The sequence below is a fragment of the Notechis scutatus genome, chromosome 4, assembly GCF_049901735.1.
Source record: "Notechis scutatus isolate UNSWTSFEM ecotype Mainland chromosome 4, rNotScu1.2, whole genome shotgun sequence".
In the NCBI taxonomy this organism is placed as follows: Eukaryota; Metazoa; Chordata; class Lepidosauria; order Squamata; family Elapidae; genus Notechis; species Notechis scutatus.
The window spans coordinates 33,943,425-34,231,782 of record NC_142012.1 but is presented as its reverse complement, the minus strand read 5'-3'; the positions used below and the strand labels follow the sequence as shown (position 1 = coordinate 34,231,782).

At 35.3% G+C, this 288,358-nt stretch overlaps 1 long non-coding RNA gene across 1 annotated transcript; it reads right to left on the bottom strand.

Moving 5' to 3' along the window:
- Positions 1 to 87,054: 87,054 nt before the first annotated feature.
- Positions 87,055 to 87,662, bottom strand: LOC148130698 (uncharacterized). Its single transcript, XR_015749600.1, has 2 exons — positions 87,313 to 87,662; positions 87,055 to 87,264 (listed from the first exon to the last, which is right to left on the bottom strand). It is a non-coding gene; the product is annotated as an uncharacterized LOC148130698 (long non-coding RNA).
- Between the last annotated feature and the right edge of the window lie 200,696 nt (positions 87,663 to 288,358).

Sequence of the window (288,358 nt, the reverse complement as noted above, 5' to 3'; positions counted from 1 at the left end):
ATCTGTATGAACTTTTCAGCATCTATTTCTTCAGATGGTTTTTCACTCTTTTTCAATCAACTTCATTTTTTTTCAAAACATTTTCTCTTCTTCTCTGAATAGTCTTCATTCCTGTGACAGGAGAAATCTATTTCATGCTAGAGAGAAAGAGCAGGGTATTCTATTACAATAAGGCCCATACTTATAAGAGTGTACCTTGAAAAACAAATCCTCCAAAATGTTTCTCAGATATTAATGGTTGACTATGTTATACACGAGACAGTATATGAAATCCATAGCTGAGCAATACTTCTATTAAAATCAGAAAAAATGATATGGAAGTTTGTGCAAGCTTTCAGAGTATTCAACACTAGATCCTCTTCAAAATAATTTTTAAAATGGATAAGAAAGAAGCAAGAGAGTACACTTAGCCCAATAGATTTGCACCCCAAAGGCAGTCTCAAGAAGATATTACTTCAAAGAAAGTATTACTTCACAGAAAGAGTAGTGGAAGCTAGGAACCAACTTCTTGCAAAGATAATTAGTCACTTGCAACAATTAGTAGCTTGAAACAAACATATGCCCATCATCTGACAAAAATTTAAAAAATAAAAATAAACTCAAAGGCCCGATGGACCAGTAGGTTTTTGTTCTGCCATTAGTTTTTTTTTTGTTTCTAGGTTTAAAAAGTCAATCAAGCTATAATGTGAGGTATTAAAATGTAACACCATTCAGTTGTAAAATATTATTTCCCTTTAAAAGTTGATTTAATTATGGTAAAAAGACTCAGAATTTTCCATGCATAAAGCAGTATTAGACATATTTGTCCATAAAATAGACAAACCAACCCCACAATCTCATCCTGCAGAGAACTGAAATCGAGGAACTGAGCTATTAGCTCTACTGTGGAAAGCAAAAATATTTCTGTTATAATTTCTGCTATACTTTCCCCTTTTAATTTTATTTTGATAGTTATAAAATTAGGAAAAGAATCACTAAAGGTTACTTACCAACTTTGTTTGTGATATTCTTTATTGAAATGCTGATAAAAGATACATACCTGAGTTATTTATTTATTTATTGCCCAGCAGTATCAATAAGAACGAAATCTTTTTATTTCCTCCAGTTTCATACAAGCCACTGAATGCAATGGAGTATGTCCGAAGGACGAAATATTAACGTTGCTAAACTGGATAGCTACACTGGAAGATAGAGGAAATCAGATCCCCAGAGACTGTAAAATAATAGAGTCAGAGATTGTGGGAAAACTTAGATAACAGTTTTTACACTGCAGCCCTGAGATGCTTAATTCCCATACATAAGCTATATGGACATGAAGCTTGCTTTAAAAAGTCCTTTCTGGATATAAGTATGCTTTGGTCATGTTCTCACCTTGCTCATTGTGCCTATGATGGATGACATCTCATTTTTTTTAACATCTCCTACCTGTACTGGCAAACCAAGCGTCATATTTTTTTGCATGGATGCATATTGTAGCACTTTCTGGAAAGATGTCTTTGTTTAGCATTTCTGCTGCTAGGAACAGGTACATTAGTTTAAAGAAGTCCTTATGGCGCATACTCAATACAAATCTCATTTTTGCCTTTCTGTATCACTGCACAGCCCTGAGGATAATCCTAATACTTTTCCCAGAAAAAAAGGAAAAAACTAAGACTGACTGGTAGAAACTATATCTCTCTTTTTTCCCCTGTATCTCTTCTTTTCAATCATGTCCTATTCTTGGAGACTGCATGGACAAGTCCCTGCAGTTTTCTTGTCAAGGTTTCAGAACTGGTTTGCATTGCCTCCTTCCAAGGGCAGAGAAAATGTGACTGACCTTAAGGCCAGCCAGCTAGCTTTGTTCCTAAGGCAGAGCTTGAACTCCCGGATTCCTCATTTTTTAACCACTATGCCAAACTGGCTCTCATAAATTATGTAGATACTTTTTAAAAAGCAGAAAAGTGTTTGCTGTCAACAGCAAGATATCTGTACACTGTTTTCATTTTAACTAATCTTTTTTAATGTCACCTATGAAACTAAAGATTAGAAACCAACCCTCCATCCATATGTTGAGACTTTTCAGAAAGCTAGTTTAGCTAGTTCTTCCTATGTTAAATGGTATATGTCCACATGTGTGCTCAATTTAAAATCAGATGGAAAAGAATATTTATTTAGAATAATTTATTTTATAATTTATTTATTTATTTATTTATTTATTTATTTATTTATTTATTTATTTATTTATGTATGTGTGTTAGGAAATTGTTTAGGTTTTCTTTTCCAAGGGGCCAAATAACAAATTTGTCATCGATGTATCTTAACCATAGTTTGGGTTTGTGGGTGGCATTGGCTAGGGCTCTGGATTCGAATTCTTCCATGAACAGATTTGCAATGACGGGTGACAGTGGTAATCCCATAGGGGCTCCTTCAATTTCAGACCCAACCACATATCTGGAAAAAATAACCAAGAAGAAAATTATAACCAGCCACATGAGCAAAGAGATCCAACAGACGATCATCCCAAGAGAAAAATCTTTCAGATGCCCCAAACTATACAGCCTTTCAAAAATACACAAAGAAGGCATACCTCTCAGACCCATAGTCAGCTTCAGAGGAGCACCACTACAAAACCTAGCCAAATACCTAACAAAGCAGCTACAGCCCCATGCTGAAGCAGCAGCTTCACATGTACAAAACTCATACCACTTCTTGGAAATGATCAAAGATCTACACGTGGAACAAGAAGATCTGCTTGTAAGTTTCGATGTGGTTTTACTATTCACTCAAGTCCCAATAAAAGAAACTCTCGAAATCATCAAAAATAAATACCAACCACCCAAACACCTCATGGAACTAACAGAACATTGCTTAACCAACACATATTTCATATACAAAGGACAAAGATAAAAGCAAATTGAAGGAGCCCCTATGGGATCACCACTGTCACCCATCATTGCAAACCTGTGCATGGAAGAATTTGAATCCAGAGCCCTAGCCAATGCCACCCACAAACCCAAACTATGGTTAAGATACATCGATGACACATTTGTTATTTGGCCCCATGGAAAAGAAAACCTAAACAATTTCTTAACACACCTAAACAGCACACACCACAAAATCAAATTCACCATGGAAATGGAAACAAACAAACAACTACAATTCCTAGATGTACTAATCTAGAAAAAAACAGATGGCACACAAGGACACACCATATACCAGAAGAAAACACCACCACCACCCAGCACAGATAAACTCCATGGCCAAAACACTAATTGTCAGAACCAAATGCCTGGCAGACAAGACACACATAAAGACTGAACTATGCACCCTGACTAAAGTACTGACAGCTAACGGCTTCCACAAAAGCAAAATCACTGGCTTGATCCACAAAAACACACTGAGACATAATGGAGACCTAGAAGAAGAACAGACCTATGGAACAGCTGTCCTGCCCTACATAAGAGGTACTACAGACAAAATCAGTAAGATACTACACAGGCATCACATCAAAACAGACAGAAAAATAGCAGCCATCCTAAGAAACCCCAAAGATAAAATTGACCTGGAAAACCAAGGCATATATGAAGTCCCCTGTGCATCATGCCCTGCCACATACATTGGACAGACCAATAGAATAATAAGTACCTTAATAAGTTCTTCAGGTGGTGACCACAGACCACTTCTCAGTTCCTATGCTTTCTGGCTGATGGTTTGGTCACTTTTGAATGTTGGTGGTGCTTTCACTCTAGTAGTAGCATGAGACGGAGTCTACAACCCACACAAGTGGCTCAGGTAGTGCAGCTCATCCAGGATGGCACATCAATGCGAGCTGTGGCAAGTAGGTTTGCTGTGTCTGTCAGCGTAGTGTCCAGAGCATGGAGGCACTACCAGGAGACAGGCCAGTAAATCAGGTGACGTGGAGGAGGCCGTAGGAGGGCAACAACCCAGCATCAGGACTGCTACCTCCACCTTTGTGCAAGGAGGGACAGGAGGAGCACTGCCAGAGCCCTGTAAAATGACCTCTGGCGGGCCACAAATGTGCATGTGGCTGCTCAAATGGTCAGAAACAGACTCCATGAGGGTGGTATGAGGGCCCGACATCCACAGTGGGGATTGTGCTTACAGCCCAACACCGTGCAGGACATTTGGTATTTGCCAGAGAACACCAAGATTGGCAAATTCGCCACTGGCGCCCTGTGCTCTTCACAGATGAAAGCAGGTTCACACTGAACACATGTGACAGACGTGACAGGGTCTGGAGACGCCGTAGAGAATGTTCTGCTGCCTTCAACATCCTCCAGCATGACCGGTTTGGCAGTGGGTCAGTAATGGTGTGGGGTGGCATTTCTTTAGGGGGCCGCACAGCCCTCCATGTGCTCGCCAGAGGTAGCCTGACTACCATTAGGTACTGAGATGAGATCCTCAGACCCCTTGTGAAACCATATGCTGGTGCGGGTGGCCCTGGGTTCCTCCTAATGCATGACAATGCTAGACCTCATGTGGCTGGAGTGTGTCAGCAGTTCCTGCAAGATGAAGGCATTGATGCTATGGACTGGCCCGCCCGTTCCCCAGACCTGAATCCAACTGAGCACATCTGGGACATCATGTCTCGCTCCATCCACCAACAACACATTGCAACACAGACTGTCCAGGAGTTGGGGGATGCTTTAGTCCAGGTGTGGGAGGAGATCCCTCAGGAGACCATCCGCCACCTCATCAGGAGCATACCCAGACTTTGTAGGGAGGTCATACAGGCATGTGGAGGCCACACACACTACTGAGCCTCATTTTGACTTGTTTTAAGGACATTACATCAAAGTTGGATCAGCCTGTAGTGCTTTTTTCCACTTTAATTTTGAGTATAACTCCAAATCCAGACCTCCGTGGGTTGCTAAATTTGATTTCCATTGATAATTTTTGTGTGATTTTGTTGTCAGCACATTCAACTATGTAATGAACAAAGTATTTAATAGGAATATTTCATTCATTCAGATCTTATTTTTGTGTTCCCTTTATTTTTTTGAGCAGTGTATATTGGAAGTCATGAAACCTGCTATATGCTATAATTTAAGGCATTCATCAAAGATTTTGTAACATTTTTAATAAGTGACAGAGAAACAGCGAAAGAGCAATTAAAACAAATTAGAAAATGTTATATGTAACATTTGTAATTGTTCGGCATGGCTAACTTGGTAAGGTGTTCTGAATAGAGTCTGAATACTTATATGTTCTGGACTGATAGCCTTTTCAAAACCAAAAACAGCATATCAAGATTCTTTCAATGGCTTTCAGTAGGGTTCCAGATGAAATTTAGAGTGCTTCATTTTGACCTTTAAAACCCATTATGACTTGACATCTACTTATCTCTAGAATCATCCCTCTTCTCATTACAGTCACCTTGAGAAACACTGAGTCCACTTTCTGGGAAGTATAAAGACGTGCAGGTAAGAAAGTGCTACTTAATACCAGTAGCAGTTTTTTGGAGAAGTTTGGCAACGGAAATTAGTATGACACCTCCTTGAACACATTTAGGAAATGTTAAAAGTGAAGTTCTTTAATATGGCATTTATAATTAGAATTAATACATTGATTCAAATGATGATTATATTATGCAGTATTATAGTTGGATATTTTATGGTTTGTTAAAATGTTTATTGTGGATGTTTTAATAATTTTAATATATCTTGATTGATGGTTTTCATTAACTGAAAATAATTCATAAATGTGACAGAATGCAAATAAAATACATATATACAAACCAGCATACATACTCTGAATCCACAATATTTTTGACTGCTTTCTTATTCAGGTTTATATCAGCAGTAATTAGAAAGATCCATACTTTAAAGAAAACTTTTGCAGGAAGGTAAATTTTACTGATAACCCCAAAGAAGACAAGTCTTCTGGGAAATATGTAGACAAAGATATGTAGAGAAAAAGACATGCAGAGACTGCAAAAGACAAAGATGTTAACAGAAGAAGAAGAAGATTGAGAAGAAGGTAAAATATTTGGGTATAACTATGACAAATACGAATTGAACATTACTTCAAAATAATTATGTTAAGACATGGAATGAAATTATTAAAAAGATATGCCACGTGAGACAAAGTACAATTTTCACTGTTGGAAAGAATTTCTGCGATTAAGATGAGTGTTACCTACAATGTTATTTTATTTTCAGGCAATACTTACATTTTGTAAAAATATCTGTGACAGCATAAGTTCACATTGAAGACATTTTAAATTATGGTAGTTGTACATGTTATATATCTGCATTAATATTTTCTTTAAAAATAAATGCTGGCATTAAATGTTACCAACATTTTAAGGGTTATCATCATACAACAGTAGAATAAAAGAGAAAGAAAGAAAAGAGGAAGGAAGAAAGGAAAAATAAAAAAGAATCAGTAGCATTTTTAAATGTATGTGATTGTCTTTTAAAACATTATGTTACAGTGATCTTGATACTTAGGTTAGGTCAGGGCTGTAAAACTCACATAGTCATGACATCATCACGTGATGTATCATGACTTTTCCCCTTCGCTTAGCCAGCTGTGGGCGTGGCCAGCACGTGATTCATCTGGCCTGTGGGCCGCGAATTTGATAGCTCTGGGTTAGGGCATCCTGGATCTTGAAAATCTAATCTTGCAAATTGTCTTTTAACACACCAGGATACTTTGATATGCTAGAATTAAAGTAAAACTGTTAGTTTAAGATATTGTCAAAGTAGATAGAGTTAGTAACAAAAGTGGCTTCAGGAAATATTACACAAATCATCAATGATTTTACAAAATGAAAAAATCTGAAGTTGTACACCTATTTGAAGAGAACCTAAAATATCCAAATGTGAGGCACTGTCTCAAAGATATGGATTGTAGTCAAACATTCATATTTTGTAAAATGATGAAAAGTCAAATTAGATGTGGGCATCAATTATTGGAAGAAGCCACAATGATAACACTTTTATCATTTGAATATTGATGCCATGACATTTATGACATTAGAATACCTCCATGTGATCTGTAACTCTTCTCTATGATTAAGTATGGATTGAGCTATGCCAATTTAATTGTGACTATTTTCTATTTAAAAATAGTTAATAAAAATACCAACTTGGATTGCACAACTTTGCAACTCATATATTATTTTGTTCCATTCATGTGTATGACCAGTCAGACTTCGAAGCTCACAACACTTTGAGAAGTCAAAATTATTTTAGTTTAAAGCATTCTGATTTCCTAATAAATGTACTGTGACAGTTCTTAAATTAATTCATGGTAAGTTCTATTGCTAAAACTAGTATTTTTATAACAAATAAGGGAAAAAATACTGTTCAGACATATTTTAATATAATAGTGATGCAGAGAATATTTTAATGTTCTTAAAAGATAATTTATGCTGTCATTTTTCTTAGTAATGGCATGCTAATTATTAGCTCTAAAGAAATTACTGAAATGTAAAGATGGCAGTCACTTCAAGAAGAAACAAAAAGGTTTCCAAACTATCTCAAAATATAGTACTTTAAAAGTTAGTATGCTCATTCATGTGTGTGCATTTTGTATGTGTGTTTGTGTGTGTGTGTGAGAGAGAGAAGGTGTACAAGTATGTTTTTGGAGCACGCTGTTATATTTGAGTCTCATATTTCTGGTTTACACTTCAGAAAGACAATCACAAAAGACTTCAGTTGGCAATGCAGTCATACAATAACAATACTATGTGAGTTAGAAACTTTCCAAATATGTCCTCCTCCAATTTTGAAATTATTCTGTTTTGGTTGTTGCTCTTGTTGTTTTCTTCTCCATGTAAAAAGATGCTAACCAGTGACAGATTTTTTCCCCCACTAAATTTTGGAGTATCACACTGAGCTGGAAAAACTGTTTCACTCACTTACTTACAGACAACAAATAAGTAAATTGTTCCTTTGAAATGATACATGCTGTAATTTGCCTTTTAGCCCCTATTCCAAAATGTTCTGATTCCCTTGCCAGAATCACTGAATGTGAGGCAGCCTCAAATGTTTGTATGTCACCCTAAAATGCAGAAATCTGTTGTAGTTTAAAAAAGTGATAGAACTGTCTAATGTTATGCTAGATTTTAAACTGCATTTCTTGTTCTGTTTCATACTTGCAGTAATTCAAGAAAACTTTTTTCCCTAGGATATATATTTTTCAGACATTTTTTCTAATGAATATCCTTTAAAATAATATTTTTCAGACATTTTTTCTAATGAATATCCTTTAAAATAATATTTTACTGAATGCTCTCATTTCAGTAAACCTTTTATTAAAAATTGAAGGGACTATCACAAATTTCAAAGAAATGTGGAAACTGAAAGGTGTGTTCATAAAATCATATGACAATTGTGAAATAGGTAGACTCATATTAAACAGAATCAAAGAAAAAACCTCAGTGCTTAGCAGCAACTAATAGAAGAAATGTGGAATGAACATTCCTTCTATATCTATTCATCTATGGGGTTAGGGACATATGGTTACTTGAAAACACATATTTGTGTTAAAATTCTATAGAATTTTACAAGAAGTGGTGAACAGGGAGATTTTGCCAGATATTGTCATCAAAAAGTTAACTGACTTGAATTTCTCTTCTCTCACCTGTGATTGGATTGAAGAGTTTCTGATGGACCGGCCACAAACAGTGAGAGCGGGGTCTTTCACATCTTCCTACCTGAAGCTCAGCACTGGCTCTCCTCAGGGCAGTGTGCTCAGTCTCTACCTGTACTCATTGCACACATACGACTGCATATCTTCTAATCCATCTTATGTGATAATAAAGTTTGCAGATGATACCACTGTACTGGGTCTTATTACAGGAAGAGACAAATTAGCATACAGGGAAGAAGTCCAGAAGTTATCCACATGGTGCTCAGAAAACAACTTGCATCTAAACACCAGCAAGACAAAGGAGATAGGAAGCAGAGAGAGGAACCTGCCCCACTCTACATCAAGGGGGGCTGTGTGGAGAGGGTCTCCTCTTTCAAATTTCTGGGAGTCCACCTTAGCCAAGATCTCACCTGGAAAAATAACACAATCCAGGTGGTCAGGAAGGTTCAACAGAGACTCCATTTCCTTTGGGTCTTGTGGAAATATCAGGTGAAACAACTATTGATGACTTCCTTTTATTGGTCTATGATAGAAAGTGTCCTTACATATTGTATTAATGCATGGTATGCTGGCTTGACAGCTGCAGGCAAAAAGGAATAACAGAAGGTGATGAGCATAGCACAAAAAAATCGGGGCTCTCCCCTGACACCACTGGACAAAATCGCCAGGACCCGCTGCCTCACCAGAGTGAGGAAAATCCTCAGGGATGATTTACACCCTGGTCAGCACTTCTTTACTCTCCTACCATTGGGCAGGAGATATGGAAGCCTAGCCAGCCAAACGAATAGGCTGAAAAATAGCTTTTATCCATGGGCTGCTAGACTTCTGAACGCAACATAAACACCACAATTAGGTTTAATATGATAGACTTGCAGGGCCAGCACCAAGGAGGCTTATTTCAATTTCATTGTACACATGCTGTGCATTGACAATAAACGTTTCATTTGATTTGATTTGATTTTGGTGTGTGTTGATGTATGCATTTGTTTATAATTATAGCTGCTATTCTGTATACATTTCTTTGAAAGTAAAACTTTGGTATTCAGTATCAAAGGATTTGCAAAATATCAATGGATATTTCTATTATTTATCATAATATAGTACTAACTTTATCCTTTCATATGCTTTGAAATGCATTTTGATTCAGTGTGACTGTCTCACTCATGACAGTTCTAAATAGTAATGTGAAGTCATTTAAGAATATGTAATTATTGTTGCTAAAAGCAGCAGGTACGCTTAATTGTATGCTTTATTTCTCCAAGAATACTTCACTGTCACATGTACCATGTTTGGATTTACATTCAATGATGATGCAAAGATGACTTGAAATCCATTTGATGAATACCACTTTTTAAACCGACGAACATGGTCATTTTAAATAGTAATAGCCTAAGTAATTTTAAATAAATATGCATATAATATCACATTTCTGAAATATTTGGAAGTTAGTATTACATTCAAAAACAGAAATAGATTATAAGATCATAAGGGAAGTACCCCCTTAAAAATGGTAAAATTGAGATAAAAGTGGTAATGTAAGGAAGGTAGATCAAGAATAAATACACTGCTTAAAAAAAAATAAAGGGAACACTTAAACAACGCAATGTAACTCCAAGTCAATCACACTTCTGTGAAATCAAACTGTCCATTTAGGTAGCAACACTGATTGACAATCAATTTCACATGCTGTTGTGCAAATGGAATAGACAACAGATGGAAAGCATAGGCAGTTAGCAAGACATCCCCAATAAAGGAGAGGTTCTGCAGGTGGTGACCACAGACCACTTCTCAGTTCCTATGCTTTCTGGCTGATGGTTTGGTCACTTTTGAATGTTGGTGGTGCTTTCACTCTAGTAGTAGCATGAGACGGAGTCTACAACCCACACAAGTGGCTCAGGTAGTGCAGCTCATCCAGGATGGCACATCAATGTGAGCTGTGGCAAGAAGGTTTGCTGTGTCTGTCAGCGTAGTTGTCCAGAGTATGGAGGCGCTACTAGGAGACAGGCCAGTAGATCAGGAGACATGGAGGAGGCCGTAGGAGGGCAACAACCCAGCATCAGGACCGCTACCTCCACCTTTGTGCAAGGAGGGACAGAAGGAGCACTGCCAGAGCCCTGCAAAATGATCTCCAGAGGGCCACAAATGTGCATGTGGCTGCTCAAATAGTCAGAAACAGACTCCATGAGGGTGGTATGAGGGCCCGACATCCACAGATGGGGGTTGTGCTGACAGCCGAACACCATACAGGACATTTGGTATTTGCCAGAGAACACCAAGATTAGCAAATTCGCCACTGGTGCCCTGTGCTCTTCACAGATGAAAGCAGGTTCACATTGAGCACGTGTGACAGATGTGACAGGGTCTGGAGATGCTGTGGAGAATGTTCTGCTGCCTGCAACATCCTCCAGCATGACCAGTTTGGCAGTGGGTCAGTAATGGTGTGGGGTGGCATTTCTTTAGGGGGCCGCACAGCCCTCCATGTGCTCACCAGAGGTAGCCTGACTGCCATTAGGTACCGAGATGAGATCCTCAGACCCCTTGTGAGACCATATGCTGGTGCGGTTGGCCCTGGCCCTAATGCACGACAATACTAGACCTCATGTGGCTGGAGTGTGTCAGCAGTTCCTGCAAGATGAAGGCATTGATGCTATGGACTGGCCCGCCCGTTCCCCATACCTGAATCCAATTGAGCACATCTGGGACATCATGTCTTGCTCTGTCCACCAACACCACATTGCACCACAGACTGTCCAAGAGTTGGGGGATGCTTTAGTCCAGGTGTGGGAGGAGATCCCTCAGGAGACCATCCACCACCTCATCAGGAGCATTTTAGGGATGTCATACAGGCACGTGGAGGCCACACACACTACTGAGCCTCATTTTGACTTGTTTTAAGGACATTACATCAAAGTTGGATCAGCCTGTAGTGCTTTTTTCCACTTTAATTTTGAGTATAACTCCAAATCCAGACCTCGGTGGGTTGCTAAATTTGATTTCCATTGATAATTTTTGTGTGATTTTGTTGTCAGCACATTCAACTATGTAATGAACAAACTATTTAATAAGAATATTTCATTCATTCAGATCTAGGATGTCTTATTTTTGTGCTCCCTTTATTTTTTTTGAGCAGTGTATATCTGAAGCTTAACTATTATAATGTGAGTAAACCACAGGAAATATGCACCCAATAGTCTGATAATTATGTTATGTATTTAAAGCACAAGCAGTGATTGTGCTTTCTCAAAATGTTTCAGTAATTTAGATTAAAGAAAATCAAAGCATATAGTTTATAGTATTGGGAAAGTATATTTACAACTAAAAGTAAGTGGTAGAGAAGTCATCTCTTATTCTATACTCCAAAAACATCTAAGACTGAAAGACTATGTAGCTATTATATTCTTCTTCTGTTGCTTTTGGAGTAATTGTGGAGCAGGCCATAAAAAAAAACAAGCTCAAGTAAAATTTTACCAGCATTGGTATTCAATGAAGTACTTCAATACATGTTCCACTTTGCAGTGAGTACCAAAAGATGAAATTCAGAAAATTAATTGGGAAGTAAAGCCAGATCTTCTATGGACTATATTACTTATTACATTATATTACATTAATTATCTTCACTTATTGTTGAACTAGAATTGTTGGACTTTGGACTAGAATCTCTCAATACATTTTCTCTTCCAAAAACAATTCTAAAACAAGAAATAGTAACATGAGTGTCACAGACAGGGGGAAAAACATTGAACAGTTTAACCTGCAATTAAATAACACAGATATTGCAAAGAATACCTTTGGCCATCAGACATTAAATAGTTCAATCTAGTTCTGCTGTCTAGCTTTGCTTCTGAGCAGTGTTTAGAATTGGCATTTTCAAATTAATGAGGATCATATGAAACTAGTTTCCACATTTATTAGAAATAACTCTACGTATTGATTCTCAAATTAATGCAAAATACTTTACTAAAATCGCTAGTAAGTACTGAAAGAAAAAAATTACAATTAATTAAACTAATTAAAATAAAGCAGTTAGAAAAAATAAATATACACATGAGAGTACAAAGTAGTAAGATGAGCTATCAACTTTGTTACATTAAAACTACTATCATTCTCTGATAGTCAATTAATAAAGTGTTCTAGTATAGTTAAATCTGTTAATGGTGATTAAAATCTGCAGACTCTTAACACCAATTTGACTACAATAAGAGTTATTCTAGGATCCTTTCTTGTCAGAAGTTATTGTTTGCTGGAAGAATCATATATGATTATCTTGAATTATCATTATTAGTTATACAAGGGAGTAATACTGCAACATTTACTTCATATATGTGGAATAGAGTTTGAACTTCTGTTTTGATCATTATAAAGAGGATAGGGTAATACAAACTTCATGGTTTACAGTCATATAGTGTCTTTCCTTTTTCTCTCCATATGAAAAGAAGTATGAAATAGAAACAAACCCAGTGATGCATAGATAAATTAAAGCAAACTACTGAAATAGTTGCTCATCAAGGAGACAAAACTTCCTGGATATTTAAAAAGATCATAGTGTGAAAATCTATCGGAATCATTCAATTTATTGCTTCCTGGGAAGTTGGCAGAATTATCTAAATATCTCTTGGCAAGAGATGCTAATCAGTCCACATATAAAATTGACGAGGCCTAATCATTTCAGTGCTTCAGTGTTTTGATTCTTTGTGAAGATAACTACAGGGATATTTACACCTTAGTGAAGAAAAAACTGAGAAAAAATGTTTGAGAAAGGAGATATTGTTAGAAAACATTATGAAGCCTGCAAACATGATAATTCTAAACAGAAATGTATGAATTTAGAACAGATCACTTGTCTAATCTCAATGTTGTGGTCCGCTGGCAGCCTATGGAGTTGGCAGCAGAGTCAGACAGTGGGGAGGAACATGGGTCAGTCCTTGAGTCTCGGAGGCTTGGAGGAGGGGTATGTGTCTGACACAGAGATGGGGCCAGGGCCCTCTGAGAGTTAAGTGCTGACTCTGGAGCCTCCAGAATCTGATATTAGCAAGGGAGAGGAATAGGGGGAGCCTATTCCCAATGCATGCTTGTGCAAAGCTGCCAGAAGGCAAGTAAGACAAACAGTTAAGACAAAAGGGGTATCTCGGGAGTAAGCTTTGGAGATGATTGGCCCCTCCTATAAGACATAAAGGAGAGCAAAGAGACATTAGCCTTTGCAGGAAGCAACTTTGTTCGTTCTGGTCAGTTTAAACTCTGAAGCTCTGTGTTGACTTTGTGCTCTGTTTGGCCTTGTACAGCTAATTGGCAAATCAGTCATTGGCAGCATTTCAAGGGAGATAAAGGTGGGTGCTTATCAGCCTTATCCTGAAAGACTGTGGCAGACTTCTGTTGGACTATTCATAAACTGTTTGGGACTCATTTCAGGCTGTGAATGCATATAATTCACAGCTGTTGAAATTTTTAAAAAAAGATTTTTGGGAACAGCGTGTGATTGTTACTCTCTCAGGAAGCCTTGGTCAGAACACTCAAACTCAGTATAGGAATTCACTAAATTATTCCCAATAGATGGTTAATCTCTATTAAATGTGGTCCACAGTGGCCCATCACTGTTTAGGTAGAACCATCTTTTATTTTCAGGAAATTTTCCTAATATTTAGCCTGAATATATTTTAATTTCAACCTACTGGTTTTTATCTTAACTCAGTTTCAAAAGGCAAATCTACCTCTATTGTACTGTCAGTCATTCTGCAATGGTAAACCAGATTTTAAGAATCTAATGCATTCTAAGAGGATTGGATTAGAAGACATCCAAGATCCCTTTTAACTCTATAATTCTAATCAACAAGCCAAAATTAATCCACAAAAATATAGGGAATGCTCAAGATAATTTGTGCTGTTAGGAACTTCCGGTTTGCCAGGCTTCGGCGGCGGGGGGGATTCGCGATCCTGCGCGATCCCTGTTGCGCTAGCCGTCTTGGTGCCTCCGATCCTGACAGATCTGGAGGATAAGGCTGCCCCGTAGAGGCAGCCGAAGATAGGAGGATCCAGAGAGAGGTTTGGGGGTATCGCAGACCCCCTCCCCACCCTCCTTTTCTCAAGGCGGTGGAGCGGCGGTCAGCAATGGCCGCCACAAAGAAGCCGGCAGCTGGATAAGATTGTGCTGGAGGAAGAAGGAGAAAGAAGAAACAGGAGAAGTGAAAGTGCTGGCTGAGCCGGGAGAATAACAACTTTTAAATACCCTGGAAACTGAATTGCTTGAATTGCCTGAAAGATACATTGTATCCCTAAGAAGATTGGAAAGCGGCGGAGAAAGCTGTCAAGGGAAAGTTTTTTTTTTCTTCACTCTCTCACCCCATATAAAGCCAAGGGATAAAGGATTTCTGGACATTGGATTTAACAACTTAAGAAATCGGAAAACCTGTATTGGAGGTATGGATTTCTGAACAATTAAAGGAAAATTGTTGTAAGTGGGTAGGGAGAGGGAAAAAAATGAATTGGAGCAGAATTTGAAAAAGGAGGAGATTGCCTAGAACTTTAAAGAAAGATATATCTTAATTGGAAATTTTTGATTAAACAGTAACCCCAGAAAGAGAAATACAAGAAAGAAAGAAAAAGTATTAAAAGAAATAGTTTATTTGGATTCTTTGGTGACTTTAGAACTTTTTGGAATTATTCTTGATTAAAAATACTTGGGTGGTTGTTTTGGAAAAAGTTTTTCTCTTCACGATGGCATTGCTTGTGGATGAACTAAAAATTGAATATAAAAAAATATAAAAAAGAAGAACAAGATGGAAAAGATACTTTGGGCACTCTTTTTCAATTTCTAGAAATGCACTTATGAAAAATTGACTACGCAGCAGGACGACTGGGACAAAGAAGAAGAAGAAGCCATCTTTGATGAAAAATGGGTTCTTTTTGGGGAGGAGGAGAAAGAGGAAAAGAAAAAGGGGATTTTAAGGTTTGAAAAAACAATCAAAAAAGAGAAAAATGAGATGAAAGGTGGATACAAGGTTAGAAAACAACAGAAAGGGGGTAAGCAGAAGAAGAAACAAAACTTATTCAGAGACAATGGGTAAATCTAATTGAAAAAGGGATTCTGGAAGGTACATAAGATTGTGTTTTTATTTGTGTATTTAGAGTAAAATGTTTAAGATATAAATGAGTATCAATATATATGATTAGCTTTTTAATGGTATTGATAGTGGTTTTATATGCTTTTATTTTGTTTTTTGTTTTTCTCATAAAATTTATTGTGTAATTTTAGAATGTACTAAACAGAATCCCAATATAAACTAAGTGTTATATTAAGTATTATTAAGTTAGGGGAAAGAGTCAAAGGCATCACTCCAATCAGTGTACAGGAGAAGTATATTTAAAGAGAAAAGATGAATGGATAGCTGGAAATAGAACAGACAAAGAATGATAAGTATTATGAATTGAATTGAGATAAGATAAATAAAATAAAAATAAGAAAGATAAAAGAGGGAAGAAGCTATATAAAAAATTGAAAATGGTAATAAGATATGGAATGATATATAAAGTAAATATGATTTTTGAATTTGTGTCTGTGCGAAGAGTTTTAACCCGGGATCAAGCAGCTTTCAGAAAAGATGTTTTATGCTTTTTATGTTTTATGTTTTGTATGTTTGTGTATTGTTTTTGAAAGGCAATAAAATTCTAATTAGCAAGAAATATAATTTGGATAATAGAATGAAAAGGAGAAGTTGGGATAAGATACGAAGTTGAACAGATAACGTAAATATATATATTACAATTTAGAACTATTTTGTATGTTCTATTGGTTTTTTTTAGAAAAGATCTTTTATGTTATTATGCCTTGATTGTTTGTGTATTGTTTCGTAAAACTAATAAAATTTGTTTAAAAAAAAAAAAAAGATAATTTGTGCTGTTAGTTTTGTACAGAAGACATAGTTCAGGAATGGGCCCTAATGAAAAGCAAGGGCCTCTAACACTTCTTGTGCTATGCAGATATCCTGGCCTTTCTAGATGGATGTTCTGTTTAGCTATTATAGGAGTTCTCTCATTAATTTATTTTATTATTATTTATTAGTAATATAAAAAGAAAGCAGAAATGAACAATATGCAATGCTATGAAGAAAAATAACAGTAAAAACCTTTTTACTGTTTTTTACTGATATTTTACTGATTTTTTTTTCCAAAAAAACTTTGACATTTTTTAGTTGCAAAAGCTTCACATATGTTCAGGTTGGACTTCTTCTGCCCCGATGCTCCTTGCTGCTGCCTTATATTTTCTATGTGAATAAATGCGTATATAATTAACTAATCCAGTGGAGTGTATCTTCAAAGTTCTTTGTTTCAGTGAATGCATGAATTGAAGATGTCAAGGCTTATCATTGAAGGAAAAGAATAGTCTTCTGCCAAATTATGACTTAAACTGTAGCACTTAAGGGACTGATGAAAGCTGGGAGCGGGATTGATGCACAAGAAAAAGTGTCCCTAATCCTACCTTTTCAATAAAACCTTACTGTATAAGCAGATTGATAGGTCCTTTGCCACACCATCATCTTAGTATCTGCAGTGCAATCTATTCTTCACACTCAGCCAATGTCTGCCAAAGCAATTTCTTGATTCTACACCTCACTTCATAACTACACAAAGTATATTGGGAGTATGTCATAGTTGGCAAACTGGTTCATGCACACCGTCATGTTTGGAGAGTTAATAGTTTATGCATTTTAAGTGTAGAAACTGTATGTATCATTGAACATGTCCATCTGGCAATATTCACTTGCCTGACTAGAAATCATTCAGAAAATCACCACAGTACCTGAATATCTTCCCTTTACAGTGCTTCAAAATTGATCTTAAGATGGATACAGTCTGAGTTGCATTTTCCTTTTATCAAACGGGTATTAGCATAATTTGTCTGCAAATGGAGCGTGAACACTTGCTTTTACTTCCTAGCACATTTTTTCTGCTTCTGAAATAAAAATGACCTATTGCATTTATAGGAAAGTATTTTAAACATCCAGCAGGCTCCATGCATCCAATTCTAGCTCTAGACTTGCATAGCAATTTCAAAGAGAATATAAATGGTGGCATAACTTGGTCAATGATGTCTTCTTTATTTGGAGAGCTGCTCTTATGAAAGATTCCATCAGGAAGTGGCTAAAATATGTTATGAAGCATCCTGGTTCATGGAGAAGTGCTTCAAGCAGAACAGAAGACAGAGTGCATCATGGACAAAAATAAGAATAAAGTGCTGAAATATGTTTATTTTTCCTGCAAAGCAAGGTGAGTCTCTCCTGCCTTTGAAATACTGTAGTACAACACTACTATACAACACTTACACTAAGAACTTGGCAATTCACTCAACTGCCACATTTCATGAAAGTTCTGATAATATTTGGCTTATTGCTATATGTGCTAGAGATTAGGGATATGTGCAGATTTTTATAAGAAATATGAAAAACCGTGTTACTAAAATAATATCAGAATACATTTGCCTAGTACTGTGTGCACATCTGTCTTTAAGTTTTTTTTATTTTTTCCTTTATGTGAAAAAAATGACTTGTTTTCTTATATTTAGGATGCTTTAAAATTCAGTTAGAATCGCTCTTGATTTTTTGGTAACAGAATAGAATAACAGAGTTGGAAAAGACCTTGGAGGTCTTCAAATCCCCCTGCACAAACAGGAAACCCCATATTTCAGACAAATGGTTGCCCAAACTCTTCTTAAAAACCTCCAGTGTTTGAGCACCCACAACTTATTTTATTTTTTGCAAGGAAGTTAATATATTTCTGATACCAATACACATTGTACCATCACTTCACAAACTTTCTGGCTGCTTCTTTTTTTATTTGATTTGATTTGATGAGAATAATTACTTCAAGGTATTGCCACAGGATGAGTGGTGGGATTCAAATATTTTTACTACCGGTTCTGTGGGCATGGTGGGCATGGCAGGGGAAGGACACTGTAAAATCTCCAGTCAGAAGTGTTATTTGCTGGTTCTCCGAACTACTCAAAATTTCCGCTACTGGTTTTCCAGAACTGGTCAGAACCTGCTGAATACCACCTCTGCACAGGATACTTCAAACAAAGGAAATTGTACAAGAATCCCACATGAAAGTTGTTCTTTGAAAGAGAAGAGTGAAAGGGAAAGAGGTGAGTAGAGTAGAGGAAATGTCCAAAATTCGGCCACGTGAACATGGAAGGGGGCCAACCATCAGAACTTACAATTTGCCTGGTAAGTCCTGTTTTTGTGTCAGTCGTAATTTTGAATGGTTGCTAAGCGACCAGTCATAAATTGAGGCCTACCTGTAAATTAAATAGAAATATTATTAAAAAGGAAGATAAGTACGAAAGAAGGAAAGATAGATAGAAAATCTGATCCTAATCCAATCTAATTTGAAAGTTTTGAAGACTTTGATACAAAGTGGCAGTTAATGCAGCCTGATTCAGTGTATCCCTATCATTCATTTTTAGGATTAACTCTTGCATAAAGATGCTATTTCATTTTATACCAGTAAAAATGAAAATAATCAAACTCTTACAATGTTTTACAAACTATACAAAAGCTTAAAGAAAACAATATTATTGGCAAGAGCTCTAATCAATCGTGATTCTCTTCCTGATATTTTCTTTTCTTACATATATTAAATAAAAAGCTTTCTAATTTTGTTTTCTCATGTTAGTTCTTCATGCAGTACCTGCATTCTTGAACCAGACAGTTAAACATAGCTGCTGATGACATGGAAATTTAAAATAAATGAGAAAACCCTCTACTACCCCAGTAATGAGATAGTGATATTTAGCTCATATCTCAGTTTGGAATCCAATATACTATTTCTTTAATCTCACATACCTGATTCATTAAAAAGCTAAATACTGCTATGTTTATTAGAAGCCTTGTTTTTTAAAACTTTACGAAAAAATAACAAGGGAGAAAAAAAGATTTAAAGGTTGTTTGTTTAAGATCTAGGGCTAGTAATTTCATTATTCATCTTTTCATGGTCAAATAAGGTACAGCTAGGAATTAGGGAGATAGAATATTATTTCATGGTCTAGATTCATGGATTTTTTCCCTTAATGGCTATTTTTGAAACTGACTTTTGTTCCTTGGCAGCTTACTTATTTTCCACGTGACTAATTTTATTAACTTTATGTTAATTAGGAAAAAGAGAGAAATGTTACTTGTTTGTAATAATTATAATTTAAGGCAGAGTAGTTTGTAATTCAGTTTGTCATGATGTTAACCTGAACATCTTAATTCATCATTTCAGTTCTATACCCTATAACATTGTGATGAACAAATATTGCTGCCATTTCTTGGCAAAACAAAGTACATGCTCATATTATCTGTTTGCTTAAATTATAAATTAGTATCTCTATTGCTTCTCAAAAGAAATGCCATTAGTAGTCTTATACTTGTGTATGGAATCTAAAAATGGAAAAAAAAATCAAATAAAATGTTAAAAATTAATAGGCAATTGGATCCTTACTGTAATTTGTTTATAAGACTCCAAAGTCAATATAACTGTGCAATAAATATAGCATGTGAATATAAGTGTGCGTTGCACTTTGAGGATTACTAAAACAATGGGGTGATTTTTCTTCGCATTGCCGCTAGTTTATTTGTTCCTATATACAAGTAAGTTTAAAAAATGAAAAATTGTAATATAATAATTACAAAACAAGATTAGTCCTGCCAAAGCATATTTACCGGAAAATATTGAGCTGACATTTTCAAGAAACTGAAAGGCCACTTCAGATAGTGAGACAATACGTGCCATTACATAACAAACCTTTTTTTTGTTTCTTTTTTAATTTGCTTTAAAAAACACATGTTATGCAGGGGTGGGCTTCAAAACATTTAGCAACTGGTTCTTTGCCCAGTTGCTGGGTGGGCCTGGCCATGGTGGATGTGGCCTAGTTGGCCTCCTGCAACATGGCAAGGGGGACATTTTCGCCCTCCCCAGGCCCCATTTCCAGCCTTCTGGAACTTCTGGCAGCCTGTTTTTCACCCTCCCTGTGCTCCGAAGGCTTTCTTCGAGCTTTCAGGAGGGTGAAAACAGCCTCCCTGGGCTCTGGAGGCTTGTTTCTGGCCTTTTAGAGCCTCCAGGAGGTCCATTTTTCCCCTCCCTGAGCCTCTGTGCAGGCCCTGAACTTACCTGGGATCCAAATTGGGCTGTGTGGAGACTCCTGGTAGGGGCAGGGCAGGGTGGGCAGGGCCAGCCAGTCACTGCAACTACCAGTTCGGCGAACCAGATGTAAAATTAACATCCGGTTTGCCTGAACTGGTATGAACCAGTAGCAGCCCACCCCTGGATTTGAGAATGTTATCTATGTTCTGCTCTTTCTGTGAAAGACAATAGATTCCACAAAGAGCAGCAAATTTATATGGAAGTTAACTATGCTAATCCTGGTTTCTTAAAACAAACTTTCTTTGGATCATATAACTCTCCTTTTCAGTTTAAGAAATAAGTTGAACCTCCATCTCCATAGCTGTAGGACTGCTAGTGTAAGAGGATATCAGTCTAGTTGTCTCCAAGGCATACAAGTATCTGTTTAAGGAGAAAATATAGCACTGTTTATACAAAGGTCAATTTAAAATTCTGTTCCTGAACAGGACCTTTACAAGGGTCTTTGAACTGAATTCTGTCTTCAGTTTTAGGCTCTTGATAACTGAAATCATTTTTTTTTTTCAGATTCTAATTTTTCAAATTGCTGAAATCTTGGTTTTGATTTTCATAGTCTGGTTCTGGATTACAGACTCTTCATCTGGGATTATTGGTAGTTTGTATTCCTGTTTCCAGCTTGATTACTACTGCCTAATGATGATAAAGACAAATCATACTGACTTATTTTTCCAATAAATAATATTTGTGATAACAGTTAACCTTTTATTTTACTTTCTGTACTAGAATTAGCTATTATTGCATTATCTTTCTTCCATGGAAATTAAATAATGTGTAGGGCTCTTTATGGTATGCCATGAAACAACATTATTCAGTCAGCAAATACAATTCAGGCCATAGCTCCAAGCTGTTTTGCCCTGTGCTGAAGTATTCCATTTAGTTCTGTTTTTATAATATTACAATTATTTCAATTAAGTTAACTTGAAAGGCATTTTACTCAGACATGCCTTGGGTTACTAACTTTTACAGTGTTCACAAGTTTTCACATTCACATTAATCTTAATTAGTACACAAGTGGAAACTGTATAACTTTTTAAAAAGACCTTTTTGTTTATTTTTTCCCTTGCAAATATGTCTGGAGCAATGGAAAATGGTACACTTTGTGTTTCAACAGCTGTAAAGCTATTTCTGCTTCACATATTTTTGCATCCTGATTGGCTGTGTGGAGCTGATTAACCTCCTGTCATTACAATTATTGCTTCTTCCAGGCAGACTGTTGAACCTCTTTCAGTTATAACTTATTATCATGCATCCAGAGCTCTTCAATTTGCATAATGGATGCATGGTTACTTCTCACCAGGAATGGAAATGTCTCAGCCAATCACAGTTCAATTGTAACCTCTCAAAATGTCTTCACCATTCATACTTTAGGGCATACAGATTTGCTTTCTTCTTTTTTAAAAGAAGTTTCCTGAAAATGAACACCTTGTACTACAGCCAGCTCCCATTATGAAATGCTGCTCTGCTTTGAATAAGGCTTAATTCAAGATATCACTTCCGAAATAGTGAGCATTCTAGGAAAATACTTCTAAAGTTAATGAAGCTAAGTAGTTTAGCACCTTTTTATCTGGGCTAAAGTGCATTTACCACAATAAAAAACCTTACATTTTCATTTCAGCTAAATTTCTTATAAGTGTGGAGAAGGATATTGTATTTCTATTTTTCTCCCTATAGAAGTCTGTAGGTTTTGTACTGGAAGGTACATTACTCACTGCCATACTTATAGGGAAAAAATGGCCTTGTTATTGCTTCATGTAATTGTGTATTTCTCTGTGTCTGCATGAATATAAGCACACACATTCACAAACATACTTTTTTAAAAAAATCTGTATTCCAGTATGTGTCTGTAAAAGGATCAATTTATCTAGGAACACACATGCACTGTTATTTTAAACAGAAATAATTTCTGAAAACAAAGATTACTATGTACGTATTCAATGTAAGGTGGGCAGCTATGTAAACATTTTAAATAAATTAATTATAGGAAGTAGAATGATAATAAATACATCTTTTGACTAATTGTAAAATATGCTTTTGCTCTTGAATTGCTTAGCTACACTAGTTAAAACTAACAATTTACTCATTAGAAAGAGTTTTTAAAAATACATAATATAGATCTGTGTTGGCGAACCTATGCCACGCATGCCGGAAGTGGCATGCAGAGCCATTTCCCCGGCACGTGAGAGATTGCCCGGAAGAGCCTCACTGTGCATGCTTGTGTGTGCCGCAGCCTGAAAGCTGATTGTCAGGTAACTTGTGTGCATGCGCAGGGGTGTGCATGGGAGATGCGTGCACATGTGCACGGACATGGTGCACATGAGAGGATCGCACACACATGTACAGGGATGTGCTGCACATGAGGGGATCGTGCATGCATGCACAGATGTGCTGCGCATGAATGGGAAAAGCACAGGCATGCACAGATGTGCTGTGCACAAGGAGGGAGTCACGCTTGCATGTGCAAAATTGTTCTGTGTGCAAGGCGGGAATCACACACACATGCGCAGACATGCGGCACATGAGGGAGAATCCTGAACGATGCGCAGACATGTGACACATGAGGGAGAATCACACGTGCATGTGCAGGCATGTGGCATGCGAGGGGGGATCACGCACGCATGCGCAGGAGGCTTGGGGGGGGCAGGACACATTGCCTTCTGGGTGCTGGTACACGAGCATGCGCAAGCCACCACTGATATAGATTGTATGATGCTGAGGAATGATTCTCTTTTCTCACTTACTCACACACACACACACACACACAAACAACAACAACATTCTATGGCTAATTGAAAAGTGGTAGCCAAATATCAATATATAAAAAATAATGCCCCACACTGTCCTTTTGCCTTTGAGCAAAAATAATAAGAAATAATAATGTATAATGTGAGTTATAACCTGTCTTATATTTGAGACTTGCCATGTAATCTCACTTGCAATAGAAAAATAGGAGTGAGTCCTTATTTCTTTATTTACAAGAGAGAGGGCAGTGTGATTTGTATAGCATGGGCTGCAAGTGCTAAGATGGTCTGTTATTGCCAACCTTGTTAGATAGACCAGGCAGGAAACATAGCAAGATAACCTAATTCTACTTTTTTGTAAAGCTACATTAACAGAATCTGGCAATGCTGAAAGTATAATTAATAAAGGAGAATATTTGTAGCTCAGGATTGACATGAGTGGTCTTTGATGATCTTTAAGCTTGCTTGTTTTCTTGCGGATGTTTCATTACCCAAACTATGTAACATCTGCAGTACTGATAATATTACCTAGTTTGGGAAATGAAATGTCTGCAAGAATACAAGCAAGCCACCAAGGAGCTCTCACAAAAGTGTAATTCTCCTCTCTTATATCTCTAAAAAATAGAGAGAATCCTTCTAACCCTCTTGCCCCACTGACTATCCAGCTGGGGATTATGGAATTTATCTGATTAAGAAGCATTTCTGCCCCATCACCCAAGGTCTTTCCCTCATACCATTACAGTTATCATCAGGTATCTTCTGAACTATAAAAAATGTTCTTATAATTAAATCAGCAGCAAGACTAGATAAGTGCTTTCCCGTGGGGTTGGCTCTACATCTATTTCTAAGTGCTTGACACAAAAGATAATGGATTTTGCTGGTGCCATTTATGATGGCATCAAATAAACACAGAGACAAGAAGTATAGATTTTCATGCTACTGGCCACAGTCTTATTGATTCAATATGGTTCATATTTACTCAGGACCTTTTAGTACCAACAGTCCAAATGTCTGCAATGATCCTGCAAGCAGCATAGATACAAAGACTCTATTCTAATAGAAAGGATGTAGCTTTTCGGCTTGTTGTCAGAATTGGTTAAGTTTTACAGATTTTTTAAAAATTATTTTTATCTGGTATCCTATGCTTTGTCTTCCTTGGTTAATTAATGAATATACTAATACAAATTTAAAAGGTAGCTTGCAATGCAGCCTTCATTCTTCAGGCTTCTCATTACTTCTACAAATTGGTAGACTTTCTAGCTCTCACTTCACAAGACATTGAATTAGTAAGATTGTATTCAAGAATGGTGAAACTTCCATTACAGAGGTTATAAGTAAATAACCTGCAAACAAATAAGGGAAGGATAGTCAACATAGGGATCACAATACCAATAGAAGCATGTGGCATAGTCACAATTCTATTGGCAATACATGTGAACACAGGAAGACAAACCTGGACTCTCAGACTCTATCAAAACCTGCTGATTTTATGATGGATGAAAAAAGAGAAGAAAAGTAATATAAAAACAAATGCTCCATTCCATACCTACCCCTAATAACTACAATTTACTGAAATGGAATTTGGAAACAAAAATGGAAAAGCAACAGTTATTAGACCTGTGCTTTACATAAGAAATCAAACCATCAGATTGAATTACTGCCTTTATTATTGTCCCCTTTTGTTAATACATTAGTGATGGGGAAGAGCAAGTCAAATAATCAACAAAGGAATTTACAAGTTTTGCTGTTATGTTATTAACTGCATAAATGGTAATTTTGAATATTTAACCTCCATAAATACAAAGCTGCTTTTTTTTAAAAAAAGAAACATTGAAAAATGTATTCAAAGTTATGCAAATGAGCTAGCAGTTTTTACAATAATTTAAAACATTAGCACCAATTATGATTTGTTTATGGTCAACCAAAGGAAACAAAATTTATCAGAACAAATTAAGATTAGAAAAGATAATCAAATCATTTAAAGACAGAGCTTAAAGCTTCATTTTCCACCAGAGATATAAATCTAAATTTAAACAACTGAATACTTCAAACAAATTAAGTTGCTCTAAGGTTTATATTCAATAGATTTAAGACTGGACACTGGTCTACCAAAAGAGCTATCAATCTATCATTTAACTTAGTTATTCAATGCCATTGTCATAGGATTGATCTACACACTGTTGAATGGCTTTCTAGCATGAAAGGACATAACATGAACCCTATTGTCTTTCCTTTAACCATTCCACCAAATCCCTACATGCTGTTCATGTTTTTACACTTTTCAAATATCTCTACTGCACATGTTCCAATATGAAGAAAGGACTATACTCTTTAGTTTAAGATCTCAGGCATAGACTTGCTTGCCTCATGCCACTTTCCAAATGTGTGCCAAAGTATAAAAATCTCAGCAACTCTGCTCAAATAATCATACTGAGATGATACAAGAAAAATTGGCACTGGTGAAGTCTAGAAACAGAAATAATTTTCTCTTTTGAAGTTTTATCAAACTGAACAAGAAAAAATACTAAGAAGTTTGGATTAATTGAAACAAACGCTGCTACTAACTGAACCAGCAGCCAGACTTTTAATTAATTTTTATATCTTTGCACCACTCATCTGACAACAACTCTGTAGAAAAATATAACCTTTTTGAATCCTGTAATCAAAGATCTCTGCCAAAGAAGGAAAATAACCTATACGCTCACAAGCCCACATGTCCTTCTTGTCTAAAACAACCAAAATTGATTTCATCTTCTTCAACTTCAGATAATAACAATTTGTTTCATTCAATATTATCAGAGGCCTAGATCAGAAAGCAGAATAGAAAAAAATTGCTGTATCTCTGGTATATTCTAACCAAAATCTCCAGCTCAGAAATTCAGTCAGATCCAGGTATAACAAAATAATCAATAGTTCAAAGTTTCTGTCTACTAATGATTCTCACTATCATGAGAATATCATTACAACATCATCAGTGTATCTTCTTGCAGTTATGCAAGAACATAACATTTCAAATACCACAAACTGATTCTTTCCTAAGGTTCCAGGTTAAATTTCTTGGAATACCGCTGTTAGATACCTATGAATATCTGTTTTGAACAGTACCTGTCACAATTTAACATCATTTTTTTAAGGAGACATGGTGTCTGGATTTTTCTACTCCTTTCTTGCCTGGATGTATATATATATGGTATTCAGCTTTGTTCGGGTATTTTCCCACGTCATTATAGTTGTGCTTTTAAAGTTGTAGCAACGTTTCGTCAGAATCTCATCTGCCATCATCAGGCTTCTGTATTGTGTTCATCTGTGAGTCAGACTTTTACAGTTGTTTCAGTTTTAAATTTGGGGCTAGCCTACTGCTGTGCAGAATGGTTTTTTCTTCATCCTGATTGGTTGGCAGTCTTGGTCTGTGTTTATTGGTCTTGGAGTTTGCTGTGTTCTGCTTGATTGGTGTTTCTAATATCTTCTGTCTGTTTTGTGGCTGTATGTATGTATGTATGTATGTATGTGTATATTAAAAAAAATTATATATAAAAAATATCCTTACCGCTAAATTGGGCTTTGTGAAGCTCAAGTGGTGAATTATTAATTTTGATCAGCTGATATGAAAGGAACAATGGAACAAAAGGATTGGTCAGACAGTGATTATCCTGGACACACATATTGCTTGTGTTTGTGAGACAGTGATTATATCCTGCGGTCCAGATAGATAGCAAACATTTGGGGTTAATTCTGTCCATTAATATCCTTTAAAACCACAATGGGCAAAGATATCAGAAGTTATGTTAGGAATACACAATTTAGTCCAGAAGATAAATGTTTTTTAATATGGTCTAAACCAAAATGTAAAATCACTGAACCGGTAGTTACACTGGTCGGATCCCACCCCTGGTTATAACAATACATTTATTTACTCATTTACTTACTTTTGTGCCTATATACCAAGTAGTTCTACAGATAGTAGCATATGGCTAGGTCAAAATAATACTTATTTAACAAAAAGGATAATCTACCACAGGGGGTGTCAAACTCATGTCCTCATGGTGGCATCACATAACGTATTGTGACTTTTTTCCCCTTCGTTAAACTGGGTGTGGACATGGGCCAGTGCATGACCCATGGGTTTGACAGCCCTGGTCTATCACAGCAATTCATGCTGATTGTTCATACTTAAAGAGAACAACAACCAAAATATAGTATGTCAAATCTATATTACTATAGTAATGAAATTAATTAATGTAGATTTTGAAGCTAGTAATGTGAGATATTGGTATGTTTACCTGCAATCTAGTCAGCATAATGATAAAGCTAGATTAAATAGCTGATATGGATGTATCATCAAAATCATAGTCTCCTGGGCAACTGAAAGCTGGTTTTGTCTGATGATCTGAGATAAAAATGATAGATGGATTCCAACCCTCATTTCTCACACGTAAGCATGTATATTGGACTTATCTGATCAATGATCCTAGTGGCAGATAATAGCGCTACTATTACTAGTGCTTTTGTTTTATGGAACATGTGCATTGAATATTCACTATTTAAATTGCCACCTTTGCACAACTTCTTATTTTAAATATTTACCAAATTCATTGGCCCACATTCGCACTCAGAAACTTTCCTCATGATAGTTTACCCATATCCATGCTTATTGTTTGAAAATGTAACAATCAATTGAACAGTCAATTAGTGTTCCCAGTACAATATATTATACAGTCACGTACACATATATTATATATATGTTTTAAACACATCACCAACAAAGTGGTTGCTCTTTTGCAACATTTTTTTAATTATTTATTTGTCAAGGAAGTATTAGATAACAGGTATAAGCATGGTTATGAATACATGAAATGGATATGAATAAAAAAGAAACAATAGGACAGGGACGGTAGGCATGTTGGTGCGCTTATGCATGCCCCCTACAGACCTCTTAGGAAAGGGGTGAGATCAATAGTAGACAGTCTAAAGTTAAAGTTTTTGGGGTTTGGGGAAGAAAACACAGAGTCATGAAGAGTATTCCAGACATTGACCACTCTGTTGCTAAGGTTGTATTTCCTGCAATCAAGTTTGGTGAGGTTTACCTTGAGTTTGTATCTATTGTGTGCTCTTGTATTGTTGTGGTTGAAGCTGAAGTATTCATTGACAGGTAGGACATTGCAGTAGATAATTTTATGTACTATACTTAGATCGGACCAAAGGCGGCATAGTTCTAAGTAGTCTAGGTCTAAAATTTCAAGTCTTGTGGCATAAGGTATTCTGCAACGAGTAGAGGAGTGGAGAACTCTTCTCATGAAATATTTCTGGACTTTCTCGACTGTATTAATACCCGTTATGTAATGCGGATTCCAGACTGATGAGCTGTATTCAAGTATTGGTCTAGCAAATGTTTTGTATGCTCTAATTACTAGTGTGTTATTATTAACAACTCTTAATGACTTTTTGGCTATGTAGTTACAGTGGGCTCTAGCACTTAGATCATTAGAGATGAGTACTCCAAGGTCCTTGATATAGTTGGGGTCATCAACAAGGTCTTATTATTCAGATTGTGTTTTACTTTCTGTTTTTTTTTTTTTTTTTTGCTGATATGTAAGACAGAGCATTTGTTTGTTGAGATTTGAAATTGCCATTTATTTGACCTTTCTGATACATAGTCAAGGTCTTTTTGAAGGGTAGCAGTATTGTTTGTGGTGTTGAATAGCTTTACATCATCAGTAAAAATAATGCAGTTGCTCTTAATATGATCACAGAGGTCATTTATGTAATGTACAAAGAGAGTTGGTCATAGAATGCTGCCTTGGGGGACACCACTGTTGACAGGTACAAGATTTGATAGGGTGTTCCTTATTTTGACTATTTTTTGCCTGTTTGACGGGAATGCATCTATCCAGTTATGCAGGTGGTTGGAGATGCCATAAGATTTTAGTATTAGGAGTAGTTTGTTGTGTACCACTGAATCAAATGCTTTACAGAAATCTATGTAAATAGCGTCAATTGCTTTGCCCTGATCAAGTTGTGTAATCCATATGTTTTTGCAGTGTAGGAGTTGCAGACTACAGGATAATTTTTTTCTGAAACCAAATTGTTACAGAGTAGGTTGTTTGTCTCTAAGTGGAGGATAATGGATTGGTTAATAATTGATTCCATGACTTTACAGGTGATGCAAGGTAAAGATATTGGTCTGTAATTTTCAACTAGGCTGGGGTCTCCCTTTTTGAAGATGGGGATGACCATGGCTAGTGACCATAGTTTTGGCAAGGAGCTGGTCCTGAAAGATTTTTCAAAGATTATGCTTAGAGGTTCGGCTATGGCAGTGGACAGCTTTTTTAAGAAGTAGGCACAAATTCTGTCTGGTCCAATAGATAGAGATGATTTTAGGTTGCATAGTGCTTTTTCAACATTATCTTCTGTAAAATTGATATGTATTAGATCATTGTAGTTGTCTGTGGTTCGACTAGGAAATATTAGGCATGATCCATTGCTGTTTACAAATACTGAGCCAAAGAATGTGTTTCAAAGGTTGGTTTTAATGGTGTCATTGTTGCAGTCTTTACCATTCGATCCTTTCAAGGTGGGATGGACTTTGAGTCTTTAAGTTTATTGTTTACAAAATTGTAGAAACAATATTAGGCATGATCCATTGCTGTTTACAAATACTGAGCCAAAGAATGTGTTTCAAGGTTGGTTTTAATGGTGTCATTGTTGCAGTCTTTACCATTCGATCCTTTCAAGGTGGGATGGACTTTGAGTCTTTAAGTTTATTGTTTACAAAATTGTAGAATTGGTGCATAGATGGTTTTTCTCTTGCTTAATGTGATAATTGGTGCTTTTTAGGACATTATGATGTCCTAAAAAGTCAGGTTGAAGGCAGATCATACTGGAGAAGCTTATTAAAGGTCATTATGTGTCACTATGTCTCACATTTGTCACTAACAGTCATCACTAAATCCAGTCAGCATAAAATAAATAAATTAGTCAGATCACACATAACAGAAAGATAGAATATTTCATTTCACAATATTCTCAAATTTCTCATTTATAAATTTCTGTTCTTGTTACCATCTGCAAGTTATAGGAACATTATATGTAAGTCAGTCTGTTTTGACAGGGTTGCCATTTTCAATATCAGAATTGTACTGAATGTTACATCTAATTCCACCCTAATTTTTGCAGTTGAATTTCACATGTATCACCAGCACAACTATAGAACTGATTTCAGTGTCATACTGTTTGACACTGTCTCATTTAGTAGTACCATGACAATAAAAGTCATCTGTGCTTGCATCTCTTTTTAAGCAAAAAAAATCACATGGTCCAATTCTCAAAACAAACAAAATTGGGTATTAGAATGATTTCTTTAAAAAAAACTCTGAAATGAACATACTATGCTTGTTGACAGACTGATAACTGAACTAAGTAATTACTAGACTTGAATATAGTAATCAACCTAGTCTGTAAAATAAAGAAAGTATTTTGTGGAGATGGGAAAAGAAGATACAGTAAAAGCAATTAGCTTCTAGAAGCAATTAACTTTCTGGAAAGAAAAACATACCTTTTTAGGGAATGGCTCATAGAACTTAACAGAAGAGGATTTTAGAATGTTTAACTATCAAGAAAGTTGTCTCCTATAAATCAGAATGTTGGTTTCAGAAAAATACATTCTCCAAATCTTCCTAAGGAGGTCAGCTTTTGATTTTGGATCATCCTGTATGTAAATAGAAACAGAGCAGATATTTGCATACAGAAAGTCTCAGAATCAAAAACCTAGCATTTGCTCATAGATATGGGAAAAATATTTTTCTGTGTGTATTTTCCATTCTAATATATTAAGAAAATCCTTCAAGGCTTTCTTGAAACTAAATCATATAATGTATTATATAATCAATTATAATTTTCTGATTGACAGTTCTATAGTATACTATATAAATTATCAATCAATTATAAGCATGTAGTCTCTTTAAAAATAACTGTGGTAATTTTAACTATTTTTACCAAAATTGTATAAAAAGCAACTTCTATGTTGTGTAAATTAGTGGAACTAAATGATGTAATGCCAAGATTCTATTTGCTGCTAACTGGAAAGACTTCCAGAACCATTACTTTAACAACTTGCAAATCTCTTCCATGAAGTTACATATATTCTCATGTTCTGTCTTCTCAAAAATTTAGCATTGTTCAGAAGCACTGTTAGAAAAAAACAATCATATTTTTAAAAATTAGTCTCTCATCCCACAGCATATCATGCATCTGATCTCCTAGTAGTTTAAAGTTATTCTTCCATTATGAAGAAAAAATAATGAATGTACACCTTTGCTTCATTCTCCTTATATCTCATAATTCACAAGGGTAAATACAGTTGAAAAATGTTCCATAAAGTACCTTTCAAAACTTTGCTGAAACTTAGCAGATACATTGGAATTGCAACTTTCTAAATTCTCAGCCGACATATCCAAAATAGAATTTTAATTATGATTGTAAACATGATCTAATGTTAATAGAACATATTCACTGTATAATTTGGGAATCCTAAATTGGAGACCAAATCCAAATTTGGGAGACCAAACTGGCCCTAAAATCAGTCTGTTTATAATACATGTTTAAATTTTTAACCAAGCTTCATATTCAAGCATTTCTCTTCATTTCTGAAAATAGATTGAATACATTTTTGATGACCAGATATTAAAAATATGATTGCATAATTGTATTTAGAAGTAATCTTTCTCCATACATACAGAATGCCTATAATGGTTGTTGCTGGTCTAGAGCCAAAAGAATTCTAGACCTCACTTACCATGAAAGCATTAATATGTCTGCTTCTTATTTTTCCCCACAAGAACAATCCTACTAAGTTGGACCAACTTACCAGGATTGTTCTTGTGGGGAAAAATAAGAAGCAGACATATTAAGCATGTTTGCCACCTTGAGATAGGTGGATGAATAGGTAGATAGATAATATAGATCTACTTTATATAGATAAATTGAAAAGTGGGATAAAAATATAATAATAACAGCAATCCTCAAGCATTTGGAACACCATTTGAAGTAATGACATTGACAAAATCACAATCAGTCAATTGCAAAAGACAGCTTTATTCAGAATAATTTATATCCTGCAGTGATATTTTAACCACATCAGACAACTATCCAAGATCCAAGATCTTTTGGAGTGACTTGATAGGAGAGTAAAAGTGCCAAGTCCTGCCTAAACATCTGGCTGACTGTAACAAATCATAATAATAACAATTATTATTAAGTTGAAATGAGTAGCTTAAAATAAAAATTTCTGAATACATTCTGATAAAGTCTTGGCTCATAACACACCAGATACAAGTGTGGCTGAAAAGAAGAAAATGTAGTAATTAATGTGGCAATACCAGGGGATAATAGAATACATAGAGAATAGGATAGAAGACAAAGAATATTGTAGAAGATCACAAATAATCAAGAACTTAAAATCAAATTTGAAAGATTATGGCATAGAGTGGTTATGGTAATCCCAGCGGTTAACATCGAATACCATACCATGGATATGCATAGAAAAACTGCATAGGAACAAAATTTCCATCAGTTAACAGCAAAAGACTGGGATCTGTACATAAAACACTACAAAAATACATCACAACATCCTAGGTGCTTTGGAAGAACTCAACGTATATTGCAGTAATAAATCAGCTTCAACAGTTTCGGTACATGCCAGACCTCACGTAGGCTGAAAGCGTGTACCAGGAACAAAGAACATCAATCAGTAACACGTCACCATGGGCTACTAACTGAACTGCAGGCACTGATTTGCTACTTTGTACCCACTAAACTGACCATACAACACTGAGATTGGATGCTACTATGTGTCCACTAATATTTCTACTCATGTAACATAATGATTGGATAGAGTTCACCGCTTGTGATGTATCACTAAGTGTTTTTAATAAAAGAGCTTCCCGAGCTCGTGTTCGGGGCAGCTCACCTGAGATAGAACCAGCCTGGTGTCTTTCTTGATGCATTCGACCACTCAGTGAGAAGCCTTCCAAATGCGGAGCAAAGCCGCAGTATATAAAGACCAACAACAGCTACATAATGGGAAGCTATTATATAATGTTGTAAATAATAATGAAAACAACAGGACTGAAAGCAGAATATCGACAGGAAATCATTGAGCATTGGGTTTTAACTGGAAAAAGAAGTCTATGCTAAGTCAATACCTGAAGATCATTGAAGGAAAGGTAGATACAAAGCAGTTTGGCTGCACTTCCTGTGGGTTCTCAGGAAGAACAATCTGGATAAGAAGCTGTTGCTGGCTTTCTATAAAGCCTCTGTGGAGAGCACTCTGACGTATTGTCTGAGTATGTGGTATGCAGGCTCCACAGTTGAGGACAGAAAAACTGTACAGAGGGTGATAAACACAGCTCAAAAGATCATTGGTTGCCCTCTGCCCTCCCTGGAAGACTTAGCCAGGTCCCGCTGCCAAAGCAGAATCAGGGCCATCATAGAAGACTCCTCACACCCTGGCAATTATCTTTTTGACCTGCTGCCATCTGGACAGTGTTTTAGGTCAATAAAATCCCACACCACTAGACTAACAAATAGTTCCTTTCCCCGGGTCATCCTAACTGCAAATAAACATGAAGCCACTACCTTATTAAGATGTGAAAAGATGTGAAATCTCAATACCCCATTCAGATGTATAATAACATATTACAGTACAATCCATCTCCTATGTATTATACTCAGCTAAGTGTTATAGTCAGTGTTGGATGTATATTTTCTGTATATTTGTTGATATTGTACTCTCAAATTGCAAGAGACGTGGGTACTCTATTTTTCTTATCTTCATTTTTAAGTGCTTTGGTTTTATTGTATTGTGAACAGTTGCTGGGGTGCATCCACAGTTTCATTGTACTTGTACAATGACAATAAAGTTCTTCTAATTCTAATTCTGATTCTAACATGGATCTGGTTGAGATCAGGAAAGATCTGGAGTGTTGAAGAAAGAAACTGAAGGGTTCAATTTGGCTGCCCAAGAACAAGCTTTGCAGACCAATTCCATGAAAGCAAAATTCAACATGTCAGCAACAACAACAAAGGTCGCTTATGCAATGAGAAAGATGAAACAGTGGATCACCTTATTAGTGGCTGCAGCAAAATATCACAGCCTGATTATCTACAACATCATGATTGAGTTACCAAAATTATACATTGGAAGCTTTGCCAGAAGTTTGGGTTTGAAAGAAGCAAAAATTACTGGGAACACCAAATTGATAAAGTTCTTGAAAATTAGCAAGTCAAGATCCTGTGCAATTTTTGGATCCAAACAGACAGACATCTGGCCCACAACACACTTGACATCACTATTGTGGAAAAAAATCTAAAATAAAAAAAACGATATTGCAATACCATTGATACACAAATCGAAGAGAAACAGCCAGAAAAAATAGCAAAATATTGTGATTTGCACATTAAAGTTGAGCAACTATGAAGGAAGAAATCTATGGTTGTACCAATAATAATAGGAGTCCTTTGGAGCAATACTCTCTAACAATGCTTTGAGTTCTAAGCAGATAGCACTTATAAGCAATATCCTGAACAACAGGAAGTGAGTTTCCTATAATCTTTTCGGCTACCCGTACCACTCTCTGTATGGACTTTCTATTTGAGGCACTGCTGCCACCAAACCAAACAGTGATGTCGTTTGTTAAAATGTTCTCAATTGTATCTCTGTAAAAAGTGGCCAGGATAGAAGAATAAAGATGTGCTCTTCTCATCCAAAGCAGAAAATGCAGACTCTGGTTTGCAAATTAGAAATCTTTTTATTTTAGTCTAGTAATCATATAAAGACAGATTAAGGTTAGCACAGGAAATAATTTAACTGTGATTACATCAAGCTATTATCAATAGATTTCAGTGCTATCTATCTGTATTTGTGTCAGAAGTATCTACAAAGCTAATGGAAAAGTGTTTCTGGTTTAAAAGGATTTGCCAGTGATGACAATATGACGAATATGGGATAGCTGAGAATAACTGATAATTTTTTGGGTCATAAAATGAAGAGAACAAAACCTGAAGACTTCTTCTTGCATTTTGCTTCTTATAATTTACAATTTTAAAACAACTAGTACTAATTTGAAATAATCTTGCTGATGAAATGATCAAGATTAGTTTGGCCTCAGTTTGTTCCAACAACAATTTTAAAAACAAAAGACCACATGCATGTTAAATCAGGACATTTCTGGTGATATGTGTAAAATCTTACAGCTCTCCAAAATCTTTTGGGAAAATAGATCATGACAATCAATGAAATTTCTCTTTATCTTTCCTGCCATGAATAAATACTTCCACAGATAAAGTAATTCCATGGCTGTCAGGTACGTGTATGTAAATAAAGGAGAGCTTTTGAGGAAAGCTATGTTAACATATCAGCTATGGCAGTTATAACTGATGGTTATATTAAACTGCAAAAAGACATTTCGGGGAATAGGATAAGCCTCAATTTTATTTGATTCTTTATACAATTCTTATATTGTATTCCGTCATAGACTTCCTTTTGATTTCAAATGATAGTAAAAGTTCAACTTAATTCTTATGCTTCAAACACTCAAGAAATTGGGAAATAAGATCAAGATCAAACATGTAATGCCACAGAAGATATAAAAATCTTGCTCGGGCTCTTAAGCTTTTATTATTGATTAGAAGTCAGGGTCTTTTCTTTCATAGTTTGTGTTTCAGATCAATCCTGGGTTAAAGAAAGATGCATTTTAGAAAACACAAAGAGCAGCAACTACCCTGTATGTTTATTCTTGGTAGAATTGGTACAAGATACAGTACAAGAAGTAATGCTTCCTCAAAATTTGCTTCCTCAAAATTTCCACACTGTGGAGTAGTTATGTAGGGAGAGTTCCACAGATTCAATTGATGATTTCTTTCCATAGATAGATTTGATAGATTTCTATCTCTTAATCTTAATATAATGGTATAATTCACAATATTGAAATATGGAAGTTTTTCCTATTGAATTTGCATGATTTTTGTAATGGTAAAATATGAACATGAGAAACTGCTACAAATCAATTTCATATTTTCTCTTTTCATATTAATTCTCTACCTGTTTATGCAACAGATGAATAGGTGAAAAGTGAATTACTGTACTTGCATTTTTTCTTTAGAGTTTTTTCTGTGATGAAAGATATTTATTGCTTTACAAAGCATTATTAGTAGCAATAAAAAGTCTAATTCAGATATATCCAACTTTATAAGCAACTAATTAACTAATTCATTTAATTGAATTAATTTCTGTTTGAATCAGATTTTGTACATTTAAAAGGAAAAAATGTTCTGTGATTATAGCAGCCTTTTCACAACTAAAGACAAATATACCACAGTACATTGCCCATTGTCAGATACATTATTTTAATTTAAAATATTGTGTCTGGATGTTCATCTCTAAAGTTGAAAGAATTAACATTGCAAAGAGTTGTTTGAAAATTTGATAAAATAAAGTGACTCAGACTTGGTACAGCATCTTTATAGTCAGAATAAAGGTCCAATTGATTTTCCCCCCTCAAAAATAATTTATTTAATTTTTTTACAAAATTACATTATGTTCTGATGAATTTTATAATTGATATAGATTTGGACTGGGTAGGATTAAAAAAAGAAAGAAGTAATGATGTCATCCTTTGCAATGTTTACATAAGATATAGTACATAACCCTGGGGTTGTATGTGACTTAAAGGCATTTCCTTCATCTTTTTTAAACATGTTAATGACATTTTAATTCTGTTTTTATTTTTTTCACTCTGTTTAATTCATATTTATTTTTATGGTTCTAATGTTTGTATCTCTGTGTTGGGCAATGTCTAAATTTGTAAAGAACAAATAAATAAAAGTATACAACAAAGATGTACTTACAATTTAAGATTGTAATTGAAGTAATTGTAAATGAAGTACTTTGAGTGTTGGAAAGTGACATCTTAGAGGCTGCTGATCTATCATAAAGAGAGCCATATTATTCTATTACAGAAAAAGCAGTTATGTTGGGTGCTGTAAAGTACTGTGTTTCCCCAAAATATGACCTACCTCAAAAGTAAGTCCTAGCTTGATTTAATATATAAGCCCTTCTCACAATATAAGCCCTAATTAAGACCCTGCCCCCTCCAGGGTGCATGGGTAAAAATTAAGCTAGGGTCGGAATGGGGATGGAGCTGCCCTGCTACTTACCTTCAGACAGTTGCAGCCAGGTCTTGCACACCCCGACTCCTGCCTTGCCAGCTCATTTTTTCTGCAGTCATCAAGGCTTTCCAGAAGGCCTGTGTAGCCAATAACATAACTCTGGATTGATCTGGAACTCTTTTATCAGCTGCAGAGGCTTTCAGGAAAGCCTTGCCAGCCTTGCCAGCTGCAGAAGAAGGCCTCTGACAGCAAAAAAGAAGGCCAGGGGTGATGTGCGCAAGTGAGGTGAGTCAGTGGACAATATCCACCCCAGAAAATAAGACCTGGTGCCTTTTTTTGGTGGCAAAAAATATATATAAAACCCGGATTTGTTTTTGGGGAAGCATGGTACTTTAATTATTACTTCCAATTAATGTGTAAAACTATTTAAAAATCTATATGAGAGATACATAAAAATAATATTTTCCTACTTGATATTTGGTTGCAGCAATGTCTGTGAGGAAACAGAGGAAACAAGGGAGGTTATAGTGACATCAGCATTGTTTTTACATCACAAGTCCCATTAATCTTCTATATCTGTGACACCTGCATTTTGTAGCAATAATGAACTTCTAATAGAAAATTTGGTGTAGTGGTTAAGGCATTAGGCAGAAACCTGAAGGTGATAACTTCTAGCCTCACCTTAGCTGGGTGACCTTGGGCTAGTCATTCTCAGTTCTGGGAAGGAAACAAGAGCAAAACAGTTGCAGCCTTGCAAATGAATTATCCAGGCAGTCATCAAGAGATTAAAAAAAAACTGACTGAAGGCACAAACAAATGCAGCTTGTAATTTTGATTCAAAATTGCAAGTAATAGAAGCTCTGTAGTATATCACCTCAATTATAAACAACAGGCATTTTTAAACGGCAGTTCCCTAATACTATGACATCAAAAATTAATTTCTATGATTCCATTAATAATTTCATTGGGGTTAGAGTTGGAAAAGAAATAATATCTTTGATCAATAATTTTAATCTACCTATCAAATAACGAAACAATATTAGCATACAATTTAATTAAAGAAATTTTCATTGGAAATAACACAGATTTAAAACAATATTTTAACATGAAGGATGAATTTGCTTAGTTTTGCATAATTTCTGACATTTTATTCTATTTTATATATTTTGGGAATAGACATTCTCATTTACCATTCACATCTGTTAGTGCTAGCTGGCCTATGCATGTACAAAGCAGGATGACTGTCAGAACTCACTCTGAATTTCCCTTTTTGATTTGCTCCCTAAGCTTCTGAAAATGATCCAGCTTTGAGTAAACAAGCCATCTGGATGCATCTGTAAAGCCAGAACCCAGACAAAGAAGGGGGAGGTTTGGCAGAAATCCTGCTTGAATGCATAAACTGCTATGCTTATATATGTTGGGTTTTCAAGCCATTATTGAAATATCAACAGTGTCATATGTCTGTCCCTGTTTGTTCCATACATATGAAGAATTGGAAGTATTGCTAAAAATATAAAAAAAGTTCCAACTATTATGAGCTTTAGAGTCCATGTAGCACCCAATCTATAATTGCTTTTTATAGTCCTTGATGAAATTAATTAATCAGAAGGTCTTATTCCATATTTATTTGATCCCTCAAATAAAATATCTTTTTTGTATTAGTTTAGTATTGCAATATATCTGAAGACTCTTTGGCTCATATATTTTGGTCTAGTATCATCATATGAAATAAGTTATGAACATATTAATACAATACTGATCAAGAAAGGTGGATGTACAAAATTGACAAAAAGAATATTCCTCTGTGTATGGAAAGAAATAAACACTTCTCATGTTAAAATGGGTATATGAGTGCTTTTACAATTTCTAGAAATATTTTTAAACATAACTAGATAGATGACTAGACTATGTTTCCAAATGCTTAATAAGATTTTTAAAAAGTCCATTTAATGCTTTAATAATATGTTAAAGAAATTTGTTACTTCTTCATTAAGATTATATAGAATATTAATATTTTAGTTTCATTTTCTCTTAAGCTTTAAGAGCTTATTTGATTATTTAATTTTTAAAATTAAATAAAATTAAAATCAAATAAGTAAATAAATAAAATGTTGTTGTCTATGTATACATTTATGTATATGCCTCTATATGTACATGTAGAGAGAAAGAGATATAGAGAACCATTAGACAAATGCAGACAGAGCAGAAGATACATTTTTGTTTTTTGTTTTGATGATCTTATGATGTTCATATCTAAATAAAATCAAATTTGCTTGCAAATGTAATGGTATCATGAGAATAATGTAGATGAAAATTAAAGGACTTCCTCTTCTCCTTTCAAGTAATTCTCACTGAGTTTAGCAGAACTTTAAGTAAAGTTAGCAATTTTAAAAAGTTCTACTATAGTGGTTTCCTTAGCAATGTTCAGGGTAGATAAAAGAGGCTACTGCTTTTTATCATTCAAAAATTAATAAAGCCAAGAAAATATTCAAGGGAAATGAACTTTAGCCTATTCCTAGCTAAATGTTTGTGCATACCATGGTTCTTTAAATAGTTTGCAGCATAAGCAAGATGTATTATTTATAATGAAGAACTTTGAAAAGAAAGATGTTTTGTCTCATTACATTTGAAGAAAAGACAAAAGAATATTCCTTTGTGCCTTTTGAATGATTTTTATTGCTTTACCTAGCTTAAGGTAAGAATAATTAACTTATGTGCTTTACTCTATTATTCCATGCACAAACAGCAATTATATTGCAAGGAATGACATAAACAGACAAGACAAATGATAGCTGTTTGTTTATTTCTAATGAAAGTGATTTTTATTTTATTCTTATAATACAACCTGCTCCAATGTCAGAAGACTCTGGGTAGTTTAAAACATCAAACAACGTCCCAAAGCCCTTTTCTCCAGTTTATCAAGATAAATATGGTTTATGACTCTTGTTCTTGTTGGCCAAAATTTTCATATATAATCAAGCAATAGTCAACAGCCTAATAAAGAACTACCAAGGAGAAACAACACCCCCACCACAGTAGCAGGATAAGCTATTGTACATAAATCCATTCCCTTCTACCAGTGAAGATGTTACCCAGTCTGCAAGCAAAAAATTAAACTCAGAGAGAACTCCAGATTCAACTCTGAACCAGAGGTGGTATTCAGCAGGTTCTGACCAGTTCTGGAGAACTGGTAGCGGAAATTTGACTGGTTAGGAGAACCGGCAAATGCCACTTCTGACTGGAGATTTTACAGTATCCTTCCCCTGCCACACCCACCAAGCCATGCCCACAGAACCAGTAGTAAAAAAAAAAAAATTGAATCCCACCACTGCTCTGAACTATATATACATATTCTCTTCTATTGGGCAAATATATTGATAATAGATGAACATATTTTATGTATATTTTTGATACCATTATGCCAACATGAAAATGATGGTGTTTTTTTTCTTTCTGCCTCTTGTCTGATTTGGGAGCTGGCAAAAGACTTTATGTAACAATTATAAGGTCATTGCAAGAAATACACTGTACAATATTTTAAAATTATCTCTAGTGCTTTGGGAGTCTGGTATCTGGGCAAGTGGCAGTGTATATCTTCAATCTACCATGTCACAGTATAAGGAGAAACGCAACAGAAATCCAAAGTGTAGATAATGATATGGGAAAGTTTCCTTTTAGTTGAGTCCAACTTTGGAGTAGAGTCTTCAGCATTGTTTTTGAAGCTGCCACTGTCTACTTAATAGAAAAGGGATTTTATAAGCATCTGTTTTCCCCATTGACTTTGCTTGTCAGAAGGTCACAAAAGCTGATCACATGACCCCAGGATACTGCAACCTTCATAAATATAAACCAATTGCCAAGCATCTGAATTTTTATCATGTAACTTGGGATGCTACAATGGTGATAAGTGTGAAAAATAGTTATAGGTCACTTTTTTCAGTGCCGCTGTAACATTGAACAGTCACCAAATGAACTGTTATATTCAAGGACTGGTTGTACTGATTTGAAATCTGAAATAGCTACATGTTTTTTTCCTCTATGGCATCAAGCAAACTACATGGATGATTCCTTGAATAAACTTGATAAAATATTTCCTACTTTAATATATTTAATATAGTGTAACATAAAGCCAGATTTAGATTCACTTATGTAAATCAAAAATGAAGGAAGGAAGGAAGGAAGGAAGGAAGGAAGGAAGGAAGGAAGGAAGGAAGGAAGGAAGGAAAGAAGGAAGGAAGAAAAAGACTCTCTCCCTCTCAAAATGATAATACAAATGGAAAACAAAATCAAAATAAATATTTTTTAAAAAAATCTACCAATATAACTAAAAAGAACAATTTATTATAAAGAATAAATTAAACAGTGATTAAGCAGGATCTTATGATTTATTTCCAGTTCATTGATAAAGATCCAAATTAGAGTCTGAAAATAAGCATTTATTTTAATTCATATCTAAAGTAGTACTTTCTTTCAAACAAAGCAAAACCATATTTTTAGGTATGGTTCAGGTTCCATAAATCCCAAGTTTTTCATAACGAATTTTTCATTTTTATAAATAATTCAACAGTACATTAGCTTCCTTAAACTTTGGTCTCATCTCAAAAACATATTAACAATCTTTTGAGTATCACCCCCTCTCAAAAGACTGCTGTAGAGCTAATTCAATATTCCTGCAAGTGTATTGTGTAAGCTGCATAAAACATAAAAATTAGGAATCTATATAATTTATTCAGAATCAATCTTGTGCTGATTTGGGGTCTCTAATTTTTCTGGAGCAAATAATTGATTTTTTTTTCAGATTTAAAATCTCCTGATATAAATTAAAATGCAAAAAAAGAAAACGAACACAGCTATTTGAATATTCTCATGGAAAAACAGCTTAAATTCCGTTTTACAACTAATTTATTATCTGTGCACTAGGGTGGTTCAAACTTACACTGGCATTGAAAAAAGTGACTTATGACCAGTTTCACACTTACAACTGTTGTAGCATTCCCATAGTCATTTGATCCAAATTCAGATGCTTGGCAACTGACTCAAATTTATGACAGTTGCAGTGTTGCTATCTTCTGACAAGCAAGAGAAAACCTTTTGTCAATGGGAAAGCCAGATTCACTTCACAACTTAAGTTGCTAAGTTACTAACTTAACATGTACAATGATTCACTTAACAACTATGGCAAGAAAAGTTGTAAAATGGATCAATATTCACAGCAATAGAAATTTTGGGCTCAATCATGGTCTTAAGTTAAAGACTATTTGTACTAGATTTTATATTTTGGTTTTTAAAAAATAAAATATTTTGTGGATACTATCCTGAAGCAGATGGAAGTTGCATTTATTTTCTAAACTCCGGAGAAGTTACAGCTGTATGGAATATTTTAACAATAGAAGCTTTTTTTCTCTCTCTTTTTTTTAAAAAAACCATCCAGATAACATTATGTTTTTGAAAAGACAAAAATCTATTACATGCAGAAAGTCCCAAAGGGGTTTCCGCAGCATTAAAATGGATCACTGTCTTTTTTTCCTAATAAAAACTGTCAATTTTGCCACCTCAACCAGCTCCTTCAACTTCAAATAAATAGCATTATGATATATGAGTTAAATTAGAAAAAAATAGTAGGTAGTAGAGGGGAAAAAAGTTGTGTTGTAACATTAGAGTAAGAGGTTAATTTATCTGTTGTAAAAATAAAGTCAAAAGTAATTTGTTTATATTTCTTTTTTCTTTACTTTCAGCATTTTTGGCTTTAGTTTCTCTTTCTTTACATTTTTCATTTTTCCTATTTTAAGTAGTAGCTTTTGTTAGTGTTTATTTTCCTAATTTAAAGAAATCTCATCAAATTGTATTTAACAAACATAGGACAATAATTAGACAGACTTCATTCTGGTTCATATTTATCCTTTGATAGATATAGTTTGCAGAAGCCCAAATTTATTTGCAGAAATATTTTTCATTTCATTTTTGCAGCAAAAATGGAACATTCTGGCATTTTGTCTGAACTGTGAGATGGTCAGCAAATAAATTTGATAAACAAATATTAAATAAATGGTAAATGGTAAGACAGTCTTTGCTTGAATTCATTTTGTATAGTTTTGTTGACAGAAAATAACAGCTTGTAATAATTGCTTAAGATCCTGTCCAGTTCTGTTTTCATATGTGTATTATTCTGGATCATTTGGTATATAAATACTATATCTGGATTTCTAAAACTTCAAGACAAAAGAATAAAATTTTGGAAGATATTACCCAATTGGGAATTTAGCCTAGGATTACCGAATAATTTCTTGGTGTAGGTAAAAACTAAAATAATATAAAAATAATGGCCCTTCTTTTTCACCAGCTGTTGATGCAGATATCTTTCTTGATATTATTTTGCTGCTTGTAATATAGGTTTTACTATTTCATTTCACAATAATATATTTTAGATCTAAATATGTTTGCTTCATCTGCTTCTTTCCATATGCATAATCTTATTGTTCGTTTGAAAATGTCTTGCTGTTTTAATGGATGAGATATGTTTGTACTGTATACTTATTTTATGATTTTTCAAACATTTTAAAACATGGTGTTTCTTCACCATTTTGTTCATCCTTGTTTTTTTGCTCAATCACAAATCTACTGGTTGCTCATGCTTAAAAGGGAATGGCAAACAATTTATTTGATCCTACTGTGGAGTCTTGATTCCCATCTATAAAAAGCCTTAGCTATAATATCTATGGCACTGAAACAAAAGTCATAAACTATCCTACTGAAAGAATTATCGCTTGTCTTTGGAAGTTGCAAAGCAGCTTCATTGCAAAGTGGTTCACTTATTGTCAGGTATTACTATATATAAATAGCTCAAGCTGCATGCATAAAAATAGTTCTCTTCAGTTATCACACAGAGAAGCCAATAAAGAAAATGAGCACCAACAATTATAGCAATATATCAAATCCATTAATGCAGTGGAAGATACTTGTAATCAGATAAAGGATTTAGACAATTGCTTCTGAATCTTTCTGACTTAACAATTACAAGCAGAAGTAATAAGGTACAAGAAGGATGTAAGACACTGAGAAAAGATGAGATATTTTACGGTAAATTAATGTATGTATCACAAAGAGTATTATTATAAAAAAGAAAACTACATTGATATGTGGTAAGTGAAGTAGCTCTATCTGAAGGATTATTCCTTCATTTGTTTGAAAGCATAATTTCTTTTTCACACAGTAAATCTTTACATTTTTACAGAGAGTTTGTTTAAATATTAACTTGCTGTAGGTACACTCTATGATGAGAAAAAAATGATGAAATGTTTGTCATGAGATAAACTCTAGCCTTTCATATTTGCATCTCTATATCAGATAGACCATAAGTTCATGTGGTTTACATTGCAATGTCATGGCACACATTTTGCCTTCTTTACCCTTCCTTGTCTCTGTCAGAAACCTATAGCCATTGGCCTAATTTTTAAAATGCACTCTAACAACATTATTATTTTTTAATTAAAACAACACCCCTCTTCTTTGAAATAAATAGATGCCCTGACAAAACTTTTTAGCTGGGAAACCAGCAAACTATACTCCTTTTGTGAAAGCTGAAAAGAGACTTCTTTAGTGATAAATATAATGGTCTTCATTTGCATTTTTAAAATATCTAAGATTTTATGGCAAAAGGACTTGCCCATTTAAATCTAGAGAAATTGAAACAATAAATCATGTTTCATTATATTGCCTTCTACAAGCATTTAAAATACATTTGCACTTTACTGCTGTGCTTCTTTCAGATGTGAAACATTATGTAACTCATTCTGTGTCGCCAATGTATAAATGCAGTAGATTATTAAACAAATAATGGACAATGAATTTAAAATTTTAATTTTATTGCTGCTGATCATAAATAAAAATGTGTGATATTTGGCCTAAGATCCAAATATATTTTTCTTTAAATCCATACCCAATCATTGAGAGTCAGGTGACACAAATTTACTGTTTTTTACTATTATTAGAGACATGACAGAATAAAATGACAGTTGTCAGTTCTTTATTGATATTGGCCTTCCTACATTCTTCCCAAGGACATAGGATATCATTATCTATCTATCTATCTATCTATCTATCTATCTATCTATCTATCTATCTATCTATATGTAAAATATAAGTATATATGTATTGGTGTGGGTATATCATAAGTCATATATGTGTGTGTTTACATGTATGTGTATATATTTTCTAATTGTTATCTACTTTTCCAGAATTTTTTCATTATTGGCACATGATAATTTTTATATTCTAGTACATAATTTTAGTTACTATATTATATTATACTATAGTTTATAATAAGTTTACATAATGGTTATATGAGCTACTATTTCTACTGCTTCTTTGCACAATCAGTGTTTTGACTCACTTGGTGATTTTTCAGTTCTGGACTTGATTGTATTTGCTAACTAAATCTTTTTTTTTGAAAATATCAGTGAGTTGCAAACACCTTGAACTGTTATTGTATTTTTATCTATATTATTTGTTTACATCTCTCTGTTTATACTAATTTTAATTTTCATTAATCAATATTATTTTTGAACATTTGGAAACCTGGAGACCCAAATTTTATTTCAGAGATAGTCTGTTTGGTATTAAATGCTATTTGAAAAGAATCACACATAAGAGTTATAATCAGCTCCTTTCCTAATCTATTTTTAATGCAAATATAAAAGCTACATTGGCTGGATGCTTATATACACATTACCAATAACTTTTTCTTTACTGTTTCCCCCCCTCATAAACAATGGTAAGATGTTAACATAATTGCTAAAGAAAAGCTAGGAGCAATAAAGATTTTAACCTTTACACTTGAAAATGCTATGCAATGAGAATTTTGGAAGACATATATTAAATACAGGTGTATAAAATTTGTAAGTGTAAGGGTCAGAAAAAATATTTTACCATCTTCGGCACTGATCTTCCAAGCTTGACTGGAAATTAAGTGTGTTAATTACAAAGTGCTACAAGATCAGAGACCTTGCCTTATCAGGGTTCCTGAATACAGACAACTTTGTAACTGCTTTTGGCTGAATATGGTTATATTTCCACTTCAGATTTGCTGATAAACATAATGTGATTGCAAGCACAAAGGGTATAACTGGATTGTGTGTCAGTCATTTCCATGCTTTACAATTTTTGAATTATTGAAGAGGGGCAATAAAAAAGCACAAAGCAGAATAGAATTGATTACTTCTTGCATACTTTGAAAAATGGTTAATACAGCATATTTGAAATTATAAAATATAATATCTATATGTTAAGATTAAAATTACTTATTGATAGGAACAGTACTTTGCAGCAGGTAGATTTTGACTGATTTTGAAGGACAATAAACAGAATCATACGTGATTAGTAGTTAGTATGGAAATGTCTATGGAATAGCTATAGATGAAACTAAAAAGAAGGCAATTTGGTTATTCTGGATTACTAAGAATTGAGCTTTACTTGAAAGGGTCTTGGCTTTTTAGTGGAGATACCTATAGCTATATATCTCACAATTAAACCAATCTCTCTCTCTCTCTCTCTTCAGAGTTAATTAAAAATGATTAGAATTTAGTTTACTTAATTTTGCCATGATTTTATATGACACATGATAACAACATATCAAAGCTTCAACAGTTTCTAGAGTGCAGGATGACATTTTTTAAAAAATGTGTTTTTGCAACTTTATGTATTGTCAAAACAATTACCAATTAAAATGATATGATTTTGTTGCCTTGATATATTCCAAGGTTGGAATCTTAAACTATATATGCTAACAACCTCCTCAATCTCTTTGTCACATAAAGTTAATGAAAGCTCATGCTGTCCCATGACTTACAATATTCAAGGCAACTCAAATAAGCAAATTAAACAAAGGCTAATAGGTTAATAGAGAAGCCTTCAAATGGTTCTTTGAATAAAACCAAGACCTTCTCTTATGAATACAACTTTTGAGCCTAATTGTGAGGGCAGGTTCTGTCAGAAATAGTCTTTTCACAAAGTCATATTTTTCTTATGTTACCAATATTTCAATACTATTTAGTTGCCCTGGAAATTGTTCATTAGAAATGAAAAATACTGTTGATTGGAATCTTTTTGCTTTATGTGTGTGTCCACTGAAGACAAATCACTCTTAGCAGTTTTAGAATTTCCCACTTCATTTATGATCCATAGCTAGTCAACACTTATAGGTAATGTCATTTCTAGCCAATTGAATCCATATTTTCTGGAGAGTCACTTTTTAATGAGACTTTAGTGAACAAATAGATTACTTCTTGAACTCTATCCAACTCTATCCACAAACATGAACAAAAACATATTGATATCTATTATCAACTATCAAATTTCTGAAAATCCCGAAGAAATTTCCACATGTTCAATGAAGTTAATAAAAATGTAATTATCGGTAAAAACGCCAATTGAAACTGGTAATTTTTGATGACAACCTTCCGCAACCTGATGTATAGAATGGCAGTTCTGACTGGGAACTCTGGTCTGATACTTCTAGACTACCAGAATGGTAAAACTATATATTATCAGCAATTTTAGAATTTCACTTAACTCTGGTAAAAAGAAAATATTGTATTTTACTTATAGGCTAAGCATTTGTAATGATTTCATTACAATTTATTAAATTATAAATGAAATGCATATATTATATATAAACATAATATATGTTTTAATTCTAAACATTTGAAGACAGAAAATTATTTATAAATAACATAAAACATGGAATATCAATGACTATTGAACAACAATACATTACAACCACCTTGTTTGTTATTTAAATTGATTTCATTAAATAAACTGGAGGTAAAGATGGCAGATATCCAAAATTATATATGACTCTATTATAGTATTTACTTATGAGTTAGTTTCTTTATTGACATACCTTGAAATAAACTAATTTAAATAAATAATATATGTAATCATAAAATCTATAGCAAATTAAGATTTTTCTGAAATATTCCTCTTATTGTTTACAGAAATGCTTTAATTTTATCCAATTTAGATTTAATTTGGAATATATTTATTTTTTTAATCCGTCTTTATTTTCTCTCTGCCGTTCTTTCTCTCAAGTTCATTAATTTTATGGTCAGTGATGAAATCAGATGAATTTCTTTGGATGATGTAATGAAAGAAAATGTATTCTCCTCTTACTAAAATATAGAATATATAGACAAGATTTCTTCTGCAAATCTCAAAGTATAGGTCAGGGTATACAATTCATACTTTTAAACATGAGCAAAAATAATTTGAATGGGTTAGAATGAAAAGATGGTGATTACACTTAAGCAAAAAAAAAATTTATAACTGTCATGTTAGTCTGGGAAGGATAAGTAAATAATGATACCAGATCATATTTCAAATGTTTCCCTGTAATGCAATCACTTTAACTGTTAGAACTAAACTGGTGCTGATGTAAATTATTATTTAATTGTTATGTATTAAATATTTAGGAAACATGTACCCTTGTAATATTTATATACCATTTTATAGAATAACTAAAGTTTACATACCTTCTGATCATATAAATCAACAATCCTAGAACTTCTTAAGACACCTGGAAGCATTGGATATGGTCTCCAAACATATCCAAGAGTTGATAATAAAAGAGATGCTGCCGAGAGGTGGCGGCAATACTTGAGAAGATCTCCACCGAGGAGTTCCCACACCCACGAACCCCGCGAGGTGACCCCGTCGAAGGCCCAGTCTCAGGCATTCACGCCAGCGAGGTCACCGACGCCATCAAGGCCATGAAAAACGGTAAGGCAACAGGACCAGACGACATCCCTGCCGACTTCTGGAAAAAGGCACTACCGGGCTCGGCATTGTGGCTGTGCAAGCTGTTCAACAACATCGTCTCCACGGGAATAGTGCCACACGACTGGTACCGCAGCACCACTGTTCCGATCTGGAAGGGAAAGGGCAGCCCAGCGGACTGCTCCAACTACAGACCGGTCAGGTTACTGTCACACACTATGAAGATCTTCGAACGCGTCCTCGATAAGCGCATTCGGGACATCGTCGACATCAGCGTCAACCAGGCCGGATTCATCAAGAACTGCGGCACCACCGATGCCATCTTCGGTGTGCGGATGCTGATGGAGGCTCACAGAGAGAAGAAAATCCCGCTCCACACCGCCTTCTTGGACTTGGAAAAGGCCTTCGACCGAGTCCCGCATGATCTCATCTGGTACGCACTGCGAGATCACGGCGTGTGCCCGAGCTACTCGTACAATGGGTCCAACTCCTATACAGATGTCACAAAAGCCGTGTAAAAGCGGCAGCTGGGATATCAGAGGAGTTCAATATCACCGTCGGCGTACACCAGGGCTCTGCTCTCTCACCACTGCTGTTCATTCTGGTGATGGACACAATTACACACGACCTGCACACGCCCGCCCCATGGATGCTGCTCTACGCCGATGATGTGTTCCTGGCCAACCTGCGCAAGGCTGAACTTGAGCACCTAGTCCAACAGTGGCACGACCGCCTCGAGCAGTTCGGGCTCCGGTTGAACCTAAAGAAGTCCGAATACCTGACCACTGACAACGAAACGACAGGTTCCATCCACGTGAACGGGCAGGAGCTACCGCGCGCCTCCACCTTCAAGTACCTGGGAACTACTCTTGGGGAAGAAGGCCTACTACAAACTGAGGTGGCAGCCAGGATCAACGCAGCGTGGGGCAAATGGAAGTCCGTCACGGGCGTCCTCTGTGACAAGAAGATGCCGATGCGCCTGAAGGCGAAAATCTATAATTCTGTGGTGCGCCCGTGGCCATATACGGCGCAGAGTGCTGGCCAACGACCAAAGAAGTCGAAAGCAGACTCCAGACAATGGAGATGCGAATGCTCCGATGGTCGGTAGGCCTCACCCTACTCGATCGCGTCAGGAATGAAGAAGTGCGCAGACGGTTCAACGTCGTGCCCATCCCCACGGTCATGAGGCAGTCCCGGCTACGATGGTTCGGCCATGTGAGTCGTGCCAAGGAAGAATCCATCATCAAATCTGTGATGAAGGTGATTGTCAGAGGAGCGAGACCGCGTGGTAGACCTAAGCAACGCTGGATGGACACGATCAAGGCTGATCTAGAGATCGCGAAGGCAGACCCGACATACGTGGCAGACAGAGAGGCGTGGAAGCAGTACTCAAGGACATTAGCGGACCTCGCCAGAGCGCGAGACAAACGCTGAAGAAAAAGAAGAAGAAGAAGATAATAAATTGTAATTTTTTTAATGTGACAAATGGCCAAAATGTTAACTACTTATCACTAGAATAATTATACAATTTCTCTTTAAAGTTCATATTAAGGTGAGCTGAATCCAGACAAAAGAAAACAGTAGATTTTAATTGTAGGTATTGAACTCTTGTGTTATATGCCTGTTCTGGACAAGACTCCTGTCAGCATGAAGTATCAGGTTTTCAGTCTAGAGCAGGGCTGTCAAACACCTGGCCCATAGTCTGGATGTGCTGGCCACATCCATGCTAAACTGAGTGTGGGCATGGCCAGCACGTGACACATCTGGCCTGTGGACGACAAGTTTGACAGCCCTGATCTACAATATATATAGTACATAGGCACACAGACACATGACACACACATATACTGTACATACAGGAGAGAAAGACAGACAGACAGATAGACAGAGACAACAAATAATGTCATTATACCAAGTTACATTAGAAGATATTCCTTATTTATCTCTACTATTATAAGATGAAGTTAGATCATTGTCCTGATCACTATAAGTTATTCAAAAGGTGTTAATGAAATAACTACAAAAAAAGATAAGCAACAAAGTAAGAAAGGGTAAAGGTTCTAATTAGTATATTACAGATAATCTGGAGAATAGCACTGAAGTAAACATACTGAAAGAGATCAGTCAATAAATACCAGCAGTGATGGATTAAGGCTCACTTGTGCCTAAGCACTGACAATTCTTGATGCTCCCCTCTTTTGTACATACAAGATTTTTTACAAACCTTCATTGGTTTCTTTTCTTTCTCAACTTTGTGATGCTCCCTTTGGGCCAGTTGCCCTAAGCACATGCTTAGTCTACTTAATAGTTAATACACCACTGCATACCAGCACCAAAGAAACAAGACATAACAGAAAATACAAACTACCGTACAATGTACTTGATTTTACATGCTAGCAAATGACTGCTTAGGATCATCCAGTGTAATTTTAGATGGGAATGGAGATATCAGTTGTTTCAACTCATTTTAGAAAAGCTCAAAGATCAAGAAACATTACTGATGCTTGCTGAATAATTAAGAAAGCCAGAGAGCACCAAAAAGAAATTCAGTATACAATTTATTGATTATACAAAGACTTTAAATTGTGTTGGCTGTGTTAAGTTATAGAATGTCCTCAGAAAAATGGAAATCTCAATTTCCTGTAGTGAAATATATATACCAAACAGGAAACCATAGCAAGATGGCACATGACAAAACAGAATTCCTGTAGGTCAGCAAAACAGTAAAACAAGTATACTCTCTCTCCTTATTTATTCAACCTATATGCTGAAGATATATTGAGAAAGGCTGGATTGGGAAAAAATTAGTGTGGTTTTAAAAATGAAGGAAGAAAGATCAATAATATACACTATGTTGATGACACTATGTTTGGTAACAGAAAATGCAAATGATTTGCAAGCTCTGGTGATAACAGACCAAAGAGCATAATGTGAAAAAAAGGACTAAGTTTAAAGAGACTGGTACAGCAATAGTCCTTAGAACTGACAGTAAAGATGTGGAATAAGGGGATATTGTCTGCCTTTCAAGATTGACAAAGGAACTAGTAGTTAAGAAATACTCAATTCACTAGCATTTCATAGGGAAGAACTAAAGGCCTTGGATGAGATGTTAGTATGGTGATAAAACATTAAACAAATATTTTTGTAAGATTTTATAGTTTAATACATTTCACTTTTTAAAAACATATTTTTCAACTGAGTGATTGAATAGTATCCTTCTTTTCAGCATGTAATAGGATTATGACATTGATTCAGTCTTTACAATGTTAGCTAGTAGTTGGTACTCATGAACTGTATTATGTAGCTGAACACAAGGAAAAGGGGATTAGAGTGGGAAAAAATAAGCAGCTTTTCTTTAAACACTGTCAAATGAAGCCTATGTACCTACTAACTTGATAGCCATTCCCTGTTAGTAAATCAAATCAAAGTACACTCTGTTGGCTAAGCTGTAATATAAGTATGTTCTCCAGAAATCTATTGTGGAATAATACATATTTCAAATGGATGGCAATTTTAATGACAATCACTGATTGCCATAAATTGTTTGAAAATGTATTGTTATCAGCTAGCAGCAATAAAGATTTTAACCTTTACACTTGAAAATGCTATGCAATGAGAATTTTGGAAGACATATATTAAATACAGGTGTATAAAATTTGTAAGTGTAAGGGTCAGAAAAAATATTTTACCATCTTCGGCACTGATCTTCCAAGCTTGACTGGAAATTAAGTGTGTTAATTACAAAGTGCTACAAGATCAGAGACCTTGCCTTATCAGGGTTTCTGAATACAGACAACTTTGTAACTGCTTTCGGCTGAATATGGTTATATTTCCACTTCAGATTTGCTGATAAACATAATGTGATTGCAAGCACAAAGGGTATAACTGGATTGTGTGTCAGTCATTTCCATGCTTTACAATTTTTGAATTATTGAAGAGGGGCAATAAAAAAGCACAAAGCAGAATAGAATTGATTACTTCTTGCATACTTTGAAAAATGGTTAATACAGCATATTTGAAATTATAAAATATAATATCTATATGTTAAGATTAAAATTACTTATTGATAGGAACAGTACTTTGCAGCAGGTAGATTTTGACTGATTTTGATGGACAATAAACAGAATCATACGTGATTAGTAGTTAGTGTGGAAATGTCTATGGAATAGCTATAGATGAAACTAAAAAGAAGGCAATTTGGTTATTCTGGATTACTAAGAATTGAGCTTTACTTGAAAGGGTCTTGGCTTTTTAGTGAAGATACCTATAGCTATATATCTCACAATTAAACCAATCTCTCTCTCTCTCTCCCTTCAGATTTAATTAAAAATGATTAGAATTTAGTTTACTTAATTTTGCCATGATTTTATATGACACATGATAACAATATATCAAAGCTTCAACAGTTACTAGAGTGCAGGATGACATTTTTTTAAAAATGTGTTTTTGCAACTTTATGTGTTGTCAAAACAATTACCAATTAAAATGATATGATTTTGTTGCCTTCATATATTCCAAGGTTGGAATCTTAAACTATATATGCTAACAACCTCCTCAATCCCTTTGTCATTTCTACCTTCATATGGGCTAAAGACATGTTTACTTGTTATTTGCCTTGGTATTTGCTTTTTCCCTCTTTCTGCCAAGGGTCTATTATTTTTACACCAGAAGACAAAATGCCCAGTGATGGTCCTAGAGAGAGTTGTGACTTGAAGAGTAATAATAACAAACAGCATGAAAGACAGAAAAGGATTGGAACAGAAAAGCCAGAATAGAAAAATAAACAATATAGAGAAAGAAAAAAGAGAACAAGAAAAGTGATATATACAATAACCAAGGAGAAAGAATTATTTTTAAAAAATATGGTGTGTGTGTGTGTGTACATGCACACATATTTACACCTGTGTGTACACATACACACACACATACACAGACTTGAAAACTGAGAAAATGCATTGTTAGATGCTTAGTACAAGTCTTCCCGCAGACAAAAGAAGAACACACCATATCAGAAGTGAATAGCACAATCATAATATTGCTTGAAGTTTTTGTGCCTATAGAATGCTGTCTACTCTGGTGTACTGTTATTGCTTCTTATTGAGAGTAAACTATTCCTCTTCTATACAATCAAATTGCAATTGTTTTTATTGGATTTCTCAGAAGAGAGTAAAGGTTTACACTTTGTTTAAAGTAACTTGTGAGTGATCTTGGGGAAACAAGTTTCTTGTAGCAAGAACAACATTTCTTTTACACAAGATCAGTGTGGATCAGTGATGGTTTTCAACAGACAAATTATTTCTTCTTTCAGAAGTTGTATTTATTAAGTTGCCTTGAAGTTCCCGGTTCAGTGATTCTTTGCTTGTAAATAATCAATGGAAAACTTGTAAACTACTAAACTACAAAGTTTCCTAAAGCAAAATAGGTGTGGAATATAGAAGGCCACATTTACTCTGAAGACCCAGGAATTCTAATTAAATGGGACAAACTATATCTAACAGTAATCTATGCACTTAGCTCAATTTTCTATGTTATATTCTACTGCAACATATATCAAAGGCTAGCTTGAAATAACAATATTTTGTATGATTTGTGAAATAAATTTATAAGCAGATGGTGTGAGAATCTGACCTAGTCTACTTTAAATTACTAACCTAACACTTTCAAAAATTACTTTATTTCACTGTGTATTTGTTTCTACCTGGCACTATGATTTACAAAGGTAAATCCGTGGTGGTGCAGTAGTTAGAATATAATATTGCAGGCTAATTCTGCTGACCAGCTCAAGAAGGACTAAGCCTTTATCTTTTCAACATTGGTAAAATGAGAATTCAGATTGTTGGGGGACAATATGCTCATACTGTAAACCACTTAGAGAGCACTGTAAAGCACTATGAAGTGATATATAAGTTGAAGCGTTAAGTGCTCCATAAAGATTAAAGATAATTAAAACAGATAAATCCTATATTTATAATGATCAAATTATAATTGATATTAAAGTTATGATCTATCTCTAATGTTACTATAGAAGTACATATGCAAAGAAATAAAAATACCTGATATTTAGAGGGTAGGTAATGCATAAGCATTAATGAAAAAAAAAAAGAATTTACTTTATATAGTGACTTAAAGAAACACAAGCTAAGCATAAATAACAGTTAAGCATAAATAATAAAAAATATACGATGCCTTTCTGGCACACTTATTTTCTGTTTTATTGTTTTATCAGCTGTGGATCACAATCTAGATGTTTATACTTTATTTTGAACATTGAATATCATCTCTAGTATCCATTTAAGTTATTTTGTCTATTACTTGATTGATATCATTACTTTTGTCCTAGCAACTGATTCCAAATGTCTAAGTTTGCCCTGTTGTATAAGTGCATATATAAAGAAGCTTTCTTGCGTAATGTATGCTTCTGACCATGTTTTTGTTATTCTTTTATTTAACATAACTTCATCCATAACTTCTAGAAGATGAAGATTCAATATTTCCTGAAAAGTCTTATAGAATTCCGCTGGCAACTCATCTGGACCTGGAGCTTTCCCAGCATTCTGTTTTTTTAAGGCTTCTGTTAGTTCCATCATTGTTATATTTCCTTCTAACATTGTTTCAATATTTTGGGGGATCTGATGTAAATTTGCTTTCTGAAGATATTGCTTGATTTTTTCTTCTTGAATATTCTCTTGAAAGTATAGTTTTCCATAGTAATCTTGTACATTTTTTTTCTTATCATTTCCATAACAAACCTGTGTTTCTTTATCAATTGGCTAATTCTTCTTGCTTCTCTTTCCTTTCTCAGTTTATAAGCTAGCCATCTGCCTGATTTATTTGCATCTTCAAAGTAATTATGTTTCACACTTTTAATTTTTTGTGCTTATTCCTCTTTTTCCATTAGTCCCATTTTATGTTTAATTATATCCATTTTATTTTTAATGTCTTTTTTTGGTGGGGACTTCTGTAAGTCTTTTTCCAGTCTTTTATAGTCATCCTCTAATGTCTTAAATGTCTTTTTCTGTTTTATGTTTCTTCTCCTAGTATAATTTATTATCAAGCCTCTTGTATAGGCCTTCATCATGTCCCAGAGATTCTGTAAAGATCTATCCTCTTTTCTGTTTTCTTTAAAGAAGAAAACAAGTTCTTTCTTTATTTTCTGTTTAGCGTCTTTTTCTTTCAGAATCATATTATTTAGAGTCCATCTGGATCTTTTCTTGTATCCTTTCCAAATAACTGATACTGGATTATGATCTGCCCATGTGCTTGTTTCTATTTCAATCTGTCGTACATTAGTCAATAATTCTGCTGACATCCATATTGTATCTATTCTAGACCAGGATGTGTGTCTATTTGAATAAAAAGTATATTGCTTACTTTCCACATTTTTCTCTCTCCATGCATCTTTTAAGTTAAATTCTTCTATTATTCAGAGGAAGGATTTTGGTAGTATCTTTCTAACTTTCTTTGTTGTTTTCTGTGTTTTATAGTCCAACTGGTCATTAATTATTTCATTAAGATCACCCATCATGCAGATATTAACATAGTCCAAATCAGTTATTTTTGTATGTAATTTCCTATAAAATTCTTCTTGTTTATCATTCGGGGCATAAATTGCAAATAAAAGTGTTTTAACGCTGTTATCCATTATCTCCACCATCAAAATCCTTCCATCATCATCTGTATAAATTAGTTCTGCCAAAATTGTTCCTCTTTTTTTCGATTGTGCCAGCGATGTGAATAATTTCCCTAATTTTTCTTGTTTTAGTATATATTCATGTTGCTTTTTAATATGTACCTCTTGTAAGCAGATTATATCAAATTTTAATTTATCTAATTTGTGAAATACTTTCCTTCTTTTAATAGCCGAATTAAGTCCATTTATGTTAATCGTAATCAATTTTCTTTCATCCATTTTCAGCTTTATAGGAGGGTTTTATTGCTCTAGTAGATCTCAATTCTCGTTGTTCTCTGGGTTCACCGCCTACTGCACCTTCTTCTTTTTCTTTTTCAATTACTGCTATAGACTTCTCTTGGAATTGATTAATGACTCTTCCATTCTTTCTTCTTCCTCCTTTTCTCTAAAGAATTCTAAGTAGAATAGCTCAGCTTTTCCAACTGTGTTAATACTGTGTCTTTGTTCCTGCCAAGTGAACAAAGGGCCTTCTGGCATCAACCATCTGTAGTTTACTCCTCTTTTAAGTAGCTCTTTAGTCAAGAATAAATATTCTCTTCTCATCTCTCTTACTCTTCTTGGTATCTGTTTCAGCACCACAATTTCTTTATTTTTATATTTTAGTGTTTTCTCTCTCGCCACCTGGAGTATCTGTGTCTTAATACTCTTCTTAGTAAATCTGATGTGAACTTCTCTTGGTACTCTATTCCTCATTGCATATCTTGTGTAGACATGAAACACTTCATCCATCCCATCTATCATCTTTTCTTTAGTTATTTCCAGTGCTTCTGCCAATATTTCTGCCATTATTTCATCAAGGTTTTCACCTTTCCCTTCTTCTATATTTTGAAATCTTAAGTAAAATACTGATTTGTCTATTTCCCATCCTAATGATTCACCTTTGCCCTTCTCGATATTGCTCAAACAAATATCAATATCTCCAATTTTCTTATCTCTTTGTATATCTTCTTCTTCTTCAATTTTTTTGAATCTGTCTTCATATTTCATCATCATCTGTCGAATCTTTTCCACTTTTTCATCTGTCTTTTCAATTTTTTAGTCAATTTTCTGAATTCCTTGCATGATCATCTGCAATGTCACTTCCTTCTCTTTCTCTTTCACTTTTTCCTGTTGTAATATTGTCTGTATAGATCATTGTCCTCCAGGTGGTGAGGGGGTTGGTATCGAAGAAGCTGGGGCTGTTGTCTTTCTACTCATCTTGTAATGCTTATCTGTAAAGAAAGAGAGAGAGAAAAGAAAAAAAGAAAAAAAGAGGGAAAAAGAAAAAGAAACATAAATCTCCAATTCACATTATCAAATGCCTTTTGCGGATCTAAGAATATCAAAGCCATTTGCTTTTTGGGGTGTGCCTCATAATATTCCAAAGTGTCCAAGATTACTCTCATGTTGTCTTTGATTTATCTCTTTGGCAGAAATCCATTTTGATCTGGATGAATAAAATTATTCAGGATTATATGAATTGTTATAAAATAAACTAAGTAAATTATAGTTATCTCACAAAGTATGAATGAATAAAATTATAGTCAAATAATTGTTTAATAGTGATACTAGGGTATTTAATTTTTGATTGATAATATGAGTTATTATGTTATGTAACTGTAATTGAGACTACAAAATGGATGCACAAAAAATTGGTAAACCAACCGACATACTGCTTGTGCATTTATGAAAGAAAGCTGGATGTTTTTATGTTTTGTTTGTTTTGTTTGTCTTTAAAAACCAATAAAATTGTTTTCAAAAAAAAAAGAAAAAGAAAAAAAATGAAGGCAAACAGTTGCCACTCCAAAGGAAAAAAGGAAAAAGAAACTCTTCAGGCACCTGTATACCTTAATCCAATTATTTGCAATGGTAGATGTAAAAAATAAAAAGGGAAAAAAGAAAAATATTCTATATGTTCCTCTTAATAGTCAAAAAGAAAACCAAAAGAAAAAGTTTACATTCTAGTTCCTGGTTTGAAAAATTAAAATCCAATTAGAGAGAAAAAAATAGTCCCACTAGTGGGGGTGTGGTAGAAAGAGAAGCAAAAGGTAAAGAGCAATTCTAATATAAAACAAGCCTCTGCCGCCTAATATCCAACGCTCTTTGATAAATCAGCTCAGAGTTTTTCAAGGTCACTTCAGTCTTCTTTCTTTCAACTTCAACTCTAGACTCCAACTATCTGTTCAGAAATGAGCACCTGAATAAACAAATGCTCACCTCTATCTTTTCCAATACACAGCTCAGAGTCCTTGATCGTAACACAAACTAGTGAAAGGAAAAAGAAACAATGTGTCCAAGCCTCTGGGCGGCAGTGCTACTTACTTTCCTTCACTTTCATTTCCCCCTCCTCAATCTACAGCCAGGAACTACAAGAAAAAAAAAAGTAAAATCTCCCCTCCCCGTTTTTTTTAAAGGGAGAGAAATAAATCTTAAATCAAGCAGAAGAGTCTTAATCAAAAAAGAATTTTCAAAAGGATTGTTAAAAAAGGAGAAGGAAATACGAACAGAAATAAAAAGATTAAAAAGTACCAGTCCAGCTTAAAAAGTAAAACAGCTTTGCCAAGTTCAAAATTCCAATAAAAAGGGGGGGAAAAGGACAAAATGTTCACTTTGATAATACCGCTGCTTAAACTCTTTCCTCTTAACTTTTAGTCCACTTTCATTTTTTCAGGGTGTTCTCTCCAAGAAATAATAAGTAAAAGTTCATCTCACCAAACTGACACACTTTCTTCTAGTCTCTTCCGTTGTCCCAGCTTCAGCAGCTTGGGAGACTGCCTCTCCGCCGCCAGCAAAAAGGGCTTTCCCTGGATCAACTAGGGACTTTGCGATGACCCTGGGATCAACAGGACGTGCCCTTGTCAATCACTGTCTCTACAGGACGGTTTAGGTCCATGAGGACCGACCAGCAGCTGAGATATTGACGGTGATCTTGGAGAATTAAGATCTCCCATCCAACCGCCAGGATGCCAGCTCCGCCCTCTATCATTACACTTATACTGAAGAAAGGTACAGACCTGCAGTAAGTTAAAAAACTATAGACCTATATCTTTATTGAACTCAAGACTATAAAATCTTTGCTTCAATTTTGACAGAAAGACTAAAAAGATACTTAAATAATTTTATTCATACTGATCAAAATGGATTTCTGCCAAAGAGACAAATTAAAGACAATGTAAGAATGATTTTGGATACTCTGGAATATTATGAAGCACACTCTGAGAAGCAAATGGCCTTGATGTTTCTAGCTGCTCAAAAAGTCTTTGACAATGTGAGTTGGCGATTTATTTTTCTGCAACTGATACAAATGAGCGTTGGTAAGAAATTTATCCAAGACATTGAAACAATATATCATGAACAAACTGCAAAGGTGATGGTGAATAAAGAATTAACTGAATCCATAGATACAAGAAAAGGGACAAGGCAAGGCTGTCCATTGTCGCCTCTGCTGTTTGTGTTAACATTGGAAGTGTTGCATAGGAATATCAAAGAAATATCAAAGAAATAAAAGGAATTAAAATTAAAAAGGAGGAGTATAAATTGCAAGCTTTTGCAGATGACCTGGTATTTATATTAGAAGACCCAATGGAAACAACACCCAAATTAATAGAAAAAATAGAAGAATATGGAAAAGTAGCAGGTCTGAGAATAAATAAAGACAAAACAAAGATATTAACAAAGAATATGTTAACAAGACAAAAGAAAGCGTTGGAAGAAACTTTAAAAATACAGGTCACGAACAAGCTTATATACCGTATATGCCGGCGTATAAGACGACCCGGCGTATAAGACGACCCCCAACATTTCCACTCAAAATATAGTTTGTTATATACTCGCCCCCTCTTCCGCACGCCTTCCACTTTTGCACTTTTTGAGGCACTTTTGCGCACCGTGGAAAGCGATCCCCGTGAAGCCGAAAGAGCAGCCAGCCTTCTCCCAGCTTAGGAATTTATATTACACCAAGATGCAGTACTCTGAAGGAAGATAACTATGTTAAACTCAAACAGCAGATTGCGACAGATTTGATGAAATGGGAAAAATTGCAACTATCATTGATTGGGACAATATCCACAATTAAGTTGAATATATTGCCTAGAGTTTTATATTTATTCCAGACAATTCCTATTCGATTAGGGAAAGAATTTTTTGAAGATTTAAATAGAATTGTGTTGAAATATATTTGGCAGGGTAAAAAAGTAAGGATAAAATTAAACCTGTTACAAGATGCAAGAATAAGGAGAGGGTTTGCCTTGCCCAATTGGGAGCTGTATTACTAGGTGACAAGTTTGATGTGGGTAAAGGAATGGATAACACTAAGGAACAGTAGATTATTGACTTTAGAAGGCCACGATTTGTTGCTGGGATAGCATGCCTTTCTCTGGTGTAAGGGAACTAAAACACAGGGGTATTTTAGAAGACATTATATTCATGAGGCATTGTTTTTGAGCTGGGAGAAGATTAAAAAACAATATTACTTAAAATTTCCAACATGGATATCAAATATTGAAGCTTTTTCTTATCCAATAATATATAAAAAGGAACAAACAGTTAGATATGGAGTTATTGAATGAAAAGGATGAACATAAATTTATGCAAATGTTGCAAGAACAAGGTGTAAAAATGAATTGGTTTTCTTATTTGCAAATACATTCTAAGTTTGATAAAGACTCCAAGGCAGAAGGTATTTATGATAAGTTGACTGACTTAGATAAAATTTTGATGGGTACTGATGAAAAGGTAATTAAAAAACTTTATGGATATCTATTAGAATTTAAATTGGAGGAGGAGCAAGTTAAAGAAATGGTGATTGCTTGGGGGAAAATTTTGGATATGGGATTGATTTAGAAAAATGGCAAAAATTGTGGTCTCAAAATTATAAAATGACAATGTCAACTGCATATAAAGAAAATTTGTATAAGATGTTTTACAGGTGGCACCTATCCCTGACGAGACTGGCAAGAATGTTTAAGAATAAATCGTATAAATGTCATCAGATACCTGGTTCATATTACCATATGTGGTGGACATGTTCGGACACAAATAAATATTGGACTAAAATCCACACATGGTTTTTAAAAAATGATAAAACAGCATATAGACTTTAAACCAGAGATCTTTTTATTGGGAGTCTTACCAGACATATACAATAAAGAAGTGAAATATTTGATTGCAAATGTCTTAACAGCACCTAGAATTGTATTTGCAAAGAACTGGAAAAATGACAAAATACCTATGCAGGAGGAAGTTATCAAAAAAATTATGGACTGTGCTGAAATGAGTAAATTGACATTTGAACTTAGAGAACAAAAAGACAAGCAATTTTATATGATATGGGATTTGTTTTATCAATGGTTGGATAAAAAGGCATGGTAATATAATAGACTAGATAATTTTGTGATAGAAAACTAATAGACTGATATAAAACACGATACATATATATATAACCACTGGTTGAGAGTATAACATAAATTTTAAGATAAAATGTGGAACATCTCGTATAAAACGATGGAATAAATAGTTTAGTCATGGATGATTAATAAGTGATAAATATATAAACATATGTTAGTTTGACAATGTGAAGATTGATATAAATTGTGAGTAAATGACTACAAAAGTATAGCACAAAAGATACGTAACCAACTGACACACTGTATGTATATAAAATGGAAGAGGATTTTATGTTTTTGTTTTTGTATGTGTATATTTATGTTTAAAAATAAAAAAAACTACAAAAAAAGAAGTTTTCTTGCTAAAATTTGATTAGATTTCTGATACAGATATTTATTGACAATTTTACAATTGCTGCATATTCACCATTTTCATCTGGCAATCTGATATTGTCAGCAATTTTCATCTATCCAAATGATATGTCAATTGTCAACACTTATCTTTGTAAATCATGGGAGTTTTTTCATTGTGTTTTCAGATTTTAACAAATAAAATATCGGTAGATTCAGTTCAGATTTTGCTTTTAGAATTTTGAGAATATTTTAATGTATTTCTTTACAATACTTTTGAGTCTTTTTAAAATAACTTCTGCATATAATGAAATGGTCCTTCATTGTTATGAAATTTCCAGCATTTCCTGTTATATGATTTGCTACCTTCCCCTTAAATTATACTTTGGGATAAATTTTATTGATTTTCCCCCTATTCCCCGTCCAATTAGTTACAGCAATTATTTTTTTGAAATTTTGCATCCATTTTATCTACATTTTTTTTTATTTTTTGCCCCATCTCCCTGTCATATATCAATAACAATTTATACCTACATCCTGTTAGGTGATCTTGGTTTTAAATTTTGAGAACTTTTTAAAACCCTTCATTTTTTCTTGATATCACTTTTTATTCTTCCAGCAAACTATAAATAAATCAGCCATGAAAATTTCTACCTTTCTTAAGCTGGAGGTAGAGTGGGCATCTTCATGAATTCAGCAAGAATATAAGGGAAGAGTTATATTCTTTGGTAGATTCTAAAAACCATTAATGATTTTTAATTATTACTTAGAGTGGACTGTAAATCATGCACCTCTTATCAATTGCATTTCCTTTTTTTATCTTTAGGATTAAAAATATTGATTAGAGAAAAATCACTTAATAAACATAATGTAGTTTAACCTCAGTGCAGAGAAGATTCTAAAATAGGCTCAAGTTAATGACATGTTAGTTGTGGGCAGGGAAAGGATTTAATCAGCTTGCAATTTCTTAGATGTGCTTGTGAATCATTATTCTGCCCAAGTACATCGGGTGATAGGGAGGATTTCTCCTGTAATTATTGCAGAACATCATGTATATACGTATCTTGGGGATATTAAATCTTCTTCACAAATGCAACAATATTAAGCAATTGAAAGATATATTGCCTTTCTAATAAATGAGTGGTGGGATGACCCGGATAATGATTTTCCTGCTGAAAAGCAATTACCTTCTTTCTTCTCTGGGTTAAATAATAAAGTATTTAAGTAAAAATCTTAAACCACTTACAGTAAAATAGTTATTTTATTACTGCCAAAGATCCACAAGTGCTGTGACTTCAAATAAATATAAAATAAAATAAGCCAAATAAAATATGGACAAAAGTTTCACAAACACCTGCTGCAAATCACTGATTTGCAAAACACATAATTACACACAGTGATAAATGCTTCCATTTATCAGTGTGAAATATGACTATTTGAGTGAGACATCACCTATTTTTCCACCTAAATATTAGCTTGAAAGACAAAATAATAATAAAAAAATATTTGCATATTATATACTAGCAAACTCAAAAAGGCACATATTCAAGGAAAATCCAACAAACAAACATAAGTATTAGGAAAATGTCCTTGGAAAAATGTAAGTTTTCAAAATGGGTGAAATTCATGGATGAAATGGCTGCATATCAATATGATATAGATGAGATCAGAGATATTGTAACATTATATGTCAGCTTCTGTGAAGACCTATTTGTACCAACCAGAAACCTGTGAATATATAGTAACAATAAACCTTGGTTCACAGCTAAACTTAAGCAGCTACGTTATTCCAAAGAGGAAGGTGATAGAATGCTGTACAATGAGGCCAGAAATGTATTAACAAGAGAGATCAGAGCAGCAACCTGCCTTCCATTGAGGACCAGTATACTGTATGAGCCAAAAAGAGGACTGTGAAAATATTTACAGACCCTTCACATCCTGGACATGAACTGTTTTAACTCCTACCCTCAAAACAATGCTATAAAGCACTGAATACCAGAACAACTAGACAGAAGAACAGTTTTTCCCCTCGAACACCATCACTCTGCTAAACAAATAATTCTCTCAACATTGTCAAACTGTTTACTAAGTCTGCATTACTATTAATATTAATGCTCCCTTCCTTTCACCCATCTCTTCCCACTTATGACTGTATGACCGTAACTTTGTTGCTTGTATCCTAATGATTTTTTTGGACTGTTTCCTATTGTGATTTGATTGCTTATTGTACTCTATGACTATTATTAAGTGTTGTACCTTATGATTCTTAACTCTTGATGAATGTATCTTTTCTTTTATTACACTGAGAGCGCATGCACCAAGACAAATTCCTTATGTGTCCAATCACACTTGGCCAATAAGGAATTCTATTATATAAATGATATTTAAAAAAATAATGTGAAACTGAGATGTTAATTTTAACCAAACTTGACTGAATCACTTTTTACTATAACAGTCTATCAGAAGACAGAAAAATGGCATGGAACCAGATTACCTAAGATACTATTACATCTACCCATTCTATCAGGTTTAGCTGAGGGACATATTTTGGCTCGCATCAGCCAGAGACTGTTGTCTGATGGAACCCAGAAAAGAGACTTTTATGTTAAGGCACCTGTCCTGTGGAATGTCATCCTTCAGGAGATCAGATTGGCCCCAATCATGCTGGATTTTTTGCAAGGCCCCGAAGAGATGGTTTTACCAATCAATATGGAGACATTCTTTTGATGAATGGGACAGAAGGCTAGAAGTGTTATGTACTAGGTAATGCTTTCTTATATGCTTTGATATACATTTATAAACAAACAAATAAATAAATAAAAATAAATCATAATTCTTAACCAGTCTTGAAAATATTGCTCTTAATGGCATGTATAAATCAATATTGCTCTTAATGGCATCTATAAATCATTTCCAAATTATGTATATTTTTCCTAACCATTTACAGATAGTACTTGACTTCATTTAGTGACTTTTCAAAGTTACAGTGACACTGAAAATATGAATTATGACAATTTTTCCTGATTACGACTTTTGTAGCATCCCCATGTTCAAAATTCTGATCAAAAATTCTGATGCTTGGCAACCGGATCATATTTATGACTGTTGCTGTGTCCGAAGATCATGTGATCCTTTTGCAAACTTTTGATAACAAAGTCAGTAGGGAAGCCTGGTTCACTTAACAACTGGTTTACTAACTTATAAACTGCAGTGATTCACTTAATAACTGTAGCAAGTAAAGTTGTAACATGGGAGAAATTTCAGTTAACAAATGAATCACTTAATCACAGAAATCTTGGCTCAATTGTGATCATAAGTCGAGGACTACCTGTACTTCTTTTTTTTAAGTTTATCTTTTTAATTTCATACTTTTGGATAGAAAGGAAGAACATACAGCACTGAGCCATAAAATAACTTTCAAAGATTGTGAAACCAGCCACTTGTCCAATTTGACAATTGCTGTTCTGGCATTTTATTTCATTACCACTGATTCATATTGTAGTTAGCACGAACCTTAGTTTCTGTCAAAACATATTTAACATATTTTCTATCACATAAAAATACAATCATTCCAATACTTCCTCTCGATTTAAAACAGTTGCTGACAATCTTGGAAAATCAATCTTTCTTCTCCCCTCTCTCAATTTATCTTACTTAAACCTCATTGAAACATGCTGGTAAGTAAACATTTTCAATGTTAGGCCTTCTTTGGATCACACTAATAGATCAATATCTCCTTTTAAGTGCTTTGGGTAGATTTTTTTCATTAACATTTTTCATGTTGTAGTACGTGAGTAAAATTGGTACATACAATATTACTATTCCTAGACTTAGATGCCCTCCAAATACATGCATTTCAAACCTTAAGAATTTCCTAGCCAACAATTTAATTGTTTTTGGCAATTACCAAAATTTTTGAAATCTAGAACGTCCAGATTGGGAAAATGTCAACCATTCAACTTGATCAATTAAAAAAAAAAAGACTCATGGCCCATGATTAGCCCAAAGTACTTTATTAAACTTAGAGTGGTTGCAGAAAAGGCAAAGTTTGATCTGAGATTATCATGTGCAAAAGATACAGTTAACTTTCTCTTGTTCCTGGCCAACCCAGTCATCAGTCAGTGTCCAATTAGTTAAAAAATTGTTTGGGAAATGGTCTCTGTCTTTCCACTCACTGGCTCTGCATTATTTTAGTGTGACTTTAAGATGGCTGGTGGCATGGAATGGAATTGCTTTGTTTTGATTCCTCCTGGTTCCCTCCTGCATCCCTATCCCAACCGCTCATCATCCAGGTAGACATACTGTACTTCAGAATATTCCTTCCTATATGAATTTAGGATTCCAAGCTTGGTGCAATTTTTCTACCTTTATTATGTGGTTCAATTACATGAATGTGCTTACAAAGTAAGCAACCCTGATTGATCACAAAACCCACCTGTTTTTCTTGAGTCATCCAGTATGGCATATACAAGGGAAAGAGAATGAAATCTGAAATAACAAGACAAATAGTTAACAACATGGGAAAATGAAATAAATACAACTTTGTAATGTAATGTATGAATCACCATGGAGAAAGAGAGGAACAGATGCTGCCTAGAAAACTAAATGAGACAGGAGCCCAAGGTCACTTAATAGTCAGAGAAACAAACTTAGGAATGACCCGTTCTAATGAATGAAACAGTTAAAAGTGGAGGCAGGATGTGTTTGCCTTCAGACATGCAAAACTGATGTCAGTCCTCCCAGGTAAATCAGATAGGAAACATGACATGGTGAAATAATTCTACTTTATTGTAAGGTTACATTAACAGAATCATGCTAGTTTCAAGATTAACAGAATCTTGTAAGAATCCTGCGCAAATCTCGTGCCTCCTCTTTTAACTGATTGAACTATTGAACTACTCTTAAATTTCTCTATCTGTTAGATGACTATGGGATTCTACCTCACTTGTATGATGGCTTCTGAGGAAGCATCTCTTTCCCTAAGGTCATGCATATATTCCATTATACACCCCTTCTATTGTTCTACTGGTGAATGTATTAAATTAAAGTGTTAAATTTTGTCTTTACATATTCATGGTACCTCAACTTGGGTTAGTAAATACAGTGCTAGATAATGTGCCTGAATAAATAAATAAAATTTACAATGGCAAGAACATTCACAAAAGATTGGCCATGAAAATGTCCTTTATTTATTCAGGTACCTTATCTAACAAGCCCATGATGCTTTTGATTCACTAATAACATGCTAAACCTATCAAGAATGTTCAATATAAGAGAATAGATAAAATAAAGTTTATTGTTCAGGTATATCACAGTCATACTCTCTATCTTACACACAAAGAGACATTTGTTGTTTTTAGTTGCAAAGTCATGTCCAACCCATTGCAACCCCATGGTCAACATTCCTCTAGGCCGTCCTGTCCTCCACTATCCCCTAGAATACATTTAAGCTCATGCCTACTGCTTCAGTGATTCCATCCAGCCATCTCATTCTCTGCTATCCCCTTCTTCTATTGCCCTCAATCTTTCCCAGCATTAGGCTCTTCTCCAGTGAGTCCTTCCTTCTCCAAAGTATTTGAATTTCATAGAGAGACATTACAAATAATAAATGATCTCAGTCCTGTAGAAGGGCCAGATTGAAGAGCTGAGACTGATTTTTTGAAAACATTTTGGAACTAAGCTGTGTCTTCCCCTTTACTGCTGCTAAGGTAATGTAGTTTTGAAGGAATCTGATTTTTAACTTAGTTTAGACATCACCTACTAAGTAGTACTGTTCAAGGTCAGTAGTAGTACTACAAGATTTAACTTCAGAATAAATTGGACATGAGCCTCTCTACCTATACCAATATTTTTCTTGCTTGTTTAATAGTCCCTACCACAAAGTACTATGTCAGCAAAAGCACAATTCAGTGGACAAACTTTTTTTTTGTTAATGAAGCTTAGTATTGTTCCTTGATGATAAGAATTACTGTGTGCTGACTACTACAAAGATTTATTTTATAGGAAAAGTCGGGTTTGGATTCTGGAAAAAATTATACTAAAACCAAACAAGAAAACTGAAAATAAACACTTTTGTTGTACTTTGGTCCTTTACACAGTAGTTGTATACAAAAAGCTAAGATTATGGTGTATAGCACAGTAGACTATGGAATCTCATTTTTAATCATACTGTAAACTCTTCTGACATTAAATACCATAATTTCACACAATAACTAGCAATAATTACAACAACACCAACAAATTTCCGCTAAAATCAATCAAATGGACACATAATCTAATTTTCCACACAGTTGGTTCTAAAGCCCAAAGCAAGGCTTATTTCTACACTTTGTAGCAATAACTGTTGTTCTGAATTTGAAAAAATTGATATTGCATTATATATTATTATATCGTTATAATCATTATCACTGAACAGGTAGCAGCTAGGTCAAGGACCAAACTATATTTTATTTAATATCAATTACAGTACAGCTGGACATAGTTTGAAAATAATTAGACTAAAGACTTCATATAAGAGTGACAGCTCCCAACTGTACATTGAAACAGCTCTTTCAGTTAGGATAAGAGATTTATGGAATGCTAGAAAGTTTGGTTTGAAAGAGGGGTCAATGAGGCCATCTATGTCAAAACTGAAATAGCTCTCTCTCAATAGAGGGAGAGGGATACAACATCATCTATCTCCAGTCTACAACACATTCCAAGCAGGCTCCACACCCATTTGCATCACCTTGATGACACAGATAAACCTCCAGATGGCCTGAATGACCAGCTGTCTACAAGGAGTATAATCCTTCCATTCCCCACCATCCAGTCAGAGCTGAAGAAGCTTCTTGGATAAGAAGTAAAATAAGTAAAAGTCCAGTTGCCCCTTGAAAAAGCATCTTTGGGCTAGAAAGTATGATTATCTGATTACACATATCTATGTTGAAGACATTCAGTCTAATTCTAGAATTTATCTGATAATTATGGAAAAATATTTTTAATAGGGGAAAAGGCACCCTTTACCATAACTTTTGTAAGGGTTTTGCAACTGGTTCGCCCAGGGAATGCATAACTGAAAACGGTGACTAGATAAGATATATTGCCTGACTAATCTGCAGCTTTATATAGTCCTCATTTTATGTTTTAATCTTAATACGTTGTAATGATTATTTACAATTCTATCATTCCAATCAAATGTAATCTAAAATTTAGGAGAAGAATGATCAAATGACAGTATCTAATCTTCATAATGTTTTACTTTGAAGTTACTCTGCAGAGGTGAACTTTTTTTTACATAAGAAATGCAAAACTGATCAGATTAATTATGAATTATGTAAGTAAACTCCTTTCCATCATTATATAAATTATTAGATTGTTGTTTTAAGCAAATACTTATATTTATACTGATTACTTTGGAACCATTTATCAGAAATTTGAAATGCAGTTTTAAAATCTTCCTGAGGTTGTGCAAAGTTTTAAGAAACTTCTGACTTTTTATGTTTACATGTTCTATACTTCTGACCTTATAAGCAAACATAGAGTTTTGTCTGGAGGCCTATAGAATAAATGTTAAGCATAAGTTTATGCTAATATACATATTAGTCACTAATCTAAATGTTAAAACAATACTTCAGCAGTACAAAAATGGTATCAAAAGTAAATATCATTTTGATAGGGCAACTGACTAAACATATGCACTGTAATAGATTATATTTTTTCCCCCCAATTATGTTTAGTAACCATGGAAATAAGACCTCTGTCATAAGGGCTAACATATATGTCAATGTAAAAAGGAATTCCTTTGTTTAAGTTTAAATAATACTATATATTCAACATGGATGTACTGTAGTTAGTAAGAATACTGAAGTAAGTTATAAAGCTTGCATTTTGACTTTTAGATCACACTTCTTTTGTTAGTATTTGGATAAACATGTGTTTATTCAGGGGGCATACTTATTCCTTTTTTATGATGCTCAAAATATATGAAAAATAAATGCAAAATATATTTACACTTTAGACATACCAAGTTCCTGCAACTGTTCTTCATATGCTTAGCCACCAATATCCTAATCTTTGTTACTCTTTCTGCACTCTTTCTAGAATCTCAACATCTTTTTTTGTATTGTGGTGACGTAAAGTACTCCATGTGTGTCTTACCAAAGCATTATAAAGTGATACTAATTCTTCATTTGATCTCTTCTATTAATGCAGTCTAGGACTGTAATGGCTTTTTTTCTTTTGGCAGCCACAGCATACCTCAGGCTCAAATTTAACTAGAACTCCTAGAACCCTCTCACTGTTATTGCAATTGAGTCAGATACATCCTATTATATATCTGTGTATTTTATTTTTCTTGCCTTAATGTAAACGTTATCTTCTCTCACCACTGAATTGCATTTTGTTGGATTAAGCCCAGTGTTCAAGTCTGTCAAGATCACTCTGGATCTTGAACCTATCTTCTAAAATATTGGCCATTCTCAATAGCTTGGTGCCCTCTGCAAACTTCCCTTCTATCTTCTCCTCTAAATTATTTATGAAGATGTGGAACAGTACTGGTCCAAAGCAAACCTTGAGGTATCCAATGCATGTTTCTTTCCATGTAGTTGTAATTCCATTAAGGAATTACACACTGAGTGCAGTTAGTCAGCCAAGTACAAATCCATCTGGTGGTGATGTCTAACCCACATTTTTCTATTTTGTTGGACGTACCGTAAGCTTCTCCAAGTAAAACTGCCTTTTGCAATTGACTGATAGGGATTTTGTCAATGACAATGGTGTTTAAGTGATGCTACATTTGTTTTGAGATTGCACCAAAGGTAGCTATTATTATTGGTACTATTTTATCAACTTTTGCCATAGTTGTTCTGTCTGTTGATATAGTTCTGTCTTGATATGCAAAGCAGTTGAGTATCAAGGTATCACTGTACTTAGCCTACTCCCTTACTTCTAGTCACTGTTTACCCTTCACAAATCATCCTTTGCATCTTTCATACAATCATGAAAGCATTGCATCATCATACAATCTTTCAGTTCCATTGTCCATTGTCCAATTGCATACTTCCCACCGTACTCCTTGATTATTTTTCTGTCCCTGTTCCATCATTTGCTTGCTTATTCACACTTTAATGGCTACCAATTATAATTGGGGAGAAATATTTATATTGTTGTGGCCTTAAATCTATACTGCATGGCCTAATCCTATAAAGATCAATGTTATTTGTTCCATAGACAAGCAAAAACAACAAGTCAATACTTTGCTACTTATATTTTCTACATACATACGTACATAATATTTACATAAGCATACTATTCTTTAGGGGAGATACATAATATCCCATTTTTAGTTTAAAAAAAAGACAGTAAGGAATTGGAAATATGGAAGGAGTCCATTACTTTATGACTGAATTATGAAACAGATTTAAATAATATGGTTTAGCCAAAGTTAAGGGATATTCTTAAATAATTAATTGCTTTTTGGAAATTTTAAAATAGGAATGTACTGCTAGAATCTATAATCCAAATATTACATTATCCAAATGTTATACCATGATCTAGGTTTTGGGTGCATATGCAAGTTAAAATTCTATAGTTATTAATTTCAATTTTTTTCTGTTTTCCTACTAAAAGTAGTTGGCACTTTCACTATGTGCACTTTTCTTAGGCACTTCACTGCTATTACTGACTTTTATCCCATTGGTAAATATTTTCAGATTACAGCTGCTTCAAATTGTAATTTGATTCTAAGAATTAAATTCTTCTGTATTCCATTTAAGGGAGACACATAGTGACAATTACCACAAAAGCCTGTTTCTGCTGGATTCTCTTTACTATCCAACAGGTCTCTCATAGAGAGATAGGAAGGTAAAGATCTTCCAACTGCCTAGTTGGAATGTTCTCTCTCACCTTTGCAGGTGTTCTTTCCCATGAGGAGACTCCTAGAAATATTTGTGCTTCCAAAAGATCACAATTTGTGCCTGGTAATACAACCACAAACAATGCAAACTATTACATAAAGATATCACCAATTACTGTCCTCAATTTGGCTTTTTCTTCATAGTGTTATTGATTTCAAGAAGTTTATAAATATTTGATCCATGGATTCTAAGATGTACTGAGTGAGAAACACACAATGCAAATTTTCTTCAGTTATTATTCCTTCTAAGCTACTTTATAAGACAACTATGAGGTGGCTAAAGGTTCACAGATAATGGTGGACTGCACCATCCTATAAAACTTTCATATTGTCCCTCAGATTGAATATAGTGTTTAGGCAGCAGAATCATGAGCAATGGTATAAATCATGAGCAATGGTACAAATGCTTATTAGGTCAATAAGTTGGCTACATGATCATTTAGAAAAATAAGTATAACACAGCATAGCGTAGCATAGCCTAAAAAACATAAAACATACTTAACTAATTTAATTTAACTAATGTAACTTAGCTAACATAACATACATAAGACAACATACTAGATTATGTTGGTTGAAAGGAGAAGGGATTATTCTCTACAGTGCTCCTTTATGTGTCACCACAGAGCTCAATGCTCTCTCCCCTCCTATTCAACATTTACATGAAGCTATACAATACAATGAAATACAATAATAAAATAATATTATAACATATCAAATTATTCATTGCAACCTAAGGTTAGCAAAGTGAGACTGTCAAAGTCCCTTTTCAGTACTTGGAAGTGGATCTAGATTCTTAGTCAACTTACACCTCTCTAAAACCAAAGATTTAACCACCATTTTGCTGTTTCTTTTATTTATTTATTTTTAAATCAACTTGTAATTAAAAATTATTTTGCTAAGGACAAAAGAAACTTAGTGCTATCAAAATTGTTGATTCAAAGGTCAACAAATCCTGAAAAGAAGTCCACAAGCAATTTCCAAAAGGGTTTAGAAGAAGAAATATGCAAATTTAATGTCCTTTCAAAGGCGTTAATTGCAGTTTGAATGAGAGGTCTATTCCCAGAGTTTTAAACTAGTTGGAGATCTCCTTGCATTCTTCTTGCGACAAGTAGAGCCATGGTGGCACAGTTAGAATGCAGTACTGCAGGCTACTTCTGCTGATTGACCGCTGCCAGAAGTTCGGCAGTTTAATTCTCACTGGCTCAAGATTGACTCAGCCTACCATCCTTCCGAAGTTGGAAAAATTCGAATTCAGATTGTTGGGGGGCAATGTGCTCACTCTGTAAACTTCTTAGAAAGGGCTGTAAAGCCATGTGAAGCAGTATAGAAGTCTAAGTGCCACTGCTGTTATGGGCAATGTCAAGTCTTCTCCTTGACTGGAGATAAATTATTGAAAAGTCAGCCTACACTCTGGTTCTCCATTCCAACACAGTCATAGACTCTGCTTTTTGGCAGAGCTGTCTTCAATCTGCCATTTCTTCCTTAAAACTCTTGCAGTTGTATTTTAATGCTCCAGAGTTGTAAACCAGATTTGTCATCCTGTTTTTCTTTTCTTTTTTGCTTCTTTTCAAAATGCTGTTCTTATTTGCATTGCACTTCTACTTGCTCTAAGTTGTATGCTGCCTAGAGTCATACAGCAATTAGGTGAAATGTAGTTCAAAAACATTAAAGAAAGAAATAACAACATAACTTATTTAACATAAAGAAGAAAAAAGACACCATAGAAGAACACAAGAGATGACTTATTGCAACAAAGTTCTTTCTTGTAAAGGTTCTAATGTATGTTAAATTAAAAAAAAAACTACTCAGAATTTTTATCTGTTCACTAATATAAAAAAATAAGTGGTTGCAGGAGATGGTACTCTACTTGCCTTTGCAGCCAAACTGAGGGATGGAAAAAGAATTCATAGACTAGACAGAAGGGTATGTCTGCACAGGAAAATGAACTAAATTTGAACAACATTCATCAATGTGACTTAAATTGCCTGCATGCATAATTTTAGCATGGAAGTGTATGGAAAGTACCAGAGCATTTATCAGTCTACCCGAGGTGTGGGCTTACCTTAACATACAGGTAGATATATGAGGACCTGTGCTCTGCGAGTAAGGTTTGCTTGGGACAGATTGGGGCATCTATATTTTTCTGAATTAAATGAAGTTACTTAAACAATTTGGCAACAGCATGGAATTATCTTTCATAAGTGTTAACTCAATCTATGGTTGTTTTCTCAACTTGTGTAATGAACTCAATCTATAGTTGTTTTCTCAACTTGTGTAATGAAATTAATATTTTGAAACTTTAAAAGGGATGAAGAGGAGATCTGAGAAAGTCTTCACACCGTGAGAACCAAAGAAGTTAAAAAAAAACCTAAACTAATCCCCAAAAGAAATAAAGAAAGAAATAAAACCCAGGATTTTTCTAATGTCTAATTCTGGCATTTAGTACCATAAATAAATCAATCTGATTAAATTCTGCATCTAACATTGTTACTGGTTCATTGATCAAAATATTTGATGGTAATTGATTCTTTCATACTAATTACAGCACATTAATCAGTATATTGATCAAAGTAGATTAGTCTTGATAGTACCATGCTAATTGGTTCAATACATTTTATTTTTACAACTTTACCTTTGCTCATACAACCAGTGATAATACATTATTACTTATTACTAGTTCAACATACAGTATCAAAATATTACAAATTGTTAGCATATATAACCTCTATGTTCATGCACTATTTTTATTAAATTACATTAGTTCATCTCAAAGTAATTTGTTAAGCATATGGTGAATACTGTGCTCCTGTGAAAAATGTCACTTGTTCTTATTTTAATTAGCTATGAACAACTTTTCTGAACTATGTTGAAATCATCATGAAAATATTAAACAAGATGTTTAATTTAAAGCATTGTTTGGTGCATAATTCAATAAACAAAACTGTGCCCTACAATATGTACATTTTCAAGAAAAGGAACGTTCTCTCATAAGCCACTAATAACCTATGAAACATAAATCCAGAGTTATAATTTGCCCAATTTCCAAGTTGTCCTCAGAGCTTACAATTTCCTAGAAAATAATGCATACAGTTGATTTCACAAGATCAGGAAGGAAGGAAGGAAGGAAGGAAGGAAGGAAGGAAGGAAGGAAGGAAGGAAGGAAGGAAGGAAGGAAGGAAGGAAGGAATTATTCATAGTAATCGTGAATTCCTTGTTCTTTTGTGTACATTTCACTTTAAAATGTCTGTTATGATCAATGCTTTTATCTTAATAATAGACCCAAAATTATTATAAAATAATAATGTTTATTTTATTTTATTTATCAAATTTATATAGCTGCCCATCTCACAAAAAGTTACTGTTAATTTTAATTAAATTCAGTTGACAGACAACAGTAAATAAAAATAGAGAAATACAAAAGCAGAGCAGAGGTATCTGTCAGCTTTCCAGGGTAGACTAGACAGGTAATACAACCTGATGAGTAATTCTATTTTTTTTTCTGTAAACATCTTATAAGCCTAATTTTCCCACCAACTCCTTTATAGCCATAGGAATTAGGAAGGGTCTCTTCTGAGCTGGGGTAGCATCATAACTGATTATCTCTTATCTCAGGGCTGTCAGACTCATGGCCCATAGGCCAGATGCATCAGGCATTGGCCATGCTCATGCCCGGTTTAGCAAAGGGGAAAAAAGTCCCAATATGTCATGTGATAATGCCATGAGGATGTGAGTTTGACACCCATGTCTTATCTGATTGCTCCCTAGCAGCATGTCTTTGCCCCATCTACCAATAGAGTATCAGATGATTTGTACATCAAGTTCTTCAAGATCATGGTTACAACATAGCAATTAAAGCTCAGCCTTTTTGTAAAGGTGTGAAAGTTAAAGAAGCAATGGACAAAAGCAAAATGGTGAGAAAATGCCTAATCTCAATATTGTTTTATTTTCTTTTTTCAGCCATCCCCATCATTTTCCTTTTCTGCCTTCCCAAAGATCACTTTGAAAAGACAATACTAATATCTAATAAAATACAGTTAGATTGAAGACATATATAAATTTCAGAATGAAAAAATAAATAAACTAGATTCAGTGCCATAGAATTTAGACCATATTCTTTGTATTGCCCTAGACTGCAGATTATCCATCTCATGCTTAGCCACAATATAATACGGAGAGATAAATTATTTGGTATTTTTCTTCTACCAATTTCCCAAGCATTTTAATGAAAAATAATTTGCTTGATAAATTATTCAAAGGATAAAATAATTGCAGAGAAATTCTCATTTATCATGTTCTTTTATTTATTTATTTATTTAAAGTTGTACAAGAGTATACAAGTGTGAGTATAAATGCCCAATATTTCATTTAAAATTCATCTCTACTTAGTATGTGATGTCTATCAATCCAATATTTCAATTACTTTACTAGGGAAGCCAACTTGAGATAACACTTTCCATTGTACTTTTCAGCAGTAATGCTACACACACTGTTAAAAGGATTTTTTGTTTCTTGAGAATTGTTAGAGATATAGCTTTCCTCTGGAAGAATTAAGAGAAATGATTTACTCCATTTCTCTATCCACAAACTTAATATATAATTATAAATCTGTAAAAATTCTAGTATATGCTCATCAATGGTGGGATTCAAATTTTTTTTACTACTGGTTCTGTGGGCATGGCTTGGTGTGTATGACAGGGGAAGGATACTGTAAAATCTCCAGTCAGAAGTGGGATTTGCCGGTTCTCCAAACTATTCAAAATTTCTGCTACCTGTTCTCCAGAACTGGTCAGAAGCTGCTGAATACCACCTCTGATGCTCATCCATTATATTACATTCAAAACAAAACATTATATTTTTGTTCAGCATTGTATGTCTAAAAAAAAACAAAAACCGTTCTAGCTTGTGAATATAATTGTTGCTTTTATTTTTCTCAGAATGCAAAGAGTCATCTGACCAGAGCTCTAACATTCAGGTGTATTTTTCTAACAAGTACATTTTCTGATATTGTTTTTCTGTAGGAAAGAAGTAAGTTATTTAAAGAAATAGCAGAGATAAAACTATTATTTTTACATAGGTAACACTTGAATGCGTTGAGCAGAGAGCTAGCTTTTCATTAAAATAATACAAAGCAGCAGGTAGGTGAAATGGAAGTGCTTCAATCTAGGAGCATAAAACTTTTCATCATCTCTTGCAGAAGATCAAGAGGACCATAAATCTTACTTGTTTTTTAAAGAACTCTTACAAAGTGATTCTTGAATTTTTGGGTTTCTGTTCCATACAGGTTGATGCTCTGTGTAAGATTATGGCAATGGGTAGAGTTAAGATTCCCAGTACATGGTAATATATTTGTCTTATTTGCCCTTGATTTCTGGTTGAAATTTATTACACTCAGGTTTTAGCATGCTTCAATTTGTCAGACTGTAGAATCTAAAGGTAAATAACAATCACCTTCAGAAAGATGGATGGCAATAAAAGCACTCAAATCTCTATATGGTATAGTAAATTTAGTGTTGTATTTGGATGACAACATTTTCAATTCACTCATAGTTAACCAGATAACCTTGGCATCATCTGTCCTTATAGAATTTTGACTAATATATTTAACTGTCATAGTTGAGGATAAAACAATAACAAAAAACTGTATTGAGTTTGGCTTGAAGAACCTGTTATCTGACTTAAAGTGAAACTGGTTTTTTTAAGCTATTTTATTGCTAGATCAATAATATGTGGACTAGAAAAAAAGTAGATTCTTTCAAAAAGTAAGTTGCCATCTAATGGTTCTCCAAAATTTTGCAGAAAGGATATAGTAGGTCTATCAAAGCACAATCTAAATACCTGGAGACGCTTTTTGCTGAAAAGAGCTCCAATTGGGGGTGCTATATGCCGGGGCTGCAAATAGTAATTGGGAAGCACTGCGGCTGCCCTCGGCTGAGAGCACTTTGCGCACCGTGGAAACGAATCCTGTGAAGCCGAAGGAGCAGCCAGCCTTCTCCCAGCTCCCAAGGAAACGAGGCTCGACCGCCCGAGCTCCGCTGAGGCATCCGGCTGGGGCTGTCAGGAGTTGTTACCGCTGGCGCGGCTCCGCGCGGCTCCAGTCCTGCGTTGCCTCGGAAGGAAAGGCAAAAGCCGCGGCTCTTCCTTTTTGCCTTTCCCTTCCCGAGGCAACGCGGGACTGAGCCGCAGGAGCCGCGCCAGCGGTAACAACTCCTGACAGCCCCAGCCGGATACCTCAGCGGAGCCCGGCGGGCGAGCCTCTGCTTCTTGGGAGCTGGGAGAAGGCTGGCTGCTCCTTTCAGCTTCACGGGATTCGCTTCACGGTAGACAAAAGTGCCTCAAAAAAAAAAAAGTGCAAAAGTGGAAGGCGTGCGGAAGAGGGGCGAGTATATAACAAGCTATATTTTGAGTGGAAATGTTGGGGGTCGTCTTATACGCCGGGTCGTCTTATACGCCGGCATATATACGGTAATCTTGGAAGATTCTTCCTTAATTCACAACAGCAGAAATGTCTTTTGTGCATGCTAATAAATATTCAAGCCAAACTTTTGGAAACATACTGTGCCTTACAAGCCAAACTTTTTAGAAACATACAGTGCTATTGTTTTCAATGGCAATGGGTTCATTGCAATGTCTTTATCCCTTTCCTTTTCTTTTTTCACCCATGTCACTTAGTGCCACTCCATAAAACACTATGGCCATTCTGGCAGCTCAGGTCCTGGAAATGTTTCCTATCATTAATTGATTCAGACAACTTGGTGGTAATATCTCATTTTAGGGTTTTTCACATATTATTAACAATGGGGAAAACTGTGACAGCAGCACTACTAGCTTCCAGATAGCAAGATAGCAGGATGCCTGCCATAGTCATATGCAAACTGAATCAGAATGTTTAAAAGCAAAGAGTCTCTTACATAGGCACAGGTTAAGACAAGAAACTAATCATCAAGGAACTCAACAGAAAAGATGAGATTCATGGGGAATCCAAAGTTCAAAGCACTGTACAAAGACAGAGCTGAAAATGAGACAGCTTTAAAATAATAGCAAATACTATTTTTACATATTTCCATAGATATATTTCTAAAATTCAGAATTCCTACTTTCACAAAGAATTATAGTAATGGAAAAACTGATTTATAAGTGTATAAGTTTAAATACTATGCATTTTTATGTCAAACAGAGTAGGATTCTGAGATTTATTGCCACATATTTGAAAGGTTGCTACCTTCTTACTTCATGCCTATATTCTCCTTCTTTATATTAAACTCGATGTACATCTTTCAAAAATATATTAATGAATGAAGATAAATATATGTGTCCCAGGATAATAATGCATGATTGAATTTGGATCAGTCATTGGGACCAGAGATTATTGCTTCTTATATTAAATAAATATGCCACCAGACTACAATGAAATCAACTGATAATTAATAAAATACATTAGAACCAAAAGCTTTTTTCAGACACTAGATATTATAGTTTTCCATTTCATGTATGCTTGATGACACTATTAAAACTGGTGATCCTTTTGCAAATCAGCTCTTAGATTTTGAGCTCATATATGAGATGAAATTTCATTATTTGTGTATGTAGTTTTCTTCTGTGATTTTTATTGTACATTACACATTGTCAAAGATGAAAATTTCATAAAATTTTAGATAAAACTATACCATTAATTTGGATAGATAGATATAGATCAAATATATGAACAGTAACACCAGAAAACATCTAAGAAATCCTAACAGAACAAATAGGAACTAAGAAACAAACATCCTTGCCGTAAGGATAACTTTGTTTTCATTTTTTTTTTGTAGACCAAAAGAGAAAAGGCTAACTTGATCTCCCCTAGGAGGCCATATCAAAGAATAAATAATGCCAGAGGATGATGGCATTGTATCATCTGTATCTTAAAGACTTTCTCTCATATGTGGGACAATATACTGAATTCCCATTTCATTGAAAGCACAAAATGATTTCTATAAGTTAAGATCATAAATAAAAAGTTTTCTATTATCTTAAACATTGTAATAATATATGGAGATGACCTTGGTAGACAGACAAAGAGAGTCAGCAAAGGAAATAGTCAGATAAAGAGCTGCATCTATCAGCATTCTGAATAATGCACCCTTTGAAAGCAGAACTTTGAGGCAAGTAGACTGAAATAATTGGCAGGCTGCTTGGTCACTGTTGAGGTAATTCCCCGTTAGGAGACTGAGCGCATACAGGGAGACGTATTTGAGAATAGTGTTTGAATAATACACACACAGTACACAGATACACTGTACAGTAAATGTAGGTTTTTTACTTCCAGAAACGGTTTAAGCAAAGTCCAAAATAGGCAGTCCAAAGTCATTCACAGGTAAATCAGTCAGTTTTTCAATACAGGGATAATCCAAATAACAAATTTCAGTGTCAAAAACAGTTCAGTATCAGACTTACATCAAATCCAGTAATATCAGTCAATTAGAAGAAATGGAGGAACGGCAATACTTTCCAACAGAAGGAAACAGAGACTTACTCACACTCTCTTCTGAGACTAAGGCTAAACAACCCAGGTTTCTGGCTCCATCTTATGGCCGTTTGAAAAACCACACCTCATTACATTTTTGCATTTTCTTAAAGATACAGTTTTAAAATGTTTATCCTGGTTTATATATTTCTAACCCAAATACCTGTTAGGTGACTTATATTCCTAACAGTCACTCCTCTCTTCCTTTCACAGCCACCTATTAAGATGACCTTGGTTCCTATGGGAATACTTTTTGTTTTGGTGGTTAACCGATCTATCTACTTCCCCCTCCCCTTCCCGCTCTCTGGGTTCATGGCAACTATGAAGCAGCAAAAGATGGCTTCAGCCAGGTTCATTTCAGAACTGACCACAACAAGAATGTGTACAGAGCAGAGATCCTCCCTAGTTTCTGTTCTGACCCAAGCCTTCTTCAAATCAAACAAACACAAGTATGTATAAAAGCAAACTTTTTTAATATGGTGCTGTGAATTCTGTGCATTCACAGCCAAGAGTCATTCAAAACTATTTGTCCCAGATAAGAGCAAGCCCTTTCAAGGTTGCAAAAGGCTGCCAAGAACAAAAGACTAATTGCAGATAAATATCTAAAGCCAGAAGTTTCAAAAAACAATCTGGAGTAAGCAGGGTTTCAATGACGACTCTGAGTAGAAAAAACATCTTTGCTTCCTGCAAAGAAGCCAACCCTGAAGTCTGGCTTTTATCCCTTGTGGGAGGGGCCATCATCTTGCAGTTTTACTCCTGAGTTGCCCATGCTGCTTCAGCTGTTCTTTCCTTCGAGCATGCCTGTGCGCACGTGCACTGAGCACAGGCTCCCTGGGGTCCTTTTCATCACTGCTGCCAGACTCCATAATCTCCAAAGGCATCACCCCATTCTCTGATATATTGGGGTATAATAGTCCTGTCATTGCCCATGCAGATTCTGTCTTTATCTACTCCAGTAATTTCCAACCCAAGTAATATATGTAAAACTTGCCAGCAGTTCCCAACAAATTATAAGGACCTAAGTTAAATATTAACATTAAAATTAACATTAAAATCAACAAAGTGAATTTAGGAAGTGTTTGGAAAAAATGTCCATCTGGGTTCAGTTCCAAGTGGGAAGAAGGACACTGGAAATATGGAGACTGCTTGAAAGAATGGTTTAATGGTGGACAGGACCACATGGAGTTTGAAGTCCTGGGCAAAAAAGAGCACATGGATGAGAGAGGAAGAAATATTTATACCCTCTGTTAGGCTTTGAACTTGCTTCCTGTTCCTGTGGCAAGAAATGTATCCTGATTGGTTGTCAACTCTCATGGGACCATGCAGGTGTGAGATTGTGGCTAAGAAAAACCACCAGGATTCAAAGTTGATCCAAGGAAAAAGGTTTTATTGTAACATTTCTGCAGAAACGGGTTCCTGCCCTGGCAGGTGGGAGGAACGAAAGGCAAAGCTTAAAGGCTCTACTCTTATACCCAAAACTACCCCCTACTACTCCCCCCCACCAGTATACAAATGGCTTTATTTACAATCTATCTTTCAGGATACAAGTTACATTTTATTATCTTTCATGGTACCTATCTCGTAACAGACACTTCTCTATCCAGTATCTAGCATTTCAAAAGCATTCCAAAATGTGTGATAGTTCCCAGCACTTCAAAAACATTCCAAGATCAGTTCTAATCAGTGCTTGATACCGCATTTCCTTACTTCAAAAGGAAAACCTCCCTTTTTCATCTTGAGTTTTGAGTCATAAAATGAATACACTTCCCACAATCCCCCCTGTTCTTGTTCCATCTTTGACTCAAACTCACATTAATTTGTTCAAGATACATGGACCAAAGGTGAAGATTAATAATAACAAAATTAAGGATCCTATTAGAGTGGAGATTAGGGTGGTCATCCCTTTCTCTTTTTCTTTGGTTCAGTCCTTCCCTCAGTTTTTTCATGGAGTCCTGTACTATCCCAGAATGATCTGTATCAGATCACCTTTGAAGAGAGGGTCCCACCAGATGTGTCCCATAGACACACAACTCCAGGCTGCACAATAAAACTGATCAGCCCCTCCACAAGTCTTTTTGTAGCTTCTTTCAGTTTTATGTCCAGGGCAGACGTAAAAATGATGTTTCTTTATGAACGTGTCATCGGTGGTGGACAAGAGGACCCTTCCCAAATCAAATTGCAGTTCTGGAAACCAAGTATTGGGAGGCCTCTTTCCGCTAGTCCAATTGACTATATCTGAATGGGAATCAAGTACAACCCAAGTAACATTCTGGGGTTGATGTGAATCCTCGCTTCCCCAGGAAGTTCCCAGTCCCAGTCCTAGAATAAAGACAATTAGCTCAGTCCAGGTTCAGACTTCTTCATCTTTTCAAAGTGAGCTTCAGCGGCTGACCATCCACTGGAACTGCCCTCCAAGGTTTCTCGGGTTCCGGTGCCTTCTTGACTCTGCTGTAATTGCGTCCAGCCTCCTTCTCGAGTGCGAACTGCAGATTCAGTTGTCAACAGCACCTGGTACGGGCCTTCCCAGCTAGGCTGCAGCTTCTTGCCTTTCCAAGTCTTTGTCAGAACCCAATCTCCAGTCTCAAAGGGATGTTGGCTCCCACCAAGAGGTGGTCGTTGCACCAACAGTCTCTGTTTATACAGAAAAAGCAAAAAAACCTGGACAGTACCTGCAAATATTTTCTCAAAAATAAATCTTTAAATTCAGGAATTGGATTCCCTATTTTCGCCAAGTAGGGTCGCTCCAGTAGCATCTCGAATGGAGAGACTCCAGTGTCTTTCCTTGGACATGTTCTGATTCTGAGCAGTGCCAAAGATAAGTTCACAAGCAAGTATTTCCAAACCCCCCCCTTCTCTGGTAATTCAATGAAATCAATTTGTGCTCTTTGGAAAGGCCAGCCCACTAGAGGTCGCCCTCCCTCATGTACCTTTTCCAGAATTCCCCTCATTGCATTCACAGAGACCACCCTCACCCCCTCTGAGGTTCCTCACCCATCCTCAGTTAATGTACACTCTTCTCTTTCCAAATCATCTTTCTCTTTTCCCTCAGGTTTCCATTCCTCATCCTCTTCCACTTCTAGCAAGGGAATTGATCTATCTCCCCTGCAGCTTCTTTTGCCCACTTTTCTGCCTACCTGTTCCCAACTACCTCTGGGGTGCTTCACACCCCAGGCGTATTTGGAATCAGTCCAGATTGTCACATCAATTCCTTCAGCTAACTCCAGAGCCCTCTTCAAAGCAAACAACTCGCATTTCCTCTTTCCTTCCTCAACCCTACTTGATCCATCCACAAACCATCTTTCCCCTTCCTTCAGAGGAGTCTCTTCCAGATCCTCCCTCACCTTTGTCATCAAATCTACTTGCAATAAACAATCATGGTCCTCAGCTTCCCACTCCTGTCTTCTCCCTTCTAGGAATTCTGCTGGATTCAAATTCTTATCTGTCCCAATCACCACATCTGGGCTGGTTCTCAAAATGGTTTCATATTTGAGAATCCGCCCTTCTGTCATCCAAGTTGTTGCCAACTGACTTAGCACAGAAGTAACCTGGTGGGGTGAATGCACAACAACCCCCCCCCAAAAGGTTAACTTCCTGCTCTCTACCACCAGCATAGCTGTAGCAGCCACAGCTTGCACACACACTGGCCATCCTCTCACCACTGGCTCCAGAGTTTTGCTCAGAAAAGCGATGGGCTGGTATTGCCCCCCCCTCTTCTGTGCCAATACTCCTAGTGCCGTTCCCTGTGCTGCTGACACATACAGATGAAATGGGAGCTTCAAATTGGGCAAAGCCAAAACCGGTGTGGATGACAATGCCTTCTTTAAAACTTTCCATCTCTCATCATCTCCCTCTAGCCATTCTATACTCTCTCCTTCTCCTACCAGCTTCCTGTGCAAAAATTGAGCTAACACAGTGTATTGATCCACCCAAGCTCTGCAATACCCCAACAATCCAAGCGCTTTCCTGACTTCTGTCTTATTTCTGGGGGGAACCAGGCTCATGATCCCTTTCACCCTTTCAGGATCCAAGGACCTCACCCCCTGCTGAATATAATGCCCTAAATATTTCACCTTCTTTTCCACAAACTGGATCTTTTCCCATGAAACTGTCGATCCTTGCTCCTTCAGCCAATTTAGCAAAGCCACTGATGCCGCTCTAACCTCCCCCTCTTTCTCTCCAGTCAGCAATGAATCATCCACATACTGAATCAACATAATCCCCTTCCTTTTCTCAAAAGACACTAACTTTTCAAAGCCTGTCCAAACAACAAAGAAAACTGCTGTTTTCTTCCACTCTCAGGATCATTCCATTCAAATGCAAACAGGTCTCTACTTCCCTCCTCAAGGGGGCATGCCCAGAAGGCATCCTTCAGATCTATCACAGTAAACCATTTGTCTTTGGGAGGGATTCATCCCAAGATCACTGGGCTTCTCCCCTCCTGCCCAGACCTCATCTGAAATTGCTCTCTCATCTTCCACAGTCATCTTACACATCCTTACTCCCTTCCCGGTATCCCACAGCTGAAGCAACTCCTATCCATTCCAGGCTGCCTCATTCCCATGCCCCCTCCTCTGGAACCTCTTCCTCTACCCCGAAAACTTCCCTGATTGTATCCCCCAAAATTCTCTCTCCTTTCTCCAGTTGGACCTTTCCCAAAATTCCCACCTTTCTTCACCTCATTCTTTGCTGCAGCTTGTGCAACTGCAACCATCATTTGTGACTTCTGTCTGGTTTTTACAGCGTCTCTGTTCACAAAAACTTGTTGGGCTGCTTTCAGGAGATCAACAATTCCCACTGCTCCCCAATTATCCATTTTCTGAATTTTCTTTTGGATATCTGGCCAAGCCCCGGTCACGAACTGCATTTTCAGCATGGATTCAAAAACAGGCGTGCTGGGATCTACCCCTGAGTACTTGGCCAGACTTTCTCGGAGCCTGGTACAATAATCTCCAGGGGATTCATCTTTGCCTTGACTTACTTCAAAGGCTTTAGTTAAAATTTTCCCTTGTGGGAATGCCAATTTTATCCCCTCCATGATCAGTTCTCTCATATCCTTCATACTTGCTCTGCCAGCTGCAGTGTTTGGATCCCAATTTGGATCGGCTATTGGGAATTTTCGATCTCCTGCCTCCACCCCTTGTTGCCCATTGTGTCTGGTGTTCCAGGCTCTCCATGCCGAGGTCTGAATGAGATTCCTCTCCTCAGGAGTGAACAAATGCCCCAAAATGTACAACATCTCCTGATAAGTGTAATCATTCGGACCCATCCATAGATCTAATTGTTCAGCCACATCATAAGCATTTTCATGAAGTTTTGGAAGAGTCTTTTTTTTAATTCTCGCAACTCGGCTGGTTTTATGGGGACAGCCACAAAGACTGTCACCGGGTTGCCTGCAGCATTAATCCCATTAGGAACTTCCCTAAGAGGAAATGCATCCACTTCAGGTTTTTCTCTGAATGGAAAATCCTGAACACTTCTCTTTAATTCTTCTACTTCTTTTCTCAGCCGCGGGTAATGGGGCAGCTGAGGAGGGGGTTGTGCCACCGGCAATGGCGGTGGTGCCATAGGAACATTGGCAGGCGCGTTATTCAAATTAGGATTTGCGGGCGGCGGATTCTGCAGCCAATCATCCGTCTCACTCTCATTGTCTTTTTGTTGTGACATGTATTGACCCTCAATTGGAGGGACGGGACCTTCAAATTTCACATGAAACCATACATCTATGTATGCAATTTGAGTAGTCATTTTGTGTTGGAGAATATAGTCCCGCAATTTGGTCATCCAATAGCTACTGGTTTCCCCCTCAGGACTCCAGTGATATGGGAATTTAGGATCAATCAAAGAGTATTTTGGCCATCGATCTCGACAAAGATAAATCATGTTTTTCTTTTCGAGATGTCTGGTGAATTCCTTTAAATTCGGGGAGATCCACTGCTGTAGTAGCTGTCCCAAAGGCGAATCTACCGGAATTGATTTTCTGCCATTGTCAGATTTTCCCTGTCCCAGACAGGCTTCTTCCTGGTCTCCCAGACCCTTGCTCTGTCCCTTCCCCATCTTCTACTCTTCCAGACTCCCAGAGCCTTGCTTTGTCCCTTTCCCATCTCTATTCTTCCAGGCTCCCAGAGCCTTGACTCACCAGTCCTGTCCTCCAGCAGACGCTGGATTCCCCCAGGGAGTTTAAGGACCTCTCTCTTTTGGCTACAAATGAAAGGAAACAAAAGTTTACCTGATCTGATCACTCCTGGACTTTCTGCAGTCAGTCAAAGGATGTGTGGGCGTCCCCAACTCAGATCGATCTCACACACTCTCAGCCGGCATTTCTTCTCAGTCCTTTTTCCAAGGATCGTCTGGATTTCCCAGTCACCTCGGGAGTCTGACCGAATTCGGGGAGAGGTGCCTCTCAATGGGAGGTTGTGGCCACTCTCTTACCTGGTCCCCACTCTCCAGTCGGTAGCCGTCGAGGATCCCGGAAGAGCCCCCAAATTGTGAGATTGTGGCTAAGAAAAACCACCAGGATTCAAAGTTGATCCAAGGAAAAAGGTTTTATTGTAACATTTCTGCAGAAACGGGTTCCTGCCCTGGCAGGTGGGAGGAACAAAAGGCAAAGCTTAAAGGCTCTACTCTTATACCCAAAACTACCCCTACTACTCCCCCCAGTATACAAATGGCTTGATTTACAATCTATCTTTCAGGATACAAGTTACATTTTATTATCTTTCATGGTACCTATCTCGTAACAGACACTTCTCTATCCGGTATCTAGCATTTCAAAAGCATTCCAAAATGTGTGATAGTTCCCAGCACTTCAAAAACATTCCAAGATCAGTTCTAATCAGTGCTTGATACCGCATTTCCTTACTTCAAAAGGAAAACCTCCCTTTTTCATCTTGAGTTTTGAGTCATAAAATGAATACACTTCCCACACAGGGGTAACTTTGTAGGTTGTCTTGAGTCTAGGCTTAGTTGAATCTTGCTGGGTTAATGAAGGGGCTTTGGGCAATTCCTATTATGGCTTTATTGCTTTGTTCTGGTTAGTGATTGCTCTGAGTTTTTCCTTCTTGCCCTGATGAACTAATCCTGTTTCAATCTTTTGTCTTTTCCTATTTTAGGAATTAATCTTGTCAGGGGGCAGGAAAAAGGGAGTTTTGGCTTACCTTGGAGAGTGTATTTTTAGCCTGATCCCCCTTATCTTAATGGCTCTAATTAAGTATTTCTGTGATCAGCTTTTGTTACTACTTTTTAGCAGGCTGCTCTGAGTTGTTTCTTTCAGCTGATGATTCTTGGTTTTCATAAAGGGGGAAGGGCTGGCGTGAGTTTTCTTGGCACTGTTTTCTGAGGTTTCTGGTGCTGTCCTTTTGGGATATACTTCCCACAGAAGGGAGCAAGACACAAACTAAAAATCAGGCACTATCCCAGTCCTGATGAACATAAGTCTTAAACAATGTATAACTAGAGTTCCAATAAACTGCAAATCCACAGCCTTTAGCTTCAGTATGCATGAAACTATTATCCTCAATTGCTTTGAATTATCCTGTTAAATTTAATGGGAAAATTATTTAAAAAAACTTTGGGAGACACATTAATTGTAAGTAAAAATGGTAATACATCTCTATTAATTTTGTTTTTTTTCTAAATAGCCAACTACATAACTGTCTTTGACTTTGCATCACTCAGGGAAAATGTCTGAACCTTTCAAATATTGCAAAGGTCTTCAAACTTGGCAAGTTTAAGACTCCCAGAATTCCTGAGCTAACATGACTGGAGGAGGAATTCTGGAAGTTGAAGTCCACAAGTCTTAAATCTGTCAAGTTTGAAGACCCCTGAAATATTGTAACAAAATTCAGCTGAACACCATTACACTTTCTTTTTTTCTGTCATCTTCATGCTTAAAAGGAAAAAAAGACCTGGAAATTCCATAGGAAAAAATAATCCATCTAGAGAGTGATTGTCAAATAGAATTATTCTTATATGAAACTAGCATATTGAGTCCTATCACAATGCAACTGCTGGTTAATTAAGCAATTTGTAACCCATTGGTTCTTTAAATCAACCTCACTTTCACAATTTGAAAACTGTTGAAGGAAAACATCAGCAGAGAGAACAGTTAAAACAAATGTTTTACTTCACAATATAAAGCCAAAGAGACACTCTTGGGTAGCCACTTTCTTCTAGATGGAGAGGTGATCAGGATGAAAAAAAAACCCTCATTCTAGGGATCATAGAATAACTGAATTATTCAGTTGTTAATCTGATTAACCAACAATAGTTGCTGGATATTTACTGCTTTTGGGAGACCTTATTGCATTCAGTACTAAATTAGCTTCCTATCCTATTGAGGAACAGACATTAGATTTATGTAATGTATTATACATCATTTTGCAAAAGTTTAATTATGTGTTAGTAATCACAAATCAGAATAAATAATATTCTAATTGAAACCTTTTTGATTAGTAAGGAGCATAGAAAAAAAGTGTCCATACTTTGTAGGCTGTAAAAGTTAGGAAGAGCCTAATGTATTTTAAAGCTTTTATTTTTAAGTGGATTCATCTAAAAAAAATCCCATAATGTTTTGATACTGTATTGTAGAGGTGCTGTCCTGCCTCTCACCAAACAGACTTAAAAGTAAGTACAGTTGACATATCACTATTAAAAGTAAATAGTGAAGATAGTAACTGTCTATATAATTGCATGTAGTAAACATTGGCACAGCCACCTTGTTAATCCTGACTTACTGGATGGTTATTAGTATTGTTTGATTTCTGTTTTCTTTGAATTATTTGTGAAAATTCTCTTTTTAGGTATTATGAACCTTGTCTCAATCTGAACTGGGCTATCATCTACTGCAGAATGGTAATAGCACTAGCACTTAGACATATACCACTTCACAGTGCTTTTACACAGTGCTCTTTCTAAACAGTTTATAGAGTCAGCATATTGCTGCCAACAATATGAGTCCTCATTTTATTGTTTTTGGAAGGATGGAAGGCTGAGTCAACCTTGAGCCTGGTGAGATTTGATCTGGCAAATTGTAAACAGCCAGCAATCAGCAGAAGTAGCCTGCAGTACTGCACACTAACCACTGCACCACTGCAGCTCAATGCATTATTTCTTTTCAGAATAAAAATAAAATATGCTGTTATGGATATATATTTATATAATTTACTACAAATGATTTCAAAATATGATACACATTCACATATTAAATATTTTTCTATTGTATAACACTCCTTTCTTCTCTTAAAAGTAAACTGCTGATGTATAGTTTGATTTCATTTAGACAGATATATCTGTTTATAGAGAGTGGCAGAAATCAATATCTGTTCCTTTCAATGCTGACCAAACTTACAACTAAATCAGTCAATAATATATATTGAACACATCTACTCAATGAATACTTTTTTTGTCATTTCAGTATTTGGGAAGTTTTTGCATATGTTGTATAGAAAACAAAAACTACCATGGAACTTCTGCACACAAGGACCTGACTAACCCAATATAAATTCTATTTTTGATCTGCCCGTAATGCTAGGGGTGTTGAAGGATGTAATGAAAATTAAGATTATTATAGGGGTATTTGCTTAATCACCACAGAGTGGGGACAACTTTCAGATCAGTGAAGAAGAGGTGGAGGAGCTGCTTTCCATAGTGAATCTAAGAGCACACAGGGCAGAACAAAGACATCAGCAATTGAGATCTGCCAGATTATTTGGGAGAAGGCCCCACCCATCTTAATGGTCTGCACTACAAAGCTATTGCCATAACAGACAGAGTGAGACATTACTGAGAACAACATGTTTGGTTTATAGCTGTGTGCTTGTTTATGCTTCCTGCTTGACTTTGTGCTTTTGAGATTCTGAACTTGTCTTGCCAAGTGAGGTCTCATGGATGTACTTTCAGTTTTGTCTAGTTGGAGCAGCTTTCCATTGGCCATTGCCTTGTGACTAATTTTGGCCTGGTTGTGGCTGGTTTTATTTGGGATGGTTCTGAGGTTGGGTGAAGGGAACTGTTGGGGAACATCAATAAAACTCTCTGTAAACCATAGTTTTGTATGTGTGTGAATGAATGGTACAGCCCAGCCTGCTCAGTGCTAGAGGTAATAGTTTTTACTGAATTGGGAAATCAGAGATGGTGAAAAGGTTTTGTAATTTTAGAAGAATTTACCAAAAGCTGCAGTCTATTTTCAAAAAGTAAAATTAGGATAGGGATGATAATAGTGATAGATTCATTATCTCTGTACTATATGGCTGTTCATAGAAGTATGCCCGTGGCAGTTGGATAAAACCATGAAGCAATATTATCACATTATAATTATCAAAGTGGTAGGGCTGGGATCTCCAGGTATTTGACAAATTTTGGTATTATTTTCTTTAAAAAAATATTTTCAAAAATGTGGTATACCTATTTGAATGGTGCATACTTGTTTTTCTCTTAGGAGTCAGCACATATCCTGACTGGTCTTAAAACTCTACTGTGAGTAGGGTCAGGACCAAGAAACATTAAATCTATAAATAAACATATAATTAAAGGTAAAAAAGAAATAGATGTAATTATGATTCCCTTCTATGCTGTTGCTAAAAAAAGGATATGGATATGTTAGTGAAGTTACTGAGAATCAAACAGAAAATAGATTCTTCTTACTTTCCCATCCTTTTTTTTCCCATGTACTTTGAACACTAGAAGAAAATCACATGTCTATATTTTGATTAGTTGATGCTAATCAACTAATTGAACTCATCTCATGTGAACTTTATGTACAATGAAAAGGAGAAATATAACATAAAAACATTTGACTGAGGGTTGCTAACCCCTGCTGTAAATAACTAATACTACAATTCAAAATATTTACAACTATTTTTTTTGCCCAGTTTGTGGCATTTGAACAATGTCTTGGGTTAATTGTGACCTTGAAGTAACAATAAAAATTACTACCCATATGCCTATTTTTGTCTCACACCTGTCTTGGAATAGCAATTGATTTAGCCAATTCCTTTATTAGTTTAAAATTGAAAAATTGCAAGAATACTTGCCATATGAAAAAATAATAATTATGTATTGAATAATTTAGTAAAGATTAGATTCATTTTTCAACACAATATTCTTATGATTAGCTAAAGTGTCTAAGGGTGTTCATATTATAAAACTGAATGGACAATGCTTTGATTTATAATAGATAGTGTTGTATATTTTGACTGCTAAATATTACATTATTAGGGAAATGTATCATTTTATGCAAAGGTAGGCAGAATTGAATATCAATAATTCTCACATTCTCAATTTTCCATTTGGTCCATGAAGTGCACATTTAACTTTCATGCAGCGTTCTTAGTTCATTCCACATGAACTATCACATGAAAGTTGGAGAAGCTTGATCTTAAAAATCTTTTTTTATGTAGTTTTGCATTTTTATAGATAATTCAGTATATAAAGGTCAAAGAATGAAAAGAGTATTTATAGAAAACTGAAATCTTTTTCCAAATTCTATATGTGTAATTTTTAATGGACAATTCTATTTCATCAGAATAGTTCATAAATTCAGTCTTGAACAGATTGTTGACAGTATCCTTTGAAATATAATGCATGTTTTTATACTTGCTTTTCTTCTCTGCCACCATTGGATCTGTTAGTAGTAGGCTGGGACTGGTTTTCTTCTCTTGTTCCTGTGTTAAATATTTTACCTTGCTTGCGGTCTCTGCCCCTACTAAGCTACAACTTCACAATATCCCTATTCATATGAGATGGAAGCTGGGATAGAGGCAGGAACTCTGGATTGCAGCCAGCTATTCTGCTGCTGTCAGATTCTTGCCTTGCTGTTATGGGACCTTTGTCACTTCAAGATTCCTGCTGCTGTTATCTGCAATTGATTATACTTTCGCTTCAGCCTCAGGAACAGGGGTGGGATGCAAATATTTTTACTACTGGTTCTGTGGGCATTACTAGGTGGGAGTGGCTTGGTGGGACTGGCCATGTGACTGGGTGGCCATGGCTTCTTATTCTTCTTTTATTTTTTCACCACCCCTGTGCTCCGTTTTTTGGCCTCCTGGGCTCAGGGAAACCTCCTGGGGAGAACCTTTTTGCTTTCAGGAAGCTTCCTTGAGGCCCAGGAAGGCCAAAAATGGAGTGCAGGGAAGGGCTGTGCAGCACCCCCCCCCCCCAGAGCTCCACTTTTTGACATCCTGGGCCTCAGGGAAGCCTCCTGGGGGGGGCATTTTTGCTGCCAGAAACTTCCCTAAGGCCCAGGAGGCAAAAAACAAAGTGGGGGGACAACAGCACCCCCTGTGCCCTGAAGGGGATCCTGGCATAGCTGATCATCAGAACAGCTGATCATCAGGAGGTAAAAAAGAAATACTGTAAGGAGTGACTGGGTGGGACAGGGCAGGCAGGAGAAAATGCAGTCAGCGATGCTTGATAAGGATTGACTGACTGGATTGAGAGAAGGGATGGGGCAAGCCAGAGGACTGATTTGCCGGTTCTCCAAACTCGGCAGAATCATAACAACCAGTTCTATAGTCTGAACTGGTGGAATTCCACTCCTGCTCAGGAATGCTGGTAGCTTCCAAAATCTTGGAAGCTGCTACTGATCTTCATTAGCTGAAGCTACTAGATAAAAGTTTTCTTGTTGTAACTCAGGGGTCCCCAAACTTGGCAACTTTAAGACTTATGGGCTTCAACTCCCAGAATTCTCCAAACAGTTATGTTGGCTGAAGAATTCTGGGCGTTGAAGTCCACAAGTCTTAAAGTTGCAAAGTTTGGAGACCTCTGCCATAACTGAAAGGTCCCCCTTATTGAACTATCTTGCAGCACCATTTCTTTTTGCTATCATACTGACCTTGCTTCAGATCATTTAGCACAGTGGTTCCCAAACTTTTTAAGTCCACCAACCCCTTGGTGCTACAAACTCATCCTCGATGCCCCCCACCCAGGGGTGGGATTCAAATTTCTGTGGGTGTGGCCTAATTTGAAGGTGTGGCTTGCTGGTCATGTGATTGGGTGGGCATGGCTTGCTGGTCATGTGACTTGGTGGGCGTGGCCAGGTGACTGGCAAACCAAACACAAGTGGTCCTCACTTAATGTCTGGTTGTTTAGCAAGTGTTTTAATTTATGACTGACCCCCCCCCCCCGAGTTACTTGACCTGTTTTTGGAATTCTGACAGCTTTAGATCAGGGGTCTAAATCCCACCCCTGCCTGTGTGTGAGTGAGAGAGGGAGAGAGAGGTTGGATCAGATCTCTCTCTCTGTCTCTCTCTCCCACCAACACCAGAAAGCCACCGTCAGTCAAAATTAGTGGTCTCCGGGATTTAAAATTATAAGTTTGGTGGTCCTTGAGGTCCAAAAGTTTGGTGACCCCTGCTGTATAAGCATTATTTTTGTGAATCCCTGTTCTGTGGTATCCTTTTTTCTAGAATATTGAATTACCTTTACTCGTTGACCTACCTAGATGCCAGTGTACAATAAGTTTATTTATTTCATTTTATGTATGAATTGGTTTAAATCCCTTTGTTGTTTAGGGAACCACAACCTATTATGAATAGAATTTTCTTTCTCTTAAAATGTAAAAAAGTATTGCTTTACTTAAAACAAAATCAAAACCTAAAATTGTTCAACATCTCACTTCATACTTAAACATTTTATTTTGTCCCCTGGCACATGTATACTTATTGCCCAAGGCAACACTGGTTGAAAAAATGAAATTGAAAAGCCTTGTGAAATAGTATACAAAACAAGGGAAAATAAACCTTTTTATATAACTATTTTTCTTTGGAAGCAAAAGAAAATCAGCTCTTTTTGCCATATTCCTCATTCAGTATAAGACAGATCACTACAAAAGAATGCCAGAAGAATTATTTATCTTTTTGTTATGCTTTTATTTTCATTTCAGTCAGGATCAGTTCATTTCCAGATATATTTTCACAAAGGAAGTTGCGATAATTTAATCCAAAAAATACATGCCATTTTTATAATTGCAATGCAGAGGAAAAGTTATATGATTTGATATTCTGCATAGTTTAAATTTCAGATAATATGTTATCTTGCATAGTAAACATTGCACATTATGTTTTACATGCAGTCTTTTGTAGAAGAAAGGTGATTTCTGCTACAACTTTTCCTAGTTGTATTTTCACTTGCCTAGAAGATCAAAAGAACTAAGGAGGAGATTGTTGAGGAAAGAAATGAATATTAAAATGCACTAACTGCATCATCATTTGGTGGTTGATGGTTAAGTACAGCTATAAATGCAATTTCTATTTTTAATAGGAGAAATATTTGACCATAAATAATTTAAATGGGTCTACCAATTAATCTGGCATTTTAATTACTTATACTTAATAGCCATTGCTCTGATTTGTCACTGAAGAGTATTATTGATTTGCTTTTTACTACTGAGCTCTGGTGCACATTAGCACAATCTGTTTGAGAAATATTATCGGTTAAGAATATACTATGTGTAAATAGTATTTTTTAAAAGGTACAATCCTTTTTTTAAAGGCCTTTTATAAAATACAATACAAAAATACAAAATACAAAATACAAAAATACTGTATATTTTTATATTTTTATACCTGAATATTGACCTGATGCAATTTCCAGCGACAGTGTGGGTAGAAGTGAAAAAACATCCTTTTGCAAAGAAAGAAGTGATAGAGACAAATTGAATTACTCAAATAATACTTTTATTGAAAATATCATATTGGCACATATCTGGTGAAAACCGATTCTGAAAATTCCCACGGTTTTCACATTAAAAGTAAAAGATTTTCTACTTTCTCAAAACAATCAGTCACATGGTCCAATTACTGTGCACTCCAACAACCAGGTGGCATCACTCTTCCTTCTTCCAGCCAGGTGTGAGAATGCCCTTTATCTCAAATCCCCCCTCCTGTCCCTCAGCTCCAGTGTGGCAACACTAAAGTGGACAAAATGGCCTCACTCAAGCCAGCTTCAGGGTTGACATGTACATCTATATGTCTGTTGATTGTTAATTTGTTTGCCAGACTTCTAGAAACACCCTTCTATTTTTGGACTTGGTTTGGCTTAGTTTCCCCATTGAAACTATGGTTAAGTCTGTTGATATGAAATTAAACAGTTTTCATCATGTCTTCTGCATGCTAGTTGTGTTCTGCCAGTCTTCTGCCTATTTGTTCTATGAAGTTGTTGCAGTCATTGCACTGTATGTTGTTAATGATTCTTGTTTCTTCTTCTTCTGTGGCTACTAGTTCTTTTGGTTTACTCAGGATGTTTTGGAGGGATTTAGTTGGCTGTGTGTGATGCTGATTCCATGTGGTTATAGTAATCTGTTGATTGTTTCTGACATGTTCTTGATGTATGGCAGTGTTATTTTTTTAGAGCTTGTGTTGGTTGTGCTCTATTGGGTTGAGTGGTCAGATACTTTTTTGATAAAGTTGTGTGGACATCTATTTTGTTGGAGTATGTTTTATAGAAGTTCTAACAGATAATCAGAATTGGAATAGGTCATTGAGATCCTTCACTTTGTCCTTGCAGGTGAGCATAGACTCATGAAGGACCATATGTTAGCTACAGCAATTCAGAATTATAAATCCATCTCGTACTAGTACCACCCATTATTGCTACAGTTTTCTAAAAATGAAACTGTGACCTATTTTATCAAATACCTTACTGAGGTCTAAGTACATTATATCCATAGCTTGAACCACTGATCTTGTCAAAGAAATTTTTTCTAGCATGGCTTTTAAAAACAAATCTATGTTGGCTTCTAGAAACCACTTATTATTTCAAAGCATTTGTAAATGCATTGACTTTTTTTTTCCTTAAGATTTTCCAAGGTATTGATGTCAAACTGATTGATGGGAAGTTTCCTGCCTGCACTTTCTTCCATTTTTAAATATTAAAACAAGCATTGATTCTTTTTCATATTCTTGTATTTCCCTAAACTTGAGGATTTTTTTTTTTAAATCATCCAGTGACTTGGAACTAGATTACAGCATCCAGCTTTCTTAATACCCTGGGATGTCATACTTCTAGTGCAAAAGACATGAATTAACTCAGATTAACAAGTTATTCTCCTATCAATTCTTTAGCTATTTGGATCTCATTTCTCTCTCTCTTTCCACAGTGCCACTTCTGACAAGTCAGACTGTTTATTTTCCTTTTGTGAAAAGACAGATACAAGATAAATTAAGCTGTTCAGCTTTCTCTCTTTGCCTGGCACAATTTTGCCAATTTCTCCAACAAGTGAGCCAACTGTTTTGTTGACTTTTGAAATAATTCTTCTTTGTTGTTGTTGTTCCTTTTGGCATTCATACTAAGCATTTGATCATGTTGAGACTTATCCTTTCTGATCCTATTCTTGAAAGTTCAGACTATTTTTTGATAGGATGGTTTGCAGTATGCTCCTTTTTCCATTTTTCCATTTTGTTTTTATTTTTCCTTAGTTGATCAGTGAGAGTTTGGGTTTATCAGGTATCTTCTATTTTCCCCCTCTTTGATTGGTTGTGCCTTAATTATTATTTTTTCAGAATTTTCTAATTCTCCTGAACTATTTTTCCTTTCAGCATTTTCATTTTTGGGGAAATTTTTATCAGGTATCTTCTATTTTTCCCCTCTTTGATTGGTTGTGCCTTAATTATTATTTTTTCAGAATTTTCTAATTCTCCTGAACTATTTTTCCTTTCAGCATTTTCATTTTTGGGGAATTTTTTGTCTACTTTTGTTGCTTTTTGAAAAAAGAAACAAGATTGTTGAAGTCAATTCTCTTAAATCTGGAACATTAATTAGGCTAACATCAAGTTTCATCTTGCAAGTTACTATACTTATTTTTTTATCTTTGTCTATGTGCCTCTTTGGGCTTGTGTTCGGGATTCAAAGAGCTTCTTTCTTTCATTAGATATATGGAATGTGAAAACTTTAAAAAGGAAGAAAGTTTCCCTTTTAGGCACATGAACCACTATTTTGAGCTAATGAAATGAAGTCCGAGTTCCCTGCTCCACACAGTAATGCCTGTTCTCTTGCAGAAATGCACCTATTTTTTACATTATGAAATTTCAAATGGCAAGCCACTCATGTAAATAGGCTTTTTCTAATTTAATTTTGTAAACTACCTTGCACATTCAACATTTCCTTTTTAGTATCTATCATAGTATGGTGTACAAAAAACATAATATAATTAACCATATTTAATTAATTATATAATTAATCCACCAGAGTTATGTTGCACATCATAAAACTTGGACTTAATAGAATTGTATTATATTATAATAATTAAATTGAATAACTCACTCTTCCCCTATTTTTATCTCAAACAAAATGCCATCAGAGCCTTACAGTTCTGTATTCTACAAGTCACATTATATTTTGGGATTTGTTTTTTTATTATTATTAATAATGTGGAGTAAAGGTGTGAATATTTTCAAATTTCGCCTTTGTTTTACCACAATCTGAAAGAGATACTGTGCTGTCCAGACAATTTAGAGTTAATGGGATTTGGGATAGTTAGTTAGGAATGGAGAGTTGTCCCTTTAAGGCAGTGGTCCCCAACCTTTTTTGTACCAGGGACCAGTTTCAAGCACAAACACTTTTTCAAGGACCGGGGGGGGGGAGAGAGAGAAGAATCCGAGTTTGGTGGTTTGCTTGCAAATGTTTCATTACCTGACTAGGTAACATCTGATGTTGTTACCTAGTCGGGTAATAAAACGTCTGCCAGCAAACCACCAAGTTCAGGCAGCGCCTCGGCCCTGCCTCCCTCAGCCCCATCCCTCAGGTGTCTCCCTCCCTCCCTCAGGTGTCTGCCTCGTTTCTCTCTCAGTCGCTCTCTCGCTGCTCCACCAGCCCAGGAAGAAACTGCTTCAAAGAAGTGGGGGGTTGGCTTTTCCTGTCACCGAAGCGCCTCCGAAGCGCCCGTTTACCCCCACCCCACCCCGCCCGCCCGCGTGCGGTTCAATCCACAGTGCTCCGTTCTGCCTGCCTGCCTTCTTCGTTTCGGAGCAGCTTCAGCTGATAAAAAGAGGCGAATAGTTATTATTCTCAGCCGAAGCTGCTCCCAAACAACCAAACAGGCAGGCAGGCAGAACGGAGCACTGAATTGAAGCGCAGGCGGGCGGGCGGGCGGGGTGGGGGTAAACGGGCGCTTCGGAGGCACTGCGGAGACAGGAAAAGCCACCACCCCCGGCTTCTTTGAAGCAGTTTCTTCCTGGACTGGTGGAGCAGCGAGAGAGCGACTGAGAGAGGAACGAGGCGGGAGGAAACCGAAGCTGCTGAGCCAGAGAGCAGGACAGGCTTTGGTTGCTTCCTCCATCCCCTTCTCTCATTTGTGTCCTTGATCCCCGATCCCAGCAGCATTCACCGAAGGCGAAGAAAGCCGCCATTTTTTTAATTTATTTTTCTTTGCGGCCTGGTACAGAGTGCTCCACGGACCGATACCAGTCCGCGGCCCGGTGGTTGAGGACCCCTGCTTTAAGGGAATGCATCATGGTAAATGTAGTTAAGGTATCCTGTGAAATGTAGTTCATGTCATGTGGCCACATCTGTAACCCTGATTGGTCACTGAATTGACCCTTGGTGGGTTGGAGAGAGGTTTCCTCACTCTTGCCTGAACAGAGCCTCATGGTAGCATCTCTACCCCCTGCTTCTACGATATGGGATGAAAGAGATAACCATCTTTTTACCCAGAAAGTCAGATATACAAAGGATTGGACATTAAGAAGAATCTTTTACTATTATGTCCTGTACAAACTGTCCTCTGTAATGTACAAGGGCAGATAGATAACTCCACAAAGCATCCATACAAAGTGTTTTTATTAGTTCATCAGGCATCTCAAGATAACTCACAGTTACGACGAGATTCTTCTTAAAGTCCAATCTTATTTAAATAAGGCACAAATTTATCCATAACTTAAAATACATATTAAATTAACTCTAACTATGGAATTTATTTATTTATTTATTTATTTATTTATTTATTTATTTATTTATTTATTTATTTATTTATTTTTGTGTCCTCAAGTCCTTTTTTGTCTTCTGGTAACTGTATGGGAAATGTTCTTGTAGTTTTCTTTGCAAGTTTTTTAGAACTGGCTTGCTATTATCTCCATCATTGGATGATTAGCCCAAGGTCATCCTATTGACTTTGTGCCTAAGTCAGGATTAGAGCTCAATCCCTTTATCATTGCACCAAATTATCCCTCAAGTATGGATATGTACTATTCATGACAAGCTTTCAATACACTATATGGCTATCCATGGAGAGCATGAGTGCATTATGTAGCTCACTCTTACTTACTTGATTTTTATAGTCAGCTTATAGATATAGTTTTTAATGGACTAAATGGAAAATAAGGGAAAAAATCACAGGATATGAGAAGACTAGACAGTGTGAAAATGTTATTGAAATGAGATAGTAACTCTGTATTTCATATTTAGGCGAATGCTAAAATAGAGTCAGAAATAATAAAAATATTGGTGAGGAGAGACTGAAGAGAACTAATAATACAGCCATGATTTTTCATAGAAGTTAAGTAGATGAGTAAAACTTTTCTAAAAGAAAAATTTCTATTAAGGTGGGATTGATTTTCTTTTTTTCCCCCAAATATATGTTTTCTATACTGATAGCAAAATCCCACTTCTTTTGCATTTTTGTTTATAAAGTTGTAGCTGCTTCAGTGCATATGTTACATCTTTTCTTAACTTTACATCTTGTTTCTCTCCTTAATTTTATTCTGATGAATTGTCTTATAAACTTATTAAGTGTTAATAAAAAAGCCTTGAGTAATTCTCTATTCTGCTAATGCCCCTGACAAAATCCTTTTAACCTCAAACTCTCTGAGGTTTCTCTCTCAACATACTAACTTTATGGACAATTCCAGTGGTACTTCCTGGATACAGTACCTCATCCAAGTATCGGGATGAAAATGAGGTAATTGTGTGCCTCCTATACCAGTAACATGGGAAATTAGGGCAATTAGGACAGTAGTATATAAACTCATCAAATTCTACCATTTACATTCCACATATTCAGGTCAAATTAAAGATCTTTGGCTAGAATTAATAGGAATATTGCCAGTCGCTTAAATAAGAAAATGCTTGGATAAAATTTAAGGTTGCTCAGGGGTTTTCTCAGCAGATTTAGTCTCATGATGTCAAGCCAGTGTTCCTTGTAAATTGGAACAAGAAACCCGACCTCATTTTCTCCCCCTTGGCATGTGCTTCATAGAATTTTAATGGATATTTTTTCCCTTAAGAAAGAATGTTTAAATGCTGGTTGGTTTTGTTTTTTGCTTTTTAATCATTACTTAAGGCTTTGCTCAGCTTTTTATTTCTTTTCCTTTTTATCCCTTGAAGTAAGATAATTTTTGCATGATTAAATCAGAAGATCTGAGATACTGAATTTGAATTTTTTTATAGATTTTTATAGCAATATAGAATTTCATTTACATTTAAAATCTTAACTAAGTTAATGGTAAATAATACTGCAGGCTATCTGGCTTTTTCAAATTCTTACTATCTTATGATGACTATTTTGTATGTGAAAAAGAAAGTGCACCCTCCTTGAGTTCTTGGTATTATGTATCAGGACATAGTAAAAATACTTTTAAGAACTTCTAAGGACCAGATGAGTTTTACTCTGTCTTGATACATAAAACTATAGAACTATAGAGGGTGTACTTTCTTTTTCACATGACTGTATGTAGATGGAGGAAAACAGACCAACAAATAGTGTGATAACAGTTAAAAATTTAATAAAATTTAATTTATAGCAATCTTTTTATGGAGTACACATAAATATTTTTGTATGTGAAAATAGAAATAGGAATCAGAAATCATGAACAAACAGAGAAAAAAGAAATGTACTGTATGTACTGGAAACTGTGATAACATTTTATAAATAATACTAATTAATTAAAAAAACTATTTATTTCATCTTTATTCTCAGATAAATGAAATAAACTTTAATATTACAAAAATATTTTTCATTATGATTGAATGCTAAGCAAATTAAGTTGGATTGAATACTTTAAAGTTGGATTGAGTACTTTAAAGTTCATCATTACAATTCTATCTATAGTAATCCCATGGCATCTTTTCTATGAAAATTATTTATTTCAACAAATGGGTTGCTTTGAATCTGATTTAAGTAATTCAGCAAACTGCTTCCTGTTTGTGGCAATTTTATTGTATGCATACAAATACATGTGACATTCGGATGGCAGTTATTGATAATTGAAGTAAATTGTCAGTATCAGTTTACTTAGACTGTTCTAAGGTAAGACCATTTTTTCAGCTAAAGACAGGTCACTTCCATTTCTCTCCCTAAGTCAACAACTCATTTCCTTTATAATTATGACCTGATGATAAAACTGCTTCACCCATCATTAAGTGATTTATATGTTCATTTAAGATAAATAGATGATAGATAGATGATAGATACATTGATTGATTGATTGGTTGATATATAGACAGACAGACAGGTATGGATGGATGGAGAGAGAGAGACAGAGACAGACAGAGATAGACAGACAGACAGACTACACATCTATGAGAAATTCAGAAATTGCTTGCCTGGAGCAAATGTTTAAACAAGACATAGGCTTGAAATATCACACCAGATTTTGCACTCAGGTTCAATTTTACACTATATAAATGATTGTTAGAAAATTGGACTTGGAATTAAAACACAGTTCACATAAGTTTTATTGCTATGGTCAGATTAATCTTTATACCACAGAGGCTATACTATGTAATTAAGAATGCAATCAAGTTCCACATTTATGTCAAAATAAAATGTTTAGTATCTATAGTGTAATTAATTACCCTTTAGCAAATCTTTTGCTGAAAATTGAAAGGTAAGGATTTGCTGAAAAGTAGTTAGACAAGAGAATAAAAATAGTGAAGTGTATAATAAAGATTTGTATCAAATAAATGTTCCATCTGTCCTAAATTATAACTTTTTATTGTTTAGAATAGCCATCCATTCAAGTGGAAATAAGTCAAATACTTAAGTTATTCATACTGTTTTTGGCAATCAAGTACCACCTGCTTTAACTTCTAAATTCATGTTCCTAAAAACTGAAAACTTTATTTTAAAAAAAAAAACCTTGCTCTGATTCTGGTGTGTTTCTGAAAATTTCATTAGAGCTGTCAATTTTGCATCTCAAGGAAGAGAATAACAGTCTCCTTCATAAATAATTATTCCTTTGTTTTTACCTTTCATCTCTGTGTACTTGTTTTTGTATACATTTCCTAGCATTTTTTGTTTGTTCTAGAACTTGGCTAGTTTCTTTCACTATATTGGTAATGGTTTAGTATTAACTGTACTAAACACTTGAGTACCATCCACTGGAGGTACAATCTACAGGGATAGTAGGTGCTTTATCCATTCAGCACTAATGCTTGATTTGGCCCATTAGCTTAGCATTTTGATGGCTTCTTTTCAGGCTGGCTGCATGCACCAGTAAAAGTAAGGATAAAAGAAATATCCCGCTTTAATTCTAGACCTTTATTTTATAAACCGAACTGAATCAGTATTGTTCTTGTGTTTGTTTGCTAACTTAATATGAACTCTCCATTTAAAAAAAAAAAAAAAAATTTCAAGAATATTTTTTTAAAAAGTTTTTATTTATATTTTATTGAAAAATAATTATTTCAAAGTATGTTCTAAATTTCACAAAGTGGCAGGACATGAGCAGATATGTATGCATATGTATAGGTACATTTTTATACAGATATACACATATACATATATTCTGTTCATTTCCCTCCACATTGACTGTGAAATTTGGAATATAATTTGAAACAATCACTTTTCAATAAAAAATAAAAAGTGTACACACACCCCTTCCCTTTACATTTAAAGGGTATAGTGATTTATTCTGGGCACTATGATACCTATACAATGAAGTAGTGTGATCTAATGACAGATGCACTGATGAGTGATAGAATAGAATAGAATAGAATAGAATAGAATAGAATAGAATAGAATAGAATTAGAATTAGAATAGTAAATAACAGAGTTCAAAGACCTTGGAGATCTTCTAGTCCAACCCCCTAATCACTTCAGACAAATGGTTGTCCAATTCCTTCTTAAAAATTTCCAGTGTTGGAGCATTCACAACTTTTGGAAGCAAGCAATAATTGTTCCAAGTGTCAGGAAATTTCTTCTTAGTTCTAAGTTGCTTCTCTCCTTGATTAGTTTCCATCCATTGCTTCTTGTCCTATCCTCAAGTGCTTTGAAGAATAGCTTGACCTCCTCTTCTTTGTGGCAGCCTCTGAGATATTAGAACACTGCTATCATGTCACCTCTAGTCCTTCTTTTCATGAAACTAGATATACCCAAAACTGGAGATGAGGGAGGGAGGGAAGGAGGGAGGGAGGGAGGGAGGGAGGGAGGGAGGGAGGGAGAGAGAGAGAGAGAGAGAGAGAGAGAGAGAGAGAGAGAGAGAGAGAGAGTCTCAAGGATACAAATCAAAGTTTATCAGTGGAATTAGCATCAGCCACATTCTACATGGATGACATCAAACTCTATGCTAAGTGTGAACAAGACGTTGACTTTCTGATCTGTCTGACACAAATCAATACTGAAAACATTGGGATATAATTTGGGCTAGAGGTATCGCCAGATGGTAGTCAAGAGAGAGAAAGTACTTAAGATAGATGAGATGCCAGCAGGCCACATACAGCAGGCCACATACAGATCAGCAAATACCTTGGCATCTTTCAATCACATTTGAACTACAATGAGAACTTAAGTAAGAGGAAAAACAAGATCCATGTCATCAACACATATTCCCTGCCAGTCAGATATTGTGCTGGTATACTGAGCTAGGCAAACAAGGACATGGAAGATTTTAATTTAATGTCTCCTTCAGAAAAGATAAGTGTATAAGACAGCCAAGTTTATGTGGTTATAATTTCTCTTCTATGAAAAAGTTTTTGGGTGAAAACCATAAACGAGTTTCAGAATTTGGAAATTTATTTATCTGGTTTTTTTTACCCATCTCATCTAAGGAATAGGGTAGCTCATAACAGTTAAAAATAACAATCCAGTAAAAAGGTTAAAAACCAATATGCAACCATATAAAATCAGGATGACTGATTAATGATACAATTTGCTCTTGAAGACTGAAAGATTTTCTTCTTTGCTTAGCTGAAAGATACAAATTGCAACATGTCAGTAAAACCTACAAATCTCCTCATTGCCTGTGAAGCATCTTTCAGTTCATAAGAATTAACCCTTCAATTGAACATGTTGTAAAAGAAAAGACTAAACACAGACTGAATAAACAAATCAATGAAAAAGAAAACTAATTGTCATTATTAATTAGAAGATAGTAGGCCATTGAAGTAATATCCATTATATGTAAAGTACTTACTTCCTCATGATACTTCACAATAGTTATAAAGAGGATTTTGATATTGTTTTTTTTCATGTATAGTCCATTAAATGTACAGTATATTAATTGAATGACTTACTATCTTCTAATTTGGCTTAATGAGAAGTATGTAGGTATCCATGATGGTTCAGTGATATGAACTATTCATCAGAAAAACTCACTTTATGTTATTGAATATTTAATTGATAATTAAAATGGTTATTTTAATAGCCCAATTTGTGGTCTGATATACTGCACTAAAGAAATCAAATGCAAATGACTTGTTTATGGAAACATTAAAAAACAAGCTTTATAAAAAATGAAAAGATAACTGCCATAGAAATAATCTTAACATAGCCTTAATCTAATTGGCATAATTATATGAAAAATGTAAGGAATCATATTTTGTCTTAAAGAAAGCAGCCAGAATAAATATGTTTACAGATGCCAAATAAGAGATTTTTCTTTTCTCTGATTTATCTCAAAGTAATATGATACTTAAACCACATTTTATCAGATATTTTTTATCAGAACCTTAAATGCAAATATTCAATTTTTGTCGTATTACATTTTAACTATCATAAAAATCACAGTTTCTTTACTATAGTCTCTTATTTTTCATAAAGCTTGCCTTTTAGTTCATTTGCTTGAATTCATACTCTATCTATCTATCTATGAATCTATATTAAAATATCAGGCCTGTATGCAACTTTGTGTTGAATATATTTAACATTAAATTATTTCTTCTATTCAAGTCATTTCAAAAACTAGTGTGTATAGAGGTTAGTTCAGGGTTGACAGAAACATACCCTAAAACTAACTTGCATTTCTCATATCATATAAAATAATTGCTTAAACAATCAGATTGCATATGGAGGATTTATCCAATTGAAAGTTTAATTCCAATCAAAACTTACCAACTCTAATTGTCGTTATTCTTAACCTGCACAATGGCTAATCTGATATGGGTTTGTGTAAATGTCACCATATTGTTTATAGAAGAGACACTTTTTGTCTAGCTGTTCTGATGAATCTGTCCAGTACATAGATATATTCTGAACAGGTTTCTTCTGTCTGGCATAACTCCTATCATTTGTGGCAAATGTAGTACAGTGCAGGCTCATTCTTAATCAGTGGTCTACCAGGATATCAATAACCTTCTCTCAAGTTCTACTTCCTGGATGAGGTGCTTCTTATCTTGTACCTCTGCATCTGATTTATTTTTCTACCTAAGTTCAGAGGTTTACATTTATCTCCATTGAATAACATCTTATTTATATATTTAATTATCCAAACCCAGTTTGTTTGATAGAGTTCAATGTTTAAGTCAATCAATCAGATTTAAAACATCCTGTTTCTCTACCCCTCCCATAGTGTGTATGTATGTGTATATATTAAATACTACAAACACTCAGCCATTTTCAAATCTGGTGAGCAAACTTTCTATCCCTTTGCCTAAATTATTTATAAAAATGTGAAAGAGGACACAGATTTGAGACACTGTACACTGTACTGCATCTATGCTGCCATACTTTCATTAACCACTATGCCATGGGTATATTCTTGTATGCATGTTATAAGAACATTCATAATGTCTTCATAAAAAAGCTCAAATTGTGCCCACCAAGATATTTAGAGATTTAAGCTGATCTTATTGGCCTCCTGTGCCTTTTTATACATTCAAGCCCTGTATTTGCAGACAGTGAGGTTAACCACAGCGTGGAGGCATTGCTTCCCTGTGCTTTCAAGCTGAGCCAAGTCATAGATAACACTGTGCTTTTCTTAAGATAGCTAGAAACTCTTTTGCTTCTATTTTATCACTGAAAACTGTGTTAGTATCTCTTTCAGCCAGAGGCTAGTTTTCCTTGTGAGTGCTAGTGTTTTTCTATAAAAGCCTTCAGGCCATTTATTTTTCTAGCATTTATATCTTATTGGAGTTTTGAGGGTGGCCTTTTATTTTCACTGCATGATCCCCAAAATGATTTCTTTTAATCCTCAGTCTTCTAAAGAACAATGTCAGAAACTGTTACCTCAGAAACTTCCACTTCAGAACTCTTTTCTATATAATACACTCTATTAAGAGCATCCTATTATTTATTTTTTCAGTGCAATCTTTTCAGGAACTATTGTATACTCCAAGTGCTTTTTGAAATTCCTCTCAGCATGTATTTATAACCTTAAATTAATTGTTCAGGCAATTTTTGTATGCAGCTTGAGCTGTGAAGATATAAAGATTTAAAGAATGGAAGGATTTTGTGTCAGTTTATACAGAAATGAAATAGTTACGTTCAAACAGTCACCTTAAATCGAATAGTTTTTATGTGTAAGATTAAAAGAACTGCACATTGGGCTAGACAGACTCCAGCAATCCTATATATGGGCTATTGCCAAACATGCAATACCATGCAGTTCTGTTTAAGTGATGAAGCCCAGAAGGACTGAAGATGAAATATTCTAATCTCAATATGCTCAATTCTATCACTGGAACATCTACTATGATGAGCCATTCTATAGTAAGCAAGAAGTGGTCTAATCTTCAGTCTGGACATTTTTACCTCAGAATGGAATCTGAAACACAAAAGGCATTTATTTTACGTTTCTTCTGAAGTTCAGGATTGTTTATTATACATACATACACACATACATACATACATACATAACTTACATACATGAATGCACTCTCTATGTGTGTGTAGATAGTGATAGTTATAGATTGAGATAGATAGATAGATAGATAGATAGATAGATAGATAGATAGATAGATAGATAGATAGATAGTAAATAGACAGATAATTAGATAGATAGATAGATAGATAGATAGATAGATAGATAGATAGATAGATAGATAGATAGATGATGGACGGACAGACAGACAGATAGATAAATAAATATGTTTCCTACATACAGTATATGTATATCCTTTTAAATGTGTTATGTGTTGATTAGACCATCTGGCATTCTGCCTGAGACTCATCCTTTATTAATGTGATAATGAGGCTTAGATTTCTGATCTTTCAAAGATTATTTTATTTAATAGGTTGCCAAACTCAAACTGACTCTGGAAATCTATTATTAAGAATTAATATTAGTTCATAATATTGTTCTTTATGAATGCTCACAAAAACACAAAGAAATATTACAGCTGATTGGAGGAGCAATGTTTTTAAAGCAAGATCTAACAAAAACAAAGCAGGCAAATAGACAAAAGGAGGCTTCAGAAAGTCCCAGTCTCCAAGAGTTGAAGACACAACCATGTCTTCAGGTTTCCTGGGCAATACAAGAGTAGGAGTCATACATGTTTATGGGAGATTAAAAAGTAATCCCTTCATCTAATGAAGGAACTAAACACAGATGTAGATACTAGGTCTTAAGCCAGAGGTCTTCAAACTTGACAGCTTTAAGACTTGTGGGCTTCAACTCCCAGAATTCTTCCTACAGTCATGTTAGCTCAGGAATTCCAGGGTTGAAGTCCACAAGTCTTAAACTTGCCAAGTTTGAAGATCCATGCCTTAAGCAATCATTTGTAGATCAATCCAGTGCAAAAAAATAAGAAACATTGATTTGCTATTGTAACTATAATTACAAATGTATGTTAGCAGCTAGTTACTATTCCAACTGGCTGGAATAATATGTGGGGTATGTTGCTTTTCCCAGCAGTGCTGAGTCCAAGACTTTTGCCAACTAAATCATTTATTGCTTGTCCTTAATTGTCATCCCCAGTTTTTTGGTAAAAATGACCAGAATGAAAGTCAGACCACTTCTGGCTTATTCTAGAATAGCTCATAACTCATCTCTCCCTGAGTACATTATCACAGTAATAGACTACCATGTTTACCGATCAGATCATGAAATCTGTAGAGGTGTTGCTATCTTCTATAAAAAGTCCCTACATCTCAAAAACACCCAAGTTACCCACGAGCTTGCTCTTCCTGAGACCATAGTCTGTGAACTGTCCTATATGGGCAGCATCCTGCCCACATGCTTTTATCTTTCTTGGTGACTTCAATCTACCTCATATTAACTGAACCATTAATGAATGTACAACTGAACCCACACATGCAACCTTCTACAATGAAGTAACAAATCTGGGACTAGAACAACTAGTAACCAACAACACTAGATTTAACAACAGCCTCAATCTCATCTTATGCAATAGTTTGAATTCAATTTACGGAATACAAATTAAAGAACCCTTTTCCAACAGTGACCACAACATGATTGACTTTTGTCTCAACATACGTCCACACAAAAATCATCACAATGACAGAATCCCCAATTATAACTTCAAAAAAGGCAACTATGATCTTATAAACAACAATCTCTCATCCCTTGATTCGCAATTTCTATTCACTGGATGCAATTCTGTAGAAGACCATTACAACATATTTTTACTTGAAGTCAAAAGAGTCATCAAACTATATGTACCAATAACAACTCCCAAAACCAGAAAAAACAAATTACCCATAAAAATAAGGAAGCTTCAATCCAAAAAGAAATCAATTTGGCAGAAGAATAAATGTAGTCACATTGCCAACTTCAAAAGCCAATACAAAAATTTATGCCACCAGATAAAGACTGAATGCACCAATTATCACATTAAACAAGAGGAAAACCTTCTATGCACCAATTCCACCTGTGCTTTCTACAATTTTGTAAACAACAAACTAAAAGACTCAAGGTCCAACCCACCCGTGAAAGGACCCAATGGTAAAGACTGCAATGACAACACCATTAAAGCCAACCTCTTTAACACATTCTTTGGCTCAGTATTTGTAAACAGCAATGGATCATGCCCAGTATTTCCTTGTTGAACCACAGACAACTACAATGATCTAATACATATCGATTTTACAGAAGACATTGTTGAAAAAGCACTATGCAATCTAAAACCATCTCTATCTATTGGACCAGATGGAATATGTGCCTACTTCTTCAAAGAGCTATCCACTGCCATAGCTGAACCTTTAAGCATAATCTTTGAAAAATCTTTCAGGACCAGCTCCTTGCCAAAACTATGGTCACAAGCCACGGTCATCCCCATCTTCAAAAAAGAAGACCCCAGCCTAGTTGAAAATTACAGACCAATCTCTTTATGCTGCATCACCTGTAAAGTCATGGAATCAATTATTAACTAATCCATCATCCTCCACTTAGAGACAAACAACTTACTCTCTAATAAATAATTTGGTTTCAGAAAAAACTATCCTGCAATCTGCAACTCTTACACTGCAAAAACATATGGACTACACAACTCAATAAGGGCAAAGCAATAGACACAATCTACATAGACTTCTGTAAAGCCTTTGATTCAGTGGTACATGACAAACTACTCCTAAAACTAAAATCTTATGGTATCTCTGGACACCTGCATAACTGGATAGAACCATTCATGTCAAACAGACAACAAATGGTCAAAATTGGGTGCGTCCTATCAAATTATGTACCTGTCAACAGTGGTGTCCCCCAGGGCAGTGTTCTAGGACCATCTCTCTTCATACTCTACATAAATGACCTCTGTGATCATATTAAGAGCAACTACGTTCTCTTCGCTGATGATGTAAAGCTATTCAACACCACAGACAATACTGCTACCCTTCCAAAAGACCTTGACTATATGTCAGAAAGGTCAAACAAATTGCAACTTCAAATCTCAATAAATAAATGCTCTGTCTTACATATTGGCAAAAAATATATATCAGAAAATAGAATACAGGCTGAATAGTCAAGACCTTGTTGATGATCCAAACTCTGTCAAGGATCTTGGAGTACTAATCTCTAATGACCTAAGTGCTAGAGCCCAATGTAACTACATAGCCAAAAAGGAATTAAGAGTTGTTAACCTAATCTTACGTAGTTTTTTCTCTGGTAATATTACACTACTAACTAGAGCATACAAAACATTTGCTAGACCAATACTTGAATACAGCTCATCAGTCTGGAACCCACATTACGTATCTGATATTAACACAGTTGAGAAAGTCCAGAAATATTTCACAAGAAGAGTTCTCCACTCCTCTACTCATTGCAGAATACCTTATGCCACCAGACTTGAAATTCTAGACCTAGAAAACCTAGAACTATGCCGGCTTCGGTCTGATCTAAGTATATAAAATCATACATTGCAATGTCCTACCTGTCAATGAATACTTCAGCTTCAACCATAACAATACAAGAGCAAACAGTAGATACAAACTCAAGGTTAATTGTACCAAACTTGATTGCAGGAAATACGACTTCAGCAACAGAGTGGTCAAGGTCTGGAATACTCTACCTGACTCTGTGGTTTCTTCCCCAAACCCCAAAACTTTAACCTTAGACTGTCTACTATTGGCCTCACCCCTTTCCTAAGAGGTCTCTAGGGGGCATGCATAAGCACACCAATGTGCCTACCATCCCTGTCCTATTGTTTCTTTTCTTTTCTTTTATTTTTCTTATATGTATCCATGTATTCATAACTATGTTTTTACTTATACCTATTATCTTGTAAGCAATTGACAAACCAAACCAAATAAAATAAAATAAAAAACTGTAGATGTTACAGTGATGGAACTGGGCATATTGAATTAGAACATTCCACCTTTTGACCTTTTGGCCATTCCTTAAATAGAACTGTATGGTAGTGCATGTTTGACAATATCACATATATGTGATTGAAGAACTTAAAGCTATCTTGTATCACCCTAAATAAATTTTACAAAATTGGAAGATGTACAACCTTTCAATACATAAAACATATTTGAGATTACAGGTTTTTAAAAAATATAATACCATGTTGAATTTTGAACTGAATCAATGTGTGATGCTTTTGTATTTCTTTGGATTTTAGGTAGAAACTTACAGACCTTCCATACACCAAGCAAGTTGAAGACAGAGTTATTGTTTTATTCTCAAAGACTATGAATAAATTATAAATATTCAGAATTATCAGAGATACTATAAATATTCAGAATTATCATTATCACACATATTTCTTAAAATACTTTGGGTATTCTAGTTATTCTTCACTCTTTAGCTGCTTTGATCATTTGCTGTAAAACCAAGCTTTCTCCATATAGACCTACCTATTCACCATCAATTATTTCTGTCAATATGAAAAATGTAATATTTTCTTTTCACATTAGAGTTGTGTCCAGTAAATCACCTAAGTATAGAAACATAAAAAGTGCTTGAAAAGCCAGTTGCAAATCCATGCTAGTCGACAGTATATATACAAGAAATTTATTGATTGACTGCAGCTCTCATATATAGGTATTATTGTTGTAGAAGTTAACGTCAGCAAATAAATAAACATATCACACCCATTTGTTAAGTGAAATAGTACTGTACAATTTACTTCCTTTAAATTTTTTCCTTTTATGAATCAAAGTTAATAGGTGTACAGTAGGGTTCCTTTCTAACCATATTCTTCATAACCATTTTCTTCACAACCAGACTGCATAATCCAGAAATTTTACCATTAAGTTTATTATTTATTGAACGTGATGCAAGAAAAAAAAATTCTGGAAATTTCATAAAACTGTAATGCAAAATAAAAAAGGCTGATTTAAAGTCTGAAAAAATAGCATTATTCTCCTTAGTACTTAGTACTCTTTAGTCTTATAATGTACATAATCATTGACATGTGTGTGTGTGTTTAACTATATATAACTGTATATAACTATACAGTTACGCGCGCACACACACACACACACACACACCACACAAAATTATATTGCAAGGTCCTGCAAGCAATGTAACTAAGTGAAGATTTCAGTGGCATGCAATAGCTAAAAAAAGACAGCGTGTCCCTTTACTGTATCCTAGCAAAATCACTGAGATATAAAAGGCAATCAGTGTTGATGTTTCAGAACACAATGCCCTGATTTTTTTCAAAGAACCAGGAGAAAGATGCTGTATCTACTGCTGAGTGATTGCATTTAAATTGCATAAAATCTAAAAATATTCAGTTTAAAAACATCAGAAACTATTGATAATTCAAACCAATGAAAAACAAGTAGTTGAAAGATCTCAAAAAGTTTAAATGTGTATTATATCCATGAAAAAATCCATATTAAAAGTATAAACATTGAATTAATTTATCATAAAATCTAGACCATGTAGTAGCATATGTTCTACCATCACAGTTTTAGAACTAAAGACTTTAAAAAAATAAATTCTTATCCTGGATCTTTAATGCTAATAACTTAGTATTGATCAGAATTAAGAGTAAATTTCCTTACTTTCATCCAAAACTAAATAATGTCCTCCTGAGTTTACTTGAAAGGAAGGGAAGGAAAGAAGAAAGAAAATATTTAACAGATAATATTTCTATTTCTTCCTAGGCGATTTCTTAATAAATATCATTAATCTGAACGGAAGACTCAACTAAGTTTGGTAGATTGCCTGCTAATCTGTGCTATGTAGGAGGAAGAAAAAGTTATGTCACTAAATTCCCTCAAGAAGAAATGTGATCTATCACTGAGCTACTTTGCTCTGAATGCCTATGATGGAGTATTTATGAGTTTTGTTTTCTTTTCTATCCCATCTCCACAGAAAGAAGCCAGTTAAACCTTTTTTAAGGAAACCTTTTTTAAGGAAAAAAATCTGTCATAATCTGCAGGAACGGAAATAGATCCATGTGTGGAAAATGAAAAATGATGAATAACACACACACACACACACACACACACACATCCTACTAATTACCAAAAGTCATTTGTTTTTTATGTACTGAATAATTAATATGTGGGAAAAGGGGATGCATTTCTTAAGATACCTAGAGATTTAATAGCAATTCAAGTTCTACTTTCTGCCAATTACAAATACTATCTTTTATTCAGACCATGAAAAGCTGAAGTTTTTGCATTTTTTCATATTTTGAAAATTTATGATTTATTATCTTCTTTGCTACTAATTCTATTCAGTCATCACCAATACATTATGTTAGCATTTTTCTTTTCCAGAATATATTTAATTATAAAGAAAGATACCGCCATGTGCTAGAATGATCCTATTAGCATTCTTTTGAACAAGAATGCTGCAAAATTCTCTCTCAGAAGAACTAGCACCTTGAGAAGTATGAGATATGTAAAAAGGGTATGTCAGAAAAATAAAGAATTGGTTGATAATGGGTCCTATTTTTTAGAGAGGAAAGGCAGCAGTTGTGGAAGACAAATTAGGTTTTAAAACAAGGTTCAGGATGGATACATTGGCTTACTCCTCTCAAAGAAATCATTAAAATAAAGGTGGCAAAAATATAACACTGCAGAAATGCAGTAAGAGACTCCAAATCATCATTCAGCTCGTACTGATATATTCTACATCTTATGTGAAGCTATCCTTGAAAAAAAAATTTTTTTTTGGTGAAACTGACTATAGTGATACTCATTTACATATTCCACAAGCAACTTATAACAAATACATTATCCTTTCCTTTTAGATTACCTAGGTTAGGATAGTTTTGAGGGCTGTATTGAAAGATTATATAATAAGCAGGGAATGGAAGAGAAGATGATAACAAAAATATATAACCTTCTTTTGAATTTAAAATGGAAGAAGAAATAGTTAAAGAAACAGTGATAGTCTGGGAAAGACAACTTTAGGTATAACATTGAATTAGAATATTTGGAAAAATGTGGGAGGAAAACTATAAATTAACATTATCATCATCATATAAAAACATATATACAAAATGTTTATTGATGGCACCTACCTAGATGGCAAGAATGTTCCCAACTAGAAGCCCAGAATGTTGGAAATGTAAAAGTAATCAGGGTACTGATTTTTCCACAAGTGGTGGACATGCCTGGAAGCCAAGAAATATTGGAGTAGAATTATAAAGTGGTTAGAGAAAATAACAAAACCAAAAATTGAATTTAGACCAGAACTTTCTTTACTGGGAATAATAAGAGGAGAATATACCAAAAAAGACAAATATATCATGTTACATGTAACAACTGTGGCTATAATTGTGTATGGACAGTACTGGAAACAGGATAATATACTACTTGATAAAAAAGATTTTGGATTGTATGGAGATGGACAGGCTTACTCTAGAGTTAAAATATAGAGGTGAATCAGAGTATTATTGGATCTGGGACCCTGGTACACCTGGTTAGATAATAGAAATAAAAGTAATACTGTAACTAATATGTGAATATGAATATTGACGATGCTGTAACATTGTAAAAAGTGTTTATGTGTTATAAACTGATGGAAAATGCTTAATAAAAATATTGGGGAGGAAAGGAAGTCTATGTAATCAGCTGTTTGACACAAATTGGAAGCAAACTGAAGAGAAAGTGAAAGGCACAGTTTAACAGTGAGGAACAGAGAACAGTTATCTCATTCTGACATATGATGATCATGGAATTAACTTTCTATATAATATTGAATACTTTCAAAAGGTAATAATGTTAAATAGAAAGAAGCTGTCTTATTAGACGTTTGAAGATACTAGTCTGATTTTATGTCTTAGTGGTGAAATTGTCTTATACTGTAGTGTGATTTTAATAAGACACTATTGGATGTCCATCTATTATCGCATTCACGTGTGTGGTAAGCATTTCCAGGATTTTAAATCATTCTGCCTGAATAGTTTCATTTATTTTAACTGATGTTGGCTTCCCAAATTCTTTCAACTCATAGATTTATTTACATAGCCCTTACTTTTGACAGAATTGTGTAAGAGTCTGAATGTTGTCTGCTAAGATATGTGAGAACAATCAACAAGTGGAATGCCTTGCCTTCTGAAATTGTGGGTGGCCCATCACTGGAGGCTTTCAAGAAGAGACTGGATGGCCATTTGTTTAAAATGGTATAGATTCTTTTGCTAGAGCAGGAGATTGTGCTAGATTACCTCCACGGTCCCTTACAACTCTGTTATACTATGTTCTATACTCTATGTTGTGTGTTTTGCTGACTGGGCAGGCAAAAGTATTAACCTTATGCTCCAGTGAAACTCAAAATCTAAACACACAAATATATAGAATTACTTGAATATTTAAAACATATAAAATTACACCTTTACTTCCTTGGTTGGATTCCCTCACAAAAAAGGTTGAAATCCTGATTAGATCCAGTTGGTGTTCTATATTTGTTATATATGTATAAATTGCTTAATGAGTGCAAAATTGGAGAAGGGACCCAGATAGGCACCACAGAGAAATTATACTATTGGCCTGGCTTTGAATGATTTGTGTGTTGCAGATATATAATGGCTATTTTTTCTTTTAAGGATGGCAAATCTGCTCCTCTATGCATTTTCAGCAATGTAGCACTATCGGAATTAGTTATAAAATTTTATAATTCAAGTTTAGAAAATGTATTATAGAATTAATAAGAATTTATAGAATTATAAAAGTGGACTAGAATTTGTAACACTATTCCTCCTATCCTGTAACCATAGCATGTATTTGAAGCAACTGTTGGAAAAACATATGTGAGCAATATAAGACAAATTTTACTAAGTAAAATAATATGAAACACTTTTATCAGATATATATGTATGATATACATAGAGATCTGAGAGAATACAAACAAAGGGAGATGGCAAAAGGCGCAATTATTTCAGTCCAAACTTAATAGTTTTAAATAAGTATGACCAACCATAAACCTTTATTACAATGAGCTTAATAAGCTTTCAAGGAATTTGGACTCTGTATAAAAGTATGATGTATGAAAAGTGCATTCCAGACTTATCAGTGAATTCCAGGAAACATTCAGCATTAACTGAATGTAGCCACCTGCCCACATTGAGTTAAAAGTAATCCATTCAAATTTGTATAGTTGACACCATCACAAGAACATATGGTTTCTTGGCTCACTTGTGATGTCACACATTGCATCTGAATCAGAGAATTGGACTGTGCTAAGCTCTGGTCAAAATTATAGTTGGTATTAGTAGTACAAATATTTTTCCCTTAATCATAGGAAGAAAATTTTGTAAGGAAGAAAATTTTGTAAGAGTTCAGGGGAACACCAAACCAATCAGTGAAACCAAAAAACTCTTACTTTCAAAAGAAAAAAGAAAAAACTTCAAAACATTTGAAATACATTAACTGAACATAAATATTTTTGTCAAGAGGAATCATTTCAAAAATGAAATGATTCTTTCACTCACCCCACCCCAGTTTATATGTAATACAAAATACCTTTAATGTTTTATGCAATATTTAATTTTCTATATATTATATAAAAGAAATATAAAAGTTGTGGCTTAATGTTGGGGCATAAATAATATTCTCATAAACCACAGCAAGCTATAAAGATTGCTATAAAGCCAAATAAAGCCAAATAAATTGCCAAATATATAAAGCTAATTACCAATATTAAACAAATAAAGAGTTTTCAAAGTGTTTGTGGTTTTTTCATCATACATTTGAAGATTTTATGTAAATACCTGTAATAACTTTTTAATTTGAATCATTTTGTACTTTAAAAATAATTTGTAGAATTTGTCTTTTATATTTTTATGCTTTTTTGGCTTCTAAATAAATTTTGATGTCAAGTACTTTGAAGTTGTGCAAATCAACCGTACAAAAACACAATCACTAGAAAAAAGATGTGAATAATCATTCAAAAAGTTATTATTAAATCTAAGCATTTTAGCAATGGGTTTTTGTGAAAAGAGTGCTATTATATTTGAGGAACAGCCATGCAAAATATTTCAGATATAAACCTTGGATCCAACTTACAGAAATAAATTGCTAAAAGGCATGGGTTATTATTTAAAAAGCTTGAACTTGAAATGTTACTTGAAATTCCAGTAAAATATTTTTGATTTGTATAAGGCCATTTAATTTAAAGAACATGGAAACTAAGTTATATGTATAATATGCATAATATAATTTGGCCCTTTACTCTTCTAGATGATATTATTTGAACACATTATGTTGTTTGCTGAATTTTGCCACTGGATTTATCATAAACTTAAAACATGACTTGATATTTGAAAGTTAAGTTTTTAGTCTGAGCATCAATAACTTTAGTAGCATCAACTAAACCCTTTGCTAGCAGCTGCAAAAAAAGAGAAATTCAAAAATGAGAAAATCTCATGCTTAGTTGATATACTGTTATTTAAGAAAACATGATCCAAAGTGGCATCTTGTTTGATGTTCCTGTATGGCTATTTTAAAAGAAAATATATATTTTTTCTATTTATTTTGTAAACAATATTAATAGTGCTACACTTTTTCTTATTTATTTGAATAAATTGGCTCCCATTGAAGTTAAGCAATTGTTTCTAAATTACAAGAAAGCTGACTTTGAAAGCTGAATATTAAATATTGTATTTTTTAAAGATCTACATAGAATTTTAACTAAATAGTATGATCATATAGTATGATGTTCATGTTTGATCCACTTTGCATGAATTATGGAAATTTGCAAATAAACATATAACTGAAAAATGTCTGCTCATTTTATATAATGTATAAAGGAAAAAAAGAAGAGAGGGAGGGAATGAGGAAGGAAGGGAAGATAAGAAAGAAAACTTAAAGTAGCACATATTATATATGTTTATAGAATGCTTTATCTGCAACTTGCACCATATTCAATACCCATTCATAGAACATGGGTCATCATATACCATGTTTACATGCAAGAATGTAATTTCATTCAACTTATTTATGCATAAAGTCAATCATGGTTACACCAGCATATAAAATGTTATGAAATGCAGAAGAAATGACACTCTTGTTACATATTAATTACATTTACATATGTGTCTCTTTCTTAACCATGAGCCCCACAGTAATTTATAGAAAATAAAAAGGAGGTTATATGCGGCCCAGTGTTTTATTTGGAAGGTTAGTTTTCTGTCCAATAAAAAGAAAAAGGTGAGGTAAGGAATGTAATACCTTAAGTGCACATTCATCATTATATTAAAAGGAAGAAAAGGGTCAAGACTAGGTAATTACAAGTCATGCAGAGACCATACAATAATAATAAATCATTATGTTCCACTATTTCTGGTCCTTGAACTCCACCCATTTCATTGAAATCTCACCACCTCTGTGTGAAGAGTCAGAAGTTATAAAGGTGGAGAATACTTGGCTATATGAGATGGCTACTCAAGAGCTGAAAATTAGTTGATTTGTGACATTTGTGTATAAGTGGAGGCTGAGAGATTATAATTAAAATGTTGCCTAAATGTGAGCCCAAGTTTTAAATCATGCTTGAAGTTATGATTTCTATTTTCCTCTGAAAACTGATAGGAATTCTAGAACCTTTACACTTGGATTTAAGTTTATATATTTGTCAGTTGAATTTACAACTGTGTAATTTTGTAACTAAATTTCAGTACAATTTGTTAATTGCAAGCAGTACTACAAGTCTCTGATCCTTTCCATGTTGTTCAGTTTACTGGAAATCTGTGTCAGTTCTTTTGGATTATTGAAAGATGTCCATGATCTTATTCTATGAGTGTGCATTGGACATGCTGAAATCTAAAATAAAAATTCTGCCTGAAGTGTGTTCCAAAAATACACGGTGGTATATAATTTGAAGATTCTCTTTTCTCTATGCACTTCCCCTTGAATCAATATGGTTTAATATAAGGTTAATATCAATGAGTCATATACAAAACATTGTGGGTAATCTTAATATTTTGCTATTAGATTAACCAAAGCTTTGATTTATTAATGCTAATCTAAAATTAATATAAGAAATGAACAGTGAGTTTTTCCCCTTGTTTCCCTTGCATCCTAACAATATATTTTTCTGATGTTCCTTACCGCTATTTCATACTTATGTTTACAAGAATGGAAGCTAAGATGAATATAATGGAAGCAAACCAAACTCACTGGCTAGCATAAGAGGTATAATCTACTTGTCTGTGATTGCTACCATGATCCTGATAAAATACATTCAGGTTTTCCTAAATAACTGTGTATGGAAGATTGTGGTACATCATTAATTCTTATTTTGATGTTTTCACTGTAATTAACTACTTCAGTGGATTTATTTTTGAAAGATATTTTAAATGGCTGTTTTTTCTGTTGCCTTTCAAAATGACTTAAAATGTTTGGAAATAACCTTGTCATTAATACATTATAGAAATAACATGCACACTGATTGTGATTCCCCCTCCCCTTTATAATATTTCCCCCTTCCCCTTTATAATATTTATTGTAGTGATTATAAAATTTAACATGATGGAAATGGAAGCACTGTCCATATTGCTACTCTTAAAATTCCTGCATCAACTTACAAACATATAATTAACACTGATAGTTATTTCCATCAGAGGTTAAACAATCTCTCTCTTTTGGTCCGGAAACTGTCCCTCCCAAAAAAGGTTTGACAATCTAGTGTGATTTAATGTCAATAAACAAAGCCATGAACAAGCACAGAAGCTGTTTCTTGGGAGATAAGCTCAGTTGCAGATGTTTGTGGCTTATTCTTTAGTTGTGTGTTGGAAGCAAACTGAAAATTGTATTATGATGAAAGCAAGGAAGGAAGGAAAACAACACAGGTTTTTAGGGTAATGAAGGACCATAAATGTAACAAACATAATAAAATTCTACAGTAGATCTAAACAATAGCTATTTCATATGGCTCTGAAGTCCTATAATGGGGCAGGTATGATATAAAATGGGGGCCTGATGTCACCAGAAATCATGCAGTCCAATATTGTAGGTATGTATAAATAAATAATTTATAGATTCACTAGGAATGTCTTTTAGTGTGGAAAATAAACACAAATAGGATGATCAAATATGCTTGAATAGCTTGTACTGTCTTTTTGTACTGTTAATTCATTTGACCTAACTAGCAATTTATCAATCCTATAAAATTTCAGGTAACATCACTTTTTTTAATACATTTAATAGCCATGTGGGCACAGTAGTATATAAAAAGGTGATATTGTTTTTTTATATAATAATATAAAAAATGCAAAGAACTTTAAGTCAATCTAGCTGGGTTTTTTTCCTAGCTAGAAGGAAATATATGCTCATCTCAACTTAACTGTAAAATGGAACAGAGTACACTTGAGTGCCTTTTATGATGGCTATATGGATTTATTCTGTTAGCTGAGGTGAATCCAGGCTGCATGGTCTCTTGGTTCTCAGCAAGCATAGACTTTCTCAAGACTGCTTTCTCCTTCTGCATTTCCCAGTCCCAAATTTAGCAGTGCAGCACAGTGCAGTGGAGAGATAGAATATCTCAGTGGAAATGCAAAATTCTTTACAACATCTATCACACTTGATAGATGCCTTTAGTCTCTTGAACTTTCAGCTGCATTTCTTCCAGTTTCTCTTAAATTCTCAAAATTTATAGTGATAATATAAATGTTGTAACAGTAACCCTAATGATAAAGTAAAATAGGTTATATTATAGTTCTATGTACTTAATACTAATTTTCCAAATTTTCCAAAATTAGGATTCATAATCTGGGCTATAACATTAAGATTTTGAAACAGTTCAATAATCTTTTACCATCTTTATACACTTAAAAATAAAGCAATGAAAATTACTTTTTCTATCTCATATATTGCTTTTCCAGATGTTTTCTTCATCCAACCTGGAACTGGCAGACACTTGGAACTTGGAAGGGCTCCCCTTTCAGGCACACTCTGGAATTACTGCAGTGTGGATGCCCTCAAGAGTGGCAATGGGTGTGAGTGAGCATCCGCTGCGGGGAGAGAATCCCAGGAGAAGTGCATACCTCAGAAGAAGCGGGGAGAAAAAGAAAGGAGGCAGGAAGCCCAAGTATGCAGTTTCTTCTCCTTCAAGCCGTGTGGCTGGAGCTGAGGAGCAGAGCACAGCTCCTCAGATGGCACATTTGCTTTCCCCCCTCAGCTGGAATGGACCATTCAGACTCTCAGTCACAGAGGGCAGATGGAGGGGGGCGGAAGATGCTGCCATGGATAGATGCTGTAGTGCTGTAGTCACCTACCTGGTTGCTTGTACTGCTTCCCTAAAATCACTACTGCCAACACCCTTTTCCTCTTCCTGACCTCGCAACTTTCCAAGAATTCAATCTAGAGTCATTCAGTTGAATCTTCACCTTGGAGTGGATGAGGTAGCTTATGATATTGGGAGACAGAGTGAGCAAGGAAGGGATAATTGTGTCCAGACGAGGTGGAAGTTTGGCTTGAGGAGGGACTGTTCAAGCCATGAATTAGTCACTTGTGCACATATGAGGCGAGGAGTTGCTGGAAAGAGAAGGATGAGGTGGGGGCATGGCAAGGCATGCGATTCAGCCGTTCTGTACAAAACTGTACAAAAAAATAGGTACCAGTGTAAACCAGCTGAATCTACACTGGTACATTGGAAGGATGGCACTCATGCATTAAGGACTATGCAGTAAAAATAGCTTTTTTACTGTATGATTACACTCATGACTGATTTGTTGAGCAAATCAAGATCCAAATGGTAACATAGATAAAATATATTAAATAAACACTACTTGAAATCAGGTTTTAAAAATCATAATAATCATAATAATGTCATGGGTGAGGGACTTGTGATGTTCTGATGAGGTTGAGAGCTATGCTGATGACAGTGTATTCTACCAGAAGGTCACCCTTGCCAAAAAGATCTCATTAGAAGAGTCAAACTAAATAAATCCATCAACTCATTTACTATGTTGAGAAAAAACAGTCATTGACTGAATCATCAAGGATTTATTTCAGATATTGGAGTTCCTGGGCATCTATTGACATGTGGACAATAGGACTCAGAAACTATGCAGCATAGCCTTGCAGGCTTCCTGGAAGAACAACAGAATGTTCAAAGAATACTGTATTTAAAATTATGTTACTATGGCCTTGTACAATATTATAAATTGGAAGTAACAGAGCAGAGCTACTTAAGGTGATTGTTTAGTAAATGTTTCACAGTTCAGTGAAAAGGAATTGATCCAGACTCAACTATCACTGAAAAATGATTAGCTGATTGATAGAAATTTATTACCAGAAACAAAACATTCAGGAATGCAGAACTAGAAAAGATTCAGAAAAAAATGTGAACATTGAAGAACCAAAAACAATAGTGGAGTAGTGGAAGAAACTCAATCACAAATAATAAAGAAACAGCTGATATGAACTATATACATGATAACAAGTGGTTCTGTGGGTGTGGCTTATTTGGTGGGCATGGCTTGGTGGTCATGTGACTAGGTGGGCTTGTCTTGGTGGTCATGTGACTGGGTGGTCATGCTTGGTGGTCATGTGATTGGGTGGGCGTGGCCAACTAAATGTCACTCACATTAAGGGGGAACCTCACCTGGCCCCTCCCCTCCCAGCCATTCCTTGTCACACCCAGCCTCAATGTATCTATAGTTTTTTGTAAAAATGTTGTTCACCTTTTTTGACTTTATTATCTACATATTACAGATGTACTTTCATAGACCACTGAAAGAAGGAAATGGCTTACATGCTTTGCCCAAAAGTGTGATAGGCAACAGGCTTTTAAGGGCTGCCACAAAGAAGGGGTGGACAATATATTTTCCAAAGAAGCAGAATGCAAACAAGAGGCAATGGTTGTAAACTGAACAAAAAGAGAAGCAACCTAAAACTAAGGAAAAACTTTCTGATAGTGAAAACAATTAACCAGTGGAACAGCTTGTCTCCAGAAGTTCTGGGTGCTCAATCACTGGAAGTTTTTCAGAAAAGACTGGACAGCCATTTCTCTGAAATGGTATAGGTTCCTCAAGGTCTTTCTAATTGTTATTCTGTTATTCTGACACTTTACCAGGATGTCTACTCAAATTTATTTCATAATTTTACATATAAAATAGCCATTCATGTAATACAACCTGCATATTGTTCAAAACAGTAATTACTATGGCTGATGTTTGACAGCAAGCCTAAAAGTCAAAGATCACAAGAGTGCATCTTTCTCTGTATGTATACAAAATATCACATCCAGGAATATCATATTAAGCTGGACTTATGTATGTATACAAAATATCACATACCAGGAATATCATATTAAGCTGGACTTATGCAACCTAATGTACAAAATAAACACATGCATATTTATGCTCTGGACTAGACATTGAATGCATGTAAATCCCTGAAAAATACTTGGTAGTTCTGGGCAAAAGAAAAGCAGTAAAATCACTACTGATGTAGTGTAGGGACAGTGTAAAATATTAACACATGATAAATAATGAAACAAATAAAAATAATAGCACAGAGTTTTCTCTCTCTTTCTCTCCCTTATTATTTCTTTTTATTTTTTTCTCTTTCTTTCTTTCTTTCTTTCTTTCTTTCTTCCTTCCTTTCTTTCTTTCTTTCTTTCTTTCTTTCTTTCTTTCTTTCTTTCTTTCTTTTCTTTTCTTTTCTTTTCTTTTCTTTTCTTTTCTTTTCTTTCCTTTTCTTTCCTTTCCTTTTCTTTTCTTTTCTTTTCTTTTTCTTTCTTTCTTGTCCCTCTCTTTCTCTCTCACACACATACATACACCATTCTCTTTCTATTTCTTTTTCTTTCATTCGTTTCTTTCTCTCTCTCTTTCTTACTGATCTTTCTCTCTCTCTCTCTCTCTCTCTCTCTCACACACACACACACGCACACACGCACACACATGCACCCCTGGTCTGGGATGAACTGAATAAACTGTGAGCTCCAGTCAGCAGCAGGTGGCGGGAAAAGGAAGAAAGCAGGCAGCAAACAATATACAAACAAGTGATATAATTATGGCTTCTAGCTAGAAATCTATTAAGCCCTTAACATTTAGTAGATTTGCTTAACAAAAATTAGCTGAAAGGAGACTTCCTGTAATGATTGGCTCTCAAATTCAGGAATCATGTCTATGTTACAGCAAAGACAACATGCATAATAAAAATACCAAAGTATTAATAATACTTGCTTCTTTGTAAACATTTCAAGCTTTAGTAGTGTGTTATATTTATCAGATCTTAGATGTACCTATATAGATATTTCTTTTGCCTACACTTATGCTGAACTTATCTTTTCTTCCTTTTAAAAGGAAACTGCTAAAAGAAAACCACAGCTGGATTCCAGGAAAATGCAACTCAGCAGATTACAATTGACTATCATGGAGTTAGCATAGGAACTGGCTAAGTGGATTTGTTAACTGAGATAAGTTTCAATAACATAAAACATTTTCTTCTCAGCATCCATAATCAGAAATAAATGTTCAGCTTCTTATGCACATGCAAAAACTTAATGTATTCTAGATTTACAAGGAATTAATATTTCATGAATGCCAGGCAAGTTGGTAGTTTGATGGCTAGGATAAGATAGAAATAGTATTTTCAAAAAGCTATTCAGAAGCCTAGAAACTAAACAAGATTGATGGTAGCAAATGAAACACTCTACTTATACTATAACAACTGATATAATATTTGATGGCAGGTATGCAGAACCCATAATATTAATCTTTGGTAACTATTTCACACCTGGTTCCTTCATAGATCTGAACTTCAGGAGTGAATCTTAAACTACACTGTAATAACAAAGGAAGTAAAAAAGGAGATATTCATATCAAGCCAAGTTTGAGAGAGCTTAAATTTAAATAAGGAAAAATTTCCATCTTATTTTCTTATTTCAGTGTAGAGCAGTGGTTCCCAAACTTTTTCAGTCCACCGCCCCCTTTGTGCTACAAACTCATCCTCGGTGCCACCCAACCAGGGATGGGATTTAAATTTTTGTGGGCGTGGCCTAATTTGAGGGTGTGGCTTGCTGGTCATGTGACTGGGTGGGCGTGGCTTGCTGTCTGGGCGTGGCTTGCTGGTCACATGACCAGATAGGTGTGGTTTGGTGGTCATGTGACTGGGTGGGCATGGCCAGGTGACTGACAAACCAAATACAAGTGGTCCTCACTTAATGATCGGTTGTTTAGCAACTGTTCTAATTTATGACTGGCCTCCCCAGAGATACTTGACCTGTTTTTGGAGTTTTGACAGCCATGCACACACACTCCCTTCTAACCCTGCTGGAGCAGGTCATTGGACTAGAATCGGCAAAGCATCTCTGATTAGATTCTAGTAGTGGATAAAATCTAATCAGAGATGCTTTGCCAATTCTTGTTGATTTGTTTTATTTTTATTTCTTTATTTTATGTTGCTGAATTGCATTGACATGTGTGTCCCTTCTTGTGCACAACCCAGAAGCTTTTGTGATTCTTTGTAGCAAAAATTACCGACCTCTGGCTTTGCTTGACTTTTCAAATGTGCCACCACTGCCGCATTTTAGGTACCAGCTCACAAGTCCACCCCACTGAGCCAACTGCACCAGAGGAACCTGCCCAAGCAAGTCCGAACGAAGTAGTGAACCAAGTCAATGGGGTGAGCCTGAGAGAGGGAAAGAGAGAGAGAGAAAAGAAAGAGAAAGAGAAAGAGAGAAGGAAGAAAAGAAAGAGAAAATGGAAAGAAAGAAAGAAAAAGGGACAGATGAAGAAAGGGGGATGGAAGGAAGGGACAGAAAGAAAAAGAAATAAAGAAGAAGGGAGGGAGGGAGGGAGGGAGGGAGGGAGGAAAAAGATAACAAGATATCTATTCTAGTCCAATCACCTGCTCCAGCAGGGTTAGAAGGGAGTGTGTGTGTGTGTGTTCTCGTTGTAATTTATCGGTACATTTTGGTTTTGCCTTCTTCAGAATTGGCACTTTAAAACATTGGGGAAAAGTAATTTTTAGTGTGGAGATCTGGTCCAATGGATTCTGTTTAAAGCCTCAACAAAATGTGAGAGCTTCCTGATAGTCTTGACCTTGTTTCGTCCACAAAGCCTTTAATAGAAGCCAAAGATGTTTCAATGTGCTGGCAAAGATGTTTCAATGTGGAAAAGGGCCTCAGTCTAAACTAGGCCTCATTTCAATCTGATGCATCAGGTCTCTCTCTCTCTCTCTCTCTCTTTCTCTCCCTCCCTCCCTCCCTCTCTCCCTCCTCCCAGACTGGTTTTGCTCTACTTTCCCAATGTGCCTGCAGGGCCGGTGCTTCGAACATGGATGGATGGATGGATGGATGGATAGAGAGAGAGACAGAGAAAGAGACAGGTAGGTAGGTAGGATGATATATTGGTAGATAGGTAGGTAGGTAGGCAGGCAGGCAGGAAGACAGACAGACAGACCTTTTGGATGGATGGATAGGTAGTAGGTAGGTAGATAGATAGGTAGGTAGATAGATATATTGGTAGATAGGTAGGTAGGTAGGCAGGCAGGCAAGCAGGCAGGAAGACAGAAAGACAGACTTTGTGATGGGTGTATGGATAGGTAGGTAGGTAGGTAAGTAAGTAGGTAGATAGATATTGGTAGATTGGTAGGTAGATTGGTAGGAAGGTAGGTAGACAGAAAGACAGTCAGGCAGGTAGGTAGGTAGGTAGGTAGGTAGGTAGGCAGGAAGGCAGGCAGACAGACAGACCTTTTGAATGGATGTATAGATGGATAGACAGACAGACAGACAGACAGACAGACAGACAGACAGAATGCGGCAGTGGTGGCACTTTGGGAAAGTAAAGCAAAGCCGCCGTCACCGCATTCGAGGCGTCGGCTCCAGAGCGGTGCAACAGTCAATGGGGTGAGCCTGCAGTGCCAGCACCTCGAATGCCACCCTGCCATCTTTTAGCCCCTCTGCCAGTCCCCTTGGGGGTGCTAAGAGGTGGTGGTGGGCATTCAAGGTGCCGGCACCACAGGCTCACCCCAGTGACTGTTGCACCAGAGAGGTGCAAGGGGCTCAATGGGGTGAGCCTGCGGAGCCGGCACATCGAACGCAGCAGCGGCACATTGCGAAAGTAGAGCAAAGCTGCCTGCCCTGGGCTTCCTCAACCCTGTCCTGCTCCTGCCCTCTACGACGTGAGTGCCCGGAGAGGGGAGGCAGCTTGGGAGGCTGATCCCTGGAAGGTGCGGCACCCTGTGAACTTGCTGTCAGGCACGGCAACTACAAAGAGGGGCAGGCTTGGCTAAGCAGGATCCTGGATATTGGGCATGTGGTCAAAGCCCCCCTTCCTCTGCCTCCCCCTAGGTCAGGGGTCTGCAACCTTAAATACTCAAAGAGCCATTTGGAACTGTTTCCCACAGAAAACAAAACACCGGGAGCCCCAAGATATGGGTGGGTGTGGCAACTCAATGTCACTCCCACTGAGTCACATGATGCCCCAGGTTTTGTGGTTTTCTGTGTTTTCTATGGGGAACAGGTTGCTCTCTCTCTCTCCTCCCTCCCTCTCCCATCTCTATCTTTCTCCCTCTCTCTCCCTCTCCCTCCTTTCCTCCTTCTCATCTCCCTTTCTTTCTCTTTCCCTCTCCTTCTCTCTCCTCTAACTCTCTCTCTTTTTCTCTCTCTCTATGCCTCTTCCTCCCTCCTTCTCCCCCACTCCCCACCCTTCCCAACTCTCACACCCAGGGAATAACTGTAAGGAAATTTGGCCACGTTCTTTCTGTCTCTGGAAAGATACAAAAATAAACCTTGCATTGCAAAAGGAGTGACAGTCAGGCTGTTACCTGACAGTGCTACGAGGTTGCTGCCTTAGATCACTGCTGAATCCTTGCAAAACTGGGCAAAGACAGAGAGAGGGGAGCAGACAGAGTTGAATTGAGCTGAATCTCTCTCCCTCCCTTTGTATCTCTTCCTCTCTCTGTGTGTATCTCGCCCTCTCTCTCTCCCTGTCTGTGTCTCTTCTCTCTCTCTCTCTCTCTCTCAGAAAGCCTTGCGTGCTCTCCTTGGGGCTCTTCACTGTCCCCTTTTCTTTCTTCCTTTTGGAAATCTGGGCTGGCTGAAGAACAAGAGGAGGAGGAAGGGGAGGGGGGAAGCCTCCACTGCGGCTTCCTCTCGTTCCTCAGCTAGCCCGGATTTCCAAAAGGAAGGAAGAAAAAAGGATAGCAAAGAGCCCCAGGTAGAGAACGCAGGACTTCCTGAGACTGTGAGAAGCTTCTTTTCTTTCTTCTTTGCAAGTTTTTGGAAATACAGGTTGGCTGAGGAATGAGTGCAAGCCATGGCTGGGGCTTCCTTCCTCCCTCTCCCCTCCTTCTCCTTTCATGCGCACCCTCCAGGCCCCACCACAGCCGGGTCCATGGCTGTTCGCTGCTCTTGGAGCACCTGTGCAGTACACTCAAATTTAGTGCACTTTATTCCTTCCCCTCCTCCTCTTCCTGGAGCCCATTACAATGTGATGCATCGGAGCTGCTGCATTCGAGGCCCTGGTTCCGGAGCGGTGCAACAGTCAATGGGATGACCCTGAAGGGCCTCGAACGCTTTCCTGCCGCCTCTTAGTGCCCCCTGCCAGCCCCCTTGCCTCTTAGCACCCCACTAAGGCATCCCCCCCGGGAGCAGTACTGCCCACTTTGGGAACCACTGGTGTAGAGCATCATTTTCCCTTTTGACTGTATAAAACAAACTCCTAAATTGTGAATCTAAATCTAAACGTTCATCCATATCATGTGAATAATTGATTTCAGAAGGATTATTTTGCTTTCATATGAAAACATATTTCGACATAGCTAATGTTAAAACATAAAGAGAGAGAGAGAGAGAGGTGAAATATCAGTCTTACAATGAGCTAGCACATAACATTGTCATTCCTACATTTCATAGACAATGTAAATGGCACATTTCAGTTTTCAGTGCATTTCAGTTGCACAATAGGGGGATAGCTCTCCAAAGGTTAGTAATCCAGTCAAGGCCTTAATCTTCCCTATTAATTCTCTCTATATGTGCTATAATTATATGACACATATATAGTTACATTATGGCCAACACTCCACCTTATACTGTATCTAAAATGTATAATTTGTTTTAAAATATTTTTAAGGAAATAGAATCAAATTCATAAAAAGGACATGAGTAGCATATGGGAATCTTGCTCCTACCTTGGAATATTTATTCATATTCTATTTTTTGTTATAAATTTTCTCTCTAGGGTGTAATCTGCAAACCTTAGTTTTTGTGCTTCATTAAATCCCATAGAAAGCAAACACCACTACGGGACACATTCAGATCAGCTAATATAAACAGTCAGGGACAACGCCAAATTTCCACTCACTCCTTTCAGCAAAGAAGTTAAAATCAGAATCAGTCTTGTAATAATATTGAAACTTGTTTTACATGGAATAAAAAACTTTGGGTACTTGAAAAAGAAGCTTTAGTCACAGATAGAACATTTAGAATGCATTTTCTTTAAAAAAAACTTAATTATTTGGCTTATAGGGAAAAACAAAACTTATACACAGAATCATCAACACTAAGTTTTACTACAGTATTTTATTTGTCAGGTAATATAATTTGTTTGTCATTTGAAGTGAAATACTATGAAATCAAACAGATAGTAAACATATTGTGTTTGGGAACTATAGTGAATCTGTCACAATATAATATTTTATTAATAAAACTGATGACATGGAAGAAATGAATAGTGCCTTATTCATGTATATAAAATGGTGAAAATCAAATAAATAGAATCTTTCAGCATAGTATTATAGCATAATTTTTCTTTGGACTATGATTTGGGATGAAAATCTTTACTACATTCCACTTGGTCTCAGTTCTGATTAATTCCCTATCCATAGTTTAAACAACTTGAAGGCATGGTAGTGATTAAATATTGTGGCTTTGGCTCATTTCTCATAATGACATAATTACAGCTGATTTTATCAACCCTAAAGCAGGCTTCCATACAGCTAGGGTTGATTGGATGCATATTCAAGAGTTACAGGATTCAGATTTAAATGCAAAGACATTTTCTATATGATTTGTACAAATAAATAAAATGATTCAATCTAGAAAAATATAAATACAAATAATGGCATATTTTAAAAAACTAAATACAGAAAACTAATCGCAATAGCATTTAGACTTTTATATTCCTTCACAGTGCTTTACAGCCCTGTCTAAGCAGTTTACAGAGTCAGCATATTGCCCCAAACAATCTGAATCCTCATTTTACCAACCTTGGAAGGATGGAAGGCTGAGTCAACCTTGAGCTAGTGAGATCTGAACTGCCAAACTGCTGGCAGCCAGTGATCAGTAGACGTACCTGCAGTACTGCATTCTAACCACTGCACTACCAGGGTTCATAATTGATTGATTAAATTAAATTATAAAATTACAAAGTGAATAAAATATCAAAACTATTAAAATTGCTAAGTGATCTATTAAAACTGCTAAGTGATCAATCTATTGATCTATCAATCTATCAATCATCTATCATATTTCTATCTTGTCTGCCTGTCTGTCAATAACTAGTAAGATATAACAGAAAGACAACAATGTAAACAATGTAATAATGCTGACAGATTGCTGTATTTTTCTTCTTTTTAATCAGTACACATAATTTATTTTGTTTTTCTGGAGAGGGCAATTATGGTTTCATAACTAATTGAAGCAGGCTAATTGCCAATCATTAACATTTGAAGAAAGCTCTTCTTTTTGCCATTATAGTATGCCTTTTTCTGGATTTCCTGAATATGTATAAAGTATATCATATAAAATGGCTTTAGTAAATTGTAATATTACCTATACTTGGGATTATGTATTGTTCATTTTATTGTTCTAATAGTAGGTAAAACTTTTGTATGGTTAATAGGGCAAAATTATTGATATGTGGCAGGCAGTTCATATTAAATTACTGGCTAAGCTATACTAATTAATTCCAGTGCTATTAATTTACTGAGTATCAGATTATGATTTTCAACTGATATTTTGAATGTTATACAAACACCTTTTTGTATAAACTATATTTAAATCAGCTGTCCTAATATATAGCATTGTGGAACTGCTATCTGAAATCCCAGTTCATGCTACTGGATGATCTGTTGATATGTTCACACAAAGCATATGATCTGGTTCCTGGTAAATAGTCTCTGATGATTTAGAAAGTGGTAACCAAGAATGACAAAGAGAAACAAACACAGTGAAAAGTAAAAAGAATGTGTAGTCATGCCATGTAAATAAAGTTGAATAACGATGGACAAGGTAAGAGAATATCAGAAAAAGAAATAAGCAAGACTGAGAAATATCTGATGTTTATGGGAATGTAGTAAAAAGATCTTTCTTTTTTCTTTTTTACAAAATAATAGTAATAATAGAAGCACACTGGTTGGGTTTGATTTGCACATCAAACTAACCAGGGATGGGATTTTACCTGTTCGGTTGTTATGATTCTGCGCAGTTTGGAGAACCAGCAAATCATGCCACTGGCTGGCTCCACCTTTCCCCTTCCTGCCCAGTCACTTCTTACTTAGTATGCATGCCATCAAACTTGCCTGCATTGTGCCTTCACCTAATTTTTGGTAAGTTGCTATTTTTCCTTTTTTCCCCAGAAGATCAGCTGTTCCAGCTATCATATGTGCTGTGCAATTTAGATTAGCCAGAAAGCAGAAAATTGTAGGATTATTGCTTTCTAGCTAATCTAAATCGCTGTTGTACTGCTTTGGCTTCACCCAGGAGGCTTCCCTGAGGCCCAGACAGGGATGGTTGGGGGAAGGAGAAGTGGCCTGAGAGTAGAGCTCCTTCCTTAGGAATAGGACTTAAGCTTCTATTTTTCAGTACAGACTCAGACAGAAGATTGCAGAAAGGTAGATCTGTGAGTATATCTGTGATTCTGCAAGCAACTCAATCTGCCTGCCTGCTTTGCCTGATTTTGGGTAAAAGTTGCCCCTTTTTAATAAAAAATTCAATATTTACATAAATATTTACAATATTTACATACAAGCAATGTCCAGCCAGTCACGCTACCACCAAGCCACACCCACAAATTAGTCCATGCCCACAGAACCGGAAATTTGAATCCCACCCCTGAAACTAAATGTTATATGTTTTAGCATTATTTATGAATAAAGCCTCGAGATGAAATTATGATTGAAAGAAACAATGATTTAAAATGTGAAACATACAGAAATACATTATAAACCTTCCCATATAGAATGAGCTACATATCAAAATTATTTCATGGTCTGAGAACACTGAAGTCCTTCATGATCTGGAGATAATTTAGATGCATATGTAATTTTAGGTTTAGTGCTCATTGATTTATACAATTTCAGCCACAAACGTAAATGTGCCAGCATCTTCAAGAAAAGATTACTATCCAAAGTGCTACATGTGCATGGTTGTTTCATTGATGGTTTTAGCAGGATGTAGTGCATAAGAACAAATCTCATTAATCTTCAATTTAATTGAAGGAGGAAGAAATATCTTCTGTCTTGAAACAGGTATTCTTGTGACTCCTTAAAAAGTTAGCTCCTGACTCATAATTCTAAACAATTATCAACCAATCTCCAATATGAAAAAAAGGAGAAATAGAAAGACAAAAGAGGTAAAAGGAGTTGAAAAGGTGGTTGGTCTACAACTATATTTTAAAAAATGGGTTAAAACAGATTATCTGAATTCTTTGGAGACAGGATTCAGGCCTAGATATGGGCAAAAACCACATTGGCTATCTGTATCAATGACTTTTGTGGGATCAAAATAAGGGAAATGTGATTCTGCTTGCCCTAATTGGGATTTCAGAGGCCTTTAGTTCCATTAACCATAGTATTATTTTAGATGGACTGTGACCATTGGTAAAGGAAGACACTACTTGCAATACTTGCAATTAGAAATGAAATAGATTCCTAACCAACCTAGCTGACAACTTTGTTGTCCAAAAGGTAGAGGATGGAACTAGAGGGACGGCCATACAGGACATAATTATTACAAACAGAAAAGAAGTGATAGAGGGAAACTGCAGGAACCTTGGGTGAGAGTGACCATGTCATACTAGAATTCAACAAAACACAAACACAAACAATAGAACATAATGACACCAGAGTCTTAGATTTTAAAAGAGCTGATTTTAATAAACTCAGAAAGATTTGGGAAAGATTCCATGGATGAAAATTCTAAAGGGGAAAACAACTCAAGAATCTTTGGAAACTCTGAAAAGTACGATCATTGAAGCCCAGACCAGCACAATATCACTGAGAAAGAAAAACAAGAAATCCAAGAAGAAACCAGCATGGCTGCACAAAGATCTCTCTGAATTGAAAGAAAAAAAGAAGTACAAAAAATGGAAAGAGGGACATACAACTAAGGCAGAATATCAGCAGATAGCCAGAATCTGCAAAGACAAAGTCAGGATAGCAAAGGCTCAGAACAAACAAAGACTTGCAATAATAATAATAAAAAGTTTCTTCCAACATATAAATAATAAGAAAAAAATCAAGGAAACAGTTGGTCCACTAAAGAGAGAAGATGGCAAGGAAGTAACAGGCAACAGAGAGAAAGCAGAGCTGCTTAACTCATTCTTTGCATCGGTCTTCACACAAAAAGAAACTTTTCAACCACCAAAAACATAACTGTAAAAGACAGACCAGAAATAAAAGTTAAAATAAGCAAAAACATAGTAAGAGAACACCTGTCTAATCTTGATGAACACAAATCACTGGGGCCTGATGGATTACACCCCAGAGTTTTAAAGAGCTGGCAGAGGTCATCTCAGAACCATTGCACCATATCTTTCAAAAATCCTGGAGAACCAAGGAACTACCAGAGGACCGGACAAGAGCTTCCCTCTTCAAAAAAGGAAAAAAAAAACAGATCTAGAGAACTGTAGACCAATCAGCCTAACATCAAAACCCAGGAAGATACCAAAAAAGATAATAACAGATCAGCCAACATCTGAGAAACAAGTAAAGTAATAACTAGCAGTCAGCATGGGTTTGTTAAAAACGGATCAAACCAATCTTATTTCATTCTTCACCGTAGTAACTAAATTAGTAGACCAGCAAAATATTGTGGACATAATATATTTAGATTTCAGCAAGACATTCAACAAAGTAGACCACAACCTTCTTCTTGGTAAGCTGGAAAAAAAATGGAATAGATAGCACCACCACTAGATGGACTTGCAATTGGCTGACAAACTGTACTCAACAAGTAGTCCTTAATGGGTCTAACTCTACATGGAGGGAAGTAAGCAGTGGGGTGCCACAAGGTACCGTCTTAGGCCCAGTACTTTTCAATATCCTCAAAACGACTTAGATGTGGGAATAATGACTAAGCTGGCAGGAATAGCTAACATCCAAGAAGATAGGTTCAAGATCCAGATGGATGCCAAGATAGAACACTGGCCCGTATCTAACAAAATGAAATTCAATGTAGAGAAAAGTAAAGTCCTACACTTAGGCAAGAAAAACCAAAAGTACACATATAGACTGGGTGAAATCGGGCTCATTATGGGATAATACAGGGTTTGCTTTCCCCCCATGTTTTATATTTATGAACTACAGAAAGAGGCTATCTACTGGCACAGGGTGAGGCATCATGGTTATACTAATTATATCCACTTATATAGCTATATCTCAGAAGTCTGGGTAGGAGATTGAATAGAGATTCTGACATAAAGTTTAGCAGTGAAAAGCAGGATTAAACTGAATTCTAAAATGAAGAAGCTGTGGATTTGAAAGCTGACTATAAAGTCTCCTGGACTCATAGCTAATGAAAGCCATGGCCATGATGTCATTCCTACAATTATTTTTGTTATGCTCTTTATAGCCACCCAGGAACCAGGATTTTGGCTACCTATGACCTTGTCATCTTGGTTGGTCTATTGAAATTTGGTCTACAACAGGGCTGTCAAACTCACATCATCACGGTGGTGTCATGTGACATAGTGGGACCTTTTTCCCCTTCACTAAACTGGGCATGGCAAGCATGTGATGTATCCAGTCCATGAGCAGTGAGATTGACAGACCTGGTCTACAAGAACAGATTGGTATGGTGTTTAAGTTGCTGGTCTAGAAACTAGGGGACTGTAAGTTTTAGATCTCCCTTAGGCATGAAAGCCAGCTGGATGGTTGGGACCAGTCACTCTGTTTCATTTCATTGGGTTGCTGTGAGTGATTGCTGTCTAGAATAGAACCTGACTATAGTCCAGTTTAACATTCAGTGGTGGAGACTAAGACAACTTAGGTCTACTTTTTAAAAATGCCCACTATGCATTTAAATGATACAATGTCAATAGAGACATCATGTCTGCATCCATCAATTTTCTGCATATGTGAGCCTAGTTTAGGCATATGTGACAAAACAGTCACATATTATTTTTAATTTCTAAGAATGCCAATTATTAGAAATAAATATAATGCTAGAGAGTTACAATTCTCTTTGTAGCATTCTTACATTCTATTAAACTTTCTTAATTAAAAAACAATGCCAGAAAAAGAACCTGGGAGTTTTAAGAGGCACAATTTTCAGTTCATTGCACACTGTTGCCTACTATTCAAAATGAGGCTTTTAAATGCAAATGTATTTTCACACAGTACAAATAATCACTAATTATATATAAATTGATTTAAACTGTTACCATTTTCATCTAAACATGCATTTTTGTTCACATTTCCTCTTGTAATTTTCATGCTTTTACCAAAACCTTGATCATAAAACTTTGAAGAACTTTGCAGTGCAATCCAAAAGATAATAAATAAACTCTGTTCTGATCTACTTAAAACTGCAACCTCTCTCAAGCTGACCCTAGAACTTAAGTGCAGAGTTTCTTTGAGGAGCTAATTGTATTGGCTGCTCTTGTCTTGGATTCTGTTTGGCTTGCTCAATTAGTTTATCAAGAATTCTCTCTCCATGGACCTTTTCTATTTAAAGGGACTTAATGATAGAACAATGAGCAAATCCACAGGGAAGAAACACACAAATGCCCCTGTAAGAGCTACTCAGGCAGCTGAGCTATTTCCAGTTTCAGTCAGACTGCAGTTCATGAATATTCAACCACCAGTTCCTTGCTCCTTGGTGGCCTATCCTACTCTGCATGGCCATTTCATAATGCTTTTCTCACTAAGGGAACCATGATAAACATTCAAATATATGCCACGACCCTATTTTTAGATCCAGAAGGAAAGCCTCCCTCCTGTGATTTTCAAGAAATATTGTCCAACAGCTTTGTAATAATGTTTTCTTAAAGAGTTTTAGACTGTGCTTCCATTTTCTTTCCTAATTACAGAAGCTTCACTTTCCCCATAGCATACTTCTTAACAATCAGTGCAATGTCTAGATAGGCGTATACTTGAAGGGAATCTTTTAAGAAATAGCAATTGTATGTTGTATGAGAACATCTTCAAAGAAATGAAAAAAACCGACTTACAATGCCAATTTGAGAGTTGAAAATACTCCTCTTTATTTGTATTTTAATGAAAGTTTGCATGGAAGATCTAAGTGGCCTCATAGAAATTCCTTTTACTATTATGGCTACAATGTCTTCATGAAAAAATACTGAAAGTCTAATTTACTATTATGTAATGTTACTATGTATTATTAAACCTTAATATATATTTGAAATATATTGAAATATATTATTCAAAATCTAAAATTTTGGGAAAAGGTTTTTTTTCCCAATGTGTCAATGGATATTGATGGATAAAATTGGAAAGAAATGAACTACATTATTAATTTATCTAAAAAAGTTATTATGTTTTAGAAAATAGTATATTTTAAAGATGGACTCTTTTCTTAGTAAACCTATGTTGTTTGCATTTCCCTATTTATAATACAGAAAAATCCTTAATATTTTACAATTCAAGGTTACTTTAATTTTATGCTCATCAATTTCTATCTTGGGACAGAATAAAATAAAATGAATTTTCAGATTCTTTTCCTTTCTATCATTTCTAATTTGAAATTTGAATGTGTTTCTTCTTTGTCAGTGACCTTATAAATATTTCTGTATTTCCAGAATATTTATTTCACCAAATTATTTTTTTTAAATTTCCACACCATTTTGCATTATTCAAATTCAAAGATCTGGCTGTAGATAATATGTAGATGAAAAAACATAGGTTTTTTTTTTTAAAAAAATAATCTTATAAATACTGATTTTTCATAACTTTTTTTATGACATCTTGATGGTATATTGTATTTGTGTTAAAACATTGGTTTTGTTTAGAGGAACAAAACTTGATTTTCCCAGCTTCCTAGAGTCCCCTTAACTGTCAATGCAGAAATTGCTGCTATATTACAAATATTAGTGTAATAGAAAAAGGATTCAATTCATGTTTATTTAATTGATTTGTTTTAATTTAAATTAAAATGTAATCAAATATAATTTTTGTTCCACTCTTCATTTTGGACCAAGGATACTGGCACTTCACTCCAAAGAGTGTGAAGTTCAACCACTCCCTTCTATAATAGCACAGAATTAATAGCTGTTATTTCAACAGTTATAATTTTTCCTTCCTAACATAGATATTTAATATTGTATTATAATATAAATTTCTAAGGATAAATTTAAATAATTAGTATTATGATATTTTAGGTGTGTTTTGGTGTCTGTTACTGATCTTTATTTACTTATCTCTCATATTTAAAATAGTATTTTAAAATGAGTATATATTTTATTGTATAAATATATCCAAATATATTGTAAATATATTGTATATATTGAAAAAGTAGTAGCATAATATCATAAATGTGATGTGGTGACTCAGTGGCTAAGACACTGAGCTTGTCGATCAGAAAGGTCAGCAGTTCAGTGGTTCAAATGCCACTCCGACGTAACGGAGTGAGCTCTCATTACTTGTCCCAGCTTCTGCCAACCTAGCAGTTCGAAAGCATGTAAAAATGCAAGTAGAAAAATAGGGACCACTTTGGTGGAAAGGTAACAGTGTTCCGTGCACCTTCGGTGTTTAGTCATGACTACATGACTAAACCACGTGACCACGGAGATGTCTTTGGACAGTGCTGGCTCTTTGGCTTTGTAACAGTGCCCCTTAGAGCCAGAAACGTCTAGCTCATAGGTGCGAGGGGAACCTTTATCTTTAGCATAATATCACAGCAGGTGACTCTAAAGAGTCATTTCAAATAAGGCAGCCAATAATGTTAACAGATTGACCAAAGTTTCTCAAGATCTTTTAAAATGCTGAATAGTGATTTTTAATAGGGTTTATTAACAAATAAACTCATGCATTTCTTCCAAATTCATTTTTTTAAATATTTTTAGTTCCTTCTTTTGGTATTCTTTCAATGGAATCACTAAGATTGTACGCATGGTTTAGATATACTACATATTTCTGTAAAATACATCCAGTGAAAGATTATTTGAAGATTAATGTTCAAGTTCTAGTTGCAGGTTGTTTTTTTAAAATATTAGGTTACATTACATTATGGTATTAAATTATTATATCTGCATTATGCAGAATTATTGCTATATTTTCATATACATAAAGGATTTAGTTATAGATATAATCATTGACTTCTAGTCCTCTTAATGTTTAGATTCTTAAAATCTTTGTCAAAGATTTTGATTTACAGATTAAATAGTTGAAAATTCAATAGTTCGTAACACTTAAAGTTATTGATGCATTGTTTCATTCTGCATTATCTGCAAAAAGCCTCCTTGTATATTTCATCTAATTTAATGTTACCTTCAAATGTGACTCATTTCATTGCTGCTGTCCTTCTCAATGGCAGATATGAGAAATTTTCAACATGCATTAAATCTATTCTAGACAATGAACAAAATTAAATACAGCCAAGCTGCTAGCCTCCTCCTGCATTTTATGATGCATCTGGTTCTAGTGTATGGAAGGGACACAAACTAAGTACCTTGTGATGATAACATTATTATTTAAATGATCTGCAAGAGACCTTAATAGTTTATCTTGACTATTCTTCCCTCAGGATTTTGTCATATTTTGGAGTGCAGCAGGTTATATTCTGTGAACTGTAATGCTACTCTTTTACAACATTTACAATTCTATGATGTAATACACTCAAACTAAAATGGTATCTTCCTTTCCCTACAACTAGTATTCAGTGATGTATTATCCACCCCAAAGGTCACATTGAAACTTCAAGACCATATAAGTTGATAACTACAACTGTATCTTCTGATAATGAATTCCACTAGTTAATTACACATTGACTGAAGAACTGGTTATTTTTAAATCAGTCTTCTTCCTACCAATTTACTAATGCAATCCTTAGTCCTAGTATTTTAAAAGGGAAAGGGAACCCTTTTTCATTTTTTCCATGCCAGGCATGAGTTTACTTCTTTCAATTGTATCTCACTCAATAACATTTTTTTTCCAAACTAAAAAAGCACAAGCATATTAATTTTTTTCTCACAGGAAGATGTATAAGTCTCTAATGAATTTGGTTGTCAACTTCTGACTTTTCCAGGTATCTTACATCTTTATTCAAGTGTATGGCCAGGAACTGTAGAGACTACTTCAAATATTAACAGTGTTATTTTTAATCCACTTATTTTCAATGATACCTTGTGCGTATTTTGTCTTTTTTACAGCTATACAGAATCAACAACTTTATTACTCTCCACTATGAATTTAATATCATTTTCCTGGTTGACACAGAGAGCTCAAAATCCATTAATGTGAAAGTTGAGTTAGAGAATTTAGTCTTAATGCATATTGCTTTACATTTATTTTAATGTAATTGTATTTGCTATTTGCTTGACCCCAGTGTGAAGAGAGTCTTCAAGATCCCATCACAATTTTGGTTTATACTGACCTTAATTGTTTAGTAACTTCTGAAAATCTGGCTAAATGACTATTGTCCAAGTAAGACTGTTTATGAACAAACAGAGAAGAACTTATCCCAACAGATTTTTAAATGACCTAGTTTCTTCTGTCTATTGAGAAAGTTTCTCATTTATTTCTACAGTTTGATATCTACCATTAACAATTTATAAAATGAGAGATCTTCTCATTCTATTACCACTTTTTTTTTTAAAAAGTATATCATTGGATCACCTCATATGCAGTATATGGGGACCTTTAAACTCTTAAAGCACAACTACCGGTTCTTTTTATAAGCACCATCAATATTAACTATTAATTAATTCAGAATTTCTGAATATACCTACTATGATCCTCACATACCGTTTTAGTGAAATGACTAAAAAAAACACCTGGATAATTTACATTTCTGCTTATATATGGCATCTTTCAAGCTTAGAGAAATAGAGAAAAATAATTTAATTTTAAAAGCAATATATTGCTTTTTAAAGTTGATTTACTAACATTGTTTACAGAAAATGTTGACTATTTTTGGGAGAAGTACTCAATGGGTAAATTTATATCTATTGGTAACTCTATATCCATGAGATTGTAGTATGAGAATAATTGCACTTTTTAAAGTTATATTATTCCATTTTTTTTGCTGCCTTTTCTTTCCTGTTTTTTTGTTGTTGTTGGATGAAAATAATTTTAGATAGTTCCATTAGGAAATATAGACTGAGTCTTTCTCAATTTTATTCTCAGTCTAAGTGCCCTTAACATTTCATTATTGTACTGTCATAGGTCATTGCTAATAACCACGTTGAGAAGCAGATCTGAAGTTTATTAAAAGTTTCAATGTAAAATGGAAATCACATAGAAAAACAGAAGGCAGACTAAATAAGTAATTGAAATTTGCATATTATTGGGAGGTGTGTGTCATAAAGAGGTTGCTTATAATGAGATTTATTGCATAGGGAAAACATGTTTTGTATGCTGATTCAATTAGTTTTAAAACTTGCAGAACTGCACCAGAGATGCTGATGTACTGCAATTTGCTTCATGACCAGTACATTCACGGAGTGTGTACAGCCTGAATGCATTTAGCTCAAATGAAAACATGATGTGGGTGGATGCCTCTAAAGAGATAACGAAGATTCTGTATCTAAGGAAATGACTCTGTAATGTAACCATTATTTATTCTTGCTTCAGATAACCAAATGTGGAGTGTTAATGGAATTTTCCCCAATAGTCCAGCTGATAGTTACGAATCCAAAGAGTTGAATTCTTAAAAAGTAAAATAGACTTTAACCTAATTATTCAAGAAATTGAAATGTGGCATTTCTGTTTTAGCTTCTTTTTCATCAAACTATTATTGGGATAATTGCAAGATGCTTCCAATTATAAACAATTACTTATATATGGTTTATGATTCTTGGAAATGAGAGTAACAGAAAATTGGTTAGCATTGTAGACTGAGAGAGAACAGATTTTGAAATACCTTAATAATGTATCTTTCAAATCCAATAGCTCCATCATTGAAGAAGGGAAAAAAATCTTATTTATTGATTTAGCAAACGTATATAGTTACCTATCTCATTAAATGACTCTAGAAGGCAAGCAACTGATAATTAAAAACAAAACAACAACCATTACAAACATTTAATATAAATAAAAATGAAGACTAAGGAAGAATCTGTCAGGTTCCCCATGAGATTCTTAAAGTTGTTGGGGAAAAAAAAACATATGTTTTAAAGATTTTCGAGAGATTAGCAGGGATGGGGTTAACTTTACATTAAGGATAATAAAGTTTCAGAAGGTGGAATTCTCCATTTGAATATTATTTAAGAAATGGATTTTAGACTGATATTTTAAACATACTTTGGAAGTAACACTTGGTATCCAATTAATGTATGCATCTTTTCCATTATCTTTCTATCTAACTTTTTTCCAGTGGATATCTGCAATGAATATTTTTTCCTTTATAAATTCTACATATAATTTAACATTACCATCCACATGCATAAGATATCTTTACTAAGCATGATCCTTGAACTATTTCTGTGACATCTGATCTGAATCTGACAGCAAACTACCATCATTACAAAATAGCATTAGAGATGTGAAAAACTCCCTTGGCAAACTGCCAAGTACATGCAAAGGTCAGCTAGCAGATGAAGAGGGTGCAAGAATTTAATGAAAAGAGGAAAATGCCAGGGTTATGCTGACGTTTTCATTAAGAAAATCAGTAAATACATGTAACAAGGCTGACATTTACTTATACAGTAGTAGAAATCACAGGTGTCTGTGTACTCTTTGCTTTTCTGTATAGTCAGCATATTGCAGAAATGGCTTAATATTATTATATATTCCAGCCAAAAAAAAAAAAGACGTATCAGAGATAATGGTGTAAAGTTAACTCTTACTTTACTATAACTATCAGGATAGTGTATTTATAAAGTTTTTCAGATTTACTTTCTTTCATATCTTAACATATTTCTAAGCAAGTGATCTGGAGCATCAAACACCAATTTACCAATAGAAGTTAGTGGAAAGATCCAAACACATTTTCCTTCTAAATCAGAACTATCAAACTCCCAGCCTGCAGGCTGGATGCATCATGCACTGGCCATGCCCACGTTCAGTTTAGCAAAGGGGGGGAAAAGTCCAGATACATCACATGAGTATGACATCCAGTTCTAAATCAACACTATGCACCTGGCTGACTAGGAATATGAAATGCAAATATGAAGAGCAAACTCCATTCCTATTGGTACTTTAAGTTATGGCAGTATAGATGAATGGTCAAGAGTCTGTAATCATGATAATGCTTTTGGCCTGTTTGTTTTCCTGCCTGAAACCAACCTGGCATTTATTTTTCAGCAACTACCAACTTCTATTGATATACTTGAAGAAAATGTTAGTGAACTGGAGCAATGAGAGGCTACACTTCATGAGAAGGACTGTTACATCAAATAAAAAATGGAGGTTGCACACAGAAGTTGATAGAGGGAGTATCTTTCCATGACAAAAGCAATCAAAGGAATATATACTTCTAGATAACCAGAAGCAATTTCTGGTTCCAGTGACACAGAAGAAGTTTTTAGACCTATTAGTTTTTATTAAATGGTTAATAAAGTCAGAAGGATTGAAATGGTGCCCTACAAGGACACAGTCAGAGAAGCCTGGACAGTTTGATTAAGGAACCAATTGTTAAATTGATAAATTCATTTATTGAAATATGCAACCTGCAATGAGCACCAAAATAATTAATGTAATCTTTAGTGTCTTTGTTCACATATTTTCCAATTGATCAAGCAGAATATTATAACCATTTTTTACCAATAACCCAAATTTAACATGTTCACCTTTTTCATTAATGAAATAGCTTAGTATAAGTAAAACTATAATATCATAAAATTTAGAAAGCAAAACCAGAATTTAGGAATTTATTTGGTTCTCTCATCCATTCCTTCATTCTATGGAAAGAAAATAGAAATGAACAAAGATTTATTCTGCAGTTTTATATTTAATAATATGAATGGAGTTTATTACACAATTTTGATTTCTGGGACTATTGTCTGAGTTAATAAACTGATGACACAGCATGAATTATATCTAATAGGGTCGAATAAAATATACATGGTTAATTGAATTTGAAGATAAGGATTGTAAACTGAATTTTGCAGGAAGAAGACAAAGCCCTGAAGAAAAGACTTATTCTTCCTAAAGGAATAGGAGAAAGCTATAATGTGTTGTTTTAGAATACTAAATAAAAATAAAAGAGAAAATTGACTCATAAAGTTCATAGCTTTTATTATCCATGCACTAACAAGGAATGAGAAATAATGAAATTGAACTCTTTTCAACTCAGGAATGATCTAATAGGTATATTGGTGACCTGATAGTGGGTATGTTAAAATATAGCATCTGAAAGATCAAATATGAATATACTTGCAAAGGATTTGGTTTTTATTTTTATTTTACTTTACTGAGCAATCATTTATATTGCACAAGTGATAGTACAAATGCATATTTATGCTCAGAACTGCAGATTTTTTGTCTGCTGCATTTTTTAATAATAACAAATCTAAACCTTCATTCTATCCTTCATGGGATGAAGTAAGTATCTTTGTGGATGTGGCTAAAATCCTAGTATTTAAAGTCAGAGGAAGCAGTTTAAGTTCTAAAACAATAACTGATGTCAGCTGAGAAACTTTGCTTGATTGTTTGAATCAGACCTTAAAAAAAGTTAAAGAAAAATAAATATCTACCATTGTTTATAATTATGTGGAACTTTCATGCTTGATGACAAATTCTCTGAAGATATAAAAAGCTATTCACTTATGCCCAATTCTTAACCAGAAAAAAAATACAATCTAAAAAAAACAAACAAACAAAAAAAACTTGCTATTCTTGGAGCAGATGCTAGATTAGAAGATTTTTAAATAGGGCTCTTACATTATGAAAAATGTGATATCATTGCACAGTGTATTTCTATCTCCCCCCTTACAATAATTGGCTATTATAATGTGTAGGAATAAACATGCATCAGAAGGTCATTGTGTCATGTGTTCTTAATAGTATGAAATAAGACAAAAGAGAAATCAAGTGATGACATCCTCATTTACCCCTCAGTACCTTATTCAATTTTAATAGGCATGCAGGCATTTTCTAATCACCTGCTTGTTCACTTGTAGGCCTGTGACATGATTTTCTTGTTTGAAGTGTTTGAATATATTTAACTAATCTGGGACATACTGTCTGGGGATCAGGACTGTGTTGCATCAATAAGTGGATGCTATGTACTTAAATGAACCATCGTTTGATGAAGAAAGTGTTCATTTGGTAATGAAAGGAAACTGTAGCAGAGTATATGAAGTTAAGCAATGTTGGTTCTGGCTAGTATTAATGTGGGAAACTTTCAGGAAATAAAGCTATATATTAGACAAGTAAAAAAATCTGGCTGAGATTTATTGTACATATTAGGATTAAAGTAATGACAGAGATACTTCAATGTTGTAGCAAAGAATATGACTTAGATGAAGTCACTTATTTTTAACATGTTATTGTTTACTAAGTCTTGTTTGGAGCATACAGTATATCAAATTAATTCTATGAGAAGAACAGAATATAGCTTTTCTAATAAATAAACTGTTTGTGTCCTGTCTCTCTTTCAGTATCGTTAATGATAAGAAACTATTTGGATTCAAAGAAGAAAAGATGCTTTGAAGAGGATTAGGCATAATTGCACATATTGCAAGTCTTTAAAGAACCTGGGATTTTTCTTAAATTCTCATGGTAGCAGCATGAAAATATGCATTTGAATTAAGGAGCTGTCTCTTTTTCTGAACTATGTATGTTTGTGGAGCTTTACAGTGCAGCATGAACCCAGGAAAATGACATATTCTTTAAATAATGACTACTCCCCCTCCATCTTTTCTGTTTAAATCTGAATAGCTCCAAATCTCTAAGCATCATAAATAATGGCCACACATTTAGAAGATCTTTGGTGGATACAGAATAGGGTTATGCACTGGGATCCTTGCTCTTCTTGACAGCTTTTGATACATGGTATACATGGTATACTGGCAGGATTCAGGATGTTGAGGGTGAAGAGCACAGTTTTGGGTTGGTTCACCTCCTTCTTCTGATGTCATTCCCAATTTATGTTGTTGGGGAGCGAGAAGTCCATCACATGACCACTTTTTTGTTTTGTGGAGAGCTGCAAGGCTCAGTACTGTTGTATTATATTGATGCTGTAAATTTCTTTCATGGTGCCTAGGCACTGTGGGCATCTGGATAGGGAACAACTAGCTTTAGCTGGTTAGAGGTACTGGGTGTGGATGGGTGAATTTTTTGTATTTGGGACTTTATCATCTTTATTTTTAGATGGGCTTGCACTTTCCCAGACAGAACTGTCATGTAAACTGAGACTCAGTACTCAGTATTCCTGCTGAAGGGTTGTGGCTAGGAGAGTTTTTACTCAACTTTGTATTTTGTGCTAGATATGCTCCTTCCTTGACCAGAGCCCTTTTTTTGGTCACTCATGTCCTTGTTATCTCCTACGTGGACTACTGCAGTGTACTCTACATGTGGAGTCCATTGAAGAGTATATGGAAGCTACAGCTTGTGCAGAACAAGCATTTTTAGGTACTCCAAAGATGGCACATGTAATGAACTACAGTGGGTGTCTATTTGGTTCTGGCTTAAATTGATGTGTTTTTTACTATATTACTACATGGCATGAGGTGATGTTACCTGAGGAACCATCTTACCCCGTTCACACCAACCCATCTACCTGGTCAGGCAGAGAAAGCATGTTACAGACTACATCAGTTAAAAATGAGCTATCAGGTGGCATCCAGGAAGAGAACCTTCTCTGCTATTGCTCTCTCCCTGGCTGTCACTCTTATGGCCTTTCAGAAGACCTGGCTCTGCTAACACCTGCTAACTCTTCCTATGGGACTCACAGAGTGGCATGCAATGCTGGGCTTGGTTGACCCTGAAAGTGTACCCCCACACACCTTTTTAATTTTTAACTTATTCAATCTTTTTCACTGGCTCCCATTTTACTGATGTGTTGTATTTTTATGTTTTTTTTTTTTTTTTTTTATGATTTAGTTGTAAACTGCCCTGAAGTCAATCTGAAAGCTAGATGATGGTACGTATATTTGATAAATTTTAGAAATCAGAATTATACTTCATTGTCAAAGACAATTCAAGGGTACAAGCTTTAGTAAATTAAACATGCAACACTAGATTGAATTTCTCTTAGTTTTTATTTGGAAGGTTATAAGCTATTTTACAAAGATGTCATATTTAAATATGTACAATATAGATATAGCAAAGAAAGAAGAATGAAGGAATGTAATGAATAGCATGAAAAGTATAGAATTCTGTGTGAGCTGAATACAAGGGTTACTGGAAGAGCATATTGTAGAGTATGTCAACAAGTTCTGAATAGATCAATATACAAGTTGCAGTCCATCATTTTGCACACATAAGAATTACAGAATTATATGCACTCTGTTGGTTCTCAAGAAAATGGAAGTCCTGGAGAGATTCTTAAATGTTATCTATTGACCCAGAAAAAGTAGCTAAAAATAGGAGAACTATGTTTATTTTTTCCATATTGTATCCTATATCCAAAATTAGATTACAATTGAAGGAAAACAGCTATGTAAAAAGGCTGTATTTAAAATTAACAGGAAAATTGCCTTCAAATGGATATACTGGAATAGAGGGGAGGGGTTTTTTCCATTCTATTTTTATTCTTTTTTGATGCTAGTAAGAATAATGGTCCAAATTTGAATTAAACAACTAAACACTTTGACTTGCTTTCTGAACAGGTCAAAATGCTAACCTTCACCATTTCACTATAGGCTTAAACCCATACATTCTCTCATTCCTCTTTGTTTTCTGTGATCCCTTTGGTATGTAACAACTAAATTTCATTACAATTCTGTGCAATCCTCCCAGGGCTGAAAGTAAAATATTGGATTGACAGGCACTCGTTGTGGAGAAGGCCTTCATGATGATGAAAAGACTGATTCAATCTCTAATTCTGAAGAACGACCTGCCACCTGGAGTGATAGTATACAGATGGGTGCAATCTAAACTCTTTTTCTGCTTCAAGTTGTATTTGGCTGTAGATTAACAATGTGATTCCATATAATGAAGATGTTTGTTTGGTGCAGTGGCAATTTTCCATTACTGACATGCAGTGTCAACAGTTCCGACATAGCTATAAGGACAGGGTTTAAATGTGCTACATCTGACTGGGACTCATGCCAGGTTATTAAGAACTCCATTAAAATTACCTGCAGTGTGCTGGATAGGAATACAGTCATACACAACCTAGCTTCTCCTATGACTGCCCACTGAAATATAATAGCCTGAAGGTATTTTGTATAGTATTGCTGCTATGTTCATTCTTTTTTTATATAGAGTATCTTTTACAGATTTTGTGTGATAAGAGACTTAAGCCTGCTTTTATTGTCCATTTGTTAAGAATGTAACATTCTTAATAAACTTAATTTACTGATTTCCTAAATATTGTAGAAGGACTACAACAAGAACAAATTTGTCAAAAAAATCATTTGTTTAGAAAATGTTTATTGTGTTCTTCAGTTGCAAAATAATATTTTATAGAATATGCAATTACCTGTTAATGAGGAAATATTCAGGTTCCTGAATCTAGACATATATTACCACTTTACCTATTCTCAAGTATTAAATATTGGAGGCCAGCAATGAATTTCCTAATTTGGGAAATTTGAAATATACTGTATATATATTGCACCTTTGCGTGGGTGGGCAGTATTATTATCTAAATATACTAAATCTCTACTATTTCTGGAAACACTTCTGTCAGTTGGTGGAAATGAAATTGAATTTCTCATTAAAAAATTTATGGGGAAACCCAATTGTAGGAATTGGGGAAAAGATGATATGGAAAAATTGTATGAATAGAATAACAGAGTTGGAGGTCTTCTAGACCAACCCCCTGCTTAGAAGGAAACCCTACATCACTTCAGACAAATGGCTATCCAGCATCTTTTTTAAAAACTTCCAATGTTGGTGCATTCACAACTTCTGGAAGCAAGTTTTCCACTGATTAATTGTTCTAACTGTCAGGAAATTTCTCTTTAGTTATAAGTTGCTTCTCTTCTTGATTATGGACCAACTGATAGATGATGAAATTAATGTTTAGCATATTCTGCAATAAGAGATAATTTATCAGATATAACTTCATGACAATATTTATAATTACAGCATTTGTTTGGACCAACAGTGTTTTCAGTTTCTTAGAAATCTCAAATACTAGAAGAATTTCTTAAATCCCCCCCCAAAACCCTTTTACCCTTAATCTTATTCTTAGTTTCTATAGATATTTGTTATCGATAAATAAATTTTAAATAAAGCAGAAGCTAAAGAATTGGAGGTTCCTATTTTGCTTAGATAATTGGAGAATTGGAGAGAACTTCAATAACAAAAATATACATTAACATCAAACTATAACTTATACAACTAAAAATAATGTTTAGAATATTCAATTAGGTTTGTATAAGAAAGGACAGTTAAAAAAAGGCATTTTGTTGGCGACATAAGGATAATTTTTTTTATAATGTCTTACTAATTTGGGAGAATGTACTGGCTTATATAAATACTGTATAATTTTGTAACAAAAACTAAATATTTCAGAGTATAATAGGATAATGAACTGAATACCTAGAATTAGACAAACAATTTAAATCAAATCTCAGATCCCTTAATATGGCCAAAATAACAGTTCCTTTAGCATTGCAAAAATAAATGTGGACCCTTTCATTCATTTGAACTCAATGGATTGAGAGCTTATTGCACTATGAATAGGTTACTTATAGATGCAAACTTTATATAGACAAATGCTGTATAATGAAATGGGGACAATTTATACAAAATACAGTAGTTCAAAATATATTAGTTATGTATATATAACTGCATAAGATAACATATGTAGAATTGTAACAATTTACTGTTAAAATGTTACTTTATGCCTTTAATTCTTTTTTCCATTGTTGTATTTTTAATTTCTTTTAAAATACAGTTCTGTAGTTTTTTTCCCCTTTGACAATGTATGTATTTTTATCTTTGTGGCCCAAAGTCATTCAACCAGCTTTTATGCCTATGGCAGGACTAAAACTCACATTCTCCTGATTTTTAGCTTGGTGTTTTAATCTTTACACCAAATTAACACTGTACACCAACCTGGATCTTTTTTTTTTTTTGACTGAGATATTAAACAAGAAGATTTCATTTGTTGGGACACATTAGAGATGTAATCTTTACTTTTCAAAAGAATATATTTATTCTGAATTCTGTTCAAATTGCTAAGGAACTTTTATAATAATTGAAAGGATATTGGGAAGAAATCCAAATGGAAACTATAGAGAAGATTGCCTTAAAATCACAATTGTTGCAAAAGGTCTTTGAAAAAGATAAACCTGGATTTGGTGCTACAGGCATTGACTTTTCTAAATTACTGCCATAAACTAGTGGTAACAAATGTATGTATGTAATATGAAGCAAATACTCCTCAAAAAAAGAAAGAAAATGTTACATTATGTAAAATAATTAAAAGAAAACCTAATTTGTTTACAAATGGCTTATATGAGAAAAAAGGGCATAAAATATTTTATTTGTTAGAATTTGGGAGAAGAATTTATTTCCATAAAAACCAGAAAATGGAATTGTGCAATATGTCAATTCCGCTTCAAAGCAAATCTTGTATGCTAATCTTGATTTGGTTGAGGAATATGGCAAATTCTTTGGGCTGAAAGTTGAATTACATGAAGTCGAAAGCATGTTTTTAGGACTTTATGTTTAAAATGAAGATAATGGACAAAAGATCACATCTTAATAGTATTGAATATTATATAATATTTAAAACAGAATAATGAAAAGCAAGCAGCATTATTTTTTTAATGCAGAAAAAGGCTTTGACCATTTAAATTTCTTTTCTGTTGAAAGTTTTAGAAGATATGAACTTTGGAAAAAAAATTATAAACTCTGGGTGAAATCAATTTATACCTTACAGAAAGCACAAATTATTGTTAACAGACATTTAACAAAAAAATGTGAACTAAAAAATGGACCAGGATAAGATTGTCCATGATCTCTCCTCCCTTTTGTCTACTTTGGTTCTTTAAGTTTTGACTAGAAATATAAGGCAAGATGACAGGATGATGGATGTTTAAAAAAAAAAAGACAAGTTAAGAACCTCTGCAAATGATTTGGTGTGGGTGTTGAAAGATTCTTTAATGATGATCAAATTATTAATGTGAAAATTAAAAGTATTTGCTGTACTGGAAGGCTTTAAGATTAAACAGAAGGCAAAGATATGAGTAAAAATGTGCAAATACAAGATTAAAATGAACTGATGAACAAAACTGGCTTCAAGATTGAGAAAAAGCTAAAATTCTTAAGTATTACTTAGAGAATTATGAATTGTATTTTTGTTTTTTAAATTAACTATGTTAAGGCATGAAATGAAATAAAAGATCTGTCAAAAACAAAAAACTGTAAGTGTATTTGTTGGGAAGAATTTTTGTGATTAAGATGAACTATGAAATTTACTTGGACATAAAGAGCACAATTATACTACATCACCTATAATTGTGTTGCATTTGCTTTGGGGCTGTTTCACTTGCCTAAACTCTCTCACAATTAAGTATTCATATGCTTTCAATTTTTAAAATAATATGAATGACATATTCCTTTCCCATAGTTCATGTCTCATCACACATGCCCACAACACACCCTCATTATATGCTTACACATTTTTACTGTTTTTCTTTCATACCTTTTTCTTTGAAGACCCTTTCTAATCCTTTCTTTATAACAAGCATGGATGAACAGACAGATAAGCCTCTTGGCAATAAATAGCATGGACTGGCATAAAATTAGAAGGAAAATAAGACATTTCAAGGAAAATGCTCTGTTTTAACCCTTCATTGTTACATATTTGCAGTATATGTACAGTAGATCTATACAGTAGCTCTCCTGAGGTATAATTAAAACTTCACCAGATCAACAATGTATTATACATCCATAATTGAGAGTACATTTCATTAGAGAATGTGCTTCCAAGTATCTTTTGACAGATCTTTTTTTTTTTCATTTCTTTCTTTTCTACACCTTTCTTTCATTTTCAGGAAGGTCGCCTTTCTGAACAACTAATTTAAAGGTACCATAGCCTGATTTTGACAAAAGATAATAACTACTCTATGCATAACTCTGAGTCAATTTAAAATTAAAGACCAGATGTTAAAATGAGAGAAAGGCTAAACTGAAATTTCTAACTTAGTTTATAATGAGCATCAGGATTCCTTCTTTCTAGCTGCTTTTTCCATCTAAAAGTTTATTACATTATTGCATCATTAGATGATTAATTGTACAGATATGTAAGAAAAAACATGTAAATTGATGAACTTAATAACTACATATAAATTTACCAAATAATCACTATATATTCAGTAATAGGTTTCACATATAAATTTGAACCTGTGTGCTTGCCTGAAATCTGTAACGTCATTGTCACAAAATAATAGTGGGCTAGCTTTGTTGGTAGCTTTTCTTGCAGACCATAGTAAGCATAATTTTGTATATTTGCTTTTGGCTCAGTGTAACTATTTTTTCCTATACAGACACCAATAGCTTGTGGGAAAGAGTAGGAGAAAATGCCCTGTGTTTAGGGCTGATCTCATCAAATGTATCTTCAACACAGTTTCTTAAGCTTACAGTGTGTTGCTGCAAATTTATTCCCCACCAAAAACAAACTAACCAATGCAAACAGAGTAAAAGTATTAATCTCTGTGATTTAGATCATATACTACTTGGTACAGTGTTAAATTTAAATTTGCTTTATTAGCAGCACATCACAATACTCATATTCACTTTGTAATCAATTCCAAATCCACAATCCCTTTATTCAATATCATTTCATGCCAGATATAGCACATTCTTATAGTGGGGATTTGGTATCTTTTTCCTAAGTGAAGAACACCCCCCCCCCCACCTTCATTACATTCTGCCACTTTCATTTTGTCATTCACAATCCACTTCTGTCGTCGACTGATACCATTTTGAATTCTATTTCTGTTTTCTAGGCTTTATTCCATCCTGTATTATTTGCAGATCTCCTAAACATTCCCTCTACTTTTCAATTCAAGTCATCAATGAAAATGTTAAAAAATGCAAGTCCAGGTTGATCTATCTTTTTCATAATGAAGTGTTTGATGATGAAACATTTGTGCAGTACTTCAAGTAAGCAGTCAGTTTCACATTTAGCTAACTTGCTAATCAAGAAATAATGTTAAATATATATTTCATTTTAAATATATATCTATAGGATTTCCAAAATATGCTAATAAATTATCTCATTGAAAGAAAATAAAATAAGATGATTTTAACAAAATATTTTGACTAATATTGCAAAAAGAAATTGAAATGCTGTTTCTAGTCCATCTGTTCCTTAAAATATTCATTAATATTTTTTATTTGTTCCTCTCTACAAATTGCATATTAAAGATATATATATATATATATATATATATATATATATATATATATATATATATATATATATATATATATATATATATATGGATCTTTGGTTATTCGGGTTTCTCCCGCGTAAGATTCAAAGTATCTAGGCAACGCTTCGGGCGAGGTCCCACTCGCCATCTTCAGGCTGGTGCTTTCGCTTAGTGCCAGTGCAAGCAGTGTGTGACCGGAGCTGCCATCTCTATATATACAAGTGGTGGGGGATGGTGTGCTGGGCTGGTTGGCTGTGCTGCAGCCTCTTGATTGGTTGATGGAGTTGATGTTGGTATAATGGGCTGTGTAATGGCCTTTTGTTGAACCATACATGAAGCGAACTGACCCCCACCATGAAGATGTGGCACGACCACGAACTCGAAGCCAAACGAACACAGACCCAGACCCCAAACTCAAAGCCATATTAAAAACCCAAAATGCTACATCACAGCCACCCGCTCAGGACATCACATCAGAAAACTCAAGAAATTACACCTCAAGAACTCAAGAAGTCACAACACAGCAAATGACCCAGGATATCACAGCACAAGACCAAGGATACCACAGCAATAAATCTCACAAGGTCATCACACAACCCATTACCCAAGCTGTTACTACACAGGAGGCTAATGGAAAAGAGATCAAAACACAAATGACCCAGGAGATTACAACGCAAGACCCAGGATACCACAACAAAAGAACTCACAAGCCCATCACACAACCCATTACCCAAGCCGTTAAAACACAAGAGGCTAACGACCCAGGAGATGACAGCACAAGATCCAGGATATCTCTACAACAAAAGGCCATTACACAGCCCATTATACCAACATCAACTCCATCAACCAATCAAGAGGCTGCAGCACAGCCAACCAGCCCAGCACACCATCCCCCACCACTTGTATATAGAGAGATGGCAGCTCCGGTCACACACTGCTTGCACTGGCACTAAGCCGAAAGCACCAGCCTGAAGATGGCGAGTGGGACCTCGCCAAACGTTGCTAGATACTTTGAATCTTACGCGGAGAAAACCCGAATAACCAAAGATCCACATACAAATACCATAGAACCTCAGAAAACATATATATATATATATATATATGTCATATATATATGACTTGCTTATGGTAAATTGTTCTTTTCTTAAAATAAAAATACTTAAACGCATTTATACAAATACAATAAAACCGAACATTCCGCTTATCGCAACATTAGCAAGGCAGTATTCACTCAATTTGACATCTCTCAAATTATGTAGAATAATTATTCACACTTATTACATTAATATATAACACAAAGTTTCATCTAATTATACCGTATATTAGAAACATAGTTACAAGTAATGTTGCTAATTTCCATCATACCTTTTTATTTGACTTTGTTTTGTTTCTTTCGTGTCTACCTGATTAACAGAAATTATTTCACTGTCAATTGATCAATTTTCTTATAATGTGCTATGAAATCTTCTCAGGTACTAATATCAAAATATATTCTATAGTTTTTGTATTCCTATTTTTTCTTTTTTGAAGGACTATATATTAAAGTAGATGTTTTTATTGTTATAATAGTTGATGATGCTACAAATTATTAATTACCGTATCTTCTTGACAAGATAGTAAATATACCAACATTAAAAATATGTTTAAAACTGTTTTCAATAATTAAACCAAACCCATTGAAGTTTAGTTAGTTCAGGAGTCACTGCTGGCTGAAATTTGACAGTTCAAATCTCACCAGGCTTAAGGTTGACTCAGCCTTCCATCCTTCCGAGGTTGGTAAAATGAGGACCCAAATTGTTGGGGGCAATTTGCTGACTCTGTAAACTGCTTAGAGAGGACTGTAAAGCACTGTGAAGTGGTATAGAAGTCTAAATGCTATTGCTATTGCTAGTTTGACAAAAGGATTCACTTTTTTATCTTGTAGTCATTCTAAGTATGGGGAATTGACCTTACTATCCTAATAGAAGTGGAAAATTACTTTTGCTCCTCCAAAAATCCATGTAATCACCAGCAGTTGACTTTGACTTGGAGGAGTTATTACTTGAAATAAAGGGAGTGGAGGAAGTGGTGGAGGAGGAATAAGGTGATTTCTCTTTATTTTTTCTTTCTCTAGTCATTCTCAGCTATTATTTTTGTGATCAAAATGCAAAACCCCAAATCCAACAATATCTGGCAATCAAAGCAACATCAAAATTTAAAATAAGGCATAGTTGGAAAAGAGAAATAAAATTAAGAAAATATCATAATCATGATATTTAGGTTGGCAGGTAGCTTTGTAAGCAGAAGATTATGAAAATTTTAGAGAATATATTTCAGTATAATTATTTTCAGTTTTCAGTATGGCCCTCAAAGCAATTTCTATACCTATAGCACATTCAAAATTATGATACCCAAAACTATAGCATTGGTAACATAATTGTCCTTTAGTGATCATTATGTAACTGAATTCTTTTTTTATTTATTTTCACTGATGTGTCACTCCAAGATAAGATACATCAAAATGTTACTGAATATTTCACTACAAAACATTCAAAATTTTGAACTCCTGATATAATACAAAATAGTTCATGTTACATGATAAAATGATGATTTTAAAATCTGTATTGAATTTTAATACTTAGGATACAAAGAAAAAGCTACTAAATGAAAGCAAAGCTTTAGCAAAACTCTTTTACTTACTACTTTTGTTGCTTCTGAATTGTCATTTGTTGAACTGCTGCATGAGCAAGTCAAAGAATCTTCTGACCTCTAATACTAGATATCTTCTTTAAATTGAACTCCTGCAGCTAGTAAATTTATCCCATGCTGAAGTAATGTTTCAGTACTGAAGTTTATCAAAAGTAACAAAAGGAACATAGTTTTGTATTGAATTTAAGTTAAAGAAATAAAACGTTTTAGGAATTCTACTGCAACCTGATTTTTCTCAGTCATACTGTGAACAGTTATTGTAACTGTAAATTCAATAATTTTCTGGTGAGAAATAGAGTTCACCAGGCTTTGTGATTTATACTTAAAATGTATGTGAACTCCAGTTTCTCCTGATATTTGAGTTCATGGAAACTCAAATATCTTTATTGAATACCTTTAAAAAATGCATGTAAACAAGAATATATGAAAACATAAAAACAATGAAAGAACATAATAATAGTTGATAACTTGAGACTTTCAATAAGAGATTGGACTGCCATTTGTCAGAAATGGTATAGGATCTCCCGCTTGGGTGGGGGGTTGGACTAGATGACCTACAAGGTCCCTTCCAACTCTGATTATCACACAGAGGCATGGGTGCAATTCAAATTTCTTAACAACCGTTTTTGGGCATGGCCTAATTTGTGGGTGTGGCTTGGTGGTCATGTGACTAGCCAGGCATGGTTGTATGTAAATATTATAAATATTTATGTAAATATTGATTTTTTTTTTTTATTAAAAAAGAGCAACTTTTAACCAAAATCAAGCAAAACAGTCAGGCAGAGGAGTTATTCACAGAATCACAGATTCACTTAGAGATCTGTGTTTTTGCCATCGGCTATCTGCAACTGAATAATAGAACCTTCAGTCCTAAGGGAGATTTGGCTCTGCTTTTAATCATTTCCAACAATTTCCTGCTTTCTAGCTAATCTAAATCTCCTAGCACAGCAGAACAACTGATGGTCAGGAAAAAAAAAGGAAAAATAGCAACTTAGCAGGCAAGTTTGACAAATAAGGAGTGAGTGGGCAGGGAGGGTTCCCATGGGCCATGTGGGTGGTGCAGCCTTGTGTTCCTGTGCAGCCTGGATTAATTGCTTTAGAGGGTGCTTGGGGGTGACATTCTTTGCAGACCACTAAAATTTTCTTGGGGACCGCCGCGGCCCACTGGTTGGTGACCACGGTGTTAGATTATAGTTGAAAATTTATTTCCAGTTAGAATTGAAATTTGTGTCAGATTTATTAAGGTACAATGAAGAATTAGACATCCTTTTCGTTAATTAGTGTATAGTATTGCAGCAGCATGATATATAAAGCTAATTAAGCATACGTTGTGGGAATAAATTGCTTGTTATAATTTTATAATATTAAAGTTTGAAGTGGAATTTTTTACCTTTTAAGATTTATTTGATACTGAGTGAATCACTATGAATCATTCTCCAGAATTGTTGAACTTTAAAGAATTTCAGCTAAATTTGAAAAGTGATCTCACTTTCTCTTTCTATTTACAGTGAAGATTTGAAAAAACACTATTAATTTTAACAATAAAACTGAAATAATATACCAATGATAAAATATGTAAAGAAATTACATATTGATATGATAAAATTATGTAAAGAAATATCCTGTTTGGAAATGTATGTATGTAAGTGCATGTACACACACACACACACACACACACACACACACACACACACACACATAGGAGGTGTATTAGATTAATCTGAATACTAAATACAGAATCACATTAATCTGTTTTTTAAATTTTGGGAAACATCCAAGTTAAAGTTGGTGGTCTCCAAGTGCTCTGAATCCAAGAGCTTCTTGAGGATCACACATCATTATTTAGGCTTTTAAGGCCCAGATATGGTAGTCATAGTCTGTGGAATTGTTTTTTCTATTATAGTATGTAACGTGATATTGCACATTATGTAATTTTGATGCTATTTGAAAAAACAAAAATAGAAGCTGAAAAAACTGTCGCTAACTCCCTTAGAAGTCTTGAAAATTGGTATTGACACATTTTTAGTACTATGGTGCATTAAAACAGAAAATACAAAGCACAACTCTCACTGAGTAGATTCTACATAAATCTTATATCCATTTCATTCTTATTCTATTTAATATAAACTTGTAGCTGTTCAGTTGATAGTCTAAAGGTAGGTAACCTACCTGGAGGTAGGTTCAGCTAGTAAAGGTTCTATGAATATAAATCACTGGGACCTGATAGATTACATCCCAGAGTGTTGAAGGACCTGGTAGATATTATCTCAGAACTATTGTATTACATCTTTAAAAAAATCTAGAAGCACCAGGGAATTACCAGAGGACTGGGAAAGAGCTGATATGGTTTCCATCTTCCCAAAAGGGGAAAAAAAACAGACCCAAGAAACTACAGCGTAACATCAATACCTGGGAAGACACTGGAAAAAATAATAATAAAAAAACAGATCTGTGAACATCTAGAAATAAATAAAGTTATAAGTACTAACCAGATAGTTATAACTAGCTTATTTCATTCTTTGACAAATTGACTAAATTAATAGACCAGGGAAATGCTATATATTAGACTTCAGCAAGGCATTTGACAAAGTAGACCACAACCTACTTCTTGGTAAGCTAGAAAATAATGAAGAATAGACAGCAACATAACCAGATGAATTTGTATGATGGCTGACAAATCATACTAAATTGAGTAGTACTTAATGGTATTACATCTACATGGAGGGAAGTATGTAGTGGGGTGCCACAAGTTTCCATCTTAGGTCCAGTACTTCATAAATTTTATTTATTTGTTTGTTTGTTTATTTATTTATTTATTTATTTATTTTATTTGTCAAAAGCTTACAATATAACAGAAACAATAATAAACATAAGTTTAATTACAGGAAATAGGAACTAATAATTGGGAACAAGAGGACAGGGACGGTAGGCACAATTGTGTGCTTATGCATGCCCCTTACAGACCTTTTAGGAATGGGGTGAAGTCAATAGAGGTTAGTTTGATGGTAAAGGGTTTGAGCAGGTGACAACAGAATCAGGTAGTGAGTTCCACATATTGACCACTCTGTTGCTGAAATCATACTTCCTGCAATTGAGTTTGGAGTGGTTTACATTTAGTTTATATCTGTTGTGCACCCTAGTGTTGTTGTTGTTAAAGCTGAAATATTTGTTAACTGGTAAGATGTTGTAACATATGATTTTATGTACTATGCTTAAGTCCAATCTTAGTCAGCGTAGTTCTAGGTTGTCTAAGCCAAGAATCTGAAGTTTGGTGCTGTAGGGTATTCTGTTGCAAACAGAGGAATGTAGTACTCTTCTGGTAAAATACTTCTGGACTTGCTCAATTGTATTTATGTCCGATATACAGTGTGGATTCCAGACAACAGAGCTGAATTCAAGTATTGGTCTGGCAAAGGTTTTGAATGCCCTAGTTAGCAAATCAGTATTACCAGAGGAGAAACTTCATAAAATTAAATTTACAACTCTTAAAGCCTTTTTGGCAATACTTTTGCAGTGAGCTTTGGCGCTTAGATCACTTGATATGAAAACTTCAAGGTCCTTGACAAAGTGAGGGTCATCAACAAGGTCATATCCTCCTAGATTGTATTTGGTATATAGATTGTTTTTAACCAATGTGTAGGACAGAGCATTTGTTGGTAGATATTTGGAGTTGCCAATTGTTAGACCATTCAGACACATAATCGAAGTCTTTTTGAAGGACGGTAGCATTGACGGTGGTGTTGAATAGTTTTACATCATCAGCGAAGAAGATGCAGTTGCTAATGAGATGATCACAAAGGTCATTTATATAGAGTGTAAAGAGTGTGGGTCCTAGAATGCTCCTTTGTGGGACACCGCTGATAACTGGTGCAGGGTTAAATAGAGCGTTTCCTATTTTTGCTATTTGTTGCCTGTTTGTCAGGAAGGCAAACTTTCTTAGATGAGGGAATAGAAGAGGAACTCATCAAATTTGCAGATTGCACTAAGCTGACAGGAACAGCCAACACCTCAGCAGACAAGCTCAGGATCCAAAAATATCTTGATATACTTGAACAATGGGTCCTATCCAACAAAATGAAATTTAATGTGGAAAAAGCAAGATTTCACACCTGGGCAGGAAAAACCAAAGGTACAAGTATAGATTAGGTGACACTTGGCTCAAAAATAATAACTGTGAGAAGGACCTTGGAATCATAGTGGATGATCACTTAAATATGAATTAGCTGATCAAGTTGCATTAATGTTTCTAGATGCCAAAAAGGCTTTTGATAATATTAAATGGCAGTTCATCTTGCAGCAAATTAGAGTTATGGATCTAGGACAAAAAATTTTAAATGTAATTTCGGCAGTATATGAAAAACAAGAAGCCAGAATTTTGGTGAAGGGGGGGGGGGGGATAACAGACAAATTTCAAATTCAAAAAGGAACCAGGCAGGGATGCCCATTATCGCCACTTCTCTTCATTATGTCATTGGAGGTTTTAGCAATAATAAGTAGACATGAAACAGAAATTAATGGTTAAAATTAAAAATGAAGAATTTAAATTACAACCCTTCATGGATGATTTACTTTTATATTAGTGGAGCCACAAAATTCTGGACCAAAATTATTAAGCAATTTAGAAGAATTTGGAGAAGCCGTGGTGCTAAAGATCAACAAGAATAAACAAAAAAATTATTACTAAAAATATGACAAATAAACAGAAAGAATTATTAGTAATGAGAATGGGCATCCAAATTGTAGAAAAGGTTAAATATTTGGGAATTACTATTTCAGCAAGATATACAACACTCAAAAGAGATAATTATGACCCATTAATAAAATGAATAACTAAAGATTTGGAAAAATGGGACAAATTGGGGCTATCCTTCATGGGAAGGATAGCAGTAATAAAGATGAATGTGCTGCCTAAATTACTATATCTTTTTCAAAATGCCCTTATAAAACTAGAAAAAATGTTTTTTGATAATTTGAATAGAATAACAACAAATTTTGTTTGTCAGAAGAAACCAAGAATTAAGCTAAAGTTGCTGCAGGATGCTACTGAAAGAGGAGGATTTGGCCTACCTGACTGGGAGTTGTACTACAGAGCTGCAATATTAACTTGGGTGAAAGATTGGATTAATCATAGAAATAAAAGAATTTTGATATTAGAAGGTTACAACTTACAGTCAGATTGACACACCTTCCTCTGGCAGGAGAAATCAAAAGGTTATAACTGTGTGTATAAAGTGAGACATACCCTTTTAAACATCTGGAATAAGACAAAAAGACAAATGTACCTAGAAACTCCTATTTGGATATCAACCTTGGAAGCATTGATGTACCCACACCTTTTACACCAAGGGAAAATTACCACCTACAAAGAGATACTAAATGAAAAAGGAGAACTACAAACTAGACAAGAGTTGAAGAACTAGGGAATCGAGGTGGAATAGTAGGCCTATTTGCAACTCCAATCAAAATACTTAAAAGATAAGAGAGAATGGGGAATTAGTAGAACTAGGACAAAATTAGATGAAATTTTATTAGGACTGTTAGGGATAACATTGTTTTACCCTAACTGTTTTGGGTAAAGATAATAAAATGATGAATCATGGTTTGTCACATAAAATGTATGTGACTTTAAGCTAAAGGAATGTAATTAAGGGTGCAGCTGTAAAAGTACTATATAAGCAGCAAGGCACTCTCTGGCTCTTACTGGCTGGCTTATTGAAGACTGCATTCTTGCTGGATTGGGGAGGAGAAGAAGTGTTGGATTACTTTGAAGATATTTCTCAACGGAGAGAAGATAAGTTTTGGACAGATTTATTATATGTGTACTGACACTGGCTATTCAACACGGACTTTGCAATTAGAGTATCCTCGACAAGAATTGACTGAAATTGATAAATGACTAATGGACCGTTACATTTGACTATGCTATAATTCTTAAATGGAATAAACTATATTTTTGATAGCACAAGCGTATCTGTATTTTTACTGCGTGTTAACTAGAAAACTTATCTCACACATTTACCTGTCTTCCTATCTGACTTCGCTGCACATTCTGTTTAGTTTGTTTTCCTTAACACCCGTTGGGGAATCCAGGCTTAACAAGGACCTGAGCAGAAGTGATCAAAAAATATATCAAGTTTTATTGGAATTTAAATTGGAAGAAGAAAAAGTAAAAGAAACGATGGTGGTATGGATGAAAAATTTTGGCTATAGCATTAATATAGATGATTGGCAGAAACTATGGAATAGAAATAAAAAAATGACACTAGCGATACCCTTCAAAGAAAATTTGTACAAATTATTTTATAGATGGCATATACCACCATCAAGATTGGCAAAAATGAATCCTAAACTTTCCCCTATGTGCTGGAAATGTAACAAAGAAATAGGAACTTACTATCACTTATGGTGGAATTGCAAAGAGGCCCAAAAATACTGACAAAATCTACATAAGTGGATAGAAGAAATGTGTGGAATTAAAATACAATATAGGCCTCAGTTCTTTCTGCTAGGAATTAACACTGTGAAATATGATAAAGAAATTCTCTATTTAATGATTCATGTTATTACTGCAGCAAGGTTGGCGTATGCACAGAATTGGAAAAATAAAGATATCCCAAATGAATTGGAAATATTGAAGAAAATTATAATGTGCGCAGAAATGAATAAATTAACAAAAGAACTTAAAAATAAGGAAGATTCAGATTATTATAAAACATTATGGTTGGCTAGAGATGAGGAAGATCAAGGAGAATAAGGAATGATTATCTGTGTATTTAAAGTGTATATATGTAATATTACTGTTGGATTTTGCGATGTAATGACAATGATTGATGTTAGGGAAACTGTACCACGTTCAACGTTTTTATTGTAAGAATTGTGTGTCTTTGTGTTCGTTTGTTTAATAAATAAAAATTTTATAATAAAAAAATATGAATTAGCAATATGCAATAGCAGCCAAAAAAACTAATACAATCCTTGGTTATATAAGCATAGACATAGAATCAAAATCATGTGAGACATTTACCGCTTTATAAAGTAATACTACCTCCAGTTTTGGTCACCACATTATAAAAAATGATATTGAGACTTTGGAAAAAGTGCAAAGAAGAACAACTAAGATGATTAAAGATCTGAAAGCTAAAATGTTTGAAGGAAGATTTTCAGGATTTGGATTTGACTAGTTTAAGGAAAAGTTGGACGGGGGGGGGGGGGACATGATAACAGTATTCCAATATTTGAGAGGCTGTCACAAAGAGGAGAGGTACAATTTATTTTCCAAAACACCAAAGGGCAGGACAGCAAACAATAGATAGAAACTAATCAAGGAGAGAAGCAACCTGGAATTAAGAAGAAACTTCCTTACAGTGAGGACAATTAACCAATGGAACAACTTGCCTTCAGAAGTTGTGGGTGTTTCATCACTGGAGGTTTTGAAGAAGAGACTGGACAGTCACTTTTTTGAAATGGTATAGGGTCTCCTGCTTGAGCAGGGGACTCAACTAAATAGTGTTCAAGGTTCCTTCTAGCTCTATTCTGATTAATTATAACTCGTGCTACATTCTTTGCTTATCATCTTGATAAAGTAGTAATTCCATAAATAATTTATTTCATAAATGTCCACCTGTTCAAAATTAAAAAGGAAAGTTCATTTCACAACATCATCATCAGAATTTTGATTACATGTTTGTGGTAATTATATAGTCATTCGGTTTTTTTTATTTTTGGCATGCAGTATTGGTGACTATATTATCAGCTCTTGATTTGCATTACAAAAAAATGCCAGTGATTACAAGCAATCCTTGACTTACAGTCATTTGACATTTCAACAGATACCAGAAAAGGTATTGATGAACCAGATTTGAAGTTTCAACAGCTGTGGACATGATCACTGCTTGAATGCTCAGCAACCGGTAAACATTTAAAGCTGTTTGTAGCATCCTGTAAGCATGTGATCATAATTTATAACATTTTTCACTAGAAACAGCATTTATTTCGAGTTTCTGGCAAAAAACGGCCATTGTGGAAAATGGGTTTGCTTAATAAATGTGACATTCACTTAATGACCGTGGATTTACTTAATGAATGCAGCCAAAAAAAAGTCAAAAAATTGAGTTGGTCATGTGATGATTCACTGAATGAATAGCATAATTTAAGACTAATTCTGAGTTCAATTCCAGTTGTAAATTGAAGAGTCCATATATAATCCAGGAGCAGATTTTTGTTAGTGATTTTTATAGAATAGAATAGAATAGGATAGGATAGGATAGGATAGGATAGGATAGGATAGGATAGGATAGGATAGGACAGGACAGGACAGGACAGGACAGGACAGGACAGGACAGAACAGAATAGAATAGAATAGAATTATTTATTGGCCAAGCATGATTGGACACACAAGGAATTTGTCTCTGGTGCATAAATTCTCAGTGTATATACAAATAACAAAGTGATAAGTCATAGATCATAAACAATGAGATAAAATCATAAATTATAAGTTACAAACAAACATTGATAAATCATAATATACCAACTGGAAAATATAGTACGAGAGATCAGAAGGATGAAAAGATGACAAGGATATTAGCAATACAGCCTACTACAATACATGGGCAGAAGACAGTGTGTGGGAATTAGGTGTTTAACAGAGTGATGGCATGTGGGAAGAAACTACCTTTGTGTCTAGTTGTTTTAGCATGTAATGTCCTATAGGGGAATCTTAAGAGGAGAAGTTGAAACAGTTTGTGCCAAGGAGTCTGTAGATATTTGCTCTGCTTAAAACATTGATTTGTGAATCCTCTTTAATTGCTACTTAAACAGTTTGAAAATATTTAGATATTAAATTGATAGTAACCAAATATAAAATCGATTTGTAATTTTATTGGTACAGTACGTTCCTTGCCTTTGACAAAACAGTTTCCCTACTGTAACAGTGCACCCTTTTTATCCTATGTTTGATTATGAAGCTATTTGTTTCAATACAATAGACAACAAGAGCTCCTCACACAACCAGGTCATCTTTCTTGTAGCTTCTCTCAAGCATTTTTGGCAGATGTATGCTACTGAATCCTATAACTATGTTAGCTATTAAACTCTGGAAGTTCCAGATAACTCTCTTTGCAATGCTAGTTCCTCTATAGGAGAATGTTTGCAATGCGATTTATGTGACTTCCTCTATCTCAATGTTGCAGCTTTGTTTGCTGATCAGCATGGGTCTATTTGCAAAAGAATACAAGAAACTTTGTTAGAAGGATATTGGTGTATATTAGGGTTGAATCTGCCAGCTTTTTGAATCTGTAAAAAAATGTGGTTCAGAATGTATAGGGATTTGAATGGAACACCACTCTGAAAGCAACTTTAAAGCAACTGCACTGTGCTCAGAACCATTATGGTTTGTTGTTTGTTTGTTTGTTTGGAATGTGTGTATATAAGTGTATTTCTTAACAGATTAGGCCAGATTACATGAATTTAAAAGCAGAAATACAATTAAAATTAAACAATATTAATACAGTCCATATTAATTAAAATAGTCAAAATAAAAAAAACTTATGTCAGAACTGGAAATGGATCCAGATGGATCTGCAAATCCAATCTTTAAAGAAATGAAATTTACCTAAAACAAACTGTATTGTTCCAAATCCTCTAATCAATACTGCAAATCAGTAACAAGGCCATCTCATGTATATTGTGTTTCCGTTTGTTCGTCTACATCCAGTCCCTAAGGTCAGATAACACAGTCCTTGACTTAAAAGAGTTTGTTTAGTGACTGTTCAAGGTTTACAACAGCATTGAAAAAAATGACTTATGATCATTTTTTCATACTTACGAACATTGCAACATCCTATGGTCACATGACCAAAATTTAAATGCCTGCATCTGACTCATATTTTTGACAGTTGCAGTGTCCTGGGGTCATGTGATTACCTTCTGACAATGGTTAAGCCATATTCACTTAACAACTATGTTACTAACTTAACAACTGCAGTGATTCACTTAACTGTGGCACAAATGGTTGTAAAAAATCATTTAACAGCCATCTCACTCAGTAATAGAAATTTTGGGCTTAGTTGTGCTTTTAAATCAAGGACTATCTGTAACTGGAGATATATTGCTTTTATTGCTGGCTATAATATTGAGTTAAACTTCAATGTTATTTGGAAGAATTAAGCGGGGGAGATAGAATACAAAGCATAGAATAACAGACTTGGAAGGGACCTTGAAGGTCTTCTAGTCCAACCCCCTGCTCAAGCAGAAGATTCTATACCATTTCAGACAAATGGCTTGTCTTCTTAAAAAAGCCTCCAGTGATGGGGCACTTCAGCTTCTGAAGGCAAGGCATTCTAGTGGTTAATTGTTCTCACTATTAGAAATTTTTCTTTGATTCAAGGTTGCTTCTCTTCTTTGTAGTTTCTATCCATTGCTTCTTGTTTTGTCATTAGGTGCTTTGGACAATAGGTTCACCCTTTCATCTTTATGGCAGCTTCTCAAATATTGGAATACTGCTATCATGTCTCTCCTAGTCCTTCTTTTCACTAGACTAAATATATCCAATTCCTACAATTATTCTTTTAGCCTCCAATACCCTAATCATCTTTGTTACTCTTTTCTGCACTCTTTTCAGTATCTCAACATCTTTCTTATATTTTAGTGACCAAAATTGTATGCAGTATTTCAAGTGTGGTCTTACTAAGGCTGTATAAAGCATTAGTAATACTCCATGTAATCTTGATCCCATCCCTCTGTTAATGCAACCTAGGGTTGCATTGGCTTTTGTGGCTGCTGCCACGCATATAATTAATTGATTTTCCACTAAGACTCCAAGATCTTTACACTGTGAATATTACTGTATTACATTCATTCTTTTGTAAATAGTTATAAACCATTAATACTATGCATAGAAACTCCATTTGAAGACAGGAAATACAGTAGGATGTACTCATACAGGAAAAAAACATAACATTGATTGATTAATGTTGTGTAAATATTTATCACTGACATTAGTAAAATATATAAGGATTATTCAGCCTTAGCAGTAAACATACTGTAAAGAGAAAGAGAAGATAGATGGACAAATGTTGTGATTATTAGGTTAAAATATGTTAGAATGAAATCTAAACAATTAAAATGTATGGATCTTGTTAAGTTTGAGGCATGGGTATAATGAACGGAGACCAGACTGTCAACCTTGAACTTCATCTCTTTATTCACAAGCATAACAGAGACAAAGACCCCCGGCTAGCAGTCACTCTTTTATAGCGTAAGCTGCTATCCGGATAACCAATGGATATTGTTATAGCGTTTGAATCTTGGTGCGGCCCGCCAACAGCCAGTCAGATTGCTCGGAATGAACCAATCGTAACTTGCCATTATATGGGCCAATAGGACGAGCAGGATTACGATCCTGCTAGGCAAATGAATCTTTATTAATATATTTCTTTAGTTCACAACACCCCTCCCCCTTGGGTTTCGTTTGACGGCCGTGGTGACGTAATCACGCAGGTATGCAGGTCGTTTTACCTGCCTATTTGATTTTCACTGTTCCACCGGTTTTTGTTTAAAGTTCGGTTCCGGTGGAACGCAAGGCTCTTCGCCCGGGATTGATTCCGCGGTGCTGTTTTCGGCACTATCAGGGTCCCTTAAGTCCATTCCTGGATCGGGCGGGCACGCCTCCACTACGGTGTTCCTCCGTGGGGAGGATGCCCCCGATCCTGGACCTTCTTCAGGTGGCACGAGTACTCGGTTTAGCGGCCGTCTGTCCTCGATTACGTCGTCGTCTATACGGCCTTCGTCCCTCGTATTCCCTCCCCTTGAGTTTGGAAGTCAGAGGGGTCATGCGATATTTGGTTGTAAGCGAGATTGGAGTTGATCAATATGGCGTTTCCATATCTTGCCATCTGTCGTCTTAAGGCGGTAAGATCTAGGGCCAGTGAGGTAGACTACGGTGGCTGGGACCCACAACGGTTCGCCAGAAAGGTTTTTTGCGTAGACCAAGTCGCCTACCTTGAATTGGCGATACGTTCCACTGGATCCACAAGGTTTCTCTGGCGAGTAAGACGGGTGTAGTCGGTCGAGGTGGGAGCGAAGCTTCCGCCCCATTAAAGTTCGGCTGGGGTCTTGTTGGTGACACTGTGGGGGGTAATGTGTTGTAGTAAGAGTATTTTGTTCAATCTAGCATCGATGTCCCCCGGATCCATTTTTTGGAGTGTCTTTTTAAGGAATTGAACCATCCGTTCTGCCCTACCGTTTGCCGCAGGGTGAGCCGGCGAAGTTAAGGCATGGCGGATGCCCTGGTCCGCCAAGTATTGTTCGAAGGTGAGAGCAGTAAACTGGGGTCCGTTGTCGGAAACTAGAACGTCCGGGAAACCGTGTGTTGCAAATAATCTATCTAGTTTTTTAATAACAGAGTCAGTAGTTGTGCTTTTCATCTTGTGGATTTCAAGCCAGTTGGAGTAAGCATCCACGGTTAGGAGAAAAGTGTGTCCTTTCATGGGTCCCGCGAAATCAATGTGGATGCGGGACCACGGGCCTCGAGGAGTTTCCCATTCGGTGGGAATTGCTCTTGGTGGGGCGTTGCTGACTTCTTGGCAGTTTCTACACGTGGTAACCCAGGCTTCAATTTGTTTATCGATGCCAGGCCACCACGCGTAGCTTCGAGCGAGAGCCTTCATGCGGACGATGCCCGGATGTCCTTCGTGCAGGGTTTGCAACACGAGTCACTGTAGTTTCTCTGGCACGACGATTCTATCTCCCCATAAGATGCAGCCCTTCTGGGAGAATAGTTCCGGTTGCCGGTTCTTAAACGGTGCAAAAATGGCGGGGGTTTCTTCGACTGGCCACCCGCGTTCGACCCAACTGAGAACTTTTGCGAGGATAGAGTCTCGTTTTGTGCCGGCAACGATATCTCTTGCCGTTAGTGGCGGCGAGTTGAGGGTTTCAATTTGCAGCGTATTGAGGGTTGGAGCTGGGTCGCTGACAGTTTCCGGAAGTGGGGAACGGTTAAAAGCGTCAGCGTGGGGAATGGCTTTCCCCGGGCGATGCTGCAGTACGTAGTTGTAGGCTGCTAGGAATTCTGACCAGCGAGTCATTCTAGGCGACAATATATGGGGGGTTGGTTTATCACCTGCTAAAATGCCAAGTAGAGGCTTGTGGTCTGTAACTAGAGTAAAGGGCCGCCCGTACACATATTCGTGGAATCGCTTCATGGCCGATACAATAGCAAGAGCCTCTTTGTCAAGTTGGCTATAGTTTCATTCAGCCTTCGATAATGTTCGCGAAAAGTACGCAATGGGGGCTTCATGCCCGTTTGGTAACACGTGACTCAAAATGCCTCCAACCCCAAACGGTGATGCGTCGCACGTAATATTTAATGGCAAAGTCTTGTTGTACTGCATTAGAACAGCATCGGATGTTAATAAGTCTTTCACTTTTTGAAAAGAGTGTTCTTCTCGATGTCCCCAGACCCAGGTGGCTTTCTTGTCGAGAAGTCTATGTAGGGGCTCAGCTACAGTCGCCTTCTGGGACAAGAAGATGTTGTAAAAGTTAATAAGTCCCAGGAAAGCCTGGAGATCAGTCTTATTTTTAGGTCTTGGGGCGTTCTTGATTGCCCTGAGTTTGTTTTCAGTAGGGTGGATACCGTTTTTATCGAGGAGGTATCCGAGAAACTCTACCCTTTCAGTGCATAGTTGACATTTATTTTTTTTAACCTTGAGACCGGCGTCCTTAAATCTATGTAAAACCAATCTGAGACGCCTTTCAAGCTCTTCTCTATTTGGGGCAGCAATTAACACGTCATCGAAGTATGGTAGAACCCCTTTTATTCCCTGTAGAAGTCTCTCCATTAGACTCTGAAATATCCCGGGGGCTACACTCACTCCGAACTGGAGTCTGTTGCATTTAAAGGCACCTCGGTGTGTAACGATAGTCTGTGCCTCTGCTGTTTCCGCATCAACGGGTAGTTGTTGATACGCTTGCGCTAAGTCTAACTTTGCGAAGATCTTCCCGCCGCCCAGGGAGTGGAGAAGATGTTGAACTACCGGCACCGGATAAGCGCTCTGTTGGAGTGCGTGGTTCAGAGTGGCGCGGTAGTCTCCACAAATTCTGATCGACCCATCCGGTTTGATGGGGGTTACGATTGGGTTTCCCAACGGGCGTGGTCAATAGGCTCCAACACCCCTTGGGCTATTAACTTATCAAGTTGCTCGTCAATCTTGGGTTTAAGGGCGAACGGAACCCGACAAGGCTTAAGGCGGATAGGGGCTACTTCTGGATTGAGGCTAAATGATATAGGGGTCCCCTTGTACTTGCCTAAGTTGTCCGAAAACACGTCGTGGAATTCCTGGACGATGCTCTCTTCCCAATCGTCGCTTCCAGTCTGGTGAATGCCGGCCACCTCGATCCCGAGTGGGGCGAACCATTGTAGGCCTAGTAAGCTGGGCCGGTCACCATCGATGACAGTTAATGGGAGTGACATGGCACGATCTTTAAAAGATACTTTGACTTGACTCACTCCGACGACTGGGATCGTGTTCCCCTGGTAATCTCTGAGGATGAATTTCTGTGTTCTGAGGTCTTGCCGATGGATGGCAGGGATCAGCTGTTTAAGGGTCTTCCAGGAAACCATCGAGAGGGACGATCCGGAGTCGACTTCCATCAGGCAAGGTTTGTTCTCGATCGCCACTTCCACTCGGATCTTTTGTTTGTCTAATGACGAAGCGTGGCCGATAATAATAGTCTGGTGTGTCTCTTCTCATCGTGCTGGAAGAGCAGATGTTTTGCTGCCGTAGGCATGGTTGCTCCATTGGTTATTCAAATGATCCCGATTTGCAGGGAGGTTCCCTGTGGTTTGGCGGAGGTTGTTCTCCTTTCTATTTGTGTTGAATTCCCTCTTACTTCTGCAGACCCATGCGATGTGGCCTCTCTTCCCACAGGAACGGCAGATTGCGTCGAGGAATTTGCAACCGGATCGCGGGTGGTTTCCCCCACAACCCGCACATGGGCGCTGAAGTTTTAGAGTTTGTTGATCTCGTTCGGCACGAAGTCTGTTAACCTCTTCTTCATCACTCTCGGATTGGGACTCGAGGTCCTCATGGTGCGCTGTTGCTGAGTGTCTTTCTAGTTGAGGCGAGGCTTCGTGGGCGAATTGACGGAGCGGCGCGTTGGTGCGGCGCATTCGAGCGGCCGACTTCTTGGTTGCCTCTGCTGCAGTAGCGTCAGCAATGGCATCTGCAAGATCGATGTCCCCTTTTGCCATGATCTTGCTCTGTACTGTGTGGTCATCTAATCCCAGAACTATGCGGTCTCGCATAGCTTCTTTTAGGTCTGAAAAACCACAGAGGCCTCCCAGGTTTCTAAGGTCAGTGATGAAATCTGCAATACTTTCACCCTTCCACTGATCCCGTTGATAAAATTCGTGTCTCCGGACCAACGTTGGTACGCGGGGGCATAGTAAGCCCGTAGGATAGGCTCGAGGTTGTCCCAATCCATTGCTGTCACCTCAGCCGGTTTCGCGAGCACCTTCGCCATTCTAAAAACGGCTGGTCCACAATGGGTCAAGAACACCGCCTGCTTCTTTCCGGCTGTTGCGTCTTTCAAATTGTTGGTTTCTAGAAACATTTGAAACCGATCCATATACGACTCCCAGTCTTCCTTTTCTGGGTCAAAAGGAGTGGGTGGTATAGCGCCACCTGACATCCTGCCGATGTAGATGCGCTCTCAGCCACGTGCTTCGGTTGGTGCTCTGTAGGGTTTAGTCAGCTCTTTTGTCTCCGCATCCCATCCTCGTCGCCAGTGTTAAGTTTGAGGCATGGGTTTTGAACGGAGACCAGACTGTCAACCTTGAACTTCAGCTCTTTATTCACAAGCATAACAGAGACAAAGACCCCCGGCTAGCAGTCACTCTTTTATAGCGTAAGCTGCTATCCGGATAACCAATGGATATTGTTATAGCGTTTGAATCTTGGTGCAGCCCGCCAACAGCCAGTCAGATTGCTCGGAATGAATCGTAACTTGCCATTATATGGGCCAATAGGACGAGCAGGATTACGATCCTGCTAGGCAAATGAATCTTTATTAATATATTTCTTTAGTTCACAACAGATCTATTATTTCTCTTTTAGCAAAAGAGGATATGAATGTAATACTGATTTACAATGCATTCAGTCTTTGTGTTGTGTGCACAGGCATGGATGATTCTTGAAATACAACCACTGGCGTTTGTTCACATTTTGCATCTAATCAGTTATTTTGTATGTAATTATGCATTTTGCAGGTGAAGTGTTAATGTGGGTTATATGGTACATCAGCTGCAGGATGCCACTTGAAACAGCGCACTGGAAAATCTTGAGACAAACAACATTCAATTAGGCACACATCCATGAACAGCTGTGCTAAGTATCACTGGCATCATCTCAGATGTACATTTCTCAATGAGATCCTACTCCTAGCCAGTTTTAAAAACATGTTTAAGCTGATTACAAGTTTTATTATTACCAGCTTCTTTTAGAAGCCTGTGACTTAGTTGGAAAACTTACAGATTTCTATTTTGGAATTGCAATCTAGGCTGATTCATTTTCATTAGATAAAACATGGCCCTGTCTCTGCCACAAACCTCATTTCAGGCTGAAAGTTGATGAGATAAATATGAATACCAAAGACCTGCCAGATTTTTTAGCATATTAGTACACACTTAGCCATGTGCTTTAAATGAGTAGCACTGGACAGTCTGTTGCCTCTTGATCCAAAGCCAGCATTGCTCTTGTATACCAATTCTTCCTTACAGGAAGTTCAATTTAAAAAAAATAAAGTAAAACAAACTTATTTAACAATCTTTTACAAATACTAGTTGTAAACCTTATTGCAATCCATTGTTTTGAAGAAAGAATAAGTGGCAGTTGCTTCATTTCGTGCATAGATTAAGTATCCTTCCCATCGGTGCTGATAGTGAAACCACTTCTCAGAGAATTTGCACTGAGATCTGCAAAGTTGTTAATTAAACACATAATCCTGCCAAGTTTATGACACATTTGATTATGCCAAGTTCTTCTGTAATATGCTACACATGGGTGTGATCCAAACTTGATTTCACTGTTGATGTGAAAGCACTGTCAGGAGTTTTTAGCCATGTTGAACTGCCAAGTTCAAACCAGAATCCTTATGAATATAAATTCCTGACCATACTTACCTGAAGTTTCTGAAATTATTAGAAAAGCTCTCTAAGAAACAAGACTTAATAGAACTTTAGTCAGAGCCACCAGTCTCTTTTTATGCAATACCAAATTAACCAATCAATTAATTAATTCAATTTATATAACTGCCCATCCCACACATGTGATTCTGGGTTTCTCACAGAATTAAGAACAACAAAAAAGGAGGTACAAAAAAAACAACTAAAATGAAAACCATTAAAACCAACTAAAACAATTTAAAACATAATTTGTAGGAAATTACAATCCATACAATTGCTGACAATATAAACAACCAAGAGGCTCTGTGCCATTGCTGGTCCAAGACACAATGCTGGTCCAAGACACAAAACCATGTCTTAAGAGCTTTCTGAATGGTTAGCAGGATTGGGACCATATTAACTTTGGAAAGATGATGTTTGAAAGGGCAGGTGCTATGGCAGAAAAGACTGTCCTTCTGGGTCCTGTCAGGTGATGTTCCTTGATTTATAGCATTTGTTATATATTTATTCTGCCAGAGTTGACAGGTTTATGGTCTGACTTATACTGTAGTATAACATGTATAATATTTTAGTGAATGCTAAAAATAAAAGTTAAATATTGATGACATTGGCCAACAACAGTTTTGTCAAATGGATTTCAAAGGTTGTTCTAACCAGGTGTTTCAAACCCATGGCACGTGGACCAGATATGTCATGTGCTGGCCACCGTCCCAGTTTAGCAAAGGTGAAAAAGGTTGGGGTATGTTACATGATGACAATGTGTTGTCACAAGTTTGACACCCCTGTTCTAAAGAAACATTTTCCAGCTTAAATCAAACATGAAATCAAATTATTATATTGTGCTTAAGTTTCTTAAGATCCCATCTTCACTATTCTGTTCAATTAGTGACAATATAGTACTTTATTTTAAGTATAGTGTAATATATTTTAGCAATCATTAAGCAAAATCTTAGTTGTCACTATTGTTATTGAGCATAAATAATCCCAAAACAAAGAAAGAAAATACGATAAACAAAGCCTAATTTTTTAGTTATACCTCCAAGTTCTCTTAGCATAGGGATTGTATTTGACACATATTCCATTTTATTATGATTTATTATGAGTATTTGCCACATAACCACACAGTTTCTACAAGTTTAACAAACTTAGTTAATAATTAAAGATGCCCAAAATGTTCTTTTGTGTATGTATGTGCACATGTATATAAAACTTTCCATTTAACTATATATACAGTATGTATTCCTATGATATTACAAATTTTATTAGGCATATAAGTATTGCAAAAGCTTCAAAAATATTGCAACCCAGAAGTTCGAAGCATGTAAAAATGCAAGTAGAAAAATAGGGGCACTTTAGTGGGAAGAAACAGCATTCTGTGCACCTTCGGCATTTAGTCATGCCAGCCACATGTAACATAGATAAATTCTATATGAAAATTAAATTTAATCTCTTGCAGTAAAAATTTAATTTGCATCATATCAAAGCCTCTTTTTTGTTTTGCTAAAATGACTTATTTATATTTATCAGCTCACACAGTTATTATATCAACCAAGACTCTCATAAAATCTAAGATCTAAAGGCTTTTCTTGAAACCAGATTATGCCCAATTAATTATTATTGGAGAACATTTTCTGCAGTCCTTTTGCCAAAGTAGCTATTAAAATTTTAACACCCACATGTAACAAAGATATTGGCCAATAACCTTTACAGTTCATGCTGTCCTTACCAGTTTTCAAAATTACAGTTGTAGAAGCTTCGTATTATAAAGCTATCAAGGCTCTATTGTTGGTTGCCTGATATATCTTCAATAATATAGGTTGTTACTATCTCTGAAATTTTTATACTTTAACTTATACCATCTGGACCTTGGGCCTTTCCAAATTTCATCATATCAATAATATGTATGTAATATGTAATAAAATGTATGTAACATTAAGTTGCAGTTAAAACCCTCAACTGTGCAACCAATATTTCTGGAAGATTTATTTTGTTTAAAAAATAAAGAAATAGCACCCACCTGTTCACTGATTATATCAATATTTTCATAGGATGAATCTTTATAAATCTAAAGAAAAGAAAATTAATGTCATAATTATGCATTAATTTAAAAAATGTGGATTTTATCTTATTTTGTTTCAAATTTCTTTGGTCCTGTTCTCATATTGCATTCCATACAGAGTTCCATCCAAAATGTATTGATTTTGATATGCATTGTATCAAATGCATTGGGGGTATATGTATGATATGTATTGGGAGTCTTATTTTTAATATGTATGTTCAATTCTTTATTGATTTCCTAATTTTCTACATTGTAATTTCCACATTTTTATGCCAGGAAGGTATTATTTTACTGCAAATAAATTCTTAGAAATACCACAAAGTATCACAACTGTTTTTGCTTCTTCTAGTTATTTAATAAACCAAAAGGCTTCCAACAAAATATATATTAGTACCACTCCCAATACCTAAAAATATCAGAGTATAATACTGATTGATTGTGTACTCTCAAGTCAATGTTAACTTTCATTGACTACAAATTAGTAGATCGACTTTTTCCAAGATTGTCTGTTTCAATTTTATAGTATACGTGTTCTAAAAGTATACTTCTAGTCCATCAGATTTGTTGTTGGTCATTCTGGTTTTTTTCTCTTTCCTTTCATATTTAACAGCATTACATAGTTCTCAGAAGACCTGGATCTTCACATAACACATCCAAAATATGACAATTTGATTCAAGTCATTTGCAGTTGAATGAGAACTCAGAATGATTTGTTTGATGAGCCATTTGTCTGATTTCTTGGTTATCCACTGTATTTTCCAGAGTGTTTTTCCAAAACTAAATATCAAAGGTATTTCTTATCCTGGTTCTTCAAAGTCCATGATGAGGAGGGCAGAAGAAAACCATAGCTTGTACCATTCTAATCCATATAGGCATAGACTTGGCATGGTATCTGAATATTTTTTCAACACTTTCATTGCTACTGGACCAAGTGCTAGTCTACTGTTGATACTTAACCTTGGCTGTAAGAGTGGAAATCTCTATGGCATTTTCATTATAAATGCTAAGGCTGATTACTTTGACTATATTACTATATATTACTTTGTCCTATTTACATTATTTTCCTTGGTTTTTATTACTAGAATTTCTGGATCTTTTTCATTTTATCTATTAATATAGTATTATCAGAATAACACATGCTATTGATGCTTCTGTCTCCAATTTTAAAACCACAACCAACTTCTTCTACTCTTTAATATATATTATGCATATAAGTTGAATAAATGGGGGATTGTATACAGCCTTTTGTCACCTCTTTGCTGCTGTGAAGTCAGTCTGTTTCATCATATGCTATTTAAACAGTGGCTTCTCCTGCATTTACTGTATATTTCATATCAGGGTATAATAAGAAAAGTACAGTTGGATTTAATGGAAAAAGAACTAGAGAAAACATTGAGAATTTTATTATATATGTTGACAGCAGCAAGACTATTGTATGCACAAAAATGGAATGATACTTCGATTCTTACTATTGGCAAATCATTGCAGAAGTTGATGGAGTTGGCTGAAATGGCAAAATTGACAACTTTGATTTAAAAAAAGAACATAAATACTTTTGTTTCCACATGGAGATTGCTTCCTAACTTCATGCTTGATGTGGAGAAGAATGAAATTCTGACTTTATTGATTAGACTGATAGAGTTCTATAGAAATTGCTTGTTCGTATTATTAAGAAAAAGCAAAACATTGTGATTTCATGTTAATCCCTTATTTTATTATAACACAGAGAGTAGGAAGTCAATGCTTCTTTTTCTTTATTTTTTCTTATCTTTCCTCACTTCTTCACCTTTCCCTCCCAACTGCTTTCCTATTTACTTTGTATTTTGTATTTTACATCACTTTATAACGCAATAAAATGTTAATAATGGTAAAAGGAAAAGTACAATTTTGTGAGGTTTGGCAATGAGATGTACTTAGAGAAATACCATGCACTGATTCAGCAGAGTCTTTGCAAAACAGGTCTGGAAAACATTTCACCATGGTGCTGGCTAATTTCAACATAGGTAAGCGTGGATGCTCTACATCTGCTTTCTTGGTAAGCCATTTTCTCTTTGCATCTCCTATAGCTTGGGGAAGCTAAATCTATAATTAATTTCGATTGTCTTCATTATTTGTTTCTTTTTGTTTTGTCTTTTCTCAGTGTCTTATCTTACTCCACCATCCACAATCATCTATTTTATGGGATACACTGAAATACAGCAGTTCATCTTTTGTAACATAATCATGGTTCCAAAAATGGTCACATTTTTACTATGACATTCCACAGAATTTTAGGAATCAAAATAGTTATCTGTATACTTTTCAGTTAAACTGGAATTCCAGCCACAATTTTCAGCTGAAAATACATATAATTTTTTTTACTCAAAACCCCAAGTTATGATATAATATCAAGATGTTTTCAAAAATATTCTGAGTATTTTCAAATCAGAATCTTTATTTTTACTACAGTCATATTAAATATATGAACACAATGTAGGAACACTGGTTGCATAGGGAATTTCAAACATTAACTTCATGACACAGAACATTGAGGGTCAGTCCAATTAAAAATAATCTATAGGTCAGTGATGGCTAACATTTTTGGCACTAAGTACCCAAAGTGTGCGTGCGCATCCCCAAAATGCAATGCACATGTGTGGCCCGCACATTTGCCCCACCCAGTGCATGCATGTGTCTCCCACCTTCATGCATGCACACGTGACTCTCATCCCCATGCATATGCATGTGCCATCCCCATGTGTGCTCCCCGCCCTGTGCATGTGCGTGTGATCCCTGTGTTAGTGCCCCATCTCCATGCATGCCCATAACCCTCCACATGTGCACCCCACCACCATTCATGCATGGCAGAAACCCAAAGATCATCAGGCCAGCAGAAGGCATGAGGGCGCATGCATGGCAGAGCTGAGCTGGGCCAATGGCAGTCTGTCCTTCAATTATCTGAAATGGAAAATACATTAAAACCTACCAAAACTAATATTCCTTTTGCATTTTATCAGAACATTTGCAGAAAGGTTGCAACAGAATCTTGAAACCTTGTAAAATGATTGCAGGAGTTTTCAATTAACATGGTCTATTTGATTGCTTCTACCGGATTCTTAAGGCTCCTGGACATATTTTGTTAGCTAAAGTACACTAAGCTCCCTTTTCTGTCCTTGATCATTCTAAATGATTACTTAATGCACACATAAAGACATCTATCTTTAGGGCCAAAATATAAATGAATTGAGTGTGTTTGTATGTGTTGAGGTAGATCACTACAGTCCCGAGAGATAAGAGTGACACAATTATTTCTGTCATGACACAAATTACACAAATGCACAGCTGCTAAAAAAAAGCAAAGAGGCATACAATCAAGAGTACATGAAATGTTAATATCAATCTATAATGCCTTGGTACAACCACATACAAACATGATTAGGGGACTAGAGTTTAAAACATATGAAGAATGGTTGTAGGAATTAGGTATTTCTGCTTTAATGAAAAGAAAGACTGGGGTGACATGAAAGCAGAGTTCCAATTCTAAGCAATTGCCCTAAAAAAAGTGGGAGAATCAAGCTATTCTCCAAAGCACCTGAAGGCAGGACAAGAAGCAATGGATGGAAACTAATCAGGGAAAGAAGTAACCTAGAACTAAGAAGAAATTTCTTAACATAACAATTAATCAGCAGAATTACTTGACTCCAGAAGTTGTGGATGCTCCTACACTGGAATTTTTTGAGAAGAGTCCATTTGTCTGAAATGGTATAGTGTCTAAGAAGAAAATTGGACCAGAAGACCTCCAGGTCCCTTCCAACTTGTATTCTGTTATTCTATTTTAACTGTTTTGCCTACAATTTTACACTTATGATTTTGCCATTGTTGTTGGTGGTGATGATGATCAGTGGGATAAATGAACAGGAGAACCTGACTGTGTAAAAGAATGAACACAATTCAAAAGAAAAGAAATGGCTATAAAGTAACATTGTGAAAAGAAAAGGATGGGGAGAAGAGAATGGAATAATGGAAAGCTGGATAAGCAAACTTTAAGACTAATTAAAAATGAATCAGTGGTTTTGCAATAGAAAATGCTGCCAGCACAGAATCACTCAGAAAGAAAATTGGAGGACAATGAAATTTATTTATTTATTTATTTATTTATTTATTTGATTTGCCAATTGTTTACAAGATAATAAGTATAAGTGTATACATAGTTGTGAATACATGAAATGGGTACATATAAGAAAAATAAAAGAGGAATAAGAGAAACAATAGGACAGGGACGGTAGGCACGTTGGTGCGCTTATGCACGCCCCCTACATACCTCTTAGGAAAGGGGTGAGGTCAATAGTAGACAGTCTAAGGTTAAAGTTTTTGGGGTTTGGGGAAGAAACTACAGAGACAGGTAGAGTATTCCAGACATTGACCACTCTATTGCTGAAGTCGTATTTCCTGCAATCAAGTTTGGTGCGGTTAACTTTGAGTTTGTATCTATTGTGTGCTCTTGTGTTGTTATGGTTGAAGCTGAAGTATTCATTGACAGGTAGGACATTGCAATGTATGATTTTATATACCATGCTTAAATCAGACCGAAGACGGCGTAATTCAAGGTTTTCTAGTTCTAGAATTTCAAGTCTGGTGGCATAAGGTATTCTACAACGAGTAGAGGAGTGGAGAACTCTTCTTGTGAAATATTTCTGGACTTTCTCAATTGTGCTAATATCAGATACGTAATGTGGGTTCCAGACTGATGAACTGTATTCGAGTATTGGTCTAGCAATGTTTTGTATGCTCTGGTTAGTAGTGTGATATTACCAGAGAAAAAGCTACGTAGGATTAGGTTAACAACTCTTAATGCCTTTTTGGCTATGTAGTTGCAGTGGGCTCTAGCACTTAGATCATTAGAGGTGAGTATTCCAAGGTCTTTTACAGAGCTTGGGTCATCAACAAGATCTTGACTATTCAGCTTGTATTTTATTTTCTGATTTTTTTTGCCAATATGTAAGACAGAGCATTTATTTGTTGAGATTTGAAGTTGCCATTTGTTTGACCATTCTGATACATAGTCAAGATCTTTTTGTAGGGTAGCAGTATTGTCTGTGGTATTGAACAGCTTTGCATCATCAGCGAAAAGAACGCAATTGCTCTTAATATGATCACAGAGGTCATTTATGTAGAGTATGAAGAGAATTGGTCCTAGAACACTGCCTTGGGGGACACCACTATTGACAGGTACAGAATTTGATAGGACGCTCCCAATTTTGACCATTTGTTGTCTGTTTTCCAGGAATGCTTCTATCCAGTTATTCAGTTGTCCAGAGATACCATAGGATTTTATTTTTAGGAGTAGTTTGTCGTGTACCACTGAATCAAAGGCTTTACAGAAGTCTATGTAGATTGCGTCTATTGCTTTGCCCTGGTCGAGTTGTGTCGTCCATATGTTTTTGCAGTGTAAGAGTTGCAGATTACAGGATAGTTTTTTTCTGAAACCAAATTGTTTATTGGAGAGTAGGTTGTTTGTCTCTAAGTGGAGGATGATGGATTGGTTAATAATTGATTCCATGACTTTACAGGTGACGCAGCATAAGGAGATTGGTCTGTAATTTTCAACTAGGCTTGGGTCTCCCTTTTGAAGATGGGGATGACTGTGGCTTGTGACCATAGGTTAGGCAAGGAGCTGGTCCTGAAAGATTTTTCAAAGATTATGCTTAGAGGTTTGGCTATGGCAGTGGATAGCTTTTTTAAGAAGTAGGCACATATTCCATCAGGTCCAATAGATAGAGATGGTTTTAGATTGCGTAGTGCTTTTTCAACATTGTCTTCTGTAAAATCGATATGTATTAGATCATTGTTGTTATCTGTGGTACGGCTAGGAAATACAGGGCATGATCCATTGCTGTTTACAAATACTGAGCTGAAGAATGTGTTAAAGATGTTGGCTTTAGTGGTGTCGTCGTTGCAGTCTTTACCATCAGGTCCTATCAAGGGTGGGATAGACCTTGAGTCTTTTAGTTTGTTGTTTACAAAATTGTAAAAAGCACGGGTGGAATTGGTGCTTAGAAGGTTTTCCTCTTGTTTAATGTGATAATTGATGCATTCGGTCTTTATCTGGTGGCATAAATTTTTGTATCGGCTTTTGAAATTGGCAACGTGACCAGATTTGTTTTTCCGCCAGAGTGATCTCTTTTTGGATTGAAGTTTCCTTATTGTTATGGGTAATCTGCTTTTTTGTTTTGTTTTGGGAGTTGTTGTTGGTACATATCGTTTGATGACTCTTTTGACTTCAAGTAAAAATATGTTGTAATGGTCTTCAACAGTATTGCATCCAGTGAATAGAGATTGCCAATCAAGGGATGAGAGATCGTTGTCTATAAGATCATAGTTGCCTTTTTTGAAGTTACAATTGGGGATTACATCATTGTGGTGATTTTTGTGTGGGCGTATGTTGAGACAAAAGTCAATCATATTGTGGTCACTGCTGGAAAAGGGTTCTTTAGTTTGTATTCCGTAAATTAAATTCAAACTATTGCAGAAGATGAGATCGAGGCAGTTGTTTAGTCTAGTGTTGTTGGTTACTAGTTGTTCCAGTCCCAGATTTGTAATAGCATTGTAGAAGGTTGTGTGTATGATTTCAGTTGTACATTCATTTAGGGTCCAGTCAATATGAGGTAGCTTGAAATCACCAAGAAAGATAAAAGGGTATGGGCAGGATGCAGCCCATGTTAGTAATGTATTTAGCTTTTGATTGTATTTGATTTGATTGTAATTTGATTGTAATGACCTCCAGTATAGACATCCATCCACCCTATGTACCCACTCACCCCATGCATGAAGGCTACTTTTTGGGGAGCTAATTACTAGAATCATTCCAAGTTGGGGATGGTCCCCTCAATCCTTTAAAATAATAGTTCACTTTGCTTCTATCTTCATGGATATGGTATAGAAACAAGCAGCAGATTATTGTAGGTTTTTTTAAACTTCAGAGACAGTCTTTCAATCGTGCTTGGATGTAAAACAATATCCCTGAGGAAAAGTTGCAAGAAATTTTTGATTCCAAGTGAATCAATCGTTTTCCTATATTGACACCCAGTTTGGTCAAGTGGTTAAGGAAAAAGGCTAGAAAACAAGAGACTGTAAGTTTATAGTCCACCTTAGTCATGAAACCCAGCTGGGTAACCAGAGACGAGGTGCTCTTTCTAAGCTCAATCCACCTCATAAGGTTGTTTTGGGAAAAATAGGAGGAGGAATATGTGCTGCATATGTTCTCTGTCTTCAATTATTTGTAAAAACAATATTGTAAAAACAATAAAGATTGGAAATAAATAAATAAGTAAAGAAAGAAAGAGAAATAAAAAAGAAAAAGAAAGAAAGAAAGAAAGAAAGAAAGAAAGAAAGAAAGAAAGAAAGAAAGAAAGAAAGAAAGAAAGAAAGAAAGGAAGGAAGGAAGGAAGGAAGGAAGGAAGGAAGGAAGGAAGGAAGGAAGGAAGGAAGAAATGCAAGTTGAAATTAAAACCAATGCCCCCAAATTTGAAGTATAAAACATTGCATGAGATCACTCATTATATAAATTCTAAAATGTATACTGATGAGAAATGCTGGCTATGTCCATATATGTTTCCATAGTTGTCTTCAGAAATTGCCTAATATGCAATTTCTTTGTGAAGTCAGAAATGGGCTGATCCTGTCAACAACATTTGATTTGCAATAAAATCTGACTTGATACTGAAACGCAGAAAAAAATTGGTAAAAAAAATGTTCCAGGTGTTATGATTCTTTCAGTTAATCTTGACTCCTGGTAATTACATGTGGCATCCATGCAGTTTTCTTGGAAACACTTCAGGAATTTTGTAAAATCTTTTTCCTAAACTTAAGACAAAGTTACTGGCCTAAAGACAGACATTTGGCTGTTGGGCATAAATGCCGGACTAGAATTCAGATCTCCCTGCTCTTAGTCCACCACTTTTAATTGCTACACCAAACTGGTTCTTCCCATGGCCTAGTAATAGACAATACAAGTGCTCCTTTTTAAACGTAAATGTGAATATAAATTAAACTATTAGAGAAGATGAACCACAATAAAGTTAATAGAAACAGAAGATTTCACATGTTCTTCTTTAAATACTTTCTTTTTTTTCTTTTCTAAATTCCTATTTTTAAGTGCTATTTTTAGAAAATGTGGTAAAATTTTAAATTCTGCTACACCTAGAACTACCTATTAATTCTGCAAAGAAGGAAAATTAGATATATGATAGATAAACAGATAGGTAGAAAAACACTCAGATAGGCATAGTCTATGTGCAAACAAGTTTAAACAATAATAGAAACTTTCTGAATTCAATAAAATAGACTGGGATAAGGCCCTTGAGTGAACTGGGAAAAGTGGATTGGATGTGGGACTGGGCAAAGGCCAGGGTCCCAAAGTCCCTGATGGAATCCCTGGGGAGATCCATGGAATAACTGAGAGAGAAATCTGACTGGGTCACTATTCAGCATGATGGCCCATCATACTGCCCAAAACAGAGGGGAGGTTTTACAGAGCCCTTCGAAGTGAGGAGAAGCAGGTGAGACCCCAGCCCTCTTTCTCCACCCACCAGTACAAAAAGGAGTCCGAAGCTGCAGTCAGTTCCTCCTTCACGCAGCAGGCAGCCCCCTCCTCCTGTGTGAACTAGAGCTGGGGAAGAAGGCCAGCCACCTCAAGTGCAGCCTTGCAGAGGGTGACAGAAGGAGGGAGGAGCAGTGCTCAATGAACCACCCAATTCAGGGGGAAATTTGATGGGGACCCAGGCCAGCTAGCTCTATTCCTTGACTCAGCTGAGATCCACCTAGAATGCTATGAACACCTCTATCCCTCGCCTAGAGCCATGGTGAACACCATTTCTGAGGGGTTGGAGGGAGAAGCAAGATGATGGCTAGCAAACCTCCACAAGAGAAGGGCCCCCCAACTGCAGGACATAGATGACTTCGTACGACTGCTAGAGGCTAGATTTGAGGAGGCAGAGGAGGACCTGTATGTGGAAGATGACTTCAGCAACCTAAAGTATATCTGCAGTCAATTTGTTTTTGCTTTATACAGGTCACCTTCAAGAAGTGAGAGGAACTGAATGTCAACTCATAAAACATTCCTGTGCCTGTTTCAGTAGTTGCCATAAAAAGAGGGGAAAGCGAAAGTACATTCCAACTGTTATCTTTAAAAGATTGTAACTAAAATACTAGAGCCTTTGCCCGCTAATATATTTAGTTGGAGAAAGTGAATGGTGAACATGCTCAACTGCAGAATCTTGTTTATGACACACCCAGGAGGGAGGAGGAAACAGAGTCATAGGTGACTGTAAATTACGTATGCCAGAGTTAACTTCATACAGGGCAGTGCCAGTATGTCACCTCTAATAAATCCTTTGAAGTTTTTTGAAGTTTGGCTCAAGAATCATGATTTAATTAGAGCGATTGTTGGAATCCTGACATAAGGATCATTTTGGTTGTTGAAAGAATATATATATCAACAATTAAGTCATCACTTGATGGATGGAAAATGACACATCACTCTTCTGCTTCATCTCTATTTTCTAACCATATAGTCCAATTTATATTTTCTTCTTTAATATTTCCAAGTGTGGCATTCCAGTCTTCAACCACATGCAGTTCGACTTGCTTGTATTTTTTGTTTAATTATGGTTGAAATTTAAGTCTTATTTGATCATTTATTTAGTGTACCCAATTCTTCTTTGCTATAACCTTCTTTAGGAAAGCAACACCATTCAAATAGTTTTCATATCCTCATTAGTATGATTTACTGATTGAATGTGTCTAATTCCAGTCCATTTAAATTAGCTAATGTTTAAGATATTGATGTGTAGGTAATTTCTTTCATATTTTACTGTGCTGAAGAACATCAAAACCAGCCTTACAGAAGGCTTTAATCTAGTTGTGTCATATATACATTAGTACTCTTAAAGATCCTCCACAATTACTAAATAACATGTTGTGTGCCAGCTAACCTATTTAATAATAGGCACAGCTGAAGATTAGATTTTACAAATGCATGTTGTCAGTTTTACAATGTGAACTTATAGGTTCCCTTTCAGACAGTTAACTATGCAGAAATATTAGGATATATGGCTTATGTGCACACCCCTCCAATATTCTGTATTCATGTGTATGTGAATGTCTGCAAAATATTAGAGCCAACTCTGCTTCTATTATCTGTAATAGAATTCTTGCTAAAGGACTTCAGAGTTTGATGATGCAAATAGAAATTAATGAACCAGGGGATCCTTTTTGCTAAGTTGAAAACATTTCTAGGGTTAGATTAATTTAAAAGATTTGTAGGGTTAAATAACTGATCACAAATCCCTAAGATAATAATTAGGAGAATCTTCAGTGAAAATATTGCAATCAATATTTATTGCAATTAGGCTCAATATTAGTATAAATGAATGATAGATTTATTTCCTTATGCTATTTTGTGTGAGAAAGTGTGTGTTTTGTTTTTCTTTTCTGAATGACAAAATAGAAAAGACCACAGAAATATACAAATTTAATAATAACATTAATATTCAATATTGTCTCTTCCAGATATCCAAGATACTGAAGAGACCTTGCTTCCTTTCTATATAACCTTCTTATTTCTCCCTTAGTCATAGCTTTGGTTTTGGTTTTAATATACAGCAGGTTTTTTGTTTATTTATGAAATGCTGCTTTGGTTATTGTTCAAGATAATGATTTGAAATGCATAAGTCAATACTGTGAAATCATGTATGAATATGCCATGGAGCCTGCAAAATTTTCTTCGGAAATATAATATATGGCTTGAAGGTAGAAGAGATTCACCAGTGCCTCTGTATTTAACCTTTAAAAATGTCATTTCAGGCTTTCAAAAAAGTCAATAGTTTGAGAAGAGGAAGAAAAGAGTCCAATATTATAGGATGTGCACTCTTGATGGGGTCTAACTGTACTATTGTATAAAAGTATACTGACACATCTCTTGTACCAATTGGGAATGGCATACAAACGAAATTTCCATAGCTCACTGTATGACAGAAGACTATTATTAAGTAGAATTATTACAGTAAAGGCCAGTTTTTGCAGTTCCAATTTTCATCCAGTTCTATGTCTTGATATCTTTTCTAGAGTGATAACAATGTGTATTCTGTCTCTGTCTCTGAGTATCTCTAGTCAGGAAATATTATACATTATAAGCAAAGAAGAAGCTGATATGCCTTTGGTGTGCTTTCAGTACCATTATCATGACTATTTAAAAGATAGCTTCTTCAATGTTGAATAGCTGCTTTAAATTTGGACAGGTTATTCTAACCTTACCTGAAATGTTGTGAAGCTGTTCTGAACTCATGCTTAGCTTAAGTCATTCCAGTTAGGCAAAGCCATTCTTCATTGCACTTATAGTATCCACTCAAATGTTTCCTCTTTTAAAATGTTATTCAATTATTTTAGGAATCTATGATGTTATAAGATTAAAAAAACTGATTATGTAAGTAGGAAGCTAATGTAGAAAACAAAGTGATTCAGATAATCCTAATGCTCATCTGTAAACCATGCCTACATCTGCCTTACAATTGTGGCATTTTCTTATTCTATGGATCCCCAAGGAACACATTAAACAAAAATTTTCTTTCTTCTGCCTCTGCAAAATGAATTTATCACATCTTCTATAGCCACTTATAAGGAAAAAAGCTTGTATTTGTTTATATAAATATGTAGCAATAAAAACCAATAAACCAAATTCATTGATTTCATTATCTGATTAAGTCATTTTCTGACTCTTTGGAAATCTTCATGAAATCTCCCTGGTTGGAATAATGAGAGTGATCCCTATGGAGATTTTTATTTTGCTGTAGCTATCTAATAACAAGATCCACACACAAGAAAGAGAGAAAGAGAAGGGAGGAGGGAGGGAAGGACAGGGAGGGGGAAAGATTGAGATTTCCTTGACCTGATGCACTTTTAATTGTCACAAGCAGGCTAGTTGTGTTTGCTACTCTGCTTATCCCAGAAACTAAATAGGTAGGATGAAATCTTTTGATGATCCAGTTTGATCACGTGATCATGGAGATACTGCAATGATCGTAACTGTGAAAAATGGTCATAAGTCACATTTTCCAGTGCCATTATAATTTTGAACAGTCACTAAATAGGGAGAGAGAGATCGTGAGCATTACCTGTTCTTATGTTTGTGAATTATTCCTTTTCAGTGCATGCAGAGGAGGCAGAAGTTTTGAAATAGTATCCCCATTTTAAAAAAAGACCCAGTAATAATGAATGTATAGTATGTATATAACTTCTTACAGCCAAAAGCAATCAGATCAAAGCAATCAAACTAAACTCATGCACACATACAAACACACAAATAAATACACACACAAACATACATACACATACTATGTGTATATACTTCAGGATTTTATTAACCATGCACAGAAAACTTTCAAAATTGTTTTTGTTCATTACATTTAATTCAGGCTATGAGGTGAGAAAATTAACATGAGAGTATGATTTGGGGGAGGGTTGCACTTAAAACACAATGTAAAAATGACAAATAGTGAAAAAAAAGATGCTATGTCATTACCATTTCTCTCCTTAATCCTGTACATTACTTGTTTAATAACAGGGATTTGTGCCATTTCTTCCTTTTTTTTTTTTTTTTTGCTTATCAGTTTTGCAGCCCACTGTTATTGTTTGATTCAGCTTAAATCCCTCTGTACCAAACGGTACAGTCTTATCAATTGAAAAGCTAATGCCATATAAGAAGAGAAAAGAACACAGAAAGGTTTCCTAGCAACTACTGTGAAATCTTCCAAAGCAAGTCAGTTAAAACTGTACAGTACGTGCAATGGTTGTGAATAAGAAGGCAAAGCCAATGTGCACATATAGAGATGCCAACTATAAAGTACAATATACCTGTAATGCAAGGTGAATTGCTGGAAGAAAGAAAACAAATCACACAAGAGCCCTGACGGTGTTATCATTATTTAAATGATCCCGTTTACTTTACTGCATTGTTAGTAAGACTAAGTATCTGAGCCTATGTAATAGTCTATGACAAAATACTTAATAGCATTGGTTAGCACCATTGCTGTGATTCTGCAACCAGCAAAATATTTTAAAAGCTACTCTTTTTGATGGATAAAAGCATATTCTAGAAAGCCACTTTGATTTGAATGCATAGAACTGAAATTCTTATTTACTTATATTTATGCAGATTTTTGTTGTTCCTACATTATGGTCATCTTAGCATTTGATTACCTTTTTTCAAAAAAAAAAAAAAACCTATTAGTTGAGGCCTTTTAAGATCATTTGAATATATTGACAGGGTGTTAGGACAGCATCTGTGTTTTGCATTGCTCTGCTGGCTGATTTTTTTTGAAATAGTTTTGTGCAAGGCAGATATTTATTTTGTTTGATTTTTTTTTAGTGTTTTTAATGTTTTGTGATCAAAGATGTCTGCAAGTTTATTTATTTATAAATAGAATTTTTATCTAATCCTTTAATTCAGTGGTTCCCAAAGTGGGCTTTACTGCCCCCTGGGAGGGGTGGGATGCCTTAGGAGGGGTGCTAAGAGGCAATGGGCCAGCAGGGGGCACTAAGAGGCAGCAGGGGGGTGCTGGAGGTGGGCCCCTCGCAGGGCACCATTCAGGGGTGAGAAAAAATCCCACTGCTGCCAATGGGGTGATCCAGCAGGGCCTCGCCCCGAACGCTGCGTTCAGAAAGGAGAGCAAAGCCAGAGTGGCCCACACAGTCTGAGCATAAAGTTCTTGGGGAGTATGTTCATATGGGGAAGGCTTACCTCAACAACTTGTGGAATTTACTGCTGGCTTTCCCATTTACTTTCTGGGAAACCTGACAGGGAAGGTGGAAAATGATATTTGTTTGTTTGTTTGTTTGTTTGTAGGCTCATAGTTCACATGACTCTGAGTGGCTTCGTTATCATGTGCTTATGGAACATGGCAACACATTGTAAGAGTAAATCAGTTGCCGAGCATTCAGACTGCAATCATGGGGCCATGGGAATGCTACAAAAGTGGAACTATGATAACTGGCCATAATGCCCTTTTGTTCAAAGCCATGATAACTTTGAATTGTCAATGAATGAATAGTTGTAGTTGGAGGGCTACGTGTGTGTGTGTGTGTGAGAGAGAGAGAGAGAGAGAGTGTAGTAATAGCACTTATATGCCACTTTACAGTGCTTTACATTCTTCTCTAAGCGGTTTACAGACTCAGCATATTTCCCCCAACAATCTGAGTCCTCATTTTACCTATTTTGTAAGGATGGATGGCTGAGTCAACTTTGAATCTGGTGAAATTTGAACTTCCAAATTGCAGTCAGCGGCACTCAGCAGAAGTAGCCTTTGGTACTGCACTCTAACCACTGTGCCACCATGGCAGAGATAGATAGATAGATAGATAGATAGATAGATAGATAGATAGATAGATAGATAGATAGATAGATAGATAGATAATTACAGAAAATTACAGACCAATCTCCTTATGCTGTGTCACCTGTAAAGTCATGGAATCAATTATTAACCAATCCATCATCCTCCACTTAGAGACAAACAACCTACTCTCCAATAAACAATTTGGTTTCAGGAAAAAACTATCCTGTAATCTGCAACTCTTACACTGCAAAAACATATGGACGACACAACTCGATCAGAGCAAAGCAATAGACGCAATCTACATAGACTTCGGTAAAGCCTTTGATTCAGTGGAACACAACAAACTACTCCTAAAAATAAAATCCTATGGTATCTCTGGACAACTGCATAACTGGATAGAAGCATTCCTGTCAAACAGACAACAAATGCTCAAAATTGGGAGTGTCCTATCAAATTCTGTACCTGTCAATAGTGGTGTCCCCCAAGGCACTGTTCTAGGACCAACTCTCTTCATACTCTACATAAATGACCTCTGTGATCATATTAAGAGCAACTGTGTTCTTTTCGCTGATGACATAAAGCTGTACCACAGACAATACTGCTACCCTTCAAAAAGATCTTGACTATGTATCAGAATGGTCAAACAAATGGCAACTTCAAATCTCAACAAATAAATGCTCTGTCTTACATATTGGCAAAAAAAAATCAGAAAATAAAATACAAGCTGAATAGTCAAGAACTTGTTGATGATCCAAGCTCTGTAAAGGACCTTGGAATACTCATCTCTAATGATCTAAGTGCTAGAGCTCACTGTAACTACATAGCCAAAAAGGCATTAAGAGTTGTTAACCTAATCCTACGTAGCTTTTTCTCTGGTAATATCACACTAATAACTAGAGCATACAAAACATTTGCTAGACCAATACTCGAATACAACTCATCAGTCTGGAACCCACATTACGTATCTGATATTAGCACAGTTGAGAAAGTCCAGAAATATTTCACAAGAAGAGTTCTCCACTCCTCTACTCGTTGTAGAATACCTTATGCCACCAGACTTGAAATTCTAGAACTAGAAAACCTTGAATTACACCGTCTTCGGTCTGATCTAAGTATGGTATATAAAATCATACATTGCAATGTCCTACCTGTCAATGAATACTTCAGCTTCAACCATAACAACACAAGAGCACACAATAGATACAAACTCAAGGTTAACCGCACCAAACTTGATTGCAGGAAATACGACTTCAGCAACAGAGTGGTCAATGTCTGGAATACTCTACCTGACTCTCTGGTTTCTTCCCCAAACCCCAAAAACTTTAACCTTAGACTGTCTACTATTGACCTCACCCCTTTCCTAAGAGGTCTCTAGGGGATGTGCATAAGCGCACCAACATGCCTACCGTCCCTGTCCTATTGTTTCTTTTATTTTTCTTATATGTACCCATTTCATGTATTCATAACTATGTATACACTTATACTTATTATCTTGTAAACAATTGACAAATCAAATAAATAAATAAAAATAAAATAAATAAATAGATAGATATCAAATACTTTGGTCACCTAATGAGAAGGAAGGGCTCACTGGAGAAGAGCCTAATGCTTGGAATGATTGAGGCACAGCAGAGAATGATGGCTGGAAAGAGTCACTGAAGCAGTCGGTGTGAGCTTAAATGGAATCCAGGGAATGGTAGAGGACAGAAAGGCCTGGAGGAACATTGTCCATGGGGTTGCGATGGGCTCGTACATGACTTCGTGACTAACAACAATAACATAGATAGATAGATAGATAGATAGATATAGAGCTATATAGATATATAGAAATGTAGATTTTTAAGGTATGTAGAATGGTTAAAAAAGTTATTGTTGTTAATAATAATAATAATAATAATAATAATAATAATAATAATAATAATAATAATAATAATAATAATAATAATAATAATAATAATAATAATAACAACAACATATTAAATGGGGTCAAAACATATTAACCTATTAAAATAATTGTCCTTACAACTAAATTCTACAGAAGTAGTAAATACAATGGAATTTAAATCTAACTGATTGCAGAATATTTTAGGTTTCATAACCTCAGACAAAAAATAAGGATAATAAATTGCAGAATATGTCTCTAAACTTAGAAAGCTGCCCAACAATGCAAAGTTGGAGATGGATTGAAGATACTACAAGAGATTCAGTACTTTGTGGAACTTTGTAATAAAATAAAAAAAGATATTTAAAAAGATAAAGATTAACATTTTAACATACTTAAAACTGCTTTAGACTGTGTTAGAGCTATTACAGAGCTATAATCAGGAAGGTAACTGAATATGAATAACTTTGTAGCAATCTTACATAAATCTGAATGTTTCATGTGCAATTTAGGGTAACATTTCAACATAATGATGCTCTGTACTAGTGTTGATCATAAAACAGAAAAAAATATGAATTCAATCCAGTGGTGGGATTCATATTTTTTTTTACTACCGGTTGTGTGGATGTGGCTTGGTGGGCGTGGCAGGGGAAGGATACTGTAAAATCTCCAGTCAGAGGTGGTATTTGCCAGTTTTCCAAACTACTCAAAATTTCTGCTACCGGTTCTCCAGAACTGGTCAGAACCTGCTGAATACCACCTCTGATTCAATCTTAGGATTCCCCTTAATGTCTCCATATACAAATATATATTTTCTTTTAAAACTGCTTTATTTTCATATAACCTAACGATAATGACAGTGTATATAGAGAAAAGAGATATAGTTAAAGCCATTCTAGAGGGAACTATGCAACCATTATTGGCCTATCAGTTCCTATTGTGGTTCAATCATCTGAGTATTCAGAAGCAGGATACTGGAATTATTTCTCACCAGCTTTTCTTTTAAGAGTTTTTTTTAAAAAAAAATAATAAAAAATAAACTATGAATACAGAAGAAGAAGGAGAAGGAGGAGGAGGAGGAGGAGGAGGAGGAGGAGGAGGAGGAGGAGGAGGAGGAGGAGGAGGAGGAGGAGGAGGAGGAGGAGGGAGAAGGAGAAGGAGAAGGAGAAGAGAAGAAGAAGAAGAAGAAGAAGAAGAAGAAGAAGAAGAAGAAGAAGAAGAAGAAGAAGAAGAAGAAGAAGAAGAAGAAGAAGAAGAAGAAGAAGAAGAAGAAGAAGAAGAAGAAGAAGAAGAAGAAGAAGAAGAAGAAGAAGAAGAAGAAGAAGAAGAAGAAGAAGAAGAAATAATGACAGGAAATATCCATGTTTGCCTGTTTCTGCTATTAAATGTTTATCTTTATTTTTGACATTTCTGGCCTTTCCATAGCATGAAATCTAGTTGAACTCTGCCCTGAGTTTATGTAATAATTATGACTTGTCCTTATTCTTTGTTTTTCTTTGTGATTTGTTGCTGGCTAGGTTTTTCTTATAGTATGGGAAACAGACCAGATTGAATAAATCATGACTGGGGCAAGGAAAGGCCAACATCATAGACTGCAAGGGTAAGTTTAGGTTTCTAGGTGTTGAAGTGACTCTGTAAATAAGTAAAAAAGATTTTGGAAAGTTAGATACTTGGTTTCTTTTTATGATGCATTTCAGTGTGTAAGAGATACTGTAGTTAGTCAGTTTGATATTGTCTTATGACTTTTCTTTGGGTTTACTTTGCTTAACTTAAAGCATCCCATCTTTCCTAGCTGCCTTGGTTCAGCTCAGTTAAATAGTGATCCTTGAATTCTTTGTGTATATATATTTGAATCCAACAAGTCTGGATTTAAAATAACCTTTCATTTTGTATACATTTCTAACATTTGAAATATTGTATACCTTGTAGATAATTTTTCTATAGTACATCATTTTACTAAATGGGTAAATGCTTTATCCAAAATTCTTAGCTCATTTTGTTACATAACATATTTTTTCTTCTTCCATTTCAAATTTCAATAAAAATTCTATTTCTTTTGTTTTAGGAACCAGACGTTCATCATTTGTACATAGTTCAGTTTAAAATTCTGTCTTCTCCTGCTTAATTCCAATGTCCTGTTGCTTATCTCAAATCTTTTTCTCAATTCCATATATAAAAATATTGAAATTAAATGCTTCTGCAGTCAGTTGATCTATTAATTTTATTTTATAATTTACAATTTCCTATTGTAACTTAATTGATAAACTAGGATTTATTAATTTAGTTTTCTTTCTCTAGTGTTTCTTTCCTGTGCTTCTGTTGATGCATTTTCAGTCATAATCTGGGTTTCTATTTGTTTCATATTTTTAATATGACATTTCTAATATAATAATTCTTAAAATCTACATTAACCTTATTGTACTATAAAAGCCATATGTGCCTCAGATTATACTCTTCTAATTTTGAAATGCTCTTTTTAGTCAGAAAAACCCATTTTTTCATCTTATCTGCAAAGTACAAAACTAAATCAGACAGTCCCAATCATATTTTTTTTATATTTTAAAGTATTTCATATTTAATCCTTGATTCCCCCCCCCTGTCTTATAGACTAGTCCAGTTCATATAGGCAAAGGCCTTTTTTGCATCAAGAAAAATCAGTTCTGCTTTTTTTCCCATTACATCGCTTGAAATATTCCAAAATAATCAATACATTTCTAATATTGTCCCTCAGTTGTTTTGGGATAAACCACACTGATCTTCATGAATCATCTATAAAATCATCCTGTAAAATCATCTTAATTCTTTCAGCTAAAATATTAATAAATAGTTATGATTATATGTATTTATGAACATTATTCAGTAACAATATCAGGTAAAATACATTTTTAAGGATTATATTTATTTTTCTAAATGTAGAGTATCAAGGTTAAAAATTGTAAATTGGCTATTTTTCCTCTAAGAAAATGGCACTGAAATATCATTGTGAAATGTCATTCATATAGCATAATGAAGAAAAATATAGGGAAAAGTAAATATTATAATACTAAGAATACTTTAATATTATAAATGTAATATTATAATATTTCAATGATTAAGTACATTTACTCAATAAAAGAATTTATTGGAAAAATGTTATCCCTTCCAAACTTCCTCTTTAATAGTTAAACATAAGTGAAAATACCTATGCTTGATTAGCTACTTTACAGATTAAGTTTCATGCTGTGTATTTCTTTAGACTTGATCTATAATAGGAAACCAACTGTGTTTATTTATTTTTGTATATTTTGCTATGTCACTGTACTAACTCCTTGATTTTAGACTACAAAATGAAAACTAAAATGTAGACAAAGAAGATTTATCAGATCATCTTTAACTGCAGAAAGACTGAAATTAGCATAAGAACAGAATTTTCCTCATCAACTTTGCTGTTGCACAAAGAACAAGTTTATTTCTTTGTCCACCACAAAGATCAGGACATAATAGTCCAAATAAATATCCATTTATTAAGTATTTTTATTAGTTGGCTTTTGAAGCTACATAAAATATGTGTTTCCCTGCTGACCCAGAATGTCTAGAAAGCTGCTAAGGATTTGATCATCAACATGATACTGACATCAGATGAAAAGCTGTATTGCAGATGTGAGATAACAACAACAACAAATATTGACTTTTGATGACCATCTTGAGACATATTTTGAAAATCTCTGGGTAACTTTTAATATTTTAGATAAATTTTATGATGGAGTATAGGGAATAATGCTACAAAATAAAAAGAAATATACTTTCAACAGCAAATGAAAAAATTATATGTCCATCCATCCATTCATTTTGTACATTTTATGAGTTTTACATCACAAACCAATGTTTTGTTTTATTTTTTTCATTTCTTGCAGAGTTCTGTAGAACAATGAAACCTGGTTACTCTAGGAAGACAATACCATAAAATACGGACATTGTGTAAAAACATAGAGTTTTAAATTGTCTATTTTTGTCTTAAAATGAAATTTTAGTCTGGGAAAAATCATCACCATTTTATGGATTGTGAAATCATGGAGTCATAAATAGACAAATCCTTGAAATGGAATATGATTTATATACCTTTGCTTTCATTTTTATGAAGTATACCTTTGAAATTTTAACTTCTGCTTATGCCCACCAAGTTATGAACATGCAAATGTAGCTCATGACATTTTACAGAAACTGTATTTCAACTGTTCACAAAAGTAAGGATGTGATTAAGTATGACAAAGATTTACCAGTTTGAAGCTATATTTGAAGTAAGGGAACTTTATTGTTTTTTTCAGATAACTTTAAAAGAATTGTATTGCTGTGGGACTATTTTGGAAGGCAGTATAATGGAATTTCTTTATGGAACTCTATCTAACTGTGTAGAACTTTATTAAAATATACTAAATTGAAAATGCTTCACTAGATCCAATTATATACATTTCAAAAAGGTTGTTCTGGCTAACCAATAAGTATATAAGGTCTAAGCTCATTGAGTCCATGATTGCCTATAACATACTGCTCTTTTGAAGGCTTCAATAATAGTCTCAGAGTTATCAAAAAATGACAGGTTTTCGCTCAAATGATTGGCATCTTGAAGATTTCATTTATTGAGGACTCAGAATGAAAAAAAAATGCTTATATGCCTATAGTCATGAGTCTATTAAAATCCCTTTAGGCAACAAATATTAAAATAAGTACAGAAAATATAACCTTAAAATGAATGTATGGCTATTGTCTTGAAAAAATATAAAATATGCATTATTGACATGTATATTTGGGTATTATGAGTCTGGGTGAGAAAAAGTGATTTTATTCTTAAATAGGTACACATGTCCATTTTTTTCCCAATAAGGTACACACATACATGCTACTTGTTTCTGACTCTAGGGTCAGTACTCATCTTCATTACAAAGCCAAAGAGCCAGTGCTGTCCGAAGACGTCTCCGTGGTCATGTGGCCGGCATGACTAAATGCCAAAGGTGCATGGAATGCTGTTACTTTTCCACCAAAGTGGTCCTATTTTTCTACTTGTATTTTTACATGCTTTTGAACTGCTAGGTTGGCAGAAGCTGGGGCAAGTAACAAGAGCTCACTCCATTACATGGCATTAAGGATTCAAACCGCCAAGATCAGCGTCTTAGCCACTGAGCCACCGTGTCCCCCTTTTTCTTTCTAATATCTATACAAAATTATAATATCTATACAAAATACATTTCTAGTATCTATACAAAATTAATATGGCTTACAATAATTTTAATTTAACAAGCCCATTTACAGAAAGATGAAAACTACCTGAGATAAATGCAGTCACTATGGTTACATATTGTTGCTTTGGCCATGAATTTCCCCAAAGCTCAAATAGAGTAGTTAAATGATAGTATTATAATAACACCAATTAGCTTAACTTCTGTGGATCAAAATTTTGAAAAGGTTAGCCAGGTAGGGATGCCAGGAAATGTGATTGAGACAACTGACTATGGCCAGGTAGAATTTGTCATCTGCTCTATCCTCTGTTACATTTTCATCATTTCACACACACATCTACACATCTAGTGACTCTTGTTGACTTAATATGGCAGTGTGTAAGAGATGGACATTTCTGAGGAGATGTAATAGAGTGAATAATACATTTTGTAACCAGCATGGCAATGTGCCCACATCTGAATTACAGAAAAACATGCCACATTGTCTTTTTCTTATTGAGAAAGATATATCAGAAAAGAGAACAAAAGATGAGAAAAACATAGAAAAAAATTAGCAACTAACTTTTTGAATCATGAAATAATAGCTTTAGTCAGTTGCTTAAGGCAATATTATTGGTGTTTTCAATATATTGATTTTCATGATTTTATTTTTATCTACATCTAAACTTTCAGTTCATTTATGCTACAATTCAGCATTTGTTTATGAATGTGTGTGTGTGTGTGTGTGTGAACATGCTAAAGATTAAACATTCCATCAAAGTAACAGAGACCTACTTCAGGAATCTAATGAAAGTCACTAAATGAAAGGAGAATGAACAGGGGAAGAAAGAAAGAGAAAGATTAGAGAGAGAGAAAATGAGAGAGAGAGAAAGGGAGAGGGGGAGAGGGAGAAACAGTGATGATAGTATATATGGTTATAGGTTGTTTGGACTTTGCCTCATGCCTTATATAGAACAATACTTGCAAATCCTTGAGCAAGCAGAAAAATATGTTGGAATAAAAGTTGCTGCCAGGATTGCTTATCCTATTCTACCAAATCATGGGGCTGACAAATGGTATCTTTCTCATTTAATTATTGCTAAGCTAGGGAGTGGATTTTTTTTTTCTAGTTCAGTTTCCTCTCTCAACAAGAGTCATCTGCTTGGAAAAAAATATGCCACATATCACTTGCTTGATATGGAGGGGGGACAAAGTTAGGCAAGTTTTGATGGATGCTTATAATTGCAGATAACAACCATCTGTTAAGTTAACTGATTGATTGGCATGCATCACATGCTAATAGGATGCAGAAGGAGTTCTAATACTCCTCACAAACTGGTCTCCAGCCTTAAGTTTTCAATTGGGTGATTTCTGAAAATGGGTGAGACGTTTTTCTGAAGGAGAACTAAATTAATGTTTAATGTAGTCTAGCTGACAGTGTAATAGCAATTGTGGAGAGAGAGATAGGTAAATTTGGTGATATCAAAAGAGTTCCATCCAACATGAGTCTGTAAAAGAATGGTGGAATTGACAGCAAGTGATTAAAGATTAAAGTTCTGGTTTCATAACTAGCAGTACTAGAATAGCAATAGCACTGAGACTTATATACCACTTTACAGCACCCTCAAAGCCATTTATAGAGGCAACATATTGCTTCCAACAATCTGACTCCGAATTTTACTGACCTCGGAAGGATGGAAAGCTGAGTCAACCTTTAGCTGATGAGGATCAAATTCCTAGCAGTGAGCAGAGTTCGACTGCAATGCTGCATTCTAACCTTTGCACCACATGGCTGCCACTTAACCATGGAGAATAAGTGCACTAGAGTAAACTTTTAGATTTTTTAGCCCACTTATAATAAAAATCATAATAATAAAGGATATCATCATGGCACTGAATACTGCCAAACCTGGAATGGAATGAGTAATATAGATCTTTTTCCCATTGTACTTAAGTAACTATGTAACAGGGCACAAATAGATGTAAAAAACTGAAACCGTATAACTATTCATATGTCTATTGTCTGATTAGAGTCACAGTTATTGCAAAAGGACTGAAATCCTTGTAATTTACTTAATAGTGACAGAATTAGCAACACATAACAGATAAATTTGACTCTTTCCCTGTTTATATCAAACTTCCATGCAACATAGAGCTAGCTTTTTCAAAAGTATAGCAATTTGCGACTGCAAAACAGAAACAAAAAACAATTTACAATCAAAATGTGTGCTAATCTGGGTTTATAAGGAATCTGTATACAACCTGACCAAAATTATGCAAAGTAGTAATCAAGCATTTGTTAGCAGGACAAATGAGTTGTCTCAAGTATGAGCTGTTCATATTGATAGCAGTGCTATGAAACATTAAAATTATTTACTATTGCATATTTGTCCCATGGTTAGATACAAATCTACAAAAATCCCTGCAGTCTTATAGGAGAATAATGTTTTCAGTTGGTGCAAGAAAACTGGTAGGACGGTAATAGAAACTGTCTTTATTTGTTTACTCTTGATTCAGTAATATTGTTTCCTGGTCATAATATGGTTAGTTGTTTGGTTTATTTTAAAAGGTAGACATACTCATTTTTTCAGTCACTCATTCTTACAGATTGATAGCTTTATATATGTGTACAGGTGAGTGCATGATTGAGATATTATATTTATTTCCTTCCTTCCTTCCTTCCTTCCTTCCTTCCTTCCTTCCTTCCTTCCTTCCTTACTTCCTCTTAATCTTGTTAAGCATTACATCAGAGTTTCTTTTAGATAACAAAAAGTTATGTCTGTTATGCTTATAATTATCTTCTTATTGAATACTGAAGTTAATGTCTGTTTGCCTTATAATTATTGTGCCTATTTTTGCTTTCAGATTTCACCTCTTAATATACAAACTGTCCAATCTTCTATTTTCTTTTCTTTTTTAGATGCTTAAATATTTTGACATAACTTCCTTTAATGTAGGACCATGGAATATGACAACTTATCTAAAAATAAGGATAGTGACTAGTCACCATTAAATATGATTTCCAAATGGAAAGGGGAAGCGGAGTACAAGGAATCCATTTTGGTTGCATTTTGCTGAAGACGTTGCATATTATGTGACTTGATGAGCTGTATCTGCCTCCTGAATTTGACAGTTTCCATAAGGTACTTTTCTACTTTGTAAGCTCCATCTATCATCTGCATCTAGGTTTTAGTCAAAAGCAGTATTACATATTCCAAACTTATGACAATTTTTTTCCACTGCAGGTTGCCCCCAAATTCTACTATTTTCCCTATCCTCCAGAACATATTTAAAAAAGATATAGCTTTCTATATAACTTGTAAAATCATGTTTCTTTCCATGTGAATATTTAAATGTCATATCATCATGGCTGAAGATTAGTACTAACTCCAGCTATTCAAGTTTACCTATCTCAGCCACATGAAAATAGGTTATTTTCTTGTACAACTTTTGAAACACTGGTTCCTGCCTTTGCTGGTCCAACTCACTCCTCTCTAGAAAACCATGTAAACATGTTTATAAAACCCAAATGACTGTCTCCATATAAATGAAAATTATTTGGCAAAAAATGCATATTTTATGAAAAATTTCACATAAATGTGCAAATTTTCAACCAATTTTTTTGAAATCCACAAAAAATAACCTTATTTATACCTTTGAATGCTTGAATTTAATATATGGACACATGCAAATCTAAACAGTGTGGTCATAATCAGCAGTTAGTTCTTATCTGTTGGATGTACTGTGGACAGTAACAATTACTCTTTTTCTACAGCTCTGGAAATTTTTAAAACATATTTTGAGAAGAGTTTGAGTTGGCTAAGTGGTTAAATATAGGAAGCAAAAATTGTACAATTATACAATCTATATTTTATATATTATATATATATACAATTATACATTACTATCTGACTGAATAAGTAAATATAAGAATACACTTATCATTATTAAAAGGTGATTCAGAGTGGCTTGCAAAGTTAAAATATAGGTTCCACTGCTGATGCTAAATGGCTTCTGACCGGATATTCAGAATGCCCCTATTTATCTACATATGCTTCCAATTTACATTATATTTGTGGTCATGCAATGCTATGTTTAAAAGTTCTAGATTTTTTTTATAACAAAATGAATAATTTCTCTCCATTTTGGTATCCAATATATTCATTTCTACAATCATATGTGGTGAAAGAGAAAAGGATAGTTCATTTTTAGTAAACAAAGAGGAAGAAATAGAAATGTATTACAATTATTATGTTTAACATTGTTGTTAGTAGTAGTAGAAATCCTGAAATCCTGAAATATCCAAAAATAACTGCATATATATATATATATACATATACATATATATATATATATATATATATATATATATATATATATATATATATATATATATATATATACATTCTGGTGTTGATGCTTCAGAAGAGCTGCCTTTCCGTTAACTCTTATTACATTCTTGACAAGACTAGTCTTCCTCTCTCTGAGTTTTCTCTCCTTTGCTAGTACTTTGCTTGTATGGAGGCAAGGTGACATATGCCATTTCACTGGGAAACCTGAACAGCTTGACTTTCTTTAAGGGGAAGGGTTGTTTTAAGCTTTTGCGCTGCTGTTTGAGGAAATACTCCCTGTTGGAGTTAGCACTTTAGACAAATAATTGAATCATGAAGCAGGTGCAAGGAAAGAAACCAAGATGAGTCACATTCAGCAAGGCTTCTTGGCCATCTAGAAAGATTGACATTCAAATGTGTGTTTGCATTACCCTTTCTGAGTTTTGGTCTAAAACTGGTATTTGGTGAAAACTGGTTTTTGTGCTTGGTGATGTTAATCCTGTGTTTATTGATTTAGGTAATTTTCTCTATTCAGCTTTGTTTAGAAGGAAGAAGGTTAATCTCTATCTGAGCCACTGAGCCGCTGGCGTCTCTAGTCTGCCTTTGAAGTGCTGTTCATCACGCAGAGCCCTGCATGTCAGGTGTGAGAGTGCAGATGCTTATGGCTAGATTACCACGAGTATTGCTGTGATCACAACCCAAACTCTGGCTCAGAAAATATGATCACAAACCCAAACCTGGCTCAGATACGTAGATGACACCTTCATAATCTGGCCACACGGGAAAGAAAACTGAACAACTTCCTCACACACCTCAACAGCCTACACCCCAAAATACAATTCACCATGGAAACAGAAGCTAACAATCAACTTCCCTTTCTAGATGTCTTGGTATACAAAAACCCAATGGCTCCCTAGGACACACCATCTACCAAAAGAAAACACATACAAACCGCTATCTACACGCACTCTCACACCACCACCCAGCACAGATCAATTCCGTAGCTGAGACACTCATCTCCAGAACAAAATGCTTAGCTGATGAACAACACCTAAAAACCGAACTAAACACTCTCACCAACGTACTAACAGCCAATGGATTTCAAAGAAAGAAGATCACCCACCTAATCCAAAAAGAAACCCCAACCAAAATCCAAGACAGAGAACAAGAGAACGGCAAAGCCCTCCTCCCATATATAAAAGGCACTACAGACAAAATCAGCAAGATCCTCCAAAACACAACATTAAAACAGCATTCTGCACAAACAGAAAAATATCCACCATCCTAAGAAACCCTAAAGACAAAATCGAGTTAGAAAACCAAGGAGTATATGAAATCCCCTGCACTGCCTGCCTCACCACATACATTGGACAAACTAACAGAAGAATAAGTGCACGCGTTGAAGAACATAAGAACTCAATCAAAAAGAAGAACCAACCTCTTCCCTGGTCCAACACCTCAAAGCCACAGGACATGAGATTGACCTTAAAAATACCAGAACTATCGCCAAAACTGAACACCACAGCAGCAGAATAATCAGAGAAGCCATAGAGATAGAAAAACGCCCACACAGCATGAATAAAAGAGATGACACCTCCCGCTTACCAGCCATTTGGAAACCCGCCTCATGAACAGACGAGTACCCAACATGATAAATGACACCAGACCCACACCCATGAGGGCCACACAAGATGCCACCACCACACTTCCACGTAAAAATCAGACTCACACCCACACAGAAGATGAGACACGACCACAGACCAGAAGCCGCACTGCAGCTGCATCACTACCCACTTCAAACTCCTCTGAACCATACATGAAGCGAACTGACCCCACCATGAAGATGTGGCACCACCACGAACTCAAGCCAAACGAACACAGACCCAGACCCCAAACTCAAAGCCATATTAAAAACCCAAAATGCTACATCACAGCCACCTGCTCAGGACATCACATCAGAAAACTCAAGAAATTACACCTCAAGAACTCAAGAAGTCACAACACAGCAAATGACCCAGGATATCACAGCACAAGACCAAGGATACCACAGCAATAAATCTCACAAGGTCATCACACAACCCATTACCCAAGCTGTTACTACACAGGAGGCTAATGGAAAAGAGATCAAAACACAAACGACCCAGGAGATTACAACGCAAGACCCAGGATACCACAATAAAAGAACTCACAAGCCCATCACACAACCCATTACCCAAGCCGTTAAAACACAAGAGGCTAACGACCCAGGAGATGACAGCACAAGATCCAGGATATCTCCACAACAAAAGGCCATTACACAGCCCATTATACCAACATCAACTCCATCAACCAATCAGGAGGCTGCAGCACAGCCAACCAGCCCAGCACACCATCCCCACCACTTGTATATAGAGAGAGATGGCAGCTCCGGTCACACACTGCTTGCACTGGCACTAAGCCGAAAGCACCAGCCTGAAGATGGCGAGTGGGACCTCGCCGAAACGTTGCCTAGATACTTTGAATCTTACGCGGGAGAGAACCCGAATAACCAAAGATCCACATACAAATACCATGAGAACCTAGAAAACAAATATATATATATATATATATATATATATATATATATATATATATATATATATATATATATATATATATATATATATATATATATTAAAAAAGCATTATTCCAAACCACCAGATGCTTATTATTCTCCATCTGAGCTCTTCAAGATCTGAACAAAATAAAGAATAGGAAGAAATGTGGGGGGAAAATGTTCTATGCTATCAACTGTCTTTGCTGACATTTTAAGTGTGATCATTATTGAGGTACTTAACAAATAAACAGATGCAATAGAATCAAAATACAGTGAAGAAGTATTTTCCACTGAAGATAGACACAGAATCAAAAACAGTTCAAATGCATTAAAAGAAATATGAATTTATGTATTTTGTATTCAGGGGTGGCATTCTACTGGTTCGCACTGATTCTCTAGAACCAGTTGTTAACTTTCTAATCAGTTCGGAGAATGGGTTGTTAGAAGAAATCTCCTTTTGTTTTTTTCCACTTTACTGGCCTGATCCTGTAAGGAAGGCATTCCTTACATTCTGGTGTTGATGCTTACAGAAACTGCCTTTCCGTTAACTCTTATTACATTCTTGACAAGACTAGTCTTGCTCTCTCTGGAGTTTTTTTCTCTCCTTTGCTAGTACTTTGCTTGTATGGAGCCCGAAATTGACATATGTGTAGCCATTTCACTTGGAAACCTGAACAGCTTGACTTTCTTTAAAGGGGAAGGGTTGTTTTAAGCTTTTTGCGCTGCTGTTGGGAGGAAATACTCTCCTGTTGGAGTTAGCACTTTGAACAAATAATTGAATCATGAAGCAGAGATGCCGGAAAGAAACCAAGATGAGTCACATTCAGCAAGGCTTCTTGGCCATCTAGAAAGATTGACATTCAAATGTGTGTTTACATACCCTTTCTGAGTTTTGGTCTAAAACTGGTATTTGGTGAAAACTGGTTTTTGTGCTTGGTGATGTTTAATCCTGTGTTTATTGATTGGGTAATTTTCTCTATTCAGCTTTGTTTAGAAGGAAGAAGGTTAATCTCTGTTCCTGAAAATAAACTGGGTTGAGAAATCTGGTTAGTTCCTGTATCTATTTATTCTGGTAACTGGTTTAACAAGCAGCATCTACTGTTGTGATTTAATTATTTGTATTGTGTTTGAATTTTTTCCTGCCTCATGTTTTCTTTTTCTATCTGGGGAGGGAGGTCTTCATTCACTGCTTTAGTGATATCTGGCACTGTCCTTTTGGGGTGTACTTTCAAGAGACAGGATGCAAGCATGACACTAATTTTTTTACTGTCTTTCTGGGGGGCATGTAATCTTTCCTTAAATCTGGATGATTTCTTTAGGATATCTTGTGAGGTGAGTGAGACCAGCTGGTGTCTTTAAGTGGTTTAAATGGATCCAAGGATTGCTTGTCCACTGTGTGCTCTTTCTGGAGAGCTTAAATGACCTCTCTGCTAAAGGGTTTTACTTTATGAGCAAGTGTTGGCTGCTGATAGTTATCATTGCATTTCAACTATTTTAATTCCTCAAGGTGCTCTGGCACCTTGCCTGATTTGTAACTGGCTTGCAGGTATTTCTAATCTAATGATTAGTATATAGGGCAGCTTTTTGCAAGCAAAGAAGCTTTTTTGTATTTTTCTACAGGTAATCCTTGACTTACAACAGTTCATTTAGTAACCATTCAAAGTTACAATGGCACTGAAAAAAGTTACTTATGACCATTTTTCACACTTACGACCGCTTGCAGCATACCCACAGTCATGAGAGGCCAGGCAAGGAGAAATGCCCTTCGATGTGAGTGATATTGAGTTGACCACCAAGCCATGACCACCAAGCTTATGACCACCAAGCTATGACCACCAAGCCATGACCACCAACTAAGCCACACCCACAGAACCGGTTGTTAAAAAATTTGAATCCCACTCCTGTTTGTATCCAAATGTTACAAAAGCAAAGGAAAAACTCTCATGAGTTATTTTGTGGTTAATTAATAATGCCCTATTGAATATCCACAATTGTCTGAACCAGTCAATAAAAGGAGTCATGAATTTTGATTTACAAATTACAGTGGCTGCATCCCCACAATTCACTTTTAAAAAATCCCTAAATAGTTCATGGCATGGTTTAGCAGCCTAGCCATTGTATTTATTTTCATAATATTCAGTGAAAGAATTTAATAGTGCCTTTGTTCAGGCTGGAACTATAAATAGGATGAGGTACAACAGATGAATATCAAATGCCAGCATAAAAAAGAGCTTCTTAAACAGTATTAAAACCCCTTCAGTCATAAAAGAATTGGTGTGGTGTTGTAATGAAAGTGTTGGACTGAAACCAGGTATTGAAAATTAATATATCTTGAATCCAGCTCATTCTCAGTCAAAATAAATCACTCTGTATATTTTTTTTCAGTTTCCTGAAAAGAGTCAGAACATAAAATTATTTGTATACAAAGGAAACAAAACATGGAATATTCAGCAAGAGTGTAAGCTCTGGCTAAGAGAAAGTGTTTTGTAATTTCTGTACATGAACTGTGTGAGTGATGCTATGCTAGTTAACAATGTGTGCATTTTTATATGATGACCATCCTCTACTCTTGGATGACAACTCAAATGATTTGCAGCATAAGACAGACAGTATGATGCAACAAGATATATGCATTTGTGATGCTTTATTGGAACGGTAGAGTGGATTGTTGAAAATTACAGATTAATGATGAAAAACTAAAGGAAGCAGATGAACATGTACTGTTGAAAATTGTTTACAAGAGGGTGGAAATGAGTAGCAAAAGCTAGGACATGCAAAGGTATGACAGTAATGGTTAATAGTAGTGCATATTTATGAAAAGAAGTAAAAAAATGGTTGTATGAAACAGCATTTAAAAAATTATTTCCTGCATCCCATTCAAAAGTTTAAGACATGGTTATAATATTTTCTCTTACTTTTCTCAGTAAAATCCCTGTGATTAAATTGGGAGAGGAAAGTAATTGTTTCAAAATTATTCAGATAGCTTTCCTAATTGAGCATACACTATGAAATGGGTCTCCCTGGTGCTAGTCCAAAATCTTAGAACATAGAATAATAGATGAATGGGACCTTGGAGAGAAGAGACCCCATATCATTCTGGACAATGTCCATTGACTCTCTTCTTGAAAATGTCAAACGATGGAGCACCCACAATTTCTAGAAGTAAGCCTGATTATTGGTTGTTAATTGTTACTAATTAATTACTGATTAATTGTTCTCACTATCAGGAAATTTCTCCTTACATATAGAAAAGAATATTTATAGCTTAGGGTTGAACTGTGAGAGTGTGGTGGTCTCTGAGCTTTGCAGATGTTTCATTACCAAATTAGGTAGCTTCATTAGTGCTAGGATAGTGCTTGATATTACCTAGTTGGTAATGAAACATCTGCAAGAAAACCAAAAAGCTCAGAGAGTACCAAGGAACAGAGAATTTCTCCTTAGTTCTAGGTTGGATGTTTCTTTAATGATCTTCTACCTATTACATCTTGTCCTGCTCTCAAGTGCTTTGGAGATTAGATAAATCCCTTCTTCCCTGTAACAACCCCTCAAGTAATGGAAGACTGCTACCATAACACCGCTAGTCCTTGTCTTCATTAGACTAGACACAAATAGTTCTCTCAATTGTTCATTGTGTGGTTTAGTTTCCAGACACTTTATAATTTTTGTTGCTGTTCTCTTCACTCTTTCTACATTCTTATCAACTTTTTTTCTATTACAGTGACCAGACCTAGATCAGTATTCTAAGTGTGGTCTCACATGTAATGTAATATAAAGCAGTACTATCACTTCACATGATCTTGAAACAATCCCTCTGTTGATGCAACCTAAAATACATGAGATTGTATATACACAATAACATAATACTTATATGAAGATTTTTCTTTTTAAAGGGAAACAGTTAGAAGGAACCTTGGAGGACTTCTAGTCCAACCCCTGCTCAGACAGAAAACCCCATACCATTCAAATGATGTTCTTAAATATATTAAATATCCAATCTCTTCTTAAATATCTTCAGTTTTTAAAAACAACTTCTAGAAGTGGTTCTGCTGATAAATTGTTCTTTGTCATGAAATTTCTCCTTAGTTCTAGGTTTCCTCACATTCCTTAATTAATTTCCATCCATTGCTTCTTGTCCTGCCTTCAGGTGCTTTGGAGAATAGGTTGACTCCCCTCTTCTTTGTGGCAGCCCCTGAGATATTGGAACACTGCTATCATATCATTCCTAGTCCTTCTTTTCACTAAATGAGACATACCCAAATACCGCAACATTCTTCATATGCTTTATCATCCAATCCCCTTATCATCTTTGTTGTTTTTCTCAGCATGCTTTCTAGAGTCTTGACATTTTTTATATATTGCAGCAACCAAATTTGGATGTAATTTTCCAACCATCATCTTACCAAGGCATTAGGAAGTGGTACTAACATTTCATGTGATCTTGATTCTATCGTATCTTACATTAGCTAACTGATTTGCAAAAGTTCATCTATTTTAGTGGTGAGATTCATCCCATTCTCACCACTTCGGGAGAACCATTTGTTAACTTTCTGAGTAGTTCGGTGAACTGTTTGTTGGAAGAAATCTCCTTCCAACAGCCTTTTGTTTTTCCCACTTTACAGGGCTAATTCTGTCAGAAGGGCAGGAAGGAAACAATCTGGTGTGTTTCTAGCCTAATCCTGTTTATCATTAAGTGTCATCATTATCATTCTTGTAAGCCTTGCTACATTGAAACAGCAATTGGTGCTTGGCAGTACATCCAGACTTTCTGCCAACTGAGCTCTGAAGGGACTTGACTTTCTTAAAGGGGAAGGATTGTTTTAATTTTTTTACAATGCTTTAGTAGCTCCTGGCACTGTCCTTTTGGGATGTACTTCCAAGAGGTAGGGTATAAGCTTGGCACTCTGTCTGATTTTTTTTTTATTGCCTTTCTGGAGGCATGTGATTTTTCCTTAAATCTGGATGATTTCCTTGGAAAATCTTGTGAGGTGAGTGAGACCAGCTGGTATCTTTAAGTGGTGCAAATGGATCTAAGGATTGCTTCTCCTGGGTGTGAAAGGGTGCTTTGTCAGTTCATTGCACATATGAGTCTCTTGTCTATGAGGATTCTTCATTCATCATGGTGCTTTTTTCAAGAGGTGCTTTTTTCAAGAGTGTAGGAAGAAATATCCATTGGTACAGTTCCAAATGGGGAGAAAGACACTGAGAACATGGAGGTTAATTGGAAAGATGCTTTATTGGTGAACAGGACCACATGGGTTTGACGTCTTGGGTAGCTGACCAATTGGTTTGATAAGTACATGGATTTTTATACAGTTTGTTCTACTGAATTTTGTAACTTAGAGGCTTGTTTTGTATATTTTGTTATTTGATTTTAATTAGTTTGTCTTGCAAAGTCCAGCAATGAGTTGGGTTTTTAATCTTGTTGACCAATGTAATTAATCCTAGATCCTGGCTTCCTTTGGGGTTTTAATCCTGTCTTGAATGAATTTACAAATCTGCATTTTTTAAAAGGAGACCTTCTCATTCCTTGGGGCTATTGCAGCATTCCCACAGTCATGAGAGACTGGGTGAGGTGAAGCACTCCTCAACGTGAGTGATGTCGAGCTGGCCATGACCACCTAGTCACATGACCACCCAGCCATGTCTACCCAGTTGATCATCAGGGTAGAGAACCAGTTGTTAGATTATTTGAATCCCACCACTGATCTATTTCACTCTGCTTGGTTAGGTAATCTGTAGTATACACCTATGGCAATGTCATTCTCTTTCCTTCTTATATTAACTCATTTAAGAAGGCTTTCATCCTTGATTTTATTCATTTCTGTAGACATGGAGTGATTTGTTACATATAATGCAATTCTTTAGGTGTGTTTATTTTGAATAATTTATATCCTTCAAGTAGTATGTTCCAGTCAGGAGTTTTGTCTCAGAGTTTTAGTAATGGCAACAGCATCACACATGTGCTTGTGTACAAGGACTTCAAGTTTGCCCTATTTGTTCCATATAATTTAAGCATTAGTCTATAGGCATCTGAGTCTTTTATGGATGACTTTGTGTTTGCTTATCCCCTATGTTTGTTTAAGAACTCAAAACAATTTATAAACAATAATACAGCATTGGTTCAAACTAATTTCATGTACAATCAAAGCAAAGTTTTAAGAAATGTCTTTCTTAACAAATATTTTTGATGTGGCAAGTGCCCCAGAACTTTTTCATTTTTTAATCTTGTGAACTCACAGCATAATTTAGATTCATTTGTTGTTCCTGAAAAGTCTTCAACTTTTTTATCTGAGTGGAAAGCTTGCAAGCTTAGGGTTTCAAGATCACTGATTAGCATTGCAAACCAGTCTGCATGAATAAAAAACATCATAAAGGTATAAAATCAAAATTATTTTTCCAGCTCGATTCAGCCTCTATTGAAAGTAAATTATACCTGGCATGTGAATATGATTTTTAAAATACAGAAAACTACAGACATTCAAAAGCCTTTTAGTGATTTAATGCTTTAATATATTGTGCAGGCTGATTCTATTGTCTATTTGTATGTTGACAGAAATGCCTGTAGTGTATGTTTGTAGCTAAAGTATATGATAATTCTAATTAAAATATGATTGATAGCTAATGCATTCTTAGTTTTTTCTTAATTTATGGTTTGCTTTATTTTAGTGCAGTCAGTATTCTACCAGATTTGTGACTATTCTAAATATTAGAATATTTGTTCATTAATATGTTATTTATTAGTGAAATATTCTTTACCTATTATATCTTCCTTCTTATTACTGTACCAGTATATTTATGATAGAAGATAAAGTTGAAATGAATCAAACAATAAAGACAATATTTCAGAAACTAAAGACAGGTACACTGATTGTGTGACAGCAGAAGATGTATACATCAATCTGTATAAGTTTTAAGCTTGTTCTCATTTTGGGATTTTTTGTTTTATTAATAAGATAATATAATTTAACAACACATTACTTTATAGGTTGTACGCAATTTGTCCAAACAAATTATTAATATTTTGGGAAGTATTGCTGAAACATACATGAAAAGGCAAGTGATGGCTACCTGGCTATAATTTTTAAAAGCCAGCATTTACAAATTATATGCATATACATACACATACATTCACAAAAAAGTGAAGTGGGTTTACTGCAAAGAAGTCAACCATCTTTTACTTAGGATTGATTAAATATAATCAATACATATTTCAAAAAAATGAGGGTTCATGCAATGGCTGTAACATTTTAGAGAATAGGATTGGTAGCCATTTATTGAAAATATTTTTTTTTTGAAAATTTTATTTGGGTTTTCACAAAAACAAAATACAAACAAAACATCTTTTTTGAAAATAGCATGGTCCCAGGTTATCACTTCTTCATACAGACACAAAATTCAATTTCATGCTCATGTTTATATTCTATTCCATATCTTATTACCATTTTTTATTTTCTACATAGTTTTTCCCCTCTTCTAATTTTCTCAACTTTGTTTTAATTATCTCAATTCAAATCATTATATTTATACTTTTGTCTGTCCTGTTACAATTTCACATTATCTTTTCTTATTAAGCAAATTTTTCCCTGTAGTTACCAATTAGAGTATGACACCTTTATATCCTTTAATTTTATCCATTCAAGCTCTTATTTAAGCTTCAGTGTATAGCTTTAAGATTATAGCATTCAATATAATACATAACTTCCAATCGAATTCTGCTTGGTACATTCTTAAAATAGACACTATATTCTTAAAAAGAAAAAATTATATATATATGTAAATAAAACACATTCCATTCCAATTCAATTCTATCATTAATATGCATTAAAATCTTAACATCTTTAACATTTCTTTTCAATTGAATATCATACTTCCTTGGAAACACTTATAAACTTTCCATAGTTAATTCTTTTTTCCCCATATTTCTCACTTATATTTTTATAAATCATTACTAATAATTAAAAATGTTCCCTTTTAATTCTCTCAATCATTTTAATCATTTATTTATTAACAAACATCCCACTGCATTACAGTAAATGTTTTATCTATCATCATATTTTCTAAAGTTATTTCTATTTGTAATATGACAAAGCTATCTTATGTACCTTTGCAGAATCCCTTTTACAATGAAATTTTCACCCATTATCTCTAAACAAACTTATGGTTACAATCCTTATATCTTTTCCCTGTTTCCCCATTTCTTGTTTCTGTCTTTTACAAATTCTTTTCCTTGCCTTCTTCCCCCTCTTCTTCTCCCTCCCCTTTTTACCCCCTCGTCTCTCTACTTCTAACTCTCTCATCTGTAATCCCATCTTCTATTGCTTTCTAATATTATACTTATCTTTCAAATTGTTCTTCTTTTTGGTTGTTTTTTCTAATCTTAAACCTTTCACTCTCTTTCCCCCCTTTTCTTTTTTCCCCCCACTTAAAATTATTTGATCATTAAAGATGGCTTCTTCTTTGTCCCAATCTTCTTGTTCTGCAAGCGTTTCTTGTTGCTTCTCATAGTTCCAGATCTCCATTTCTAAGAATTGAAACACGAAGCTAAAAGAATTTCTCCCTTCTTGTGCGTCTTCTTTCCATTTTTTAAGTTCCATTTTCGGTTCTTCTAAGAGGTATACCATTTTAAAAACTTTTAAACAACCACCCAGTTAATTTTAGTCATCTAGATCAGTGGTCCCACAACCTTTTTGTACCAGGGACCGGTTTCAAGAAAAATTTTTGCAAGGACCGGGGAGAGAGAAGGGAGGGGGCTTTTCCTGTCACTGCAGCTATTCCGAACGCCTGTTTCACCCCCACCCCACCCGCCCGCCTCGGCTTCAATCCACAGTGTCCTCGTTTCTGCCCTGCCTTTGCCTGCCGCCTTAGTTTCTGGTTGTTTGGGAGCAGCTTCGTGAGAATAATAACTATTCGCCTCTTTTACTCAGCCCGAAGCTGTTCGATTCAACCGATTAACGAAGGCAGGCAGGCAGGCAGAACGGAGCACTTTCGGCGGGCGGGCGGGCGGGTGGGGGTGGGGGTGGGGAGAAACGGCGCCCGGGCGAGGAAAAGCCCCCTGCTTCTTTGAAGCAGTTTCTTCCCTGTGCTGGTGGAGGAGCGAGAGAGAGACTGAGAGAGCTGACCCAGAGAGAAGACAGGCGGTTGCTTCCTCCCTCCCTTCTTTCATTTGTGTCCTTTGATCCCTGATCCCAGAAGCATTCAATCGAAGGTGAAGAAAGCCGCCATTTTTTTAAAAAAAATTCTTTGCGGCCCGGTAGAGGCTCTCACTGCCCGGTACCGGTCCGCGTTCCCGGTTGGGGACCCCTGATCTAGATGCAAAACCAAAAATCACCAGGTAATCCAAATAATCCAAGGTTGTTTCTACTTGCTTCTTTTTTCCACTTTCTCTTCCTGGGGTTCTATTATTTTGTTACCAAGTTTCCATTAAAATGTATCTTTGAGGAATCTTGTTAAAATTTCACTGTAAGTTCCTTTTAATTACAGTTCCATTCCTTAATTCCAGGCAGTCTCCTCCATTTTTCCAGATCCTGCCCTTCTATTCTTTTTTTTTTCTCCTTTCCAGCTTTTAAAAACTTTTAAATGTCCAGAAATCTTTATTATCCCTTTGACTTTTATTTTCAGCTTAGATGCCTATTAATGTCAAAGTGGATTTTTTTTTTCAGTTTCTTGCTTAAGTCTCTTAGTATAAGGAAGGGAAGAAAAAAAACCTAATCCTTTCCCTTCTCTCTCTTCTTCGCAGCTTCAAAATCTTCTTTGGGAACAATGTTGTTAAGTTTAAATTCCAGGGTACCTTATTTGTTGCTTTTGCTGTTTGACCCAGTCAACCAAAACTTTCTCTTCTTATCTTCCTCCTGCATATTCTTTTCTGGTCAAGTTCTTCTTTGTGGTGGCCATTTCTGACCACCGCTACAATCGTCTGTAATGGCCAGCTGGGGAGGAGAGATGCAGGTCTCCTCAACCCTGCAGGCAGTCTCACCCCCTTCACCACCTCTATGTGGTGGCTTAGCCCCAAAACCAGCCAACTCGGGGTGCTCCAGCGGCAAGCACTGATTGAAACCTCGGAGAGATGAGGTTTCGGTCTGTTGCCAAAGAAGCTCAAACCGGAAGTCCTATTGAAAATAATTTTTAATCTACATAAAGGCAATATCACAAACTAAATATGAGGAGAATTCAATATCACAGTTACTGCTGATTGTATGTTGCAATGCAGTCTTTTTATTTTCAGAAACAATTTTTTATCTTTCTTCCTGTTTTTTGTATATATTTTTATATATATTCAGTTTTCTTAAGGTACAAATATTGAAATGTACTTTAAAAAAGAAGAAGAAAAAGAAAAGCACTGTTGCAAAATCACTGAGCAGAGAAGCCTCTTCAAGGCATTGCCAATTAGCAGGTAGAAATTGTACAAAATGCTTTATGGACACAAACGCTTTCCCTTAAATGAAGATAATTATATAGATTCTGAGCTTCCTTGAATTAGCCTACTTTATCATGCTGACTTTATAGTAGTATATTGTGTGTCCCATATTGCATTTTTGAGATGACATGTAATAGTTTTATTTCAATAGAGAAACATCTGGGAAGTGTGCTTTCCTTGGTAAATCACTTTGATGAATTTGCTAAACATGTTTAGGAGAAAGTCACTGAAACAGAAGTTAATTCACACTTGAAACAATATGAAAGCCACAATCAGAAAATTGAATAACTATATTTTAGGAGATTTCTTTTGATTTCTGAGACAAGGGAAAATGGATTAGTTACTGTATCTGCTTATCCTACAATACATGCTTGCAATTCTTGTATCTTAGAATCTCAGGTCTGAATAACCAGACACACATGTGTAGTTCAAATGTTTATTGTTCTTTTAATCTTCCCAAACGTTCAGCTTTCACCTGGGAACAACCAGATAAGGTTCTAAAATATTTGGGGGTAGGGAGAGCAGACCTAGTTATCTTGGGCTAATGTAGTGAATTCAAACTGATTCCTAGTTTGAGGCCTTTCCCAACTAGGTTGGTATACTCTATGTTGGAAATTATAATCTAATTATTAGGATTTGGTTAAATTGTGCTAAATTTAGCCATAACAACATTTGTTGTTATATCAAGAATTAGCTTTTCTGCTTGAAACTTCTGAAAGAACATGAGATTGGGTATACATCAGTGGTGGGTTTCAAATAATTTCACCACCGGTTTGCTGAAAATGTAAGGGCACATGTGCACATGGCTTCTGTGCACAGCTTCTGCCCTTTTGGGGCCTGCTCCCTTCTATCTCTGTTCTCCAGGACATCAGCTGCTTCTCTCCGCACTACTGGGAGAGCATCTTGTACAGTTTAGCAGCTGTGATGTGCTTTGCTGGTTCTCCAAACTGTGCAGAATCATTACTACCAGTTCAGTAGAACCTATCATAACCAGCTGAATACTACTTCTGGTATACATGATAACATAATACTTGTATGAAGATTTCTCCTTTTAAAATTAACTAATTCAAATATTGTATTCAAGTATAAAAGCATAATTATTTCAAATATCTGGATGTGAATTAAGCTTTGGTTTCTCTATTTTTTTCTCAAGATCCTTATACATAACAATATATTTTGAATTTCAGACTTGACTATTGGTGAAGACTATTATTGCTTCTTTGTTTTCTGTTACACTTCTTTCCATTAATCCGAAGCTTTTCTGGCTACTATATATCTTAAAGCTCACTAAAAGACTTTATGTTCCCATCTGCTGGAAAAATTATTAAACAATGAAATGAAAGTTGTGATATTGCCACACATTTATATCTTGATACTCATAATTTAAAAAATTATGCAAAACGTAAAATTACCAAACTGGTAGTTACATCAGTTGGATCCCACCCCTGGTTCTGATCATGATAATTTCAACAGAAGTGTTTTTTCCTTTGACAGAAATTTCAAATACAAATTCTGTTTTATTAAACTGAGTTAGTACTGAAGAAGAAATGCAGAATTATTCTGCACACTATTTAGACTGATGCTAAAAGTACCATTATGTTTAGTTGAGAATACACTAAATTAATGTAATTTTGCCATGCAATTGTGTTACAAGGACATGTGGTTTAGCTAATCACAAATATGATTAATTCTTTATTTCTTCTGGTTTATACAAAGCTTTTATCGAACTGCGTGGCAACATAAATTGTCAAGCATTTTAAGTTCCTGAGAGCGCATCACTTTTTCTTTAATTATATGTAGTGAATTTTCCTTATCTTTTTTGAAAATCCTTTCTATTTCTATTCAATCCTGTTATCAAGATTGACTAATAAGACTTTAGTAAGACATTGTAAAATTATTATAGAGCTTCATGAATTATCCTCTTTATTATGAATCGAAGTATCAAACTGTGGTAAAATGATTTATGTGAAATAAACAACTGCATAAAATATTACATTCATGCCCTCATCCTAGGAGATGTTTAACAAAAATACTTTGCATTACACCATAACATTTTAATACAGATAGTCCTTGATGTATGACCACACTTGAGCACAATATTTCTGATGCAAACAAAGGCAGTAGTTAAGTGACTTTTGTCCTATTTTTATTACATTTTTGGCACGGTTGATAAGTGAATTATTGCAGTTATTATGTGAATCACACATTTGTTAAGTGAATTCAGTTTTGCCCATTGACTTTGCTTATTGGAGGTTAGTTAGGAATTCCCCAGCTGGGAAGGTAACAGTTAAAGATATAATGATCACATGACCCCTTGGCAGTGTAACTGTCATAAATACATGCCAGTTGCAAATACTGAATTTTGATCACATGATGAAGGGAATGCTAAAAATGTGAAGAACGGTCATAAGTATTTTTTTTCAATACCATTTGAACAGTCATTAAAAAATGTTTGTAAGTCGACTACTGTATTATTTGCCCTGAGTATGTGCAATCAAACCATTAATTCCTTGCAATTACTTTTATTATTAGAGCATTAAAAAAACACTGCACATAGCCATATATTCTGTTATTTTCTAAAGAATTGATCATATATTTTTCTTATAATGAATGCCACTAAGATTTTAAGTAAAGATGTACAAATTTATGGTTTATGACTAACATACAGCCTGCATGAATTCGCTTATACATTTACCTACACATAAATATAATAATTTATGGGATATTATTCAGTACATTTGATTGGGAAATCACTTTTACAAATTTAAAATCTATTTAGGAATAAAGAAGAATATTGATTTTGCTGAGAAAAAGTTACTAAAGGACTGGAAGTTCAATAATTATTAACAATTTTATTTCATAATTTATTTAACATTATATTTTAAATAATATTTGGTGCATTTCTTTTTCAATATATGTCAACATTACTTGAGTGCATTCTAAACAGTAGGTTTTATAAGAACCAAAACCAGAAGTAGACATCTAAAATGCCTTTGAATAAAATCATAATTTCAAAATTGGTTAGATGTCAGATGCATGGAATATTACTGAAAACAGTCTGTGTGCAGTAACCTACTGATAAATGTGTGATACTTATAATACTATTAGGTGGATTCAGTTCATGTATTTTGTTTGTAATATGTCTTATGGTGTATGCAATATTCTTTGACTACCATATTGACATTTATGTTACAAAATGCAGGCCCAGAAACTCTACACAGCAAGTTAAGTGGCCAATCACAGCTGTGAATAAAAAAGAACATTACAAACCAGTTTAATTATTTGAAAAAGCAAGCATTTTGCATAAAAGTTTCTCATTTCTTTAATTTTCTTAATTTTTTCAGCCTTCCTATTGCAGTATCATCTAAATTTAAAAGTTTCTCATTTCTTTAATTTTCTTAATTTTTTCAGCCTTCCTATTGCAGTATCATCTAAATTTCTTTTCACTGTTTATTGAGATACAAAACTTTTTCCTTTCTTTTTGGGTATTTAGCATTTAACTGAGAAATTTTTCCTATGTTTCTGTTGCTTTTCACATTACATCTTTTTCTTCCAGCTAGTTTTATAAAATTAGCAAAAACTCTTCAAATTAGCAAAAAAAAAAAAAAATCTTTGTTTTTGCATTTTGGAACATGTGTCTTAGTTTAATGTTATCTCTTTTCAGTCTAGATTTCTTCAGACATTCTATTTATCAAACCTTTGTCAAAAATTTATATGAAATATTCCAGAGATCATACTATTTTGATCTATTAACTGTAATTGATTTGGTAATTTACACTTTTGAAACAGTTTATCATCAAGCCACTATCCAAGATTTGTTTTTGCTGACTGAATAAATAGTTCCCATTCTGACTGCAGTTTTCTAATCATGCTGTCCAAAGCTATTGATGGGTGGGACAGTTTTTTCAACCAATCAATCTATGGAGAGAGTTATATTTGACTGAAAAAAGGGATTTCCCTTAAACATTGCATTTGTTTTGGTCAGAGTTCTGCTTGTATGGCCCCTGTTTCAGTCTGTACACTGACCAAATTTCCTCATTGTTCAAAATATTATTATATTTACAACTTCAGCATTCCAGTTTTCTTGTAAAGTTGTTGATATTTTGGATGGAGGTAGAATATGTTTTATCAATATGTTACAAGTTGTGATAAAAGAGTTCAAGTTACACTTGCCTACATTTGTGATTGGTGCATTGCTCTGGACTTTGTAATATTTATGGGGTGGTGTGGTGGCTGAGCAGTTAAGATGTTGGGCTTGTCAGCTCCTGTCCTCGTTCTAGCTCCTGTTAATCTAGCAATTTGAAAGCATGTAAATACAAATATATTGATAGGTACTAGTTCAGTGGGAAGGTAATAGCAGAATACCACATCATGCAGAAATATCTTTGGACAGTTCTGGCTCAATGGTTTTGAAACAGAAATGAATAGCACCCCCCCCCCCCTATAGACAGCAACAACTGGTGGAGTAAAAATCTGCAAAGACTCCTTTACCTTACCTTGAATGTGAACTGAAAACATTTCATATAAAGAGTGCTATCCACTGGCTCTGACAATCTGTACCTTCAGCAAGATGGGGAGCATACAAATTTGATACATAATAAATATATACATACCATGTTTCTCATAAAAATAAGGCTGGGCCTTTTTTTTTTTTTTTTTTTTTTTTTGAGCCCCGAAAAAATGGCTAGGCCATCTTTTCACAGGTGACTTAATTTTTCTCTCACACACACCCTTGCCTAGAGCACCCCGCAGGCAGACTCACCTCACCATCAAGCCACTTCTATCAGCCGATAGAAGTGCCCCGCGGGCAACCATGCCTCACCACTAGCCACTTCTATCGGCCATTAGGAGCGGCCCGCAGGCAGAGTTACCTTGCTTCTATCAGCCGATAGAAGCACCCCATAGGCAGCCTTACCACCAGCTGCTTCTATTGGCTTGGCTTCTAAGCGGCCTGGTGGCGAGGCATGGCTGCCCGTGGGGTGCTCCTAATGGCCGATAGAAGCGGCTGGTGGCGAGGCAAGTCTACCTGCGGGCTGCTCTTAATGGCTGATAGAAGCGGCTGGTGGTGAGTAATGTTTACCTGTGGGACGATCCTAACGGCTGTTAGGAGCAGCCTGGTGGCGAGATGAGTCTGCCTGCAGGGTGCTCTAGCTGACGCTGCCCATGGGGCACTCCTAATGGCAAGTTTCCATCCCCCACCCTTGTCCCCCATTTCGCTTCACCTTGTGTTGTTCAAGTGATGTGTGAAATGGTGTGAAATGCATGCTTTAAATAGGCCCAAATTTTGGGGGCAGGGTTTAATTTCACCGCATGCATATAAAAAATTGCTGGGCCTTCCTATTGGGGGAGGCATATTGTTGGAGAAACATGGTATATACATACATGTATACATAAATTGTTACTCATTTAGGTTTTTTTTTAAATTTTCTTACCAGCAATAACATTTTTAATGTGACATGATCAATTTCAATCCATTTTAGTTTGTTGGGTCCCAGAAAGTTAGTACTGGCATTTCTGTTCTGAGAATATCAAAAAAGTCTTGTTTCTGGCATTCCATGTGACAGTAACAGACATATTTTTATCGTATTCTTGTTTCTTTTTGCAACTAGGAACATTTTTGATTTTAATCAATTTATATTATTAGCACCATTGATATATATTATTGTAATTTTTTCTCCTACTCACTGGATATCTTCTGATCTTGGCAGTTATCTTATAAGTACTATGTTGACATTTTCCTAATTATGAATGTTCATTTTGTTTTTTTGGCCTAACATCAGAGTGTCTTGTTGTCCACTTATCCAGTCCAAACTACTAACAGTCTGATCTTTGATTTGCCTGTCATTGGTGATATTTCACAGCATCATAATAATGTGCATGCCACTTTACCAGTACAAGATAATCATTCAACAAACTCCAGTTGAAACAACAAAAAAAGTTTCTGCTATTTGGAAAACAATGATTAGATCTTACCATGGAAGTTGAAGCAAAGTGAGGATACCCTATACAGATTTAGTTTTGAATCCTATAGTTCCTGATTGATATATATTTTTAAAAAATGCACTTTTTAAAAAGAAACAATTATCTTTTTAAAAAAGAAGTTTCAATTTCAACCAAATTATTGAATGTTTTACAGACTGATATGGCCTTAATTTAAAATTATTCCTCCTCCTCCTCCTCCTCCTCCTCAATCATTTCTAAAGTGTTCAATAATTAAACTCTGGCCACATTTGCTGTAATAACTGATTTCTTCCACCTCTTTATACTAATGACATAATCCATTTGATTCCTGGGCCCACTATATGGTGATATCCAGGTAGGTAGGCATCGATTTGATTGTTTTAAGACCGCTAGTCATTAATTTATTAATTAATTTATTTTTTATTTAGTTTAGTTTGTCAAGCATGTATGACAAAATAAGTTTTAGTATGAACATAACACATAAACATAAAAGTATAAACTGTTATAAGTATATACATAATAAATGAGTATGAATAAATGGGAACAATAGGACAGGGATGGTAGGCATCCTAATGCTCTTATGCACGCCCCTTTACAGACCTTTTAGGAATGGAGTGAGGTCCATAGTAGACAGTTTAAGGTTAAAGTTTTGGGGGATTTGAAGATGTAACAACAGAGTCAGGTAGTGAGTTCCAGGCATCGACCATTCTGTTGCTGAAGTCATATTTTCTGCAATTGACTTTTGAATGGTTTATTTTGAGTTTGTATTTATTGTTTGCCCACGTGTTATTGTGGTTGAAGCTGAAGTAGTCATTGACAGGTAGGATGTTGTAGCAGACAATTTTGAATACTTAGGTCAGCCCGTAGGTGATGTAGTTCTAAGTTGTCTAGGTCCAAAATTTCAAGCCTGGTAGCATAAGGTATTCTATTGTGGAGTACTCATCTCATGAAATACCTCTGGATTTATTCAAATGTCCATTATTCAGTGTGGATTCCAGGCAGATGAGCTGGCGAAGGTTTTGTATGTCTTAGTTTGCAATTCAATGTTACCGGAAAAGCAACTTCGCAAAATTTGATTAACAACTCTTAATGTTTTTTTGGCAATGCTGTTACAGTGAGCTCTGGGGCTTAGATCTTTTGAAATGAGTACTTCTAGATTCTTGATAGAGTGAGGGTCATCTATGAGGTCGTATCCACCCAGTTTGTATTTAAGGTTCTGATTTTTGTTGCCAATGTATAAGACAGAACATTTGTTGGTTGAGATTTGAAGTTGCCAATTGTTCGACAATTCTGACACATAATCAGGAGTGGGATTCTACCAGTTCGCACTTATTCACTAGAACCGGTTGTTAACATTCTAAACAGTTTGGAGAACCAGTTGTTAGAAGAAATTACTGGCCTAATCCTGTAAGGAAGGCAGGACATTCTGGTGTTGCTTAGAGAAACTGCCTCTCCATTAACCCTTATAACATTCTTGGCAGGACTAGACTTCCTGACTCAGGAATTTCTCTGGAGTTTTTTTCCCCTCCTTTGTTGGTACTTTGCTTGTGTGGAGTGACCATTCAAAGTTACAATGGCACTGAAAAAAGTGACTTATGACCATTTTTCACACTTACGACTGTTGCAGCATCCCCACAGTCATGAGAGGCCAGGTGAGGAGATGCGTGCCTCGATGTGAGTGATATTGAGTTGGCCACGCCCAGCTAATAACATGATCACCAAGCCATGTCCACCCAGTCACATGACCACCAAGCCACACACCCCACCTAAGCCACGCTCACAGAACCGATTGTTAAAAAAATTGAATCCTACCCCTGCACATAATCAAGGTCGTTTTATGGCAGCAGTGTTGTCAGTGGTGTTAAATAACTTTTACATAATCAGCGAAGAGGACACAGTTGCTTTTAATATGATCGCAAAGGTCATTTATGTAAATTAATCATATTAATTTACAAATTAAAGTATAATTGCATTATAATCTTATTATATTCTTCCTAGCAATGAAAGCAATGCCTTTTTTCTGTATCCTTAATAGTAAATAAGGTCCAGTTTCAATTTTTAAGTTGTCCATGTATACTCCATTCATTTCATCTATCACTGTATTGAACTTATTTATACTTCTTACGTTTATGTTCCCACTGTAATTTTGCCTTTACAGCTTTGGTTTTTTTTTCTATGGCAATACAAACAACCAAACATCTAGAAGGCTTTAATTTAATCACAAACTTCATTAGTAGTCTGAAAGATCTTCAACTCTTTCCTAGCAGCATGTGTCTTCCAACTTGAAGGCGCCATTATCAAACACTACTTCACCAATGACTTTCTTTCTATTTTCTATTCATGTAGTTTTCTTGATAAAAATAAAGAGTGGTTTATCATTGCCTTCATCTGTGCATTATGAATTCGCTGGGCACGGCTTGGTGGGCACGCTTTGCGTGTGTGCACACACTTTTCATGCACGCATGCCAAACACACACTTTGCGCAGGTGCAGAGGCATTTGTGCAGGTGCAGAGGTGTTCCAACTCATCTCCTGCAAGCCTGCACTCTCCCAGTAGCTTCAGCAGCTGCCACGTGGCACTCTTCTGTGCTGCACAAAGCAGCTGTGCTTCAAAAGCAGAAGATAAATGTGAGTATGGGAGCCCAGGCAGGTTGGTGGGTCCAAGATCAGAGCGGAAGAGAGAACAGGTTCGGTCTCCGCTGCTCACCTCCACTACTGGCTCAGCAGAACCTGGCCAAAACGGTAGCATACCACCACTGGTCTAGAGTCATCATTGTTTTTCTTTGTGCCTGTTTGTATCTATGGCATTATTTCTCAGTGTACTAGCAGGGTTCAAACATATACCAACTATTGTCAGGTGCAATAGAACAGGTCCACATGTGAAGATTCAATTTAACTGATTCATTGCTAAAAGCCTATGCACAGGAATCTTTTCAACATGGTCAGTACCTGGTTATAGTTAGATAAGGCCAATGACAATCAAGAGGGAGGTGGACTTAATTAATTTGTCGTGATGTAATGATTCTAGGCTGATCCTTCTTTTTACTAATCTTCCTAGCTCTGCCAGTCTTTCTCCTACAAATATGCATGTATATACTGGCACGCAAAATTTGCTTGCAGAATTAGGACCACAGTAATTTATTTTCATTTACATTCTTAATTCTGCAAGCAAATTTGCATAAATTGGCTTGTATAATTTCCCCATAAATATGCTAAACCAAGTCAACAAATTTTGTTTCACATCTCATGCTGAACATAGCCCTTGTGGTTTGTAAAATCATCTGTATAAAATAATAACTCATGGTATTATAATTGACAGACCATGTTTTATGTAATATGAGTATAAAATATTGCATAGCCTGAAAAATATATAGAATTTCATTCTACAATTTATCTGCTTCCTATTCTATCACCATTATCTTTTATGTTGACAGTTACCATTCAGTTGCAAGTCAACATGCAAACATTAACCAAATTATACATATACATGTGTGAAGTAGAATTTTGTCATATTAAAAAGTTTATTTATTTTTTATTTATTTATTTGATTTGTCAATTGCTTACAAGATAATAGGTATAAGTATATACATAGTTATGAATACATGAAATGGGTACGTATAAGAAAAATAAAAGAAACAATAGGACAGGGACGGTAGGCACGTTGGTGCGCTTATGCACGCCCCCTACAGACCTCTTAGGAAAGGGGTGAGGTCAATAGTAGACGTTCTAAGGTTAAAGTTTTTGGGGTTTGGAGGAGATCTCTTGATTATCTCTTCTCATTTGATTATCTCTTCTCATTTTCAGAAATTCTATAAGATCGTATGTGAAACAAATGTTATATTTTATTTTTTGCCATGAAATCTTTGATTTTAGAATGCTTGTTTAACTAAGAAATGGTGATAGATAATCTCTATACTTATAGAGTCATTTTAGATCATTCAAAAAATTTCTTGACAGAACAAAAGATCATTAGTTGGCGTGCAAGGCACCATAGTCATACAATCTCAGAAATCACCTTATTTTTATCCAGTGTATAATAACTGCACATCTGAAGTACTCATAGCTCTATTTCTTCAGATTCAACAGGAGTTTAATTTATACTGTCATTTATTTCAATATAACTGACAGATATTTTTTTTCTTATCCTTACCTTGAACTTACTTCTTGCCTTATTTATCTGAAATCTATTCCATGTTTAAAAAAGGAGTTAAATGTTACGATGCACAGTTGTATATTTCAAATTCAATCATTAATTGGGGGCTCCAAGAAGAGAGAAACACAGACATGGGGAAAGAGAAAAGGCCCTTATCTGACCCTGCCAAGAAAATAGTTCTCAATACCTCAAAGGGCTCAAAAGATCTTCCTGTGATGGCAAACAGTTACCATAATGTTTCTGGGATTTCAGAAATGCTAATCAGCAGTTCTAGTCTGTAGCACATTTATTATACTCTGACATCCTGGAGACAGCTTGTTACAAATAGAACTGCCTGGTGAAAAATGCTGTTCCAGGGTTTTATAATAAAGTGCACCAATTATATGCATTCATTAGGACAAACTGCTCATCTTTTCCTATATTAGAGCTTTTAAAAGACACAAGGCATTTCATAATTCTGGCTGCTTGGTATTATTATTAATTGAACAGAGCACATTACAAACTTTTAATCCAATAACTGTAAATACATAATGAATAATGTCTCCTTGGGGACAGCATTGTATTAGTCTGCTGCCTTGTCCTGGATTTCTCGAAAATGGATGCATTTATACACAAGCACTTTCTTTGCCTGCCCAGAGGTTATCTACAGGTATGCTAAGGAGATCTCTAAGGCAAGTAACACAACAGGTGCTTAAAAGGCCAATCAGTCACTAGTGATAAAGATTAATTAGAAGTTACACAAACATGTATTTCTAGTTCATTGGAAAAGAGGGAGTCAGAAACTCAAAGTAATCTCCAAATTCCTCACATTATCTGGTGTCCTTTGCAATTGCCATGCCCCAACCCCTAAGTACAAGAAATAAGTCTTAATTTTCATCTTAACATAAAGACCCCTAAGGTGAGGCAATTATTTATAAGGGAACATGTCATTTAGTAATTAAAGAAAAAAATAGGAGTGATGTATGCATGAAAGAACAGGGAAAGAAGTAGTAAAATTGATACAAATAGGAAATGTACAAAGCAAGATGAATGAAATAGCTTTTGCTCCTTGTAAGATAATTATTTCTCTCTGTGTTATTTATACAAATATACAATGTATCAGAAATTACATTTTTGAAATTAAAGAATAGGGCTGTAGCTCTGTATCACAATACTTGCTTTGCACATGGATGTCTACGTTTAATTGATAATTTATGAGTATACAATTTCCTTATTGGGGCTCACAAATTGAAAGATAGAACTGTTTTTTATATCATGCTGCCATACTAGAAATTCATGATTCCATCCTCTCAGAAGTGGACTACCTCTATGTACCTTCCTATGTGTTGTGCATTATTAGACCACCAGGAGGCAGTGAATTATTGGTTTTATCTTTGTTGGAACTCATCAGGTATATGCAGTAATTAGATTAATATTACATTTTATAACTACAAACATCTAGAAAATGAAACCCATTGTACATTGTCACTTGTTTGTCAAGTAGTGTGTAAAACTATTATAAATCTAATTTATGATACTATAGAAAGAGCTGGTAAAAATGTATTGAGTATTAAGAGACTGCTGCCTCAGAATTAGACCAATGATGTGATGCTGCATTCTGTGTTCCTGTGAACATAATGTAAAGCATCAATACCAAGGTAAATATCAGGTTTAGCCACTTAGTCAAATATAAAAGGGCAAGTACACAAATACTGCTACTTCTATAATATAATCTAAGCATTGCCATTCATTAAAATAATAGAATATAAATATGAAAAATGTATTAGATTGAGATATCTTAAATCAAGTTTGGTCATTAAAATACCTGGAATCCCAGAATTCCATAATGACAAGAGTTGTCTATCATGAAGTTATAGTATTTTCTCTATAGATTATTACAGGAATGAAGCAATGAAAAAGTTACCTATTATTTAAGTTACCTCACCATGTGCCATAAAAGCATTCCTAGTTAATGTTTGGTGTATTATTTCATTTTCTTTGCTGTCTATTTTTCAGATATAGCAACTGATCATTAAAGAGAGATATCTATGTTTCAAGGAACTTGTGTTAATTTTTGTGAAGATACAGTTGTTCTGTATATACATCAGTATTATTATATCTAATTAAGAGATAGGCAATATTGCATTTTGAAAAATAAGACTGCCTTTTTAAAGATCTTTCAAGCTGACTTAAGAAAGGTATATAAATAGAAAGAGGAATGTGCAAAATTTGAAGTAGGTGTGTGATGCTATAGGTAAAAACCCTTTGATGTCACCTTTCCAAGTTCTTCTCTCTCTCTCTCTCTCTCTCTCTTTTTTCTTTCTTTCTCTCACTCTTTCTCTGTCTCTCTGTGTCACTCTGTTTGTGTGTGTGTGTGTGTGTGTGTGTGTGTGTGTCATTGTGTCTCTCTGTCTCTGTCTCTCTCATCTAATTATAGCTAGTGAACTATAGGGTTATTCCTCCACATCTACCATATACATATTTTATATGGCAGGCATGATTACTCTAAAACAAATAAATTCATTAGTTCACAATATCTTATCAGCTACAGGTGAAACTCGAAAAATTAGAATATTGTGCAAAAGTTCATTTATTTCAGTAATGCAACTTAAAAGGTGAAACTAATATATGAGATAGACTCATTACATGTAAAGCAAGATAGGTTAAGCTGTGATGTGTTATAATTGAGATGATTATAGCTTACAGCTCATGAAAAACCCAAATCCACAATCTCAGAAAATTAGAATATTGTGAACATGTTCAATATTCTAGGCTCAAAGAACCCACTCTAATCAGCTAATTAAGCCACAAAACCTGCAAAAGGTTCCTGAGCCTTTAAATGGTCTCTCAGTCTGGTTCAGTAGGAATGACAATCATGGGAAAGACTGCTGACCTGACAGTTGTGCAGAAAACCATCATTGACACCCTCCATAATGAGGGAAAGCCTCAAAAGGTAATTGCAAAAGAAGTTGGATGTTCCCAAAGTGCTGTATTAAAGCACATTAATAGAAAGTTATATGGAAGGGAAAAGTGTGGAAGAAAAAGGTGCACAAGCAGCAGGAATGACCGCAGCCTGGAGAGGATTGTCAGAAAAAGGCCATTCAAAAGTGTTGGGGACTTTCACAAGGAGTGGACTGAGGCTGGAGTCAGTGCATCAAGAGCCACCACACACAGATGGATCCTGGACATGGGCTTCAAATGTTGTATTCCTCTTGTTAAGCCACTCCTGAACAACAAACAATGTCAGAAGTGACATACCTGGGCTAAAGAAAAACAGAACTGGTTTGTTGCTCAGTGGTCCAAAGTCCTCTTTTCTGATGAGAGCAACTTTTGCATCTCATTTGGAAACCAAGGACCCAGAGTCTGGAGGAAGATTGGAGAGGCACACACTGCAAGATGCTTGAAGTCCAGTGTGAAGTTTCCACAGTCTGTGTTGATTTGGGGAGCCATGTCATCTGCTGGTGTTGGTCCACTGTGCTTCATTAAGTCCAGGGTCAACGCAGCCATCTACCAGGAGCTTTTGGAGCACTTCATGCCTCCTTCCGCAGACGAGCTTTATGGGGATGCTGACTTCATTTTCCAGCAGGACTTGGCACCTCCCCACACCGCCAAAAGCACCAAAACCTGGTTCAATTACCATGGGATTACTGTGCTTGATTGACCAGCAAACTTGCCTGACCTGAACCCCATAGAAAATCTATGGGGCATTGATAAGAGAAAGATGAGAGACATGAGACCAAACAATACAGAAGAGCTGAAGGCCGCTATTGAAGCATCCTGGTCTTCTATAACACCTCAGCAGTGCCACAGGCTGATAGCTTCCATGCCATTCCACATTGAGGCAGTAATTGCTGCAAAATGGGCCCAAACCAAGTACTGAGTACATATGCATGCTTATACTTTTCAGAGGTCTGATATTGTTCTATGTACAATCCTTGTTTTATTGATTGCACGTAATGTTCTAATTTTCTGAAACTGTAGATTTGGGGTTTTCATGAACTGTAAGCTATAATCATCACAATTATGACAAATCACAGCTTGAACTATCTTGCTTTCCATGTAATGAGTCTATCTCATATATCAATTTCACCTTTTAAGTTGCATTACTGAAATAAATGAACTTTTGCATGATATTCTAATTTTTTGAGCTTCACATGTATATGTCACAACCTTCACAGATTATCAGCCTGGTGAACTATCACTGTTACTATCAACAGTTTTTTAATTGTTATTTTTAACAGACTTCCTGAAAATCCAGATGTGGGCAAAAATAACAACACCATTTATTTCTACCTCTGCTTGGTAGATTTCATATGGTGAAGAACAGTAGAGTAAGAAGATTGCCTTGAAACATAGCACATTATTGTGCTACTATTTTCTTTTTCTGGAATTAATTTGCTGTCCTAAATGGGACCCATACTCATACAAATACTGAAATCTAGAAATGTGGTATACAGAGAATATATAATCACCTTTTGTTGACTGAGAAAAAAATAAAGAAAAAATGAAATAAATATATTATTTTCTACATTCTGTATTTAGCAAAGCACTGACAAAAACATTCTATATTTCACTGTGATTCAAGGACTAAGAAAGGTCAGGAGAAAAAGGGCCTTCCCTCTTTAATATAAGTTCACAGGTGCTTTTTGTGATTCAGATGTCACTCACTCACCAATACTAAATTGGTTGTGTTATTGACCTGAGGAAAGTGTGGTAAGAAAAAAGTTTAATCTTAAAGATTAGTGTTATGGGTACGGGGGTTTTGGTCCGAGGTATAAAATACTGAGTGTCTGACTCAGGGATGTTTAAATACCCAGTTAGGACTAATTCAAGCATCTTTATCAGCACAGGGAGCAGTAAGCAACCTGTGTGGCCCTTAGTAGCAGAAAGGCCCATATTGTCAAGCAAAGTAAGATTCTGATTATAGAAGTCATTGAGGCATCAAGAAAAAGAGCTTCAGCCTGATGCAATTATATACAAATGAAAATATGCTGTATCAGATAGAGCCTTACAAGACTAAGAAAGCAATTCCATATAGGTCAAGAGTACTTTTGTTGTAATAGCTATTTTAATAAAATGTTGCAAATATGAATATGCTTTTCCACACTCACTCTATCTTCACATGAACTGGGAAGGAACCTTCTGAGTTGTTGGCTTAAAGTAGTCTCTTGGGCTAGGCTCATGCCCCTTTATTTGACCATTGCCATGGGAACAGCTCTTCATCGTATCCTACAAGGCCATTTCCTATGTCCTCTGCCATCCTCCTTGTATTTTGATTATGGTCCAAAAACTGCTGAAAGGAAAGGGCTTTTTTCCTCCTGATCTAAAGTTTTATTGGGACAATTTATAAATATAGTGTGGTAATTTATATCTTTAAGCTTTTACCTTAAATATTGAGTTAATAATACAAGTTGGAATTTTGTTGTATATTGTTGTTGGTTGCTGTTGAAAGAGAAGATGGAATTTACCTTCTATTTATTTCATGTATATAAATAGACATATGGAAGGAAGAGTAAAATTGCACATACTACCTGTCCCACAGACTGTCAGATTTTCTTTCCACTTTTAAACACAATTTACACATGAACAGTTTATATGCAACAGAGGATTTAATATTTTTGAGTACAAAATATATAAATGCGTAATTTCTTTTGCACAAGAAAGTTGAGTTCGAATTAGCAAGTAAGGTCTTGTTCTCTGTATAAAATAACTTGTTTATAAAGATGCTGTGATTTCCCTATGTTTGATTCACTTTGCCCATTGCCATACAATACTGTTTCTTCTTTTGACATATAAAACTTTATTAATTTATCATATTCTGTTATCATTATTTATAATGTTTATATCTTTTCATATATACAGACCTTCTATCAAGAAACATTATTATATTTACTAGTAAAGATAGATAGGATGTCCATGTTCAGCACTACTCCAGTAATTTCATAGATTAAGTTTCTGAAATTTCATTAATAGCAGTATAGAATATATGAGTTGAAGTTGGAAAAGTGGGAATCAGTAATTCCCAGAACTCTTCATTCTATAAACATAAAACAATATCTCAGATTCGAGGCCACTGTTCATTTCATTAAGTATCCATCATTATGGAAGAATTTAAAGTCTGAATATAAACATTTTTATATCTTTACAATAGCAATGTTCAATCAATTGTTTTGTATCGCTTAATAAATATCTTAATCAATTTGAGCAGAGTCCAAGAGTCCAAGAGTTTTAAACAAAATTATTCTGAGATACATAAAATGTCCATAAATCTATAATTTACTGCATGCCCAGCTTGAAAATCTCATGAGGATGTGGTTTATCATAATGCTACTTCAAATTTTGTTCTAAAAAAATCCAGTGTAGATTAATAGTATTCCAAATATCAGCTGCAATTGTCCTTCAATGAAGTGGGAAGGAGGTTACACTGGCTCATATTTGTATGATGATAGGTTTTTTTCAATTATATCTCTATCTCTATCTCTATCTCTATCTCTATCTCTATCTATATCTATATCTATATCTCTATCTCTATCTCTATCTCTATCTCTATCTCTATCTCTATCTCTATCTATCTATCTATCTATCTATCTATCTATCTATCTATTTTCTTAAGTTTTCGCGGGTACTTACATGTATGTTATTCAGCTTTGTTCGGGTATTTCCCCCCGTCATTGTAGTTGTGCTTTTAAAGTTGTAGCAACGTTTCAGCAGAATCTCATCTGCCATCATCAGGCTTCTGTATTGTGTTCATCTGTGAGTCAGCTTTCACAGCCATTTCTGTTTTAAATTTGGGGCTAGCCTACTGCTGTACCAGAATGGTTTTTTTCTTCATCCTGATTGATTGGGAGTCTTGGTCTGTGTTTATTGGTCTTGGAGTTTGCTGTGTTCTGCTTGATTGGTGTTTCTAATATCTTCTGTCTGTTTTGTGGCTTTTTTTTTGTCTTGATTGGCTGGCAACATTGTGTTCCTGTATTGGAGGCTTTCAGTGCAGCTTGGCTCCAAGTAAATGGATGGCTATCATTTATTAGGAAGCTAGGTTTCATCTGGGTGCCTGGTTGGGGTGTGTTTGAGCTGGAGGTATCGGGGGGATCTGTTTGTGCCCAGGTGTTTGCCTGGCTTGTGGTGTGGAGATTTTTTTGTTTGTGACAGGTCATAGCATCAACGTCAATGGCACCAAAACGCTAGCCACTATAGAAAACCCCAGCCACAGAATTATCAGAGAAGTCATAGAGATTGAAAAAAGACCTGAAAGCATGAATAGAAGAGATGATTCCACCAGACTGTCAATTATTTGGAAGCCTGCACTCACAAACAAAAAAATCTCCACACCACAAGCCAGGCAAAGCCTGATGATGGCAGATGAGATTCTGCCGAAACGTTGCTACAACTTTAAAAGCACAACAATAAAATCACTTTGGAAAATACCCGAACAAAGCTGAATACCATACATGTAAGTACCCACGAAAACTTAAGAAAACACACACACACACACACACACACATATATATGCTGTAACTGTGAATATCATGTGAATATCATTTTTAAATGACCACATAAGATTTTCTTCATGATAATCTTTCCTAATATATTCTCTTATAGTACGCTTGTAACTAAATCCATCCACCTAGCTACTGGCCTTTCTCTTCTTCTAAATGATTTAAATAGTCTTAAAATTCTTCCAGATATAACTATGTATATTAATATTCAACCTTGTTAAGGGAAATGAAGGGAGATTAACTATGGAATAGTAACAATTGAAAATTATCTAACTAACAAAGAACAATGTTCCTTTTTCATAATGCAATTTGTTATTTTATTATGTTTTATAAGCTTTAGTTTTTCTATCTTGAGAACTTTCATTTTCTGGAACTTTCAAGTTCAAATAGAAAGCACAATTACTGTAAAAAAATAGATTTATAAAATATTTTGTTCATGCATGCTTCTTTAGCCAAAATTCTAATATATTGGTAAGTTTTGACTTGCCAAAACTGATATTCTGTTCTGTTCCACCCCATCTTCACTCCACCCCACTCCACTCTACTCTATTAAATTCCATTCATTAGGGTTTTTTCTACAATTTTTGCAATGTGAAACTGGTAATGAAATTGTGATTTATTTAAACAGCTCCCAATTGCAAATGTAGAAAACAGAATGATCTGCATATAAAATTTACTTAAATTTGGTTCAGAGAAATAAAATATTTAGTAGTTACATTTACAAATATTGGAAGGTATCATTTTATTATCTTTAGCTTTGCAGCTGATTTTCTGATGATTTTTGTCTATTTAAACAATCTTATAAAAGCATCTCTATAACTGATGGTGCCCTTTTTGTTTGACTTTGGGTGACCTTGTAAAAATAATATGAAGTCTTTTGCTGTAAGTCCAAAACTATACTGATTGAAAGCTCTCTTTCAACTCCCATTAGCAGCAAGGTCAGTCTGCTTATTCAGGGAACCTGAGTACAATTGAAAAAAGAAATGTATGAGAACCATACTTTAAAATAGGAAACAACAAATCATTGATAAGCTCAAGCTGTTGTCATGGCATAGCTGCAGTAAATATATACCAGCCATGTCTTCTACTTATTGGAAGAGCCTTTCTATTTGAAGAATTGGCCAGACCTATTATGACTTGAACAATCAAAAGAAGATTGATTGCTGATCTCAAAAATGCTCAGTGGCAAGTACCTAGACAGATTGTATGGATGTACATACCACTCTATCACAAACTTTGCTGCAGGATAAGATTATGGTAATTCTTTTTAATTCATTGTAATCTTCCTGACCTTGTAATCATCCATAATGATTTACAAGGAATGATGGAGGGAAAGGAAGAGGGATAGAGAATTTTCATGGAAAACCCTTGTGTTCTTTATCTTCTGTTTTTAGTGATGCCTTTTCTATTTTTGTGGTATGTTGGCCACCCTGCCAGTGAAGATAGTCAAGAATTCATACATGATATATGGTTGCATCTGTTGCTTTCTCTGTAACATTTTCTAAACTCAAGCACATTTTTCAGGCACAATTTATTTACTTGTATGTTTATTTGTTCATTTATGTATTTGATTCATATAGCTGCCCATCTCAAATGCATGACTCCGAGTATCTGACAACAATTTTAAAAACCTACAAAAATTAAAATACAAGATTAAATTATATTTAGGAAGCATATAAAATCATATAAAAACTCTCAAGTATATCATAATCCACAGTAAATTATAAAAAGCACTTACACCTCAAGATAACCACTATATAGTCTTTACTCATGTCTAGATCCCCATGCTATTGACAAAGCCCCCTCTTTCTTACAAAAGGCCAGTAGGTTTGAGACAATATGATCTCTGGGAGGGTGGGGTTGTTCCAAAGGGTAGCTGCCATAACAAAAAAAAGCTCTCTTTCTAAACCCTGTCAGATGACATTCTGTAACCAACAGTACTCAGAGGGTGTCTTTTCTGCCAGACTTAGTGGGACAGGTAAGATGTAACCAGAGAGGGGATTTCTCTAAGAGCCTGGTCCATGCCACATTGCCACAAAAATCATCACCAGCATATTGAAGTGCACCCAGAAGCATATTGGCAGCCATTAGTGCTCATGGAGCAAAAATGTTACATTTGTACACATAACTCTCTTACACCTTTATTTTGTACCAATTGGATTCTATATGCTCTTCAAGAGCAACTCCATGTATAACACATTGCAGTAGTCCATCAAGGCATGAGTTATCATGATAAAATCCTCCTGATACAGGAATGGACACAACTGGCACATAACATTAATTTGTGCAAAGGTCCTCCTAACAGTTGCCACCTGCTCCTTGAACAGGAATTGTGAGTCCAGGAACACCCCAAAATTTCAGAAAGGCTCTATTTGGGATAATGCAATTCCACCCAAGAACCACAGATGGTAAGTCCACAGAACCAGCCTTCCTGAAACCCAAAGCCATTCAGTTTTTCTGAAGCCTACTGTTCCCTATGCAACTCCCACAATTTCCAAACACTAAGACAGCATCTCTGTAGCATAAATCATGGCAGAAATGTAAAGCTAAAAACCTTATTCTATGCCACCAGATAGCCTCCTCCAGGAGATCAAACAAGAGTAGAGAGATTACTGAACCTGTGGGATCAATGCTACCCGGAACCAGTAGAAGGAGAAATAAGATGACACAGTACTACTACTTACAGCCACTAAAGCCAACCCAGAAGGATACCATGGTTGGTTTGGTTACCAAGTAGTCAACAGCAAAAATGGCTGTGCTTCACCCAGTTGTTGCAGAGTGAATGCACTCACAACTGGATTCATAACTTATCTGGTGTAGCTTATCTTAAGTAGAACCCTATCTTGAATATCTGAAGAGTATAGTGGTTATAAGCTGCAGGCTAATCAGATAGTGATCTGACCATATAAAATACCTGAAGCAAGATTATCTTAGATATTCTCTGAAATAAAAACTAGATCTGGTATGTGCTTATTAGGTTCATTTAGCCATTCATCAGCTATAAAATTCATATCTGCAAGAAGGCCAGGAACTCTTGAGCCACGCTCCAGCACTAATAGCTGGAGACATGTAAGGATTGAACTAGCTTTGCAATTAGATCAGTAAATCAGTAAGTATAATGCTGGCTAGCAAAATAAAATAGCTTTGGGTACATATAAGTACATTAGTCAAATGCAGAGCAGAGCAGCTGGTCACAACCAAAGCCTCATGTAGGAACATCAACAGCCTGTTTCATGAGTTATATCCTTGGAGTTATAGCTTGCCCAACATTTGAAAAGGCAATTTATGATGGTGTGCCAGACCCACTATTTAAACCAGGAAATAAACTACTTTGGAAGGCTAACACAGCTTCTATTTAGATTGGTTATAAACCAGAATCTTGCAAGTCTGATTGTACAGGTAATCCTTGATTTACACTTCATTTAGTAACTGTTCAAAGTTACAGCACTGAAAAAATGACTTATGACAATTTTTCACAGTTATGACCATTACAACATGCCCGTGATCATATAATCAAAATTCAAATGTTTGGCAACTGGTTCATATTTATGACCATTGTGAGGATCACACAGATTGTTAAGCGAGGACCTCATGTGATTTCAATTTTAAACTTCCAGCTAATTCCCCACTTTCATGCTTGTGAAAAGTTGGCAGGGAAGATTGCAAATCACAATAACATGACCATTCAACACTAACAATGCTCAAAAGCTGCAATCCAACAGCCTAAAGCTAGCAGTAGGGAAACTTGAAACAGCCACCAAAGCATTTGATGTTGTAGCTTCCTCTGCCAGTCACTGGGCTAATTAGCCTCATAGTCCCATAAATCCCCTGGATTTTCTGGAGAAATCTTAATGCAACAGAGTCTAAACATCCTTACCCAAAATCCTATTCCTTTCCAGCTACCACAAAAAAACAGCTAAAGCAGGGTCCACAATGCTATCCATTTATCAATAGTTCATAATACATACTATTCCCAGTCCCTAAAGACAATTTTCCATGGGTTTCAAAAGGTTGACATTGTATTCTCTCTGGTCCTGTGTCCTTCCTTTCCTTTCTAATTTGTTCCATTTGACCTCATCCTTTTAGGAGGAAATATTTTTCCCAACTACTTCAAGAATCAAAGAAGGGAGCTTTAATTTATTTATATTGCAACTCCCATATCAGAGCACTCTGACATATATCCAGCCTCTGCTTGCACATTTATATTGGAAGTATATTCTATAGGCTGACAGAGGCAGCTTATTGCACTGGCTGACAGCTCATACAGACAAGAAGTGTCTCCTGATTTCTAGTCTGAACATCCTTCTTTGTTATTTTAACAGATCTTGCCCTCTGAGCAATAAAGAATATGTCCAGTTGTTCTTGTGACAACCTTCCACGTACAGGTACATAAACACCGGTCTCATGTCTCCCCTTAGTTGTTTTTGTGTAGGCTAAATATACCAAATCCTTTAGCCATTTCTCACATAGCTGAGTTTACAGACTCTTCATCAGCCTTCCTACCTAAAGCCTATCTCATTCAGTACTGGCAAGCCAAGTTCTTTTCTATCCTATTCATCACCCTAACAATTTTTGGACTCACTTTATATTTCTTCCTGTTAAATTCTATCCCATTCATTTCAGCAAACTGCTCAAGTCTAGGGGTGGGATTCAAATTTTTAACAACTGGTTCTGTGAGCGTGGCTTAGTTGGTGGGTGGCTTGGTAGTCATGTGACTGGGTGGACATGGCTTGGTGGTCATATTATTGGCTGGGTGTGGCCAACTTAATATCACTCACATCGAAACATACATCTCCTCACCTGGCCTCTCATGATGTGGGGATGCTGCAACAGTCGTAAATGTGAAAAATGGTCATAAGTCATTTTTTTTAGTGCCATTGTAACTTTGAATGGTCACTCTACACAAGCAAAGTACCAACAAAGAGGGGGGGGGAACTCCAGAGACATTCCTGAGACAGGAAGTCTAGTCCTGCTAAGAATGTAATAAGGGTTAACGGAGAGGCAGTTTCTCTAAGCAACACCAGAATGTTTCCTTCCTGCATTCCTTACAGGATTAGGCCAGTAATTTCTTCTAACAACCGGTTCGCCGAACTGCTTAGAATGTTAACAACCGGTTCTACTGAATAGGTGCGAACTGGTAGAATCCCACCCCTGCTCAAGTCTATCTAGTTCTTTTAAAATCTTCTTTTGACTAAAGTATTAATTAATCCTACAAGCTTAAAATATGAGAAGTGCATCCTTATTTCCTGATCCATTTCATTTGATAAAATGCTGAATAACACAGGAACCAGGACAGAATCCTCTGACATTCCATTCAATACATTTCTTTAAGCTGAAATGGAAATACCTATGACCATTATCTTTAGCCCAGAAATAATTGCAAATGATATATATTGCTTTTAATACCCTTTTAAAACTTTTATTAAGGAGATTATCATAAGGCAGGTCTAACAAAGGCTTTCCAAATATCCGAGTAAACAATATCCATAGCATTCACTCAAGTTACTTAAGCTAGAAATTATTGAAGAATGAAATAATTTACTCTGGTATACTTTATTTGTGACAGCCCCATATCGACACCTGCTAATTGTAGTCTTCATCAGTGCTCATAGACATGCTGCTTGATAATCTGTTCAAAGATCATGAACAGACATAAATGTTACAATGATAGGTATGTGGTTTTAATTCATTTAAATTAACAAAGTTTTCTCTTACCGTATCTTTATCTGCCCTAAATGGTAGTTCCATTCCTCACCTGTATTTCTAGCTACAGCAATTTGATAAGACAGACATAAAATAGAAGTTAAAAAGTTCTGCCTTCTCACCATCACCGATTGCCATGTCATCAGTTTCTCCTTTTAAGAGAACTACAATGCCTCTCCTTTTATTTTTAGCATAGCCAAATAATTCTTTTTGTTGTTACTGCCTCAGCTGCTGGTATCTCTCATAAGTCTCCATTCATTCTGAGATTTATCTTTTCTGACAGAGTTTCTAGAGACTAACCTCACTTTTTATTCAATTATTCCATTTCCTACACTGCTTCCTATTTTCAGCATTTTAAAGAATTCCATGTATCCACACTTGCTTCCTTGTTCTTTCTTTCTTTCTTTCTTTCTTTCTTTTTTTCTTTCTTTCTTTTTTTCTTTCTTTCTTTCTTTCTTTCTTTCTTTCTTTCTTTCTTTCTTTCTTTCTTTCTTTCTTTCTTTCTTTCTTTCCTTCCTTCCTTCCTTCCTTCCTTCCTTCCTTCCTTCCTTCCTTCCTTCCTTCCTTCCTTCTTTCTTTCTTTCTTTCTTTCTTTCTTTCTTTCTTTCTTTCTTTCTTTCTTTCTTTCTTTCTTTCTTTCTGCTTTGGGGTTATTTACAATTATGTCTCTATCAACAGCATTTTTTATTATTCATGGACACACTTCTTCTTTTTATAAACTTCAGGACAAACAAATTGCTCTTAAACACTCAATTCCCTGTACAGTGTGCATGGATTCTTGCCCCTCAACAAACTTGCCCCACAAGTGGCCACATTAGGCTCACACTTTGCCAGTCAATTGTACCTGCATTTTCTCCCTTTGCTAAAGTCAAGATTTGAAATCCATAACAATAGTAATATTCCATGTTCAGTCTCACATCCTGAGTTCATTTCATACATTTACACAATCCATTAAATTTTCATTTTCTTTACCCCCATTATTCCCTGATATCTGTCTTTTCCTCTCCTGGCTCCCATTAATCATAATGCCTAGTCAAGCTTTATTGAGAGCCAGATTGCTCTAGCAGTTAAGGCACCAGGCTAGAAAATGGGAGACAATAGGTTCAAATCCTACCTACCCATGAAAGCCAGCTTTTCACAGATTTGTTGTTGAGGGAAAAATAGAAGATGTGTTGGATATGTTAGCTGCCTTGCATTATTCATAAAAATAATAAATGTGGAAAACAAGCAAACAAACAATAAGCAGGTTTTCTACATAATTGTAATCATACCAACATAAACTGGAAAAAATCTTCATGATTTTCTTCAAAATCAAAATGTGGGGTGAGGACTAGGGGTAGGGAAAATGCATTAAGGTTTATCCCATAGTATTTATACAGTTCCAAAGCAATACCACCACATTTATTGATGGCAATACTCCTTCTAGCATTTTAGCCCTATTTTTCATTGTACCTGGACTATTGAAGAAGTTTCATCTTCATTTTTCAAAAGTTTTTATTTTTTAAGACAAACATATACAAACAAAACATAAAAACATAAAACCATCTTCCATTTTATATGCATACAGTGTGTCAGTTGGTTACAAATCTTTTGTCCTATCTTTTTGTAGTCATTACTCACAGTTTATATAAATTTTCACATTGGAAAACTGACATATGCTTATATATTTATCAGTTATTAATCATCTATGAGTAAACTATTTATTCCATCATTTTATATGAGATATTCCAAATTTTATTTTAAAGTTTATATTTTACTTTCATCCAATGGTTATATATGTCTATATTATATTTTATATCAATCTATTAACTTCTATTACAAAATTATCTAATCTATTACGTCACCATGTCTTTTTGTCCAACTATTGATAAAACAAATCCCATATCACATAAAATTGTTTATCTTTTTGCTCTCTAATTTCAAATGTCAATTTACTCATTTCAGCACAGTCCATAATTTTCTTAATAACTTCCTCCAGCATAGGTATTTTTTCATTTTTCCAATTTTTAGCAAATACAATTCTAGCCACTGTTAAAACATTTACAATCAAATATTTCAGCTCTGTATTGTATATTTCAGGTATAATTCCCAATAAAAAGATATCTGGTTTAAAGTCTATGTGTTGTTTTATCATTTTTTCCAACCATGTGTGGATTTTAGTCCAATATCTTTTTGCATCCGAGCATGTCCACCACATATGGTAATATGAACCAGGTATCTGATGACATTTCCAACATTTATCCGATTTGTTATGAAACATTCTCGCGATTCTCGTCGGGGGTAGATGCCACCTGTAAAACATCTTATACAAATTTTCTTTATATGCAGTTGACATTGTCATTTTATAATTTTGAGACCACAATTTTTAACATTTCTCTAAATCAATCTCATATCCAAAATTTTCCCCCAAGCAATCATCGTTTAACTTGTTCTTCTTCCAACTTAAATTCTAATAAATGTCCATAGAGTTTTTAAATTACCCATCAGTACCCGTCATAATTTTATCTAAATCAGTCAACTGATCATAAATACCTTCTGTTTTAAAATCTTTATCAAATCTAGATTCTATTTGCAGATATGAAAACCAATTCATTTTTACACCTTGTTCTTCCAACGCTTGCATAGTTTTAAGTTTACCCTTTTCATTCAATATCTCACCATATCTAACTGTTTATTCCTTTTTATATATTATTGCATATAGTAGATATAGTAGATAATCAATAGTAGATATCCATAATGGAATTTTTAAGTAGTATTGTCTTTTTATCTTTTTCCAGTTCAAAAACAGTGCCTCTCTAATGTAATGTCTTCTAAAATACCCCTGTGTTTTAGTATAGTTCCCTTATTCCAGAGGAGAGCATGCCATCCCAGCAGCAAGTCATGACCTTCTAAAGTCAATAGTTTACTGTTCCATAATGTTATCCATTCCTTTACCCACATCAGATTTGTCGCCTGGTAATATAACTCCAGTTAGGCAAGGCAAACCCTCCTCTTGTTCCTGCATCTTGTAACAGTTTAAGTTTTATTCTCGCTTTCTTACCCTGCCAAATATATTTCAGCACAATCCTATTTAAGTCTTCAAAAAACTCTTTCCCTAGTTGAATTGGAATTGTCTGGAATATATAATTCTAGGCAATACATTCATCTTAATTGTAGATATTCTCCCAATCAATAATAATTGTAAGTTTTCCCATTTTGTCAAATCTGTCGCAATCTTCATTGTATCTGGACTATTGAAGAAGTTTCATCTTTAAGGACAATCAATTTTGATTCAGTCCAGAGTCTTCTCATTTCAATTAGACTCTTGCAGTCTTCCCAAAAAATTGGTATGCAAACAATTACGTTCTTAAAAGATTTTTTTAAAACTGTAAAGGTGAAACTCAAAAAATTAGAAAATTGTGCAAAAGTTCATTTATTTCAGTAATGCAACTTAAAAGGTGAACCTAATATATGAGATAGACTCATTACATGCAAAGCAAGACAGTTCAAGCCATGATTTGTCATAATTGAGATGATTATGGCTTACAGCTCATGAAAATCCCAAATCCACAATCTCAGAAAATTAGAATATTACATGCAATCAATAAAACAAGGATTGTACATAGAACAATATCAGACCTCTGAAAAGTATAAGCATACATATGTACTCAGTACTTAGTTTGGGCCCATTTTGCAGCAATTACTGCCTCAATGTGGCATGGCATGGAAGCTATCAGCCTGTGGTACTGCTGAGGTGTTATGGAAAACCAGGATGCTTCAATAGCAGCCTTCAGCTCTTCTGCATTGTTCAGTCTCATGTATCTTATTTTTCTTGTAGAATACGATGAAGAGCTGTTCCCATGGCAATGGTCAAATAAAGGGGCATGAGCCTAGCCCAAGAGACTACTTTAAGCCAACAACTCAGAAGGTTTCTTCCCAGTTCATGTGAAGATAGAGTGAGTGTGGAAAAGCATATTCATATTTGCAACATTTTATTAAAATAGCTATTACAACAAAAGTACTCTTGACCTATATGGAATTGCTTTCTTAGTCTTGTAAGGCTCTATCTGATACAGTATATTTTCATTTGTATATTATTGCATCAGGCTGAAGCTTTTTTTCTTGATGCCTCAATGACTTCTATAATCAGAATCTTACTTTGCTTGACAATATGGGCCTTTCTGCTACTAAGGGCCACACAGGTTGCTTACTGCTCCCTGTGCTGATAAAGATGCTTGAATTAGTCCTAACCGGGTATTTAAACATCCCTGAGTCAGACACTCAGTATTTTATACCTCGGACCAAAAACCCCGTACCCATAACACTAATCTTTAAGATTAAACTTTTTTCTTACCACACTTTCCTCAGGTCAATAACACAACCAATTTAGTATTGGTGAGTGAGTGACATCTGAATCACAAAAAGCACCTGTGAACTTATATTAAAGAGGGAAGGCCCTTTTTCTCCTGACCTTTCTTAGTCCTTGAATCACAGTGAAATATAGAATGTTTTTGTCAGTGCTTTGCTAAATACAGAATGTAGAAAATAATATATTTATTTCATTTTTTCTTTATTTTTTTCTCAGTCAACAAAAGGTGATTATTTATTCTCTGTATACCACATTTCTAGATTTGAGTATTTGTATGGGTATGGGTCCCATTTAGGACAGCAAATTAATTCCAGAAAAAGAAAATAGTAGCACAATAATGTGCTATGTTTCAAGGCAATCTTCTTACTCTGCTGTTCTTCACCATATGAAATCTACCAAGCAGAGATAGAAATAAATGGGTTTTTTTTTGCCCACATCTGGATTTTCAGGAAGTCTGTCATAATTTGTCATAATTGTGATGATTATAGCTTACAGTTCATAAAAACCCCAAATCTACAATTTCAGAAAATTAGAACATTACGTGCAATCAATAAAACAAGGATTGTACATAGAACAATATCAGACCTCTGAAAAGTATAAGCATGCATATGTACTCAGTACTTGGGTTAAAGATAAAGATAAAGATAAATTTATTGTCATTGTACTCAGAACCTGAGAACAACGAAATAAGGTGCTCTTTCACAACATACAACTGAACAACACCAAAAGACATATACAAATAACAATGTAAAACAAATTAAAACAATTAACAGTTAAAAACTATACAACCAGAATATATATATGTTAAGACCACCAGATTCATAACTCTGCATTTAACCTGATCACAGCACTTGGGTAGAAGCTATGTTTAAATCTACTTGTCCTGGCTTTCAGCACTCTATATCGTCTTCCTGATGGTAGGATCTCAAACAACGAGTGGCCTGGATGTGAAGGGTCTCTCAAGATCTTGGGTCTCTACATCCCATGTTATACAAATCCTCCAATGAGGGAAGAGAACATCCGCTGATCTTTTGTGCCCTTTTTATCACTCTTTGGAGTGCCCTTTTCTCCGCCTCTGTACAACTCCTAAACAACACACAGAGGCAATAGGATAAAATGCTCTCTATAGAGCTTCGATAAAAGGCAACCAACAGACTCTCTGGTAGTTGTTGTGATCTTAAAAGTCTTAAAAAATACAGTCGTTGATGAGCCTTTTTTTCTAGGGCTAAAGTATTTGCCCCCCATGTTAGATCTTGTTTCAGGGTGATACCTAGAAATTTACATTCTGCCACCTGTTCTACCAAAACACCATCGATGTACAATGGCTGGATATCCAAACTGCTCTTCCTGTAATCCACTATGAATTCCTTCGTCTTATTTATATTAAAAATAAGATTGTTTACTTTGCACCAGAGGGACAACTGATGAACCTCATCCCTGTACGCAGACTCATCATTATCAGAAATGAGCCCCACCAACGTTGTATCATCTGCAAACTTAATGATCTTATTACTCAGATGAAGAGAGGTGCAATCAGATGTATAAATGGTGAATAAAAGTGGACTCAATACACAGCCCTGAGGAGTGCCAGTATTGAGAATCTTCGTAGAAGAGATATGTTCATTCATCCTAACCCTTTGTGAACGATGTGATAAAAAATTCAGAATCCACCAACATATAGAGTCCGGTAGCTTCAGATCTTTAAGCTTAGACATCAATCTGTGGGGTAATATTGTGTTGAAAGCAGAACTAAAATCAACAAATAATATTCTGACATACGTTCCTTTTTTCTCCAAATGAGATAGGGCAGTATGAAGAACAGTATTGACAGCATCCTCAGTAGATCTGTTTGTTCTATAAGCAAACTGATAATTGTCAAAGGTAGCAGGAAGGCAAGAAATAATGTATTTCCGAACTAACTGCTCGAAGCACTTCATTATCACAGAAGTCAATGCCACCGGCCTATAGTCATTTAAAGCATTTGCAGGTGACTTCTTGGGTACTGGAACAATAATAGAAGCCTTCAGACAAGTTGGAACAATAGACTGTAGCAAAGAATGATTGAAAATCTCAGTCCACACCCCGGCTAACTGATCCGCACATTCTTTTACTACACAACCAGGAATGTTATCAGGTCCTGCAGCTTTTCTAGAGTTTACCGCTTTCATTATACACCTAACATCATGCTCCTTCACAACAAGAGGAGCACAGTGCTCGGTCAACAATGGTAGTGGTGATGGTAACTCCACTTCCAGTTGATTCATCTCGAACCGGGCATAAAAGGTGTTTAGTTCCTCTACCAACTCATGTTTTCCACCCATACTAGCCCTTTGTGCTTTAAAATTAGTTAACTGCTGAATCCCCTGCCAAGCTTGTCTCAGGTTATTATTAGATAACCAGTCTTCTATCTTTCCCTTGTATGCAGCCTTGGCTTGTTTAATACCACGCTTCAAATTTGCTCTAGCCACACTATACAGTGAGGCATCTCCAGACTTAAATGCCTTATTTCTCTTGTACAAAATGGACCTAACAGTGCCAGTCATCCATGGTTTTTGGTTTGGGTAGGATCGAATACACTTGTTCGTCGTAACAGTATCAATGCAATGGGCCATATATCCCAAAACTGCAGCTGTATAATTCTCTAAATCTTGATGTTCAAAGATGTCCCAGTTGGTTCATTCAAAACAATATTGAAGCTGCGTAATCGCCCCCTCAGGCCAACATTTCACTGTCTTTACTACCGCCCCCCCTTCTTCTTCTTAGAAATATACTCAGGAGCCAAAACGAGAGATAAATGGTCAGACATACCTAGATGTGGTAGCTGCAAAATCCCATTTTGCAGCAATTACTGCCTCAATGTGGAATGGCATGGAAGCTATCAGCCAGTGGCACTGCTGAGGTGTTATGGAAGACCAGGATGCTTCAATAGCGACCTTCAGCTCTTATGCATTGTTTGGTCTTATGTCTCTCATCTTTCTCTTATCAATGCCCCATAGATTTTCTATGGGGTTCAGGTCAGACAAGTTTGCTGGCCAATCAAGCACAGTAATCCCATGGTAATTGAAGCAGGTTTTGGTGCTTTTGGCAGCGTGGGCAGGTGCCAAGTCCTGCTGGAAAATGAAGTCAGCATCCCCATAAAGCTCATCTGTGGAAGGAAGCATGAAGTGCTCCAAAAGCTCCTGGTAGATGGCTGCATTGACCTTGGACTTAATGAAGCACAGTGGACCAACACCAGCAGATGACATAGCTCCCCAAATCAACACAGACTGTGGAAACTTCACACTGGACTTCAAGCATCTTGTAGTGTGTGCCTCTCCAATCTTCCTCCAGACTCTGGGTTCTTGGTGTCCAAATGAGATGCAAAAGTTGCTCTCATCAGAAAAGAGAACTTTGGACCACTGAGCAACAGACCAGTTCTGTTTTTCTTTAGCCCGGGTAAGACGCTTCTGACGTTGTTTGTTGTTCAGGAGCGGCTTGACAAGAGGAATACAACATTTGAAGCCCATGTCCAGGATCTGTCTGTGTGTGGTGGCTCTTGATGCACTGACTCCAGCCTCAGTCCACTCCTTGTGAAAGTCCCCAACACTTTTGAATGGCCTTTTCCTGACAGTCCTCTCCAGGCTGTGGTCATCCCTGCTGTTTGTGCACCTTTTTCTTCCACACTTTTCCCTTCCACATAACTTTCTATTAATATGCTTTGATACAGCACTTTGGGAACATCCAACTTCTTTTGCAATTACCTTTTGAGGCTTTCCCTCCTTATGGAGGGTGTCAATGATGGTTTTCTGCACAACTGTCAGGTCAGCAGTATTTCCCATGATTGTGACTCCTACTGAACCAGATTGAGAGACCATTTAAAGGCTCAGGAACCCTTTGCAAGTGTTATGGCTTAATTTGAGCCTAGAATATTGAACCTGTTCACAATGTTCTAATTTTCTGAGATTGTGGATTTGGGTTTTTCATGAGCTGTAAACCATAATCATCTTAATTATGACAAATCACAGCTTGAACTATCTTGCTTTGCATGTAATGAGTCTATCTCATATATTAGTAATGCGTCTATCTCATTATATCATCTTTTAAGTTGCATTGTTGAAATAAATGCACAATATTCCAATTTTTCGAGTTTCACCTGTATGGGAAGAATCACAGTCAGCGCAATCATTTACCGGGTTCATTTTTTTTTAAAAAAAATGTTGGTGTTATATAATAGGCACATATTAAATAAAATGATAACACCGCACAATAAATGTTAGTTTTATTATTGTTTGCCAGTCCCTGCTTGTCATTATGTATATTCATTGAATTTTGTTTTCTATACACATTAAACAATCATTACTTGTTTTCTGTGAAGATAGTCTTTGGAATTAAAGCTATATTATCTGCAATTTCAAAAGAGCAAATTTAATTAACTCATTTATAACATTTCTATCTTTGATCTTGTAAATAGGATAATGTCTTATCCTTGCTCATTTAATTCAGTACTCAAATGTACACAGACAGCTTTATATGAAGCATAATTAACTCTTTTCCACTACTGCCATCTATTCCTGCAAAACTATAGATCACTGATAGTTGCACTTATTATGATTTTATATTTCAGCTTTTCACCATTTATACAATCTTGGGCTACCTACTATTCTTTAGTAATGTCCTTACACCTTATACCTGGATGGTTTTTGTTATTTTCAGATGACTTTCTTCATCTTTCTCTTTTTCTCATTTGAGTTGTTTAATAGTAAGCCAGTTTAGTGTAGTGATTAAAGCATCTGAGTAGAAATCATGATACTGTGAGTTCTAGTCCTGCCCTAGGCATTAAGGCAGCTGGGTGACCTTGGACTCATCACTCTCTCTCAGCTGTAGGAGCTGGCAGTGAGAAACCACTTCTGAAATCTTGGAAAAAACTGAACTCATGCACAAACACATACACAAAAACACCTATATATAAGTGACATGTACTCAATATCCTATTGCCTATAACACAGGTAGTCCTGGCTTACAACTATTTATTTAGTAACCAACGTTCCAACAGCAGTGGGGGGGAAAGTATGATCATTTTTGATACTTGCAACCATTGCAGCATCCTCATGGTCATGGGATCAACATTTGGGCACTTGACAACTGACATGTATTTATGACAGTTGCAGTATCCCTGGATCATGTGATTATTTTTTGTGATCTTCTGACAAACAAATTCATTTAACAACTGTGTTTCTTACTTAACAACTTTAGTGATTCACTTAACAACAAGGCAAGAAAGGTCAAAAATTCACTGTCTTGCTTAGCAATTGAAATGTTGGGTTCAACTGTGTTCTTCAGCCAAAGGCTACCTGTAATCAGTCTTTTACAACTCCTGCCTTCCCTTTGTGTTTCAGGTCTTCTTCCACAGATTAAAATAATGGCAAGAAGACCATTATGGTCTTGAGCTTCCTTCCTAGGTTTTGAAGTCATTACGTATTCATTCATGCAAGTTTTAATTAAAGCATGGGAAGATTATCAGCTATAGACTGCTATAGAAATTATACACTGAAGAAAGGAATGAACAACTTCACATATACATATCATAACCATTTTGAAAGAAAAACACATGGGTTTTGCTTTTTCATCTTTTACATAGAATTTTTTTTGTTTTATTTTCAATTAAAAATGTTTTTCCCCACTAATTTCACTAATTAAGACTGATGCCACGGGCACAAGAAGCATAGATTAATAAAGTAATAAAGAAATAATGTTCTGTCTCTCTTGCACTCAAAATGTTTTTGAATACTTTTTCTCAAAACGCCTTTATAGAGAGATAAATAAGAAGGAATATTGGATTGAAGGATTGAGGTCATCTACAAATCAATCTAACCTTTGTGATTATTCCTCTCAATTGCTGCCTTTTGGATGAATGGTGAGATCATGGGGATATATAATTTGTGAGATACAGCAGGAAACAAGATTTGTATAAATGGCAACTATGTATTTCCTTTGTTTAAAAAGAAAGTTATTTCTTGTGCACAAACTAATATATTAATCACAGTTTGTTAACATTTTTTTTAGTGTAGAAAGTCTGCTGCAATTTTATTGCACATGCAGTATTACAACCATACTTGTAATTGTAATAATTATTGTAATTATTATTGTTAAACACAAAATCAACCAGATGTTTAGATTGGTTTTGGGATTTTCATGCATTTATCAAGTTGTTACCGAGGACCTCAAATGGCCAAATATTGATGTTTGATGTTGTTAAAAGTATTGCCACAGAATGTAAGCTGTCCCAAGTAATGTTGCCTTTTACAACTTGAATTTAACAATCTCAATAGTATTTAAATGGTGCTCTAGATCAGGGGTGTCAAACCGGATTTCTTAGAGGGCTGGATCAACCTTGTGGTTCTTCTCTGTGGGCCAGCGGTGCGGGGGGTGGGGGGCAGAGACAGAACAGATGCTTCCTGCAGCACTCTGCCAGCCTAAATAGGGCACGGGAGGCCACATGCAGCTGGCGAGGGTGCTGCAGGAGGCTGTCCAGGCTGAAAATGGGCCATGTGGGGGCTGTATGCTGCCTACCCATTCCCCATTTTGGCTGCCATAGGCACCATGGGCCAGTCCTTTGCTATTTCCAGACCAGCCCCGTGGGCCAGATTTAAGCATGATCTGGCCCATGGGCCTTGAGTTTGACACCCCAGCTCGCTGCTGAAGCTCCCTGAGCTGGCTGGTTTCGGGGCTAAGCCACCCCGTAGAGGTGGTGAGAGGGGGGAGACTGCCTGCAGGGTTGAGGAGAGCCGCATCTCTCCTCCCCAGCTGGCCATTACTCCCTTTCCTGAAGGTGGTTGTAGCGGTGGTCAGAAATGGCCACCACAAAGAAGAACTCGACCAGAAAAGAATGTGCAGGAGGAAGATAAGAAGAGAAAGTTTTAGTTGACCGGGTCAAACAGCAAAAGCAACAAATAAGGTACCCTGGAATTGAAACTATTAAAAAAAAACAATAACATTGTTCCCTAAGAAGATTTTTAAGCTGCGAAGGAGAGAGAAAAGGGAAAAGATTTGGTTTTTTTTTCCCCTTTCCTATACTGACAGCTAAGAGACTTAAGCAAGAAACTGAAAAAAAAATCCACTTTGACATTAATAGGCATTTAATGCTGAAAATAAAAAGTCAAAGGGATAATAAAGATTTCTGGATAATCAAAAGCATTTGAAAACAGGAAAGGAGAGAAAAAGAATAAAAGGGCATGATCTGCAAGGGAGGAGACTGCCTGGAATTAAAAAGAACTTACAGCAAAATCTCAACAAGACTTCCAATAGATACATTTTAACTGAAATATCACAACAAAAACCCCAGGAAGAGAAAGTGGAAAAAGAAATAAGAAGAAATAATTTGGGACTATTTGGATTACTTGATTATTTCTGGATTTTTGGTTATTGTATTTGAATGACTAAAATCAATCGGGTGGTTGTTTAAAACTGTTTAAAATGGCTCCACTTTTAGAAGAACTGAAAATGGAACTTAAAAAGTACAAAGAAGATGCACAAGAAGGGAGAGGTTCTTTTGGCTTCGTATTTCAGTTTTTAGAAATGGAGATTTGGAATTATGAGAAACAACAAGAAATGCCTGCAGAACAAGAAGATTGCGACAAAGAAGAAGCCATCTTTAATGAACAAGTAATTTTAGGGGGAAAAAGAAAAAGGGGGAAAAAGAATGGAAAATTTAAGATTGGGAAAAACAACTCCAAAAAAAAAAAAAAATAGAGTGAAAAATAAGTATAATATCAGAAAGCAACATAAGAGGGAAATGTAGAAGAGAGAATTAGAAATAGAGAGACAAGGGGGTAAAAAGGGAAGGGAGAAGAAGAGAGAGAAGAAAGAAAGGAAAAGAAGTTATAAAGGACAGAAACAAAATAAAGAGAAACAGGGCCTATTTAGATATAATGGGTAAAAATTTAATGGAAAAAGGGATTCTGCAAAGGTACATAAGATAGTATTGTTATATAAGAAACAGAAATAATTTTAGAAAATATGAAACAATGTATGATTAAAATGTTTGATAAAATTGCTATCATAATTCAGTGGAATGCTTGTCAATAAATAAATGTAACAAAATGAATATTTAATGATTTACAAAACATATGTGATGAGAATTAAGGGAAAAATTAATTATGGAGATTATATGTGTCTTTAAGGAAGTATGATATTTAATTGAAAAGAAGTGTTAAAGATGTTAAGATTTTAATGATTATTAATGATAGAATTGAATTGGAATGGAATGAGGGTTTATAATTACATATATTTATAATCTTTTTTTAAAAGAATATAGGGTGTATTATAAGAATGTACCAGCAGAATTCGATTGGAAATTATGTATTATATTGAAGGTCATAACATTAAGGTATATATTGAAGTTTAAATAAGAGTTGAATGGATGTAATTAAAAAATATAAAGGTGTCATACTCCAATTAGTAACTACAGAAGAAAATTTATTTAATGAGAAAAGATAATATGAAATTGAAACAAAACAGACAAAAGTATAAATATAATGATTTGAATTGAGATGCGATAATCAAAATAAAATTGAGAAAATTAAAAGAGGGGAAAAACTATATAGAAAATGTAGAATAGTATAAGATATGGAATAGAATACAAAAAGGAGCATGAAATTGAGTTTTGTGTCTGTATAAAGAAGTGTAACCCGGGACCATGCTATTTTCAAAAAAGATGTTTTACTTGTATTTTGTATGTGTGAAAACCCAAATAAAACTTTATTTTAAAAAAATAAACACTTTTAATTGCAATTTATGCCCCGAATGATAAACAAGAAGAATTTTATAGGAAATTACACACAAAAATAACTGATTTGGACCATGTTAATATCTGCATGATGGGTGATCTTAATGGAATGATTAATGACCGGTTGGACTATAAAACACAGAAAACAACAAAGAAAGTTAGAAAGATACTACCAAAATCCTTCCTCCAAATAACAGAAGAATTTAATTTAAAAGATGCATGGAGAGAGAAAAATGTGGAAAGGAAGCAATATACTTTTTATTCAAATAGACACACATCCTGATCTAGAATAGATATGATATGGATGTCAGCAGAGTTATTGACTAATGTACGACAGATTGAAATAGAAACAAGCACATGGGCAGATCATAATCCAGTATCAGTTATTTGGAAAGGATACAAGAAGAGATCCAGATGGACTCTAAATAATATGATTCTGAAAGAAAAAGACTTGAAACAAAAAATAGAGAAAGAACTTGTTTTCTTCTTCAAAGAAAATAGAAAAGAGGATACATCTTTACAGAATCTCTGGGAAAATGATGTAGGCCTACACAAGAGGCTTGATAACAGATTAGGAGAAGAAACATAAAACAGAAAAAGACATTTAAGAATTTAGAGGATGACTATAAAAGACTGGAAAAAGACTTACAGAAGTCCCCACAAAAAAGACATTAAAAATAAAATGGATATAATTAAACATAAAATGGGACTAATGGAAAAAGAGGAATTAGCACAAAAAATTAAAAGTGCGAAACAGAATTACTTTGAAGATGCAAATAAACCAAGGAGATGGCTAGCTTATAAACTGAGAAAGGAAAGAGAAGCAAGAAGAATTAGCCAATTGATAAATAAAGAAAGACAGGTTTGTTATGGAAATGAGGAGAAGAAAAAAATTGTACAAGATTATTATGGAAAATTATACTTTCAAGAGAATATTCAAGAAGAAAAAATCAAGCAATATCTTCAGAAAGCAAATTTACATCAGATACCCAAAAATATTGAAACAATGTTAGAAGGAAATATAACAATGATGGAACTAACAGAAGCCTTAAAAAAACAGAATGCTGGGAAAGATCCAGGTCCAGATGGGTTGCCAGCAGAATTTTACAAGACTTTTCAGGAAATATTGAATCTTCATCTTCTAGAAGATATGAATGAAGTTATGTTAAAGAAAAGAATACCAAAAACATGGTCAGAAGCATACATTACACGTATACCGAAGGAAAGTACAGACCTTGAGCAAGTTAAAAATTATAGACCTATATCTTTATTGAACTCAGACTATAAAATCTTTGCTTCAATTTTGGCAGAAAGACTAAAAAGATACTTAAATAATTTTATTCATACAGATCAAAATGGATTTCCGCCAAAGAGACAAATCAAAGACAATGTGAGAATCATTTTGGATACTCTGGAATATTATGAAGCACACCCTGAGAAGCAAATGACCTTGATGTTTCTAGATGTTCAAAAAGCCTTTGACAATGTGAGTTGGCGATTTATTTTACTGCAACTGATACAAATGGGCTTTGGTAAGAAATTTATCCAAGCCATTGAAACAATATATCATGAACAAACTGCAAAGGTGATGGTTAATGGAAAATTAACAGAATCCATAGATATAAGAAAAGGGACAAGGCAAGGCTGTCCATTGTCGCATCTGCTGTTTGTGTTAACATTGGAAGTGTTGAACAGGAATATCAGAGAAGAAAAAGAAATAAAAGGAATGAAAATTAAAAAGGAGGAGTATAAATTGCAAGCTTTTGCAGATGACCTGGTATTTATATTAGAAGACCCAATGGAAACAACACCCAAATTAATAGAAAAAATATAAGAATATGGAAAAGTAGCAGGTCTGAGAATAAATGAAGACAAAACAAAGATATTAACAAAGAATATGTTAACAGGACAAAAGAAAGAGTTGGAAGAAACTTTAAAAATACAGGTCATGAATAAGGTTATATACTTAGGAATTTATATTACACCAAGATGCAGTACCCTGAAGGAAGATAACTATGTTAAACTCAAACAGTAGATTGTGACAGACTTGGTGAAATGGGAAAAATTGCAACTATCATTGATTGGGAGAATATCCACAATTAAGATGAATATATTGCCTAGAGTTTTATATTTATTCCAGACAATACCTATTTGATTAGGGAAAGAGTTTTTTGAAGATTTAAATAGAATTGTGTTGAAATATATTTGGCAGGGTAAAAAAGCAAGAATAAAATTAAAGCTGTTACAAGGTGCAAGAATAAGAGGAAGGTTGCCTTGCCCAATTGGGAGCTGTATCATCAGGTGACAAGTTTGATGTGGGTAAAGGAATGGATAACACTAAGGAACAGTAGATTATTGACTTTAGAAGGCCACGACTTGCTGCTGGGATGGCATGCCTTTCTCTGGTATAAGGGAACTAAAACACAGGGGTATTTTAGAAGACATTATATTCGAGAGGCATTGTTTTTGAACTGGGAGAAGATAAAAAGACAATGATTGTTTGGGGGAAAATTTTGGATATGGGATTGATTTGGAAAAATTACAAAAATTGTGGTCTCAAAATTATAAAATGACAATGTCAACTGCATATAAAGAAAATGTGTATAAGATGTTTTACAGGTGGCACCTATCCCCGACGAGACTTGCGAGAATATTTAAGAATCAATCGGATAAATGCTGGAAATCGGATAGATACCTGGTTCATATTACCATATGTGGTGGACATGTTCAGACACAAAGAAATATTGGACTAAAATCCACACATGGTTTGAAAAAATGATAAAACAGCATATAGATTTTAAACCAGAGATCTTTTTATTGGGAGTCTTACCAGACATATACAATAAAGAACTGAAATATTTGATTGCAAATGTCTTAACAGCAGCTAGAATTGTATTTGCAAAGAACTGGAAAAATGACAAAATACCTATGCAGGAGGAAGTTAACAAAAAAATTATGGACTGTGCTGAAATGAATAAATTGACATTTGAAATTAGAGAACAAGAACACAAGCAATTTTATATGATATGGGATTTGTTTTATCAATGGTTGGATAAAAAGGCATGGTAATATAATAGACTAGATAATTTTGTGATAGAAATCTAATAGATTGATATAAAACATGATACAGATATATATAACCACTGGTTGAAAGTATAACATAAATTTTAACATAAAATGTGGAACATCTCGTATAAAACGATGGAATAAATAGTTTAGTCATGGATGATTAATAACTGATAAATATATAAACATATATTAGTTTGACAATGTGAAGATTGATATAAATTGTGAGTAAATGTACAAAAGTACAGCACAAAAGATTCGTAACCAACTGACACACTGTATGTATATAAAATGGAAGAGGATTTTATGTTTTTATATTTTTGTATGTGTATGTTTGTGTTTAAAAATAAAAAACTTTATCTATAAAAAAATAGTTGTCTCTGGAATAGCAATGGCAAATTAATTTGTAATCTCAGGCACCTTTTCTAATTTCAGCAGTAGGCATCCAGTTCCTTAAATTAAATATCTTCCATTTGCTGCCTTTTCACGAAATTCTAATCTTCTGCCTGAAAAGCAACTTCTGTCTCATGATTACACCAGCTTTGTAAATGAAAATTGAATGGGTGTGCATGTACATTCTCTTTTTGATGGCTATGTTTCAAGAAATCATCTGTCATGATCAACCAGATTCAAACTCAATGATACACTATGTTCTAATGAGCCAGTGCACCAATGTGCTAAAAAGAGATATTATGCTAGTTCATGTAGTTCCTCTGTTAGTGGATTACAACGTTAAGTTTATTTTACTTTGGATAATATTTAGATATGTAAATCACTCACCACAGGCTCAATTACAGTTGTTTTGTGCTTTTGTGTTCATGTGTGTAGTTTAGAATGCATTATCCATTTTGTCCATTTAGAAATCTCTTTAGTTGTTGACTTGGAGTTGCTTTGTTGCAATATTTATAAGCTTCTTTTCATGTGTTTTTAAAAGAAAAGTGAATTAACCAAATAATGAAGTTAAAATTGCAATCTGTTTGATAGCTGTTTGAATAAGGATTCCTTTTTGAAAAGTGCTATTTTTCCAGAGCTCTTTGCAAACCACATTCTTTTAGCAAAAAGCATTCATTTTATTACTTGTAAAGATAAAAGCCTAATTAAATGTTACACAGACTTTCTGTAAATCAAAAGCACCACTAATCATGACTGCCATACTGCTTACAAAGTTATAATACAAACAAGTTTAAAGAATGAGAACAAGCATCAGAAAGGAAAGAAAAGTATGCTGGAATTTCATAGCTGGTATCTTTTCAGCTAAGATCAGGGGGCATACAACACATGTAATTCACAAGGTTGATCAAGCATTATTTTAGAACAATCAACTTTGGAAATAATGTAGGAAATTGCAGTTGTTGACAATGGAGACCATCAAACAAAGGCATTGAGCCACTGGGCTTGGAATACTGGTGGTTGAAGCATCTTTTTCTCTTTTTTTGTAATAGAAAAAAGTTATAATGCCTAGGATATTTTAATTTGAGTAAAATGGGTAAAATGTAGAAAAAATGTTACAGATAAGGCAACATTTTATAGGTTAAAGCTCACATCAGTAATGGGAAGCGGTGTTATACCTGAATTTCAGAAGAAATGATGCAAAGTGGTAAATACATATCCTATTTTGTTGTAGGATTTCAAGTTGAATATTTTATTTGACCAAGTACAGTAGAACTTCTGGTCACGACCATAATTCATTCCATAACTTTGGTCACAACTCAATTTGGTCGTGACCCGAGCCTAATTTTGGAAATTTGGTGCTTACCAAAAAAATGGCACGAAAGGGGAAGTCGGCCACACAAAACAATGTGAATTTTTTGGTTGGAACCCAATTTGGTCATGGTCAGAAGCATTCATGATTAAACACACAAGGAATTTGTCTCTGGCACAGAAGCGTCCAGTGAACATGCAAAGCAACATAATGATAACAACAGCAAAAATGAGAAGGGGAAAAAAGAAGATAATAAGAAGAAACATTATTATACGCCAGCCACACTACATTGGTTAAATATATTAGGCAGCATAGTGAGAATTAAGTATTCAGCAGAGTGATGACTTGAGGGGGGAAAAACTGTTCCTGTGTCTAGTTGTTTTGGCATACAATGCCTTATTGGAAGGACTTGAAACAGTTTTTTTTCTGCATATGGAGGTGATGTCTCCAGATATCTTCTCCCTCTGACCCATGTAATGTACAGGTGTTCTATAGAAGGCAAGCTGTTTGCAGTTGCATTTGTTCTTTCTGCAGTTTTAACTATTCATGGGAATCAGTGCTTGTCCTGTTTGGTTGCTGTACCAAACCAGACAGTTATAGAAGTACAAATAACAAACTGAATAATTCCTCTGTAAAACTGTATCAAAAGTTCTTGGGGTAATCTAAACATCTTAAGTCGATGCATGAAGAACATTTTTTTTTTGCTTGCCTTTTTAATTATTGTTCTAATGTTGAATGTCCATTTCAAATCCTGGTAGATTATAGTACCCCAAAACCTGAAGGTCTCCATTGCTGATACCATGGTGTTGAATATGGTAAGAGGTGGTAAAATAGAAGGGCTCCTCCTCCTAACTCCACTCTTATCTCTACAGTTTTAAGCATGTTTAGCTGCAGATTGTTCTGGCTGTACCATAGGACTAATTTTTCAACCTCCCATCTATAGTAGACTCATCACCATCTTGAAAGAGACAAATGACTGTTGTATCATCTGAAACTTCAGTACATTAACTGTAGGATCTACAGAGATTCAGTCATTCGTATATAGAGAGAAGAGCAATGGAGAAAGCACACAGCCCTGAGGGGCATTTGTGCTAATTGCTAAATACATTTTTCCCTACGCTCACCTGTTGCTTCCCATCTGTCACATAGCTGATTATCCACCTACAAATAAGAACAGGAAGTGAACTGGATCAGTTTAGAGTGAAAGATTTCTGGAATGATAGTATTGAATGGTGAGCTGAAGTTCACAAAAAGAACCCATGCAAAGGTCCCCGGAGATTCAAGATGTTGCAAGATGTAGTTCAATGTCATATTGACAACATCATTTGCTCATCTGTTTGCTCAGTAGGCAAATTACAAGTGATCTAACATCAGATATGTGATTACTTTCAGGTGGGCCAGCACTAACTTCTCTAACATATTCATAACTACATCATGTCAGAACAACCAGCCTGTAGCCATTCAGCTCCCTGATGGAGGATTTTTTAGGAACAGGGATGATAGAAGGTTTGAAGCAAGAATGGATATGACATATCTCCAGTGATTTATTAAAAATCTGTGTGAAGTTTGGGGACAGTTGTTGTTTTTTATGTGTTCGAAGGACTATTTTAGATTTATAAAGGAAAGTTTATGCATATGTTTAGGAAGAAAAAGAGGGATGTGGTGCTTGAGGCAACTTGTGCACACCTGTTGTGTACTATAGTACTAAAAATTGCCAGCTATTATTAATAATTCTATTTCCAAGACATTTTTGAATTACCATTCTTCCTTGTGATTATTAACCAAATAACAGTACCAGTACTAAGACAATTTCCATTTGGCCTCTAAATCTGTTGTTGAGTGTTTCAATTACAATTTAAAGTTTTTCATGGCAATAGAGGAAATACCCAACTTCAATAACGAACACTATCGCAGGTATTTATATGTATGGTATTCAGCTTTGTTTGGGTATTTTCCCACGTCATTATAGCTGTGCTTTTAAAGTTGTAGCAACGTTTCGGCAGAATCTCATCTGCCATAATCAGGCTTCTGTATAGTGTTCGTCTACCAAGATTTTAATTGCAATCTGGTTGTAGAAAGACGTGGTCACTCAAAGGACGAAGCCGACTGGGAATTTCTAGGGGAATTTAAAAAAAAAACAATTAAAAAACGAACACTATACAGAAGCCTGATGATAGCAGATGAGATTCTGCCGAAACATTGCTACAACTTTAAAAGCACAACTATAACGACGTGGGAAAATACCCGAGCAAAGCTGAATACCACACACACACACACACACACACACACACACATATATATATATATGTGAAAATATATAAACTTAAGAAATATATATATATATATATATATATATATATATATATATATATATATATATATATATATATAGATCTTGTTATTGTTCCGTAGATTCGTACTAGCATTGGAGTCCCACTTGCTGCACGGCACTGCAGCACCAGCCTGAAGATGGCGTGGACCACGCTGCATACTGAATCTACGGGAGCCATAACAAAGATCCACACAAATACCGCAGAACCTCAGAAAACAAATATATATATATATATATATATATATATATATATATATATATATATATATATATATATATATATATATATATATATATATATATTCTTAAGTTTTGCGATATTACATGTATGATATTCAGCTTTGTTCGGGTATTTTCCCACGTCATTATAGTTGTGCTTTTAAAGTTGTAGCAACGTTTCGGCAGAATCTCATCTGCCATCATCAGGCTTCTGTATTGTGTTTGTCTGTGAGTGAACACAGCTGAATATATACATAATACCCGAACAAAGCTGAATACCATACATGTAAGTACCCACGAAAACTTAAGAATATATATATATATATATATATATATATATATATATATATATATATATATATATATATATATATATATATATATATATTGCCCTTCAGTATGAACCTTACAGAAATTGAAAGCAATGCTTCACATAGCAGATACATTTTAATTTTTCACACCATGAAGATCTCAACACAGCCCAGTGTTGTGCTTCAGAGAGATGATTCTAGGCTGGACTGAAAAACGAAAAAGTAGGAGGTCACAGCAAGGTGAACTGAAGAAAAGATAAACAGCATCCAAGAGAAACTCAGAATGTGTTGCAATTAGAATATAGCAAATTGTCTCTTTACATAAACATATATCTCCTTTAAATAAATACTGTACACTGAAAGTAGGACTGTGAAGGAATGTAAATAATTGCTGTCTCTCAACTCAGAAGAGATCACTTTTTTATATATACAAAACTAAATGGAGAGAAGGGCTGCCTGCCAATATTGTGAAATTAAGCATCTGGTATAGAAGTATTGGGAAAGGGGTGTATGTTTATATTCACATACATCATTCAAACATTACGTGGCAGTTTCAGATACCATACTGTGGGATGGGGAACATCTCTAATATGAATGTAACTAACATTGAGAATGTAAATAAGTTTTACGACTTATTTATCCAGTTTCTATCCAGTTTCAGACTTCTCTCACAGTTTAATCATACTATAAGAAATGCCTGAAATCCACCTTCTTCTCTTCTTGTTAATGGAAGTTTCATAGACTCAGATCAAGAGGTTAGATCTGCTACTGCTAATTATCTTCAGCAGAGAAGGATACCAGTGACATGATGGCTTTACTGGAAGATGTCAGGTTGAAATATTCCGTTAACTTTTCCTATTTTGGGAAGACATTTGTTTGTTTTAATGCCAAAAAATAGATGAATTAAGCCTTGCAGAGTTTTAACACATCTATTTTGCCTATTTTCCCCTCCAGAAAAGCAGAAAATTATACTGCCAAAAATCAGCAATTTGTTACTGAAATTTGGCTTTTTAATTTTACAGAGCTCTTGATATGATATGCAGCTAGTGAAGAACATAGTCATGCTTGCAGTTCAGCTATATTGCCATGTTTATGTAATAAATGGAATACCTTCTTATTCCAAGAAGTTAAGACATAAAATAGTTAAACTGATCCTGACCTATCTGTCTAGAGAATGGGCAGAACCATAAACAGGTCATAAAGAATCAGGGGATTCCTTCTTAATATAGCTTTAAAAATATTTTAGGAAAGCTCAATTTTGCCTCTGTTATGTCAGGACAAGGCATCTTTTTTTCAGACTAATCCTTGTTAGGTAAGACAAGTGCCTCAATTGGAATTGAAAAATAATAATAAAAATATTCTCCCACTAGAGAAGTATAGAGTTAAATGAAAATTATGATTCTTTCCTGACTTATATTGTGGATTGATAAGAGCTACCCTGTATCTTTAGTTCTCTTTTGTTCTTCAGATAATATATGTGTATGTGCTTTTGTCTGGAAGGATTGCCACTAGTTAAATATTGTAGGATTCATTATATGTTCTCTTCCCTTCCTCCCTTTGTTTTCAATTCTCAATTAACTCCTTAACCTTAATCTACATAATAAACAACCTATATCATCTTCTGAAATCAGCGGTCTCCCTCCTTGACAGGGAATTTTAATCTGCCACATACTCTTGCTTGCTAGATGTAGATAGAGGTAATACTTAAGAATGCAAACCCACATTTTATTACAGCATATTATTTGGTCATCTTGAAAAAATCACATTGACAAGAACCCCTGTATTAATGTATTTAATTTCCTGGCAGCTATATATTTTCAGAATCTGGTGAAAAGTAACTACTTGAAGACTTGAATAATCTAAAGGTTTAGATTACAGAATAGATTATATTGTTGTATGTACCAACACCATGATGATTTCAGGGACTTTATAAAATGAATAATATAATGTTGGAGCTAGAAGAGACTTTGGAGGTCATCCAAATCAACCTTAGTCACTGTAGCAACATTTATAGCTATGGGTTTGTTTTTGTTTTAAATTTCTGGTCAACCATATCTAATTCTTGGAGATTGCCTGGACAGGTTCTTGCAGTTTTCTTGGCAAGGTTTCTCAGAAGAGGTTTGCCATTGCCTCTTTCCAGGGATGAGGGTGACAGTGACTGGTCCAAGGCCATCCAACTGGTTTTGTTCCTAAGGCAGGACTAGAACTGACAGTCTCCCAGTTTCTAGCCTGATGTCTTAACCACCTCACAAACAGGTTCTCATAGGTACAGTGACTGATTTCAAAATGGTAGTTGGGAGCAGACAATTGGAGCCACATCCTTTTTTATGTGCATTCAAAAAAGGTGACTCACATTGAAAAGAATCTGAGAATTTTATTGCTTGGAAAGAGTCAATATTTTGAAGACAGTAGCCATTGCTGTGGATGCCCTTGACTAAATTTATCCAATGGCCATGTAGACTGGAAGACAATTTCCCATGTCCCAAAACAGTTTGTTCTGCTGATGAACAATTATTATACTTACAATTTTTTCCTGATGTCCAACTGAAATTATCTGCTTTGTAATTTAAACCTATTATTTCTTGTCATGTCTTCCACAGAAATTCTGAAAAATTCTATTCTATGTTCCGAATGACACCTTTCAGATAGTTAAAAACAACTGTCATATCTCCCTATAATCTTTTCTCTAGACCAGGGGTGTCAAATTCAATTTCATGCCCTCCCGGGTTGTGTTTTTAGCTGGGATGGCCTCCTGCTGAGTCTGCCAGCTAAAATGGGCACTCCCCATAAGTTCCGCTATCATTGGCAGAGAGCTGCAGAAGGCCATCGTAGCTGAAAACGAAGCCCAGGAAGGCCGCTCACATTCCTCTCCAAGCTCCATTTTCACTGGCAGAGACACTGTGGGCCAGTCCTCTACTGTTTCTAGGGCAACCCTACAGGCCAGCTCTAAGCACCCCGTGGGCCATGGGCCTTGAATTTGACATCCGTGCTCTAGATTAAATATGCCTACCACTTTCATAAGTTGTTAATTAGTGTATCTGTCTAGACATCTTATTATCTTGATTTGTGTCTTTTGCAGAAACTTCTGCATGGTAGGGTTTTGGCCAATGCAGCATGGAGTAGAAAAATGATTTTTTTTTCATATTATACACCTGTTGATAGAACACCTCTCTCATCTTCCTCTTTCCTCTTCATTCCCCTCTCCTTCTCTTTTTCTTCCACCACCACTGCCATCACTACCAGCATCACTGCCGCCACCACATATTGAGTTGTGATTCATTAAGACATTCTTGTATTGATATAATTTTTGTATGAACTGACACCCATATAGTTTCACACTACCATCAATTCACAATGCCTTTGACTTTTGTCAGCCCAATTTTGGACATTTCATTTGTCTATTAAAATTCCTCTTGAAGGTTTTGGACATTGAACCAGCTTGTAAATCCTCGTACATCTGGAGATTATTCTTGAAGGTGTTTCATATGTTTGCTGGATATGACTGTTTAGCCATCCAGCTACTGGTAGCATGGTCCAATTCATATTTTTCTATCTTCTCTGTTATAACCTCATTGGAAACTGTGCTGAATATTTTGCTGAAGTCAAACATATCCTCTGTATATCATTGCTATCAGGCAGTCTGTCACTCTGGTCCATTGGATCTCCTCAGGAGAGCAAATCATTATATAATTACTTGCTTGATACAGGCAACAACAACAGGCAGTTTTTCATGGATTTTATGACATGCTAATTTCCCATCTGTCCTAGATGAAACAGACTGTGATTTAGTTCATTCACCATCTCTTAATAAGCAATACATATGAACAGAATGCCTTTTCATGCTTTCAAAAGCTTAGGTGTATTTCAAATTATTCATGCAGCTTCCAAAGGATGTATTTTATTTCCATTTCATATTCTTCTCCAACCTCAGGTTATCACTGTCTGCTGGTTAACAAAGATCAACAGGAAACTTTATGGCAACACCAGGCATGCCAAATACTGTAGGCCTAGAGGCTTGTGAGATTTATAAAATTTATGAAATCTGAATGCGTGAAGTGAAAACAGATGGCTGATACTTTTGCCATTTACATTAGATCATAAGATATAGAAATCTGCTATCCTGCTATGTGTAAGCAGAACAAGTCATATGGAACGGAAGCCCCAGCCATGACTTTTCATTTAATTTTATTTATACAGACTAGGGTTCTTTTTAATCATCTAGCTTACATTTTTTGGAGCCTAGATTGTATATCTGAAAGATTAAGTAGCTCATATAAGACTAGGATTCAGGATCCTTTACATTCTCTTCCTTCTTTTCATGGTTTTATCTGAAATCCATGTAGCTTCTTAATTTGGCTTCAATCCTCTTCTGACCACAAATACAAAATGCCTTTGTATGACTTTTATCAAATAGAAATAATTTGTATTATCAAAGACTCAGAGCTTAATTCAATAAAGCTCCTAAACAGAAATACATGGGGATAGAGTAAACAGGTTTTCATTTTTGGGTGGCCTTAGGATATAAATTCCCTAGCATTCAAGGTAATGATGAACTTGTTTCATCAGCCATTTTATTTATTTATTTTAATTTTTTCTCTTTGTCTTTTTTTCGTGTTTTGTTACACACACACACACACACACACACACACACACACACACACACTGTTTGATTTTCAATTCCTCTTATTTTTTCCCCCAAATTAACCTAATATTAGAAAGAACTTATATAAAGTGAGTCAGGATTCAATTATCAATAGGACAGCTTTCTAAAAGTGAATGAGATCAAATCTTATGTACGTAGAAAAATCAACAAATGACCAAATTTGAAATTAGCAAGGTCAGGCTAGGGTCTACAGGGGTAGATTAGGGTTATTCTCTATTTTGATTTATTTTTTCCCCTACTGAGCTATTGTCTCCTAAAATGAATATTTGGGAGCCAAAATTCATCTCCCATTTAGCCAAAATGGGTTCTCTTTTTCTCCCTCTTCCTCTCCCCCTTCTGTCCCTCTCACTCTCTCTTTCCCTCCCTCTCTCTCTTTTTCTCTGTCTCTCACAAAATGGCTTGTAAACAACATTTGTGCAGGCCATTTTGAACATGTACTATAAAACCTGCAATCAACATGTTGTCCATTGCTTCCTCTGAAGGCTGTTTGTTGCTATTCCACCAGTGCTGATGAAATTCTATTTCCCCACTACTTTCCAAGTGATTATTAGTTTCCCTTTTACTTTAAATGCCTACTAGGTATTACTTCCTCCCACTAAATCATTTATGAATGTTTCATACTTTCATTGTTATTCTTTCAAAACTGTTTCAATTGCTACTTATCTATTGAATGTGATTTCTCCAACCATTGTTAAAAATAACAATAAATAACTCCTTTATTCTTGCTTCTCATTGCTATGCTTTTATTGTGTTTCTTAGTAAAATCAACCCTTTTCTTTGAGACATGATGGTTTTCATTTTAAATACAATCAAATATATCCTTTGGGTATCAACTCTTCTTAGATGGTCCCTGTGATGATTCTTTTCCTTTAGAGATATGTCATTCTTCAAAATACTAAATAGCTTAGTTCAAGAAGAAAGGAATTTGTTGTTTATACCAAAAAGAAAGAAAAAAGCCAAAGGATAAAACTACAAATAAAAACTTCTTAAAAACTTTCTTTTAAGATATTTATTTTTTAAAAAATGTATTTATTTGGAAAATTGCATTGAAAAAATGCTAATAATTGTGAAGACCAATAGGTAACCTTTTCCAAACTGCACACTGATCTGGAAACTGCTGTATATAGTGCAGATAAATTCTAAACAACATGTGAACTTTCTCCCCTGTCCCTATGCAAAACCTTCCCACTGGGTTCTCTTTAGTAACAAAGTGTTGACAACTTGTAAAAAGAAATAAATAAGGACTCAAATATTCATAAAACTACTGTACCTATATGCAGCAGTACTGAATGGCTCATTTTCCACAGGCCTATTTTGAACTACATCTGACCTACCAGACAGGAAGATATAGAAAAAAAAATGGCTCTGATCAAGCCTTAAGTAAATCTAAGACTGTTACTATTTAAAGTTTTTCCATCTGCTAAGTGAATAGTTAATTATAGCTTTTCCATATGAGCCTTCCCTCAGAATATTAAATACTTGCTACTGGCTGAGAATCTACAAGTGGTCTAATCACATGTATTATAAATATTGCATTTTACTAGAACTCTGTTCAGTCAACCTTTCACTTGTCTGTTGAATGTACAGAGATTGAAGAGTCAACCCTTGGTACTATCCTTTCTTCCTAGTCCTAAAAACAGATAAAAACACGTAGGACACAGTTGCCATTTTTTATAATTAAGTTTTAAGTCTAAGTAAGACAATGGCACAAATAATTATATATGTACAGAATGCAATCAGACCTCCCAATATCATATGAGATAATAATAATAATAATAATAATAATAATAATAATAATAATAATAATAATAATAATAATAATAATTTGTAATACAAAACCCAGCATAGTTATCTCATTTGCTATAAACATTGTTGTTTTTTGTGTATAATAATAATAATAACAATAACAATAACAACTTTTTATAGTGACTATAAATCAGAAATGCGGCCTTGACTGAAATGAATGGAACTCAATATCTACTAAAAAAGAGAACTAATTTTTAAGTGATAAAAATAATAAATATCTTAATATCTCTTGCAATAACATTCACTATACTAAAATTATATCACTGCCTTCTATTTAATGATAGATATATTATATATTGATTAGAATTTATAATATTAAGCATTACAAACTGTTTATGATTTTTCATTGTTTTGTTACCCTAAGTACTGCTCAATAAAAATAATACTAACGAAAACATCGGTAACAAGAACCTAAATTTTAACTCAAGCAATATTGAAAACAATGTTTCCTAGCAGTCTTTAGATAGCTTAGTACATAACTTCAGTTTCTTACTGCTTTATAATTTGATACAATCCTTTTTAATACCAATAGATATGTTCTCCTGTTCCTGGTATAGGATTGTGACCCTCACATTTAGGTACAATGAAATAATTATAATTATGAAGTCAAATATAAAAAAATAATTTTAATATGTCAGTTGTACACAATTACAATAAATAAATAAATTTTATCATTATAATTATTGCAGATTATATTAACAATTACTATACATTTAGGAAAGTTAATTTCTTCTTGGCATATTCCTTTGCTATCTACACATATTTATGCTATTGTATTTCTTCATGCTTTAAGAGCTGAGTTTCAAAATCCCAATTTATAAGTATGTGAAAAATAACATCAAAATTAGAGAGAAACTGCTTTGTTTATGACATGTTCCTTTTATCCAGCTGATTTTCTAGATAACTAGCTTTAAGAAATATGGACATGAAATGCTGACTTCTCTCTAGGGCTACCAAGATATTTGAATAGCTGCTGGCATGGCATTATGCCTAATGAGAAGGTGGCTGGCCTTGTTCTCTGGGTCAGAAATTTTAAGAAATAATATGTTTAGGTTATTCCTCCAGGCAAGCCTGCAAGCATTATTAGAAACAGACAACTCCCCTGCACTCGGTTATGCTAATACATGCATGCTAATGAACTACAGAGAAAAGACACCTAATGTAGCAGCTTGTAGCTATCAGAGTATCAAAATGTGGATAACAAAAAGAAAGGAAGCCGAACAGATAGCTGGACAAAATAGCATTTATAACTTTAGCATCCATATACAAATTTAACAAAAAAATGTGATGATTATATTGCAGTATAATTTTCAGCTATTAACACGAAGTAGAAAATGTAAGACAAGACTGAAAATATATGTGTTCTGTAGAAGACTAATAAAATGTTCTCATTATAAAATTTACTTCACCTACAGTTCTGTAATATCACTTTGCTGTAAAGCTGTGGAGTTTTCTAAGGAACAGATTGTACATTAAATGGAAGCAAGCCAAGATTTTTATTTTTTATATACAAACCTTGTATTAAAACTTTTAAAAGAGAAAATAAAACTAGTGCAAACTAATATAACAAAAGGGGGGGAAGAAAAATTCAAAAATGAAACAGAAAGAAAAAGTTAAAGAAAATTAGAAAAGAAAGAAAAAAGATATAAACAACTTCTGTGTCTAAAGTTATGTCACATTCCTCTGTTCTGAAATCTATCTTGCCTAATAATCAAAATCATAAATCAAAATTCCTTGTTTTCATCTGTATGCAATAAATCCATAAGAGGCTTCTAGTTATCAATAAATGTAGATATTGCCTTTTGTCTAATTAAAGTCAATTCATCCATTTCAGCAAAATCTGTTGACTTCACCAACCATTCCTCTATAGTAGGTAGTAGTAAATCATTCTATCTCTGTTCATATAATACTCTTGCCTTACTAATCATACATTGAAATAATATCCCCTGGCTAATATTCATCCATCAGTCTTAAAAAGAATAATTAGTGGCTACAACCAAATTTATTAATCTTTAAAATTCTCTCTATCCAATGTATGATTTGAATCCTACATTTTTAGCATTTTTTTACTTGTCCACCAAATATGAGAAAATGTCCCTTCATGTTGTTAAAATTTCCAACATACATTTATCACACACACACACACACACACACACACACACACACACACACACACACAGTTTAAACAATTCCACTGGTGTCATATACCAACTATACAATATTTTGTAAAAAATCTATTTGAGATCATAACACAACATAAAATTCAACCCTTTTAACCTCATAATTTTCCCTTTGAATCATTGGTATAACAAATTATTAGCCTATTTTGTTTGGCATTCTTTAACCTCTTCTTCCTCTGAGTTGAAGATGCTTGCCTCCCACTTGAAGGTTAACAGTTTAAACCTAGGCAGCGTCAGATGTTTCTGTATCAGTGTGCAAAGAAAAAATATCTGTTGGGAATTCCCTATAGGAATCAGGAAGGGCATCCAGCCAGTGAAGCTCCATCCAATTGCCCTGAATCCATCCCGAAGCAAGGAATTATAGCAGAGGTGGTATTCAGCCAGTTCTGACCAGTAGAAATTTTGAGTAGTTTGGAGAACCAGCAAATACCACCTCTGACTGGCCCCGCCCCCATCTATTCTCTGCCTCCTGAGTCCCAGCTGATTGGCTGGGTCTTCTTTGTTGCCCTGCACAGGAGAACAGAGCTGGAAAGCAGGTTAGTTGGGTTGGGAAGGAATGGGGATTTTGCAGCAACCTTCCTCCTGGAATGGGGTAGGGAATGGGAATTTTGCAGTGTCCTTCCCCTACCATGCGTACCATGCCACACTACCAAGCCACACCCACAGAACTGGTAGTAAAAAAATTTGAATCCCACCACTGAATTATAGGGATATAAAAAGAAAAAAAAATATCAGTATGGCACATCTAATAAAATTAATTTTAAAAGTCACATTAATTTAAACTTTGTTTAAATACATATCCATGCCATAAAATCACCCAATAAGATTCTTGTTTGTTAATATCTATTTTTTTCATACAACCCCCCCGTGAAATACAAGTCCAGTAAACCCAGTCTTCCTCTTTTCTTTGCATCTTGTAATACTTTTTACTCATAGTTTTTTCCCCTCACCATCTAAATTTAGATCTTTTTACCATTGTTTGAATGGTGCACCAATTGTCAAAAGAAGGTTGATATGAAGCAAAATAATCATTCTTGAAGAAAAATTTATTTTTATCACAAAAATTATCCCCAATAGTGATAATTTTAATTTTTCCCATTTTAATATGTCATTCTTAATTTCATTCTATATCTTGACATAATCATTTTGAAACAACATATAATTTATATTTGTCATAGTAATACCCATCAAATTAATTCAAGCATTTATTACAGTCAAAGACTAGCCTAAGAAGGGTGGCTACAATGAATAAAAAGAAAAAAAAATCATAAAAAGAACAAAGTTACAAAAAGGCAAAAGATATAAAATAGAAAGTATATATAAAATCAAAAGTCTAAAAATAATCTACTTTATTATTTATAATGAAATATTATTAGTTGTAATAGATATTTGGGTCTTTTTCAATTTCATCTAGGATATGTTTACCTCAGAGCTTCTTCAGTCTAATTTTTGTTGATATACTGAAGATCACGCTCTACATCATGATCACAAATTTATTACCTGCAGGTAGTTTATTCAAGAGTTTTTTTTCTCAGTTCCAAGCACCTTTTACTGGAATGCCTTTTTCATTTTTTTTCAGAAGGATTGAAAGAGAGGAGGAAAAAAAATGAAAGAAGAGTGAACCAACTCCGCAATGTTTCTTTATGAATCAGTATGTTTTTATATTTCCTTCAAGAAGATTGTGAACAGTTTATATGCTGGCATATGACATAGCATAACATAAAGAGAAATGCTTTATTCAAGGACTGGGCATACATATCCCCTGAAGGTATCATGGTGCCAGCTGACAATGCCCTTAGTGTTTGCCAGATGCTGTTGCCCACTCAATTTCATTAAAAAAAAACATATTTTAATTGAAATGAGAAAACATGCTAAATAAATGGAAGCTGACAAGCTGTAACCAGAAAGTGTCAGCTTACATCATCATATTTATTTATGAGATTGTCTTTATAGCCTTCTTAACAAATAAAAATGATGGAAAGCTACAGCCCAAGTTCTGGATATGTGGCAACTTGCTAAAAGTAAGATGGGGTGGTAAAAGCCCCCCAAAAGCTGACCAGTTTGCCTTCATATCGTGTTTCATAAATGGTAATGTATAATACAGTTCTATTGTTTATGACAACACTGCCTCTCTCTTCTTCCCAATGTAGCCAAAGTGAAAACATTTCTAGGATACCTTCAAAATAACTAATTTGCCTACAAGATCAAATATGTTACTTCTTATCCTATAACACATGATGAAATACTTTATTTCTTTCCTATTAAATACAGCATGGTCACCCAAGCTTGTACATGATAAAAGTCAAAAGCTCAAAGCATGGTAGGAATAAAATACTTCTTGTAATATTCATTATGGTGTATCATTCCTGCTTTGACATGTTATTTGTACCTAGATTATACTATAGCGTAAACATTAGAGTCACACTGAATGAAGTGAAATAAACAGAATTCTAACACAACATCAGTGTAATTATTTTTTAAAAAAAATCTGTTATTTAAAATAAAGCGTGAAAGAGATTAATATATTATTATGTTCACAGTGCTCTAACTAGCATACTTGGGTAACTTAGAATATTTTTTTATTATTGTGGCATGATATTTTAATATTATGACATTACAATAGTATACTTTTCTATAAAGAGAATAGCAAGTCCATTTATTGACTAAATGGTACAGTTATAGGCATATATAGTCATAAATCTGATTAATTTCAACAATAGTGCTTGGTTGCAGCTTTTAAGTTTTCAATGCACAGACCTAAGGGATTTAGTTCTATAACATCTCAGCAATTGGATCCATTCACCTTGGTAGTTTTAGCTTTCAGAGGATAAATTTTATAAGGAAAAAATAGGAATTATTTAAAATATTGTCATTATTCAATAATTATATTATAATTATTATAGAAATCCTCTAACATTTTTTTGGGGGAAAAATAGACAATATATTTTATAAATTTGTTGTGAGGAAGACCACAATGAAATCAAGAAGTAAATTATAATTTATATTTATTATGATGATGTAAAAAAAATAATCTTCACCTCCCAAAACTAACTAGATTGTAATATTATTTGTGTACACGCTCAAAGTATAATGTATGAATAACTTGTATCCGTCAAAAACAATTTAAGAAACATGAGTAATTTATTCATTTGTTTATTTATAATGAGCACTTTTATTCTACTTAGTTAAAAAAAACATGTATCATTGTTTTTCTTTTTAGTTTTTGTCTTGATTGATTGAAGCCTCCACTTCTTTTTGTAGTGTATTTCCCTCATTTGTTACTGAAACTAACAGTTCATGATCTAATGAGAGAGTTTTGCTTATTAGCTGGCTTGTTGCAGAACCTAATGCTGATTGGCCTGTTTGATGTAGTGTTAAAGCATTTATTTATTTATTTGGTTTGTCAATTGCTTACAAGATAATAGGTATTAGTAAAAACATAGTTATGAATACATGGATACATATAAGAAAAATAAAAGAAACAATAGGACAGGAATGGTTGGCACATTGGTGCGCTTATGCATGCCCCCTACAGACCTGTTAGGAAAGGGATGAGGTCAATAGTAGACAGTCTAAGGTTAAAGTTTTTGAGGTTTGGGGAAGAAACCACAGAGCAGTTAGAGTATTCCAGACATTGACCACTCTGTTGCTGAAGTCGTATTTCCTGCAGTCAAGTTTGGTGCGGTTAACCTTGAGTTTGTATCTTTTGTTTGCTCTTGTATTGTTATGGTTGAAGCTGAAGTATTCATCGACAGGTAGGACATTGCAATGTATGATTTCACATACTATACTTAGATCGGACCGAAGGCGGCATAGTTCTAGATTTTCTAGGTCTAGAATTTCAAGTCTGGTGGCACAAGGTATTCTGCAACAAGTAGAGGAGTGGAGAACTCTTCTTGTGAAATATTTCTGGACTTTCTCAACTGTGTTAATATCAGATACGTAATGTGGGTTCCAGACTGATGAGCTGTATTCGAGTATTGGTCTAGCAAATGTTTTGTATGCTGTAGTTAGTAGTGTAATATTACCAGATAAAAAGCTACGTAAGATTACGTTAACAACTCTTAATGCCTTTTTGGCTATGTAGTTATAGTGGGCTCTAGCATTTAGATCATTAGAGATGAATACTCCAAGATCCTTGACAGAGTTTGGATCATCAAAAAGGTCTTGACTATTCAGCCTGTATTTTATTTTCTGATTTTTTTTGCCAATATGTAGGACAGAGCATTTATTTATTGAGCTTCAACCATAACAACACAAGAGCACACAATAGATACAAACTCAAAGTTAACCGCACCAAACTTGATTGCAGGAAATACGACTTCAGCAATAGAGTGGTCAATGTCTGGAATACTCTACCTGACTCTGTGGTTTCTTTCCCAAACCCCAAAAACTTTAACTTTAGACTGTCTACTATTGACCTCACCCCTTTCCTAAGAGATCTGTAGGGGGCATGCATAAGCACACAAACATGCCTAATGTCCCTGTCCTATTGTTTCTTTTTTTTCTTATTCGTATCCATTTCATGTATTTATATCCATGTTTATACTTATACCTGTTATCTAATAATCATTTGACAAAACAAATAAAATAAATAAATAAATAAATAAACGTACATGCTAACTTCACAAAAAGATGTAGAAAGCAATGAACTGAATGTATAATGGAATAAATTAGAAATAAAAGCTTAACAAAAAGAAGAAAAGGGATTTTGTTTAACATGTTTACTAAATATTCTCAAAGTTAGTTTGCATAGCCATTTATACTTTGGTTACCTCCCAAGTAGATTACTGTAATATACAGTAGATGGGGTTGCCTTTGAACAAGAACCAAAAGTTAGAACTGGTCTGGAAGGTGATGGCAGAAGGGACTTGCTTTATCCAGGGTACATCTTTATTTAATGAGCTGCAATGGCTCCTAATAGATTGGATTATTTGATTGGTCTGCCCCAGATGACTGATGGGCTCTTTAGCATTTCAGAGAGATCCAGCTGCTATTCTATACATTGAGATTATTTGTGAGATTCTGGTGCATGGTTCAGTTGAAGCTTTAGCTGTAGCCTGGAATGAGTATTGATGAGGCTGTAGATTTTACTGTGCCTATAGATTTTCTGTGATCATGGATCCCATAGGTTCTCCTGTTTCATTGTAGAGCTCTGGGGATGAAACAACATAAGAGATGCCTACAGTGGAAGGTAGAAAAAGGATGAGGCTGAAAAGGTATAGGCGAGAGCTATAGGACTCATTAAGGCTTATCTTGAGGATGTAGGAATGATGAATCATGTTTATTATTCCACTCTTATTGTACCCACACAGAATTGGTGACCAGGATAAGAGAGGGCAAGTAAACTTATACAGACCCTAGGCAGCTATTGTATAAATCTGTCCAATTTGTTTTTGACTTTATCATTCATGGTCTCTATGTTTTTTATAATCTTTTAGGAAAGTTGTTGAGAGGGTTATGGACTCCTAGCTGCAGAAAGCTCTGGATGAAAAGGTTTGTTTGGATCCCTTTTTTAGGTTGGCTGTAGGACTAAGACAGCATTGGTTGCACTTGTGGATAATGTTTGGGGATCTTGGGATATGAATCATGTGTCTCAGTACATCCCTCAGTGCTTTCAGTTCCATGTCCATGGTATCTTGCTTGTCTGCCTCCACAAATTGGGAGTGGAAGGCATTTTATTGTTGTGATTTTCCTTTTTTCAATGTTAGTGTTGTTGGGAAAGGAGATGTTCAGTCCTGGGCCTCTGTAATATGGCATGCTTCAGGTCTTGGGTCATTCTCCTCCTCTACTACTTAACATCTGTATAAAGCCTGTGGGAGAGGTTATCTGGCATTTTCAAGGTATGCTGATAATACTGAATTGTACATGTGTACTCCATGAAATAATTGATGCTGTTCATGTGCAGGATCAGTACCTGAAGATTGTAAGAGCCTGAATGGGGAGAAAATGGTTGTTATTCAACTTAAGAAGATGGAGTGTGTTGTGAGTCTTTGGCCTCCTAAGGTTAGAACAGTTGATGTGTTTGACTCTGGTCAGGTTGATCTGTAAAATTTGGGAGTCCTTCTAAGAAACTAAATGGTAGCTGTGACCAGGGGAATCAATATTCAAATGGACAATTGTATATTTTCATAAATCTGAAGGTCTTGCTTATAGTCACTCATGCCTTAGTAAACTCTAAGTAAACTTAGTAAACTTTACTTACTAAGTAAACTTAGTAAACTTGCTAAAACATGCTTTACATGATCTGCCCTCGAAGACCATCCAGAACCTCCAAATTATCCAGAATTTTAGTTGTACATGCAGTTTTGGATGCCCTGTGGTTTACCCAAATTCCACTACTGTTGTATGATCTGAACTGACTCCAGTTGCTTTCAGGGTGAAATTCAAGATGCTAGTTATCATTTTTAAAACCATACATGTCATAGAGGTATGTTATTTTGTGAATCTGCTTTTTTCCCCTGGATATATTTGCCCATCCTATTAGTTTAGTATACCCATGGTCCAGCTCCTCTCACTTAACGTTGTCACCTGATGGGATATCACAGGCACACATCTTGGAAACCATCGTGGCCCTTTGGGGAATACCTCCCACTTAGTACCTGATGGGAGTAATTCCTACCTTTCTAGCCTTGAAAAGACTGTGAAGACCAGGGTCTTCCCCTGACTGTTGGGTTGGAATAGTTGTTGACCTGGGAGGCTGTTTGGTCTGGTGCCTTGTGAGAAGGGTATGTTTGTTTTTTAATCTGTTTTAATTGATGGTTATGAGTCCCCTAGAATTATAAAATGATATGGTTGTCATATAAGTTCTTGAATGAATGAATGAATCGCCAGGTTAGTTGGTAGATGCAAATCAAGGTGCTGTTTATGCTCTATAAAGTTCTTCATGGCATGTGGCTGAGATATTGTATGGGCTGGTTCTCTCCAGATGTTTTGTATCACATCAGATCCTGCAGGCAGAAAATATTCTGGTCCCATTAATTAAGGAGAAAATATTCTGGTCCCATCAACTTCAGAATAGTGACTTTCTGACAAGCAAAGACAATGGGAAAAGCAAATTCACTTAACAATTGTGTTATTAACTTAACAACTGCAGTGATTCATTTAACCACTCTGGCAAGAAAAGTTGTAAAATGGCACAAAATCCACTTAACAACTGTCTCACTTAGTAACATAAATTCGGGGCTCAATTGTGGTCATAAGTCAAGGACTACCTATAGTCAATAAAACAATGTGTATAAATCAATGGTCCAATACAATAACCATAATGACTGACTTTTTAAATCCCCAAAGTGATAAAATCAAGCAATGATGATTATGTCCAACTTCCATCAACCAAAGTGGTTGTTTTCTATATTTTGAATAATTAGTAAAATACATGCATTTATATATAAATGCATAATGTGTAAATATTAAAATAAAAATAATAAAATCAAACTCATTTTGACAAAATAAGATGGCAGAAGAAAGGAATTTTGTTCCCCTTAGTAGAAAAATGATTGGTAAGAATGTATAATAAAATTCATATTTACTAATAATTTTGTTTATGTACATGGTAAATCATAGTTTTTTAGATTTTTTTTAAAATACACACACACACACACACACACACACACACTCTTAATAACCATACAGAAAATGGGATAAGAAAATATTAGTTTTAAAATATAAATACAGCATTCTCTATCCTGAAAAAAACACCAATAGCTGACTGCTTTGAAGTTTTATCAAAGGTTGAGGATAACATATGTTTTTTTGCTCAGATCAAGAGTTCCTATTGCTACATCTCACATCTTCTTGAAACTTATGAACAAAAGAAGAAAGAGGAGGAGAATAAAAAGATGGAGGCATTTATGAACACAACAGTTGTGCCAGTCTTCTACAATCTGTCCCAGTGTCTTCTTTAATATAGCTTTATGTGCTGAATGCAATAAGCAGCTGTTTCCCTTTGTTGGTTTACTGTAATGACATTCTCTGTATTACCCAGTGTCTTTTGGATTCTAATTTATAATTCATTGTACACAGATGTTTCCAGAAAGTAGAAATATTGGCTGCATTACCTATCATCACCCTAGTATACTTTGTATTTGTAGTGGATTTGTAGTGGATACATGAAGAAAGCTAGTATATTGTGTATGGCAATCTATAATGCATTATAGAGCCTCAGTGGCACAGTGGTTAGAGTGCAGTACTGCAGACTACTTCTGCTGACTGTCGGCTACTGCAATTTGGCAGTTCAAATCCCACCAGACTGAAGGTTGACTCAGCCTTCCAACCTTCTGAGGTGGGTAAAATGAGGACACAAAATTGTTGGGGGCAATAAGCTCACTCTGTAAACCACTTAGAAAGGGCTGTAAAGCACTATGAAGTGGTAGATAAGTCTAAGTGCTGTTGCTATTAGTAAACACTTGTTTGATCATTTGCAGCTATGCTCACTAACTGAAATGGTGCTGGGGAAAATATGAAATAACCCAATATGTTACTCTCTCTTAATTAATAATAGGTTTCTTTTCCATATTTTCTCTTTGTCTGAATACCATAATACATCAGCTATTTGGAAACTTCCAGCGGTGATGCCTTGGTAAAAGGGTGAAGGGAGAGCGGTCTCCATCTCTGGATCCCATTTTTTCACTTTTGGGGACCTTTTGGGGTGTGAGGAGCCTGGAGAGCCAAGTGGAGAAGAGGGGAAGCCCAGAAGATGGTGAGGCAAAACACGATCACCAGCTGGCAAGAAGGTAAACCCCTGAAAACCCAAAGTGAAAATGTCTGTCATTTTATTATGGCAGACCCGAGGTCATGGCTGAACCGTGAATGAGGAGGAGGTGAGAAGATTATTAACAGAAAGTGTCATTGAAGTTAACATCCCAAAGTTGCAACTGTGATGATTTGCCAAAAGTAAGTTTGAACTTGTTTCCAAGGAAAAAAGAGCTCCAGTGAGGGGGGAATAACCCCATAGTACAGGTGGCAAGACAGTAAGAAAGAATGTGATTCAGAACTTTTTACAGACGGAAAGAGATTGAAGGAGGGGGGTATAAGTTGGAAGTGAATAGTTCTAGGAAGCTGAAAGGTGGAGATTGAAATAAGACAAGAACTGGTGGGAGAAGAAGAAAATCCAGGGAAGCCAAAAGAGGAGGTGGCGAAAAGAAGGTGATAAGGGAGAGACGATTGACTTCTCTCTGCTTCTTGGACGGAGGCCAATTATGAGACCAACGTGACGAGTGGACAAGGAGAAAGTGAAATCCGATCGAGACGTGAGAGCAATATGAAGGAAAGAAAAAGTTTTGGAAGGAAGGAGGAGGTGAAGTGGAAGTGGAGAGACGTTGAAAGGTTCAGAAGGAAAGTCGGGATGACGGAGGTGATAAAGGCGAGACATGGAGAAAGGAGTGACTAAGTTTTGATTACAATATTAAGAGATTAAGGGGAGTGTATATCTAGGTGATTATATATAAACGGAAATCAGATTCCCCCTATTATTATAGATAAAAGGAAAAATAAATAAATTTAATACTTTGTGCATAAGGAAAGGCAGGAGGGCTTTGTCTGAGTAGGATATTGTTAGTGATATTGACTTTGAAATAGAGAAAGGGATAACAAGTGGTGCTAATTCTATATAATTATAATAAAGAGATTTGAAAAGAAGAAGGAATAAATTGAAAGTAAGAGATTAGTTTAAAATATATTGTAAAAGAGATAATAAAATAGGTAGAAATAAATAGAGCTTGAAAATAAGACAAGCCTGGAGAATGGCAAAGAAGACAACATCTAGTCCAACATTGATAATGACATCACAGCCAGTCAAAAGGCAATTGAGGGAATGTCAGGGGCAGAAAAACAAACTGTAGCCAATATGCAAACAATACAGGCTTCGTTAATGACCATTAAAGAAACCATGCTTAAAATGCAAGAACAACAGATTAAAACTCAAGAGAATATTTCGCAAAATTATATGGAATTGAAAGGCAATATTAATAAATTAGAAGACAAAGTTGATACTATACAGCAAACAATGCAAAAGAATGAAATTCTTTACAAACATGGGAGAAAATTAAAAAAAAAACATTATTTGAAAAGACCAAATTGGATCTCACCTATGGAAGCTATATTATATCCAAATACAAGGGACATTAAAAAAAATGATTAGATATAAAGAATTGGTAGATGAACAAGGGGAATTAAAAACACTGGATAAACTAAAAGAACAAGGGATAATATTAGACTGGTGGGTATATTTACAAATTCAAACTAAATTTAAGAAAGATGTAAAGGGGCTAGGAATAAATAAAGATTTACAAAAATTGGACCAAATCTTGACAGGCAAGGATATAAAATTTATAACACAAACATATAATTATTTACTGGAGGTAGAACTAGAGGAGGAAATTGTTAAGGGATCAATGATTGCCTGGACGAGAAATGTGGGTCATAATATAAATTTGGATGAGTGGAAAAAGACTTGGCCCGAGAACTGGAAGCTGACTTTGTCGACAGCATTCAAAGAAAATCAATATAAAATGTTTTGTAAATGGCACTTAGCACTGACATGACTGGCAAAAATGTATCCAACCTTGAAACCAGAATGCTGGGAGTGCAAACAAAAGAAAGGAACGTTTTTCCATATGTGGTGGCAATGTATAGAGGTCAAAAAATACTGGAAGAAAATACAGAGATGGCTTTTTGAGATTACAAAATATAAATTGAATTTGGAACCCGAAAGGTTTTTATTAGGTATTATCAAAGGGAATTTGAGTAAAGATAAAAGATACCTTATTGTACACATCTTAACTGCAGCAAGAGTCATGTTAGCACAAAATTGGAAGAGTGATAAAATACCACCAGATGAAGTTTTGATTCAAAAAATACTGTGCTGAACAAGATAAATTCACTATGGAACTGAAAGGCAAAGCGGATCAAGAATACTATGCGACATGGGAGAGGTGGCACGAATGGGTGAAGGATAAGGATAAAATTAATGTAGAGTCACAAAATAAGAAACATGTATATACAATGACACAATAACTGTTAATGGAAATGAGATTTTTGTATTTTTTGTTTTTAAAGAATAAAAATTAATTTAAAAAATACATCAGCTATTTGATCTATTAATTAATGTGGGGGTTTTTTGCTGAAAAAAGACACATTTATTTATTTGTTTGTGTTCATAAGTTCATCACTAACGTTTGCTGCTGAGAATGTTGAAAGAGGAAAGAATCCAGTGGGAAAGAAACAAACCTGTCAGACAGGACTAAAATATTCCAGCAGCATAAATGGAAGATAATAGGCGACAATTGTACTGAGATTACTTATTGAACCCATTTTATTTTTAGTGCTGAAAAGAAGATAAAGGACAAATATATTTACTATATTTATAGTCCTGCCTTATTTACAACATGCAATTTACAATAATTAGTTTTTCAATCATGAGAATGATTTTCATTCTATTGTTGTCACTATCCTCTGGATGAGATCTCATTCATTTTTTCTCCATGGCAACTTTGCCAGATATGCTGAATGAAAATGTACTCAAGATCCTTTCAGGGAAAACCGAGTAAAGAAATGGATTCCAAACCTGTGTGGCAGCCTAGAAAGTGTATAATAGTCTGAATGTCATCATCATTAAAGTATTAGCATAGCTGTAGGCAGTAAACTTACCCCTCCTCTTAACTCTGAGTTAATTTTTAACTGTGAAATACCCTTGGTGTTTCATCAAAGCACACTAATTTTATGATTAAGTGTTCAAAACAATTTGTATCTTAGTGACATTCTTTGTTCCTTATTTCTGTTTCACCAATGACATCAAAAGCCTTGTGTCTTGTTTCCGTGTTCACACACACTTTTTCTACCTAAGACACAACAGATTTGTTGCTGTTCTTTCTCATAACAATCTATAGTTTGTCGATATTATCTCTCACCAGCATGTTCATATTTTCAACTTCTGATTTTTCAATTATCCATAAATCTGCATTATGGATTTCCTTTGTTCAGATATAATATCTGAACAAAAGAAATTGTTCTCACACTTACAGTAATACTGTTAGGAATCTATATACCAACTGATTATTTTCAGGTTAGCTAGTGCTTTCACAATAATGTTCTACATCTCTCTGAAATGGTGTATGATTGGATAATATTGCAGATTTCAAAGAGCATGAGAGAAATAGGAAACTTGTGTTTATTCATATTTAATTCATGGATATTGTTGGAAATGGCTAACCTCAGGTTCAAAGCAAGATGCCATTGAACAGTAGCTGTTGGGATATCCTGCAAAAAATGGTTGAGTGGTGGCCCTGGCAGAAAGAGACAACTGAGTAGCATGGAACTCAAAGCAAATTTCTAACAGAAAAATACATTTGGTGAAGTATATTTCCCTCAGTTCCTGAGCATGACAAACAGGATTTGAAGACTAAAGACTTTTCAGAAACAAAGCAGTCCAAAGTCAAGAGATGTTTTTATTATTATTAAAGTTTTATTGAAAATTAGGTTTTAAAAACATTGAACGTGGTGATCATTTTTGACATATATCTCAGTCTTTACATTGCTATATGAGAAAATTTTCACCAAACAGTATAAACACTTACATACATACAGGTGAAACTTGAAAAATTAGAATATTGTGCAAAAGTTCATTTATTTCAGTAATGCAAATTAAAAGGTGAACCTAATATATGAGATAGATTATATGCAAAGATAGTTCAAGCCCTGATGTGTCATAATTGAGATGATCATGGCTTACAGTTTATGAAAACCCCAAATCCACAATCTCAGAAAATTAGAATATTGTGAACAGGTTAAATATTCTAGGCTCAAAGTGTCTCACTCTAATCATCTAATTACACCTGCAAAGGGTTCCTGCGCCCTAAATGGTCTCTCAGTCAGGTTCAGTAGGAATCATAATCATGGGAAACACTGCTGACCTGACAGTTGTGCAGAAAACCATCATTGACACCCTCCATAAGGAGGGAAAGCCTCAAAAGGTAATTGCAAATGAAGTTGGATGTTCCCAAAGTGCTGTATCAAAGCAGATTAATAGGAAGTTATGTGGAAGGGAAAAGTGTGGAAGAAAAAGGTTTTATTTTATTTATTTATTTTTATTAGTCAATTGCTTACAAGATAATAGGTATAAGTAAAAACATAGTTATGAATACATGGATACATATATGAAAAATAAAAAATATATAAAAGAAATAATAGGACAGGGATGGTAAGTACGTTGGTGTGCTTATGCACGCCCCCTACAGACCTCTTAGGAAAGGGTGAGGTCAATAGTAGACAGTCTAAGGTTAAAGTTTTTGGGGTTTGGGGAAAAAACCACAGAGTCAGGTAGAGTATTCCAGACATTGACCATTCTGTTGCCGAAGTCGTATTTCCTGCAATCAAGTTTCGTGTGATTAACCTTGAGTTTGTATCTATTGTTTGCTCTAGTGTTGTTATGGTTGAAACTGAAGTTTTCATTGACAGGTAGGACATTGCAATGTATGATTCCATACACTATACTTAGATCGGACTGAAGGTGGCGTAGTTCTAGATTTTCTAGGTCTAGAATTTCGAGTCTGGTGGCATAAGGTATTCTGTAATGAATAGAGGAGTGGAGAACTCTTCTTGTGAAATATTTCTGGACTTTCTCAACTATGTTAATATCAGATACGTAATGTGGGTTCTAGACCAGGGGTGGGCAAACTACGGCCCGCGGGCCACATCCGGCCCGTTGGTCTGTCCAATGCGGCCCGCCCCTGAAAAAAAATCACTGCCATTGGTCTGTCCAATCCGGCCCACCCCTGAAAAAAAATCGCTGGGTGTGGCGTATTGCCCTGTGCCGCGTGGCCCCCAAAGCTGCAAAACAATGCGGAGCGATCTAGGGAAGGAAAGAAAAGAAATTTGCAAAGGCCTCGGCTGGGAGTTCGAAATCACCTTCGAGTGCGACCTCTCCGAAAGTGAGTCCCTGCCGATCCCCCTTTTTTTTCCGGGGCTTCCAGGCTTAAACTTTGCAAAGGCAAAGCTTGCAGGCTGGAGCGTCTTCCCGCCGAGGAGCGGGAAGGGTTCCACCCAGAGGGCGGGGTGGGCTGCTTGGAGCCACCTAAAGCTAGGCCGCTGCTGGTGGAGCCTTGCCCTGCCTTGTGCCCCGTTTCCCGGCTCAGCGGTCCTGCTCGGGCGGCACTTTAAAAGCCTGCTCCCAGCACCCGAGCAACTTCCCAGCAACTTTCCGCTTCGTTTTAACTCGCGGGCGCTCGCGCCTGGCCCCGAGCCGCGCGGCAGAGGGGAAGCCCGGCGGGCGGGCGGGCAGGCAGGCTGCTTGGAGGAGGTGACCCGGCGGCGCTCCGGGCTTCCCCTCCGCCGTGCGGCTCGGGGCGAGGCGTGAGTGCCCGCGAGTTAAAATGAAGCCGAAAGTTGCTGGGAAGTTGCTCAGTTTTCCGGGGCTTCCAGGGCTTTGCAAAGGCAAAGTTTGCAGGCTGGAGCGTCTTCCCGCCGAGGAGCGGAAGGGTTCTGCCCAGCGGGCGGGGCGGGCTGCTTGGAGCGGGCTGCTGTGCGGCTCGGGGCGGCGCAGCGCCCGCGAGTTAAAACGGCCGAAAGTTGCTGGGAAGTTGCTCGGATTTCCGGGGCTTCCAGGCTTAAACTTTGCTCGGGCGGCACTTTAAAAGCCTGCTCCCAGCACCCGAGCAACTTCCCAGCAACTTTCGGCTTCCTTTTAACTCGCGGGCACTCGCGCCTGGCCCTGAGCCGCATGGCAGAGGGGAAGCCCGGCGGGCGGGCGGGCTGCTTGGAGGAGGCGATCCGGCGGTGCTCCGGCAGCAGCAACAGGCAGTTTCGCCCGGGCTCCGCTCAGGTGTCCGGCTGGGGCTGTCAGGAGTTGCTACCGCCGGCGCAGCTCCGTGCAGCTCCAGTCCCGCGTTGCCTTGGGAAGGAAAAGGCAAAACCAGGAGCCGCTGAGCCTGAGCCTCCGGTGCCGCTGCTCCCGTTGCAAAGCACCGCCGTGGCTCTTCCTTTTTGCCTTTCCCTTCCCGAGGCAACAACTCCTGACTCAGGGGGCCTCCGAGGGGAGGGGAAGGAGGAGAAGAGGGGGGGGAAGGGTGGGGGGAGCGATTCCCAAAAAATCTTGTGCTGACCCGGCCCGTCTGTCAAATTTTAAAAGTCAATGCGGCCCCCGAGCCAAAAAGTTTGCCCACCCCTGTTCTAGACTGATGAGCTGTATTTGAGTATAAGTATACTTATATAAGTGTAAGTATAAGGTGCACAAGGAGCAGGGATGACCGCAGCCTGGAGAGGATTGTCAGGAAAAGGCCATTCAAAAGTGTTGGGGACTTTCACAAGGAGTGGACTGAGGCTGAAGTCAGTTCATCAAGAGCCACCACACACAGACAGATCCTGGACATGGGCTTCAAATGTTGTATTCCTCTTGTCAAGCCGCTCCTGAACAACAAACAACGTCAGAAGCGTCTTACCCGGGCTAAAGAAAAACAGAACTGGTCTGTTGCTCAGTGGTCCAAAGTTCTCTTTTCTGATGAGAGCAACTTTTGCATCTCATTTGGAAACCAAGAACCCAGAGTCTGGAGGAAGATTGGAGAGCACAGATTGCAAGATGCTTGAAGTCCAGTGTGAAGTTTCCACGGTCTGTGTTGATTTGGGGAGCCATGTCATCTGCTCTTGTTGGTCCACTGTGCTTCATTAAGTCCAGGGTCAATGCAGCCATCTACCAGGAGATTTTGGAGCACTTCATGCTTCCTTCCGCAGATGAGCTTTATGGGGTGCTGACTTCATTTTCCAGCAGGACTTGGCACCTCCCCACACTGCCAAATGCACCAAAACCTGGTTCAATTACCATGGGATTACTGTGCTTGATTGGCCAGCAAACTTGCCTGACCTGAACCCCATATACAATCTATGGGGCATTGATAAAATACAGATGAGAGACATGAGACAGAACAATGCAGAAGAGCTGAAGGCTGCTATGGAAGCATCCTGGTCTTCCATAACACCTCAGCAGTGCCACAGGCTGATAGTTTCCATGCCGCGCTGCATTGAGGCAGTAATTGCTGCAAAAGAAGCCCAAACCAAGTACTGAGTACATATGCATGCTTATCGTTTCAGAGGTCTGATATTGTTATATGTACAATCCTTGTTTTATTGATTGCATGCAAAATTCTAATTTTCTGAGATTGTGGATTTGGGGTTTTCATGAGCTGTAAGCCATAATCATCTCAATTATGACAAATCATGGCTTGAACATTGCATGTAATGAGTCTATCTCATTAGTTTCACCTTTTAAGTTGCATTACTGAAATAAATAAACTTTTGCATGATATTCTAATTTTTCAAGTTTCACTTGTATACATATATACAGCTATATATATTTACATTGTAATATTTGTATCAATTTCTATCTTAAACATTATGTTGCAATATAATCTCTTAAATTCTATTTCACATTTTTTATACTTCCTTTCATATCCCTCCATTTATAAAAATTTTCCTATATTGCATAGAATTCTAAAGTATCTCACTCCTTCAGTTCTAGCATCATACGATCTAACTCAGCGCACTGAAAAATGTTTCTATTGTTGCTTCATCATTTGGTATTTCTTTTAACTTCCATGTTTGGGCTATTAGCAATCTTACAGCTGTAATAACATGAATTATTATATATAATTATATATATATATATGAATATATATTATATATAGATGAACACTATACAGAAGCCTGATGATGGCAGATGAGATTCTGCCGAAACGTTGCTACAACTTTAAAAGCACAACTAATTCTCATTTATTATTCCCAATAAAAACATTTCTGGTGTATAATTTATTTTTAGATCCAACATTTCTTCTAACCATTGCCTATTTTGTGCCAAAATTTTTATATCTTCTTGCACTCCCACCACATATGATAATAGGTGCCCCATTCTTTCAAGCATTTCCAGTACATACATGATTGAGAGCTATACATTTTGGCTAACCTGGTAGGTGGGAAATGCCATCTGTAAAACATCTTAAACAGGTTTTCTTTGTAGAGTGTGGCTGATGTAATCTTTTTATTCCAATCCCAAATTTGCTGCCACTGATCCAAATTTATGTTGTAGCCGAAATTTCTGGCCCAAGTTAACATTGGTTCTTTCACCTGCTCCTCATACATCTTATAATGTAGTAAATAGTTATACAATTTCTTTATTTGTTTCTTCTCTGATCCTAATAATATTGTCAGCTTTGGAAGCTATAATACACGCTGCCACATAGCCTGAGAAGTTGGGAAGGGGGTGATTTTAATTGAGTAGTTCTAAGTAGACAAAATAAAATTATTTTCTTAGTTCAAGATTATTAAGTGTAGCACAGCAGAAAAAAAGCATCTTACACTGAGACAGATCGTGATTGGTCCATGTGATGTGATGATGGGAAAAAAGGGGATGGATTGTAGTTTGGGACATTATGGGAAGTCCAGGAAACTTTAAGATTTCACATATGTGCCAGGTGCTATTCTAATAAAGGTACTGTTAAGATAATGCTTGTCTCGGAGTTACTGATTGGAATGGAGGTTTGCTAGTATGCTGACATTAGTTTTGAGATAATAATAGGGGGTTAAGGGCATCGCATTAACCCCTGGTTGTGTTTTGTTTATTATCTTTTTTTAGGAGGTGAACTTCTCGGGGGGGTGCCTGTCAGCTTTGGAAGCTATATTCCATGCTGCCACATAGCCTGAGAAGTTGGGAGGGGGGTGATTTCAATTGAGTAGTTCTAAGTAGACAAAATAAAATTCCTTTCTTAGTTCAAGATTATTAAGTGTGGTGAGCAGATAAAAAGGATCTTACACTGAGACAGATCGTGATTGGTCCATGTGATGTGATGATGGGAGAAAAGGGGATGGGTTGCACTTTGGGACATTGTGGGAAGTCCGGGAAACTTTAGTTTCAAGATTTCACTGGTGTGCCAGGTGATATTCTAATAAAGATACTTTTGAGATTATGCTTGTCTCATAGTTACTGACTGGAATGGAGGTTTGCTGGAACGCTGACAAATATTTTATCTAATAATGTATCTTGACAATTTATTTCCATTCTTTTTTATCCCTTTCATATCTGGATTGTACTTGGAGATATGCTCACCATTCCAACGTTAAGCCCTGCTGGTTAAATTCTAATCTTTGTTTTAATCTTCCTTCTTCTGTTAGGATATCTTTATATGTGATTGCCTTTTTCTGGTTGTAAAGATTCGGATATGATATAGTTTCTAAGGGGGAAAGCCAGCTTGGAGTTTCCATACAGTTTTGCGATCTTATTTTATTCCAAATTGAGATTAGGGCTAGTTGAATTTTATGTCTCCAAAAATATTGGTATGTCATATTCCTACTGGGCCACAGAGATGCATACCAGCCCTGTTGTAAATCGTGTCCTTCTAAAAGTAAGTCTTTTATTTTTCAAGTTTATCCATATCTTAATCCATATTAAGACAGCCGCTTGATAATATAGTTCCCAATCTGGAAAGTCTAATCCCCCTCTTTCTTTAGTGTCTTGTAGATGTTCTAATTAAATTCTTGATCTTTTACCCTGCCACACAAAATTTAACATTATTTTATTCAGATCTTTTTAAAAAATTTCCCTAATTTAATCAGTATATTTTAGAATAAAAACAAAATTTTGGGTAGTATGTTCATTTTAATTGCCAAAATTCTGCCTAAAGGATAATTGAAGATTATTCCAATTTTCTAAATCTGTTTTAATTTGTGTCAATAAGTTCTCATAATTATCCTCCTCAATTGTTTAACAGCATACTGAAATATTAATTCCTAGGTATTTTATTTTTTGTACTATTTGAATATCTCATAGCTTAACCAGGTTTTTTCTTTGTTTGCTGGTCATATTCTTATTTATGATTTTTGCTTTTTCTTTATTTATTTTCAAACCAGCTACTTCTCCATATTCTTTAAGGTTTTCTAATAATATCGGACCTGTTTCTTCAGGGTCTTCCAAGAAAAATACTAAGTCATCGGTATATGCTTGTAATTTAAAATTTTCTTTTTAAATTTTCAATCCTTTAATCTGTGTTTCTTGCCTAATCATTCTCATTAGCACCTCTAATGTATATATGAATAGTAATGGGGACAGAGAGCAGCATTGTCTTTTTTTTTTTAAACAAACTTTATTAATTTTTTAACAACACACACAAGCAAAACACAGGATGTAGTCACATAAAGTATCTTTTCTAGAAGAAACAAATAAGCCATCGTATTTGAAAAGAAGATAATTCCAATATATATATATATATATATATATATGTATGTATGTATGTATGTATGTATGTATGTATATGTATATGTATATGTATATGTATATGTATATGTATATGTATATATCTTATCAACTTCATATCTTTTCAAAACTTTTCTTTATTACTCCCTTTCCTTCTATTTAATCATATTTCTTCTGTCTTAAGAATATATACTCGTTGAATATATTTTCATTAGTATTCTTCCACATCCTGTCAAACTTAAACAAACATTACACAAAACATAAATACATAAAACTTCTTTTTGGAAGGTGGCTTACCCTGATTTAACTCTATTTATACAGACATCAATCAAAATTTATGCTCAGTTAATATACTATCTCATATCTTATTTAGCATTCTCTAATTTTCCATATATCTCTCCTACTCATTCTTTTAATTCTATTTTATTTATTCCATCTCAATTAAATAATTATATTTGCATCTTTGGTCCGTTTTCTTTCAATCACCAACTTATCCTTTCTATCTAATACAATATTTCTCCTGTAAACCCAAATTGAAGTATGACAACTTTTTATCTTCCCTCTAAATAACACTTAAAATAAAACATATTTTCCATGTTGATTCTGCTCCGTACATTCAAAATATTACATTTCAAAATAATAAAACAAACAAATAATATTGAGTTTGATAAATAATAATAAAACTAAAAAACAAGTAAAAAGAAATATTAAATTTATAATACAATAAAAACAATGTTTCTTAGGAAATTAAATTCTATTATTAATTCTTAAACAATAAAGATAATGTTTCATAAGAAATTAAACTCTGTAATTAAATCATGGCTTCCCTTTAATACATTTTTAAATCATATAATATTCTAATTTTCTAACGCAGCTTCAAATATTAATATCTACAATGCATTCTTATGTACTTTTGCAGAATCATTTTTTTAAAAAAATTATCTCACCCCTTATCTCTGAAAAAAAATTGTTTTTTAGCATTTTGTTTAAAGCACTTATGACTTCTCTTTCCTTTTCCCCTTTCTTTCTTCTCCATTAACTTTTTGACACCCCCCCCCATCTCTCCAATTTCACTCTCTTAATCTTCCCTCTCTGTTGTATTTCTCTTTTCTGTTGCTTTCTGACATCATATCGCTTTTTCATCTCATTTTTCTTTTTCTTGGTTGCTTTTTTAAGTTCTAAATTCATCTTTTCCTTGCCCCCCTTCCGCTTTTCTTCCTCCACTAAGTGCATTTGTCTATTAAAGATGTCTTCCCCTCCTTCATCCCCGTCTTCCTGTCATTGCATTTCTTGATAGGTAGAAATCGCCATTTCCAAAAAATAGATCCAAGAGAGCCCCCATCTTCTTTTTTCATTCTTTGAAATTCCATCTGTAATCCTTCAAAAGATAATGCCATTTTTTCTTTCTTTCTTTTTTAACGCAACCCAAATGTCTTTAATCCCTTTTTTTTCCCAAGCTTCTAAGTCACAAAGCAAACCAATCAGAGCAAACAGTTTCATTTAGCACTTTCTTCTTTCTATCTTTTCACCTCCTTTAGGGTAGAATTCAAATACACACTTCCAAGATGATCTTCTGGAAGTTTAATATCTTTTAATCCTGTTCTTGTAAGCTCAAAGCAGTCTCCTTCAATACAATCTTATAATGAATCTTTATCTCTTCCCTTCCCCTTCGGTGCCCAAGTAGACTTTCCAGATCTCCGTCTGTTATTTCCATGGGGAGGG